We start from the raw sequence: 288358 nt of genomic DNA on the forward strand, positions 1-288358 counted from the left end.
TTTGCATAAGCTGTCTCCTATGTCTCTTCACCTCCACCTCTTAAAAGTTCTAACTTCCTTCAAAACTCATAAGAAATACCATCTCTTACAAGAGGCCCTTCTTGATTCCCCCAATTACTAGTACTTCCCCTCCCTTTAAAGAAATTACCTTGTATTTATTTTGTATATATCTAGGATTTAGTTTTATGTTTATCTATGGTTTCTTTCTTCTTTGAGAACAGAGAGTGTTTCATTTTGGGTATGTCATTGAAGATAGCATTATCTCCATTTTACAGTTGAGAAGCCTGAGGATAAGTGATATTGCCCCAAATCCCAACTCTAAGCATAATCCAATCTTGGTCTTCAAATTCAGCTCACTCTAGCCTCTAGACTACACTGCCAATATCCATTATGTCACTGCCTGCACTGATTTCTGTATCACAAATTAGAAGTAATGTTATTCCAAATTGTAAGGAAAAAAGTTACATTTTCTCAGTTATATTATAGTTGCAAATAATTTTATAGTGCTTTAGGAAAAAATTCCAAGTACTTGCTTTTAGTTTAATATCTGTCCATCTCAGTCTTAGAAATTAATGGGGAAAGGGTGATAGCAGTTAGGTGGCTTGGCAGATTGAGAGCCATTTCTGGAGATAGAAGGTCCTGTATTCAAATATGACCTCAGCCTCTTCCTACTTGGTTGATTCTGGGCAAGTCACAACCCCCATTGCCTAGCCTTACCACTCTTCTACTTTAGAACCAATACACAGTATCGATTCTAGGAGGCAAGGTAAGTTTTTAAAAAAGAAATAAATGAATAAAAAGGTAAAAATTATAAATGTCAGTCCTCCCCCAATAGTAAACTACCACAAACATAGCTTTGTGTATGAGAAACAAGATCAATGACATTGATTTTTAGATATTTGATCATTTAATATTTGATCTAGCTAACAAGATACATATTAATTAAAGAGTATGTGTCAAAGAGAACAAGCCAAATGTGTTGAATGGGAATAATATGTATCCAACCATTGCAAATAACCAAAGAAAGACAAGAGTGGAAGACAAGCACTGCCTTCAAGAAACTTGTGATCCAGCCAGGGATACATAGTATTCACACACTGACTACAGAAAAGTAAAAAAAAAAATCATTGTATAAAATGAAAATAAAGTGAAAATGAACAAATGGGGGTTCCTGATTTCATGAAACACTTTGAAGTTGGGAACGGGCCTTTGGGCTTTCTATCCCTGTAATACACAGGAGACAGCAGAAAAATCATAGTAAATGTCATTAGTAAGTTCTACTATTAGAAAATGAATGCAATAGTATAGCCAATCTCTAGACTGGCAGTTTGCCTAATATTTCTACAAAGTTTGGATCTTGCAAGACCTTTTGTATATTGGGTAACTAAACTATTTTGGCATCAGCTGCCTGGCTGTGGGGAAAGAGCCAGCCATGCATTTGGAAGCAAAGGACGTTCCAATCCTGCCACTTGTTTCCCTAACTCCATCACTTAACCTCAGTTTTTTCCTTGTAAAATGAAGGAATTGGACTAGATCCTCCAAGGTCCTTTTCAGTCATAGATTTGTCCTATGACAGGGGAGTCCGGAGACCAGGTTGTCCTTCCTACCCCTCACTTTTACCCTAATCCCAACTGTATGATTTAGGACAAGCACGCTGCTTCCTCTTCCCGGGCCTCAGTTTCCTCCTCTGTGAAACGTGAAGGGGCCAGGCAACACGACATGAGGATTCCAATTTATGACCCTGCGTGGATCCCCATTGTGACCTCCCGCTGAGGCCCCTCTGGAGAGCCCAGGGAACCTCAGCCCGACTCGGGACAGGTGACTTAGCCCTCGAGCAGCACAGGGGCCCGGCACGAGCGTCGCCGATGCTCCCGTCGCCCCCTAGCTGCCTCGACTTACCTCTGGGGAAAAGGAGGGCTCTCTCTCCGTTCCCGCCTGAAATCGGTGGGAGGGACGCGAGTCCGGGAGCGAGGAGGAAGGTGAGGGACGGAAGGAAGGGTATAATCCGGGATGGGGGCTAGGGGGAGTCTTGGAGCTCCGGACTTCACACCTCCGGCCCCTCCGGCTGTCTCGGATACAGTAGGCGCGCGTGGGTGACAAATGTGCTTTCGTGAAAAGAGGTTGTATGTGTAAGGGCTAGGAGTTGCCAGGTGACACTTGTTCTACAAGTTTGAAAAGATAGTTGTATGGGTGTGTGCGTGTGTGTATTTGTGTAAGGCAAGGGAGTTCCCCGGTGACCCAGGTCCGAGAAAGGGTGTGTCAAAGGAGTGTGTGTGAGGGAGATAGAGATGACCATTTCTCGCGAAGAGGGAGAGTTGTGTGAAAAGTGTGTGTGTGTGTGTGTGTGTGTGTGTGTGTATGGGTGGGTGTGGGTGGTATGGGGAAGTCACCGTAACTGCAAGGGGACTCTTCTTGGCAGGGGTATGGATGTGTGTGTGTGTGTGTGAAAGAAAGGAGTTTCTCAGGAAGAGGGAATGTGTGACTGAGGAAAGGGCATTTCCTAAGATACTGTAAGAGAAGTGCCCCTTGACGTGACGGGGACAGGAGAAAGAAACTGAGAGGAGACGGGGAGAGAGAAGTAGTGAGGGAGCAGAATGGGGCCCCTGTGATACGAGATTGAGAGAAGAGGCGTTTCTCGTAAAGAGGTAGCTTGAGTGAGCTAGGGACTTGAGGGTATTGCACATTCCTAAGGAGGGTGTAAAAGTTGCGACCGGCTTCTCGTGATGAGGGTGTGTGTAAAAGGATGTCGGTCGGCTCTCCTTGACGTGGCGCTGTTTTTGTAGGCAGCAGTGATTTAGGGACGGAGGTGGCAGTCTCTCTGACAAGTGTGTGAGAGAAAGGAGTGTTTCTCATGAAGAGGATGCAAGTGAGAAAGGAACGTGGGTAAGAGGCGTGACAATTTGTATTAGGGGGTGTAGCTCCTCTTTGACAAGGATATGTGTACAATGTGTGTTTTGAGGCAGAGAGACCAGAGTGGGTGTAAGAAAGCGGTGTTCCTGTTAGTAAAGAGAGCAGGGGCCATTCCTTTTCACTGCATGTGTGCAAAAAGCGTTCCCCAAGCTAGGATTTGTACGGGTGGAATTGAGAAAGGGGCGGTCCAAATGACGTAGAGCGCGCGTGCGTATGTCTGTCGCCCCTCCTCCTCCCTGGTCCCGCTCGCTGTTGCCCATCCGTCAGTCTTTTCGTCCACCTGGCCCACCTGAAGCCCCGCCTCCTCCGCCCTCTTCTTCGGTACGACTTGGTCCCACCCCTGTCCCGTTTGCGTCAAGGAGGAGGCGGTGCTCAGTCCGCCTAGTTCCCGCGGCTCGTAGGGGGCGGGGCCTCGGGCGGGCTCTTGGGTCTGGGCCCGACGCTCCGCCGCCGTCCCGGCGTGCCCCGCGTTGGCCAGCGAGAAGCTATTCGGTGACTCACCACCCGCCCTCTCGCGCTCTCCTTCCCCCTTCCCTCCCTCTCGCACTCACACACACCCGGCCCGAGATGGCGGCGGCAGCGGGGGACTCGGACTCCTGGGGTAAGCGGATATGCCGGGGGTGAGATGGTGTTGGGGGACAGGGCGGCTCCGTGGCTTTTGCCCGTATATGACTAGTCCCTAATCCAGCTCTCGCTCTCCCTTCTTCCGTAGACGCGGACACGTTCTCGGTGGAGGAGCCGGTGCGGAAGGCGGGGGGCGCGGCCGGCGGGGACCGCTGGGAGGGCGAGGATGAGGATGACGACGTCAAGGTAGGCGCGAGGCTGGGCCGGGCGAGGGAGCCGGGGAGAGAGGTGGTGTGCGATGGCGGCTGGGACTAGGGCATGATGGACCCCCAGCCACTGTGGGCCTGCGGGGTTCCGATCCCGACCCGTGGACAGTCCGGGCCGTAGTTTCCGGGTAGTGGCGCCCTTGCCTCCACAGGCCGCCACTCCGGTCGGGCGCGCCCTCCCCTCTGTCCTTCTCCCTCCCACCCCCGGGCACCCGGGCTGGAGACACGCGGTCGCGGCCTGCGCGGATCGGCCCGGCCCCCCACTTCACAGAGTGCCCTTCGTACCAGGCCTGGGGTGTCTGTCACCAGCCAGCTGGCTAGAGGAGGTGACTGACTATCCGGTCAGCCCGGCCCACATGTCTGCTCATGGAAGACTTTCGGGAAAGGGGGTTGGTTGGAAGGTTGGGGCCCAGGGAATGTTCCATCTGGGAATCCTGGGGAAGAGTCAGCTCTCGTCTGGCGTTTTTCGCCAAAGCCTCTGTCTATAAACTTACTTTTGGGTCCCAGAAGTGGACTTTTGGGTCCAGTTCTGGCTTTTGGTGTCTGATTAGCAGCAGATTTTAATGAACAGCTGATAGGATCAATGAATATGTGAGGACATTTTTGAGAGATTAGCTTCAGTTTCTTCTTTGTCAAATTATTTACCAGAGTTATTTAGAAACGTGGAGAAGAGATACAGCTCCCTTCCCTGGTAAAGGAATTAAGCAATAACATATACCAGCACCTGGGAAAATTAGTAAGTGTCCTGAGTAACTAATTTACCCAAGCAACCTGAGAAATGGGGAGTTGGCAGGAAGGCTTGTTTATCTGCACATATGAAAAACACAAACAACCAGAAAGAATGAAAACCTTTAGTATTTGGATATTGGAGTAATGACAGGGTAGTGAAGACTCCTAAGTGATACCTATAAACTTGAGTTTATCTCATCTCTTCCTTCCAGAGAGGATTCAGCTGTATATTTCTGGAAAACTGTGTTATTTTAATCATGGGGCCTGTCATGTGGGTTTAGGTGACTCCCAAGTATTTTGTTTAGTAGCTTGCTTCATGAGCCTTCTGTTCAGAGTAGCAAGGGTTTTGAAGTTTATGTATGAAGTTGAAAGTTGAGTGTTTCCCTCCAGACCCTGGTTCACTATCTGCTCAGTAGACCTTAAAATTTGAAACATAATAAGTGTACACTTAATAGAGAACTTTCTGGCCTTTTGAATGTTCAGGTGCCATCTCCTATTCCCTACCATTTTTCCTTACATTGGCTAAACGCACTTTAAGATATTGTAAATTTTTCTTTTACTGTTCTTGAACTCTGTATACTTATTAGCAATGAAAGTGAGGCAAGGTTAGAAGAGGAGTTTGAGGAAAAGTTAAAAGAATTTTATGAATAATGGGAGGAAAAGTCAAAGTTAAACAACTAGGAGAACTTGAAGTAAACAAAATGGTGCAGGTTGGAAATGGAGTATTTTAATCAATATTGATCCTGAGCATAAGCTATTTGTGTGTATTTGAACTAGCTTCTTTTTTCCCCCCATAAAGTTATTAAACCACCTAAGTAGAAATGAAACTTTGTAAAATTTGCCCTAAGAGCTGATGTAGGAGTTATTTTATAACCCCTATGACTGTCATAGGCATTGAAAGGCAGTAATAGAATAGTTTTGGGCTCTCCAGTTAGATTTGGGTTCAAAGCCTTCACAACTATGACACTATAAATTATAGACAAGTTGCTGCATTGGAAGGAGTTCCCACACATACTGACAAAATCATAGGCCCTTGAAACAATGTTGAAATGGCTTTTGGATTTTGTTAACCTTTGTAGAAATATATTAATATTCTGGAGTGTATTCTTAAAAGAATTATACTATTGATGGTACTACATCTTCAAGATTTCTTGAATGTCTTCCATGGAGTACTTTGGAGTTCATTTCTCTTCATTCAATTTCAGCACCAAAACAAAGAGGCAAGAGTTGTTTTTAAGTTGTAAACCCCATAATAGACCCCTTGTTTCATTTAGTCAGTCTAGTTGTTTCTGGTTATTGTAATGCACTTTAATTCTATAAGGCAGGACTTAGCACATTTGCTTTGATTTTGGAGTCATTCCAAAATTGGAGCCAAATGAATTTGTTGTCTTTCAAAGAACAAAAAAGAGGGGGTGCTGTGTTGACATATGCTTTTAGTCTCAAATTCAGACTCAGTACTGCGGCTCTACAGAAGGGTCTGAATGGATCCTCTGAAAACATTAAAGAAGAAGCTTATGGCAGCTTAATTCTTGGGACCTGTGTATACTCTTCCTCACCTAGTTCTCCCCAAAATGTTTACAGAGAGTTGAACCTGAACAGAGAAGTTTGCGGTGTGGTAGTGTTTGAGAATTCCAAAGAGTACCTGTGTTGATCTGGACTGCACTCTCAACCTATTTATCCAGTGTTGTTAATTACTTTTCAAATTATTATGATAGAAAATATAAATGTACTTGAGAGGAGGTTTTTTTTTTTTTTTTGCAGTTTGGTCTGAGATTGACCCAAAATGCTAAATGCAACCTAATTCACAGAATGTTAAGCTCTCATTTAGAGCATTTTGTAGGATACGATATCAATCTAATCTTAGTACCTAGGTATTGCAGATTTTATGTTCTAACTGAAGTATTTTCATAGGTTGTCATTTGTATTGAACTCTTGATTTCTCAGAAAATGATTCACATGCTGAAAAATAACATTATTGCTAATACAAAATTGGAGTTGAAGGTTGTCAGCAAATTTGTCCTGCTGACTGGCACTAAGTTTCTGAAGTATATTGTTAGTCTGACCAAATATATGGATACTGATGTAGTAGGACAAAATTATAATCCTTAGAAGATGGAAAGTTTGAATTTCTGGTAAAATGAGCCTCTAAATCAAAATCTAATAAAACTAGAACCATTTCTTCATGAGCTAGAGTTTAACCATATAGATTTATTTGGGGATTTTAAATGTCACTTTGTAACATCCTGAGAAAGGCAGCTGGTGGATTTGTAGGTAGTACTATATACTTTAAGCTGTCTTAACACAGACATTATATTAAGTACCCCTGTCTTTTCTAAAACCTGTTTTGCAGCTGACTTGTAGATTTGTGTGCAATTCTGTCTCACAAAGGGAAAGCTTGTGGTCCTTTAGTAAAAACAAACTTTTATGCTAGATTTTTGGCGCATTAATTACTACCACCTGGGCACTACTGGTTAGGAGGAAATGACCACATTCCCTTTTTTCTGATGCAAGGGAGAAAAACAGGTGTATTTCTTAGATTAGCATATGTCATTGAGATTTGATAAAAGTTTTTTGAGGTTGACTGGGTGGGCAGGTTGGCTGAGAGGGTGGGTATGAAAGGACAGTCACTTTATTAGGTTTTTAAAATCAGCAAATTCCACATTGAGTAGTGTGTTTTCTTCTCAAGGAATTTGGTTTCCCACTTTTAATTCAAGGAAATATCTAGATCCATCTTAAGCACTCTGCTTTTCTTCCTTAACAAGATTAAAAATTTTTTTAAAATTTATTTTTAATATAAATTTTTCCCATGGTTACATTATTCTTGTTCTCTCTCTCCCCTTCCTTTAAAAGTGCTCCTGAAGAATTGACTTAAAGAAATGAGATTTTTCTGCATCTCCCATCTTGAATTCTTCCTCAGTTTCCCAAATCAAGAACCTTGTTTCAATTTGTCTATAATTTTAAAGTTCCCAGAATTAGAAATTTCTTTTTTTTTAAACCCTTACCTTCCATCTTAGAATCAATACTGTGTATTGGTTCCAAGGCAGAAGAGCGGTTAGGGCTAGGCAGTGAGGGTTAAGTGACTTGCCCAGGGTCACACAGCTAAGGAATATCTGAAGCCAGACTTAAACTGAGGACCTCTCATCTCTAGGCATGGGTCTCAATCCACTGAGCCACCAATTTCTTCAAGGTTCTAAAGAAAGTAAGATGTGTTTCAGAGAAACATGAGATAACCTGGAACTATTAGGGAGGTAGGCATTCTGCTAATAGGCAGATAATTTCAGTGTATAAATGTAGTCAATTCCAAATTAAATTTTTGTGGACCAATATTTACCTATCACATTTTCTGGTCAGGCTTATTGAAAACAAATAACAATTCGCTTGTTCAGTATTCATAGACTTGATTTTTGATAGTTCTTGGCTAGTGTGAGAAATATAGTCAGTCCTAGAGTTTAATAAGGCATCTTATGTATGGGAAGAGCTCTGTATGTATTTGTTGAAATAAAGAGTTGAATTTATTAAGGAAAATGCCCTTTTAACCCTTGGGTTCAGCATAGTTATATTAATCCTGAGAGTGTAAGAAAGCACCAGAAATTTGTTTTGAGGAGATGCTGATTTTGATCTGAGCTCAAATAACTAAACTGTACATATCCTTTGACCCACTGATATGTCTGCTAGATCAAAAAGGAACCATTTGTACAAAAATTATTCATCATATCACTTTTATGTTGTGACAGAATTGGAAATTAAAGGAGTGCCCATTAATTGGGGGTGGCTGAACAAAGGTGATGATTTCAGAGAAACTTGGGGCTTTATGAACTCTTAAGTATGCTTTTGTAAAGGCAAATAACTTTGATAGCCTTAAGATTTCTGATAAATGCAACAACCACCTGTGGTTTCAGAGGACTAATGGGGAAGTATGCTCCTCACCTCTTGAGATGATGGATTGAAGAAGTAGCCTGAGACCTAAATTTCTGACATGGACAATGTGGGAATTTATTTTCCTTTACTATGCGTATTTGTTAAGAGTTTTGTACTTTTTTCAATTGGTGTGGTGGACTGAGAAGGAGAGGAAATAAATACATATTCATTGAGATATACATTTTTATTTTTTCAAATAAAAATTTTTTTTTGGAACCCTTACCTTCTATCTTAGAATCAATACTATTAATTGGTTTTAAGGCAGAAGAGTGGAAAGGGCTAGGCAATGGGGGTTAAGTGACTTGCCCAGAGCCACCCTTCTGTCTTTAGTCCTGGTTCTTAATCCACTGAGCTATCTAGCTGCCCTATTTTTAAAAAGGGGACAGGGGAGGGGGAAGAAATGAAGCTATTGGTGAGGTCCAAGCTTATTCTGAACTCAGAGGTTTGGGTTCATCTAAGGGCCAAAGGGAAAGAGGAACACCAGTAAAGAAATTACTATTGCCCAAGTAGGAGCAAGAAAGAACATTTGTTTTTCTGTCTGCTTAAATGTTTAAAATCTTTTTAGGGACCTGCTAATTCATTAAGATGGGGAGAGAGTGATTGAACTTTTTGCAATATTCAGATTTAGAGGGCCAACTTGCCCCTCTGATCTTTGTTTCCCATGCCCTTTAAACAGACTTCAGGCCAAATTTTCTAGGGTGGAAAAGGTCTACCTATCTTGGGAGTGGTCTTTATCTATGGTGGATCATGTTATGACCTAAACAGCAAATTTTGGACACACCACTAATACCAAATATCTAAAAGGACTCAGTCATTATTCTTGCCACCAAACTCTTGTTGTGGTGGAGTGGAAAACATAGGAGAAGGTACTCTCATTGATTATGTACTGTGGAGTAGTATAACCTGGTAGAGAGCTGATAATCTGTCTTGATGTAGAACTATGCAATAGTAAATGGAGGTAACACTCAGGGTGAAATGAATGAGCTGCTGAAAAAGGAACCATGGTTTTCCAATCCCCAAACCAGGCATGCATAGGCACAGGTAGTACCAGGTGTGATTAGGAAAATTCTTCTTCTTTCTCCCCCATTACCCTTTTATCATCTCAAAGCTACTGTATATGTCTTCTGTGCTTTGTTCTCTGACAATGTGATTGGTGAGTAAAGAATAGCTCTTTTCCCCTCTATACCACTTCTCTTTTTAAATTTTTGAGTGGAAAAGTGAGTTGCACAAGATGAGCAGTCATGGATGGGTTTTGGTCTGTATCACAGATCTCATTGTCATCTTTCTCCAAAATCCTCTCCTATTTGACATCTCTTTTCTCTCCAGGTTACTGCCATCCTTCTAGTTACCCAGTTTGCAATCTCAATATTATCTTCCACTCTTTACTGCACTTCTCACAATTATCCTCATTTCTCCAATTACAAAGCCACTCACCTCCCCCATCTTACTATTTCACTGGCTTCCTAATTGGTCTCCCTGGCTCATCCACACCAATCAGTTCTCTTATTTACCTGCCAAAATACAAGTTTGACCCATCATGCATTCCTCTTTCTTCCCTACTCCAGAAGCTCTATTGGTTTTCTCTTTCTTTCTTGGTAAAATGTAAATTCTTGACATTTAAAGCACTAAAGAACTTGACCTCACTTACCTTGCTATTCTTTGTATATGTTACCTTCCTTGCACTCAGTTCACTCTGTGCTTTGTATATAGCACAGCCAAATTGGCCTTGTATTTATACTCATTAAACTCATAATACACAGTATACTTACTCATAATACACAAATAGATCTGTGATCTCATCCATTTGAGGTTTGCTCCAGCAATACAGATTGCAACCTATCCAGGCTTATCTACTGCTTGTGATTGTTGTCCTTTTTCTACCAAAAGTTTGCCATTGAGGATCTATCCAATGTGTTGGAAGCCTTCTTAACTTTCTTCCAATATTACAAAGATCGGAGCACTGACTGCCCAGCTGTCCTCCTTCCTTGTCACTTGACCATCCTCAAATTTTCTCTTCCTTTAATACAGTTCCTTGATGAGGTCCTTTACTACTTTTCTTCGGAATTCCTCATTAGTTATACGTTTTGGCCTGCTTGCACCCACCATGGGCTTCTTTGGTGCCCTCTGAGTAAAATTCAATTCTTCAGAAGCAATGATGTTCCAAATATCATTTATATAGTAGTGCCACTGGTAAGGGCTTTTGCTTTTATGTGAAGCTTGATATCAGTAAAAGAGCCTTGCAATTTCCTGAAAGCACTCTAGCCCAAGTTCTTTAAAGTGTTCCTTCAGGTGCATGTTGAGATCTGGGCAGTTGACATACATTGTCCACTTGGTCTTATGTGGTTGGACAGCCTAAATGCTTTTGAGTAATTGCTGATCTCTTAGGGGGTTTTGGGTAGTATTCTAGGGCTTGATAAAAATATTACAATCTTATCCTCAAATAGAAATATCTGGAGGATCTTATCTACAGAAAATTCTTCCTTTTCCTGGACTTTGAACTAGATCTCCATTCCATTTGCAAATAGGTTTATTGAGCATATAATTTCTCCATATTATGCCTTGTGTAATGTTTAATATCAGAGGGTCATTAAACAGTTCTGTGATAGAAAGGTTTCCAAAGGTGTCTTGAATGATGTTGATATGGACCAAAGACTCCTTGCCTTTTAGCAGATAGGAAAAGACTATTGGTTTGGGAGTTGGGGGATCCCTGAACAAAACCATTGACTTATCAGAGATCAGCATTTGTAAAAACAGCAACAAAAGAAAAAACCAATTATTGAAAATAAAAAATGGACAATACTGACCTAATATAACAACTTCATACAGAAGTTGAAACCAATATTGTTAATTACTAACAAGGAGACCAAAAGTCAAGGAAATGCTTTTAATCATCAAATATCTGACATTTGCTGATCAGAAAGTGATAGTTGGCAAAATCAAATTCACTTAGAATACAAACTCATCTAAAAGATCTTATGAAGGATGAATCAGTTAAAGTATTATCATCTCTCAAAATAAAGTATGAAGAGTAAAGCTAGTTTAATAAAATTGTAGCAAGATATCCTACAAGCTTTTTTTAAAGGATAAACATGGAAAGATGACTACAAACAATAGAATTGAAAACATTTTCAAAAAATATTTTTCTCTAAACTTTTTTTCATTAAGGATAATATAATCACCTCAGGAGGCCCCTAATATAGCCCTTGAGGTGTTTATAGAGGAAATAGAAATGGAGGACAAAGATAGGGAAAGTAACCTGATTGTACCAAAAATATATAGAGGAGATCCATGCTAGAGGCAATAACAATTAATTGTAAGGATACTGACTGGACTGATATAAGGAGAAGATATCAGAAGCATGAAAGAAAATCTTAAATTTGGTGCTGTGGCACCAAGTTAAAATAGACCAATCTTAAGAATTTACATTTAAATAAAGGGACCAGAGATATGGCTGTGAACTAGGGATAGCTGTGATTATGCTATGAATTTCTAAGTGAACTCTTTACTTTAATTGACCACAAGCCTAAAAACAGTTGCAACAGAGCAACTTTGCCTTCAGCTAGAGAAGTATCACTGAGAACTCATAGTAAAGCAGGGGTGGGGTTTTCAATAAGATGTGAGTTAAGCCTCAGTACCTATATTGTGGAGGGTCTTTAAGAAGAACTTCTTAGGGTTATAGTGGCTGTTCAAAATTCAGATTCTTTAAAGTCTTTGAGAATTTCCTTTTTTAATAAATGTAATATGTAGAAAGTTGTATATTAGCACCCTCTTGAGGCAGATGTAGCTTTTTCATATTGATATTGCATAAGTTCATACTATAATTTGCTTAGCTAAGTTGTTTTGTACTCATGGTATTGAGTTTTGCCTGTGAGAACCCGAATTTCCTAGAGAGATAGGTGATGTAAAGGTTGAATGTTGTGAGTAGTTCAAAAGTAACCAGCTAGTTTGTTTGGTATCTCTTAAAACTATTTGACGCTTTTGTCATTTAAATTGTAAGGTATAAAAGTAAAGTTCTGAACTGTGCACAAGGCAGCTAAATGGCATTCCTGGCATAATCAGACTATTTGATCATTTAACTATAGGTTTTAATGAGAATTGAAAAAGCTGTTCCTCTTGTTTGGCTTGTTTCCCTAGAATGCATTTAGATTTGTAGTTGTCTTATAAAAAGCTTGAGGTCAGAGCTGGAGCATATTACTTGTTAAAGCCTTTACTAGCAATTATGCTGACTTTTCACACCAACTAATGACACCATTCATTCCTTGTTCTTCACTTTAACTTTATTAAAATGTTCACTGCCTAGCTTGAAAGTAATGCTCAGGCTAATTTGCAGACTTCTCCCTACTTTAGTCACTTGGTAAAATTTACTAAAGCAGTTGGAGATACAAATACAAAAAAGATATCTGTCTTCAAGGAGCTTCTAATTGAATGGTAGAAAATATACAAAAGAAAGAAGAAAAGTGAGGGGGAGGGTGTGATGAAGTAAAAAAAAAGTCCAAAGGGAATGTAGCCAGTTGAGACATGGGGTGAGACAGGGTTTTGGAGTTCTTGACTCTGCCTTGCAATTAGAGGGGCAAGAAAGTACTAATGAGATACAAAAACCAAGACTGATTGATTGCCTTCTTCCAGGATCCTGACCTTTCCAAATGATAAGGTGTCTGGGAGTGTGGTGGAAGAGTGAAAGAAGTCCAAAAACAGTGTAGCCAGATTGACCACAAGGAGATGTTCATGTTCAGTTATTTTAGTCGTGTCAGGAAGATTCATCTTCTTGAGTTCAAATTTGGTCTGAGATATTTACTAGCTGTGTGATCATGGCAAGTCACTTAACCCTGTTTGCCTCAGTAACTCATCTGTAAAATAACCTGAAGCTGGAGAGGGAATGGCACACTATTCTAATATCTTTGCCAAGAAAACCCTATTGGGGTTTCAGTAAGACAACTAAGCTACAACTTCCTAGCTTTGTTGTGCCACTGAGCAGCCTTTTTTATACTGGGCTATCTCTAAATAGAGGTTTAGGAGTACATGGCTCCATCCTCCAGTCAGCAGCACAGAGGGTACTGATGAGTTGTAAGTACTAAGGCCAATTCGGTTCTTCCTAGATGATGAGATTTTTCAATGATGAAGTTGCTAGGGGCAAGTTGGAAGAATCAAACAAATTCAGTTGGGAGAACTAGTCTTTCACAGCTTTGCTCCCCAAACTTTGTGGTGGACTGTTGCTGGATTTTTAATTTATTTTAAAGCCTGGCACATAACAGTGCTATTTTTAGTTCTAGGATTGCTTAGTGACTATCCTGGGACTGGAAGTGACAATTCAAGAAGTCTTTCCAATATTCTATCCAAGTTTAGGAATGTTTTTGAATAATAGCTTTTGGCATCATAATTAAGTCCTTAAATATATTAATTTTTAAACAGGTTATCATTATAGTACCTTGTAAAATACAGCCAACTTTTTTTAATCAAATTGCATTATACAAAATATGTCTCAATACCCTTCCCGTTTTCCCCATGACCCTTTAGAGAGTTGCTATAACCAAAAAATGTTATCAGCAGCCCATCAACTAATGATGAATTTCTCTGAGCTTAGCTAGGCTGGGCTACAAACTTATCAGGCTTATAAAATAAATAAATGGTCATTGTCTAGGATTTGGAAATAACTTTTCTTTAGGGAGAAGGGGGTGTGTTTTTGTTTTGGTGTAATGGAATTTGGCTTTTTCTGCTATATAAATGTCAAATATTTTCTTTAAATGGTAAGTTTCATAACTGATTTTCAGAATATTTAGGGATAGGAAAGTTGTCCAAATTCTTAAAATTTAAGACTTATTGTGAATCAGTTTAAGAAAGAGACTGTTAACTTTGGTGTAATTGTATATCTTAGTTTATTAATTTTACTAATGCAGGTTTTTCTCTTTAGGAAAACTGGGATGACGATGATGAAGAAAAAAAAGAGGAGACAGAGGTAAAACCAGGTGAGCCATTGGGGCTCCCTTCCATTCTTGGTGAGGTGTCTTGGTGATCTTCCAGAGTGTTTACTGGCTCACAGTAAAAGTATTCAATTGGAAAACCTTAAGATTTAGAAACCAGCTACCTCTTGTTCCTCTGTGCCCCTGTCCCCTTCCCCAACATCCTTTCTTACTCTTACTAATAATCTCATCTTCTCCAAATGCTTTATATTTTGAGTCTTTCAGGAAAGAGTACACTGTATAAGTTTTTGCCATGTTCCAGGTTAGCACAAAGTCATCTCATGAACTTGGAGAGAGTGTTTTAGGTTCTTGATCTTATACAGTGACCAGTATGAGTTTTGCTCTTATTTCACAAGATAAAAGCTGTACTATTATGATGCCGTAGTATACATCTATAAAACAAAAGTCTGATTGTAGAAGTTCTGTTATTTTTAGAAACAAAAGTTTCAGAAAAAAAGAAAATAGCAGAGAAAATCAAAGAGAAAGAACGGCAACAGAAGAAGAGACAAGAAGAAATTAAGAAAAGGGTAAGTATTGATATTCTAGAGCAAAGATTTTCATATCAGCTCAAATAAGGTATAGTGGGTAATGGAAACCCAAAGCCCTTCATTTAAAGTCAGTACAGACTCAAACATTTAAAGCATTTTCACAACTTCTGGAACAGTCTCGACTAACTATTCAGTGGTCTCTGCCATTGTCTGCTTTTTTAGCATTTGTTGTTCATTATCTGCATTGTGCTTGGTAAGTAGAATATGAAAGGCACTCATTTCTATGACTGAGGTACATAATGTTAGAAACATTTCAGAAATGCTTTTGGATAATTTACCTCTATAATTATGAATAAAATGTAATTTAGAGTGTAATGTAAAGTAGCATTCCTGCTGCCTTGGCCTTTCCAACTGTTGTGGGCAGAATAAATTTATTGTGACATTTTGGCATTTTATTTATTGTCTTCATTGTGAAGTATCTTTTATTTGATTGTGCTAGTAGGATCAGAGATACTCTCACTTCTGATGATGGGTGATTATAAAAAGTAGCTCAGAATACTGAAAGGGTATCATAAAATCAGGATTTTCTTTCTGGATGATATATATATATATATTTTTTATATATATATAATACATATATATATATATATATTTTCATGGATATTTTTTACATTCTATTCATCCAAGGCTCAAACTACTATCACTGAATATCCATGTAGTTGTTCAGATTTATTGTAGTTGCCTGTGGCTTGTTTTTTTCCCTTGGCAACACAATGTTGGGCTTCTAGGGCATTTTCTTTTAATTGAAGTATTATAAACAAACCATAGACGGACACACAGATATCCATGAAAGATGTGAACTCTTTTCTCTTATTGTCATTCCTGTCTGCAATATAGTTGGAAGAACCCGAAGAATCGAAAGAGCTTACACCAGAAGAACAATTAGCAGATAAACTACGGCTAAAGAAATTACAGGAAGAGGCAGACCTTGAATTAGCAAAAGAAACCTTTGGTAAGCTGATGGCACACACACCTGTACATTATCAGACAAGATCTGAAAAAAACACTGGTGTTTACATAATATTGGGAAGCATGCCTTTCTCTGGAGGTCTGAATCTAGTTTACTTAAATATTAGCCAAAGTTTTGACCTACTTTGAGATTTTTTAGATTAGAACTTCAGATGAAAAATCTAGTTTCAAATTAACTATGCTTTGGGCACCAAATGAAAGGCTGTTAAGTAAAAAGGACCATTGGGCTCATGCAATATTTTGTATGCTTTGATCATATTTGTGTGCATTAATCACATTGTTTAAAAGGTACAGCTATATGAAATGGAAGGCTTTTAAAGTCTTAAACATTAAACTGGCAATAAGCCTGTCTTGTTGCTTTTGCTAGGAAAGAAGATGCATGAATGTCCATTGCTTCAGGGTATTTACCCTATTCCTCTCTGCTGACAATTCTGCTTCTTTCTTTTACCACCATTCTTTTGGCAGAGGAAGAAATGTCCAAATGTACATGGCCATATAATCTGAGAGCCTGTAGAAGGATTACTCCCCCTGTTCCTTTGCCATACCAGAAACTCTAAGGGAAACTGATGTATAAGTAGAATGAGACTAACAGCTGCAGTAAAATTAGCTATTGCCCTAATTTTTTCACAAAGATTAGTGGCCAGGTTTTTTTTACCTACATTGCTTCATTTAAGCAGTCTCAATTGGTTCTGTGAGGGGACCATATTATCTCTTCTAATTTAACATTCCAGAACTCAAGTCATCTTCCTCTTGAAAGCTGTCCTTCCTCTAACCCTCCTTTTTCTGCTGATGTTGCCATTATTTTATAAGTCTCCATGGCCCCAGCATAAAGGGATCATTTTTGATTTTTTTGCTACTATGTCTCATTCCATTTACTTTTTGCTAACTACCATAATTCAAGCTTTTATCACCTTTTTTCTTGGCCATTGTTAAACCAAACTTGTTTCTTATGTCACTACTCTTTACATTTTTGACTCTGAATTTGCTTTCCATTTCATATTATTCCTCTTCAAATATTTTTTAAGCCCAGACTAGACTTTTACCCTAATAGCTTTCCTATCTTTACTTGTCGAAATTGCTACTTGTTGAATTTTCTTTAAGAAGTCGTTGAGGGACCATTTAGTTCATGAAACCTTTCTTGATAATATCTTAGTCTCTAAACCTCTTATCACATGCAATTTCTATTCATGTCTTACTAAATTGTGAACTTCTTGAAACAGAACCCTTTTGTTGGTTGAACTGACTACCTGAATTAATATTGAAACTATTCCATACCTTGAGCCTGGGATGAGGGAAAGTGTCCTTTTTAAGTATATTGTTAGCATTGTTATTACCCTGATTATTTCCCCCTCCTCCCCCCTCATGCTTTGTTTTATTTGTTCTTCAGGATCAGCTCAAAGTTAGCCCTGGATTTGGGGTCAGAAAAGTTGAGGTCATATCCAGACTTCAATAAGTTTTCTGTGACTTTGGTATTCAAGTTACTTTACCTTTTTTTTTTTCCATTTGTAAAATGAAGGGAATGGATGGAATAAATGTTCTCCGATGCTAAATCAGTCACTACTCTCTTTTCCTATGGAAAATGCTTCATTATTAATTGTGAACTCTAATAATTCCAACTGAATCTTGGTGGATATTCTCGTAAACCAGTGGTGTCAAACTCAAATCGAAACAAAAGTCACTAGATTACACAAAAAGATCCCTGTGGGCTGCATAATGATTCAGAAAGCTGTGTTAACATTATCAATTTCTAGTTCATTTTTATTTTGTTAAAATATTCTCTGATTACAATTTAATCTGGTTCAAGACACTTAGAAATATAAGGCCCCATTTGATACCTCTGCTGTGTGACAAGGAAATCACTTTTAAAAGACTGATATATATTAATTTAAGGTCGCCAAGGAATTCAGCTATGTAATTCCTAAATGCAAACTCAAGTCAGCCGTCAACCTTTTATAGAGTTTAATTACAAACAGGAGGAAGAAAGGAATTAGAGAGAGAGAGAGAGGGAGAGAGAAAGGGGAGAGAAGGGAATAGGGCTTAAATACCCCTTCTGTTTAGGCTGGGCCAAAAGGCCCAAGCCCTTAGATAGCTGAGGCAAAGAAAAGAGATCAGTCCCTATTACTCACGTGACCAAAATGGAGAAACAGTCTCCGGGGCCCCCACCTTCAGCTTCCTTCAGAGCAAGCTTCTCAGAGCACCTCTCCAACCACCCCCTCCCCCCCCCCCCCCCCCGAGTCTTCAGACCCCTCTATCTTTAAGGAAACCATCCAAGTTCCCTCCCCTCAGTTCTCACATCTACCAATCACTGTCCATGTCTTCCCTGTGCCAGTGGTGGCTCTAGCTTAACCAAGGACCGCCCAGAGGTATGTGGCTTTGCACATATCTGTTGAAGGTCATATTCTCAAATAATTAAATCTTGATCCTTTGCTGCAGCCCTTCCTAAATCCTGTTTCCCTGAGTAGGGTGGAAATTGGAATAATTAAATTTTGATCTATGCTGCAGCCCTTCCTAAATCCTGTTAGGACTGAGTAGGGTGGAGATTGTAATTTCCAAGACCTGGTTCTGTCATTCCAAGTATCTCTATTGTATCAATTCTAAAATCAATCATGACTCAAAGAACTTCCTGTTCTATGCTTAAGCATAGGTCAAAGTCCTTTCCATTGTTCAGCAAAAGGTTTCTGTCCTAAAGTAATCTTAAGAAGGGAGGAGGAGGAACCTCCCATGCCAATGGGGTTCACATTCCAATAGACTATCAGTAAGAAATTTTCCAAGTATGAAATTTCCCAATGGTGAAATTTCCAACATTTATAAGTCTAAGGAATTTTAAGGTTTACAGCTGTAAACCATGGTATGGGTGGTAGCTTTAAATCCTCATCTGATTACAGAGCACAGCATCATTTTACACAGAAGTCTGAGGAGTGCTGCATTTTCATGGTTTAAAGTGATTGCTGACACGATGTTTTGAGAAGGTACAGATGAAAGGCAAAAAAACAAAAACCACTCCAAAAGTAAAAGTATAGCATTTTAGGGAGGCAAGGTGCATATTAGGGGGAAAGCAGCACTGGGCATTACTCCAGTCAGACCTGGTTTCCATATGATTTTTAAAATTTACCAGTGGGTTATTTAAGTTATTTTGGCATTGAGAAAATGTTATTTTTTTGTGAGATCCTTATAAATTGTAGCTTTAAAATTAGCTATTACAGTGTTATTCTTAATTTTAAAAAAACACAGCATTCTCATTCTCATGCTCTCTCATGTGTATGCGTAGAAATCTTCCAAGCTGTTTCCTAACTAGGACCCTTTTTGCCATTTTCCTAGGTAGCCTTTAGCTTTCTTCGGGAAATTAATCTCTGCTCGATTGTTAAAAAAAACAAACTCTTTTTACCCTTAGCCATATATACTGATAGTTGATGTACATAAAGCTTTCTCTCCACTTGGGGGTTTATATATTGGTAAGCTTTTTCTGACAGTTCCTTAACTAGCATTTTTGCTGTTCTTTTCTTTTATAGGTGTTAATAACACAGTCTGTGGTATAGATGCTATGAACCCCTCTTCAAGAGATGACTTCACAGAGTTTGGCAAGTTACTAAAAGATAAAATTACACAGTATGAAAAATCTCTATATTATGCCAGTTTCTTGGAAGCATTAGTTCGAGATGTGTGCATTTCATGTGAGTAACATCTTTTGGCTCTTTTTATTAAGACCCTTACCACCTTCCATCTTATAATCAATCAGCACTGGGTATTGGTTCCAAGACAGAAGAGCGATAAGGGCTAGGCAATGGGGGTTAAGTGACCTGCCCAGGGTCACATAGCTAGGAAGTGTCTGAGGTCAGATTTGAACCCGGGACCTCCCGTCTCTAGGCCTTGCTCTCAATCCACTGAACCACCCAGCTGCCCCCTTTTGGCTGTTTTAATCAAACAGCGGTGACATGAGAATATAGAAGTGATTTTGATAATTTAAAATGATCTCTAGATTTGCTGTGTTGAGATTATTTGTGCAAACACAGGAGCAACAGCTGGCCATGCTTGTGGCATGTTGTTGAAGTCAGCTTGTTAAATGTTTTATAATGGCTTCCTATAAAGAAATATAGGTATTGTAATAGCTAATAAAACAGTGGTTTGTTATTTTTTAATATAATTATGCCTTACGTAGACTTCTGAGAAGAAAGAAGGGGAGTCACTGTTTTAGAAACAAACTTGAGATACAAAACATTGGATCATTTTAGCTTGGGAAAGAATGTATGGTAGATTACCAAAGCTTATCTTTCTCCCTAATGCTTTTGAAAGAAGTCCAGATGTCAGACTGGGGCATTGGTTTCACCACTGGGTCCTGTTCGATCTTGATAATTAATTAACCCCCCCCCCCCCACTCCTTTTGACTTCTGGCCCCTCATTTGACCAACCTTCTAACATATACATAGTCAAGGAAAGTAAGTTCTCACATTGGTCAAATCTAAAAATGTATGTTTCATCTTGTACCTATTGATGCTTCTTGTTTACATCTTTGTCATTTCCCCCCAAATGCTTTGAAAACTTAAAAGTTTTTCCTTTTTTATTTAAAGTGGAAATTGATGACTTGAAAAAGATTACCAATTCACTGACAGTGCTATGCAGTGAAAAGCAGAAACAAGAAAAGGTAAGTTTTGATTTGTTATGGTGGGATGCAATCCCTTTGGCAGAAAGTGGTTTACAGATATGGTGGCTTATCACTGTATCTGGTACCTAGTCAGAAACTCCTTCTCTAGTCCGTCAGTATGTCAGACTCCCCAAGAGTATCCTACTTTAACAGAATACTGTAACTCCAAGCATCATCAGTACATACATAATGTGAGAGAGGAAAGTGTTTATGGGTCTTAATAGAAACCACCCCGAATGTAAAGTTTGGCACTTGGCATTCCTCTCTCTGAGCTGGAGTAGTTTTAGGGTCAGAGGCATCCAAGAGTAATTTATGTGACAGGCTATGGCTAAGGCTGGATAGAAACCCTCTCAGTAGCTTCTAAAACAAATACTGAACTGAATTCCCTTTCATCTTCAGCAAAGCAAAGCCAAAAAGAAGAAGAAAGGTGTGGTTCCTGGAGGGGGATTAAAGGCTACAATGAAAGATGATCTTGCAGACTATGGTGGATATGATGGAGGATATGTGCAAGACTTTGAAGACTTCATGTGACATTTCATCTTCTCCCCATTGTCTTCTTCTGTTGCCCACAGTCCCTTCAACATGTAGCACACAACTTCCTTTCCTTTCAGTTCTGCCAAATGCTACAATCAGAAGTGCAGTATCTTTGTGCTGGTTACTTAACCCCTTGACACTTAGGTGCTAATGCAATGGGGAACTTGGTTCTTGTTGCCAAGGGGTTAAAATCGGGAAACTTGGTTGCTACTAAATCACAGTAAAAGAAATCCTAATAATGTTGTCATTGTTGCTATCTGGTTCCAGGGCAGCAGAGTCACTAAATTGGAAACAATAGTTGCAACGTGACAAAAAAAAGTGTAGTATTTACCAGCACCATTCAATAATACAGCCTTAACCATACCTCCTTGAACTACTTCATATCTTGTCAACAAAAGCAGTTTGCAACAAGGGCATGTGGGTGTGCACCTAGTATTAAAATTGCTTTGTCTTAAGGTAGAACGTGAGGATTTTAAAAATACATTGCAAAGAAGACTGCTTATTTCAGAGTAAGGATACTGTGCCTGAGATGGCTACTAGTTTGACATTTTAAAAAAATTAAATGACCAAAAACCACCAACTTTGAAGCCGCAGAGGTAATGTCTCCATTATTGCATTTGACAAAATCCAACTTGTGGTATTTCGAGCATATAAACAGTCTAGTTTATATTTACCGGAATATTTCTACTGATGCAGCTCTTAAGGGAAAGGGTGGGGGTGGGGTGGGGGAATTCTTTACCTGTTTTATTTGCCTGATTTTAAGATGTCTGAGAAACAAAACTTCCTTTGTTCTCCTAGGCTGAAACAGAACAACTTTCACAGGGTTTTGGCATTTCCTTTCCTTTACAAACATGCTTATTAGCAAACTGCAACAGTTACTACTACAGTTTGGTAAATTGTTATGTTAACAATTATGACATCTGCAATGTTTTATAAAGCAACTAATTTAATAAAATCACTATTGTGAGGACTTCATTTTGTGTGTGAGCTCCCAGGAAACACTGACGTGTCCTGATGCTGACTTGATTTTTCAACTAAGTTTGCCTTTGATTGAAGAAAGCATATATCAAGTGGAGAGAATGGAAGAGATCCCTTCTGTAGTCACAGAAGTCCAATGAATACTTGTTTGCTGCTGCTCCATTAGAGGGATGCAAGTTGTTGAGGAGACAAGCCATTAACATGACATTGAAACTCTTAAGGTGTGGACTACCTATTCCTACTACTCTGACATGTTAGAGAATTTAAATGCTTAAATACTACTAGTCTACTGTTTGTAAGAAGTGTTCTTTCACAGAGCCCTTAAATTTGAAGCTCTCAGCAGCTTTACAGGGATGATTTAAGTGTATAAAATGCCTATGAATACTTATAACAAGTTTATTTCCACATTTTTTCTATAGCCATTGAACCAAAGTGGTATTGAATTGAGTTTCACTGTAATAAGATTCTTAGAGCGTCTTTGTAAAAGAGGGTAAGAACACAAAGTTCTGTTCTAGGTTTTTTAATGTCACAGGGATAGAAAGTTAATGAGAAAGAACATTTTTCATATTTGGCCTGTTAAAATGTTCTAGGAAGAGACCACAAACAATAACCTGGCCTCCTAGGCAGGGCTTCATAACTGTTTTTGGCAATCTGGTGAAACCTGTGACTTTCTCAGAATGTTTTTAACTATCTACAAAGGAAACTAAGTGTTGAAATAATTCATCAGATAGTTTTGGTTATGAACCCCTGCTCTGCACTAGCTGAGGCAGGGTAAAATGGGATCAGTTTCTCTACTGGCATGTAATGTGAAGAAAAGCTACTGGATGAGAGAGCATGCAATCAATGGGAAGGCATTCCAGTTTTGTGGGGAAACCATAATTTCTGACAAGCTACAAATGGTTTTCAGCTATATAAAATTTATTCACAGGCACGGAAAACCTTTTGAACTGCAGACACAGATTCTTAATCAGTATTGCACTCTCTCTTTGACTTCGGCTGTGTGGTGGTCAAATCCACTTCTACTTTATAAAACATTCTCTGGCTCTTGGAAGTAGTTTCTTCTAGATGCTGACAGAAAGATGCAACTACCCAACTTGAACAGTTTACTTTTAAATAAAAACTTCATTATTAGAAGTGTCTTGTCTTGTGGATGATCTTGTAATGAATGTCCCCAATTAATGATGTGTGTTAACATACCAGGCTGGTTCCAGCTAAGTACCCGTTTCTCCACTACAGGACGTGGGCCCATCACAAGACATGCTGGCAGAGAGTCCTTTTTCCTTGACCTTGTTCTAATTTGCCAACATGTCATTCAGACAGCATCCAGTCTGGGGCTCCTTAAGAAGCTTTTTTACGACATCATAAAACTTGTGATCATATGCCAGCTTATAATGCAGGTAGACATCTTCGCAGTACGACAGTAACTTTTTCATGTTTCTTTTGACTGTCTCAGTTGGCTGGCATTGCTTAAATCTAAAGAGAAACATTAGCATGGTCATATAGAGCTTTCACAAATTCACAAGCAATGGAGAAAGTCAGCTATGCTTCCTATTGGGGAAGTAATTTGTGATGATGTTTTATCAGTGTTTGTCTTGATTAGAAAATGGTTTTCCACTCAAATTTGTTTGGTAAAATCTACACAAACAAACAATTCAGCAGCAGTTGAAGCTGTCTCATTTTAAATACAAAATACTATTTTGTCATTTGCAAGGAGTCACAGGACGTAATGCCTGCTCTGTATTTGTAGCAGTTTAGGTTAGAGCTCTTTTAGCAGAGTTCTTTTTTGTCCTCCTCAAGGGGAGGTCACCAAAGGGAGGAGTAATTTTTAAGCAACTGGTTACTTGTTTTGATACTGACAAGGAAGTTTGTGTTATAATACTTACTTCTTGGAAATCTCTTCAAATATATTGGTTTTTAATAACCTTTGTTGCTTAAATTCTTCCAGGTAATTGAAGTCACCTTTGAGAATCACTTGTTGATAGAGAATTTCAGCCCAATCTGGGACAAAGTCATAGGCCTCAGCGACGATAGAGGCCTGAAATAAAGGGGAAGGGGGTGGGGAGAAGGGGAAGGAATGATCAGGTATAGCACCAAAGATGTCTATTTTTAACATTAAAATACAGTAAATGATGATTTTTAAAGCTTTTATAAGAAATAATTTGGTTTCCCTCTAATTTAGCATTTTATATGTCAGTTTACTTTATTCACATGAAAAACGGGGTTGGACAAGATCTCTCAATATTCCTTCCAGTTCTTTTAAGATTATGTAGTTTTGGATCTCCAAAAGGATGGTTTTAATCAGGAAAATTCATAACTTCACTTGATCTAATAGACTTTTCTGTCTTTTCTCTATTTTATTCCTGCTGCTGAGAAACAGACATTATCTGGGTGAAACCAGGAAAGAAAAGCAAAGCAGAGTCTATATACTCCATGCTTTCTGGTTCCTGGATAACAGTTAGGACCAGAATAAATTCAGAATGATTTACACTCCCAATTTACAGGACTATAGATTTAGAGGAGAGAGAAGGCTAAATCCTATGGAAACTGGATTAGTTCTGCTCCCCCTCTGCAGGGCATGAAATATCTCCCATGCATATTAACCTTTGCAAATACTCCAACTTCATTAACAGAAAAATTCTCGTGTGACCTTTCAAATTTCTCCACATTAGAGGGGGACAAGAAGTTTGGGGATGGGGGTAATTGGACCCTGTGGCCCTGAAGAGAATTCTGTGAGATGGCTGATTCCAAGGTGCTGACCTCAGGTCTGGACTTTTTCCTAGACCAGAAGCAGCTCTGAATATTCCCAGTTCTGCAGGGATGCCTGGGACTATTCTTCACTTTTGGCATAGATAGCAGAAATCTTCCATGTCCCCAGAGGGCTAAGTGATGTGTGTGGGGTGGAGAAGGAAGTCTCGAGGAAGGAGCCAAGGTTGGTTGGAATGACCCAAGTACTGCACTGAGTGCTAGAAGCTGTCTAAAATGCCTTGGCCAGCTCTAGACTCCAGAGTATTCTTACCCAATTGCCCTCATTAACACTTCTGTTTTACTGAAAGCAAACAAATAACCAAACAAGTTGTCCCACTCACAACTTTGGCTTCGGCTCTGCCAAATTGCTGATCTTGGCTTTGTACCTTAAGCAATCATAATCAGGGTATTGAAGCTTCGGAAGGTCCTAGGGCTCCCCCATTTCACCTGATAGAACCGAGGCAGGGCCATGATGCAGTCTGTCAGGTTCTGCCTGCTAAGATTGATGAGCATCGTGTTCTGGCCAGAATTCAGAAAATGGATCTGTAGTGTTATCAGCTTGGTAAGCCGGTGACAGTGCAGAGCCTGGCGCACGCAGGAATCCTATATAGGGTGGGGAAGGAAGAAAGGACAGTAATGAAATACTTTTATGGAGGCCGTGGGCCTGAAAAGCCAGTGTTCTCAAGAGGCCTTTTCTCATCCCTTAGTAGATGTCCCCATCTCGCCTGCCACAGTTTACCTTAGCATAACTCTCCGCTGCATCCAATAGCAGTGTCAGGGCTTTCAGCAGCAGCTGTTTCAGCTGGGGCCCGTCCTGGATGCATTCCTCTGCACAAAGGAAAGGAGGGATGTGAATTGCCACTGACTGGAGCTCCCTGGATTCTCCTGAAATCTTTGCTTGACCTCATCTGGTCTTGTCCATGGCTGGGCTCATTTCTACCTTAATGATGAACCAACTTTGCCTCCAGACAGCATCAGGAAATACCTGAAGATACCCCACATTTCCCTGAGGATCCTCATTCACTGGAGGCAAGGCTGGGCCTCGGTTTCCTCCTGTGCTGGTACCCCGAGATGGTTCTCCCCATATGTCAGCCACATTACAGCTTCCCCTGAAAAGTCTCTGGCTGCCTAAGCCCTGCTCCCATTTTGGATACAGTCCTGGATGAGCAAGGCAGCCTGAGCCTTGGACAGCAGCTGATCTCTGAAGCTTCTTAGTGCCCCGTGTGGAGATGGGCCCGCCGCTGCTCACCCCAGGGCTGAGACTCGATGAGCTTGAGCTGGGTGCGGGCAGCCGCCTCATGGTTCTCCCCAATCTCCCGACACATGCTGAAGCACAGAGCAATCATGTTGTGCTTCTCACTGTCTCCAGGGCGGCAGCGCTTGATGTAGTCCAGCAGTGCCGTCTTTAGGGTCCCGCTCTGCCGGGGGAAAGAAAGGGTGAGCTCGGGGCCAAGAGGCTTAGGAAAAAACCACATGGAGTTGTCTTGACTTTGAGAGTTCCTCAATTGGAGAGCTTTAGGGGAATCTCAAAGCCCCCTGTGGTGAAACTTCATTAAGGACTTGTTCACCGGCGCCCACCTCATTCCTCTGAATCACTGCTCACCAGCCTCTTCTGAAATGTGACAAAGTGCCGCGAGAACACTCCACATGGGCCTCGGAGGGGTGTGAGGGGCAACAGATAGACCAAGCTTTCTTCCAGGCCTCACACGCCTGCCTTTATTTAGCTCTGCTCCCCTTATGCTGAACCTGAGCCGAGGGTCCAACCATTACAGTCACAGGGCCCCAGCAGCTGCCAGCCCGATTCAGTCTTCAAGCTTGTCTCTGAGCCCTTCTACCCCCGTTTTGTAATGGTTCTGCAGCTGGGCTGACACTGAGACACGCTTGGCTCTCTGCTACATGGTTGTTTTCAGAGGCCCAGCCTGGCTACAGAAGTTTCTGCCTTAGAAGTTATCTCCAGCACTTGTCTGCCACCTTGGACAAGGCCCTGACCCCAGCCAAGGAAAGCTGTTCTCCTCCTCAGGCCCCTGATGCTCTCCATTCCAGGCCTCTTCAGGCCAGGGGAAGGAAGAACAGGCCTGCTCCCAGAAGTCTGCCCTCAACTGGCCCGGAGCCCAGCACTGAGGAGGGAGCTCCCGTGCAGCAGGAGCCCCGTCTCCCCTAGCCCTTTGTTGCAGCAGCTGGTGCCACCCTCAGCAGGAAAGCTTTCCTAAGGTTTTGGAGACAAACTCATTTCTTTCTAGCAGAGATCTCAGGGTCACTGAGGAAGCCACAGGAATTGCAAGGCACAGATCTAAAGGTGGATTCTCACCTGACAGATGCCTTTAGCAACTTGGGGAGATGCAATTCAGACAAATCAGGACTCTTACTGGCATCACCAGATGGAGAGTGCAGGGTGGTGTGTGCTTCTTTTCAGCACTTGTAGCAGAGAACCAGCCTTGCCTTGGAAGCACTAAGAAAGCCCTGGATCTCCTGCCTCCGATACAAGCTGGCTATGTGGCCCTGGGCCTGTGGTTGTTGAACCACTCTGGGCTGCATGCAGTAACTCTCCAAGACTATCAACTGCAGAGAAAGGATCAACCTGCAACGGAGGGCATTTCCTTATCCATAATGTTCTCATAATGAAATCCTGGGTCCAGTCCCTCTCCTTAGAACATCCTCCAGCACGCTTGTCAGCTGCTCCCAGGTCCAACACACACAGGCCATTACCGAGTCTATCCTCTGCCTCCTTTTACTCTGTCAGGGGTCTGTTCTTGCTGGAAGCCTTAGAAACTGTCCCATCTGCCAGCACTCCCCATAGCAATAGCGGGTGTAAACACAGAGTTCATCATCACACGGCACCTACCGGGTCCAACTTCTTCCTCATCAACACTTCGAAGTAGTGTTTTCGGTGTAGCAAATCAAATATGTAGGTCATCTCATTGTACCTGCCGATGCCCGTCAGGAGGCGTACCTGAGAAAGGGAGCAAACCGAATCAGAAGCACTCGCTGTTCTCTAGGCCTTTTCAATCAGAAAGACTTGCAGATATACTAAATCAGTTCATCATTTATTGAACTCTGGTTAAGGCGTTGGGGGTACAGAAACAAAACCCCACAACAGTCCTTTCCTCAAAGAGCTCACATTCTGCTGGGGGACAAACACCCAGGACATGGCAGCAAGAACAGAAACACACAAAGACATGGGCTGGAGGCAGGACCAGGGTCTGCGTGTATCAGGAGTGTTTCATGGAGGAGATGGCTGAGCTGTGAAGATAAGAAAGGGAATGAGGAAGCAAGATTTATGTGCTGGCACCAACGAAGACAGTCACATCTGGGAAGCTGGTCATATGGCTTCACTGGGACAGAGTGCATGAAGGAGAGTAAGAGGAGGAAAGGCTGGAAAAGCGGGTGGGAGTCAGATTGGGGGCCTCCCCCGACAAGATGGACAAGGGCGGGCTCTGTATTTTATTCTAAAGGCAAGAGTAAGTAGGGACTACTGAAAGGTTTAGTTTTGAAAATAGTGGTATGATCAGGTCTGTGTCTTAGGAAAATTGCTGTGGTAGCTGGATAGGATGTACTGGAGAGAGACCAAATAGGAAGTCATTAGAATAGTGCAGACAAGAGGTGAGGAGGGTTGGAACTAGCTGTGGGTTTGACATGGAGGGACAGATGCCACATCTGATGTGGAGGTAGAACTGACAAGTTGTGGCACCTGCCTGTATGGGGGAGAAAGAATCAGGATACCAAGGTTACAAATGGGGTGCCCAGGAGAATGGGGATGCCCTCTACAGAAACAGGGGAGTTGGAAAAGGGAGAAGATGAGGAAAGAAGATAATCTATTTAGTTTAACAGGCTAAGCTTGAAGCATCAATATGACTAGAATTCAGGAGAGAGATCACAGCTAAATGTATAGATGTGGAGTCTTCTGTTGAATTAATAGTTGAACCTAAGAGGTCAGTGAAATCAATGTGAGAGAACGCAGAAAGCCAACAGGGCCAGACAAACAGAGCCTTTGGTGGGAACACCCACTTTAAAAGTGGACAGGATGATGATCCATCAGAGGAAGAATGAACTGAGCATTCAATTGAAAAGGGTATAAATTAAATATGATAGCAATCCTATAACAAACACAAAAACAAAATGTTCAAAATTAGATAGAACTTAAAAAGAACTAAAAAACTGATAAGCAAAACTATATTGCTTTTTTGAAAAGATTAACAAAACAGATTAATCAATATTAACTACACTGATCAAGAGAGGAAAACCAGATGACCAAAATAAAAAATAAACAAAGAGAATTCAGAACAAATAAAAAGAATTACCAGAAAATATGCATATGTATATGGCAGGAAAGAAATTAAAAGGACCCTGATGTTTACTTACAAAAAGTTAATATATATGCTGCAAAAAGTATTCTAAAAATAGAAAAAACTATCAAAGTTCTTTTATAAGACAAATATGGTCCTTGGTACCCTTCCCAGAAGATGACAAAGTAGGAAAAGAGAATTGCAAAGCAACCTTACTGATGAATACTGACGCAAAAATTATAAATAATATAAATGGAGATTGCAGAAATAGACTTCCAAAATAATTCATTATGACCAAATTTGTTTGATATCAGGGATGCAGGAAGGGGTCAATATTAATAAAACAATTATACTTAGTATCAAAATAAAAGTTAAAAAGAAACCCATGATTCTTTAAATACAAGCAGAAAAAAAAAAGAATTTGAAATATATTTGAAAAATATTTGAAAAGAATATAGCCACTCAATTTATATAAAAGCCACAGGCATGCAAAGGTCTTTAATACGCTCAAAATAAAGAACTATCATTGTTTCCAGTGGGGAAACAGTACCTTAAACATTACAACTAGGGTAAAATAAAGTTGTATCCCCCTAAATGCTCCCCCCACACTACTTGAAAAAAATGTAGAAATGTGAGATACAGCAATAAAATTAAAACCAAAGGTATAAACATTAGGAGAGAAACCTATCCTTTTTTTCAGATGGCTTGGAAGTGCATTTTAAAGAGGATGTCGCAGACCAGCTGAAAGAGGTGCAGCTCCCAAATGGACAACTGGGGTGCTGAGGGTTCAGAGCAAGCTACCCCAGACCCCTAAAGAAACATGTCTTAAAGAGAGCAAAGTGCATGTTACATACATGCTGCCTTCTTGGAGGTCTACTAAAATGGCCCCTGGGCAGCTATCAGCTGAATTAAGATGACCCCAAAGCTTCCCGAAACCATGTTAGGCTCTAACTTGAGGGTCATTTACTTTTTCCATGTCATGTATGACTCCTGATACAAACTCAAACATTCTGTGCAAAAACAATTAAACCCCTGCAATGTGGTGGGTACTGGGGATACCCAGTTACAAAGGTCAGAGTTACTCTCTGGTCAGTTCTCAGTTGAGCAGGGCTGTGAGGAAGTCACTTACCACCAGTCCATACTCATCGTTGGGGGCTAAATGGTTATCAGTGAGCAGCCGCGCAGCCTGCAACACCCGGATGATGCCCTCCATGTGACATGTCAGAGTGAAACACTGATGGGCCAGGATCAGGAGCTCTGTGGCTGTAGGTAAAAGTGAGGAGAGGCTGCAGGAGTCAGTGCGAACTTTCCTGGGCTATTTAACCAGTGACGAGGGTACGGGTGTTGGCACCGCATCCCAGGGATGTCTTAGGTACCTCAAGGAACACCTGATGTCAAGGCTACCATTAAGTGCCTTGAGACAAGGCATTAATTCTCCCAAAAGACCAGTTTAGTGCCCTCTTGGCCAAAAGGGCTCCACAATGGGTCTCAGATGCAGGGAGAAACGTATTCACCAGATGGAAACTTGGAAAGTATTTCTTTTTGGAGAGTCACAGGATTTAGAATTGAGGAGATCTTAAAGATACGGAGTACCATCTTTCTCCCTCTCTTTTTTAAACCCTTACCTTCTGTCTTAGAATTGATACTATGTATTGGCTCCAAGGTAGAAGAGCAGTAAGTCACACAGCTAGAAGTGTCTGAGGCCAGGTTTGAACCCAGGGCTTCCGGTCTTCAGGTCTGGCTCTCAATCCACTGAGCCACCCAGCCACCCTCTCTACCTTCTCGTTTAACAGGGGAAGAAATAGGCCTAAAAGTTGAAATGACTTGTTCAGGGTCACACAGGTAGAGAAGAGCCAAAATTAAAAAGCCAGGTGACCTGAATTGACAATGTTGCATGCTGTCTTTTTACAACCCCAAATCCAATCTTTGGAAATAGATTATAAAGAGGGAAAGTTAATTAATCCCAACAGACTTTGTCCCCATGTCTAGGTTCTAGCCAAATTCCACTTGCTATTCTTTAGCTCAATTATCTTTCTACGCAAGCCCCCAGGGTCACAATGAAAAAAAACAAAACAAAAAAACAGGAGGACAGAAACAGAGGAGCCAGGCAACAGAAATGGGCCTGGATGTCCAGAATTCCCTGGGCCACAGTTCCTTCTTGAATTCTGTATGACTTATTAAAGAAGAATAGAAAGTTGTGGTCCTACTGGTGGAAGGTCTGGGGGACTGAGCCTCCAGATAAGAGCCCTTAGGGGCAAACAAACATGTGGTCACATGCACTGAAGCCCTCAACAAGTACATGGCACTGACTTACTACAGGACAGTTCCCCAGGGGGAACGGAGGAAATCTTATCTAGCAGCTTCATGCCAACCAGCGTTTGATCCTGGCACAGAGCAGTCAGCTGGAGGAACATTAGGCCTTCCTCTGCTGGACTGGCTGCCTGCTTTTGTCCTGTTCAGGAAAAAGAAAAGATAGTTATTGTTTGTAAATATGAGAAGAAAATGCACAAGACCCTAGCTAAATATGGCAGGGTGGATGAGGTAATTTTGCATGAGGAGAAAGTATTCAATACCAAGAGTCAGTATGAGGAGCCACCAAGGATATTCAGTCGCAGTGTCACTCTCAGTGTCAAATATGGAAACTAATGCATTGCTAGTGGAGTTGTGAATTGATCCAACCATTCTGGAAGGCAATTTGGAATCATGCCCTTTAAAAGGCTTTAAAAGAATGTATGCTCTTTGGGCCAGCCATATCACCACTAGGTTTGTATCCTAAAGAGATAAAAAAAAAGGGAAAGGTTCTGCTTGTACAAAAATATGTACAGCTGTGCTCTTTGTGGTGGCAAAAAATTAGAAAATGAGGGGTTGTCCCTTGATTGGGAAATGGCTGAACAAATTGTGGTATCTGATGGTGATGGAATACTATTGTGTTTAAAGGAATGATGAATCACTTGATTTCTTTAAGAACTAGAAAGACCTCCATGAACTGAGGTAGAGTGAAATGAGCAGAACTAAGAGAATATTGTACAGAGAAACTGAAACACTGTGGAGTGATCAAAGGTAATCGACTTTGTTACTAGCAGCAATGCAATGACCCAGGACTATTCAGAGGGACTTTTTGAGAAAAAACACTATCCACATTGAGAGGAAGAACTGTGGGAGCAGAAATGCAGAAGAAAACATGATTTACCTCTTATTTATATGGGTATAGGATTGGGGGTTTTGGTCTCATAAGATTACTCTATGAATAATATGGAAATGGGCTGTGAGTGATAACACATGTATAACCCAGTGGAACTGCTTGTCAGCTCTGGAAAGGGGGGAGGGAGGGAAGAAGTGAAGGGGAGAACATGAATCATATAACCATGAAAATTATTTTAAAAATAAAAAAAAGGAAAATTATATCAATGTCAAATATGAACATTCATCTATGTTGGCCATCTTTCTGCAAAAATGACATGAATTTTTCAATTGGAAGTTTAAATATTTCAAAACATCTGACATCCTCAGCATGGACACTCCCTTCACCAATGCAGATCCCTGCTCCTTCATTCCCTATTTTGTACGAGGCTAAGACCCTAAACTTTATTGTGAAGAGCCTCTAAACTTGGCTAGGCTGCTCTTCATGACAGGCAATGCTGGGCACACAGATGAAATTTGCCTGCTTGTTAGGACCTGCTAAAGCTAATGCCCTGTTGGCCCAGGCTTTGAAAGCCCAGAGTCACTACTATCCTTCAAAGATAAAAAGACCCCATACCTTCTTCTTTTTAAAAAAAATTAATTAATTAACTTAGAATGTTTTCCCATGGTTACATGATTCATAAAAAAACATACCTTCTGTCTTAGAATTGATACTAAGTCTCAGCTCTAAGGCAGAAGAGTGATAAGGGCGAGGCTAGCAATTGGGGGTTGAGTGACTTGCTCAGGGTCACATAGCTGAGAAGCGTCTGAAGCTACATTTGAACCCAGGACCTCTTGTCTCTAGGCCTGGCTTTCTACTGCCCTGAGAATAACTTTTAAAGCATAATCACAAGACAAGTGTTTCAGAAATGTTTATATCCCAACATATAAGTGTGCATCCACAATGCCACCAGCTCAGTAGGAGGCCACAGTATGGTGCTGGGGACACCCTCCTCACCTTTTCCTGCTTTGGAGGCCAGCAGCTCCTGCATCACCTCTTCAGCCACAAGGTCGGCCACCCTGTCCGCCTTCAGGCCTTGGGTAGTAATGAAAGCCTGGGCTCGCTTACAGCGGTCAGGCTGCTGGGAGGACAGGATAGCACGGAGCACAGCATCACTGTCCTGAGCGGAGATTTCCCCGTAAGTGCAGCCCAGCTCCTGAGGGGTGAGGAGAGCGTGCTGAGACAATCATGCCAGGGAAATGGTAACCAAAAGAGTTCTCTGTCAAAGGTAACTGAGTGTTCCCAAGCCCAGGCCCTTGGGACTAAGCAGGGACCTTTGGAAGACCCAGCTGAAAGGATCAAGTATCGCTTCTCCTTTCTATTTCACTAAATGCCCCAAACCCAAGCCAATCAAACAAAGACAAAAAAAACCCTTCATTTGGAAAAGGGCAGGTACAAGCTATTTATAATTTTTTTAGATAACTGAGTTTTAAAAATTTCATTAAAGATTAAAACTTGACATAGGCCTTCCCTTCCTAGACCAGCTCATATTTTTCCCAAGTAGTCTTTATTTTTCCCCATGTTCCCCATGTCGATCTTTATTCTTTTTCTATTTTACTTTCTTTCCCTACTTCTTCCCCAATTCCCCTTCCCTTGTTTGCTAACTTACCTTCCCAAATTCAGACAACAGAAGTCTGGAAAATGGAACTTCCCAACCAGGAGCTGAGATAACCCAAAATACTGTATTCTTTGGCTCTGGGTGTTCCCCCTTCCCCCATCATTCAGCCCAATGCCTCAGCAGTCCAGCTCAGACTCATTAGCTTCTGCTTTATTTATGGAGTGCTATTTTGTTTTGGTCAGGGGAGTATCCACACTGGGGAGGATCACTGATTTTCAGTGTAGGAGCTCAGTAGTGCAGAAACTCCCTTTATTAAGGTACATGAGCAACTGTCTTTAATTTAGAATCTTGATGGATTTTCCAGAAGCACTGGGAGGTTGAGCAATTGCCCAGTATTGTGCAATCAGTGTCAATGTTAGAGACAGAACTGGACCCCAAACTGACCTGACTCTGAGGCCAGACCTCTAGCCACTAGGCCAAGAAGTGAGTTTTTATGGCTGGTTTATTAAATTCTCAGATGGTTTATCTTACTTGGGTGCTGTTACATGTATGGTGAGAGAGATAACACTTTTATTTCCATGTGAAAATAACATTCCTACCTTGACAAAGGTCTGAAGGTTTCAGTTCAGCCTTGCTGTCTGTAAGCTATTGAGTTGCCTGAATGGGGCAATTCCCTCTCCTTGGCTTCTGCTTCTTTTCTGTCAATCCATGACCCTAAACTAGCCATGCCTCATTAATATTATGTGGACATACCTTGGCAAGTTCATACAGACAAACCACTTGCTGGCAGTAGTTCTTCCCATGAAGACATCTGCTTATCAAAGTCTCCAGATGGGCTGTGACTTCATCACCACGTGGCACAATAACAAAGGACTGACAATCCAGACTGGAGGCTAGAAGTAATTTACAGGCATGAGAGAAGCAAACAGATTCAAGTTGAAGCCATCTTACCTAGTAACCATAGAGTTCTGGCCTTTTTGTTTGCATCTCCCATTTTTCCTTCATATGCTTTTTTAAACTCTTACTCTCCATCATAGAATCCATACTAAGTAACATTTTAAGGCAGAAGAGCAGTAAGGGTTAGATAGTGAGGGTTAAGTGACTTTCCAGTTACACAACTAAAAAGTGTCTGGTCAGTTTTGAAGCCAGGACCTACTATCTCCAGGCCTGGCACTCTATCCACTGAGCCAACTAGCCGCCCCACTTCATAAACTTTCAAATAGTATCCAGTAAGTCAGAATAATTTCAAACAAGTTTCCTTCCACACTTCTTTAAAATCCTTTCTCCAAGAATTCTGGTCTGAGATATTCTATTTAGGATTATCATGTTTTCTATTTAGCTACAGGAAACAGACCCAATTCTCATTTTGATATGAGACAATCACATGGCAATCCTCATATCCTCCTCCTACTAAATGATATTAGAAGAATGGATAACCAGTTAAAATAAAAAATTCTGACCTAGGAAAAGCCATTGTGGAATCTAGAGGAAACTCAAAATAGGAAATGGTCATGATTCCTTAAAGTCAGTCAAAAAACATTTTCCCCCTGAAAATAAAATTCATCCATAAAAGTATATATATATACATATATATATATATATATGTATATACTGTATATACATATATACTGTATATATGTATATACTTTAGAGTCAGAGTGCCAGGCCCCACTCCCACCCCACCCTCCAGACCAAGTGCCATGCCCCTCCTCCCCTGCCCATATAGGGGGAAGGAGAAAGTGCTCCCATTGGGCTGCTGGGCAGAGGGGTGGGTGAAGTGAGGAATGTCCTCAGCTAGTGTAGAGAGGGGGAGGGGAGTGGCCCGAGGGCTCTGCTCCCTCCAGCTTTGTCCCCTATGAGCTGCCCCATCTCACTGCCTGTGAGCTCCCATTGGGGGCTGCTAGGCAGAGGGGCAGGGATGTGAAAAAATGTCATTAGGTACAGTGGAGAGGGGGAAGAGAGCAGCTCTGCTCAAGTCCCTCTGTCTTTCTTTTAACAAACTGCAGGGTGGGTGTGGGGATAGGGTGTGGCTCCCATGCCCACAGAGAGTGCTCTATGTGTCATCTTTGGAGCCCATACCATAGGTTCACCATCACTGTACTATATGGTAAAAATGCTTTTAGGAATCCAGCTTAAATTCCAGAACACATTTATCCCACACAACAGGGAGATAAGACATTCTCTCTCTCTCTTATTCTCCCTCTCCTTCTTGGCAGTGGGTAAGGGGTTGAAATATGGGCCCAGAATCTGCTGCCTTCTTCTCCTCAGAAGCCACTGGGTTTGAGTTACATACTGCTCTGAAATCTCCTAATTGAAGGTCTTGCTCGTTCCTCCTCGTTCTCCTCTTTCTCCTCCAACAGCTCGGCATTTTGAAGGACAGCCTGGATCTCTGGGTGCAAATCATCTATACTAGCTTCTCCTGAGGCCAGTGCTCTACAGTGTAACACCAAGAAAACATCTTGATTATAGAAATGAAAATAGTGGCAAACTCTGCTTGCTTCATGCACAGAGCCATCATCTAATAGACGCCCAATCAGAAAGTTTAATGACTCTGCCTCATTCTTATCCAGTCTTCTCTCAGAAGCTTCTCTAGAGGGAAAGCCATTAATCTCTAAGTACTTTGAGGCATTCAGGGCAGCTAATTTGGAGAAAGAAAAGTCAGTGGATAAACTATCAAAGGAAAGTTCACCACTGGTAGAAATCTGTCGAGAAAGTCTTGATTCAGCCACCTCTTGGTCACTACAGTGGATGTGCTGGGTGATACGACAAAGCCATATTTGCTTCTCCAGCTCTTCTAGCTTTCCTAAGGGCACAGGGTCTTCCTGGGCAAGCCAATGTCCTGCCAGGGTAAGTAGCAAATGTCTTTCCATAATGTTGCACCATTTTGCATCAGCTGAGGATTCAGATGTCACAATAGCCTGGGCTAAAAAAAAGTCAGATGCTATTCTTTTCAAAATGGTGTTCTTCTTAAAATTCTCATGACATTTTTTCCAGAATTCAATTCTTGCTTGTTTCAGGTGCCACTGACCAATATGTTTTAGGGTCTTCATCTCCTGAATTATCTGTAAAATACATACAAATGCTATTTTAGATTTTACTATGCCAAAAATAGGGTCTGTGGTCATACTGATCCTTAAGAATAGTATGAATATGCTCTTTGTGGTGGGAAAGAATTGGAAACTAAAGGGATATCCATCAATTGGGAATGGCTGAACAAATTGTGGTATATGGATGTGATTGTGCTATAAGAAATGATGAACAGGATGATTTCAGAAAGAACTGAGAAAGACCTACATGAAATGATGCAAAGTGAAATAAGCAGAACCAGGAGAACAGCGTACACAGTAATAGCAATATTGTGGAACGATGTACAAACAAAACCAATGTAACTAAAATCAGAAGGGAAGCAACAAAATGGGAAACAATCTTTATAACAAAAACCTCTGACAAAGGTTTAATTACTCAAATTTACAAAGAGCTAAATCAATTGTACAAAAAATCAAGCCATTCTCCAATTGATAAATGGGCAAGGGACATGAATAGGCAGTTCTCAGCCAAAGAAATCAAAACTATTAATAAGCACATGAAAAAGTGCTCTAAATATCTTATAATCAGAGAGATGCAAATCAAAACAACCCTGAGGTATCACCTCACACCTAGCAGATTGGCTAACATGACAGCAAAGGAAAGTAATGAATGCTGGAGGGGATGAGGCAAAGTAGGGACATTAATTCATTGTTGGGGGAGTTGTGAATTGATCCAACCATTCTGGAGGGCAATTTGGAACTATGCCCAAAGGGTGATAAAAGACTGTCTGCCCTTTGATCCAGCCATAGCACTGCTGGGTTTGTACCCCAAAGAGATAATAAGGAAAAAGACTTGTACAAGAATATTCATAGCCGCATTCTTTGTGGTGGCCAAAAATTGGAAAACGAGGGGATACCCTTCAATTGGGGAATGGCTGAACAAATTGTGGTATATGTTGGTGATGGAATACTATTGTGCTCAAAGGAATAATAAAGTGGAGGAATTCCATGGAGACTGGAACAACCTCCAGGAAGTGATGCAGAGCGAAAGGAGCAGAACCAGGAAAACATTGTACACAGAGACTGATACACTGTGGTACAATCGAATGTAATGGACTTCTCCATTAGTGTCAATGCAATATCCCTGAAGAATCTGCAAGGATCTAGGAGAAAAAACACTATCCTCAAGCAGAGGACAAACTGTGGGAGTAAAAACACCAAGGAAAGGCAACTGCTTGACCACAGGGGTTGAGGGGATATGATTGAGGAGAGATTCTAAATGAACACCACAATGCAAATACCAACAACATGGACATGAGTTCGGATCAAGGACACATGTGATACCCAGTGGAACTGCACGTCGTCTATGGGAGGGGAGGTGGGGGGAGGAAAAAAAAAAGATCTTTGTTTCCAATGAATAATGTTTGAAAATGACCAAATAAAATAATGTTTAAAAGTTAAAAAAAATATTGTGGAATGATGGACTGTAATAGGTTTAGCTACTATTAGCAATACAAAGATCCAGAACAATCTATCTCCAGAGAAAGAACTGTTGGAGTAAGAATACAGAAGGAAACCACTTGCTTGTTTGGGTATTTGTTTTAGGGCTTTGATTTTATAAGATTATTCACTTCCTGGGAGCCATCAGCCCATGACGCCTTGACAGAGTTACGAGTGGTAGCTAAGGAGGCCACAGAGTGGCCCTTGGCAAGATATAATTGCCCATTCAGTCCCCTTTGCATAACCTCTCTCATCAATATCCCTTACCTGTGGAATTGACATGATTATTATTCCCCCTAGTCTCAGAAGGAATAATGCAAGAGCAAAATACCTATACCCTAATTCTCTAAAATATCACCAAAAGATCAGACCCTCAAACCCAACCCCAAAAGACTATCATGGGTTAACTTTTACTTAGGTACATAACTCCCAGTAAAACCATAGCTACGAGCCAAGCCCAGAACTTTCCCACTTACATAAACCTATTCTCATGAAGCCAGCACACAAATCAATCATAAAGGCCCATACAGAACATACAGGTACACTAAGCTTCAATATGCCTCAATGACTCAACTTCACAAACCAGTAACTTGCCAGTGAGAAACTCCCTAGTAAGCCCTGAGAAATGATTAGTCTAATATTAAATTAGAATTGTGTTCCCAGAACCCCTCAACCTCAATGATATGATTGATGAATTGTCTTTTAAGAACTTCTGATTAATTACTCCATTTTATTAAAAGGAATAAGTAATTTTCCTTGATTGTTTGTAAGCTCAAAACTCCTCACAGGGTAGTGAGAAAATTAAGCCACCTGTGATGAAATCATGTATCTTGTGTGGAACCTTTATGCTGTCTATAATAATGATACAAGAATATAGAATGTTAATCAAGTGATTTGTTAAAAGTTAATGTATCACTTTTCCAATTATCTCTCTTTGGACATGTGTGTTGGGTAATGTATCTGTGTGCCAAGAAAATGGGTATAAAAATAAACACTAAGCCTGGGGATGGTGGAGCAGCTATCAGATACAAAGCAGTCCCATGGCCGTCATGATAAAGCTGTCTTTCGTTTGTTATTTTTTTGACTGATTGTTCACCACCTGTTGGGAACCCCTGCAGTCACGAGTAAGGGTGGACCTCGCCCGTGACATTCACTTACAAAAATGAATAATATGGAAACATGTTTTGTGTGATAAATACATGTATAACCCAGATTGAACTGCTTTCCAGCTCTGGGAGGGGGAAGGGAAGAAGGGAGAGAGACAATTTGGATTAGATAATGTCAAAAAACTCATGTGGAAATTTATTAAAATTAAAAAAAAAAAGAATAGTATCAGCAGAGCAGTGAGGTGGCTCAATGAATAGAGTCAGGAGGAGGTCCCTGGGTTCAAATGTGATGTCGGACACTCCCCATTGGGAATGGGGCAAGAACGTAACCTCACTTGCCTAGCCCATACCATTCTTCTGCCTAACTTATGCTTGATATTGACTCTAAAATAAGGTTAACAACAAGAATACTATGAGCAATATAACTTTCAAAATAGAAGGAAAACAGAATCATAGGAATTAGAAGGATTCTGTCAGAAAAGATCATCTACTCCATTTATTCCGTGATATCCCAGAAAAATAGGCACCTGACCTCTTTTTTTTTTTAAACTTTAAACATTATTTTATTTGGTCATTTCCAAACATTATTCATTGGAAACAAAGATAATTTTCTTTTCCTCCCCCTCCCCCCCTTCCTTCCCACCACCTCTCCCATAGCTGACTCACAATTCCACTGGGTATCACATGTGTTCTTGGTTCAAACCCATTTCCATGTTGATGGTATTTGCATTAGAGTGTTCATTTAGAGTCTCTCCTCAGTCGTATCCCCTTCCCCCCTGGAGTCAAGCAGTTGCTTTTCCTTGGTGTTTTTACTCCCACAGTTTATCCTCTGCTTGGGGATAGTGTTTTTTAGATCCCTGCAGATTGTTCAGGGACATTGCATTGACACTAATGGAGAAGTCCATTACCTTCGATTGTACCACAGTGTATCAGTCTCTGTGTACAATGTTTTCCTGGTTCTGCTCCTTTCACTCTGCATCACTTCCTGGAGGTCGTTCCAGTCTCCATGGAATTCCTCCACTTTATTATTCCTTTGAGCACAATAATATTCCATCACCAACATATACCACAATTTGTTCAGCCATTCCCCAATTGAAGGGCATCCCCTCGTTTTCCAATTTTTGGCCACCACAAAGAGTGCAGCTATGAATATTCTTGTACAAGTCTTTTTCCTTATTATCTCTTTGGGGTACAAACCCAGCAGTGCTATGGCTGGATCAAAGGGCAGACAGTCTTTTATCACCCTTTGGGCATAGTTCCAAATTGCCCTCCAGAATGGTTGGATCAATTCACAACTCCCCCAACAATGAATTATGTCCCTACTTTGCCACATCCCCTCCAGCATTCATTACTTTCCTTTGCTGTCATGTTAGCCAATCTGCTAGGTGTGAGGTGATACCTCAGGGTTGTTTTGATTTGCATCTCTCTGATTATAAGAGATGTAGAACACTTTTTCATGTGCTTATTAATAGTTTTGATTTCTTTAACTGAAAACTGCCTATTCATGTCTCTAGCCCATTTATCAATTGGAGAATGGCTTGATTTTTTGTACAATTGATTTAGCTCTTTGTAAATTTGAGTAATTAAGCCTTTGTCAGAGGTTTTTATGAAGATTGTTTCCCATTTTGTTGCTTCCCTTCTGATTTTAGTTACATTGGTTTTGTTTGTACAGAAACTTTTTAATTTGATGTATTCCAGATTATTTATTTTGCATTTTGTGACTCTTTCTAAGTCTTGCTTGGTTTTAAAGCCTCTCCCTTCCCAAAGTTCTGACATGTATACTATTCTGTGTTTGCCTAATTTTCTTGTAGTTTCCTTCTTTATGTTCAAGTCATTCACCCATTTTGAATTTATCTTGGTGTAGGGTGTGAGGTGTTGATCTAATCCTAATGTTTCCCACACTGTCCTCCAATTTTCCCAGCAGTTTTTATGAAATAGTGGATTTTTGTCCCAAAAGCTGGGATCTTTGGGTTTGTCCTGACCTCTTTTTAAAAGACTGATTAGGGAAGAAATTCTGAACTTTTCAACTACTCTCTTTAGTTTCAAAATTTCCACATCTAAAAAGTTTTTCCTTATGTCTACATTTTTATTCTGCAATCCAAATTTATTATACTAAGTTCATTAAGCATGAAAAACATTTACTGATGAATTTGTATCAATAATCACAGGACCCTTCCATGGGAAAAGTCCTTAGGATTCATTCTGTGGATCAACTCTCATAAAGGGTCTTTTTAAAAGTTCTTAGGTAGCATACATATTTTGCTTCAGTTTATTTTGGGGTTTTGGCTTTGTATGATTATTCTCTTACAAAAACGAACAATATGGAAATTTTTGCATGATAATACATGTATAATCCAGATCAAATTGCTTACTATGTCCAGGAAGGGGGAGAGAAGGGAGGGTGAGAGACAATTTGGATCATATAACTTTAGAAAACTTGGGTGAAAAATTGTTATTACATGTAATTGGTAAAATAAAATATCTTTTCAAAAAATAAAGATATTAGCTCTGTTTCTATTTCATCTTTTAGATATGATCCAGAATGATCCTGTTTTTACTCTTACTTCTACTCAAAAAAGTGCTGCTCTGTTTAATTTTGGTCTAAAAATATCAGATTTTACACAATTAACCAATGTAACTTTTACCTCTTCAATAACCAAGCTGTCCACAGATAATTCAGCCAATCCTGCTACCTTCCTTGCCAGGGCAAACTGTCCTTCTGTCTGAAGCTTTTCCAAAATGGATCTGCATTCCTGTTGAAAGTTCTCAGTGCTATAATTGGTTATGATAAAATGACTAATAGCTATGGATGTGTCCTTCAAAATCTGGCTGAGCATACACAGCTTCTTCACATCTGGACCTGTAACAGAAAAGAGAATTAAGGACACCACTATGCATTTGAGGCATATGTGGGATTAAGATGTGAGAATATTATGGAGAATATAGTAGTGTGGGATTTGGGGGTAGGACCCACTCATAACATTAATCACCCCTCAGGAATGGAGTCTTGCAGAAAAAGTAAAGAAAATAAGAAAGCGCTATAACTCCAAAACACCAGAACTCTCAAAAGTGACCATAGTAGTGCTAGGCTGAACTCAACTGCCTAACAAGAAGTCTTTTTTTTAAACCCTTACCTTTTGTCTTAGTACTGATATGAAGTATCCATTCTAAGGCAGATGAGCTGTAAGGAGTAGGCAGCTGGGATTAAGTGATTTGCTCAGGGTCCCAGAGCTTAGGAAGCACCTGAGGCCATATTTGAACCCAGGACTTCCCATCTCTAGGCTTGGCTCTCTATCCACTGAGCCTCATAGCTGGCTCTAATAAGCCTTAACATATATAAATAGATGCATTAAATCTATATCTATATACTAGTTTACAACAGAGGGTCAATCAGGCACTGGGGCCTCACCATTTTCCAGCACTGCTCCCAAGTAGCCACCATTAATTATATAGTTAATTCCAAGATTACTTGAAGCCACAACAAGTAGTGATAGGCTGCTTCTAACAGGGCAGCTAAGGCTACTACCTACTACCTACAGCCAGGTCTCCAAGTCCTGGCTGGTTACTGTAGTCAGAATGTCAAGCTATTTCAACCCACTTTAGTAGTTGTCTTGTCCTGAGTAACCTAGCTACATTTTCCATCTTTAATAAAAGAAGTCTTGTCTTTCCTGTAGAAATTCTCAACCAATCCCTTTTGATGAAGGCACACAAATCAACCTGAGGTGGCCTCAACTCTCACAATTTAGGAAGTCTGTGAAGAAACTGAAAAAGGTAACTAACTAAATATAGACTAGAAAAAGACAATTTAGACATATTTCATCAACTTCTTGGATTTCTTACTTAGGAAGACAGAACATGTAATAGAAATAATATCAAGGCAGTCAGGTAGATCAGGGAATAGAAAGTCAGGCCTGGAGACAGTAGGTCCTGGGTTCAAATCTGGCCTCAGACACTTTTTAGCTATGTGACCCTGGGCAAATCACTTAACCCCCATTGCCTATCCCTTACTGTTCTTCTGCCTTGGAACCAATAGCCAGGATCAATTCCAAGACAAAAGGTAAGAGTTGAAGTAATAACAACAGCTCATATTTATCTAAGTGGTACAGTGGATAGAGCACTAGACTTACAGTCAGGAAGGCCTGAGTTTAAATCCAGCCTTAGACATTTGTTAGGTGTGTGACTAACTAGGGCAAGTCACTTAACCTCTATGCCTCAATTCTGTCATCAGTAAAATAGGATAATAAGGTAGTTGTGAGGATCAAATAAAATTGTAAAGAGCTTGGCATAGGACCTGGCACAAAGTAAGTGCTACATAAATGTTACTTATTATTACCATTATAGAGCACTTTAAGGTTTGCATAGTGCTTTCCTCATGACAATGTGAGGTAGAAAAGGGAAGATGTGCAATTCACAAATTCTCTGGAGCTATCACATTATAGAGAACTACAGGTAAAATAGGAAGTAGGATCCTTTAGAATTCTATTCCATGAGGTCTATAGGAGAGACTATGTAGTTCCAGGTAGGTGAATTACTCTAATTGTTGGGGAGTCTTTCCTCAATGTACTAAACCCAGATCTCCTCTCTACCTTCAACCAGCTGCTCTTGACATGACCATCTGAGGACCAAGAAGAACAAATCTAGCCCAGAGAAGTACTCTGAATCCTTGAAGTTGGCTGTCATCCATTTCCCTCCTAAGTCTTCTTTACAAAAAACAAATATCTCCAGACCCTCCACTGATCCTCAAATGTCATCTCAACATAATACTATTCTTTTTATAGCTGCTCACTAGCTTTTTATTTTTAAACCCTTTCCTTCTGTCTTAGTATTAATTAGTATTAATTCTAAGAATCAGTTCTAAGGCAGAAGAGCAGTAAGAGATAGGCATTTGGGGTTAAGTGACTTGCCAACAGTTAAGTGTTTGAAGCCAGATTTGAACCTACATCCTCCAGGTCTATCCGCCATCCACTGAGCCACCTAGCTGCTCCTTACTTTCTAGCTTATTAATGTTCCTCTTAACATGGTGCCCAGGATAATCATTTTCAACATTTTGGAATTAGTGAGGCCCAAGACTGATTAAATCTTTTGGCTATCATATTATACTACTCAGTCAGGTTACATTCCATGAAATACTTGAGAAATCTTTTGCTGACAACTATCTTTTTTATCCAGTATTTGTGAAATTGATGCTTTGAACCCAAGTATCAGGCTTTATATTACACTTCATTTTAGGAGAGATGGTCCACTGTTCTGGGCTCTCCAGTTGCTTATTGATTTTGACTGTCATCTAATGTATTACCCTTCTTCTGACACTGCATCATTTGTAAACTGGAAAAGTAGGTAATATGTACCTTTATCCAAGTCACAGACAAAAATGTTAACTGGATTTGACAAAGGGTCACACTGGTGGGAGAGGGGGCAGAGGAGGAAACTGAGCATTTATTAAATGAATAAGGATGTGCCAAGCACTATGCTAAGTGCTTTAAAAACATTATCTCATTTGACCTTCACAACAACCCAAGAGGTGAGTGTTATTTTTATCTCCATTTTATAACTGAGAAAACTGAGGCAGAAAAAAGTTAAGTGACAGCTAGTAAGCAACTTACTTGAGGCTCAGCACTCTATACACTACCGCTAAAGCACAGATTTCTGGGATACTCTGCTGAAAACCTCTTTCTAAGCTGACAGAATCAGAAGTTAATGGCTTCTCTTTGAGTCTGGTCATTCAACCACTTCTGAATCCACTTAACTGTTCTATCATTTGGCCCATATCTTTCCAATATGTCCACAAAAATAACATGAAAAGAGTTTTTCAAGTGGTTGGCTGAAATTCAGGCAAAATATATGGGCATTATTACCTTGATTTCTGGCCTAGTAACCCTGTCCAAAAAGGAAATGAGGTTAGTCTGTCGTGAATTGCTCTAGCTTTTAGAGATTACCATTTCCCTTTTTAAATGTTCACAAACTGGGCCTTTTAAAGAGTAATACACTGTAAAATTTTGTCAGGAATCAAATCCAAGCCTATTAGATTTTGGTTTGTAGATTTCATTTAAATCACCAAGGGAGGGGAGATACTTGTTTCTTGAGTTTCTACTTTCCAATTAGCCACCTTTGTTCTGCCCCTTCTGCTCTGATATCTCTTTTATATCTGCTCTCTAACTTATTAATATCCCTCTTAACATATGCCCAAGTCTAAACAGAGCAAAGTTCAGTGGAAAATCATCTCCTATATTATTTCTTGGCAAAGAAAATGGTATCTATCATCAATTACATATCTTCTAAAAACCTAAATTGATCAGCGAGTTCCCTTAGGCCAGTGATGGTGAACCTTTTAATGTCAGGCTCCACCTCAACCCCCCTCCCAGAGACCCTGTGCCATGCCACACACTGCCATTGGGTGCCTGGTGTGCCCTGCCCCCCTCTTTATCCCTCCCAGAGAAAGTGCTCCCATTGAGTTCTGAGTGGAGGGGCGAGTGAAGTGAGGAATGTCCTCAATGCCGGTGAAGAGGAAGGGAGAGGCCTGAGAGCTCCATTCCCCTCCAACTCTTCCCTGTGAGCTGCCCCCTTACCGCTCCCATTGGCTGCTGGGTAGAGGGGCGGGGATAAGGAGGAGCTCTTTGTGCCACCTTTGGCACCCATGCCATAGGTTCCCTATCACTGCCTTAGGTAGTCATATGAGCCTCTTCAAACACCTTCCACTTTCTCCCTCATGGAAATTCTTTCTTTTTGCCTTCTCAATTTCATTCTTGTGAACTTACCCTCCCTTCTTGAGCTGACATACTATGATAGAATTTTAGGACATGACCTTTTCCTGAACTTTTTGAGATTGGCTCTCCTAAGACCTATAGTACATGTCAGACCATGCCTTTGCTTTATCAAAGATTCAAAGATGGACAGGATCACTTTTTCCCAAAGTTTTCCTAATTTCTGCTTCAGCAGTGAGCTCCACATACTTAGTTAGATTTATAACTAGAATGGCAATTTCCTTTATTGGGAATTATCAATAAAGGCAAGGCAAGAAATTACTAACTGTTCTGCTTCTGGCAGAGAGTGAGCTCTAGCAGAAATCTGGACTGTTGAAGAACCTGCCATTACCATCATGTCTCCATTCCAGGTTTATGAGGTAATTCTTTTTTAAGCTCCTCATCCATTTCCTCTTTCTATTCAGGTGATTTGCAAAATATTCCAATTATAATCTCACTCCTATTTCGCCTTCCAATAATCTCACCCAAATGTCATTCACCAGATCTTCCCCAGGAAATTCCCTGGATTTCCACACATGAAATTATCTTCTAAATATATAATAATCCTATTCTGCTGTACCTTTCTCCTGCTTTTATCTGTTGTTCCTTTGAAATAAAGCATACCCTTCCAGAGTCATATTGCAGTCATAACTGCTGTCTAGCAAGTTTCAATGCTTGTCAAATTTGTCTCCCTACATTAGGGCTTCTAGTTTGCTATGCTTATTATCCCTGTTCTAAGCATCTGTATGTAGACATCTGTATTTTATCTCTTGTGTATTACTGTTACTACTACTGTTTCTCTTCAAATAGCTCTTCATGTAGTTGCTCTACAGAATCTAGCTTGATACTGTTACATAGCCAGTATTCTTCTCTCTCCATTTTCTGTCTGAAGTTGTCACATGCATGTCCTATCTACAGATAGATACATACATACATACACAAAAAGACTTTACACGAAAACTGAAAAAAAATGTAGTGACACACTGTAAAGAAAATTATTAAAATTAAGGACACGAATACAAAATTACTTTAAATAAACACCTCTTCTAGCATCTTATTTCTTGAGGATTCAAAAAGATTTGATTAAGAAAGACACCCAATTCTCCCTTAATCCAATTTCATTCAACCTGACAAACATTTATTAAGTACCTACTATGTGCAGAGTTCTGTTGGGTGTTAGTAAAACAAAGATGGAAAAACAAAAGAGCAATTTGGCTATTGGAAATGATATTACCGTCAGAAAGATGGTCTATTTCAGAAAACAGCTGTAAGAGTTTTCGTAGTTCATATTGGGTCTTGCACTGCTGCAACATAAGCTTCCAAAGAAGGGTGACTTGATATTTCAGCCATGGCAAAGGAATGGCAAGAGGGGATGTATTATATGCTGTTTCAATCTGAACAAAAAGAGAAGGATGGTATAGAGAGAGGTTCTGCTCCATCAGCCAACCAAAAACCACCAGAATGGGTTAAGGGACCTAAAGAGCCCCCAGTTTTCTTTCTTAAAAAAACAAAAACAAAAACAAAAAAATCCTTACTTTGTACTTACAATACAAAACAATACTGTGTATTGGTTCTAAGACATCAGAGTGGAAATGGCTAGGCAATGGGTGTTAAGTGACTTGCCCAGGGTCACACAGTTAGGCAGTGTCTGAGGCCAGATTTGAACACAGGACCTCCTGTCTCTAGGCCTGGCTCTCAAACCACTGAGCCACCCATATTGGTTCCAAGGCAGAAGAGTGGTAAGGGCTAGGAGTTAAATGGCTTGTCTAGGGTCACACAATATCTGTGGCAAGATATGAACCAAAGACCTACTGTCTCCAGGCCTTGCTCTCTATCCACTGAACTGCCTTGAACACTTGATTTTCATCCCATGACTATGGCTTGCCTAAACTTTGTATCTGTTAAGGATTATCTGCCCATACCCCAGTGTTCTTTTATGCCAAATGCTTATTTGTTGAATAGAATAACATGAAGTGATTTTTGTTCAGGTGCCTGTGTCACTCCTCTGATGAAGGTAGAGCAAAGGAAGGCACAAAACTGTCAGGGAAAGAACTGTGCCAAAGGGAGCTGGCTAAAGACTACTGGACTTCTGGGAAGAGGAGTACAGGTAAACTGGTTTAAGCATGTACACAGAATTTAGCAATGCTAAATTGATATCATCAGTGTTGATTCTAAATCTAAGCCAAATCTTGGCATCTTTTTTTTTTTTTGTAGCCGATTCCAGTCACACAAATCCTGAGTTACAGAGAATCTTGGGATTAAAAGGGACTTCAGAGGCTGAGGAATTCAAACCACACTGCAACAGATATCTCTATTATAAAAAGAAGTTTGACAAGTGGTTACCCAGGCTTTGCTTAAAGACCTCCTAAGACAGACCATTTCCAATCTTCAGAACTGGCACCCCATTACATTTCTGGAGAGCTCTAACTAACCTTAAATTTTACCTGATACCAGGACTTAATCTGTCGCTAAGCACTGTGCTTAGCAAATACTAGGTATTTAATAAATGTTTCCTGTCTGTTCTTTACAATCTGCCCTCTTGGTCCAAGCAGAACAGGCTTTTCCACATGACAGACCTTCAAAGACTTGAAGGCAGGGAGCTTGTTCTACCTGCATCTTCTCTTCTCCAAGCTGAACAGCCCCAGTATTCTTCAAATGATCTTCCTTTGATATGATCTTTAGGCTTTTATGAAGCTGCCTGGCCTCCTCTGAGCACTCTTGCTCACCAGTGTGTCTCCTACCACGTGACATCCAGAACTGACTTTTCTTCTCTAATGATTTCTTTTTAAACCCTTACCTTCCATCTTGGAATCAATACTGTCAAGTGACTTGCCCAGGGTCACATAGCTGGGAAGTGTCTGAGGCCAGATTTGAACCCAGGACCTCCCATCTCTAGGCCTGGCTCTCAATCCACTGAGCTACCCAGTTGCCCCCTCCAATGAGTTTTGACCAGGACAGAACTGTCACATTCTTGACTTTTCTGAATGCCTCCCAAGGCATTTTCTGACTGCCTTATAACATCATTGGGTTCAGAATCGGTTTGCAGTCCTCTGAACTCTCCAAATTATTTCGAAAGAATCTACTATCCAGCTACATCTTGTTTCCATGAACATGGATTTCATGAATCCAAGCATGAAACTATACTTATCCCAATTCAATTTTACCTCATGAGATTTGGCCCAAGTTCAAGCCCACCAAGGTCTTTTTAGATGCTGGATTCTGCCATTCTAATCCTCTAGTTCAATGTCATCTGAAAATGTGTTAAACTAGCCCTTTATCAAGGTCTTTAATCAACAAGCATCTATGGGGCAGCTAGGAGGCTCAGTGGATAGAAAGATGGAATATGGGAGATCCTGGGTTAAAAATCTGACCTCAAGACACTTCCTAGCTATGTAATCCTGGATAAATCACTTATCCCCAGTTGCCTAGCCCTTACTGCCTTTCTGTCTTGGAACTGATGCTTAGTACCTAGATTCTAAGACAAAGCTAAGAGTTAAAAAACAAACAAACAAACAAACAAACATTGATTATGTGTCAGGAATGGTGTTCTGTATTGCAGATACAAAGACAAAAATAAAACAGCTCCTGCGCTCAAGGAGCTTACAATCTACTTGGGGAAATTTCACAGAGAGTGGGGAAGTACAAGCCAGTAGGATCAAGAAAGGTTTTTTTGTAGGAGATGGACCTTAAGCTAAGCTTTGAAGGAAGCTGGGGATTCTAAGAAGTAGAGATGTGGAGAGAGTACTTGTCAGGCAATGGAGACAGCCTGGACAAAGGCAAGAAGATAGGAAATTGATGCCATGAATGGAAAATAGCAAAGTTGACCAGTCTAGCTAGATCACTGAGTTTTGAAAGGAAAGCAAAACAGAATCAATTTTAAAAAATGGAGGCAGGAACTAACCTGCTAAGCACATTAAATACCAGAAGAGTTTTTACTTTATCTTAGAGGTGATAGGGAGCCAGTAGAAGTTTTTGAAAAGGACAAGATATGGTTTAGACCTTTGCTTCAGGACTATTACTTGGAAAGCTGTATGGATTGGAAAAAGAAACTGAAGTGAAGTAAACTAAGTCATTTATCAGAAAATCTGCATCTCTCTGGAGAAAGCAGAAAGCAGAAATGAACTTTCCTGTGAAGGTCAGTCAGCTCAGAACCAAAACAACATATGGTCAGTATCCATGAGAAAGTGACTTCCTTACTAACAAAGAAGCCAGTATAGGATAAGATATACAATGGAATGTCCTGTACCCCAATCTAATGACAAATCTGGCTTCTAGACAATAAGGCTTGTTTGCTTCATCAAGGTTATGTCTCATTAATAAACACTGCTTTGTATCTTGCACCCTATAAAAACTGCATCGTAACTTCAGTCCAGGGCAGCTTTCACTAGGAAAGTCTGTCCTGGCTAGTAGGTACATTTGTTAATCAATAGATTAATAAATAAATATTGGTTCTATTAATTTAAAGAGTGGATGTCTGGACTCGCTTTATGAAGTGCACCACTTCAGAACAATTTGAGGTGAGGAGGCCAATTAAGAAGTTATTACAATAATGCAGGTGAGAAATGATAAGAATCTGTGGTATGTGGTTGTGGTATGAATGGAGATATAAGGACGCATTTATGTGAGAGGCTGGTAAGGTCAGCAAGATCCTGGTAAATGATGGGGTATGAGGGAAGAGTGAAGATGGGATGAATCTGAAGTTGGAACCTAGGTAACTGGAGGGATGGTGATTCTCTTGACAAGGAATAGGACAATTGAGAAGGAAAGTGGCTCTGGGGGAAAGATAATGATTTGTGTTAGACAAAAATATTAATGCACACAGGTCAGAGCAGAGATTCTTGGGAAATTTCACTGCAGAGTTATATCTAAATTAAACTAAAACCATTGCTCCATGGGTCTAGAGATTCAACCAGTTCCAAATCCATCCTTCAATCAATAAACATTTATTAAGCATCTAATATGTGCTAAAAACTGGGAATAAAAAATCAAGGCAAAGAAAGTCCCTACCCTCAAGGAGCTTACCTATGAGCTTAAAAATCCACCTAAGGAATTGGGACAATTAGTCTAAAGAGAAGACTTAGAGGACATGAGAGCTATCTTTGAACATCTGACAGGCTATTACGTTAAAGAGAAATTAGACTTACTTTGTTTGGACCCAGAAAGCAATGGAGAGAAGTTGCAAAACGGCAAATTTAGACTTAATGCCAGAAAAAAAACCAACTAAATTAATGTGGTCCAAAAGAATAGGCAGTCTTGAGAGGTGAAAGGTCCCTCCTTCTGAGCTGTCTGCAAGTAAAGGTTGAATGAATATGTGCTGGGTATTTACAGTAGAGGTTACTTTCATTGGGGTTGACGAAATGGCCAAACAATGTGGTTTTGTAACTTTACTATCATATCACCTCTGTCAGTTCATTTTGTCCTCAGGAATTGCATCAGGGCCTTTACCAAATGCCTTGCTGAAATCCAAGTAAACTAAACCTATAGCATTCCTCATATCTATAAATCTTGTAGGGATAGGGACTAGATCTGGTACTGTACTGGTTTAGGAGCTCCTGGTGAGGAATTTCTTTTACTGTAGCAGGTCAACTCTTCCTCTGCAGCTCAGAATTGCCTGGGGCACTGAGAAAGGAAGAGACTTGCTCAGAGCCACAGAGCCCCTGTACTTGCATCAGAGGCAGGGCTGGGTTTCCAGATCCACTCACATCCATTATGCCACAAACCTGTCTAGCCACTGTTGTAAGAAAAGTAGTGACATTTTGCAAGGAAGTGGCATAAGACCAGCAGGAAGATCCTAGAACTTTGGAAGAGGTTTAGGCTGGGAGAAAGACAGTTGGGGTCTCTGGAAAAACCTCTGGAGGTGTCAGCTGTAGTTTTTCTTGGAGTCTATCTTTTCCTGGTTTCCCTGATTTCCTGTTTTGCTGTTTGACATGGAGGCTATCCCTGATGAACCTGATCTAGCTACAAGACCATGAAATCAAGTCTGGATTCTTTTGGATCTAAGACCTTCCCTGGACTTAGCAAATCCTTACACAGACCCTTTTCCTTAATTCTATCAAAGGGGGGTATAGCTGAGGGTTAGTTAAGATTAGGGATTGTAGATTTGGGTTAGGGAGAAATAGAGTAGGGAATTTCTAAGAAGAAATACCTTTACAGGGATTATTAGATCTGGTGGGATTGATAGATTGAATTAGATTAGAAAACCCCAAACCCCCTTTCCACCTTTCCTTTATGTATTAAATCCAACCTGTCCAGTGTGTATATATTTTGTCTGTGTTTATTAGTTTAGGGTCTGGCTCTGCCTGCCCTGAGCTTGGCTACCCTTCCCCAAACCAGATTACTGGCTCATACCTGAACCTAACAGTTTATTCAGTTAAGTGAGATAGTATTTATAAGTAGTATACTATTTCACCACTGAGTCAAAAAAAGGAAATGAGATTAGTCTGATAGGACCACAGTTGCTCTGTAGGATCACTGCTTCTCTTTCTAGATGTTCATTTAGCCATCCCTTTAATAGAGTTCTAGAATTCTGAATGGAATCAAATGTAAGCTCACTGGCCAATTGTTCATAAATGCCATTCTCTTCTATTCTTTGATGATGGAGAGTTTGCCCTTCTTCCACACTCTGGTGCTTTTCTAGTTTTTCTTGAGCTTTCAAAGATCACTGTCCTGTCAGTATTCTAGGATGCAACTCCTCTGGACTAGATGCCTTGAACTAATTAAAGGTCTCTAAGAACTCTTTTATCTCCTTACTTCTCTTGGGTATCAATTCCCTCTTGGCTCTTTTTGTTCTGTTCTTTTCAAGCCAAAGATAATTCTCTTTGGCAAATAAAATAGAAACAAACAAACAAAAAAAGGGTAGTTCTTTCTTTTGCCATCAGTTAACATTCAATCTCTAAATGGTAATCTAACCCAGAAATGCCAAATTCTTGGCTGCAAATCAAATCAGATTAAAATGTAAATGGGAAATTTTAAACAAAATAAAACATAATATGGATGATGTTAATTTGTGGTTTTTAAGTCAATTATATGGCAGCTTCTATTTGAGTTTGAAACCACTGGTTTTCTTATATCCTATTCTTTTCCATAAAATGGAATATTAATTAAAAAGTATTTCGTGATGTTTATGCTCAGCACCGTGTTAGGGGCTTGATCTGTACCCTGGCTCAGGATACTTTGTTTCTGACCAGATGAGGTCAATGTATACCAAAAGCCATTTTGCAAAGATGCTGATTCTAAAGGAGCAAATCTTGAGTGCCTAATCTGGAATAAGGAGGACCTGAGTTCAAAGTTTGTCTCAGACATTTATTAGCTGTGTAACTCTTGGGGAAGTGACTTGGCCCAAGCCTCAATTTTTTTCATCTGTAAAAGAGGAGTAATTATAGTATACATCTGCCCAGGGTGATTGTGAGGATCCAATAAAATAACACATGTAAAGCATTTTGTGAAATCTTAAACACTATATAAATACTACCTATTATTTTTCCTTCATAGGATGTCTTCATCTAAGTCAGTCCAAGCATTTTATTAGCATGACTATTGTTTTGTTAATTCATTTGGGCCTACAATATTAAAATTTAGGGGCTGGGGTATAATTTTGTCCCTGATTTTGTAGTTTTATTTGACTGTTTTTTGTTGATGGGCTATATAATATAAAAATAAAATAAAACAAAACAATCAACCCATCAACCCAGGAAAGAGTTTTAGTTTTCAGCCTGAAGGCAGTTCTATAATGAAAAATATAAAATATTTAATCAGGTCTATTCAATGAAATTATACCAAGATATAAAGAAGTGAGAAGCTGAAGGCCAGAGAAGCAATGACAGCAGAAGCTAAGACAGTGGGCTGAGATTTTGCTCTCTCCACAAGAAATTAGAGAAATTGTGGTCAGGTAGGAGCCATGAAGGGCCTGAAATAGTCCCATAAAAACTGTGAGAAAAACTGAGAAGTAATGTGATATAGTTGTAAAAATTAAAATTAAATCTCAATAATAAAAATGTTATATTTTAAGAGATTTATTAATGATCATTAGAAATCAAGGAATAAAGAAGATACAAAATAAAGACCACATGCCCATGGCTAATCAGCCAGTTCAACCCCCCCCTTACCACTACCAACCTTGGAACAGGAAGTAAAGAGGCAGGACCCTTCACATCCTTGCCTAATATCCCCTGTCTACAGGAAGTATGTAATGACAGAAGTCAGTGGGCTTCTGGGAAATGTAGTTCTTTTTTTTTAGTATAACATTTTCAATTATACATTGTGGATAAAGTGTCAGCCTTGAGGCCAGGTGTTGCTAACACATACTTGTTTGTATGATCCAGGGCAATCCCTCTTAAGTGTTCTAGTCAATTTTCTAAGACAATTTATTACAAAAAAGATGTCAATCTGCCTTGCAGACAATTTTCTCACCCGGGAATTCCCTGTACCAATGAAAGGTCCAGATACTATCTTTATATATCTTATTCTCACTTCTATCAAACAGCTTATGATTTAGCCAGACCAGGGTATTATAGTTCTTTTTCCTTTATACTTCTTCTACTTGTGCCCTATGGCTAAGAGGTTCTGTGCCACACACAGAACAAGCATCTGAACACGTTAAATGTGCAACAATGGTTTAGAATCATGAATTAGAATTAGAATCAACTGGCTTAGAATCATCCAGAGAAGTTATCACCAGGGACACTGATGAAAATGATCACATTTGTCTGATATAATTTTTCAAAACTGTGATCTTCAAGATCATTAGAAAAAAAACCAAAAAACTCTAACATCCCAGCCTGTGTTTAATGACGGTGCAGCTTTGCTCATAATTCTGTCCTCTAGATCCTGACCAGCTGATACTCCGGTTCCACCTTTCTACCTCCAGAAAAGCTTGGATGCAGGTCCCACAGTATTTGATTCCACTGCCATCACAATCCCCTAAGTCAATACCTAGAAACCATCCGAAGAAGGTTCAGGAGAATTTCAGGTCTAACTTACAATTTCAAGATTCTTCTGGAGTTCTAGCAGTTTGGCTTGGGCGTTCTTATAATTCTTGTAGAGTATACACAGTTCATACACCTCCATCATCAACAGCAAAGCAGAATCCTTTGAAGAGAGTGAAGAGATAATATTGAGGCTAAAGAGAAAGTCTGTCCTCCATCCCCTCCACTCCTTCCGAATATTGCTAAAAACAACAAGTGCCATGTTTAATTTTTGTTTGTGAAAAGAAAAATTTAGGATTAGGACTCCCACACATTCAACTCTCAATTTTCTCTATGCTTTATGTGCAGGCCATGGCCCACAAAGTAAGATTTGGAATAGTCCAAAAGGCAGACATATATGAGACATGATCACCTCTGGGACATATTCTTATCCATTCCCTGATAACCCATTTCTAATGAAACATCTACATACTGTTAACTACATAAATTGGTATTTTCCTTCCACTTCTGTGGAGTTGCCTAATTTGTTGGTACAGGGAAAATCAGTTTGTGAGTGCGGGACTGAAAAAGTGGGAAAACAAGGTTCCCAAAGCCTGTCTGGGGCAAAGCTATGCAGGTACTAATCTGAAACTAGAACACACCAACTGAATCAATACCTTTAGAAAAAGTTGGAAGCTTCTAGTAAGAGTTCTGCTTTTTCTTCTTGTTAATAACATCCTCCAGATGAGTGAAAGGTCCTCTAGATCCCATTCGTGGTCTTCTATTGAGCCCTGAATGTGACTTGTTGCTTCAGCAGCAATACGATCCTCTACAGAAGTGATGATCCACACACTCAGACAAGGAACAATGCTGGCATCCTGTCATCAGACAAGAACAGTTTCATATCTTTTTTAAAACCTTTACTTTCTGTCTTAGAATCAATAGTAAATATTGGTTCCAAGGCAGACGGGTGATAAAGGGGGCAGCTGGGTAACTCAGTGGATTGAGAGCCAGGCCTAGAGATGGGAGGTCCTAGGTTCAAATCCACTCTCAGACACTTCCCAGCTGTGTGACCCTGGGCAAGTCACTTAACCCCACTGCCTAGCCCTTACTACTCTTCTGCCTTGGAACCAATACATAGCATTGATTCCAAGACAGAAGGTAAGGGTTTAAAAAATAAAATTAAAAAAAAAAAAGAACAGTGATAAAGGTCAGGCAGCTGGGTTAAATGACTTGCCCAGGGTCAAACAGCTAGGGAATGAGATAAAATTTGAATCCAGGATCTCCCATCGCTAGGCCTGGCGCTCTATCTCCTGGGCCACCTTGCTGCCCCAAGAACTGTTATAAAATATAGCCAGTCTGCTCCTAGGTTACTTAACAGACCTAGATGAAGGTTCAAGGAAAATCTGACGTTTGTCACAACACTAACTGAAGTTTTCCACTCTTGGTGTACAGAATGTGCCCACATCAATTAAATTGATTTTTAAAGTACTTAAAGAAAAAATGATCACCAAGCCAGACCCACGGTATGTGTGGAGTGCCCAGAGCTGTATAGGAACAGGGTACGAGGAAACAGAAAACTGAGGAAATATGAGAAGAGAAGCAGCAAGGATAAGGCCAGTGGATTACTCTCTCTTTCACAAGGCCTCTTTGGCAGGTCTGTTGCTAATAAAGTGAAAGTTCATAAAGAGTGAGAGTCCTTAAGGAGTAGAGTTGGGAAGTCCATACTCCAAGATGGGAGCAGATGACCTTAGACCAGAATCAAAAGTTAAGGAGGAGTCCCCTGTGCCTTCAAAGGGGATAGACAACAAAGCCACTAAGGCAAGTGAGACTTTTCTTGCTAAAACAAAGCTGAAGGTGCTCTGAAAAAGGAAGGGAAAATTCATTCCTTTTAAAAAAAATCACCCTATTGTCACTTTCCTTCTATTTTACTGAGACTGTGTCCTACTGACCTGGAAACAAGAAGCCAAGATGCTCAGGATGGGGGCCCGTAGTCTCATGGCTTTAACCAGAAGGTAACGCCAAGGATCTGGTTCATTAGGACATTGAAGCAGAATATGAAATAAATCAGTAGAGGCCTCCTCTTGGCTACTTTGAGTGCTCTGGAGGGATCTGTCATGAGCCTGTCTATCATGTTCTTTGGAATTTGGAAATGAAGGCAAATTTTCAAAGGCCAGTTGCAAATGGTCCTGCAGGACTGAGCTAAAGTAACAGAGGGAGGACTTGACCTAGAAAAACATAAATTAACAATTATCATTTTCAACTTTGAAACACAGGAAAGCTATAGAAAGTGGACCCCCTCCCCCCACCCAAAACATTCACTAAAAGCTTCAAACTCACACTGACCTCAATGATTTATTTTCAACCATAAAAAAATCTTTAGGTCTAAAAATTTGTCCCTTCTTTAAATCTTAGCCATTGAATTTTTTAAAAATAATTTTTTGATGACTTTTGTTTTTACCCCACAGACATTTTTGGATCAATCTCCCCCACTGCAGAAATCGTACCTGGAAACCAAAGAAAACTAACTATGAGGAAAAAACCAATAGGTCCTCATATTTGATAATGAGTGCAAAGTTCAACTTTCAAAGCTCTATTTCTCTGCCAAGAGGAAGGGGACAGGTTTCACCTTTGCTCTCCAGTTATATCAACCATTTTCAATGGTTTAGATCAATTTTCTTTAAGGGATCTTTGAAGAAGTCCTTGCATATCAGAGAAACTTAGAATAGAAAAGGTCCTCAGGACCATTTATACCAACCTGAATTTGAAAAAGAATCCCTTCTATTGTATACCCTAAGAGGGATCACTCAGGCCTTTGTTTGAAGACCTCCAGTAAGGAGGAAGCTACTTTCAGAAAACTCTTTTCTGACATCTGTTGCTTCACAAGTTCCATCCTCTGCTCCTAGTTCTTATTTCTAGGGCCAAGAAAAAGTCTAATTCCTATTCCATATGATGGGTCTTAAAATACCTATAAGACAGCTGTCATCCTTCCTTGTTCTCATCAGTCTTCTCCCAGGTAATCATGCTAACTTTCTCCAATTGATCTGCACGCACATGGTAGGATTCTGAAGCCCTTCCTAACCAAGCTTTCCTCCTCTGGAGATTCTCCAAATCATCAACATCCTTCTTAAACTGTAGGGCCTAGAAATAGGAGCATAGTCCTGTGGATATTGTCTGATCAGGACTATCACCTGCCCGGCTGGTCTGGTCAATCCAAAAGAATTTAGGTATTAATGATATTACTTCAAACAAAAGTCTAACAATCTACACAATACAAATGACCCATCTAAACATCTAAGCAAAATGCCTATTTTTCAGTGAGAAAAATCTGAGGATGGTTAGTAGGTTACTCACTTCCTCCAGGGGGTAGTTGTGGAGCTGGCTGTGAACAATGAATTGTAGCCAGTCATTGGCTCTAGCACACTCTCTGAGATAAGCCATGCTCAGCTTCACATTATGAAGCCTACAGAACTGCACCACCAGTGACCACTGGTGGCCTGACTCACTGGAGGTCCTGTCATTAAAAACAGAAACAATTAAATCTTAGAATACATCACTATAGTTGAAATGGATAAATTAATAAGAATTTACAGACTTCATTGGCTTGTGATGGCCTATATTGCCTGGAGGATTGTCCCTCCCTGCTATACAGCGCATCCTTTTATTATCAAGCAAACATTCGATCAATCACCATTCACTTATGAAGTACTTACTGTATGCCAGGTACTAAACTAGGTGCCCAGATATACCACAGGTCTGGCACACTAGTGCCAGGCAAGGAAAATTAGTTTTTACAATCAAAAGTTGAGAACTAAAGCTTCTGAGATACAAAGTAAAAAGAGTCAAGGATATATGATTTGGGACACCTAGGGTTAGGAGAGATTGGAGATGATTATTCCCAATGAAGATTGCAGGTATCTGTTTCTTCACAGGGAAACTGATCCTCCCCTGAGATTGAGGGTTAAATGATACTCTTGCTACATCATAAAAATGGACAGAGAAGGGAGACTCTTTCCATTTATACAAATTAAAAAAAAAATGGAAATCACCTAAAAAAGATAAATTATTAATGTCTGGAGAACCCAGTGGGTTGCAAACAGTAGGCAGGTTTACTTGTCTATGCTCCTGATATACCACTCATCCTCAGAGGATACACATTTTCCTGTGTTTGAATTATGGTGCTATACCTACAGCAGGGATTAGGAAGATAGAACGAGTAGGCAGGCCTGCCTATTAAAGAATCAGACTCAATGGGGTCATTTACATGAATCTGCATTTGTGAGGCTGGAGTCCATAGCTCAGGCTCAGAATGGTTTAACTGAAATCCTAACCGGCAAAATCAGAGTGTGGTCTAAAAAAAATCAACTTAATACCCAACTGGTTCTCCTTTCTAGGATGCTTAAAGGATTTAGAATGACATACTTAAAAGACATTCATTCAATTTGGATTATTCCATCCTGGGAAGAGGCAAGAGCCATTCTTGCTCTCTCTTTCTCAAAACAGTGGTGTGAGAATCAATGAAAGCTCTCAAGATGGTCAGAATTCTTTAGAAAAAATTTAGATAAACAAAAGTTGGTACAATCATTGCTTAAAAAAAAAACTGAGGGGGCAGTTGGGTGGCTCAGTGGTTTGAGAGCCAGGCCTAGAGATGGGAGGTCCTAGGTTCAAATCTGGCCTTAGACATTTCCCAGCTGTGTGATCCTGGGCAAGTCACTTAACCCCCATTGCCTAGCTCTCACCACTCTTCTGCCTTGGAACCAATACACAGTATTGATTCCAAGACGGAAGGTAAGGGCTTAAAAAAAATCACTGAAACATAACAGACAAACCTTGATATTCCTTGTTGTTGAATACTATCCCAAATGCCTTCTTCTAAGAGACTAAGCAATTCTTCAGTTGCTGCTTTTTTACCATTAGCCAGTTTAACTAATTTTTCAGCTGTAAAAAAAATGCAATTAAAACAAAGTATAGTAAAGAGATTCTCCCAGGAAATAGAATTTTCATATTTCAATGTATACTATAAGCAACAGTCATCAAAATCATTTGGAATTGGTTAAAAAAATAGAGAAATAGGTCATTGGATAGGAATAGACAATACAGAATCAGAAATTATGGAACTCAATAACCCAGTATTCAATAAACCTCAAAACATAATTTAGTTAGGAAAGAATTTCCTATTAAAAACTGCTGGGAAAACTTGAAAGCAATCTGGCAGAAATTAAGTTTAAATCAAAATCTTACATCATATTTTGCACACAATAAGTTCAAAATGGATAGATGACCTTAACCTTAAGGATAATTCCATTAAAAAAAAAAAAGCAGATCATATACCTTTCACTAAGGGATGAATTCTTAACCAAACAAAGGACAAGGCAATTACAAAGATAAAATAGATAATTTTGATTATATTAAACTCAAAAGCTTCTGCAGAAACAAAATTAATGCAAGTAGGATAAGAAGTGATGTGGTTAGATGGGAAAATCTCTGTAACAATCTCTGTAACAAGTTCCTCTGGGTTTATATCTAACATTTTTTTTTCCATTTTAAACATTATTTTATTTGGTCATCTTCAAACATTATTCATTGGAAAAAAAGATCATTTTCTTTTCCTCCCACCTCCCACCACCTCTCCCATAGCCGACGCGCTATTCCACTGGGTATCACATGTGTCCTTGATCCGAACTCATGTCCATGTTGTTGGTATTTGCACTAGGATGTTCATTTAGAGTCTCTCCTCAATCATATCCCCTCCAACCCTGTAGTCAAGCAGTTGCTTTTCCTTGGTGTTTTTACTCCCACAGTTTGTCCTCTGCTTGTGGATAGTGTTTTTTCTCCTAGATCCCTGCAGATTGTTCAGGGACATTGCACTGACATTAATGGAGAAGTCCATTACGTTCAATTGTACCAGAGTATATCAGTCTCTGTGTACAATGTTTTTCTGGTTCTCCTCCTTTCGCTCTGTATCACTTCCTGGAGGTTGTTCCAGTCTCCATGGAATTCCTCCACTTTATTATTCCTTTGAGCACAATAGTATTCCATCATCAACATATACCATAATTTGTTCAGCCATTCCCCAATTGAAAGGTATCCCCTCATTTTCCAATTTTTGGCTACCACAAAGAACGCGGCTATGAATATTCTTGTACAAGTCTTTTTCCTTATTATCGCTTTGGGGTACAAACCCAGCAGTGCTATGGCTGGATCAAAGGGCTGACAGTCTTTTATCGCCCTTTGGGCATAGTTCCAAATTGCCCTCCAGAATGGCTGGATCAATTCACAACTCCCCCAACAATGAATTAATGTCCCTACTTTGCCACATCCCCTCCAGCATTCATTACTTTCCTTTGCTGTCATGTTAGCCAATCTGCTAGGTGTGAGGTGATACCTCAGAGTTGTTTTGATTTACATCTCTCTGATTATAAGAGATTTAGAACACTTCTTCATGTGCTTGTTAATAGTTTTGATTTCTTTATCTGAGAACTGCCTATTCATGTCCCTTGCCATTTATCAATTGGAGAATGGCTTGATTTTTTTGTACAATTGGTTTAGCTCTTTGTAAATTTGAGTAATTAGACCTTTGTCAGAGGTTTTTGTTATGAAGATTGTTTCCCAATTTGTTGCTTCCCTTCTGATTTTAGTTACATTGGTTTTGTTTGTACAAAAGCTTTTTAATTTGATGTAGTCAAAATTATTTATTTTACATTTTGTGACTCTTTCTAAGTCTTGCTTGGTTTTAAAATCTTTCCCTTCCCAAAGGTCTGACATGTATACTATTCTGTGTTCACCTAATTTACTTATAGTTTCCTTCTTTATGTTCAAGTCATTCACCCATTCTGAATTTATCTTGGTGTAGGGTGTGAGGAGTTTATCCAAACCTAATCTCTCCCACACGGTCTTCCAATTTTCCCAGCAGTTTTTATCAAATAGTGGATTTTTGTCCCAAAAGCTGGGGTCTTTGGGTTTGTCATAGACTGTCTTGCTGAGGTCATATATCTAACATATTAATATAATATCTAACATATATTACACTAATATATTTGTATAGTATATTTGGGTATACATGCATATTTATACACACATCCACACACTACTTAATTGATAAATGGTTAAAGTATATGAGCAAAGTTCTCAGAAGTACAAACTGTTAACAACCATATAAAAAAGCTCCAATCAAAATAACAGTGGTTTCACCTCATACACTGAAATTGACAAAGACAAAAGATGGGAATAGTTTAAGCTGGAAGGGTTGTGGGAAGATAGGAATACTAGTACATTGCTGGTAGCGCTGAGAATCAACATGCTCATCTTGAAAAGTAATTTGGAATTAAGAAAATAAAGTGACTAAAATGTCCATATACTTTAACCCAGAGAAGCAACTACTGGTTATATACCCCATGGAAGTAATTGATAAGAAGCCCTCAGAAATAGCAAAAAATTTATAACAGCACTTGAACTAGACCCAAAGTAGCCCATCAATTTGGGAATGACTAAAAAAATTGTGGTTCATGAATATAATAGATTATTATCGTCCTGTTAGACAACAAATATAAATAATGCATAGAGAAGTGGAGCCAAACAAATAACATATAAAAAAGGACTATAATGTAAATTTTTTATTAAACCCTTAGGCAATGGGAGTTAAGTGACTTGTCCAGGTCACACAGCTGGGAAGTATCTGAGGCCAGATTTGAACCTAGGACCTTCCATCTCTAGGCCTGGCTCTCAATCCACTGAGCTACCCAGCTGCCTCCTATAATAATTTAAATTAAAAGAACCACCACCACAAAACAATTAAAAGTTAATGTTTTAAAATTCACAAAGGGGGCAGGCCCTAGCTGTGTGACCCTGGGCAAGTCACTTAACCCCCATTGCCTAGCTTTCACCACTCTTCTGCCTTGGAACCAATACACAGAATTAATTCCAAGATGGAAGGTAAGGGTTTAAAAAAAATTCTTTGTTATATGGGAAAGGTGAATGATATCAGGAGAAATTTAGGTGATGAAAAAACAAAAGATAGTAATAAAAATTTATTTTTAAATAAAGGAACAAAAAAGAGATTTCCTCAGGAGAACATATATTTCTATTTACGATATGTAAATATCATTCAGAAAGTTAAGTAATGCCAAATCCTAGGAAATGAGATAAAGCAGCAACTTATCTGCATTCCCCCATGGCAAGTTCCTGATTAAGTATCTCAAGTAAGTTTAAAAAAAAAAAAGTAAGTCTCTTTCTTACTGCCAAAAGCAGTTCAAATATAGAGAGGATGCCTTACCTAAGGATTCTCTGATGCAGTTGTACTCAGCCTCTTCATTTCTACACTTATAGCTCAAAATGATGTTGGCCACTTTCATATCAACTCTAAGCTTGAGGCTGTCAATACCAAGCAATTCCAAGAAACATACACAAGCAGCCCCCACTGAAGGCATATGAAAGAAGGATAGTGCCAACATGTAGGCTTCATTTCCTGCTTGCTGGATCCTAAAACAGAGAACAGAGCTCAAACTCCAATTAGCACTCTAGGAGAATCATTACCACCAAGGACATTGGTTCTCAATCTTTTTAACTCATGGTACATTATGATGCTTTGCATAATTTGAGTCAGGAGACTGACTCATCCATGCAGAAGAATGATTGCAAGTATAAGTTATATACAACTCATAATACATCCCTAGCCACTGATCTAGTATAAGCACACAGAGGGTTTCCAGTGGTGTCTAAGGTGGTACAGTGGAAAGAATGATAGATTTGGGGAGCAGCTGGGTAGCTCAGTGGATTGAGAGCTAGGCCCAGAGACGGGAGGTCCTAGGTTCAAATGTGGCCCCAGATACTTCCTAGCTATGTAACCCTGGGCCAGTCACTTAACCCCCATTGCTAGGAAGCCCTTACCACTCTTCTGCCTTGGGACCATACATAGTATTGATTCTAAGGTGGAAGGTAAGGGTTTAAAAAAATGCTAGATTTGGAGTTAGATGACTTGGTTCAAATCCCAGGATACCACTTGCTACCTCCATGGCCCTAGAAAAGTCATTTATGGGGGGAATTAGACTGGGAGACCTATGAGGTCCTTTCCAACCCTAAATCTATAATCTTATAGCTGTCAACCCCAAGCAACAGTACAAATGTAAAAAAAACAAAACTGGTCTTTAGTGTTTTCCCCCATTTTATTTCCTGGCCATTGCTTTCTGATTGTCTTAATCAGAATTAGGTTTATTAGACTGATTAGATTGATTCTAAGACAGAAAGTAAGAGTTAAAAAAAAATCAATAGTGTGTTATTTGTTCCAAGGCAGAAGAGCAGTAAGGGCTAGGCAATTGGGGATGGGGGGAAGGGGGGAGGGGCCAGGGGCAGTGTAAGTAACTTGCCCAGAGTCACACAGCTAGGAAGTATTTGAGGCCAGATTTGAACCCTCCTATCTCTTGGCCTGGTTCTCAATACAGAGTCATCTAGCGGTCTCCCTTCCTATTATTTTTTAAATACTCACAGTTGCTTTGGAGACTTGCTCTTGGCTAATTCCTGAACAAGAAAAGTACCAAATGCAAATGATGGTCGTCCATGACGTAAATAATAAGCAAAATTCAGACGTTCTATTACAGCATATTTGTTTACCAGGTCAGGGCTGGAGAAATGAGGAAGATCACTTGAGGTATCTGCAAAAAAAAAAAAGGAAAGAAGCATTAAAGCTAATAAATCTTCACTCAAAAGAAGGAATCATCTTGGAGGAGCAGAATGTTAATATCTTATATTTTTTTCTGATATGTCAAATATTTAAACTACTGACCTAAATCTTTGTCCACTAGGAATAAGTATCTCATAAACAATAACTTCAACTTTTCTTTTTACTTTAAAACAACTTTACATTCTATTTTCTTGTGAAGACTCATGGTCTGGGAAGAGAGCTTCTGATTCATGCTCTAAAGTGTCAATAAGATGGAAGTGGTGGATCAGCATACATAAAAAATTCTAAAGAAGCACTCCCTCAGTAAACTTCCTAATGCCTAAGTCTACTCTCTTCTATTAGGCATGCACTAGTTGAAGTTAGTCATATGATGTTACCTTATAAAGAGGCCATCTAACTTCTGTAGTGACCATATAATAAAATTCTGGTTTCCCCTGGTCTTCCCCAACACTCTGCTATATAATCAGAAATATATAAGTAATTATAAAAAATGTCAAGATTGAAATAACGCCTTAACAATCTTTTTCATAATAAAGATATTGCCAGATAGAACATCAAAATGGCTTCAAACACTAAGGGATAGAAGAGAGCAGTCAGAGAGTGGACATTCAGCAAAGAAAAGCAAGAAAGAAAACAGAGCAGCAGCAGATCCCAGCTCAGCAAAGAAAGTGTCTCTCTCTGATTACATGCTCAGAAGACCTATTGCTCTAAGAATTGCTCTGCGTGAATTCTTATGCTTTCCTTCTTTGTGCTCCCTATACATATTCCTTAGCTGCATATTTTCCCTAAACATGTACCCCTCCAGATATGTTCTCTGATCACAAGCATACCTGCATGTGTCTTCTACCCTTTTCCTAACATATTTTGCCATGTGTGATTACGTGACTTTGTTTTAGAAAAATAGGTTTAAAGAATAAATATTTGGATAAGTAAAAAATAAATTTACATTTCTATAAAAATTCAGGTTTTACAGAATGCTTTCCTCACAACAATACGGAGTTTAGTGGTCCAAATATTCTCAGCCCCATTTTATAGATAAAGACATTGAGGGTGAGAGAAGCTAAATGAGTTATGAAGGACACAAAGCTGAACAAGAAGATTATAAAAGAAAAGCCACCAGAGGAAGTTCAAAAATCTCTGTACTCATACTATCATATATCCAGGTGACATGCTCAATATTCAGGTAATGTAATGTCTTGGCTGACATAACTGAGTAATCTAAAATATTTGCAACAGTATTAAAGCTGAGAGAGAGGAGAGGAGAGGAGAGGAGAGGAGAGAGAGAGAGAGAGAGAGAGAGAGAGAGAGAGAGAGAGAGAGAGAGAGAGAGAGAGAGAGAGAGAGAGAGAGAGAGAGAGAGTGTAAAAAGAAAAGCATCTTGGTAGAGAAGAAAGACTTCAGAGAACAAACAACAATGAAAATAGTCTCAATGCAGCAACAAAGCTATAGACCACATTTGGTGCCACGTAAATGATCATTTTACTAACCAGAAGGAGAACTGTGTGTGAGAATGCTGAAGAAGTATAGAGAGGATGTCTGAGAAATAAGAAAGAGAAAGACAGAGAACAAAGGGGAAAAAAGAAAAAGTGGAATAAAAAGAGAACAGTCATCAGCAAAGGAAGAACTAACAAGGCAGTCACCCAATGGGAGTGAGGAACATCACTCAGCAGAGAAGGGCCATCAACAAGGAAGCAGTTGAAAATAAAAATAACTGTAGTCTCAGAGGGGACAAAGACTCCTCTCACAATAGCATGTGGACCATGGTAGAAATGTCAGAAGCCTCAGAGGCTGAAGACATGCCAACCACAAAATCCACAGTTTTCAAGTTTGGGGAGACATAGCCTCCTTGGACATTGCACCCTCCAGGTCATACCACACTACACAGTATAGGTATGTTAATGAATACAGTTCATCATTCTTGCTTGGAAAATGAGATGAAGAGGAGGGGAAACTGCACATAAGTACACAGGCAACTTAAGTCCTAACATCACTGAGTATCCCAGCCCACATATTAGCATATATGTCTCAAAAGAGAACTAGCCACATGATAGGAACAAACATGAAATAAGGAGCCTAAACTTTCTTTAATAAATAGGACAGAAATATTCATTTCTTTCTTGGCTCTGCTCTTAACTCTCTAGACCTTTACATCGTATCTCCTCCCCACTCCTTACTTTTCAACTCCCATTTATGTTGTCTTTCTTTATAGAAAGCATCTTGTAAGGATTGTTTTTCTTTCTGTTTGTATTTGTATTTTTTCAGCATTTAGCATGGTGCCTGGCACACAGTAATTGATTAATAAGTATTTATCTAACAACTCAAAAAAAGGACAGAAAGTTTGCATATCTCTAGCTTAACTAAATGGCAAAAGATTTTTATAAATGGAGGTATTGGACTGAACCATATGTACTTTCTGAACAGTGTATCTAGCACAACAGACAGCCTATCATCATAGGATTGAAGAATTTTAGAAATGGGACTTGAGAGATAATCTAGTTTAATTATACAGATAAGAACTCGAAAGGAAGACATGACTTGCCCACAATCACAAAGCTAATAAGTAGCAGAATTGGTTTTTGGAGAAGCCTGCTTCTGCTATAATCCTAAAATAAAATAATAAATGTTTGTTGAGTAAAAGAAAGTCTTGTTATGTTACCTTGGAAATTATTTATGCAACTATACATACACTTTACCTTTATTAGAAATATACAAAAGATCTCCTCACCTGTTAAATGAAAGGAATTATTATTACCATCATAATGAAGATAGATGAGCTGGCATTTAGATAACTGCCTTAAAAGTTTTCAAAGCACCTGTTATCTCATTTAATCCTCACAAGAACACTGAGAAGTAGACACCGTTATTATCTATTCTTTCCATTTTACAATTGACAGAGGCTGAGAAAGGTTAAAATGACTTGCCCATGGAATGAAAACACATGGCTAGTAATAGTGTGAGTCAGGTTTCAAACTCAGATCTTCCTGACTGCAGTGCTCCCTCTTCTAATATTCCACCAAGACCAGCTCAAAATCCAGGCTCCCATGACCAAGGAACAAGCTGACACCAGAAACTTTTTTAAAATTTCAAAGTATCTCCTCGGATCTATAGCCTTCTAGCTTTCTTATTCAAAACCACACACACACACACATACACACACACACACACACACACACACACACACACACACAATTACAGTGACATATACCTAGCTCAATATAATGACTAATGTTCATACTGAGAACCTTAAGTAATCAAGAATAGAAGAGGCTAAATGATGGTCAGTATACTCTATTATTCCTCCAAAGGGCGTCAAAGTGATTCTAAAAAGCAGGGCTAGGGACTCACAAGCTTTGGGAGGTCCTACTAAGATGTGACTGGTATTGGACTGCAAATTGACCATCTAAAATGTGGGCTAGCTAACTTCTAGAAGGTGAATCATGAAGTTGGTCCCACAGGATGAATTATTTTTCTGAACATGGCAATTTATGAAAATTATCTACTCAGGTATAAAGGGACTTACTCTGTACTAGGTAGGGAAAAGAATACTCATCTTCATGAAACCACTTTTATTTTGAAATACGAATATAAGTTTTATTTCATATGATAAGAAATTTTATAATTATGTTATAGATTTTCATTAAAATATGATTACATAAACTCAGCAATTCAGTTATGTAGAAAATCTAGTTCTTCAAACTTCATTAATGAAGATTGAGAGGCAAATAGGCTACTGGAGCAGGAGTTAGCTTTGATGCTTAGAATATCTGAGTACAAAGCCCCTCTCAAACACAGTTTCATTGTGTGACCTTGGACCAGTCATTAAATTCTTCAGTGTACTGGTCAACTTTCTACAAATGCAAATTATTGAGAAGGTACTGACCTGCACTGGGAGAGGGAGTTCTTTTGACCAAAGAAATCATACGGCTATTCCTTGTCTTGCCTAATATTGGTCACAGTATTCAATTTGTACAGATGCAATGAGAGCAGCCTATCTAAGGATTAACTTTTAGTCCCAAATATGAAGTAATATAAGAGTAAGTAAGAACACTGGATGTTAGAATTGAGAGTTCAAGAATCTAGGGTGGCTCTGCCATTAATTAGTTGGGTAATCTTGGGTAAGTCACTTAAATCCCTGAGGCCTCAGTTTCTTCTTTTGTACAAATAAAGCTATAAGGAAAGCAAGAGAAACTTATGAGCCATTAGTAGAGGACAGGTAAGGAACTGCCAGGCACCAATGGGATTTTGTACAATAAGGCCTGCCTCACATGCCAGAGGTGAACCTCATATAGTCACAGGCCTTTGTATGTATCCTGTCCCCTCCCCTCCCATAGTCAGCAGAGTTGGGGCTGCCTTTTTGCTGTTGCAATGTTAGATAAGCTTTAATATTTCCAACTAAGACTGAATATAATGTAAGATTTTAGTTTCTTGGGGGCAGGAGCCATTTATTTTTGTACTTCTCAGAATCTAACAGGTTTTAAACATAGCAGATGCTCAATAAATATCTGACAAATTACCTGAGGTACCTAGAAGACAGAATACTGGAGCAGGTTCCATCCCCTCCCCCATTCCTAACCACACTTCTCCAGAATTTGTGAGCCTAGAAGACACACTCTCATGATCTTTTGGAAGAACTGATTTCAGGTTTTATCAGCTTGATTCTTAGGGTTAGCTTAGTTGAGAGATGAGGGGGTATGAGGGAGGGAAAACAGTCCTCTCTCAATTTGTGGGCAGTCTTTCAAATTTGGATTGAAAGGCAGGAATACCTGTGTTCCTGGTTTGTCTCTGCCTATAACTCAGAATAAGAGTTTGAGCAAGTCACTTAATCTCTGTTATGTTTTGAAAGTATGAATTTTAATTTTGTCTTTAAATCTCCAAGACCTTGCATGTAATAGGTGCTTAATAAATGTTTGCTAAATTTGTTGAAGTGGGTCTCAGTGTCCTTCTCTCTCTATAGAATGAGGAAGTCGGACTAGATGGTCTTTGAAGTCTTATCTAGCACTAAAAGACTATGATTCTATATTAGAAAGTGGAACCTACAAACAACCAAAATGAAAAATATAATAGAAGAAAAGGAGAAACAGAAGAGCATAGATCAGGGAATCCCAGGAAAAGGAGAAGTTTTTATGGCCCAAGGGAATTTACTTTCCCTACCTTCCCTGATCTCCTCAGATGAAAGTGATCTTTTTTCTTCTCAAATTTTCCAAGGGCACCTTGACTAAATGGCTCCTTTATCCCATCATATTCTTCTATATTCTATCATATGTAGCTGTTTACATGTTTTATCTTCTCTATATAAATCTCCTAAGACTAGGGCTATGTTGCTTTTCATCTTGCATCACAAGAGCTTGCAGGTTGTAGGAACTAAGTAAATATCTGCTGAACTGAATTTACAAAATGTTTTCAACTCAGTTAACTGCAGGATGCTTTTTTTCTAAAGGACTAAATTTCTTCTTGAAAAAAAAAACTCACGGGAAATATTGGATGAGCTTTACAGAAAATCATCTTAGAATGAATCAATCATATCAGAATATGTCTCTAAAGCAAGGGCTGCCTATATCTACTTACCTGCAATGGCAAGAGTATTGGTGGCCTGCCAGCCAAACAGCCTGGTGGGATCAAAGGGAGACAAGGACTGAAATGGAGACAAAAATGAGAAAAAAATTGAAATTCTAAAATAACACAACATTTTATAAAAAAGTTTCAGGGAGAAATGACCAAATAAAATAATGTTATAAAAAAATAAATCAAACAAGCAGTCAGATAGCAAAAATAAATAAATAAATAAAAGTTTCAGGGATTAGCTACTTTTCTGTTCCAGGATAATTTGAAACTCTTCTTTACTGGTCCTTCCAGAGTTTTATAGTTACCGCCAATACTTTACTTTTCAATTCTATTTTATCCAATAGAGTATAAGCTCCTCAAGGGCTAGGAACTATTTTTGGTTGTTGGTGTTTTTTTTTTTGGTCTCTGAATGCTCAGTGTCTTAATACACATTAGGTATTTAATGTTTGTGGAACTGAATTCACAGGAATGAATTTAGGAACTGAAACATTAGGACAATTGACAGTAATCTAATTATCATGACACTAATGGAACATAGTTCAAAAAACAGCATTAAACACATTTTTAAGCAAATGATGAAAATTCCCCTTCCCAAATATAGATTTATCACTCTGTAAGATACATGTCAGAGGCAGGAATAATTATAATATGAAACCGGGCTTTAGAAATGTTGCTGGTAGGGAGAGTAGGTAGGGGGCTCAGTGAATTGAGAGCAAAGCCTAGAGATAGGAGTAGGCCCCAGGACGGTTCAAATCTGGCCTCAGACACTTCCTAGCTGTGTGACCCTGGGCAATTCACCCCATTGCCTACTCCTTACTGCTCTTCTACCTTGGAACCAATACACAGAATTGATTCTAAGATGGAAGGTAAGGGTTTTATTTTTTAAAAAAATGTTGCTAGGTGGAAGAAAATAAGTTCAAGAAATCTGACCATTACAGGTGTGCAAGCTATTTGCCAAGATGTAAATTGAGAGGAGGAAGGGAAAAGACAAGAAAGAAAAAGAGAAAAGAAAGCTAAGAAATGGAATAAAAGCATAGAGACTAGGGTAAAATGGTACAATAAGAAAGTGAAACAATAGCTAAGGGGAAGCAATCTAGAAAAGATTTGAGAGCAAAAAGAAGCTTTTAAAGGAAATTTATCCAGAAAAGACTGACCTACAGAAGGGGAATTTGAAAAAGAAACCAGGGAAGGAAAGAATGACTTAGCTTAGATCTAAAACCAAAGTGTGGGCTGGATGAAGGGAACAAACCAACAAATGGGAAAATGAACAGGGACACTGCCTGTATAATCTTGTATATTAAATCAAGTCAATCTATTTTAAGCAGAGATGCTATACCAATAATTTACACAATGTGTGTGTGGTTTTCTAGATTTCTCACATTGTAGCAAAAAACATTTTTTATTACCTAATCAATTCAAAGGGCATGTTGCCAGCTACAGACACAGCAAATCAAGGGGTACTAGAGTCATGGTCCCAGGAATATGATCGAAAGAGGGAAAAGATCTACTTCCTTAAATAACAGCCATCAAAAACAAACAGCAACAGGATGATGGGGAGCATGTTAATTAAGCTGGGTTTGCAACTCGCCATCAGAAGACAGGCTATATTATATTTACATACCTGAATAAGATGGTAGAGTGTAACATCATGGGGCAGGATACTAGGGACCGTGTACTGTGGAAAGAGAGCAACTCTAAGCTTAGGGTAAGGAGTTAAGGCCATTTTTAGGAGCTGGGGATCCACCTTCTTCAAAGAGGTTTCCCCTTCTTCTTTTTGAATGACCTAAAAACAGAGAAAACCAGATAATGGCACTTGTATTACCACCTCTTCTTTTCCTTCTTAAAATCTTCAAATGCCTTTCTCTCATAATTCCTGTGAAATAATATTCATTTAGGGGAAGTTAAGTAGCACAGTGGATAGAATGCCAGGCCTAGAGTCAGGAGGACCTGGATTCAAATCTGATCCCGGATACTTCTTAGCTGTGTGATCCTGGGCCAATCATTTAACCACAATTGCCTAGCCCTTGCCACTTTCCTGTCTTAGAACTGATATTAAAACAGTAGATAAGGGTTTTTTAAAAAGAACACATTCAGAAACAGAGTCCATTAGGGAAGCCATACAATGTAGTGAAAACAGTAATGGACTGTCAATCAGAAGATCTGGTCCCAATCCAAGATTTGCCATTAACTAGTCGTGTGGCCTTGGGCAGGTCATATAACCTCTTTCTGGGCACTAGTCATCTCATCTATAAAATGAAGAGATTTGGACTGTATCATCTTTAAGTTCTGTGATTCTTTCCTATGATTTTAATTTCTAAGAGATAGTAAAATCAAAAATAAGAAAATAAATTAGTAACTAATACTACCAAGAGGAGACATGGCCCTGGGAACAGAGGGCCAGCCTGGGAGTCTAAGGAGCCTGGGTTCAAGTCCTGTCTCTGACACATATTAATTAGCCATGTAACTCACTTAGCTTCTTAGTGCTCTAGGCAACTCTTAAGATTTTATAGTACAAATGAGTTATCGGGCTCTATCTGTGGAGAAGCAAATAAACAAACAAAAAAGACCTTGTAGCTAGTCGCAATCCAAAGAACTAAGAAATTTAGACTAAAGTCATTCAGATTTTTGATGTACTATGTTTTATTTATTTTTTTAACCTTTACCTTCTATCCTAATAATTCTAAAATACAAGAGTGGCAAAGGCTAAGCAATTGGGATTAAGAGATTTGCCCAGGGACACAGGTCTAAGGTTAGATTTGAACCCAGAGCCCCATACTGTAGGCCCGGTGTTCTATCCACTATGTCATCTAGTTGATCCTATATGTTTTAAAAAGTATAAACATTTTCTCCAGCCATTCAACAAAGCAGACTGAGTAAATTCCCCTGGTTATTAACCAGTTTCTAAAAACAGGAATAAATGTGGTTTCCCCTAACCTACACATAAAATGCCTGACCTTATAAAAAGTAGCAGTTAATTCTCAAGCCCACAAGGTTTGAAAACAGATTATTAGAAAAGAATAGAAGAATCATCATATAACAGACATGATCTCTTTCAACCTAGAGAAAATTAGAAAAAAATTTACCAAATTTTGTGCTATGTAAACCATCAAGATACTTGAAAATTCAGTTTCTGCGATCCACTGAGGACCAGAGGAGCCAAAGATATTTTTATTAGATCTAAGCTTTTCTCAATATGCACTGACGACAATGATAAACAATTACCTGGCTAAGGCCTCCAGAAGCGTATACTGTTGTGGCAAGGGCCAAGAGGGTATGTCCTTCCAAGAGCATACTGCTCACACTGGCTTGGTTACTGGGAATCAGTATTTGAGCATTAGCAAGACTCGCCTGAAAAATCAGTTTGGGATCTGGAAAGAAAGAATATGTTTTTCTCTTTAAGAAATAACTATTCTGGCAATGATGACAATACATGTTAATAGTCAATGATGGAGAGGTTGTGGGAAGAAAGGCATATTAATGCAGTTTATTGTTGTTAGAGTTGGGAATCAGTACAATCATTTTGGAAAGCAATTAAGAACTATATAAAGTGACTAAAATGTCCATACCCTCAGACCCAGGGATGCTCCTACTAGGTATATATTCCCAGAAAACCACTGAATAAAAAATAAAATCCCCTTAACATTAATAGCAGCACTGTTTCTGTAGCAAAGAACTGAAAACCAAGTAGATACCTATCCCTGAGGAAATAGCTAAACACATTGTGGTATGTGAATATAATGGTATGTAATAACTGTGCTTTGAGAAACAACAAATGTGATGATTATGGAAAAGATTTTAAATAAAATGATGAAGAGTGAAGTAAGCTAAGCAAAGAAAACAATACACACAAATGTGTCTAAATAGAAAGAGCAACAATTGCAAAATAAGTGAAAATGATGGTTGCAAAGTTATAAAGAATAAATCAGCATGACCCCAAAGAAGAGGTATAAAAAGCTACCTCTTTTGCAAAGGTGAGAGGTCAAGGGATATGAAATACTATCTGAACTTTCAAGTTTTTTCAATGCACTGATTCAATGTTTTGCAACTGGAGAGTGCTTGACAACTTTGGAATTAAAAAAATAAAGCAAGCAACAAAAGTCTAGTCCTACCATCACTAGATTAAATAAATGCAAAATGCTTTATTCCTCCTTTTTCTCCATTTCTTTTAAAAAATATTCTTTGTTAGATGGGTCTCTAGGAGAGGGGAAGAAGGGCTACATCTTGCTTTATATTTTCGCCTAGTTCCTAATTTGAGAGTTTCTTCTTTTAAAAAATTGCTATTTTTGTTTTTTAAGTTGCTTAGATTATTTTAAAAAAAAAAAGCTATCACAAAAGATTTTTCTAAAAAGATACTATCCAAATTAGGAATCAGATAGAAATAATTTTTAGAGAGCAAAATGATTAAAAAAATAATAAAGTTCTCCTTAACAAGTTTCTCTAACAGTATAGGCAACTCCTACTGAAAAAGTTAACTACAGATTTCTTCTGGGTGTATGGTTTTGTAGACCATCTCATTTATTGAATCTTTAGATAGACCTCAGATAAATACATCCTTCATCATTGGTACAATTACAAAGCCTAAAGTTACTGAACTTCTAGCTGAATTCTTCCAAATGCTAACTATATTGTCCTCTGTATGGATCACCCTCTTCTTTTTTGAGTGTTGATACTCTACACTTGAAAATAACATGTTTAATTGGTTTTATGTTTTAAAAAGAGAGGAAGGCAGAAAAGAGTACAAAGAGAAGATTGCTTTAGAGACAGAAGACATACCCATTCCGTTCTACAAGTAGCCTGGTTTCTTTCTGACAGGGAGCAGATGAATACTTTTTGGCCTTATACACAGATCTACCTGCATCCTAAATGAGAATCGGGTTTGAAGGCTGATGAATTTGTCTCTAGTTGAAAGAACTGAAGAGTAGAGGAAATCACTGCAGAAGTTTGTATGGAGGATTACAAATGTGTAATACTACATGTACTGTCAGACAAGATCAGTATATTAATTTTGAGCAACAACTATTTTTTCTTTAAAAAATAGCTTGTTTTCAAGCACCTTAATGTTTGCATATTTCTCTCCTCTTCCATGCTAAAGGAGAAAAAAGAGATAGGAAAGAGAAAAGAAAGGAAAAAAATCTCTTTTTAAATGGTTAGATGGGATGGTTTCATTCCCTGTAGAGGAAAAGGAGACAAGATATATTTGGAAATGAAGGTTATGAAAAAACAAAATATAACAACAAAAATAAGATAAATATTTCTAAAATCAAGGAATATCCGTAGACCAATTAATTCTCTAAAGTCTTCCTTTTTAATAGGCACATACCTGCTTGATTACTGGAAATCTGTCGACATCGAATCAAAAATTCAAACCAAGGGTAAGTTTCATGTAATTCTTCTTTCTCCAAAAAGGGACAATTCAAAGGAGTAAGGCTAAAAATAAAATCAAAATGACAGTCTTTAGCATGATAAATATATGTGATGTATTAGAGATATATACTGAAATAACAATTTGCAAAGGAACCTTGGAAGTAAAGAAAAGAAACTACCATATACTATCACCACTATATTCAATTAAGGGAACTCAAAACATTATATGAGGTTGTATAGTTACCCCAAATCAAAAGGAAATTTTACCATGTGAAAAAAATGCCATTCTACACTAAAAAGTACCTTATATTTCATTGGTTTTGTAGCAAAAAAAGCCCTTTCTCAATTTTAAGAGATGCAGTTACGATTGAAGAATCTAAGCCCAGGACTGACTATTGAAAAAAAATCACATTTCAGTATTCTCACCAAGAGTGATGAGAAAAAATGCTTCTGTAGTTAAATAAGCCTTATTGCTATGTAATACAAATAACAAAGATTATTCTAACACTGGAACCATACTGCACAAAAGAATTAAAACAATAAAATTGATTGTTATGAGCCATTGGTTCAATATTAATCATTAGTTCACCTTAGAATACATTATTCTGCAAATGAAGCCTTTATACAAGTAAGAATTTATAGAAGCATAAAATAAAATTCCTAGCAGATCTAATATACCTCTCCCAGGCTTGTTTAATATTTATTTACCTAAAAGAGCAGAAAGTACTGGAATTTAGTGGAGCCTTTAGAAGCCTTCCTCTCTCCTTAAAAAATAATCTAATCTTTTTAAAAAACTTTCTTTAATTTTAATTCTATCTTTTCTTATATTCAAAGAGTTAACAGAAATATTACTTTCAAAATCAGTATTGGCAAAAAGAATTTGTTAAGCTTAACTATGCATGGCACTATGTTAAATGTGATATAAATTAATGATACAAATAAAGAGAAACCACTTTTAGAATATCAACACCTCCTAAATGAAAGGCCAACATTTCCAAAAAATTATGTTTACATTGAAGGAAGCATTAAGAAATGCTATAGGATAGATCGATTCCTACTACTCACTGATAATAATCAAGGTAGATGTAGAGCAGATGCTGCAGGCCATGCTCTAAGCAATATAGAATAAAGCAAGAATGGAAATCCAAACCCTTCTGGGAAGTATAGTCTTGAACAGGAAGTGGGTCCTGCATCACACCTCCAATACGGCTCAATCTTATGAGCAAGAGTTCAAAGTCTTCTAGTTCAGATGTTAGGAAAATTCCATTTCTACAAAGGGAAAGAGGATCAATTTGATGATAAATTTAAAAGTATTTAGAGCAGGCTATATCATATTGAACAAATTGAAAGCATTTAAGAGGTATTTAGAAACAAAAGCTGCCAATACTTAATACTGTCGTTATGTATGTTCTAAGCAATTTCAAATTGGCCAGACTCTGATATACAGCTAGATGGACAACCCGCAGAGCTATCCTCTCAGTACACAGAGTTTTTCATTTTTTTAGTGGCAAGGGGAACTGAGGCATCATTTATTGGAGGCCACACAAATAAGGAAGCTGAACAGACCTTTCCTTACTACTGCTCCCTTCTTCCCCTTAGTTCTCACTTCTTCTGGTCTACCCTGGGGACTCAGGACTTTAGCACATGTATAATTTGATGGTGAAAAAAACTCTTGTGCCATTAGGGCCATGAGATAGGAGCCTCACAGAGCAGAGGAGGGAACAGGATTGGGACCCCAGGACCAAGAAGGTATCACAGTGAGCAAGGGACCCAGCAGGTTAGGATAGTCACTGGAAAAGGTCAGTGAATTGGGCTCAGAGTTGAAGAGCATAGAGAAGGTAGATTAGAGCACCTTAGGGAAACTGTAGCATTTCCCCCCCAAAAAACCTTATCTTTTTAATAAAAATATCCTCTCAATTATGCCGTATAGCCATGTCATAAATGCCCAAGAAATAAAGGGACCAGTGGTGAGGCATATGAAAAATACCAATTAAACCAATGAAAAATTTTGTACAAGGGGATGGTCACCAGAAAGATTAGGAAAAAGGACAAATTGGTCACATAGTGAGAAGGAGGAATCATTGATGGAAAGAACCCACATGTTCCTCTAGTATTTTTACAATGTTAAGAGAATGGCTCTCACACTGGGTGTCCCGTTTAGAAAAATTACATAAAGAAAGGTATTCACATTTAATTCAAATGATCCTTCAACATTTGTAAAGAAGAATGAAAGGCAAGTAGGGTAATTAAAAGAAGTAGATGGCAATGGCCTCTCCAGATTCTACTGAGCTCAGACATTAAACTGCTGGGGGACCTTGGGTGAGCCTTAACTTCTCTAGACCTCAGTTCCCTTATCCTTAAACCAATTGAAGCAGAGTGAAGGATTAGAATGGCATCTCCCCTACATCTAATGCATCACAAAGGGATAAAGTAAAATATTCTTTTACAACACATGCAGGTGAAAGTGCTTTGAAAAAGTTAAATTCCCTTAAGAACCAGAGGACTGACAATTAAGAGGGGGAAGTAAATTAGAAGTCATTGAGTCCAACCCCTCAATTTATAGATAAAGCTAAGACCCAGAGTTTTTAAAGTGACTGAGCCACAGTCATATAGATAATTGTTGGCGACTCCAAATCTTGTACTCTTTTCACTGTTTCATGCAGTTTATGTGCTTTATGGTAAAAAATAAACTTCACTAATTAAAAACTTCATTGAACTGATTAGTATTTTCTTTACAGTAGCTGTTCTCAATTTCCTTGATGTTGGAAAGACTGAAGGCAGAAAGAAAAGGGGACAGCAGAGGATGAGATGAATGGTGTTACAAACACAATGAGCATAATCTCAGATAGACTTCGAGGGATACTGAAGGACAGAAAGGTCTGGTGTGCTCTGGTCCATAGGGTCATAAAGACTTGGATACAACTGAACAACAACAAATTTCTTGGTTTTAAAGTCAAATCTCATAGCCTTCCCTGTTCCTATAAATTAGAAGAGTTGGGCTTAGCAGAAAGTGGGTAGACTAGATCACTTTAGGGAAACTATAGCACTTTTAAGAACCTGTAGCTTTTTCCTCAATGAAAGTCTACCTTTTTTTAAAACAAAATACTCTCCCAAAATGACATATGGTTTTGAGGACCACTCAAAGGCACTTGGGTGGTAAGTGGTAACTAAACGTTTAGTTTTACCAAAATTCATCACTTTTGTTATTCCAAACACAATTCTCTTTTTAAATTATTTCATTCACATAGGTATAGCAATAAAACAAAAAAGAATGAGCAAAGTTTGAGTTTAGAATATAGGAAAAGAAATCAGGAATTTTGGTCTCAACTTAACCACACAGGCCAAAAACTATTAAACATCTCTCCATGAAATCTTATTGAATTCCCTTAGAAGAACTGCATCCAGGGGGCAGCTGGGTAAATCAGTGGATTGAGAGCCAGGCCTAGAGACAGGAGGTCCTAGGTTAAAATCTGGCCTCAGACACTTCCCAGCTGTATGACTCTGGGCAAGCCACTTAACCCCCATTGCCTAGCCCTTACTGCTCCCTCTGCCTTGGAGTCAATACCCAGTACTGATTCCAAGACAGAAGGTAAGGGTTAAAAAAAAAAAGAACTTCATCCAAACTTTAAAAGGATATCAATGACATCATTATAATCATATCATGAAATGACTCATAAAATAATTTTTTATGAGTAAAATCTCAGCTTTACGACAGAGTAAAACACCTTGCGATTTTTTTTATCCTTGCCTTTTATCTTAGATACTTTGTATCAGTTCCAAGGCAAAAGAGCAATAAGAGCTAGGCATTGGGGGTTAAGTTACTTGCCTAGAGTCACACAGCTAGGATGTGTCTGCAACCAAATTTGAACCCAGAACCTCCTGTCTCCAAATCTGACTCATATTCTACTATAGCCATTTTACCCCAATGCCTTGTAATTTTTAATGCATTCTGTTCTATGATAGGCAACAGGACACATAGCAGCACTGAATTAACACGATTCAAAGAGGGGAAAAATCATGCATTTCTCTCTAATGCCCCAAACTTTACTTCTGACTCTCAGTTGTTGATTCCTTTATCAGTAACAATACCTGGCCAGTGTGTCCAGTATTTCATTCCTAAGAAAATCATTGCTGCATGTATTCTGATCAATAATATCTACTGTCAGATGGGGCCATTTAGCCTGCAGAGGTGAAACACAATCCTTCTGGGTATACAATTCTTCAATCCATGAAAAAATGCTTAACCAGTCATGATGAGCTGTTATATACATCCAAAGAACTTGAGGAGAACAGGCCTTGAGTTCTACATACAGAAGAAATCAGAATCATTATGATTCTTAGAACATTAATGAATGATGATTGCTGCTAAACTCAGTAATTCAGTGATTATCTGGTTGAAATATTATTCACCAGGCTATTTCATTCTCTTCCTTTTAAAATTTTGGTTCATCTTTTGGTCAGCATACTTCCAGAAAAACTGTAAGAAGAGTCCTGACAAGGAATATCCCTTTAAGCTCTTCTCATTATCCTTATAACACTCTTTATTGATCCCTCCAGCAGCTAGAACCTTCCTTTGAAAAAATTACCTTAGATTTATTTTGAATATATACATATATATGTTTTCTTCTTATAGGATGTTAATCCTTGATAGCAGGGATTATTTATTTTCTGTCTTTGTATCATGGCTACTTAGCATAAAACCTGGCACATAATAGTTGTTTAATAAACAACTGGGTTCTTTATTAATGGGTTAATTGGGTTATTTAATGACAAGATGATTTGTACTTAAAAACAATTTGAAAACTGCATTTTCAAAACAAAATTAAGGCATCATATAATAACAGATAAGAAAACATAACAATTTTTTTTAGCATATGAACTGTCCTTTCTATAAACAATAGCTAATTTAGCATACTTTATTTCCCATATTTCAAGCCATATGACATTTACCTTCTGTAGATGTCTTAGGAAGAAGGATGCTTTCTCGTGTTGGACAATCCCACCACTGAGCCCAGTTTAGTACAATTCTATGATCTTGCTTATGAATTTCATCTTTTTCACTGAATTTCAAGAAGTCTAAAACAGATCTGTGCTTGGAAAAATTGTCTTCCTTTCTCCAGCTCCTAACACAACAGTGGTTTTGGATTTAAGAAAAGGAAATTTGCTCTTTAACTTAAGCACGGTTATAAAAAGCATCCAATACAGCAAATTCAATCCAATTCAATTCAAGTCAATGTTTTAACAACATCTATTTACTTAGAGCACTTTACATAAAGTATTCAATAAATATTTGTTGCTAAATGAGTAGATGACTTATAAAAACATCAAGATGAAAGCAAGATCTAGAACTCCTCTAGAAAGGAACACCACTTTTGGGATATGCTTTATGCTGATGGGGAATACAAACTTAGAATCACTGACTACAGAAAATCCTAATGTTGACAACAAGGCAGCACATACAGAAAATAAAATCTAATTTTCTAAAACACATTAATATTAGTTGTCAATATTAACATTGTGAAGACAGTGAAAAAATTACCTGAGGACCTGGGTCTCTGAGTTCTCTTTGAAGGGTCCTGCATACAATTTTTCAACCTGATATACATAGTCTATAGTTCTCTTTTCTTCTTCAGAAAAATAATTTTCTTCTTTCAAGATGCCAACCTTAAATTAAATATATCTAATTAAATAACTGATGCTACAAAATCAAGTATACTTCTAAGACATTTTGTCTTAATGTTATTAAATGCAAATAATAAATGCACATCAAATATGTAAACTAAAATTCAAATTATGTGTGTGTATGTATGTTTGTGCTCATGCTACGAGCATATAGACAGTAACAAGAATAAAAGTGAAGGGAACACATTTTACATTTCCTACAGAATGCAATGGTGATTTTTTGTTAAAGTACTATCTAAAATTTATTGACTATAGATTTTCACCAATCTTCACTTACCAAAAAGTCCCGGATGTTTTTCTCAGTTGTATACAAACATATTTTGTGTAACTGGTCCTTTACGTTGAAGCCCTGTAATATAGAGAGTCTTTCTTACAATCTAAAATGGAAGTTCCTTTGAAGTAGACTCAATACCAAAATGTTCTCCTACTAAGATGCCCTTGCCTGTGAAAAATGGACTTATCAAAGTGGTTAGTGCCTCTCTGCCCAAGTGTATGGAGCTATGCAGCCCCAAAACCAACTTCCACATTAAGTTCCTAGGGAGGAAGAGTGGCCCAGAGGGAGAATACCACCATCCACTGTCTTCAAGGGCCTAGGCTGGAGTTGCAGAAGAAGACTTGGAAGTGGTGCAACCAGGATCATGGAAAGTCAAACAGTCTACCTTAAAGCTATGATCTTTGTTTATGTTCTTATGTCACCCTCCTCATCTCTGCTTGCCCTTCTGGTTGTCCCTTTATGCTCCTTTCTTAGTCTTCTCTTCATTGAATATAACCTTTATTTTTCATAGTTACTTACTCCGTCTCTATAAATGTGAAAAGAAAACACAACTCCTCTTCTCTTCACAAGCACCCCATACAAAAAAAAGACCATATTCTTCCGTCTTAGAATTGAAGACAGAAGGTAATAAAGACTTTCAATAATGTGCCTACTCCCCTTGAAGGCAGACCATTCCACTTCTGGACTCCTTTGTTAAAGTTTTTCTTTACATCAACTAGAAATTTACCATTCCCTGACTTCTCTTTGTTCCCATTTCTGGCCTCCTTTTTTTCACATGATAGCTATTCAGTGCTGAAAGTCATCTCCTCCAAATACTTTCTCCAAGTTAAACATGCCTGGTTCCTGTACCTGATCCTCCCTGGGAATTTTCTTCACACCTCTTGTAATCTTAGTCACTCTCCTCTGGAAATGTTCTAGTTTATCAACACCTTTCCTAATGTGTTATACTCAGAATACAAGCACAACAAATGTGGCCTCACTAGGAAACTAACACCTCCCTGTATTCTGAAGAAATCGGAAGAAACACCTGGAAATAAACCCAGTGCTTCTAGATTCACTAACATTAGAATCTAGTAGACTAATATAACACTCACCATGTTCTTTAAGAGTACTGAAGCTTCTCTGATATTGTTCTTTAGTAGCCTGTCAAAGACTAGCTCTAATCCTATTTGAATCAGTTCTTCAAGGTTTTGAGCAGCATGGTTGGTAAACCTGAAGAAGGTCTGAGCCTCTGGTATTTTGTTGTTCAAAATGGCATTGTTGATGACTTGCTGGAAGAGAAAGAAAATGTTTGTTCTTTTTTTAAATCACTACTTTGGGCCAGAATTATTCATTGTGACTGCTCATAAATCCAAATGCTTTGGTGTAGATCCAGGAAATCCAAAAAGTATCCATGCAAGGAATATTCATGCATCCCCAGTCACTTTACTTTTCAATCTATTCCTCAGACCATTACTTCTGCTGTCTGAGCTGCTCTTAAATAAAATCACTCTGTACCTCTTTTGGATACCCAGTAGTGTAGATGAGCTACTCTGACATAAATTTTCCTAGTGGCCCTGGGTAGAGAATGCATGTAGAGAGAATCAAATAAACTGTTTCCTACCACCATGACCTCCTTTTCTTTTTCAGGCACTCTCATTTCCCAATTAAGTTGACTACAATGTGTCTGGCTATCCTACCTACATTTAGAAAACAAAGGCAGGGGATGTAAGAGAAGGAAAGAAATGAGGTAATTAGCACCCAAGGAAGGGACCAAACAGTTTCCTTAAAGTCTAATCTATGGCAACAATTCCAAACAACTAAAGGGAACCATGGGTCATTGGGTAGGGTGGGATAAGTGAAGCCTTGCTGGCATCAAAGTATGCTATAGGAGCAGCTAGGTAACACAGTAGATAGAGCACCAGATCTAGAGTCAGGAGGACATGGGTTCAAATCTGGATTCAAAGAGGCCTAGCTATGTGACCCTGAGCAAGTTATTTAACCCTGATTGCCTACCCCTTGCTGCTCTTCTGTCTTAGAACTGATACTAAGACTGAAGATAAGGATTTATAAAAAAAGGAAGTACTTTATAGTTTAAATCAAAGGAGAGAGTGTTGATGAGCTGCTAAACTATAGCTAGTTTGTGGTATTAATTTTGCAGTTCCTAGAAGAGAGCTTGCAGTCATTAGTCTTAAATTCTTAGCCTTGGTTTAGGGATATCGCTTTTATTATATTATTATGTTGTACACAATGATACAGGGAAATATTCAAAGTTTTCTGGTCAAACATTCGTATAGTGGGTATGCAGATTCTGAACTACTTTTCCATTTTTTCTCCAAACACTGTGAACTATAGGGGGGAAAGTAAAGGTCAAAAATACATATTTACCTCAGGGCTGAGCTTTCCCCACATTTCACTCTCATTTATTCTGGGGACATCCTCACCGATATATGCATTTATGGCATCAGCTGGTTTCCGAGGAAATTTTATCATGAAGGTTCGAAGTTCAATAATATAGGTGGTCAAAATATCCACACCATTCTGCATGTGTTCATCTAATTCTATGGAAATCATCAATAAACTGATTTTAAAAAAAAACAAAGGTAGACCAGTGGATATAATCTAATTTACTAGTTTTATAAAATTTTAGAGACAGAATTACCAAAACTTCTTTCTGTCATCTTTTAGTGGTTCTGCACATTGATAACTTTATTTTCCCTTTATGTAAAAGGTGGTCTTATTTCTATCCCACTATTAATATAATTACCATATCCTTTTTATTCAGTTAAATAATAATCTACCTATGATACATGAACTTTTTTCCTACTTGGACCCAAGTTCTTCTATACTTCTTCTTACTGTAACATCCACCAGAATTCTGAGGTCTGAATCCCTTTAGTCTAACACAGAATTGTTGCAAATGGGATACGTGTAACATGTACCTTCAGTGTGAACAAAGACGTCCCTGATTTGTTTGTTGAGGAAAGATAATGTAAGGTTCAGCAGTTGCTCTGAAAAGTGTCTGCTCTGAGTTTCAGAATTATTTTCTCGGATAGCTGAACAAAGCAAATCCAATGCTGGTATCAGTTCCTTAACATCTAGGAAGAACCCAAATAAAAAGTTTAAAATGAAGGATGCAGATCAGTTGAATATGAGCTAATTTAATACTCACTTTTGTACTTTTGTGCCCTTAAAAATACTATGAGGCATACAAATGTGTTATTGTAAATTATCAAGGACGAGCAGAAAAGAGAGGATAGGAGAGAGACAACTTCTAACTGGGGCCCAAATGTCCCCAAAAGAAATATACCTCCAAATATCCCAGAGAGTTAAGGACATGATGCTGGTTTAACCCAAAGAAGGAATTAAGCACATTTACCAAAACTGACTGGAAAGATTATTTAAACTAATATAGTACTGCCATCTTGGATCTGTGTGTACTTTTATTCAAAAGGCTTAAAGCTCTGCCATTAGTCACTGTGATTCTTTCTACTAGTAACTCTTACAAAACAGGTTAGGATGATTCTCTCCACTTGTCAGAAAAGGAAGCCAAAACCTTAGAAGAGGGAGTTTAAGTCACTTAGCAAGAAAGCAGGGCAATGAGGCCCAGAATTTATTACATCCCAAATCATAGGTTAGTAGTCATATTCCTTTCATATAGTCAAGGCATACCTTAGGAGTTCTCTTAGTCACTTTTTAAAAGATTATATATCCTAACCACACAGTTGGAATACAAGCCAACAAAGAAAACTAAAATTTTACTTAAAATACTGACACCTGTACATTCTCTCTCAGGTCCTTCATGCAATAACTCAAAGTTTTGAATATTCCAGGAGGTTTGGACAAAGCAATATTAAAAAGAATAAATGGTAAATAGCAAAGGTAAAAATCAGTATGATTCTACTCACTTTTCAAATATAAATGGGATGGAAGCTTGGCAGTCTGTGTGGGTATAGAAGAGGTGGAAGAGGGATTAAAAAGATTCTCCTTGCTCTTCAAAAAGAAGTCTACGGTATCCAACTGATGGTTCTCTAACCCAGCCTGAACAAAAAAACACAACAATTTTTACAGACCTAATAATAATCAAAGGAAGAGATCACTGAGTTAGGCCAAGGAATAGTTTTTCACTCTTGAAAACTTTGATACCTAATGCACTTTTCAGTCCTTTGTAAGGCACTAAACACCAACAGGCCTCAGTTTCCACATCTGAAAAAAATGTGGAAACAGACTAAATGATTTCTGGGATCTCTTTCTACACTAAAACTCATGGACTCTAAGTACATGTAAAGCAAATTAGAGAGTAGCCTAGAAATTAGTAGTGGCATAATTGTGGGTTAGGGGTGTTGTTTTTTTTTTTGTTAAACCCTTGTCTTCTATGTTGGAATAGATATAAGTATCAGTTCCAAGGCAGAAGAGCAATAAAGTCTAGGTGATTGGGGTTAAGTAACTTGCTGAGGATCGCATAGCTGGGAAGTATCTGAGGTCAAATTTGAACCCAGGATCTCCTGTCTCCAGGCCTGTCTCTATATTCACTGAGTGCCTTAGTTGAACCCCATCCCCATAAATTTTTAAAGCTAGAATTTTCACCTCTGTAGAGTTAAAAGTAGTTGGTAGGAAGGAATTACATAAATGGATGGAGGTCAAAATTAAAATGCTTTTAGCTATGTATGTTTAATGAATTCTCTATATATTCACATGAACTGAATATCTGATAGAGCCCAATCAAGCAAGTCATATAAAGGTCTGACAAAAAGGCTCTGTCATGACTCAGCCAATTACCTCTAATGCATGGATAGGGATTGAGCATCTCCCCCAAGCATTGAGATGACAAAGGGAATCAACAGTGCTGGCACTTCCATGGATCATTAGTCTATTCAAGAATTCTTCTTGAGTCAAACCAAACAAAATCAAAGAAAGTCCATTTTCTATTAAAAATAAAACAAACATATTAGCATTAATAGGTTGCTCAGCACTTAAGGTTTCTAATCACTAGCTATTGCAATACTAAAAATAATCAATACTGAAAGAGCTATGTATAAGACATAGAGTTAAACACTAATGAACTTCAAAGTCACCCATCAACTTGATTTTGAAAGAAAATTATTTTTAAATCACACCATAAGAACTTGACCAAGAGATGAGTTCTAGTAATCACAAATATATCTTTTAAAAATACATTAATTTTCTTATTTCTACTTTATATTATCTTCCAGAATGAACAACTAAGATATTAAGACATTTATACAAATATCAGATTTCTAAATTTACTGTAAGAAAAACATTTAAACACTTATTGGCAAGATCATAGATCTCCATCTCCTATTACAATGCTCTCTATACACAACAGGCATTTATTTAATAAATGTTTGTTGTATAGTATGATCCTTATTCATAGGAATTTGTGGTTTTGAAACATGGGTGCTAGAGAGGAAGAATATAACAGATAGTACAACCACATCATTTGGTGGCATATTTGTATTCTAAGCATCATCTGGAAATTGTCAACCTTTGTATCCAACAGAAGCTTTGTTCATTCAACAGAACACATACAACTTGTCTTATCACAAAATATCTATGTGCCAAAGACAGTAGAATTAAGTAGCCCTAGATGCTACCTTTCACAACCCCAGTCCCAGATTTAGTGGCTACTAATATAAAGACAAATACAGATTGAAATAGAAATTAAAAAAAAAACACAAAGTCCAACTAGGGATCTTAAGAATTAGTGATATGATCCACATTCCTCTTTATTATTATTAATTTTCTCTGATTTTGTTTTAGCTTTTAGGTGAACAGAAATCATCATAAAAAGAAAACCAAACATTTGTCAGTTGGTTATCAGGACTTCTTTCTGAAAACACAATCATTATTTCCAAATTCATACAAGATAATTACGAATATCCTGAATAAAATGGTATTTTAAAATATTCTCATCAGCCATTTGTCTATGCCTCTCTGGTGAACCTGTTCTGAGTTCAAGTGCCCAGAGGGCAAATGCAAGCTGTCAGTGAGCTCCCAGGATTAGATGAAGTACTTGCTTTGGGAGGGTGGATAGAGGGGCAGGGCATGTAAAGAATATCCTCTGCTGCTGGGAAGAGGAGGAACAGAGCAGTTCCCTGAGTGTTGCCTCTCTATGTGTGTCATGTCTTTGCCAATATTAGTCTCTAGCAAGCAATAATGTAAGCCAAAGAAGTAAAGAATAATGATTTCATTCCCCACATCTACTAAGGAAGGTTGGATGGGAGTGAAAATTTTAATTTATTTCCAAAGTTAGTTTATAATCAAGTTGTCATAATTCTACTATTAGTATTATGTAGCAATAAATTAGACCAGGGTCCCCAAACTATGGCCCAAGGACCACATGCGGCCCCCTGAGGCCATTTATCTGGTCCCCACCTCACTTCCAGAAGGGGCATTTCTTTCATTGGTGGTCAGTGAGAGGAGCACTATATGTGGTGGCTGCAAAGCGCTGCATTGCTTACGTACAGTATTACTTCTGGTGACATAATCCTTTTTTGTGGTGCCTCATTCTGAGAGTAACTGAATGAGAATGAGGTACCATGTAAAGGATTATGTGGCTGCACAATGGAAAACATGGTGAGCAGTGATCTGGGGGAGGGGATTCCGCACTGTGTGTACTGCTGCCCCATATAGTGGTGGCAATGATGGGCCTGTGCAAGGTATGACAGACCCATCACAGCCAGCCCTGCAGCCTCCACTACCCCAGACAGCGGCATAAAGATTTGTTCATAGTCCAGCCCTCCAACGGTCTGAGGGACAGTGAACTGGCCCCCTGTGTAAAAAGTTTGGGGACCCCTGAATTAGACTCTATTTGCTCTAGTACATAAGTAAACTCAAGCAGGATACTATTGTACCTATTGTAAGCAAAGCATTCTTTAAGAACAAAACATTCAAAAAAGGATTAATTGGGACTTTGATTAAATCAAACAGTTATTTGCATGTCATCTCCCCCATTAGAGTCCTGAGGTCCTTGAGAGCAGAGAATGATTTCTGCCTGTGTTTCTCTGGCTTAGCACAGTGCTAAATGCTTGATGACTGGATATGACTTGACTTGATACTCAGTGCTAACAAGTTTCTGATCTAAGATTATAGTCAAATATGTTAAGATCAAGCTCATGCACTTTAATATAATTGACAAATCATTTTACAAACCAGATTATGCAAGTGAACAGCACATGCAAACAATCTTACACTAGAGGCAGCACACTCAGCATTGTGTGAACACTGATAAATGAGCCTGACTTTTAATTTTAACCAGCTGAGGAATGGCCTATCCGAACACAGAATGAATAGATGGCTCCAAAGAGACAATGAAGGTTGTAACCATTTCTTAAAGTAACTTCATCTGTTAACAGTAGGGTCAATTTTGTGTCTTCAGTGCTCATTAAGTCCAGTACCTTCTACCACTTTTCTCAGAGCATTCACAATACAAAAGCACAAGACTTCTGGGAAGCTGACTAGCTTTTGGCCTTTTTCATTATTTGAATCCAAAACATATTTTTCATTATCTTATTCTATGCTCATCTTTTATGCAGGTTACTATCTAAATATACAACAACTATGGGGCAGCTAGGTGGCTCAGTGGATAGAGATTTTAGAAATGATACTACAGGACTTTTACAACAATGACCAGAATGGAAGTGTGTTTTGCATGATAATATACATATGGCCCAGATAATATTGCTTACCATATCTGAGTGAGGAGAGAGAAAGGAAGGAAGGAGACAGTTTGGATCTTATAATTTTGGGAAATGTATGTTGAAAATTATTGTTGGGAAAATAAAATATCTTTGAATTTAAAACTAATCACTAAAAAAGATAACAGAAAAAAATGATACTAAGACCTTAGGATCGGTATATATATATATACTGATATATATGTAAGGCCTTAATACCTTAGGATCAGTAAAAGAGCTTTGTAATTTCCTAAAAGTTATCCAGTTCTGTTCTCATCCTTTTCAACTCTGGACCCATAAATGTCCATATGAATACCATTTGTCCCAGATATACATACTGTTTGGCAAGCTTTATAGGATGTTCATTCAGATGTATGTCAAAACCTTAGCAAAAATATACCCCTTTGTCCATTTGTCCTTTCTTGTGTGGATTGGTAGGTCAAATTCCCAAGTGATTATAGTTTCTTTCCAAGAGGTTCTGCAATCAGCACAATCTCATTCACAAAAAAGACCATTTGAAGGATGTCAAGTTCCTCAACCTGGACTCTGAACTACATCTCCTCTATCACAGAGGTAAATGCCTTTAGTAAACATGTTCCTGTTTTATTTCTTGCTTATGTTTATAATCAAAGAACTGCTGAACAGTATTATTTCTACTATTACATTTTCCAAGGAATCTTGAATGATCTTGATGTATGGGTAGAAGACACTGCTATAAGAGTCTGTTAAGGGAGTGTTTTGCTCTACAACCAAATTTTTCCCTCCCCAAAACAACAAACAATAAGCATAATTCAATATTATATCTTCATCTCTCAGTTAAATTGTAAGATGGTAAAGATGTGATCTTTATGGTTCTCATAGAGATTTTTGTATAAATGGAAGGGCAGACATATAGGGTGGTGGTTACTTAAGTCTTTCATTCACTTTTTTTCAGTATTAAAAAGGTCTGAGATTGTTTTTTTCCTGTCTCTCTGGCATCTTTCCTTCCTTCACATAATTGTATTTTTGGGCTCCTAAAACACCTTCACAAATGAGTGAATCCACTAGCATGGCTCTTCTATATCCTGATCCAATTCAATTCTTTTTCCTATAAATTCTATTCTCTTAATGCAATTTTGGTCTTCTCTAAAGTATTTCAAGAACTGTCATACCAAGGTTCAACTGTGGTGGTTCCACTATTCTGGATGAGGAAACCAGTTGATTAAAATGGCATTTGAAATCCCTCCCCCCTTTTTTCTTTTGCCTATAGACCTCTCTCCATCTCAAATGCCCTTGGGGTAATTCTATTTAACTGGATACCTTGCCATGATTTCTTTAAACTGGCTTTTCCCTTCACTGTTCCTCTCTGGTTTGTGAGACATTGCTGCTCCTTCTTGAGACTTTAAAGGCAAATTTCTAAATAAACCTAGGGATGCTACTGGAAGTCATCTCTCTCTGGCAAGTAAGTCAAATGTTTGCTAAGGAGCTTTCTATGCTCTTTTGGTCTCTTTGTTGTGGCAATTAATTAGTATTGATGAAACTTCTGGATGAAATTGCTATCCTGTGTCAAGAAAACTTCTTTTGTATGCTTGTCATTAATAATTCTGGGTTCAATCATTTTAACTGTACTCCTCTCTTTCTCAGTATTATTCATTATTCTTGGTGTTTTGTTTTGTTTTGTTTTAAAAATTAATTCTGATCTTACTTTTAATGAACTGATGGTCTGATTATATATAAATAGCTAACTCAGGGATACCTTCCACAGCAATAAGTCCTTTCCTATCTATTAAATAAAATCTAATTCATTTGTTATGGTAAATTTGGTATTCACCATGACATAATATAGAGGTATGAGATTTCCATCTACTCTATTAGTCTTTGCCGTCTCCAATTTCTTTTTTCTGAATTGTATTTTTCCATATAGTTTTTGTCATCTTCATTTTTCCCCATCTTTCTATTGAGGTCACCAAGTATTTGATTTGATGTGATTCTTACCAAATTCTTCACAGAATTTCTCTACTTCTTCATTCTCAGCCACAGATGTTTGTGCAAGATGGGTTTATATTCACGGTAACTTTTTGTAACTACTTATCATTAATACAAGATGTGATAAACAAATTTCTCATGAAATGTTTCTTATTGCTTCTGTATATATGAAAAAACCTCTCCATCAATTCCTTTTATTGACCTTCAAGAAGTATCTGGTAAATAATCCTTCTACATGGCTGCAACTTGTTTCTTCTGCTTTCCTTTACAAGGTCAAGATTGCTATAATTCAGCCAGTTCCTCTAATAATATGGTCATGCACTGTTATGCTGTTCCCACAATGCACAGGCCAGTGGACAAAGATCTTACATTTAGAGTATTACAGTTTCCTGAAGGCCTAAAAACTTTTTGATTCCTCTATCTTCTGTCCTTTTCCCCATCACTCTGCCACTGTTGCTGCAAAAGCAAAATGATGTTACCTTTTTTGTTTCATGAGTTGCCATACCTAAATAGTTTCATTACCAGGTGACAACATGAATGTTATTGAGGCTGGGATTCAGAAAACAAACTCTGTATGCTATCAGAGCTATATCTGAAGCTTTTCTAGAGCTTATCCATGAAGAGAGCCTTTGAGAACCTTGGGTCACCTCCACACCATAATGAGGCACTGAAGTACGACTGAACTATAAAAAATCTTTATGAGAATGGTGTGGAATTCTCAATTAGTTATGAGAAGGTAGTGGACAGATTATCAGAAGTAATTTTCTATAGTGGGTCACATTTTTACAATTGTACACATGGCTAAAAATAAAGAATATATGATCCCATTATATTTATTATTCAATGATTTTTAAAAAGGATTTTGCTTGGTAAACTAAATGTAGCCTTAAACACCTTACTCCAAGAAGGTATCTTTCACATCAAAGTCACACAAGACTTCACTGACAGGAGCTATTGAGATCATTTGCTCAGCAATCCACTGAGTTTTAATGTTAAACAGGAAGATATGTTAGCCAAAGATGTTTTCAAATATCCTGGAAGTTGTTCTGCATAAGGTCTAAATAAATAAAAGATTTTCCAAATGCTTTTCTTTGAGGATGATATCACACTGATGCTAGGTATGGTATCAGGGCAAATGGTTGGTCCAGGTGAACTACTGAATGAGAAACAAAACCTGGTCTTACCAGCCAGTTAAGATATAGAAGGCTGGATAATTTTGCACTTAATCAATCACCAATCAAGCAGTTTATTCCCAAGGGCATTATCTCCTATAGGTAGATATTTGTTTTAGGAATATTAATTTGGCACTTATGTGGAGGAAAGTTTAAAAAAGAAAGAACTGGAAGGATACAAGCTAATTAGGATACTACAAGATCAGCCCAGGCAAGAAGTAATTAGGGTCTAAATCAGAATATTGGCTATGTGAATAAACAGAAGGAAACATTGTTACAGAAACAGAATTCAAAAGATTTGGCATTGACTGGCTATTGGGAGTAAAGGAGAGAAAAGAGTCAAGGTTGACTCTGAAGATGTAAACATGAGTAACTGATAGGATGAAGGAAGTAGAGAAGTTTACCGAACGTATGGGTTTTGTTATGAACAATTCTTGAGCTTTGAGAAAGCCAGTGGTAGTCCTAAGATTAAGATGTTTTTGATAGATCCTGAATGCAAGTATTTTGTTCATGGAATATTCTTTAAAATCCAAAATCAACTGCTACCTCCTCTGTGAAGCCTTCTCTATATCCATCTTATCAACAAATAATGCTCTTTCCCTTTTGGACTTCATATAACACTTCTCTTCTGTGCATACTAAATATTATTTTGTAGTAGTAATTTGTGTACATATGCTATCCCCCTATTAGCCTATTAAATCCATGTGGGTTGCAACTATATCTAATCTCAACTTTGTATCTTGTTCTTGTGCCTAGTAGTGTTCTATAATTAGAAAGTATTTAGCAAGTTTGAGCTGATTTGATTTGAAAGTTGGAAGTAAAATAAAAGATATTATAAAGGCTGTGTACAAAGAGAAAGATGGTGCACTGGTCATGTATCAATAATGAGAAATAAGATATAGACAAGACAACTCAAAGCTCAAGAGTTGTAATTGAAAAATAAAATCATCCTAGAGTCCCTCCGCACTCTAGTTTATCCTTGACTCAAGTATCAAAGTGATCTCTCTAAAGATCTTCTACTCAGCAGAATCCAGTGGCTTCCTAGCACCTCCCAGATTAAATAGAAAATTCTCTTTGGAGTTCAGAATTTTTCTTAATTTGTCTACCTTTCCAGGTTTCTTCTATCTCCCTCCTTCTCTCCTCCAACATACTCTTTGATTCAATAATGTTGGTCTCTTTGCTGTTCCTCAACCTAGATACCCCATCTCCCAACTGCAGGAATTTTCTCTGGCTATCTCCCATGGAACCTGGAATGCTCTCCCTCTTCATCTCTGCCTCCTAGCTTCTTCTGAGTCCCAGCTAAAATCCTGCTTTCTACAGGAAGGAGTTCCCAATTTCCCTTTAGTTCTAGTTCCTTTTCTCTGTCAATTGTTTCTAATTTATCCTTATATTGCCTGTTGGTATATTGTTTATATGTTGTTTCCGCATTAGACTCAGAGCTCTTAAAGGGATGAACTGGCTTTTGCCCTTCTTTGCATCTCCACCACTGAGCAAAATGCCTGGGACTCGCTAGGTGCTTAATAAATGTTTACTGACTAGATGACTGAGGCATAGCAGTGCAAGGAATGCAAAGACTTTAGCAACTTGACAAATTGATCTTACCTGTCAGAACAAGGCACAATTGCTGGTTTCCACTGCAGTCCACAGGAATGCATTTTTTGCCAAGAAAAACACGGTGTACATTCTGTGTCTCCAAGTCCCACAGAATAATTGTCCAGCCCATACTTTCTACTAACCACGTAAAAATCACAGTGAATCCTGTCACAGACGCACACTTGAGCTCTGCCATTCCCTCTTGCTCTCCAATGGACATTACCTTCCACAACTTCTTTAAATCATCTGACCTAACATGATCTTTCCCTTCATGGCTATACTGGACATGAGTTAGGTCTTGTGGAATAAAGGTCCAAATCTGCTCCTGTACAGGTTGGTAACTTGATTCAGAAGGGTCAAAATGAAGAAGGTCCTGGAACCAAGGTACACAACTCACAACTTCTAACTTGGGCTTCTTTGTTCTGTTGTACAATTCTGACAGCTGAGTTTTCCAGGATCTGGGAAAAGGAAGGAAGAAACTCCTTTCCATTATTCCATTAAGAATCATTGAACAAAATGATCAACTTTCCTCTCTTTAAGAAGAGGAAGCACAGTATTGTGGAGAGAGCCAGCCTAGTCCTGCTACTAATGTAGCAGTTACACGACCATGGATGAGTTGTTCAACCTCTCAACATCCAAGGCAATTTACTAAACTTATAAATTACACAGATGGTGCTAATCTGCATTGAGAGAGGGAGTTTCCTTACCCAGGAGCCTTCCTATACTAGTGAAATTCTAGATCTAGTCCATGCCCATGATCTCTTTAAAAACCCTTTTTCTTTCTCCATGATTCCTTCCTCCAATGTATCCTTTCTCTAATGTAGAAATGTACATGGGTAGGAACAGGGATTGCCTTTGACCAAATGCCTCTCTATGACAGGAAGACTAATTCTGTAGGTGATGCCAGTGGAGCACAAGCTCTGTCAAGTCCTACAAGCTGGAAAGGCCTCATTTGATAATAGTCTGGGGGTGAATTAAAAATTAAAATATGAGAGAGAAGTTGAAAAAGTTCATTTCTAGAAGGCTAGGCAGAAGATGATGAATTTTGGGGGTTATATATTAACTTAAAAACTGTCAATTAAGGCATAAAGAAGGTGCCTTCCACACTGATAGTGACATGGACCTTTTTGAAGACTTGAATAAGTTAAAAACCTTTATCCTGGGAGTATACTTCAGATAAAAGGCACTCCATCAATCTAACAAATCAAGGGATCTCACAATTGGAAAAGACCTCTAAGCTCACTTAGAACAACTCTTGCCTGAGGTAGGAATCACCTCTACAAGATGTGGACAAGCTGCCAGAAAAGCATTGCTTCCAAGACCTTCATCAGAGATAGGAAAGTTACTATTCCACTTATGCCTGGCTCTAGCTATTGGAAATTTTATTCTTATTTGGAGTCAAAACATGCCTCTCATTCTTTGAACGTGTATCCATAGGGACTGAAATAATGCTTGGCACATAGTAAGTACTATTAATAATTGGTACTGATTGATCAGTAATTTCTACTCATTAGTCCTAGGCTACTGTCCTATAGGGCCAAGAAAAACAATTCTTTTACATGACAGCTGTTTGAATATCTAAAGACACATAGCACATACTCCCTTGGTTTTTTCTTCTCCTAACTAAAGAGGGTAATAGAATAAAAAAAATTAAAAAAATTTTTCTAAGCCACACTGTATATACTATCAGTTTTTTCAATGCATTGATTGGTTTAGGTGATTCCCACCCCTCTTGTCTTCCCTATAATGTTTTCTTTTTTAAAATCTTTTGTTCTCTGGGATAGGGAAGGGGAAAGATATCATGTAAAAACAAATAACATCAATTTAAATTCATTTATTTTCCCTACATACCTATCAATCTGGAATGAAAACCTGGTCAGTTTCATGTTGTAGGCAGAGTTGGCAGGATCATCTTCATCCACTCCTTCAGGTCCTTTGATGGGAAGATTTTCTAGCTTTCTCTCACACAGTACATGTTCTGGATGTTGCCTACAATAGTCATTGTGTAAATGTGATCATGCTTACATCAAATACAATGAAATATATACTTCCATTTATTTTCCAATCACAAAGTCATACCACCGTTATTGTTACTGCCATAAAAATGGTAAATCATAGGGAATGCTATGATAACTGTTTCCTTAGCTGAGCCTACTGGGTTCAGCATAATGCTAAGAAAATCAAGGTTATAGGTGTAATTTCTTAGGAAAACACTTTCATATTGACAAACTGAACCCTGATAACACTAACCATTAATTTCATTTCACAAATATATACCAGAAGAGCATCAAAGTGGCTCAGTGATTAGATCCAGACCATCAGTTCAAAACTGGCCTCAGACATTTCCTAACTGGGAGACCCTGGGCAAGTCACTTAACCCTGTTTGCCTCAGTTTCCTCAAATGTAAAAAGAGCTCGGGAAGGAAATGGTACCAAATGACATCATATTTAAATTCAAACTGCAAATTAGGTGAATTTTTTTTTAGACACACACCAATAATTGTAAAAGACTTTAATGTTTCTTTCTTTGAGATGTATCAATCTAACAAACAGAAACAAAAAGGAAAATATAAAAAAACTTGGGGAAAGTCCCAAAAGCTTTATGGTAGTTTGTGAATGTGAATGTTAAAAAATATACATATTTCCCAGTACCATATGATACTTCAGCAATAGTCCCTGTGGGGGGCAGCTAGGTGGCTCAGTAGATCGAGAGTCAGGCATAAATGGGGAGGTCCTGGGTTTAAATCTGGCATCAGACATTTCTGTGTGACCCTAGGTAAGTCACTTAACCCCCAATGCCTAGCCCTTACTGCTCTTCTGTCTTAAAACCGATACACAGACAATACTATTTCAAAGACAGAAAGTGATGGTTTAAAAGAAAATAGACCATATGCTAAGACACAGAGAAATTATGAATAAATATTTCTTTTGGGGGGGAGGGGGATAAAAGATACCCAGTTGGTAAGCAATTTGATCTATGTTATACATGTATTATCATACAAAATATATTTCCACATTGTTCATTTTTGTAAGAGAATACTCACAAAACCAAAGCTCCCAAATAAAAACCTAAATAGAGTGAAAAATCTTCTGTGCATCTATTTTTAAAATTAATTAATATTTTTTCATATTTACATGATTCATGTTCTTTCCCTCTCTGTTCCTGGAGCTGACAAGCAATTCCACTGGGTTATATACATGTATCATTGTTCAAAACCTTTTCCAAATTATTCATATTTGCAATAGAGTGATCTTTTAAAGCCAAAACCCCAATCACATCCCCATCAAACCATGTAATCAATCATATGTTTTTTTCCTGCATTTCTACTCCCACAGTTCCTCCTCTGAATATGGATAGTGTTCTTTCTCATAAATTCCTCAGAATTGTCCTGGATCATTGCATCACTGCTAGTAGAAAAGTCTATTAAATTCGATTGTGCCACAATGTTTCAGTTTCTATGTACAATGTCATCCTGGTTCTGCTTCTTTTACTCTGCATCAATTCCTGGAGAGCTTTCCAGTTCACATGGAATTCCTCCAGTTCATCATTCCTTTCAGCACACTAGTATTCCATCACCATCAGATACCACAATTTGTTCAGCCATTCCCCAATTGAGGGATACCCCCTCATTTTCCATTTTTTTTTGTCACTATAAAAAGTATGGCTATAAATATTTTTGTACAAGTATTTTTCCTTATTATTATCTCTTTGGGGTACAAACCAGCAGTGGTATGGCTGGGTCAAAGAGCAGGTATTCTTTTAAAGCTCTTTGGGTATAATTCCAAATTCATGCATCTATTTTTTTAAATGTGCTAGTTAACTCCTAGTCATACACCCAGTAAAGAGGCAGCATTTTGCAAATAACTAAGGATAAAGGCATAGGGGAAAGAGCATTAGACTAGGAGTTAGGATATCTGAGTTCTATACTAGTCCTGGATCTGCTACTAAACAGCTTTGTGACTTCTGCAAAGTCACTTAACTTCTCTAGTCTTTGGTTTTTCTCATTTGTAAGTGATGGAGTTGAACTAAATCTTTATGGTCCCATCTAGTTTTCAACCATGTGAAAATGAAAAGGAAAAGAACAAATAAACACTACTTAAGAATATCTCCATGACCCTATGCAAGTCTTTTGCAGTCCCATTTGTTGAAGCAAAAAAAGGGCCAGAATACAAGCCACAGAACAAGAGAAGTCAATGTAGCTTCCCTCCAGACCAATACGGTTTGCTTCCCAAGGCATATTTCCCATGGGTGACCAGGGTTTGACTAAATACATTGTGTATATAGGTTCCAATTAAGATGAGACATCAGCCTCTCTTTTGCTAGATGTACGATCTACAAATATGTTCATCAACTCTGCCTATTAAAAGCCATTCAAAATCAATAGGAATGTCAATGACTTTAAAAGTTCTAATAGCCACATGAAAGTGAATTTCTTTAAATTTATAAGCACAAAAAGAACAAAATAAGTTAAAAAGTACTTTTGAGACACTTTTGCTTTAAGAAGAAACTACAATGACAGGGAAATTAGCTCTTAATTCAACAAGCACTTATTAAGTACCCACTGTGTACTAGGTACAATACTAGTTGCTGAGGATACAAGGCAGTTTCTGACATCACAGAGCTTACATTCAAAAGTTCCCTTTTAGACATACTGAATCTAAAATACCTATAGACATACTGTTCAAAATTTCCAATATACACTTATGAGATATGGGATTGGGGCATGTAGAGAAATTAGGATTGGATACCTCTAAATTGAGGTGTCTTTTGGTTTTTTCCCTCCCCAATTTTATTATATATTTAGTAATGATCTCCACTCATTTCTCCTCCATATGAGATAGCCATTCCACCATACCTCCTCTGGGTCTACCATTTTGGCTCATTCCATTACATTTACCTCATCCTTGAGTCTTCCATCCGTACACCTCCCTTCAAAATATCCAGGCAATGATGCCATTCCCAGGGGCTATAGATGACATTTTCCCATACAAGAATCAAACAATTTGATCAGTCTTTCATTATCTTTGTATGTTTCTTATAGGTCACATTTTCTACTGAGTTCTGAGACTCCTCCCAGGAATAGTGGAAACTCCTTTGGTTCATTAGTCTTTTTTTTTTACCTTCTATAATTATGCTTATCTTTGCTGGATATGTTATTCGTGTTAAGCCCAGTTCTTTTGCTTGACAAAATGCTTTGTTGTCTGGGAATCCAACTATTTTTATAGTATCTCCTTGATCTATTTTCTAGGTCAGTCTTTTGGTGATAAGATGTTGCATATTCTCTTCTATTATTTCATTTTTTTGATTTTGCTTTATTATTTCTTGCTTTGGAAAATCTTTAGTTTCCCCTTGTCCAAATCAATTTAATAGATTATTTTCTTCATTGAGTTTTTGGACCTCTTTTTCCATTTGGGTGATCTTTCTTTTATAATTTTCTTATCTTGCTCTTTTTTCCCCCACCTAATTTTTCCTTAACCTCACTCATGTGGTTTTTGGGATCTTTTTAAAGCTCTTCCAAAAGATCTTTTTTTGGGGTTGTGATCATTTATTGCATTTCTTTGCTGTTTTTGAAGCAGGTATTTTTACTTCACTGTCCTCTGAGTTTGTGCCGAGGTCTTCTCTGTACCCATAATAGTTATCAATAATTGAGTTCTTTTCCCTTTGCTTGCTAATTTTTTATTTTTTTAAAATTTTAGAGGCCAGGCCAACAGATGTAATTATTGGCTTTTTGCTGGAGGCTTTTTGCTGTGAGCTTCTGGATTCCAGTGGTGTCCTCCAGAATTCAAGCTCCAGGGCTCAGCAAATAAGGTGAGGTTGCTGTTTATTGATTCCTTTTTGTTTGCTCTATTCCTGCCCCTAGGAACTGGGCCAGTGGGACTGAGGCCAGGGAATTCAGAAACAGTCCTCACTAGTGGTCCCAGGCTGTTCAGCTTCACTCCCTATTTCTGTTTTTGCCACTTTCAGCATTGATTTTATTATTTTTGGTTTTGTGGGGGTATTAGGAGGTTGAGGAAGCTTTATACCCTACTCCACCATCTTCCCACAATGAATCTGGTTGAGGTGTCTTTTGCATAAAAATAATTGAACCCTTGAGAACTGATAAGGCCATCAAGAGAGAATGTGGAGAGAGAGGGGGCATAGGACAAGAGTCTGGGAAGACACGCAGAATTTGTGAGCATGACATAGATGAAGAAGGAGCAAAGGAGATTGAGAAGGAGCAGTTAAGACAGGGAAGAGAAGAACTCAAGAGAAAGAGAACAGTGCCACAAAAACATACTGATGACAAAGTATCTAGGAGAAGGTGATGAAGACCATCAAATGCTGAAGAAGTATAAAGAGTGAGGAAGGACTAGAAGACTTTGTAAGTAACAAGTCATTAATGACTTTGAAGAGGGCAACTTCAGTTAAATAATAAAGTCAGAAATAAAGAGACTTTAAAAGAAAGTGAAAGGAGAGGAGGAGGCAACAAGTAGAGATGTTTTTTTCAAGTTTCACTGAAGTGAAAATATAAGATGAAAATAGGGAATAATAATATAGTAGCTAGCATTACACAATACTTTAAGGTTTGCAAAGCTTTGCATATATGTTACTTCATTTGATTGATAACTAATGGAGATGGGGGTCTAATGAGGGATTTTTTTTTTAAAGAATGAGATAGATACAGTTATTACTGTGGGTAGCAATAACCAGTAGAGAGTGGAGGATAGATGAGCAATCTTTACCTGGAGGGGAAAGGATCAATGGCCCAAGTAAAGGGTCTTATCATCAAAGACTGAAAGAGGTAGTGGGGATGATGTCAGGAATAAAAGGAAAGGGGACAGAATATGAAAAGAATGGGAGAAAAAATTGCTTTTTCTTTTAGCTTGCCATAAATTTGGGCCTTTCAAAAAATATTTTGGGGAGCTATTAACAGGAGCTATCTCTAAATATAGCTCTCACAAATGGTCAAGAGAGAAAAGTGACCTCCAGTGAAGTCATCCTAAAATCATATAATCAGATATGCAAACAAGCACTAATATACTTGCCAAATCACTTAAAGCACTGGGTCACCAAGTCATCACTGCACTGTGAGCTACACCAAGATGCAAACAAAGAAAAGTGATTTCAAAACACTAATGGCAAAATTTGTCACTCCCTTTTTTCTCTTTTTACCTTTGTGAAAGACCAGATTGGCAATGGTTTGAGGGCAGTATATAGTTTTTTTTTAAACCCTCTACATTAATAAAAACAGAGATGAGAGTCAAAACCTTGATCTAGCATTCCTGAGGAATAAGTCAGACCTAAATAAAAAATTTGAAGTCCAAACACGAGACTCAAGAGAATCCTAAAAAGGTAACTCAAAAAGAGAAAATTTAAGGGACTCATTAAGGTAAAAATGTTTGTATTTATACATGGAATGAAGATATCTATAATTCTCAAAAATTACTCTTCATAGTAGAGCAGATAGAAGGAATATACTTAGCAAGAGAGTGGGGAAGTAAACTGATTATGATGATATGATGTGTATGTAAATATAAATATGAATTATTTATGTATGTATGATATGATAGTATGTATATGATATGTAAAAAATCAAGGAGTAAAAAAGGAGACTACACTGAGAAAAGGGAAGGGAGAGACAGAATAGGGTAAATTATATAAAGAGGTGTGAAAAATCATTATGGGGAGGGAAGGATAAGGGTGGTGATGGGCAATGCTTAAACTTTACTCTCATTGTAACTGGCTCAGAGATGGAAAAACAAATATACTCATTAGGGTAATTCTTACCCTACAGAGAAGTAGAAGGGAAATAAAACAAGGGAAGGGGGAGATAAATGAAGGGAGGGTGATGGGGGTGATAAAAAGCAAAACTCTAGGTATTGAGTGATAATACATGTATAACCCAGTGGAATTGCAGAAACCAGTACAAGAATTAACTCAATGAAATATGTAAATTGTTAAGAAAAGAAAAAAAGGTACACTAAAGTCAGTCTTGAATGACTGCAATGACTTCACTTCAAAAAAAGATGAGGAAATATAAGCAATCTTCAGGTCTGTACTATTTGCATTTGTGACCAGAAAAGCAGAAAGCCCAATTGATTATCAGCAGTAAGAGATAGCAGAGGGAGAGACAGAGAGAAGTCCTATGATGCCCTGCAGGGTATAGGGTGTGTAAAACATAATCTTAAGGGATTTATTATAATCTATCTGGGATCAGTCTAATGCACATTAAAAAAAGAGAGAATATGAGATCCCAGATGAGTAAATACTGAGTTTTATGTTTCTCACTATGCCATTAGATTTCATGGAATGATGATAGAATTTTTGAGCTGAACAGACCTCAGAGATTCAGGGAAAGTTTTAGCAAATGGAAACTGAGCTGAGTTTGTAGGATGTAGACAGGTCCCTATGCTACATTCCCTTCTCTTCTATACTCTGTCCTGGTGACTATATCAGCTCCCAAGGGTTCAGTTATCATCTCTAAACAAAAGACATATTGATTAGATATCCAAAGAGTCTAAGGAAGGCATCTATCCCAGTGCAAGAATCTTTTTTCTAAAGATTTAAGGAAGGCATGAGTTAAGAGTCACAAAGGATAAAAGGTGTAAGGGCAAGTTGCAAAGGTAAAGATGGAACATTGAAAGAAGAAATGATTGACAGCAAAGACCGTTCATAGCAGAGGATGCTGGGAAAGAAGAACGGACTTAGGGGAGCTCCAAGAAGAATTCTAGGCTTTTGAGTGGGGATCTCGAGGAGGCAGGAAGCATCTTCCTTGCTGGAGATCTTGTCAAGAGTCGACCGAGGATTACCTTGTGACTAGCCCTGAGACTATTCCTACAAAGCATTTCAGCAACATTGTACCTCTGAGAACATCTAACCAGTGTGTCAAGTCTCTTCGAACCCAAGAGGGTCATCTGCCTGAGAGCCTGACTCTCTCCCCTTAGCCTTTTGCACCTGCTCTGATTATTCCTTGGCCCTAGTAGTATTATATTAGGAGTGAAAAATAGTGGGAAGGGGAGGAAAAACTATCTTGACAGCTGCCAGATGGATCTCTGGGATTAGGAATCAGGGGCTCTGATTTCCATAACCCAACTCCCCATCTTTCCTCATACTCATTATCTATTAAATAATATAACTCATAGTCAGATATATTTCAAGTGGCTTATTCAAAGAGCGAAAGGAAAGCATCTCGTTGTGGCTATAGATCAGCCATAACCGAATGCAGATCAAGTCCCCTCCCTCGCTGAGTTAGAGGCCTTGGGGGAGGCTTATGCTTTTGACCATCTCCTGGAGGGGAATTTGGGGGTCCCCCTTATATCCCCTGATAGGGGAGACTTTTCTCAATATTCCCATCACCCTCTCATAGCAGGGGAACCCCAATTTCCTGAGTAGCATCCCTTGGCAGTGCTACCCAGGAGGAGTGAGTGAAGAGAGAGATTAGGAGCCACTCCATCTAGGCTTCTACCATTCAACACCTCATCTCCTCCACAATAAGTTCCTCTAGACCATCATTTACTATCCTCAAAGTAACACCAATGTCTGTTCATAAATAATCCTTACAGAGGTCACTGAAGAGTTGCAATGTGCACGAAGGGAAGAAGTACCCACATGGAAGAGCCCATATGCACTGAGATATGAAAGCTAAATTAAATTGAATCAATATTTGCTGACCCTACAGTACTCACAAATACAATGTACCACAAAAAAGAGAGGAAATCTTACTCCACCTACCTGAAATAGACATTTAAGTCAACAGCAATTGCAGAGCTGGAGTAGCTGGTAATCACAATCACATCTAGCTGCTGGGACACTTTCAGAGTGGAAAATGAAGACACGTGGGCTGGCTGCTCCTCATCACATACATCAGCTTGGTGAAGGATTAGATTCACATGGGCAAGGTACATGCCATCTACAGCATTAAAAATGTCTTTGGTTCTGAGTCAAAGATAATATCTGCTTTAAATCTAATTAACCATCCAAAAATTAAGACTGAATGAAGCTATAGAGAGGCTGAGATTTTGTTCTCCAAAGTGATATTCATTGATGTTAGCAGAAAAAATGTGTAAACTGAGACAGAGATCAGGATGGTGACATGAAGATGGGAATTAGTAAGAAATCTGATATATTTGTGACATTTTCCAGTAATGGTCAACTACCTAATAATAATGAAGCTAACCTGTCATTTTGTAGCACTTTTTTGAAATCAGTGTAGGCAGGGGCAGCTAGACGGCTCAGTAGATGGAGCCAGGCCTGGATATGGGAGGTCCTAGATTCAAATCTGATCTCAGAAACTTCCTAGTTGTATAACCCTGAACAAGTCACTTAATTCCAAATGACTAGTCCTTCCTGCTCTTTTCTCTTGGAACTGATACTTAGTATAGATTCTAAGATAGACAGTAAGGGTTTAAAAAAATATCAGTTTGGTTATAAATAAGTGTAACTAAAGCATAAAAAACATTTCCAGGATTCAGAAAAATTCATCACAAATTTAGTTAGGCAGAGATGATACCATGTTTCTGTAATTTCAACATATTTTGCTAGAGCCTATGGATCTACTGTAGAGGGCACTTTCATGATACTATCACAAAAGCTTGCTATTTCCATTAACAAGGATACAGACCCAGCCAGAACTATCCAAAACAAAAAGAAACCCTCTGCAAAGCTGTGAATCAGTTATCCTTTCCAAAGCCTGTGGAGGTAAGGCCAGAGTGAAGCAGCTCAGGATTTTGATCTCAGCATCTCTTCCAGGAAATTCGATGTGTAAAACAATACATTGGTTGATGAGCAGCAATGATGAAGTTTTTTCAAAGGACAGAATTCTCAGACATGATAAGGAAGAAATTCCTGAAAAATAGGAAGGTATCAATTCAAGTTCAATTTCTAAGTTTGGTAACATTTTGATTTTGTGAAAAACAAAAACCAAAAAAACCCAAAAAACAACCTAAACAAATTTCCTAAAAATTCTACTTGGGGCAGGAGTTTGATTTAGATTTCACTCAAGACAATTAAATATTTTCATTCATTATTTCAACTTGACAGAGTGAACTGAGTGTTGGTCTTTCAGTCAGGAACTTAAGTTTGAACCCTTCCTTAGATGCTTGCTAGCTATATGACCCTGGGTAAGTCACCTAACCTCCCTCAGCCTCAGGATTGTCAATCTGCAAAATGAGGGTAATAATAATAGCACTTACCTCATTGGCTTGTTTTGAGGACCAAATGAGATACGTAAAGTGCTTTGTAAAATTTTTAAATGTCATTCATGTAAATGTTTGCTACTATCTTACTGGTGTTCATGTATTTGGCCACTATTATTATTATTATGTCATTCAGTGGTCATGAATTTGAAGAAGAGAAAACAGGGAAAGACAAAGCACTCTTCCCCCTTTCTTATGACTAGAATGGTAGCAGCACGGCAGCAGGAGACTATTCACCCCTGCAACAATACACAAGCAATCACAGTACTACAGAATTTATTTTTAAGTTGGAAATAACTTGAGGGAACAGGAGGTGCAAATGTATTATTATTACCTTTAAACACTTATCTTCCAGTTGTCTTCACTTATTAGTATTTCTTTTTTTAAACCTTTGCCTTCTGCTGTAGAATTGACACTAAATGGGCAGCTAGATGGCTCAGTGGATAGAGAATCAGGCCTGGTGGTGGGAGGTCCTAGATTCAAAACTGATCCCCGACACTTCCTAGCTATATAACTCTAGACAAGTAAGTCACTTAAGCCCCATCGCCTAGCCCTTACTGTTCTTCTGCCTTGGAACTGATAATTTAGTATCAATTCTAAGACAGAAGGAAAAGGTTTTAAAAAAAAAAAGGCAGACAAGCCTCTCCCATGGTCCCACTCTTACTCCTTGATAGCAAGAACCATTGATAATTGTGAAGTATAAAATGTTATGGTTATGCATTGATATAGATTCAGTACATACTTACTAATACTTTTGTCTTCAATTAGCTTTTTTAAGGTCTCCCCATTGCAGCTACACAATGTGACTATATCACATTTTCCATCCTTCATCTTGAACTCATGGATACACAGTTCATTACTCTCACTGAGGGTCAGAAATTTAGGCTTGTTTGTTGGTGAGTCACTGGTGTGGGAATTCTCCCATACAAAGCTAAAGAAAACAACAGCAATGTTATGTTTTATTCATTGAATCTGTAAAAGCAGTGCAAAGAGAAGGGTTGAGGAAAAGAGGAAGAAGTTGTCAATCACAGAAAATAACTTCCTACTTTAAAATTCCACTACCTACCTTTGAGAGAGAAGATAATTAAAGAATGTGAAACCTAGCAATGTCTCCATCCAAAACAAATCTAGAAGGGTAGGTGGGTGGGTCAGTGGATACAGAACCAGACCAAGAGATCGAAGGAAATGGATTCAAATTTGACTTCAGAAACTTCCTAATTGTGTGATCCTGGGCAAGTCACTTAACCTTCACTGCCTAGCCCTTACTGCTCTTCTGCCTTGAACCAATACACAATACTGATTATAAGACTGAAGGTAAAAGTTTTTTAAAAAACCATAATAATAAAAAGTTCCAACATTTGAAAACAATAAAATGATGAGTATGGCATATTGATAAAAACCATCTTCAATGCCATATAACATGTTCCCCAAAACATGGCATGAATGTTGATTGTATTCAGACTTATAAAATTCTTAATTGCTGCTTTGCCATTAAAAATAACTTTTTGGATATTTAACAGTTTTATATGACTATGTCATCTCCATGAAAGTCTTTCTCCCTGAGCTCACAATCTCTGGCAAGCCCTACTAAGTTAGAAAGGCTTAAAGAATGATCCTGTGAGAAAATCTTTGGTTTATACATCTTGGATGATGATTTTTTTTGCTTACAAGAACTTATATCAATTGGATTTTTAAAATATAGATGGGGGGAGGCGCAGCTGGGTGGCTCACTGGATTGAGAACCAGAAGGTCCTAGGTTCAAATCTGGCCTCAGATACTTCCTAGCTGTGTGACCTTAGGCAAGTCACTTGACCCCATTGCCTAGCCCTTACCACTCTTCTGCCTTGGAACCAATGTACAGTATTGATTCCAAGACGGAAGGTAAGGGTTATTATTAAAAATAATAAAGTATAGATAAGTCACAATCTAGGTAGGTGGAAACAATACCAGCTAAAGCTGTGTGTATAGAATGAAAACTGATAGAGCCAGAGCCAGAGCCTTTAAGGGACAGAGCCTTAAAATATTTGTTGCTACACCAGGATGAATGGTTCACTATTTATGTCTTTTTCATAATTCCATTCCATTCCTTCTATAAGTCTTCTCTAGTCCTTCTACTCTAAGAGAGTATTTTCTCCTATAGTGCTATATTTATAAAAGGGATCTTGCTTCCTAGTTATTTCCCTTTCAGTTGGTTAAGGATTATATCTTCAGGGGTTTTTTTTGTTTGTTTGTTTTTGTATCACTGAAAAAGCAGTGTTGAGTACAAAAATAAATTTTTGTTGAAGTAAAAAATGAAAGAAATTTGGACCATAAACTAGATTTCCCTCAGTAGAATCAGGAATAAGGTAATAAATCAGAAAGCAATTTCAAAGGAAAGACTGGAAGGTCTTCAAGACTCCATGCACAACTGTGAATGAACTGTCTAGTAGTAATTAAAAGGGAAAAGGAACAAGATGATCATGAAAGAAAATATATTTTGGCATTTAAGGATGGAAACTGGCTAATATGGAGAATGGTTGTGGTTAGAAATCAAATGGCTGCTTAGATAGTTTTAACATGATTGAAAATCATATAGGAGAGAGCCCTGCTTCTGGAGTGAAAGGTTCAATATTCCCTCAATAGACTATAAACTTCTTGAAGGCAGGGCCCATTTTACTATCTGTAGCTCCAACACTTGAGTAGTGCTTAGACCGCAGATGTTTAATCTACGCTTAGAAAAAGAAATTAAATCTGTGCTTCCCAGTAAACCCTCTCTGGGCTTCTTGCAATGATTCGCAAGGAGGAAGAGCAACAATCCCTGCAACCAAAAAACAAAACCAAAAACGTTTCCACTCGAACCCCCACTGCGCCCCGCCCCAAGGGGACAAGATTAATGATGGGGTTAGTGAGGTGAAAAGTGTGTGTGTGCGCGTGGAGGAATAGGGAGGGCGCCTAAGATGGACTCTCCTTCACCACGAATGTTCCCGGCATTCAATAAGCATTTATTAAGCGCCTACTGTGTAAGGATCCCTGTCCTCAAGCACCTTCCATTCTATCTAGCCTGGTGGAAACCTCGAGTCAAAGTATCCCTTAGTTTTCGTGAGGGGCCTCTGGGCCGGGGGTCAGGAGGAGGGAACCCGGGAGACGGGTCCGGGGTCCCCACACTTACTGCCGGAAGGGGCCTGCAAGGCTGCAGCCTTTCCCGCTGCGGCTGCCAGGAGCCAGTGACAGCAGCTGGAGGCTGCCCGCGACCGTGAGGCTGCCCAGCACTTCTTGTTCCCGGTGCAACTGGGCCAAGGGCCCGAGCCTTGCTCTGGCCTCGGGGGGAACTGGCACCAACAAGATAGGCAGCACCCGCTCCATAGCTTGGGCCGGCGGAACGCCGCGGTGGGATGCACTTCCGGCCCCCTCTTGCGCCGCCATCTTGCTAAAGGAACTCCCTTTTCATTCTCTCAGCCAGCAGTCTAGCATGCCTTCCCGGAAACTGGGCCGCCAGCCTTGCCAAATGGAGCGTGCGCAATAGTACTCTCGGCGCCATTTTTGACCCACCCGCTCCCCCACTTCCTCCGGTTCCTCGCCTCCCCACCCTCCTCCCTTCACCACTGTCATTTTCCTAGTCTGGTGGCAGGGGCGGAACAGGGCTTGAGGCGCCCAATTGAGGAAGCCCTTGCATCCCGGCAGTTCCTGACGGATTTTTGCTAGGCGGGTGGAAGCCAGGCGCCGTACACCTAGAGCAAGTGATCTTAAACGAATTCAAATCCTGTTTGGGACACTTACTGGCTGAGCAACTTGCTTCAGTCTCCTAGCCTCAGTTTCTTAATTTGAAGAATGGGCAGAATAAGAGCACTTAACTCATCTACTGGTGTTCTGATCAAATCAGCTAGCACTTCAAGCTCTTTTATCATTCTTGGCAGAAAAGACTACATATAAAGGAACTGAGCTTTGTGTGCTGGTGCTGTAGTTCCTGCACTTGACGCCTGGAGCAGAAGGGTTACAAATGATATCTAAATTTGTTGTTGGGAGAGAGGGAACCAATTTTATACTCTAGATTAGAGAACAGGAGTTCTTAACTTTTTTTAAGCCTAAAAATCTCAGGAATGTTTCTAAAAGAATAAAATGCATAGAATTATAGAAGAAAACAATTATAAAGATGTGATTTTTTTGCAAGTTCATGGGGGAGGTGGCCCTCTACTCTACACTCCCACCAATCTAAGTATAGACTCCCTAGATAAGAAGCCCTGGTGTAGAAGGTGAAAAAACAGGTTACCAATCGCGATCCAAGACCGATACTGAAATATTAGAGAGCAATGGAAATACGGAACTGGGCTTCCCTAATATTTGGGTAGTAGCAGAGCTGAGATTTGAGTTTAGGTCCTTCAATTACAATTAATTTAATTAAGATTATTTCCGGCTAGGTTGAGCCCAGGTACTTTGTGAAATAAGGGGCTTAGAGTTACTTACAGCTCCAAAACCCGTGATAGAAAAAGAAATTACACAGAAATTTTTAATGGCTCAGCTGAATTACTTTGAATTTTTACCAGGTGCTTGATTTTGCTTCTCTTATCTAATGCTAACTTCATGGACTTTTCTAATCTCTAACCTCCCAACTCAGTTCCTCTCTAGTCTCCAGTACTGACCATTTTCTGCCAAAATCATCAATGATAGACCAACATTTGCTATTAAGTAATGTGAATAGATATGATTGTAAATAGTTCAAAGGTATAGCAGAAACATGTCTTTAACAAATGTTGAATATAAAGTGGAAGCAGAATCATGTATTTGAAGAGATTTGTCAGCAAATTGAAGGAGGAAGGAAAAGTAAACAAAGCAAATAGAATAAAAGACAAAGGTTACCCAGATAAGTCAGGTCAAAGTGCTTTAGTTGGATAATGTAGATATTCAAATGAGCAAGGAGGAGAAAAAGAAAGAAAATGGCTCTCCTGTAATTTTTATTGTAGTTTCAAGGTAAATGTAATATATGTGTATATATGTGTGTGTACATTTATGAGTGTATATACATTATACATATGTGTAATATCTATGTCATATCATTCATTCCTCAATAGGCTTCAATACAGTTGATTAAATAGAATTAGTGTAAATATATGAAGTCTGTATTCTAACATTCAATCCCTCCTAAGAGAATATTAACAATGTAATGGGATATCTTTTTATTTTTAAATTTTCTTTCCATGGTTACATGATTCTTGTTTTCCTTCCCTCTACCTTCCCAGAGTCGACAAGTAATTTCACTGGGTTATTCATATATTATTACTCAAATTCCACTTCCATATTATTTATTTTATAATAATCTCTTAAAACCAAAACCCCAAATCATATACCCATATAAACAAGTGATAAATCATGTTTTCTTCTGCATTTCTACTTAATGGGATATCTAGTCTAGATTCCTATTATCCTCTCCAAAGCAACTCCCTGGCATCTTCCATGTGAAGGTTACATATAATATGCTAGGTAAGCTGTAGGGGGTCTTAGATGAGAGAGACTCCCATTACACTAAATGTGAATTAAGTTTTTCTACCAGGTAAATGAAGGTATAGACTTCACCTTCATTTACCACCATGACCTCTGAAGAATTAAAATTATAGGTGACCAGAAGACAATGAAGAGATAAGAAGCAGGTGTCAGGCTACAGCATATTAAAAATAATAAGCTGAGTGGTCATATTAAAGGAATTTTATCTAAGAAATATATTGTTGAGAAAAGTGGGTGGTCAATTCTGTAACAAAAGCAAAAGATAAAATAGATGGATGGCTAAACACTTCACTGGTTCCTGAGGACTGTTTATAAGACATGAAGGAAAGGCCTTGAGACCACTCTTTGCACAGACTTTAAGTTCAGAATTATACAAGATGAAGTATAAATGAGATGCAGGATTCATACTAAATGAAGCCACAATCATCAGAGTTAAAAAGAAGGAAGACTCTTTAAATTAATAGAGGCAGTTAAGTGGTGGAGTGGATAGAGTCCTAGAATAGAGTGAAAAAGACTAGAGTTCAATTGTGGCCTTAGACACTAGGCAACCTCTTTCTGCCTCAGTTTCCTCATCAGTAAAAAGAGAATAATAATAGCACCTACCTCCTTGGATTAGTAGCTATTGTAAAAAAGTATTTGGGAAACTGTAAATTACTAGGTAAATGCTAACTATTCTTATTTTAAACACTTGCCTTCTGTCTTAGAATCAATTTCAAGGGCTAGGCAATTGGGGTTAAGTGACTTGCCCAGAGTCACACAACTAGGAAGTATCCGAGGCCAGATTTGAATCTTGGTTCTTCTGACCCCTGGCCTGGTTTGCTATCAATGAACTACCTACCTGCCCCTTGATATTTTTTAACCCTTACTTTGTTTCTTAAAACCAATAGTATATATTGGTTTCAAGGCTGAAGAATGGAAACGGCTAGGCAATGAGAGTTAAGTGACTTGCCCAGGGTCACACAGCTAGGAGGTATCTCCAGTTCTAACTCTCACTCCAGTTCTAACTACTGAGACCCTAGGTGCCTGCCCCAGCTAGCTATTATTATTATTATTGATAAAATATATTCTTCTATTCTCTTGTTTATAAGAAAAAAATAACTCCAAACACATTAAGACCTTATGACCTATGGCATTTGTTCGACCATTTTACTCGTTTCATGGTTGTAATAAAGGAAATGAAGTCTCTCTGAATGAAAGAAGGCCTGTAATTAGAAAGAAGGTAAAAGACAGAAAAATACTTTACTCTGGAATCTGGCAGGACACATACTATTTCTGCTCTGTTGAGAGAAACCCCTTTATATATTATAATATTCTCATTCATTTAAGAAAAAGATCCACTTTATTTAGCTCTAGTAAAGATGCTTAGCAGAAGGAAAAGGAAGAAGCTATTTTTGGAAATATGGGGAGGGTAAAATGTGACCTTTATTATAGCTTTCAAAAAGCAAGGTTTTAGTACCCACTTATTTCAGTTTTACATGCATTTTAATGTAATCAAGTACTACCCTGCCCTTCCTTTCTGAAGGTTCTAGATTTCTGAACTTATTTGGAGCAGGGTAAAGAAAATGGGGTCTCCATTGCATCCACTGAGGAAAATCAAAATAGCTTTCATACAACTGCCAAGGGCGCAGCTCCTTTAAAGAATTTTCCCTTCTTGTACTTCAACCCTAACAGACTGGTATGTAGATGAGCAGGATAATTTTCTCAAACAAGTCAGCTCAGTACCCATGGGGGCATATCTGAAAAACAAACAAAACAAAACTCCAGCTGTATACAGTCTTTAGTCCACTAACTCAAATTCTGGAACAACCATTAGTATCCTAAGCACAGTTTGTAGAAACTTCTCATAAGGTTAAATTTCTAGGAGGCAAAACTTTTCTTTAATGCATGTATTAAAGAGTCTGGGATCCCTGCCAGAACCAAATAAAATGCCTGCCAGCTCAAAAAAACATTTAGGAAGAAAAAAAAAACCATTTAGGAAGAATAATGCCTGTGATTTAAGTATCTTTCCCTACTGTCAAGTTCTAGTTTGGAGGAGAATGGAAACACAATAGAAGAACTGAGATAATATACTCTGAAGCTCTAAAGCCATTTGTCTCCTGCCTCTTTTAAACTTTGGAGAAATAAGCATATGGAAGGAAATGGAATATAAAACAGGGTAAGGTTTAAACAAGGGTTATTATAACTCTTCATTTCCCACTTACTCCATTCTGGCTTCTAATTGCTGTACTATTTGTTTGTCCACATAACGGCAGAACAGGGAGAGGAGGTTGCTGGGTACAATGAGTGGCTCTGCCAGAGAAGCTGCGGACATGTGGGATATCTCCCAGGCAATCAGTACCACCATATTTGTCCTATAGAGAATGCAAAGATGAGAGTAAAATAGGGACAACCAGGGCTTAGTATACTTGAGGAACAAGAAAAAAGGAAGCCTAAATCCGCCCCCACTCCCTACCCATTCACTCAAGGAAAATTCCAAGTTCACAGGTACCAGATGCCTTAAGACCTTTGTCTATTCCTATCTATTAAAACAAAAGAATCCTTACTTTCTGTCTTATAATTGATACTTAATATAGATTCCAAGGTAGAAGGGTGGTAAGAACTTAGCAACTGGGGTTAAGTGACTTAGTGCCCAGGGTCACATGGCTAGGAAGTATCTGGGGCCATATTTGAATTTGGGACCTTCCCATCTCCAGGCCTGCCTTTCTATCCATTGAGTCACTTCACTGCCCCTGTCTATGTTTACTGTGGCAACAAAAGATCTTCCTGAATAGAAGGGACCATCAGCTGTCAATATCCTTGGGATTTTAAAGATAAACTGTCTTGAGTTCACTCAATAGTCTTCCCTTCATGACCCAGATTAGAGAATACCAAGATGAGAAAAATCTTATCCAACCCAGCACAAAGGTAGAACCGCTATTTTAGCACCGTGCCATCTAGATACTTGTCTCACCAAATTGCAAGATCGCTTCTGCTGTGTTTCTCCAAGGAACAATTCAAGGAAAACAGGTGTTCCCCATGGCTTAGTAGGGAATAGAGCAAGGAGATCCCAAACTGTAAGAAATAAGATAAAGTGAAGGACAAGAAATAACACTGGGTATTCTCAGTGGCTCCCAAGAACTTGCTTCCTTCATTTAACTCAAAAGAAGTTCTCTCCACTGATTAGTAACTTCTATAGGAATTGTTAGAATTTTACATGGATGATAATAATAGCCAGCATTTATATAGTGCTTTAAAGTTTGTGAAGCACTTTAGATAGATCTCATTTTCTCCTTACAACCACACCCTGGGAGATAGGTGCTATTTTTGGTTCCCATTTTGCAGACAAGGAAATTAAAGCAGAACTAACTAGTAGGTATGGCTGGAATATGGAGGTTTATAGCATCCCCTTTTGTGACTGTTGCCTGGGACCCTGGGTAGCTCACTTATTTAAATGGGATCTAGTCACCAAAATTAGAAGTAACCTAAGTTCAGGCAAGTCTCTCTGGCCTTATAGAACAATACCTGGTTCTGAAGGACTACAGTGATTGGCCGCTCTTGGGATCCAGGTTGTAGCACCATCAGTCCTTGAAGTCCTTGGAGGAGCTCATTAAAAGCCAAGAGACTGATGCACTTCCCCAGGGGCTTGAACAGCATATGTAGGGCCTATAGGTAATGGGAAAGGCCAGATACAATTTCAAAAGGAATTTTTGAATTCCTGAATAATAACGAATCACGAATAAACTCATTCTAACTTTTTCTATCCTTCTTGTTGGCTCTTTATATCAGGTAATGCTAGCTACCATTCAACTCAATTCTGTTATTCATGCTCCTCCAGCCCTAAGACCATACCTTCTTAGCCCATTTCTTCCATAATGCCTTAAAGAAAGAAGACTTGGGGCATAATGCCACCAGGATGACTACTCCCCTACCCGAATCCTACACTTATTTATGAGTAGACAATTATAGAGCTTGTGTTCTTGTCTAGATGATATAGCCTAGGATAGATATTTCTGAACTCCTTGACTCATGAATGGAACTAAATAGCACAGGTGAATAAATTATTGATATCTTTTCTTTTCCTAAGATCTGGATGAAAGCTCTTAGCCATTAGCTAAGGTAGGCCCCCTGTAGAGGATTAATGGAAGAACACAGATAAGAATTACATGATAAAAGAAGGCATAAAAAATACAGATCCCATAGAAATCTCTCTCCAGAAAAGCCCCCCCCCCCCCAAAAAAAAAGATTAATATCATTACTCTTCTCTGGGAGGTTAGGCAAGCTGCCCAACCCCATTGTACCTGATCAGCTGTATCCCTTCGAATTAGGAAGGGCAAGTGACTGGTGATTGATAGGACAAGGTGGACTGCCTGATCCCTTGGCAGAAGTAGTAGTAGCCGGGCTACAAGGACCTTTCCTTTCCTCACTGATAGTATTTGTAGGAATCCATTTGCTGCCTCCCTGTAAGTGAGAATGGATCACAGAATTGAGAGCTAGATAGGATCTTAATGGTTATCTAGTCTGACTTCTTAATTTGACAGATGAGGAAAATGGAACTCTGAAGTGACTTGGCTCAAGATCAGACACAGTTCATAAGCCCCAGAGTGAGCATTCAAACTCAAGAACCTCAGATTTGTAGAAATGATAGCTCTGGCCTGGCTTGCTAAGCTAGAAAAGCTTTGAGTATGGGTCTATCTATCAGTAGACCCAATATCTCATTCCAAAGACCAAACTAGCTAATTTTACATAGATTGATCACCAAAATGCAATAAATATTTTAGCCACACCAAATCATAAAGATTGTCTGCTAAGTTAGTTGCAATTTGTGATGGTTGAGGGATGTTAATACTAATAAAATTATAGACATAAGGATGGAAAAGAAAAAGGGAATGATTTGTATAAATGAACCGAGTATAGTTTCCTATTGTATCCCATAAGTCCTAGGGTAAATGAGGGGTTCAAATGAACTCACTCTGAGTTGTCCTGATCATCAGTCCTCAAGGCCTGGTAGATCTTCTCTAGCTGTTTGCTCTGCAGCTCATAGAAATGGGGCTTTGCTAGCATATTCTTCTGATTCTCCTCCAGTTTCAACAGCTGAAGGAACATCTAGAAGGAGAAAGGTAAATCTGATGAACACCTCCTATCCTTCAGACAACCCTTCCTCCCCCAAATTTTCTATAAGCATTAGCATGAATGTAGAGATAAGTACTAGAGAAAGTTGTCAAATGAATCTCTAGACTTCATGGGAAGGGAAAGATTTAGGTTTAGCTAGACTAAGACATGAAATCAGTGAAAATTAAGATTCTGATTTTGGGGTTAGAAATATCTCATGGAAAAATTGTTTAAAGGTCATAAACTCTTCTGGTAAGAGCTGGTAAAGGCTTAAATAAGGGGTCTTACCTTCTCAATTCGATATAGTACTTGAAGCTTCTGATTATATATAGCTGTGTCCTGGGGAGAAAAAGATACTACTGACTATATTCTGATTTTTAGAAATTGAAAAGCCTAGGACCTTAAGTAAAATCTAAGGAGAAGAGTCAATTTTAGGGTTTGGCCTGACTTCTGAATTTAGTTCAAGGAATTGAGTAAGACCAAAACCCACTTAACGTGAAGATAAAATAGATAACAGGAGACACTAAGGTACATAACAAGCCTACCTGCTCCTGTGTGCCATGGGGCACTGCATCAATGGCTCTTCGGGGACCAAAACAGGTAGATACGGCCACCTGCCCTAGTGAACCTTCAATTCGAACCACTATGAAAAAATAAACAGAGTGAGGCCTGCCCATCACCCCCTCCTTACTCAGTTTACGCACAAGTACACCTTACCCAATGTGGCAAAGGTTCCACTCCTACCTGATTCATAGGTCTCTGCCTTTTGAATGTAAGGGGTTACCAACTTAGGAGATTCCAGCCTACTCTTTCGACCAAGCAGCTCCTCATCTGCCTGTTTTCTCTCTAGCTTTTGGTAATATTCCTGAGAGCCAGAGGAGTATAGAAAGACATGCAGAAGGACCAGAAGGAAAACAAAGACAGAGGGTTATGTTCCATATCTGACCAGGAAACAAGTGAATCAAAAACACTTCTTCACATTCCATTCCAAATAAATAGGATTCTTTTTAGCATGAAAAATGCAAATGGGTAAGAGAAAAGAATCAAATTAAGACAAAGAAAGGAAGAACTCACAGTGAAAAAGAATATGAAGAAGGCAGAGGCCTTGGTTTTGAGGTTAAAAAAATGAGAAGACAGTGTAGTAATTTTGGGCAAAAGGATGACTGGAGAAATACTTTCCCGGGAGAAAAGGGGAGGGATACCATTGCTTGCTACCATCTAGTAGGTTACCAAGTACTAGAAAATGATGTGATTTTACAACTAGAGACCCTTGCTTGACTAGCCTAACTTCTCAAGTCAGAGCAATGCTAGAGACCACATTCCAATATTTAACTTTAAGAATTTTGATTCGATACCTCCTGACTTTCCTTCACCTACAAACTAAGTCAGTTAGAGATCACGATTCTGTTGGGTTGGTGTGCAGAAGACTGAAGGATTATCAGTGTCAACTAGATGTCATAAGGCAGGGGTTCTCAATCATTTTTGTATCCTGAACCTCTCTGGCAGTCCGGTGAAAGCTACAGATCCCTTCTAAGAACATTTTTTAAATGAATAAGTTAGGATTACAAAGGAAACCAATTTTTATTGAAATAGAGACTATAGCCAAGAAGACTATGATCACATGATCTAACTGCAATTCTAAGAATTATAGTCACTTCAAGGTAGTAATGAGCAGAAACGATATTTCAAGACATCTATAAAACTGTAATAGGATATATGACAAGACCAATCATTTCATTACTGACAAAGTCACAGGTACTGCAAATATGACTCATTGTGGCTCATGACTCATCATTGTAATTGAGGAAAATGCCAAACTTTAAATAGTAGTTAAAATAAAAATGCGTTTTTTTGCCCATCCAAGTTCACAGACTCTCTGCAATCTTTGGGGTCCATAGATTCTAGATTAAGGACTTCTGCTGTGTGGGAATAAGGAGGTCATATCCAAGATGGTTCTATGGGATCCAGACCACAATTGTTTAATCTTTACCTTAGATGATCATAGTATAATCAAAGATTTTAGAGGTAGAAGTAACCTTCGAAGGGCACCTAGTCCAATTCCTTCATTTTATATATGAGGAAACTGAAGCTCAAAGAGGGCTCTTGTAACTTCCCCCAAAGTCACACAGATAAGAAGTGGAAAAGCTAGGATTCGAATCTGGACCCTTCATCTATAAATATGATTTTTGCCACTGCACTACCATATAATTAGAGAGCTTACCTGGTAGTAGTAGTCATCCAGACGAGGATTCTCACTTTGCAGCTGAACCATCTGTACTTTGATCACCCAGTCTTTCTCCCTTTGATTCATGAGATCAGCATAGGGATCTGGCTTCTGGGACCACAATTTCCCAACACGGGGACTTGAAGTGAGGAAAAACGTTCTCTTGATTCCTGCACCTTGCATCCCTTCCACCCTCCCAAAAGAGAGGCTGGGAAGAGAGTAGAATTCATTGGAAGAATAGGGGCAGGGAAGGTAAAGGTGGGAGATCCCAATTCATTCCAACATTCTGGGTCCGTATTCTCAGTTTCAAGGGGAATCACTCACATCCAAACATGTCTCTTACTCTGCATTCTGCCTAATATTACCTCTGGTGTTTATGACCACATCGTTGTGCCTCCCGCTGCTGTAGCAAGATCCGTTGGTGCTGGGGATGCAGCTGGGTCAGATGACTGCGGAGACTACAAAGAAACTCAGACAAGGTAGCAAATATGTTCTTAGGGCTCCTCTCCTCATATTTAGCCAACTAGTCTGACTGTGGTAGTACTTACCAGAACTTCCTTTAAGATAAGGGGTTTTAACCTGGAGTTTGTGAACTTGTTTTTTGTTTTTAATATTTTGTTACTTGTCTTTCAACGTAATTGGTTTACTTTGTAATCCTGTGTATTTTTTTGCAATTAAAAACATTATTCTGAGAAGGGGTGGGAGATAGGTTTTACCAGATTGCTACAGAGGTAGGTCTATGGCACAAATAAGGTTAAGAATCTTTGCTTTAAGAAGACCTCTACAGAGAGAGAGAGCTTTTAAAAATGAGATTTTTGAGAGCTACCAGAAAAGGTCAAGAACTCTGAAACTGCTATCTAATCTCCTAGTTGTAGTACCTACATGGACCCATATGAGCTTAATTCAGTTGGCTTATAGTCCCTCTTTCAAGATATGTTTCCATGGTTCTCTACAGCATTCCTAAGGAGGCACTACATACAATAGTTTAAAAAAAAAAAAGTTAGATTGGGATTCACGAAACCTCAGCTCTGCCAATAATTTATTAGTCATATAATAAAGACAAGCCACAGTTTCTTTAAGCCTCATGAACTGAGGGATTTGGAAAAGGTCTTCAAGACCCCTTTCTGACTAAGTCTGTCCAGTGGTCTTAGCACTCCACAGCTAATACTCCAAAGGATGTCAAAAGGAAAACTTATTCAAAGTTCTGACAGTGTCCAAAATCTAAGGTACCTGAACCTAGGGGGCCATGATGCTGGTGGACTGTAGAAGAGAGATGGATCTGGTGAGGGCTGTTGAGGTCCAAAGCATCGTGCTGGGGAACTGGCACTTGGAAATGTAGGCTGAAAAGGGGCTGGAGAAAAATAGTCCAGGGTCTGAGGAAGGAATCAAAAGAATTAGGAAAGAAGGGGCTCATGTGATCAAGTACCTCCAAACCAAGTCTCCCAACCTTTCTCCTATTCACTTCATCCCATAAGTAGGTGCTGCTTCTATTCTTTCTTTCTTTTTTTAAACTTGCAAACCTGCCTGATGGACTCCCTGTTTACTAAACATCTTATCTAAAACTTTATGTCTTAGAGGGCACATTTCATTTTTGGGATACACCATTTTTGAAGGATCAAAGTAATTAGGGGGGAAAATTCAATGATTGGAAGGTTTTCCACATACCATTCTATCCTTTTTTGAGAATGAAATAGGGTTTTGATGTTATCTCTAGATAAACATTCCTAACTCTGATACAGCAAACCCACCTGCATTAGAAATTCTATTCATACTATTATTCTCTTCTTATTGCTAACCTCAGTGAGTCAGCCCTTACCTCTGCCACTTACATGTGACTTACCAGTTTCAGGATCCTTTTTCTTTCCCCCTCCTTTAGTGACCAAAGGGGACTAGCTTCTTTCACTTCCTTCCTTTCTTTTACTACTACCTCTTAGTCCAAGTCATACTCTGTTTTGTCATTTGTTCAATATAACTCGATTTACAACTCTTTCCCTGACCTCTTTCCTCTATGATTCTTTAGGTATTTCTTTCAAATTCTCATCCTCTTAGATGATAATATCCCTAGGTATTATCCCAACATTCTAATTGAAATGGTCCCTGTTTTTACTCTTAAATCCAATTCTGTTAAACTCAAGAGTTTACCCTTTTTGAATATTAAACCCAATGTGTATGGATGAGACATAGAGATAAGATTAGAGGGGTAGCTAGGCCTGGAGACTGGAGGTCCTGGGTTCAAGTGTGGCATCAGACTCTTTCTAACTATGTGATCCTGGGCAAGTCCCTTAACCCCAGTTACCTAGTCCTTTTGCTCTTCTGCCTTGGAACCAATATCTAATATTGCTTTTAAGACAGAAGATAAAGAGTTTTTTTGTTTTTTTTTTTTTAAGAAAGAAAGAAAGAAATGAGATTAGAAGCAAGACTCTTGCCCACTATTTTATTTCAGGACACACCTCATTGAAAACAAACTTAACTCAGTATAGTCATAAACTAAAACTAGAACAAAAGGAAATCTATCCCTGTATTTCCACTGCTCATATGGTATGTCACTCAATTTAACCACCGTTCTCCAGAGTATGGATTAGAGTTGACTCAGCTTTACAGGAATAGGGCGCAGCTAAAAATGTTTTAGGTTTTTATTTTATTTTTTCTCGCACATAGCCAACTCTTCCATGAGGTTGAAAAATGTAGCTGACTTACCTGACATAGAAATCGCAAGGAGACTGGAGACATCCCAAGCATACTGGAGGCCTTGAGTCCTGGTGAGCTCTTGTGTCTTCTCTACAGTAAGAATAAAGCCTAGACTTATTTGCGACCTTTATGTTATTCTCTTCAAAGGCCTATTTCCTCATGGTATGAAGGGACTGAAAGACTAGCCAGCCCCTCATTGCTCTCACTAACCTTAGCTACCTTAAGTCTATTTCAAAGGATCATCATTCCTCCTTAAAGAAAACCGTTTGTGTAGTTCCCTTGAATAAAAAATCTTCAGTTTGACCTAGGTTTTATCCTTCTAAGTAGGGAGCAAGATGGGCTACCCAGAAATAGGCTGAAAGATTTAGATTTTCAACAAGGTCAGAAGATCCTTATTTCCTAGAAAAGATGTGCTATCTTCCCTCTCAAGGCCAGTGTTCTCTTTCATCTTTATTAAGTACAGAAAGCAAAACAAACAACAAAAATAGATTGCCTGGAGGGGTAGTAGTACAGGTCAAATTTAGGTAGAAATAGCTTAAGAATTGTTACTTGGAGTCAGGACAATATTTGCAGCTGGGGCGGGGGAATTAACAAGGAAATAAAAGATGTTGACAGATATAGAGTAATAGGAAGGGGGAGGGGCAGAAGATTCCCTTCCTCTATAGCACCTGAACATGGTGGATGGCACTGAGCACTGCTGGATCTCCCAACTCATTCCCTTCTTTTTCTTCCTCATCTTCTTCCTCCTCCTGCTGCTCCTCCTCTGGGTTCTCTTCTTCCTGAATTCTGCTGACCTTCTTGGAGATCTGGGGACTAAAGGAGCCTGGTCCTTGCTCCATTAAGTTTGAGTCTGGAGAGAGGGCAGCCCAGAGCTCCAATTTAGGAATCTCATTGTGTCCCAGGCTACACAAACTGCTTCTTGGATAACCTCACCCAAGCTTGCCCTCTGAACATAAATTATCCTCCATATCTTGTGAACTCAAAATACTTTGCATAATGGATACCACCACTTTCCCCCAATGTCCCATGCATATAAACAGCCCATATTATAGTCTTTTAAAGTATACTAAACCTGACTGATTCCTAATGTCTTCGTGGTCTTCTTCCTAAATGAGATCCCTCAGCCATCCCTTCTCCCATCCCAATTATGATGCCCTTTTTAATTGGGTATCAGTTCCAGCTGCCTCAACAATCCTTTTCCTTCTAGTGAGTTTCTGCACTGCCTGGAGCCCCAGCTTTTCATCTCGACATTTTGTTTCTCCCCAGCATACCTGCTCGACAATCCATTTGGTCAAGTGGGTTGACCGCCCCAACTGCCATTTCTTCCACAGGCAGATTCTTATTATCCAAAAAGTAATCCTCTAAGACCTATGAGAGGGCAGGCACTTAAGGAACACCATCCTCCCACCAGAAAGGGTTAAGCTAAACTCTCTACCCAGTCAGAAAAGACTCAGGACCCTTCCCCAGGAGAGAGGCAATAGTTTACTAACATCCCAAAAGGACAGCAATAATCTGGTCCCTGTTGACCACTAACCATAGCCTATCCAGGGCAGAAGGAAAAGAGTTACACTGGAATAACATTACACAACTCAAGGTGCCAGAGGAAGTGGACCTGTGACTGAATTTATATAGGGAACTCTGGGCCAAGAAAACTACCTTTGCCAATACAGGTCAGTACTTTTCCTATAGAGAGAGTAGGAGTGTCCTAAAAAGTTAGGTGAAAAACTCAAGGTCTTTCAACCAGTATTTGTCAGAGGCAGTACTTGAGTTCCGGTCTTTCTGGTTCAGAGGGCAGCTCTCTATAGCTGCTACACCTCTCACCAACATAAGATATCCTGGCAAATGACTGGAGAAAGGAGAAGAAAGTGCTGCAGCTTCTGGCATTTTTCTACTACTACAAGAAGAAGAGGAGAAAGAATTGTTAGCAAGGAGAAATGGAGGGAGATTTTACACTTGAAATCTAGAGAGACTTTATTCTTCCCTTAGCACTTACAGGCTGGCCGTCATTGAGTTTGGGGCTATATTGAGCCATGGAAACACCTGTTCTGGAGCAGAGCCTCTCTGGCTCCCAGCTCTTTAAAGGTCCTCATCCCACACACTGTTCTCTCCTTAAAGGGACAGCTCTTCCTGGTCATGAGATTTTGGTAGGAGTATGGGGACATAACGAGGGGATGATGAAAAAGGGACAATGAAAAACTGGAAAGAAAGAACTTGCATGATTGAAAAGGGGGTATACTGAGAATAAAAGGATCACAGGATTTAGAATCAGGAGGAATTTTGGAATTTATCTAGTCTAATTTTTTCAGAGAGGTTAGGTGACTTGGGGGTAAGTAGCAAAGTAGACATTTGACTCTAACTCCAATGTTCTTTCCATCACACTGGAAGCTACACATCATAGCCCATTTTATAATCTATGTTGGTTTTGGAGCTAGAGTTAGGAAGGAAGAAACTGTAGTTCTCCCTGGAATGATGACCCATTTTCTCTAAGAGAAATGGTTATGAACTCAGAGACAATTTAATAAGTAGAACTATGAGAAGAAGCTGTCCGTAGCCATGGTGGAATCATGGTGGAACCTCAGAATCAGCAAGCATCTGTGGAGAACTAGTTAATTTTGATAACTTGGGCATGGGGAAATACATTTTCCAGTTCACTGACTTTCATAAGTGCCCTCTACTACTAGATTGGGTCTAGAAGCTTTACCATCTTCTTTTTTTTTTAACTCTTACCTTCCATCTTTGAATCAATTTCAAAATCAAAACAAATACTAAGTATTTGTTCCAAGGCAGAAGAGGGGTAAGGGCTGGGCAATTGGGGTTAAATGACTACCAGAATCACACAGCTAGGAAGTGTTTGAGGCCACATTTGAACCTAGGTCCTCCCAACTCCAGGCCAGGCTCTTTTTCCATTGAGCCACCTAGCTGTCCCCTTAGCATCTTAATTTAAAAAAAAAAAGACTTTGGCATGAATTATCCATGTAATGTGCTTCTAAAAATACTAATGAAGTCTTGGTCTAGAATTACAAGAGATAAATTAAATGTACAGAGCTAGGAGATAATCAAACCAAAAAAGACCACCTGAATCCAATCTACTTTAAACTGCCTTATCTTGTGACCACAGCCTTTACACTCAGCTGAAACTCTGCACATCATTATTTGTTTGATGGCAGGAAATAAAGTATAATGAGAATTTTTTTTCCACATTCAGATGCAGGCTAGAGCTGTTCTTGTACACCAGAGGGTGTGACCACTATTCTGAACTAGAAAAAAATTTTCAAGTAGAGAGGAAACAAAATCTTTCAGAAATTTTGATTCGTTAAATACATTCAGCTATTGCTTTTCAGCTATCTTCACTAAGAGGAAGGTACATATTGATGGAGCTTTTTTTTTTTTTTTGGCAGACAGAAGCTTCAAGAAACCACAGAACAGTTGAACAACTGCTGCTTGGCAGTATGTGTGAAGCAACTCTCAGCTCCAGGTGTCTGGCAGTTTCAGGCCCAGATGGGCCCTCCCAGAACAGTTTATCATTTTGCCTCAAGTCTTGGCTAGTACCTGACCCCTGGATTTCCTTCTTTGTTATAGCTTTACCACATGTTTAGTTACTGTTATGGATACAGTCTCATGTGGGAAAGAGAAAATAACAAATGGAATGAGTCCTGTAGAGGCCTAGACTTGCTTTCTATGGGTAGTATACACTTCTGTGAGTAAGAAAGAGCTGTCTGGATAGAGTAACTTCCTTCAAATAATATCCATGAATCCAGCTTTTGGACTGACTTCCCTATGGGTGGAAATTAAGTTAAAGCCTGATCTATTCAGATTCTCAGAGGGAAAAGAAGATCTTGGCTCTGACATTTGCCAGCAGGGTGAACATGGACAAACTAACCTCTCTGAGACTCAGTTTCCTCTTCTGTAAAATGAGATAAAGCATGACATATTAATCTCCTAGAAATTCCAAGGGAAGAGATTTTAACATGCTAGTCTCCCAAAGAATCAAACGGAGGATTGTGTGGAGGGAACCTCCCTTCCCCCAGAAATCACATACTGGGATCATCCTATCAATGTCCCTGGACTGCTAGCTTTATGTCACGTTAGAGTACTCCAAAAATAGGTCATGGGTGAAGTGACCTAGGGACAATGACCCAGAAAGGATCAGGTTAGGATCTGGGGTAAAGGAGAAGAAATAAAAGAGGGCGGTTCCAGGAAGTGGGCTCTCTCTCTATTCCCTTGGACATGCTAGGGAAAGGATGGGGATGGAGATAGAGAGCCATGAAGTGGAGAGACATGTGTTGAGATTAGAATAGACTTAAATAGCTCTTTATTTGGCCTCTTTTATTTAAGTAAATATTAATAAACTCTATGGAAACTAAACCAGAGTGTTAATTTAATTTAGCTTTTCCAGAAATTTGCAAACTATAAAATAATCATATATATGGTTATTATTACCTGGCCCAAAGAATTGTTGTGAAGATCATTTAAGATAATAGAATCACAGTGCTTTTAAGGCTTTTGAAGGACTGATTGACAGAACTGATGCTGCTTGGACCTAATTGACTACAAGGGTAATTTCATATGGATAAAGAAGGTTTGGGACTCATCATAGATTGCCCCCTTACAACATTGTCATGATGCACTAATGTCATTCATGAAAAGTTGGGGAAGGAAATAGAAAGGAATGCAGGAAGGGGGTAGGATGAAGGAAGAGCCATGATCTATATTCCACTCATTAGATCCTCACATCAACCTTGACAGGTAGGTTCTATTAGTATCCCCATTTTACAGATAGAGAAACAAAGGCTAAGAAAACTTAAGTGAATTAGTCAGTTGCACAGAGCTAATAAGTGTCTGAGGCAGGATTTTAACTCAGGTCTTCCAGACTCTAAATCCAATGCTCTATTTACTGCTTCTCCTAGTTGTTTGTACATAAAGTACCATTGCTTCCTATTTTATATGTCAGAGACTGTTACTAAGGAAGAGGCAATAATATTTATGTTTGGTAAATAACATTGAGGTTATTTCAGTGTGCCTTGAGGTGAATTAAAGCTTGGATTGATACCATAAGCCAAAACCAGGCATTTATTATGCTTAGTCAGTTTAATCACTCGTAGGTCCCAGAAGATCTCTTTTAAAGGCTCTGTGTCTATATATATGTTTGTTTATTTAACAAAGTAACATGGAGTAAGAAGACTTTGCTGTGTAACTCTGGGCAAGTCACTTCCTTCTCTCAGATAACCTTATCTCTAAAATAAGGAAGTTGGCCTGTGGCCTTTAAGGTTCTTTCTGGATCTAAATCTCTGATTCTGAGTATTTATTAAATGCTTACTAGGCCAAAGCACTGTGCTAGGAATCCAGAAAGAGAAACTACACTCTCACTTTATGGATTGAGGTAGTTATTCATTAGCCACTATGGATTCACTGTAATGCATGAAAGGAGTCAGAGTTAACTCACACCAGTAATGTGATGAACTTGGTATACTTATGAACATTATTTCATTAAACCCAATAAGACACTGAAGAGTTGTCTCTTTGTTACTTCTTTCTGAAACATCTCTACATTAGGGTTGCCCTATTTTATAAGGAAAGTATGGCCTGGATCTAATAATAATAATTTACATACATCCATAGCTTTCATGTTTACAAAGCGCTTTACATACGTAATCTCATTGATCCTTACAACACCCTTGTCAGGTATGTTGTTGTTATTTTTCAGTTGTTTCTGTCATGTCTGACTCTCTGTGATCCCATTTGGGTTTTTTTGTTTGTTTGTTTTTTGTTTTGGAAAGATACTGCAGTAGTTTGCCATTTCCTTCTCCAGCTCATTTTACAGATGAGGAAACCGAGACAAAGAGGGTTAAGTGTCTTGACCAGAATCATACAACTAGTAAGTATTCGAGGCCAGATCTGAACTCGGGAAGATAAGTTTCCTGATTCCAGACCTGGCACTCAGGAAAGCTAAATGAATGGTTCATCCTCACACAACTTGTGTTTCAGAGGCAGGATTCAGAGCTGGGTCTCTCCTGCCTCTAGGACCACTGATCTTTTCCACTACTCTGGATTGCCTCAGACTGGGGATGATGGGGTAGGTTAGATTATCTAAGTTATGGAAGGGTGACCTATATTACAATGGGCTTGAACTCAAGATTTTAAAATGGTGAGAGTCAAATTTGAATTTGATATTACCAAGAATTGACAGGACTGATGCTGTTTGGATCCAATTGATTACAAGGGTAATTTCATGCACAAACAAATGGATGAAGAAGGTTTGGGACTCATCATAGATTGTCCCCTTACAACATTGTCATGATGTGCTAATGCCATTCATGAAAAGTTGGGGAAGGAAATAGAAAGGAATGTAGGAAGGGGGTAGAGTGAAGGAAGAGCCATGATCTATATTCCACCAAATGTTCTAAAACCGCGTTGAGTACTCTCGGCACAGGGAAGCTAAAAGCTCCAAAATGGGCAGCAGCAAATTGAGACATGAGGTCTGTCCTGATCCTAGTTATTGTCTATCCCATGACAGTTTATTTGTGTTTCCCCCAACTATAAGGTTTTTAAGGGGCAAGGATCGTTACATTGTTGTTTTTGTATTTCCAGAGCATAGTACAACATGTAGTAGGCACTTATAAGGATTTGTTGACCAAAAAAAAGGAACTACTATCATCTTGGGATTTTTGGAAGGGAATACTTCCCTATTCTCTTAGCAGTTTGCAGCAAAAAATTGCTAAGTGGTAGATTGCCAAGAAATTTTCTATTAAATGAGTGATCGGTATCCATTTTGTCATGGTCTATGTGATTATGCCCTTAGTTATCTCCATGCTATCCATCCCCTGGTCACATGACCCAGTGCCCTTGACCTTTTTAGCCATCAAAATTTACCAGTTCAATGCCACTCAAGGTTCTGATCTCAGGCAACAAGCAATCCAGGGAATTAATCAGTGCTAATTAATAGGCTAAATTATCATCTCAGACTGAATATCTAGATGACATTTTAAACTCAATATATCCAAAATGGAACTCATTCTCTTTCCCCCAACCTTTTCCCCACCAATATTATTGTAGAGGTCAACATCACCCTCCCAGTCTTTCAGGCTAGCAACCTAGAAATTATAGTTGCTTTAAACTCCTCATTCTCTTTCTTTCCCCATGTCCAAGCTGTTGGATATACACCAAGCATATCCAGACTAATAATTTATTTTTTTTCAAGAGCAGACCTATGATTTCATTTATACACAGAACTTCTAGGTAGGAAACTTCCTCTACCAAGGCAGATAGAAGATAGCTCTGCTACTTATAAGCCTAGGGAAGGGTTTCTTAGGCTTTTAGTCAGGGACCCTTTTGGCAGCCTGGAGAAGTCCTTCTCAAAATAAAATTCATAGGATTACAAAGGAAAGTGATTATATTAAAATATAGTTAAAAAAACCAAACCTCAGTTCAAGGACCCTAGGTTAAGAATTTATGTTTTAGAGAGTTGTTGGGAGTGAGATCTGAACCAAGATCTTCCAGACCCTGAGGCTGGCTTGCCACCTATAACACCTTCATACCTCTCAATGAATTAATGGGGTTTAAAAATATCTATATTTTTATATTGATTTTTTGGGGAGTAGTTCTTATATGGGAATTTCAGTTCTTATATGGGAATTTCAGCAGATTAGTATGAAATAGGAATTTTTTTTGGCAAGAAGGCTTTTTGGAATTTTTCTAATTATATTACACAGGCATTGTCTTAGTTCCCCCTCTCCCACTCAAATTCTTCCTCTAAGTCATTGCCCTCAAAAGTTGCCACTGCTGCATGACTTTTACCAAAAAATGTCCAAGTGGGTATATCTTAGGTTCCCACAAAAGCCCGTGAAGTCATTGCACTTTTCTCCTAAACTTCCTGGTTCAGTTTGGACTAGCCCCATCTGGAAAACTGGTTGGGTTCCACAAAACTATACTTAACCTCATTTGTGCATTAGCCTTCTCTATGCTTTCCCCTCACTTTGGGTTCTCTTCCCTTTCTTCTACTTCTTATCTTTAAATTTTTTTATTTTCCCCCAATTACATACAAAAGCAGTTTCTGACATTTTCCAGAGAATATTGAGTATCAAATTCTCTCCTTCCCTCCCTATCTTGAGGTGGTAAGCAATCTTGTATAGATTTTACATGTACAATCATGTAAAACATTTCCCCATATTAATCCTTTTGTGGAAGGAAACTCAAATAAAAAAATTAAGAAAGTAAAAAAAAGTTTGCTTTGGTCTGGATTCATATTCTGTCTGTTCTTTTTCTCTGGAAGCACATGGCATTTTTTATCATGAGTCCTTTGGGATAGCTTTGGATCATTGTATTGCTGAGAATAGCTAAATTATTCACAATTGTTCATTGTACAATATTCCTGTCATTGTGTACAATGTTCTCCTGGTTCTGTTTATTTTACTGTGCTTCAGTTCATGTAAGTCTTTCCAGGCTTTTGTGAGCTCTTCCTTGCTTATCATTTCTTACAGCACAATGGTATTTCATTATAAGATATCAGCCTGAAAAAACACAGAACCACCAAAACAATTACAAAAGAACATGGACAAGGAAGACAATGATTATATGGCCAGCCACCTTGTAGAGCCATCACACCATCACACAGACCTACCAAGCTCTGAGACTCTAGGAACACTGTCTCTGGGGAAAACACCGAGAATTGGAATTTCCCCTGAACTGTAGAACTCAGGGTCTTAACTATCAATTGTGGAGTGTATGAAAGGAAGGACAACTGATTGGTTTACATAGAGGCTCGGAAATTTGGGATAAAAATATTCATCCTATCTAAAGTGATCCAGGCTGCTTGAGGGTTTCATAAAACATGGTTGTCAAATCAAATACTACAACTTACTCAACCATTCCCTAGTTGATGTATATCTCCTCATTTTCCAACACTTTGCCTCTACAAAGGGAGCTGCTTTAAATATTTGTGTACCTAGAAGTCCATCCACTTTTTATTTTTTAACTTTGGGACACAAACCTAGAAATGATTTTGCTGAGTCAAAGAGTATGTAGTTTTATAGCCCTTTGATCATAGTTTCAAATTGCTCTCCAGAATGATTGAATGAACTCACAACTCCCTCAACAATACATTTTTCATGTCTCTTTTTTCTTTCATCCCCTCCAAGTTTTGTCACTTTCCTTTTCTGTCATGACAGCCAATCTGATACATGTGAGGTGTTACCTCAGAGTTGTTTTAATTTGCTTTTCTCTAATTGATAGTGATTTAAAGTGTCTATAGAGAGCTTTAACTACTTTATCTTAGAACTGTCTGTTCTGGAAAGACCTTCAGGAATTAATGAAGAGCGAAAGGAGCAGAAGCAGGAGAACATTGTACCCAGAGATGGAAACACTGTGGCACAATAGAATGTAATAGACTTTTTTTCTACCAGCAGCAATGCAATGACCCAAGACAATTCTGAGGGACTTATGAGAAAGAATGCTATTCATATCCAGAGAAAGAACTGTGGGAGAAGAAACGCAGAAGAAAAACATAGGATCAAGTATGTGGTTTGATGGAGATATGATTAGGGTTTTGGCATTAAAAGATCACTATGTTGCAGATAAGAATAATATGGAAATAGGTTTTGAACAATGATACATTTATAACCCAGTGGAATTGCTTGTCATCTCTAGGAGGTGTGAGAGAACAGGGGTGGGGAAAAAAGTAATGAATCATTCAATCATGGAAAAATATTCTAAAAAATAAATAAAACAAAACAAACAACAACAAAAAGAACTGCCTGTTCATATCCTTTGACCATTTATCAATTAGGGAATTATTTATATTCTTATACATTCAATTTATTTCTCTAACTTTTTGAGAAATGAAGACTTTTATTAGATAAACTTGTAAAAATTTTTTTGTACCATTATGTTTACTGTATGTTACTCTACATCCTATTTCTTCCTATTTAATTTCTAACCTCTCCCAATTTCCCCTTTTTTCTATTAGCTCTACCTCTCTTCTCTCTCTCTCTCTCTCTCTCTCTCTCTCTCTCTCTCTCTCTCTCTCTCTCTCTCTCTCTCTCTCTCTCTCTCTCTCTCTCTTTAAATAAAAACCCTTACCTTCTGTCTTAGAGTCAATACTGTGTATTGGCTCCAAGGCAGAAGAGTGGCAAGGGGTAGGCAATGGGGGTCAAGTGACTTGCCCAGAGTCACATAACTGGGAAGTGTCTGAGGTTAGATTTGAACCTAGGACCTTCCATCTCTAGGCCTAGCTCTCAATCCACTGAGTTACCTAGCTGCCCCCTACCTCCCTTCTTTTATCCCCTTCTCTTCCTACTTTCTTGTAAGATAAGGTAGATTTCTATACCCAGTTGATTGTATGTTTTTCTCTCATTGAGCCAGTTTTAATGGGAGCAAGATTGCTCTCCTCCCCACTTCCCCCATCTTTCCCTCCTCTGTAAAAGCCTTTCGTACCTCTTTTATGTGAGAGAATTTGCCCCATTCTAATTTTCCCCTCTCCTTCCTCCCAATTCATTCCTCTTTCTCATGCCTTAATTTTATTTTATCATATTCAACTCATACCCATGCCTTTTGTCCATGTGTACTCCTCCTAATTTTCCTAATAAGTTCTTTGGAATTACAAGAATCATCTTCCCATGTAGGGATGTACACAGTTTAACCTAATTGAATATCTTTTGATTTCTCTTTCCTCTTTGCCTTTTTTATGCTTCTCTTGAGTGTCAAATTTTTCTATTCAGCTCTGGTCTTTTCATCAGGAATGTTTAAAAGTCCTCTATATCATGCTCAAATTTTGCTGGGTATATGATTCTTGGTTGAAGTTCTAGCTCCTTTGCCTGCTGAAACATCATATTCTAGGCCCTTTTAATTTTTAATTAATTTAATTAATTTAATTTAATAATTTTTATTATTTTATTTTATTTTTTATTTAAAAATATTTTATTTATTATAAATAAAAAAATTTAATTTAATTAATTTAATACATCTTTTAATGTAGAAGCTATTAAGTCTTGTGTTATCCTGATTGTGGCTCCACAATATTTGAATTGTTTCTTTCTAGCTGCTTACAATATATTTTTCTTTGATTTGGGAGTTCAGAAGTTGGCTATATATAATATATATAATAATTTATATATAACATATAAAAATAATAATATATCATGTTCCTGGGAGTTATCCTTTTAGGATCTCTTTCAGGAGGTGATCAGTGGACTCTCATTTCTATTTTACCCTATGGTTCTAGAATATTAGGGTAGTTTTCTTTGATAATTTCCTAAAGGATGATGTCTTTTTTTTTTTATTATTATGGCTTTCAGATAGTCCAATAATTCTTAGATGATCTCTTCTGGATTTATTTTCCAGATTACTTGTTTTTCCAATGAGATATTTCACATTTCTATTTTTCATTCTTTTGATTTTGATTGCTTCTTGATGTCTCCTGGAGTAATTCATTAGCATCTATTTGCCCAATTCTAATTTTTAAAGCAGGATTTTCTTGAGTGAGCTTTTAAAACTGCTCTTCCATTTGTCCAGTTTTACTTCATAAAGAGTTCTTTTCCTCAGTGAATTTATGTACCTTTTTTCCCCATATGGACAATTCTGCTTCATAAAAAGCTTATCTTTTCAGTGGATTTTTGTGCCTCTTTTACCAATTGGCTTTTTCTGCTTTTTAAGGTAGTAATTTCTTCAGATTTTTTTGGTGCCTTCTTTACCAAGCTGTTGACTTTTTTCCATGATTTACTTGTATTACTCTCATTTCTTTTCCCAATTTTTTTCTACCTTAAGATCCTTTTTGACTTCCTCCATTAATTCTTTTTGGGCTTGAGAGTAATTCATAGTTCTCTTAGAAACTTTGGATAGAGCAATATTGACTTTGTTGTCTTCTTCTGAGTTTGTGTTTTGGTCTTCTCTGTCACCTAAATAACTTTCTATGTTGAGTTTCTTTTTTTGGTGTTTGCTCATTTTCCAACCTTTTTTCTTTTCTTTTAAAAAAAAAGCTGTTAAAGTTAGGCAAGAGATACCTGTGGTGAAGGGAGCACTATTCCAAGCTTCAGGTTCTTTGTGCAGCTGCCTTCAGATCTGGCTCTGGGTATCTATCTGCTTTCAGAACTTCCGAAGTGGTATGATATAAGGAGAAATGTGTTTAATATTCTCCCAGATTGTGCACTGCACTCTTTTACCCCTTGGAACTGTGTGTAGGGTCTGTAAGGGTAATTTTAAGATTGTGACTTAATCTAAATTAATTTTGGAAATTTTATGGTGGTTTAATTAATACAGAGGGAAGGAATTAAGGAGAAAAGAGAGGGAATAGGTATAGGATTTCTTCCGCCTGGCTTGTGCCAGGAGGAGTTCAAAGACCTCCACCACGAGGTCTTTTCAGAAGATTAGAGGCTTTCCTAAGAGGATAGTCTTTTGGAAGGTAAAGGAGAAAAGAATCAGCCTAAACTCCGGGAGAGCTCAGTGAAGATGCCTTACCTGAACTAGACTACTAAGCTTTCCCCAGTATTGTAACAAGGAAACTCACCGCCAAACCCAGACAATAGCTGCCACCATGCCAAGATGCCAAGAAGCTCAGCAAGTTGCCTCCAGAGCCACCTCTCCACAAAAAGAGCCCAAGAGAGGAAGTGATGCGAAATATATAGACTGTTTTTATATCACTTTCCCGTGTCTCACATGTACCAATGGTAGCTTAAGCTTGATTTAGGACAGCCCAGGGTTCTGTCAGTTGTTTCTGATTTGTCATTTTCTAGCACATGTCTGTCATAGGCCATCCTTCTCAATACTTAATCCTTAAGTAGGGGTGTAGACATTCCTGCTTTGTTAGACTAAGCTGGGTGGAATAAATCTGAAGTTCATAATACCCCCTGGTGATGATTGGGAGACTAGTCTCCCCAGTTGATCACTAAACATAATCATCCTGCACCTCCAAATTTTCTAACTGCAGGTGCATACATAATTTCACCTTCTGAGAGGAAACTACAATAGTTAGATAGAAGAGGGAAATAGAAGAGAGAAAGATAGCAAAACCAATGTTTGCTGGGCACATTGACAAAAACCAATTAGGGAGCAGTCCCCTTTTGACATAAGAGTATATAGTCAAATAAATGTTCAATCAAACTTCAGTTCAATCAACCACACTGAAAGTTCATTCTGGATCTTCTTGATGTAGTGTAGGTTTTCTGGCATCTTTCTACAACAGTTCATTCTTTGGGTTTAGGAGTTAGCAAGCTTCTTTACTTAAAGATCTTTCTTGAAAAATTCAAATCTTGAATTTTTATTAAAATACAATCCCCCCCTGAAGTGGGTGTTAAGAAACATCCAGTTCAGCTCAGGATGCATGGTTGAGTTATGGAGTTGTATGAGTCAATTATCAAAAGAAGAGAAAACAAACAAACAAACAAAAAACAACCCAAAAATATAAAGAAAAAAATGAAGAAAGTTAAACTTTTGGTAAAAAGAAAAAAAATTCAAAATCAGAATCAAAATATCAAAATCTATGTATACAAAATGTTGAGTAACCAAGAATGAATTCATAATAGGCCTTTGTATTAGGGTCCAATAAATTTCTAACAGGCCCTTGTATTAGGGTCCAATTAAAGTAATTTCCAATCCCACAAGTCTGTAGGACAGAATGCAGTAATATTTTACTTGCCCATTTGCAGCCAAGACTACAGGAAGTTGCCATACTATAAGAAAAAAAGAACTAGAATTTTATTTTGATAGGGAAGTGTCATTCCCTGGTCTGATTTTTTTGTCATTTTCAGAGATATGGGGAGCCAAGATGATAGCCAAACTTCCGTACTTGTCTGAGTATTTCACAAAGAGAGTAGATACAAGGAAGTCCTACGACTTAACATATGTCAAGCATCACAACCTTGAGTCTCACACTAGGTTCAAGTCCTTTTGTGTTGGCTTAGAAATGCATCAATCTGTGCTCCTTGTTTTTTATCCCATTTCCTAGAATCAGACACAAACATTAATCACAGTCCCATAACATTTCATCAATAAATGGCAGGTTCCCACAGTTTAAAGCTTTTGGGTATGCATTGATATTATAGCAAGTATACACACACACACACACACACACACACACACACACACACACACACACACACACACATATATATATATATATATATAATTTAAACTTATATTACTGCCTTATATAATATTAATTGTATGTACCTTTAGTACAAGAAATGAGAAAAAGGAAAAAATCAAATATTCTAATCAAAATAAAAGAAAAGCAATAAAAATAAGGAAGAAAAAAATTCAGGAATTCAATGTGTTCTCAAAAAACAGCATCCACTTGTCAATGGATTATTATCTCCAATGCATGTGATAGGATACAGTCAACAGGATTCATGTGATAGGATTCAGTCTCAACAGAAGATGCTCTCTTTACTTGTGAGCAATGAATCCAAGAGTCCTTCTCTCCAATCTTTATAGATGTTGGAGTAGTTAACAATATTTGGAATGGCCTTTCCCAGGAAGGCTGAGTTGCTTCAATATGCTGGAAATTCTTAATATACATACTTTATCTCCTGGGTCCAGGTCATAAAGTGAAAAGTCTAGTGGCCCAGCTTGTACTGCAACTCTGGATTCATGGATTTCATGCAGTTTGTGCTGTAACTCCTGTATATAGGAATCAATAATAGTATCTCCCCCTAATAGTGATGTATATGCAGGGGAGAAAGGCTTAGCCTGTATAGGTGGATGTCCAAAAAGCATTTCAAATGGTGAGATGTGTAGGACTCTTCTAGGCCTGCTTCTAAGATAAAATAGGGCCAGAGGGAGAATTTCAGGCCATTTTAAGTGTGTCTCAGTGCATAATTTGCCAATTATAGTTTTAAGTTCTCTGTTCATTCTTTCAACTTGGCCTGAGCTCTGGGGATGATATGGTACATGAAATTTGGGGGTTATCCCCAAGCAATAATATATTTGATTTAGGACAGAATCAGTAAAATGACTTCCTCTATCTGAATCAATATATGCTGACAGGCAAAAGCGAGGAATAATCTCTTTTAAAAGCACCTTAGCAACAAAAGCCACTGTGGCTCAGGCTGCAGGGAATGCTTCTGGCCATCTGGTCAATTGATGTACTATGACTAGACAAAATTTATAAGGTCCGGCCTTTGGCATTATTATGAAATCTATCTGTAGGCGCTCAAAAGGTGTGTAAGCCAGAGGACGCCCACCAAAGGCTTTGCCACGAAATGAATGTTGTTTATATGCTTGGCAGGTAGAGCAGGCTGTACACATTTTAGAGGCTATGGTAGTTATACCAGGGACTATCCATACCCTCTTGACAGAGCCCACAATGCCCTGAGTACCAAAGTGACCTTTTATATGAATAGATTGGCAAATTTGGTGATAGAAACTTCTAGGGAGCAGGGGTTTTCCTTCAGATGACACCCATACTCCATTAATCTGTTTTGCTTTGAATTTTTGCTTCCATTTCCCACTTTCTTTTCATTATAGGAAAGTGATAAATTTAAGTCATCAGTGGTTATTATTCTTAAAATTAATTCATGCCCTTCTATGGCTGCTAGCTTTGCAGCAGCATCTGCTCAATCATTTCCCCTAGAGACAAGGTCAGTGCCACCTGTGTGGGCAGAGCAATGAGCTATACCTAGGGCTTCAGGCAATTGGAGAGCAGAAAGAACTTCATTAATAATTTCTGTATTAGCTATAGATTTTCCAGCTGAGGTTAAAAATCCTCACTGGAGCCATAGCATCCCGACTGAGTAGCAAATGCCAAAAGCATATCTAGAATCCATATAAATTGTTGCCTTTTTATCCTTGGCAATTATACAGGCGTGTTTCAGAGCTATGAGTTCTGCTCCTTCAGCGCTAATATTAGAGGGCAGTGAAGCTGACCACTCAGTGGCAAATTCTGTGACTACAGCAGCTCCAGTGTAGAGTATGCCATCCCTCATAAAAGAGGAACCATCAGTAAATAAGACCAGATCTGGATTGTCTAACGGAGTGTCCAAGAGATCATCTAGAGGCTTTTCTGCCATGAACAATAGTGTTTCACGACTGTGTAATGGTTCTCCTGAAGTTGGTAAATCTGGAAGCAAGATGGCAGGGTTAAGAGTTGTACAGCGATTCAAGTTGATGTTTTCACTGTTTAACAAGGTTATTTCATACCTTGTAATTCACTGATCAGAGAATGTCTGTGTTCTATGCCTTAGCAACAATGTTTCTACCTCATGTGGGCACATAATTGTTAATGGGCATCCCAATACTAGATCAACAGTTTTTGTCACTAGGAAGGCTGTAGCAACTATTCCTCTAAGATGTGGTGCTCCTGAAGCTACTGGGTCCAGTTTGCAGAATAATAAACAATTGGGCACCAAGAAGGTCCCAAAGTCTGAGTAAAAACACCTGAAGCTACCCCTCTTTGCTCATGTACATACAAAGTAAATTGCTTGTTGTAATCTGGGATGCCTAGAGCAAGGGCAGATAGGATAGCATGTTTTAGATCTGATAGAGTTGACAGGTGTTCTGACTCTAATGTAAGTGTTTCAGGGACCAAATCCCTTGGTAGTGCTATAAGGGGTTTAGTAATTTCCCCATAGCAAGGAATCCATTGTCTACAAAACCCTGTTGCTCCTAAAATTGCTTTCAACTGTTTCTTAGTGGTAGGAGCACTTAAATTTTGAATATTTTTGATTCGTTTGGGAGAAATAGAGTGGGCACCCGCAGTCAGGATGAACCGCAGATATTCTACTTTAGGGAAACACCACTGAACTTTATCCTTTGAGATTTTTTGTCCTCTTTTGTGTAGTTCCAAAAGAAGGTGTTTACTATCTTCCTGACATGCTTCTGTGTCTGTTGAAGCCAATAGTAGATTATCTACATATTAAATTAATTTGCTGCTTGTAAATGTTATATCAGCTGTGTCTTGGTTCAAAATTTGTGCAAATAAACTCGGGCTTTCCATGAACCCTTGTGGCAGACAACTCCATGTATTTTTGATCCCTTCCAGGTAAAAGAAAAGATATGCCTGGAGTTCTCATGTATTGGTATGGAAAAGAAGGCTGAGCCCACTACTGTAAAGTATGTAGCTGTGCTAGGGATAGAAGAGATAATTGTATGTATGTTGGAAACTATGGAGGGTCTCTTTATAACATGGTTGTTCACAGCCCTCAAATCCTGTATGAATCTATAGAGGTGCTTGCCATCGGGCCCCCTTTTTGGTTTTTTAAAGGGCAGGGTTTTTTAATGTTGTATTCAGATTTACAAGGGATTATTCCCTGGTCAATTAATGAGTTTATTACTGGGGTAATACCCTCAATTGCCTCTTTTGAGAGGGGATACTGAGGAATGGAAGGAGGTGGGCTAGATTTAGTTTTTATCTGCATAGGAACAGGTTACTTAAGTAAGCCTACATCAGAAGAAAATGTGGCCCAAAGAGACTCTGGTATATTTTCAGGTATTACAAAGTTGGGATGCTCTTTCCCTTCCTGACTCTCTGAGAGAAGTACAGGGATAATTTTAAAGATTCCTCAGGTACTTCCAATGATAAGGAACCATCTGGGGAGCAAGTTATTATGGCTCTGAATTTGCATAGAAGGTCCCTCCCCAGTAAATTTAAAGGGGAGTCAGGCATCAAAAGGAAGGAGTGTTGTACCTCTAGGGGTCCTACAGACACCATTTTAGGAGGAAGTCTTTTAACTCTTTGGGTTATTCCTGATACTCCCATTACATTCTCTGAGCCAATAGAATAACATTGTAAATCAGGTGTTCTCTTTAATACAGACCAGGAAGCTCCAGTGTCTAATAGACAATCATAATAGGTGTTACCCACCTTTAAGGTAACATGGGGTTCATTAGTATGGGGAGGGCAGTGGATAGGGACAACAGGTAGTAGGACATCAGGGTCTGGAAAAATCAAAGGTGGTATCCTCTGATTCTTGTGCCCCAGCCTCCCCCAGATACCTTCATAATATTTGGGAAGTTCTTGGGCACCCCGCATCCCCATGAGGGGCATTAGCACCCTGAGTATTTTTTGGATGAGCACCACTTAAGTATTATTGTTGTGGAGTCATTTGGTTTGTCATTCCTAAAGTTGTGGTTTCCATTATCATTATTATAGTTATTTCTATAATTATCATTTCTGTAGTTGTTATTAAACTGCATATTCTTTCTGATTGCCTTGAATAAAGTTCTACACTCTATCATTCTGTGGCCCTTCTTCTCAAAGAATTGGCAGGTAATGGATCGATAATTAGATTCCTGGAGAGGGGAAAGTGCTATTGGTTGAATATCATGCCCTCTTTCCAGTTTAACAATCCTATCTGTTAAATAAATGGTTTCTCAATTTTCTCCATGAAATAATTATTCTCTTCCTCCTTTTCTTTATTTCCCTTTGAAACATATAGAACTGTTTTTCGTAATTCTTCAAAGTCCATCTGTGGCCATCTTGGGTAATGTGTTCTAAAATAATCCCTAATCACTTTGCAAGAGTTATTGACAAAGTGCCTTCTAATTTGTCTCATGCAATTTTCTTTAGAAAGGTCAAAATCCAGGTATCGACCCCCAAACTCAATTATTCTGTCCATGAATCTGGAAGGAGTCTCTTCCTCATTTTGCTTAATTCTTTTAAATTCTGTCCACTTATTTGTACTGTCTTCACACTCTCTCATGGCTGTTAAGATGGCCTCCCTACAATAATCCTCAGAGTTGTTATAGTCCCATTCGGGATCCTGAGATGGCCAGTGTGCTGCATTGTGCCCCTGGGTTTTATTGACATGAGAAGTTATTTCGTTTTTCTCACGTTCAGTTAAAAAAGCCTGTAGCAAGTTTTCAATGTCTTTGTAAGACAGATTATACTGAAAAAATATGTCTGTCATCTTTTTCGTTAACAGAAAGGGATCTTGTTCACATGTGGGAACATTTCATGTGAATTCTTTTATTTCTTGGGGAGTAAATGATATATTGTGCCTTAGAGTCACCACATCCCCATTGCGCCCTATTTCAGGTACTTCTCTTAGAGGAAAAATGCCTCTAGTTGAATTTGGTACCTGTGGGTCAGTTTGACTAGAATGAATTTCTTTAGAAGGACGAGATTTCCTTGGGTCTGGAATTGTTTTTTGGGTAGGAGAAGGAACAGGAGAAACTGGGATTTCAGAAGTTTGGGTTTCAAGAGAAGGGTGTTGGGAATTAAGTTTAGCCAAGATTTGTAGATCATGAGAGAACCGGTCTGTTATCTGAATTATAGAAGAGGTGTTTTCCATCTCCATTTTGGGGGAGGGAATTTCCTCATTTAGAGGTTCAGAAACAGGTTTGTCAGGTTCAGACATATTTTTGGTTGAGTAAGTATTTGCCAATTGATCCTGTGAGAAGAATTTTAAATTATCTGATTGGTTTTGCATGTTTTCCTACATTTTAGCTTCAAATTTTGCATGTTTTCCTGAATTTTACCTTCAGATTTTTGCATGTTTTCCTTCATTTTAGCTTCAGATTTTTTCAAGTTAGCATTTCTCATCACAGTATTTAAGAGTATAAAAATGAAATTACCTAATAACATAAGAAATTGGAGGTATTCTGAAATCTTTAATGTCCCTAATTCTTCAACTGCCATACAAATGTTGTAGAATGTAGTATTCATTCTCTCTCTCTCTCTCTCTCTCTCTCTCTCTCTCTCTCTCTCTCTCTCTCTCTCTCTCTCTCTCTCTCTCTCTCTCTCTTTCTCTCTCTCTCTCTCTCTCTCTCTCCCCCTCCCCCAAGGCCCATTGCCATGGTAGAACTTGCCCTGGTGTGCTACTTTGTGCTCCACCTCCATCCCAGTGCACTAGATTCATTGTGCCAGCCTTCTGAGTTGTTTTGGGCTAAAAATTATTCACCCTATCTTTTTGTGGGTTATGTTGCTCCAGAATTCATTCATTCATATCATAGTATTTTGGAGGGTAATTTGGTAGAGATCAGATGAGTGCTTATACCTTCTCTATTATCTTGGTTCTACCCTCTTCTCCCTATTTTTAACCTAACAAAATAACAACCATATGTAGTTTAAAAACCCCCAACTATTTTCACATATTCTCTTTATCATCTCCACAACTACTTCATGATTAGAAATCCAATTAAAAAATGAGTTAAAAATGAAATTAAATTATAAAACCTTTTTCTGGAATTGGTCTGAACATTTCATTATATTTTCATATAATTGCTTCTTATGCATCTTCTATAATGTATAAACTTGTAAGACAAAAGAGCAAAGCTAAGAATTATTGAATCATAAAAATTCAGAACTAGAAAGATCTTAGAGTTCAGATAATCAAAGTCTTTTCTTATAGATAAGGATATTAGAGGTTCCATTACTTATCCAGAGTCACATAGCTAGTTAATTACAAAACTGGGGCTCTTATTCTACTACTATGTCTCTAACTACTCTGTGGACCAAACCCCAAGTCTGTTAAATCATTGTCCAGGAATATTTCCACTCCATTTAAACATATATTTTTTCCCATGACACAACAGCCAAAAGTCTTACTTGCCAAAAAAAAAATTGCATCTCCTAGAACTTCCAGGCAATTAGCCAACAGTTTTGTCCATGAGTTTAGAATTCTCAAGTCTCTGAAAGAATTAATACCGTATTGAAGTTTATCTTAATTTATAACCTTGGCATTGCAACAGCATTCAACAACTATCCTGATATTCACAAATTATGAGGTGGGTTGGTAGAAAATAATATTAGTTCTTTGTGATTATGTTTCTTCCCTGTATATTTCAACTTTGGCCTTCACAACAATGATAATGGCAAAGTCAGATTTTAATGTTTTTTACGACCTTAGAGGCCACTTAGTCCAACCTATAATTGATTAAGAATTCTTTCTATAACCTTCCTAACCAGTGAATGGCTAGCCTCTGCTTGAAGATCTTTCATGAAGAAAGGTTAAGGTTTTTAGTCATCTCCCCTTTCCTCAGTCTTCACAAACTATCCTCTTTTACTAATATAATTTAGAATTTTGCATGGAATAGAAATAAAGCTTGTTAATTTGCAGAGTCTTTTTTTTTTTTGAAAATGGAAACATTTGCCTTTGTACAGTTGTGAAGTACCTCTAATTTTTCAAGATCTTTAGGCACTCAACAGTAACATTTACCAGTTGTTTCAGTTCTCTAAGACATTGTTCTTGGGATGGTCTGGTGACTTAGATTTTACCCATCAGGTGCCTTTCTTATCATGAGTTTCCACTCCTTACTATTTTTGTTCTGTATTTCCCAGGTCAAATGCCATTCTACTTAGAAAACAAAATAAACAAAAAAGAATTGAGTATTTAGCCTTTTTCATTTTTATCAACATCTTAATCCATGTTGGGCTATAGTTTTATTTCTTTAATCCTTCTCTTGCCCCCATGTGGTTTTTTTAAAAGTTATTTTTTTTGCTTATGGCTTTCATCACCAGCCTCTGAATTTAGCGTTAGTCAAACATTCTTAGACCATAATGCTCTTTTGTATTCATTCTCAGTTATTTTCCCTTGCTTATCATGTCTTATTTTTGGATCTATTTATAATCTGAAGTTGTTGATAACTTCCTTAGGCAGGTCCCCATTTTTCATCCTCATTGGAACCATTTCTACTTGTGTGTTCAGAATTTAGTTCTTGAAAGTTTACCATCCTTCTGGGGCTGCAAAATACAAAAAATTTCTCCTGCAACATCCTAGGTCACTGAATCCCCTCTTTAGCTACTACTTCAGCAGTCAACTTCTTGTTGGTTGGAGTTAGACCAGGAATAACAGTTCTCCTTTTTGTTTCTTCTACCTTTTGAAGGATAAAATTATCATTAAGTTAACTCATAGATTTTTCTTTTTTTTTTTCCCCTCATGGCTTCAATAGTATTCTCTTTTTAGGTTGATAGTTGTTTCTCAAGCTTCTCATTTAATTTTTCTTTTTGTCCAAGTGATTATTTAATCTAGACTGTCATCTTCCTTGGGGATTTTGAAGACAAAAGGAAATCTTTATTATAGATAATCATAGGATGTGTATTAGAGCTGAAAGAAAACAATAGCTTGTCTAGTCTAATCCCCATATTTTAGAGATGATAAAACAGGAACCCAGAGAGGTGAAGGAATTTGTCCAGAGTCATATGAATAATAAAGAAGACCTTGAGTTCAAATCCTACCTCATACACTTAGTAGCTATGGGAACCTAACCAGTCCCTTCACTTCTCTCAGCCTCAGTTTAATCATCTGAAAAGAGGAGATAGTAATAGCACCTCCCTCACAGGGTTGATGTGAGGATCAAATAGTGTATAATATGTAAAACAAATTGAAAACATTAGAGCACTATATATATATATATATATATATATATACAATATATATATATATATGGCTAACTATGAAAAGTGGTGGTGGTGATAGTAATATTAGTATTTTTTTTAAACCTTTACCTTCTCTCTTAGAATCAATACTGTGTATTGGTTCCAAGGCAGAAGAGTTGTAAGAGCTAAACATTGAGGGTCACCCAGCTAGGAAGTGTCTGAGGTCAAATTTGAACACAGGACCTCCCATCTCTGGGCCTGGCCCACAATCCACTGAGCCATCCAGCTGCCCCCAGGGAACGTTATTTTTTTTAAAGTTTTTATTAATTTTTATTTTTTTAATTTTATTTAGTCAATTTAGAATATTTTTCCTTGGTTACAAGAGTCATGTTCTTTCCCGTCCCTCTCCCTAACCCCTCCCGTAGCCGAGGCGCAATTCCACTGGGTTTAGGAAACGTTATTTTTAATGATTCAGTGATTCAACTCAGCTTCTCAGAATTAATTACATAAAGCTTGGTAGTTTCCAAGCAAACGAAAATGAAAGTGGGAAAATACCTCTTCTAACCTAGAGCAGAGCCTTTTGCCCGGAGACCAGTGACGCCCAGCAGTCATTCTCCTCGTTTATTGGCAAAGCCCAAGCACTTTATAAGTCGAGCGCCTGCTCTCTTTGCTCTCAGATTCAGAAAGAAGGCTGTGTTCGTGGTCATGTCGCGCCTCTTCCTATTTGCCCTCTTGGGGCATTTGTGCTTCCTTCCCTACCTAGATGCTATCACAAGTGAGTATCGATCTAATTTTCTTTTGGCTTGGCTCCAGAAAGGGTTTCTGAGTCTGAGATAGCCGGGATGTATCCCACCTCCCCACCCCACTCCTCAGCCTAATGGACGAGGTTTAGCGGATTGGGTCTAGGACAGCCGGAAGGCTTCCCTTCAGTGAGTGCGATTCCAGGAACCCAGAGCTGTTGGCTCTCCTTTTTGGCGATGTGCATGCTTGGAGAGAAATAGCAGGGAGCTACTTTAGATGTGAGACTGGGGAGGGAGGGAGGCCGTGGTGGCCGCCAGCGAGAAAAGACTTAAGGGCAAGCGGCGGAAAAAGGGGAGGTGGGATTTCGGGATCCCTGTAAGCCCAGGGAAAGGTGGCTCATTGGGGCTTTCCTTTAACTTCTGATCAAGGTGGCTTTATGGCGAGGGGAGACTTTGGTTGTCTCTAATGCCTGGGGAAGGCAATTCGGTGTCTCTCTCGTACTTTGGGTCTCTGAGCATGGGCAGATGTGGAGGAGGGTGGCAGGCAGATAGCCGAGTTGGGGAGGAATTGGAGAATGAGAACAAGGGGAGAGACTAGTGTTCCCGAGGTTTGAAGGAAATGTCAATTTGTAAGCAGAACTTGCCTTCACCTTCAAGATAGGATCTCGATCGCTCTTTGCGTTCCTCCTCATGGTAAGCGCAGCTCCTAGCCTCTTCCCACCTTCATATCTAAATGGTCCCACATATGTGTGTGTGAATGTATAAATCTCACATATATGTGTATACCTTTTTCACCCAAATACATTCCTTTATATCATCTCCGCCCATCTTCTTTAGCTGGTTGTCCCCATTATTTGATCTTTCTCTATTGACTCCTTTCCTGTTGCTCATAAACACACTCAAGAGTTTTCCTACTCCCGAGATCCCCCCATCCTCGTTGTTCTATTGCTCTCCTCTATTTCTCAAAGCTTTACTTAGAAAACTGTTTCCTCTCCACTTTCTCTTCCCTTTTAATTTCCTAAAATCTGGTTTCCAATCTGCTCTCCAAGGACACTGATCTAACTGCCAATAGTGCCTCTTCTCACTCTTTATTTTTCACTGACTTCTCTGTAACTTTTGAAACTACCGACCCCCTGGATACTGTCTCTGAATTTTTCTCATTATTCTCTGAGTTTTCTCCTACCTGTCTGGGATCTCCTTCTTAGTCTCCTTTGTTGATTTATAGTTTATGTCAGGATCACTAAGGGTGGATGTACCTCAAGGCTCTCTCCTTTTTTCTCTTTACACTTTCACATTTGCTTAGACCATCAAATCCCATGGGTTTTGATTGCCATTTCAATACCTATGATTCCCAGATCATCTAGCTCCAGTCTCTTGTGAACCCCTACTGTCTACTGGATATTTCCATCTGGTTGCCTCTTTGACATTTCAAAGACATGTCAAAAACTATGCATTATCTTCTCTTCTTAATGCAGTCATCTTCCAAATTACCCTTTTATTATCCTTCCAGTCATCTATCTTTGCAACCTTGCCATCATCCTCAATTCTTTATTCTAACTTATCTTATATAGTCAGTTGTCAAAGTTTATCATTTCTGTCTCCACAAGATCTCTGGAATATGTCTCTGCTTTTCTACTCACACAGCCAACACCCTAGTTTAGGAACATTTCACTTCTCATTTGGTTATTGCCATAGCTTCCTTAACTGGCCTTCCATCTATAAGCCTTTCTCCACTGAAATCTATTCTCACAACAACGCCCAAAGGGACTTTCCTGAAGTCTCATCATGTGATACCCCTCCCTCTTCCTTCCTGCTCAGTAAACTCCAAAGGCTCTGTATTAATAGCCTCTAGGATTTAAAAAATAAAAATAAAATGATAGAAAACTTGGGAGGACATGGCATCTGAGCTGGGTCTTGGAAATGGGTTAAAGTAGTGAAGAAATGGAGACAAGAATTTAGATTATCCTTGTAGATGTTTAGCATGAAAAAAAGAATCTTACTCTGCCTTTTGGCTAAGAGCAGGATTTCACTTGTGGCTAGTGTTGATCCACTTTCTGCCCTCCATTAATAAGCTGGTAAAAATGCCTTTAATATTTAGGTAAGTGAAGCTGTCTTTTATTCCCAAAGGTTCTTTCAGAGGAGGTCCACCATTGTTCAAGTTTACCCATAGAACCAGGATGAATAAACATGTTGGTTGACTACATTTGAAAAGCTCACCCTCCTTTCTTTTCTTCCGTATTTCTCCAGCTCATCCACTGCATTGAGCTGTTGTACAGACATGTCCAAACCTTTGTAACCCTATTTTGAGGTTTTGTAGCAAAGATAGTGGAGTGGTTTGCCATTTCCCTTCTCCAGCTCATTTTATAGATGAGGAAACTGAGGCTAACAGCGTTGTTACTTGTCCAGACTCACACAGCGACTTTCCGATGTCTGATTTGAACTCTAGAAGATGTCTTCCTGACACTAGGTCTGGCGCTCTATCTAGTGTGCCACCTAGTTGCTCTTCTAGTAAAGCACACAGAAACCTAGGGGAACTTTTATAGCCATAGGTTCAGAACTGATGAACAGAAAGTATCTGTAGGGATATTTTATGACATGAAAAATGATGTTCATAGCTTGGCAGTAATTAAACTGATGGCTAATATTTTACTTGTTACCTTAGAAATAGGGTGTGACCAGCTTTACTGTCTTCTGATAAACTCAGGTTTCATTTTCAATCGTTTTGTCATTGTTCTTGATTTACATTATTATAACTGTTGTGTTTGTTTTCTTGGTTCTACTTGTTTCACTTTGCATCAATACGTCTTTACAAGCTTTTCTTTCTATATTTATCAACCTGCCATTTCTTTCAGTGCAATAATTATTCTATTACATTCACCTATGAGTTTGTTTAGCCATCCCCCATTCAATGGACATCTGCTATGGTTCCATTTATTTTTGAAGGTTTCTGAATGCTATTTGATTTGGGAGAAATTAAAACCTAAAGTTTGTAATGGAACAGCTCCTGAAGCCATCTCCTTTTTTATTTGTGAAAGGAAATGAGCTAGTGGAAAGGATTCCCAGTAAATGTCAATAACTTATAGACATCAGTGAGAATCTCAGTTATTGAATAGAGAGAAGTACCTTGGTTTAAGTGCTGCCTTTGCTGGATCTTTGGAGGAGTTTACTGTAGTGGGCAGTTCCCCACATCTGTTAAATCCTAGGACCAGACCTCTCCCATACATTTCTCTCCCCAAAAAAGAAGAAAAGGAGTCAGAGCAAAATAAAGGTAGAACTTTTAAAAGTTGGGAAATAAAATTTCCTCTTGGAAAACTTTTTTTCTCCATTTAAACAAAGATTTTGAAGTAAACATTTCAATCTGAACTAGTCTAAATACAGCCTAGTTCTGGAAAATACTTCCTTGAAAGAAAAAAAATGTATGTAGTAATACATGAACGTATTACATTAAGATATAAATGAAATATGTATAAAAAGGCATGCTGTGAATTACTTTCAGTTCAATTAAAAATAAAAAGTTAGATTAATTTTATTATAACTTTATTAACTTAATATTCTATTACTATGAAAACTACTGTATAGGTTAGTTAATGCCTTTTAAAAATAAGAATACCTACAGTTGGCAAATTACTTGCAGAACAAGGAATGACATTCAGGAATTCAGGCTATATTCCTTTTTTCCTTAGAGAAACAGAGTGTATTTTATTTTATTTTTAAAAATTAAGAATATTTTTCCATGGTTACATGATTTGTGATTTTTCCACTCCTCTTCCTTCCCTGCTCCCGAGACTGACAAGTAATTCCACTGGGTTTTACATGTATCATTGTTTAAAACCTATTTCTGTATTATTCATATTTTAAATAGAGTGATCTTTTAATACCAAAACCCAAATCATATCCCCATCCAACCATGTGATCAACCATACGCTTTTCTTCTGCTCTTGATACATTCTTAAAGTAGTAAAAATAATTATTTTTTACAAATGTTTTATTTGATTGGAATGTAATTATTTACTTATTTTGATTTGAGAGTCAATAGCCAATTTCTTTTTCCTACCTCTCTAGGATTTAGAAAAAAAAGTTGTACTTTAGGACCCAAACTCTAGATTGTTTTAGCCTTATATTCTCTTAACATTAGCCTCAACTAGGTCAGATAGTTTGTTTTATTTAGAAAATTAAAAAAAATTAATATCAACTCTCATCAAAAATATTCGAATGCAAAACAAAACAAAATTATATATGAAATGATAAATTGTTATGGTTTATTTTTAAATGTGGATACTGACTTTAAAAGGAAAGAAAATGCCCACTTTTGTTTTGTATCTCCTTTTGAAGTTTTTTTTTTCATCAGAGTATATATATTTTCATTTTTCCGAATTACATGTTTTTTCAAATTCATTAAAAAAATTGGAGTTCAAAATTCTTTCCCCTCCCTTTTCCCTTCCCTGTTCCCTGAGATGGTTAGCAATTTGATCTAGGTTATATATATGCAATCATGTAAAACATATTTCCATATTAGTCATGTTGTGAAAGAAAACAGGGACCATGGTGGGGGGCGAAGGAAAAATAATATATTTCAATCTGCATTCAGATTTCATCATTCATTCTCTGGAGGATGACAACATTTTCCATCATAAGTACTTTGGAATTATCTTGGGTCATTGTATTCCTAAGAATAGCTAAGTCTTCACAGTTGATTATTTGTACAATATTGCTGTTATTGGGTATAATGTTCTCCTGTCTCTGCTCACTTCACTTTGCATCAGTTTATATGTCTTTCCAGGTTTTATATGAGAATATTTTTTAGATTTTGACTTTTAATTTTTTTACATCCACAGTCTGTGTGCTCATATTTTGGTTTTACTTTCTTTTTTACTTAACGACATCACAAATTTCACTTTATTCTTTACATATGTCATTTAGAATCACAGAACTCTTGTAACTTAAACTATCAAAGCTATATGTCAAAAATCCTGGATTTTTGAAAGGAGCTCAGAGTTAATGTAGTACAAATTTTACTGGAATAGTATTTCCCCTTTCCAACCTGACCAATAGCTAGAGCTCTGGGCTTGGAGTGAGGAAGACCTGAATTAAAATCCTGCCCATTATTAGCTGTGTGACTCTGGGTTACTCAACTTCTCGTTTTCCTCATCTTTAAAATGAGAAGGTTGGGCTCAGTGGTCTCTAAGATTCCTTCCAGCTCAGAATATCACTCCATCATCTTTTGACTACCAGACAAAGACTCTACTTGAAGACCTCCTGTGATAGGAAACTCATTATGCCCACAGAGCATGTTCTACTATTGAATGGGTCTAATTGTTATGAATATCAAGCCAAATTTCAAAATGTCAGTTTGATTTTCTTGGGTCTTTTTTGAAACATCCTACTTATATGAGGGAAAATTCAACAAGTCTTTATTCAGTACCTGCTATGTGTAAGGGCTACAAAAGGGCTACAAAGACAACATTTTAAAAAACCATCTGTACCTCAAAGTAGCATTCTACCAAGAATATATAACATTTGTGTATAACTACATAGAAGATAATTTGATGAGAAAGAAAGCAGTAATTAGTAAGACAGGAAAAGGCTTCCTGTAGGGGATGGCACCTCAGCTGAGCTGTGAAGGAAGCTAAGAATTCTGATAGGCAAAGGTAAGGAGGAAGTTTATACCCAGCATGGGGGCAACCTATGCACAGACAGGGAGGCAAAAGAAGAAATATTAAATTTGGAGTGTAGATGGTAGGTCCGCTTGTTTGGACCATAAAGGGGAATGTGAAGAGGAATAAAGTGAAATACATCTGGAAGGCTAAATTGGAGCCAGATTGTACCAGACCAGGGATGGCAAAACTTTTAGAGATGAAGTGCCAGACCCTGCCCCACCCCCCACCCCAGAGACTGTGTGCCATGCCCCTCCCCCAACAAGGGCTGGGCATGCCCTGTCCCCCCCCCCCCCCACACAGGGAAGGGAGAAAGCACTCCCATTGACTGCTGGGCAGAGGGTAGGGGATGTGAAAAAATGTCATCAGGCAAGGCGGAGAGGGGGAGGGGAGCAGCTCGACCCCAGCCCCCCTGCCTTTCTAGTAATGAACTGGGCGGGGGTGGGGGTGGGGGTGGGAGAAGAAGGGGAACCAAGTTCCCACAGAGAGATCTTTGTGTGCCATCTTTGGTACCCATGCCATAGGTTTGCCATCATTGTCCTAGGGCTTTAAATGTAAAATAAATAATTTTTTCTTTTATAGTGGTGGTAGTGGGAAATCACTGAAGTATTTTTTTTTTTGTTAGAGGGGAGGACTAGTGGCTAGAACTATGCTTTAGAAAGATTATTTGGAATATTAGGAGAATTTTGGAAGCTCAATGTATGACTGATTTGAGTTCTATTGTGCTCCAGGATTGCCTTTAAATTAGCTATTGTTACCTGGTTTCAAAATTAATTACAAACTTTTTTTTTTAAACCCTTTCCTTCTGTCTTAGAATCAAACCTGTATATTGGTTCTAAGGTAGAAGAGTAGTAAGAGCTAGGCTTTGGGAGTCAGGTCAGGTGACTTACCCAGGGTCATACAGCTAGGAAGTATCTGAGGCCAGATTTTAACCTAGGACCTCCTATCTCTAGGCCTGGCTCTCTATCCACTGAGTCACCTAGCTGTCTCCATAAATGCTTTTCTACAACAATTAAGAAAGGCTTAATACCCTTTGACCATATCATTTGGTTCATTTCTCAAATATAAATAAATAATGGTTTTCTCAATTTATATGAAATAGAATTTTCATATATTATTTAATCATAAAGCAATTTGGGCCTAATAATCAAGAATTCAACAGTATCAAGTGTCTATTTTTCCATTTCCCCAATGGATTATTTTCACTTTAGAGATGAGGAAATTGAACCTCAGAGAGGTTAAATAATTTCTAATATACAAAATTATCTCAGAGAGAGTAGGCACATAATAATTGCTTATTATGTTTTTTGAAAAATTGATTCACATACATAGATGCTAAGTTAATATAAGCTCTTTAACAAGGTGGAGGGAGGTGGAGGGAGGTAGTAGCTGCTAAGCAGGTCAGGAAAGGCTCTATATAGGAGGTGGCCCTTAACATAAAATATCCCCCTCCTTAGCCACAGCTAAGTGGCTAGACAGTATCAGTTCTGGGATGGGGAAGACCAAGAAATTAGACCCACTGGACAGTAGCCAATTTGGAAAACCCTTGAAGGAAGCATGGTGGAATCACTGGGACATCAAGGGAATCCAAAAGTATATAGAGGCTCAGGCGGGTGTGTAGTTAGACCATGGTACTAGTGAGGTTTAAGAGCTCCTCAAATGTTCCCATATCTTCTCCTTTATCCTTTCCCCATCCCCCATTACATTCTTATTGAACCCTACTTCTTACCCCATTAAAATGTGAACTTGGACTATTTTTTTTTTGCCTTTATCTGTATCCCCAGAGCTTAGCACAGAGCTGCCACACAGTAAATGCTTAATAAGTGATCAGTTGCAATAAATGGAGAATTCTCAAGATAGGGTCTATTGAGGTGTATATATAGGGATTAGAGGCATAGAATATAGGGGCGTAGTCATAAATATTTAATAACTAGTTCTAGGGGGGTGGGAAGGGGATGCACCTACAATACGTATTTGGCTAAAGGAAAAAAGGAAACGAGCATTTTATTAAATACCTACTATGTGTGGTGTTTGTGTGTGTGTACTATGTGTGGCTAAGAACTTTACAAATATCTCATTTGATTCTCACAACAACCTTGGGAGGCAGGTGCTAATGTTCTCCACCATTTTACAGATGAGGAGACTGAGGCAAACAGAGGCAAAATGACTTGCGCAGGGGTCACATAGCTAAACATAAGTATTTGAGGTCAGATTTGAACTCAGATCTTCCTGACTCCAAGACCATGGTTTTATCCTCTGTGTCACCAAAGCTACTCTATTTTGACCACCCATGCTTTTATCTACTTTGAAACAGCATTTACATCTTTGAACAGAGAAGCATAGGATCATGTTTGGCTTTAGAGGGACCTTAGAGAGAATCTAATTTGAAACTTTAAAAGAATACTACTCTGAAGGGTAAGGGCAGCTAGATTTTTAGAATGTAAACTCCTTGAGAGCAGGGTCTGTTTCACTTTGTCTTGAATGCCCAGAGTCTAGCACAGTGCCTTGCACTGAAAATTTAACAACCAGCTCTCTGAGTAGTTATAGCTGATTTGAGGGCACACAGTCCCTATTCAACAGACTTTATAGTATATGCCTCTAGGGCAGTGAGGTCTGGAGATGGGAGATCCTGGGTTCTAATGTGGCCTCAGAGACTTCCTAGCTGTGTGATCCTGGGCAAGTTACTTAACCCCAGTCGCCTAGCCCTTACTGTTTTTTTCCGCCATAGATCCCATACTTAGTAACATTTCTAAGATCAAAGGTAAAGGTTTTTTTTTGTTTTTGTGTTTTAATTAAAACCCTCACCTTCTGTCTTGGAATCAATACTGTGTATTGATTTGAACCTAGAACCTCCCATCTCTAGACCTGACTCTCAATCCACTGAGCAGTCACCCCGCTGCCCCTGAAAGGTAAAGGTTTGAAAAAAGAGAAAGTGTATGCCTCTCCAAACTGGAAGTGGGGGGTGATAGAATGACCAAAGCCTATATCTTAACTGTGGAGGTCAAGTCATTTGACTCTTTTATTTTTCTTTCTCATGTTCCTCAGGTCCTCCCAGGGTTCAAGTTTACTCTCGGTACCCACCAGATAGTGACAAAAGCAACTTCTTGAATTGCTACGTGTCAGGATTCCACCCCCCTCAGATTACTATTGAGTTACTGAAAGATGGGAAGAAAATGGAGAATGTAGAGCAGTCTGACCTGTCTTTCAGCAAGGACTGGACCTTCAATCTCCTGGTTTCTGCACCATTTGATCCAAATTCTAACAGTGAATTTGCCTGTAAAGTGACCCATTCAACTCTCAACGAACCTAAAGTGGTTAAATGGGGTAAGTTCTAAGTTCTCTTTCTTAGCCATTTTTAGGTCAGTCTCACTGTCTCTGAATATATTCCCATCAGAAAACTTTGATAAACACAAAGAACCTGATCATTAGCACTGCACAGTGACATCACATATCTTAGTGATCCTGCTTGAGCTGCTTTGATGACTTCCGCAGTGTCCTCGAGCTATGAGTCTGTCAGCTAGTGAGGAGAGCAAAGAGTAGCAGCACTTCCAATTAGAGAGCTTTAAGACATGCAATATCGATCTCTTATGAGTTAAATTTGTAGCTTGTTAAAATTCTTACTTGCTTTTTATTTTTCTTTATTATTATTCTTTTATTATTTCTTACAGCCTTTTATTTTGGTTGTAGGCCTGCATTACTTTGAAGCGCAACCTCTAGAACTACTGCTTTTAAAAAATTTTAATTTAAAATAATTTTAATTAAAACATCCTTACCTTTTCTGTTAGAATTAATAGTATGTATTGTTTTTAAGGCAGAAGAGTGGTAAGGGCTAGGCAGTGGGGTCACACAACTAGGAAGTATCTGAGGCTAGATATGACCCAGGATCTCTAGGTCTGACTTTCTATCCACTGAACAACCTCACTGCCCCTTCCTTATTCTCTTTTAAGGGGATAATTATGAAGGGATTTTGCCATATTTTTAGTATATGGTATATAATATATACATATGTATATATAGCCTTTTTTTTTTTTAATAAAACCCTTACATTCCATCTTGGAATCAATACTGGGTATTGGTTCCAAGGCAGAAGAATGGTAAGAGCTAGCAATGTGGGTTGACTTGCCCCGGGTCACACAGCTGGGAAGTGTCTGAGGCCAGATTTGAACCTAGGACCTCCCATCTCTAGGCCTGGCTCTCAATCCACTGAGCTACCCAGCTGCCCCCTATATAGACTTTCTTGAGTGAATGAATGAAAAAGGGAGTGTTCCAGTTTGAAAATTCCAGTGGTAGCACATGCTGTCAGAGAGGTGTATATCTCTCCCAGATCTTTTATTTTCCTCATTATAATATTAATTTTTTGGTATGATGTAGTGGAAATCTTACAAAAAGCCTGCTTCTGCATTGTTTTCCACATCCTCCACTCCCACTCCCAAGCTGTGATAGCGTCCTTTCCGACCCACCTCCAAACTAGGCTAACACAGGTCTGCCACTACTGCCTCTGATGTCTGTCTTTAATTCCTTGCAATTGAAGCTTAATGGGTTTTCTCTCTCATCTCTTTTACAGACAAAGACAACTAGCCTGCATTATGGGTGAGCTGCTGACATTGGATGTTTGAGTTTTTCTTTTTCTCTCATTTCAGTATCTTTTTTTTTCATGCAAGTTCATAAACTCTCTTGAAATATATCCACAAACCCCAGGACAAGAACCCTTTATGGAGAAGATGGTGGTTGAGCTGCAATGTAAAAGAAGACAGGGCCTCTATGAAGTGAAAGGAAGGAAAGCAAGTCAAACATTTAGGACAGTCAAGCCATGCAAAGGCACAGAGATGGAAAATACCATTTGTATGTTAAACAGAATTCTCATTAGGATCCCAGGCTAGTTAAAGTTAAATGGTGCCTTGTCATCAAACACAATATCTAGATAGTCATTTTATATGAGGCAGCCAGGTGGTGCAGTGTGAAGAATGCTAGGCCTGGAGTCAGAAGACCTGGGTTCAAGTCCTGCCTTATTAGCTGAGTGACCTTGGACAAGTCATTTCACTTCATTCTGCCTCAGTTTCCTCAACTGTAAGGTAGAGATAATAACTACATCTACCTTTTAGGGTAGAAGACCAAGTGAGAAAATATTTATGAAGCACTTTACAAGTGCTAATTGCCAACTATCATCATTATTATTATTAAATGCTAATTATGGCTTATGAGTTGGATCTTTTACAAATGGTAACTAACTTGAAGTGGGAGCTGAGAAGAAGAGAAGCAGCTCTAGAATTAAGGCAAGGAAGCCATTAATGATCTATAGTCCGTGAGACATGTCTGCTCAATTCTACTAACTTCCTGTTGATTCTAGCTAGAATATGAGATATCTCTCTATTCAGCTTAAAAAACTCTTTACAACTTGGCCCCAGCTGCCTTGGATGTTACTTCTTATTACATGCCCTGCAGGACATCAAAACAGGCTTTCTCTCTGATCCTCCCTCCATTTCCCATCTCTGCATTTGCACTGGATGTCCGCATATGCCTAGAAAGCGGCCCCTCCTTACTTTCACCTCATTAGAGCCCTTTCTTCAAGATAGAACTCAATCTTTATCTTCTCTAAAAGGGGTTCTTGACCTGACCTGGTAGGGGAGACATTTCAGGGCAGTTTGTGAAGTTTGGTGGGGAAAAGAGTACATCTTTATTTCAGTTTCCTTTGAAATGCGATATATTTATTTTATGCATTTAAAACATTGGTCTTAGAAAGGGTCTGTAGACTTCATTAAACTGCCCAAGGAATCCACAACATAGAAAAGGTTAAGAACTCTTCTATATGCAAGAAGACTTTTCTGATCCTCCATCTGTTAGTACTGTCCTTTCCAAATTACCATTCATTTATTTATTTATGCTACATATACATACATACATACATACATACACATATACATATATAACATTGTCAGTAGAGGCCCTTTCAGTTTGAAAAACATTACAAATGTTTTATTGTTTATATGAAAAATTATGAAAGAATCTGCTCATTTAAATTTTGTATAGAATCAGTTATTTTTCATGATACATTAATATCTATAATTTTCAAGGATAGTTGCCTTTCTGTTGGTCTTTTAGAATTTTTTGGTTCATTTCTCTAAAGCAAGAAACCTTGTATAACCTTGAATATAGAGAGGTTTGACCAATTTTCTGAATTACTCTAATTTGGATCCTAGCTATATAACTCCTGTTTATAAATCATTGCTCTGTCTTCTAATGAAATATTACAAGGATAAATCACAATGGGTAAAGAAAAAAGGATATACTATTATATAAATTTATGTATATATAGCACAGATATAAACTAAATACAAATATATTTGTATGTATATATTTGCATATAGATATACTTATCTCACCCATTAGAGTATAATCTCCTTGCAAGTAGGCAGTCATGCTTTGTAGTTGTACCCCTAGTACCTAGCAAAGTGCCTAGCATGTAGTAGGTGCTTAATAAGTGATGGAAGAATTAATTTTTCTTACTTTTTTCTTCCTTAGGCATCAAGAAATCTTCCTGAAATGGATGGAAATGTTTCAGTATTTTCCCATCATTACAATGAAATTCAGCTTCCCTATGTATAGGGACTAGAAAAATATTAGTTTCACTTTGATGCTTTGCTTTCTAAGCATGTTTTAATGTATCTGAGCATTTTGACTTTGTATGGGATGCATAGCTTTGAGAGAGGGAAGAACTAGATCCCTTGATTCAATATTTGTTGCCTTTATTGTTCCTGAATTCAGTTACTTCATGCAGAATGAAAAATTGGTATGTTGAATTCTATAAACAATTGAATCTGCTGACAAACTCATTGATCCTTAGAATCTCAACTTCTGCACTGCTTCCACCATATTGGGCATTTGGTGGGATAATTTAATCCTAACATTATCAGTATCACTGGGAGTTTTTTAACCAATAACTGTTAGAGCACCACCTTCACTCTTAGTGTATCTGCCATATCCCAGATTAATCAATAACCCTAACAGACATTTAGTAAGGACAGGATATCTGAATGTGCCAGAAAACTCAGAATGTGAATATCTCTCTTGGGATCTTGAACCTTAATTTTGTCAAAAAATCAGTAACTAAAATCATTCTGGCAGGAGTTTTTAAATTAATTGTTAATTACACATTTAAAAAGGAAATCCAAAAACTGTGTTTACCTAAATTTGTTGTTGATGAGAATGTTTTGCTGAATAAAACAATGGTGAACCGGGGAGTGTAAATTTCTTTACTATGGGATAATGATATAGTACCATAGTTTGAGATAAGAGAGGTCTTGGTGACTAGAGACGATGCATTTCTCTGCTACCAATTCTAACTGCAAACCTGACACTCATGGGCAAGGTAAACCACTGATGTCCCTAACTGTGACTCACTGAAGGAATCTTTCTCCTGAGCTGTGGGCTTAGACAAACTCTTTTCCTTGGAAGCTTTCACATTAATGAATCTCTCGATGCAATTACAGATATAAGGCATTTACTGGTCAGAAGCTGGGTATTTCCTAGAATGTAAATTCAATGACAGCTCTGTTCTTTGGACTTGTCCAAAATGGATGAGCCAAATCAGTGTGGGGAGAAAATACACAGGAACAGGATGATGTCTTTAGGAAATGATTCAAAGTTTTTGGCTTTGAACATAGTTTTTTTTTTTTTTTTAAACTATCAAATCATTCATTCAGTATCTTAACATTGTATAGTGTATCATTGGCAAAGGTTTTCAAGTTCACATGCCCAAACTGCAACTTCAAGCTGCCTGTGAACTCCCTGCATTACCCCAGAGAATGAACAGAGGAAGTCCTCACTTTGGGTGGGTGCAAAAAATGTCCATGGTTGGGCAACTGGGTAGCTCAGTGGATTGAGAGCCAGGCCTAGAGATGGGAGGTCCTGGGTTCCAATCTGGCCTCAGACACTTCCCAACTGTGTGACCCTGGGCAAGTCACTTAACCCCCATTGTCTAGCCCTTACTGCCTTTTTTGCCTTCTAAGACAGAAGGTAAGGCTTTAAAAAAATTGTCCGTGGGCTCTGGGAGGAGGGGTAATGGAGCAGCACCACCCCTGCCATGGGCTGGGCATGAGTGCCAATACTTTGTCAATGCTGATATAGTGCCTTCAGGTTTATAAAGTGTTTTATAGAGATTATCTCATTTGATTCTCACTGTAATCCTGTGGCATAGGAGTTGGAGGTATTGTGAACCAGAGCTGTGGTGAGGCAGCTCTGGGCTTGTGATTGAATCTGAACAAATCACTTCACCTATAACTGCCTGCCTTGGACAAATTTGAGATTATGTTTTTAAAACGGTAGCTGGGTTGCACTGTTGGGAGAGTTTCCTCTCTGGAATTTCTTCCACTGATGAAATCACAGATTTCAGGAAAAAACTGACATTTATATGGGCTTTATTTACACTCTCTGAAAAGCTGACAGGATGGTTAGTTACCATGGAAAGTGAAAGGTAAGAAGTCTACCGAAAGATGTAAGAGGGTCTTCCTCAAGCAAAAACAACCCCCAAGACAATACCGTTTAAAGGTTATTACATTAGGAAATACTCTTGGATGAAAAACATAAAGCCTAACTTCAAGCAGCTTACACTTTATGGGGGAAATAGAACAAATGTATATTTACAACACTGAGATTCAAGACCAGCAATGTGTTATAAGTAGAGAGTGGACCAGCCTTGGAGTTAGACTTGGTCAAGACCTGACTGACACACAGTGGGGTGTGACTGGATATTTCACTTACCCTCTTGGTACTCCAGGAAACTCTCTAAGACTGTTAAAAGTTTTGGAATAACTGCTGATCTGCATTAGAATAGGGAGTTTCAAGGCAGGGAATTCCCTAAACTAACAACACAAGTCCAGACATCCCTTTTCCCCTCTGCCAAAAAAATAGTAATGTGCAGACACTAACTTTTACCAATACTTCAAAGGATAAGCTTTGATAAGTATGTTTCTGTAGGCAGCACCTATACTTGGTTGGCTCGTTTATTTAAGTAAACTATAAACTCAAAAGTTTCCTTGCTAGGCATTGTAATCCAGTATTGAATCTCTTAGTAACATAGCCTGGATCCCCTAATTCTCTGATTAAAACCATAATATTAGGTAGATTTGGACTTTTTCAATCCTGTTTCCTTAAGTCCCGTTTCTGCTTTGGTATCTTCTCTGGACTAATGAACCTGCAGAGTGAAGAAGAAAAATAGAATGCTATATTGAAATATAATAACTATTGACACTTAGCTGATCTCTCTTCTGCTTTTATGTTATGGTTTTGGGGAAAAGAAGGTGAGTGAACCAGGGAATTTAACTGGGGCAGTGGATAGTGTTCTGGGCCTGTAGCCCAGAAAGCAAAGACTCATTTTCCTGCATTCAAATCTGGTCTCAGATACTAGCTAGCTGTGTGACCCTGGGTAAGTCACTTAGCCCTTTTTGGCTCAGCTTCCTCATCTGTAAAATGAGCTGGAGAAGGAAGGAAAACTACCCCAGTGTCTGCCAAGAAAACCTCAAATGAAGTCACAAAGAATCAGACACGACTGAAATGACTCAACAGCAAAATTCAGCTGGGCCTCACCCAGTTTCTTCTACCATGGAGCAGTAGGGGTTCAGGGATATGGGATCTATTAATAATAACATCATGTCCCACCTTAGGTGAAAATGGATAGTAAGAAGAAAAGCACATTTCAACTAGTACCTCTTCCTTCTCTAGAGCAAGCTATTGTCATATCAACTGACCAACTGCCATGGAACCTGCTAGATTCCCAACCCCCTCCCCTTCTTTGTTCCTCTTTGACCCTACAGCTACCAAATCTTCCTACTTCTCATTCATAGAATCCATTTTGTAGAGAACCATCAAGTCTCCAGCCTCCTACTTTGCACCCCTATCTAGGTTAAAGACAGAAGTTCATGATTCCTCCAGTGGAGGGCAACTCAATGAAAAAACTTCATGGAGGTGAGGGCCCCTCTGGGATGGATGATTACATGTTCCTAATTCAGTTATCTTTCTGAATAGGGTGGGTAAGGATCTTGATTGGGGATATTAGGGTGAATGTGGGAAGATTTAATTTGTAAAATTTTAAAATACTGAACTGGACATTTAGGGGGGTTTGAAGAGAAAGTTTATGGAAGTCCAGCTTTGATACTTCATGCTAGTATAAAAATAACCCAGGCTTTTCAAAGGTTACATCAGTTGGATGTAAACTCTTTTAGGTCTTGGCAAGTGGGTCTTCTCCAAAAACCAACTTAGTTGGCCTCCAGGGAACACATTTGAGGCAAAAAATCCAATAGGGAAGGGATGCAATCTGTATAGGTGGAGAGAGGAAATACCTACTACGAAGCCTATAAAGATCTTTCTATTTAATATTAGAGTAAGATGAGAAAAACCAGTTTGAACCCAATTTAGCACTTATACATTATTTCCTAGCATATGGCCCTATGCAAGTGCTATTGAGTAATTCAAAGGAAATAAAAGATTTGATTATTTGGTTAAGAAATATGCAATCTAGCCAGGGAGTATAAACATTCATCTGAAAATAATTCCAAATTATACAAGTCTCCATACTGTGTTGGAAACTATAGATAAGTTTTATAACAATTCAAAATATAGACACTTCAAGGCGTGGTTGATTTGACTTTTCTCAGAAGTCAATTTTGAGTTAGACATTAAAGAAAGTGTAAAATTTGAAATGGCAAAAAAAAAAAGAGAGGGGAAGAACTGTTAGGCAGGGGGAATAATATAAAGGGAGAGAAATGAGAAAAGTAAAAGTGGTATAGGGGCAGTTGGGTAGATCAGTGGATTGAGAGCCAGGCCCAGAGATGGGAGTTCCTGGGTTCAAATGTGGCCCCACATAGTTCCTAGCTATATGATCCTGGGCAAGTCACTTGACTCCCATTGCCTAGCCCCTACTACTCTTCTGCCTTAGAACCAATATACCATATTGATTCCAAGACAGAAGGTAAGGGTTTAAAAAAAAGTGGTATAGGAGTAAATGCCAGGCAAGGGGAATATCATCAGGGTGAAATAGAAGAATGAGAAAGGTAAAATAGTTTTGGTTGCATGCATACATAGATGATGCTTCTTTTCTAGAGACATTTATTCATCCAATTCGGCAAGTATTTATTAAATGCTCACTATGTGAAAGGCACTGGGGATCAAAATGAAAAACAGTCCCTCTCCATAAGTTTATGTTCCCTTTTTTAATAGACTACAGGATCCACAGAGAAGAAACTGGTATTCATAGATGGGAAATAGTTGACATTAGCTTCTAGCTCTTCTTAGACCAGGATTGGTTAGATAACTTGGTTCCTTCCTAGAATTGTAAAATTTGTTAACACTTTTAAACTATAAGGGAAAAAAACCCAAAACAAATATTTTTTTTGGGGGGGGATAATGAGAATGTATGCAAATTTGTGTCTTGTAGTGCCATATCTCTAACCATCTCAAAAATAAACTCATAGCTTTATTTATTAAGTCAGTGGTTTTCCTTACATTCAGTTTTACTAATTTCACCTTAATTTTTAGGATTTTCAATTTGGTCTGAGTTGGAAATTTAAAATTTGTTCTTTCTCTAGTTTTTTTTAAATTGTACTCCCAATTAATTGATCTGTTCTTTTCTTTCTCTATTAATATATGTATTTGGAGATATAAATTTTCCTCTAATTATTGCTTTTGCTTTATCTGATAGGTTTTGATATGTTGTCTCATTATTATCATTCTTTTTTAATAAAATTATTGTTTCTATGATTTGCTCTTTAACCCATTCATTTTTTAAGATTTAGTTTCCAATTAATTTTTACTCTGTGGTTCTATGATTCTTTGTTAAATATAATTTTATTGCATTATGTTCTGAAAAGGATACATTTAATATTGCTGTTTTTCTGCATTTAATTATAAAGTTTTTGTGTCCTAATATATGGTCAATTTTTATAAAGGTACCAAGTACCATTGAGAAAAAGGTATACTCCTTTCTATTCCTATTCAGTTCTTTCCAGACATCATATTTAGCTTTTCTAAGATTCTATTTATTTACTTTACTTCTTTCTTAATTATTTTATTATTAGATTGATCTAGTTCTGAGAGGGGAAGTTGAATCCTGCTCCCCTCACTATTATTGTTTTGCTATCTATTTCGACCTGTAATTCACATAGCTTTTCCTTAAAAAATTTGGATATTATAACACTTGGTGCATGTAGGTTTGGTATTGATAATGTTTCATTATCTATGGTACCTTTTAATAATATCATTTTCCTGTTTATCCCAATTAAATCTATTTTGTCTGAGATCATGATTGCTTATCCCTGCTTTTTTTTTGTACCAGCTGAAGCATAGTATATTCTACTCTACTTTTATTTTTATTCTATGTATGTCTCTCATTTTAAATATGTGTCTCATAAACAACATATTGTTGGGTTTTGTTTTTTGATAAACATTCTGCTATCCATTTCCATTTTATAGGAGAATTTATCCCACCCCCATTAAAGTTATAATTGTTGTGTATTTCCCTCCATTCTATTTTTTCTCATTGTTTTTCTCTTGCTCACTTTTATTTACCCTATGCCTCCTTAAGAAGTATAACTTTCTTCTACCATTTCCCTAATCAGCCTTCTAAGAGTCCCTCTTTTGTCCTCTTCATTTGCTCTCCTATTTCTTAGTATGAACTCCCTTTTAAGAATCTATTATCTTATCCCTTTGCCCTCTTTTCTCTTAATCTACACACCCTTCTGAGTCTTCCCTTATCCTATACCCTCACACTCATTTCTCTATAAGTTAAGACTTTTATCCTTCTAGATATATGTATTGTTCCCTCTTTAACCCAAATCCAATGAGAATAGGATTCTAGCACTACTAGTTGTACACTCCCTCCTTCCCTTCACTATAATGGTTCTTCCATTCACAACTTTCTTGTATGAGATAATTGTTCCATTTTACCTTTTCCTACTCTTTAATTTTATTTGTTTGGTTCATTGCCTTTTATTCAACTCAACCTTAAGCCTTTTATCTACATATGTTCTTTCAAACTACTGAAGTAGTAATATCATTCTTAAGGGTTATGATGTTTTCCTATAAGAGAAGCAAATAGTTTGACCATATTGAATCCCATATAATTGGTCTAATATTTATTATCTTATGTTTCTTCTGATCCTTTTAGATAAAATTTTCTACTTAGTTCTGGTCTTTTCCTTAAAAATAGCTAAATGTCCTTTAGCTCATTGAATATCTATTTTTCCTACTTGCATAATTATACTTAGTTTTGCTGGATAGGTTATTCTTTGCTCTTTGAAATATTATATTTTTTGCCCTTCATTCTTTCAATATTGAGGCTGCTAAGCTTTGTGTTATCTTGATTGTAGCTTCACAGTATTTAAATTGACTTTTTTTCTGGTTGCTTGTAGTTTTTTCCCCTAAACCTGAAAGTTACAGAACTTGGCAATAATGCTCCCCAGAGTTTTCATTTTCCTTAATAATTTCTTGAAGTATAGTTTCTAAACTTTTTTATCATAACTTTTTGGTAGTCCAACAATTTTTAAATTGTCTCTCCTCAATCCATTTTCCAGGTCAGTTGTTTTTGTAACAAGATGTTTCATATTCTCTTCTATTTTTTTATTCTTTTTTTTTTCCTTCAACTTCTCTCCCTTGGTTTCTTAAAGTGTTTTTTGAAGCTCTTCCAAAAAATCCTTTTGGGCTTGTGACCATTTTATATTTTTCTATGACATTTTAGAAGTAGAAGTTTTAACTGTCTTCTGAATTTGAATTCTGGTCTTCTCTTTCCCCATAGTAGCTAGCTATGGGTGGGTCCATACAAATCTTTCCAGGATTTTCTGAAAATGCCCTTTTCATTATTTCTTATGATATAATACTATTTTATTGGATTCCTGTTATATTTTGCTCATTCTCCAATTTTTTTTCTCAAAAATTCACTGTTTTTATTTTAACCCCCACTTCTAATACTCTGAAGTTGAATTAGTTTTGTGCCTATTCCTTTCCGAGATTTATACTTCCTCTCAACAACTTATCTCTGCTTGTTTCTCTTTTGAGTTTGATTTTTACACCAAAATCTGTGTTTAATCCTCCTTTGCCCATTTCAGATAACAGCGACAGTGTTTCTGGTTGTATTATTGGAAGCTCTCTATTTAGGCTATGACATTCCTAGGGGCAGCCCATACAGAAACTTAAAGGGAAACAAGTGATAACTCTTCCAAATTAAAAATTAATCCCAAGAATCTCGAGAAATTTGACTTTGGTGATTCTCTGATGCCTGAATAATGGAAAGATCAATTAAGGCAGAATGTGAGCAGGAGGACAGGAACATTTTTATTGCAAGAATGGGATGTAGGATAACAAAACAATTCATAGAATCCAGGTTATAGACTTCCAGCTGTTTTGGAAATGATCCAGAAAGATTCTTGTACTTGTGATGGAAGACCTCAGAAACCAAATGAAAGAACTGTTAGTCAGTGGTATCATCATAGAATTCATTGATGGTGGCACAAAAAAAGAAAGACAAATGTATGTAGACAACCAGATTTCTACAAACGGAATTAACTTGGGCTGGTATACCATAACAAGATTTAAGAATGCCCTGGATTGTCTGTTAGTCAGCCTATGGTTTTTAGGATTGGATTTATGTAGCAAATAATGACTGATTCTTATGGCAGAAGAGACAGCTTTAATCTGCACAAATGTATTTTACCAGCTTGAGTACATGTTTCAAGGCATTTCAAGGGTACCTGACATTTTAAAATATCTAATGGAGAAATCAATTTTGAGACATGAATTACGTAGAAGCATTAATGTTCCCAATTAATGCCTTGTACCAGCTATCACATTTTCAAATACCTCTGCAGTTTTGGGTTACCTGCCTTTATAACTCTATACTTACAGATTCCCCTTTTTAGAAGACTGGGTTAAGAAAAAGGCACAGGGACAAAGCTAAGCCCAATGAAACAAGGTCTTTTACTGTCCTATCTATCCTGTTGAATTAAAAAGTTTTGGATTTCACCATTAAATTCCTATTTCTTATCCTTATGGACCCAACCTGAACAAATCTAATACTTAAAAAAATTGTTTAAATAGAAATATTAAACATCAATTCAAATAATTATACTTATTTATTGACTATATTTTAATTAATTAATTTAAATTCAAAGTGTTATGAGACTCCATTATAACTGTCTTTCTTTCATTCACTTTTCTTCACATGCATATAATCCCTTTTCATATAATACTGTCAAATATAAAGACAGTTATCATATCTCCTTCCAAGTCTTCTCTTTTCCTACCAAAATAAATAGTATGGTTTTGTACTTTTTTGCTCTTATTCTTCTATCTTCTCCCTATCCTGGTTACTCTCTTCTAGATATACTTTAGCTTACCAGTGTTCTTCCTAAAAACATAACCTGGAGGGGCGGCTAGATAGTTCAGTTGTTAGAGAGCCAGCATGAAGAGGAGATGTCCTGGGTTCAGATTTGACCTCAGACACATTCTAGCTGTGTGGCCCTGTGTCACTTAAGCCCAATTACCTAGTCCTTGCCATTCTTCTGCCTTAGAATCTATACTTAGTATCAAATCTAAGATAGAAAGTAAGGGTTTCAATAAGAAAAAAAAACACAACCTGAAACTGAACACAGTACTCCTGATTTAGTATGATCACCTGGAGCAGTGGCATAATCCTTTGAAGCTATTCTTGTTCCCAAATAACTAAAAGATAAAATCAAACTACTCTTTTAATTGTCCTTAGCATTTATTGCCAATCTCAGTTTCTAACATTCTCTTAGAACCTTATTGTGTTACTTTTGTATTCATCATATTACCTGCCAATGCTTCTATTATCTATGTCTTTCAAATCAATATTGTGTAAGGGCTGGACAGTAGGGGTTAAATAACGTACCCAGGATCATACAACTAGGAAGTGTGTGGGGTCAGATTTGAGCCCAGAATCTCCCATCTTTAGGCATGGCTCTCAATCCACAGAATCAATTTATGTCTTTTAATGAAAATTCTTAGTTGATCTTGTTCATATTAGTCTTTTTAAGCAATTCTCCGTTTTCATCTTCATTAGATGACCTTTGGGTCTTCAGAATTTCATTCTTGAGAACATTCTATCCCTTAAAAAAGTTTTGTTACAGCTTTTCATTTTTTTAAACATTATAATCATGTTTCAATATACCTCTCCTCTTAGTTCCCTCCCTTGTAAAAAAAAAATAGAAAGTTGATTTACTGAGATTGTTTCTGACAAAGGCAACAGTCTTTACCTATAGTACTTGCTTCTTGCTACCAAGAAGAGGGAGGTGTTTCATCAGCTCTGCCTCTAAACCAATATTAGTCATTACACTGAATCTGAGTTCAGTTGCTTTTAAATATTTTCATTTACATGATCATAAACCTTGTGTGCTATATAAGCTCTTCTCTGCTCGCTTTTTAAAAAATCAGTTCATACATGTTTTCCCAAGCTTCTTTGGATTTCTCTTATTCCTAATGTCTTAAGGCATAATATTATATGGGCAGTGTTGTGTAATGGGTAGAGAGCTGTCCTTGAAGCTCTGAGGAAGACTTCTATTCAAGTCTCACTTCTGATATTTACTGGCTCTGTGACCCTAGGCAAATCACTTAACTTCTTGTTTTTTTTCTGTAACTCCCTATGACTTGCACTAGTAAAGGGAATTTCTATTTTGAGTTCCCTAAACCACTGAAAACACAGGTCCCATTTACATCCCTGTAATACAACCTATGACTGATTCAGTCATTCACTAATCAATATGCATCTTCTTTGCTTCTAGTTTTCTGCTGTCACAAAAAGTACTGCTATTAATATTGTGGTATGTATAAGATCTTTCTTTCAGTCTTTGACTTCCTTGGAGTACATGGCTCAATAAGGAAAGCTTAAGGTTAGTATCTTTTCTTGTATAATTTAAAATTGTTTAAAAGAATAATTTGACGAATTCACTTTTCTCAAGTGTATTGATGTTTGTCTTCCTATAACCCATTTAATACAGTTTTTGTCTTTGATCATTTCTTCCAATTTGATGAACATGAGGTGAAATTAAGAGCAATTTTTATTTGCATTTCTCTTATTATTTATAGCATATGATTATTTATAGTCACTTCTTTTGAAAATCATTCCTATTTTTTGACCACTTATTTAGGAGGAAATGAATTATTCTTAGGCTTCTGCTTTTATGCCTATTCTCTGTAAATCTCAGATAACAGAATTCCATCCCTCTTGAGTCAACTACCACAGCTGAACTTTAGATTATGAGATCTTAACTATTCTTCCTCTGAAATTTTTGAAAGCCATTCTCCTCAAATCCTGGGTCTTGAACACTACACTCCATTTCCTGTCTCAGTGCCTTTGTACTTGCTGTCCCCCATGGCTGCAATGTTATATTCCCCTCTGCTGCTCGACTTCTATAAAGATTCAGTTCAAATCTCACTTATTCCAGGAGTCATTTTCTAGTCCTCCCAACTGTTAATGCCTTCTACTTTTAGAATCTCTTCTGGACTACCTTCTTCATTGTGAATTATCAGTCCATTTATGGAATGATTAATTGATTTACTGTGACCTAAATAAGGGAAAAAGTCTCCTCCTGGGAGGGGACATGAAGTTCAGAGGCCCACTCTTGCTTTCTTCCAACTAGCTCATTCCACCATGTTTTTTCATAGATAGGTATATAAGCAATATATGGTCTCATTCTTACTGCCAATTTATAACTAAATGAATGAGACTAATAGGGGATCCCTTGTGGTAAAGGGAGGCAAGCACATCTAGTTTTTTGGATATGTGACAGGAAAGACCATGAGAGTAGCAAGCAGGAAGTTATACTTCAATTGCATTTTAATAAGATACAGTAGTGAATGTCATAGGAGTACAGAGACAGATAGAATGGTATGATAGGAATGGGGTGGTGGAGGGAGGGAGATAGAGGTGGGAAAGAGAATGGGAAGATAGAGGGTCATAGTCAACTGATTTCAGATCACAGTTAAGAGCTCAGGCAGCATCTTAGTAGGTGGAAGGATGCTGGGGATGAGGACAGGTGGGGGATGAAGGGCAGGAGCCACTACCTTATTTTTATAGGGTTTTGGCAGAGGGGTGGGACAACAGACTAACACATATCTGTGTCACCTTAGGCTTAGTTCATTAACATATTTAAATATTCTCAGGGTTATCAGCAACACCTTTAGTTCACTAGCATAAATTTTATTGGTGTTCTGCTGGTTTTACTGAGCATGTCTGGAGTTTATCTGAAGCTCACAGACTGAGGTCAGTTAGTAGGACTGAGGCTCTGTTACATTAAGGCAGGGGTCCCCAAATTTTTTACACAGGGAGCCATTTCACTGTCCCTCAGACTGTTGGAGGGTAGGACTATAAAAAACAAACAAACTATGAACAAATCCCTATGTACACTGCACATATTTTAAAGTAAACAATATTTAAAATAATGAACAAGTAAATTTAAATCAACAAGCTCACCATGGGAACTATGGGCCTGCTTTTGGCTGATAAGATGGTCAATGTCCAGTTCCATATTTGTCACTGCTAGCCATAACAAGTGATATAAGTGTGCATCTGTAGCAGTCCAGCCCATAGGTATTATGGAGAGACAAGGATTGTGAGTGAGCACATGGCCATCCTGTGCATGGCAATGAGCTCTATTCCCAGCGTGGCTTAAGTTAGGGCGAGAAACCTTGCTTCCTCCTGTGTCACTCACCTGAGGATAATAACCCCACCTTCACCTTGTCATAAATTGCAATTATCCAATGGCAATACACTAGGTAACTCATCCATATGTATTGAGGCATCATGTAACTGATCAATATGTATTGAGCTCATTTGTATATCAAAGAGAATAAAGGGGACGAGACACAGCCAGCTCCGCCCACTTGGAGGACGTGGAAGTTTTGCAATGGAGCAACTTCTCCCCTTTCTCTCTCCTCTCTATCTTTCTCCCTGAGGCCTGGCCCTTCGGTCAGGCCTTCCTGTTTCTCCCTCTTTTCCAATGCTAATACCTAGCGTTATCTACCTCCTTTAGTTTCTGATCTCCTTTCCTTCTGAGCTAGCATTATCCTCTGACCAGTGCAGTGTTAAATTGAGATCATTGGATGGGAATAGCCTGAATAGTAACGTCCAGTGGTCGGAGCAGGCTGTGGCTCCCGAAAATCAATAATTGATTACTGACTCGATTATTTACATCTCTAAAGCCGGCTCCTTCACGCCCTTCACAGGATCCAAAACTTCTATCCTGTTTCTATCTTCTCTCCTTGAAACCTCTTGCGGGCCGGGAGGTTTTAGCATCAATTAGTCTAGACCTGGTTGGAGATTTCAGATGTTTCATTCTAGAAAAAGTCTGTTCACATACATAAGTGCTGCCAAAGATGGTTCCCATTTTGAGTGCATGGTTCCTGAGATTAGGATATGTCTCAGAGAGGAGAGATGCATAGAAATTAGGCAAGCTGCTTGACTTGGATGAGTTTTTCAGAGAGTCACAATTCTGCAGTTCAGCCAATTCCATTTGGTAAATTGTATCCACATTTTCAATGTCAATAGAAAATGGGTTACGGAAAAGCTGTGTGTCTTGTTCATGGAGATGAAGCTCTTAAAATCTGAATTGGAACTCCTTTTGCAACTTTTCCAGTGAATCCATACATGTTTCTTTTGGGAATGCAATCAAAGGTTTTTCTGCTCACAGATTTTGAGGTAAGGGGAGATGGCAGAAATTTTCCTCCTTCACTTGTTTGATAAAGAGGTCTAATTTTACTTTAAATGCTTTCACATGTGATTGCATTTCACAGATGAGCTTCCTTTTCCCTTGAAGTTGCACATTGAAACTGCTGAGTAGCTCTGTTACATTTGTCAGAAAGGTGAGGTGCCACTTCCATTCTGCATCATTGATCTCTGGTACTTCTTTGTTTTTTGAAAGCAGTAAAGCTGTAATCTGTGGAAGTAAGTCATAGAAATGTCTCAAAACTCTCCCTTGACTCAGTCAACAGACTTCTGTGTGGTACAGAACATCTTCAGAGGCAACATTTAGCTCAGACAGAAATTCCTGAAATTGTCAGTGGTTTAGTGCATTAGCTCTAATGAAGTTAACACAAGATACCACAATTTTCATAACAGAGTCCCACTTCAGTGATTTACTACATAGCAGCGCTTTTTGGTGGATGAGGCAGTATATGGCTATTGGATGAGAATGGTTATGTTTGTCCATCTCTTGGTTAATGTGAGCAATTACTCCTTTCTTAGACCCAACCATGCTAGGAGCACCATCAGTTGTCACACTGGCTAGTTTAGCCCAGTCCAGCTCCAAATCCTTCACAGTTTGGGAAACCTTTTCATAGATATCTTCTCCTGTAGTTGTTCCTTTGATGCTTTGCAGTGCAGCAAGCTCTTCTGTGACTTTGAAATTGTCATTTGTCCCATGAATAAAAATTAGAAGTTGTGCAGAATCATGAACATCATTGCTTTCATTGAGTGCCAAGGAAAAATAGGAAAGTTTTCTTGCAGAGTTTTGCAAATGCTGATGCAAATTGTCTCCCATTTCTTCAATCCTTTGTGTAATTGTAGATCCTGAAAGACTAACTGTACTAAATAAGTCTGCCTTTTCTAGACACATCTCTTTGGCAACAGAAAGAAGGGCACTCTTTAAAAAATTCTCCCTCCATGAATGGTCTTCCAGCACATGCTATTAGGTTGGCAACTTGAAAACTTGCTCACAGTGATGAAATATTTAGCTGCTTCTGCTTCACAAAACTATTTTGCTGAGTTGTCAATGTATTTTTCAATTTTAAGATTTTATCTTTTCTCACATCTCTGACCAAATGATCATATTTATCTTTATGTTGATTTTGACAGTATTGACTCAAATTGCATTCTTTGAACACAGACACTATAGTGTCTGGCATATCAAACACAAAGCTCTTTCCTTGTACTGTATGAAAAAGTAATCATAAGTCTACTGTTCTTTGACTATCCTACACTCTAAGTCAATTTTTCTCTTTCTTGATGGCATTGTTTCCTAGGGATTCCAAATTGCTATTTTATATATATATATATATATATATATATATATATATATATATATATATATATATATATATATATAATATGCCTCTGTGTGGGCAAAATTATTGTTGGTATATTGTATATATATATCAACAATAATTTTGCCCACAGAGAGGCATACAGACTGCATTGCCCATTAATGTAGTCTGATCTGTGTCCATCAATGCAGCCTTCCCAGTCCACATCATTTCAGCCTCACCAATGGAACTCCACTTTTACTTTAGGCTCACACTGCTGCAATGTGGGAACTGGCACGATTACAGAGTTGGTTCCTCCACCAGCTTTCCAGTTCACACTACCCTATGCGAACCGCACTGCAATCTGTGGACTCACACAGGAATCTAATCGCATGGATCAGATTCCATGGCAGGAAAAAAGAAGGCATGACACTAGTGTGTGTCCTCTTGTATTTATGGATCTGTAATTATAGAGTGTAATATGAAAAACACATGCCTCACTTCCCCTACATAGTACAATGGCAATCATACTCCCCCAGATGCACAACATGATGGCCCCTAGTGCATCTGGGGGAGTGTGGGGGGCCATTGTTTCCTCCAAAATAAGACTGTCTTATATTAATTTGATCCACCAAAAACAGGGAGTGCCTTATAAAACACCCAGTGGCAGTGGTGGGCTTCTCACAGTAGAGGCCCACCGCCGATGTCACAGGCCAGATCATCGCTATCCGATGCCTGTATACAGTAGTGGAGGCGATGCTGGGCCTGTGACACTGTATACCGCTGTCTGGGATAGAGATGGATGGACCTGTCACATCTTGCACAGGCCCATCATCACCACCACTATATCAGGCAGCAGTATACACAGTGCAGAATTCCCTCCCCCAGATCACTGCTCACCATGCTGACGTCTTCCATTGTGCAGCCACATAATCCTTTGTTTGGCACCTTGTTCAGAAAAAGTCGCCAAGCAAAGGATTATGTCACCAGAAGTAGTACTGTACGTGAGCAATGCCACATAGAGTACTCCAGGAGCACAGAATGCGGTCCTCTCACTGAAAGAGGTGCCCCTTCCGGAAGTGTGGTGGGGGCCAGATAAATGGCCTCAGGGGCCACATGTGACCTGAAGGCCATAGTTTGGGGACCCCCACATTAAGGCTTAGCAGGCTTCCTCTAATTTAACAGATAGTCTCAGGATGTAGCCTTCGTTAATTTATGACACAGTTGTCAGGTGTTCCCGTTTTCAAGTAACTGTTATGTTCCCTTAATTTTTAGGACAGTTTGTCAGTGACTTCTACTGTTAACTTATAAAGGTAGTTATAAACTTGTATATTAGTTGGGAGAGGGGATTAGCAGGGGAACCAGAACAAGTCATAATTTGAATACCCACTGGCTCTCCCCTACTTAGGGAATATTCTTTCTCATTTACACATCTTAACATCTCTGTGGCTTTTGCAGAATTTTCCCTCTCCCTTCAACTGTTGGAGTTTTCCTTTCTACAGTTACTTTACATCAATTCTGAATGTATTCTGTATGTAACTATTTATACACATGCTGTCCTGCCCCCCCCCCCCCATTAGAATGTAAGCTCCTTGAGAAGGGAAGCTATTTTTGCCTTTCTATATATTCCCAGCATTTACTTACCACTATAGCACTTATTATAGTGCCTGGTATAGGGTAAGCACCTAAGTTTGTTGACTTATTATGCCAGAGTATGTAAGGAAGTTTTTTCTTCCTTATCTATCACTTCTAAGGTCTTTTGGAATGCTAATAGTCTTAGCATTCTCTGAAAAGTTTACAAAGAAAGTCTATTATTGAAGAAGGTACCCTATTCTTTCCTGTCATGAAAATGTCATTTGCACCTTATCTTAGGTCTAGGTCTATATCAGGTTACTCCAGTGATTCAGGGTCAGGACTGGAAGACAATGAAACAACCATATTCCATAAAACGGTACAGAAATGACTTTAATTATAATAAAAGATTTAAAAGGATACTTCTTATTAAGAAAAAAAGAAAGATCCTTTTCATCTCTACCTCAGTATTTACTATGGCAGCAACACTGGATTATAAAGTCATTCTTAGATGACAGTGAAAATGGTATTATTAAGCCTCTGGTATAGCAGCACTCCATATGCTCCAGGTGAATGAATATATAAAACAAGTTATCTTTTTCTTATTGAGATGAATATTTTTCAGCCAATCTGAAAGAAAAACAAAGAGGCAAAGCTCCAAGCCAATAACTGAGAGACTGGTGTCTCTCAGCAAAGCTGGGTCATTAGATTTCCTCCCACCTAAAAGAATTGAATGAGGGTTTTTCTCTTGCTTCTATACGCTAAACTTACATCACAAAATACCTCTCATTATTGCTTCAAAATATATCTTCTTTCCAGAGATCAGATATCTCTTCTCTCAAGTCCAGATATCTATTCTATCTATGGATGGTGCTCTAGCTTCTTAAGGAGATACCTCATTTTCTTGATTGGTCAGGAGAGGTATGAGGTCACTACTATTCCTCCCAATGTGCCCTTAATATAGTAATGACCCATGGTCAACAGGCCAGCACATTTCCAAGATCTCCCTTCCCCCTCTCTCATCCCCCATCTACAGGTCATGCTTTATATGGCTGATAGGCTTTCTGCTTAGATTTACTGAATTAATTTAAACCTTTCCCTTAAAAAATGTAATTACTGGAATTCTATTACTCTTAATTTAATTCTGTTAGCCGCTAATCAATCATTGTCCCAGATTGATCACTTCCTTTGGCTACATACTGATTGATTCTATCAATTGGGGTCTTATTTAAAGGGGTCACGAATTCTCGTTCTCTTCAATATGACCAACAAGATGGAAAACTAGACATTTTCTCTGATGCCCATGACCTCTTAAACCTTTCCAAAATAGGAGTTATAAGGGAGAGATAAAGCAATTTGAACTGTTAACTGTTTCTTCTTTCTAGGAAACCAAGAATGTAATTGAGGTAACAATTAAATGAACTAATAGAATCATCTCCCTTTTCAGCATACTTAACAATTGCATGGTCATCCAACTACTATTTAACCATCTCTAGTATTCTTTTTATTATGGCAACTCACTTCATGTTTGGACAGATCTAATTGTTTGGGGATGACTGAAGGTCATGCTTGATAACAGTTCATATGGGGAAAAGGTTTAGGTGTTTTAGTTTATTTTCTTCTAATTGAGGCAAGTGTAATGTAACTGTCCCTCGAAAAGCCACCACAGTCTTCAGCTGTATTGATGATAGTAGATGAATAAAAGTAGTTACAGTCTTACTTTAGTCTCCTAGTTGGAACACACAAACTGAAGTGCATCTAGAGGGGAGCACCTAGAGAGAAGAGAGGACTAAAAACCCTGCTATATGAGAAATGGTTGAGATAACTATAGATGGTTAGCCTATAGAAGAGAGGATTTAATGGTGGAAGAGAGAGGATCAAGACAAATGTCCTTCACATATCTTAAGATCTGTCATGGGAAGGTGGAGATTAGATTCTCTTCTACATAAGTCAAGAGGGTAGAATTAAGATTAATGGGTAGAATTTAGAGAAAGATAGATTTTGTATCAATATAAAAATCCCCAAAATTTTCTCAGGCTTTTATTTGTCTCTTTCTCTTTTATCTAGACTCTGTGTACCTATAAGAATTCCTTCTCAGGGAAATGCTATAGCAGTTAAGTATCCTGTCAGGTGATCTTATTCTTCTTCAATTGAGTTTTAAGTTGTTGGACTTGCCCCAATTAAGTTTGTACCTTCAGTCATTGCTTCGCCACAATTTTCAATCTTTATATAATAATAGTTGTTATTGTAGCAATAGCTATCATTTACATAACATTCTAAGGTTTACCAAGTGCTTTACAAATATTGTTTCATTTGATTTGATCTTTGAAACAACCCAGGGAGTAGGTGACATTATACAGATGATGAAACAGATAGAAACTGAGACAGTTAAATGATTCAATAATTTCTACTGCCTAAAAATATGTATAGATCTTAGGATCGCAGATATAGAGTTAGAAGGGGCCTTTGAGGCTTTTATCCTACTATTCTCTCAAGCTATTATCCTATATAATTTCTCTCTTTCATAGCCAGTACTAAAAAAGAAGCTACATTCATTGTTTCACTTCGTATTTGATTCTCAGCCTCTTGCATTCTGGCTTCTTTCTTAGTGTTCTACTGAAATGGTTCTCTGCAAGGTCATTAATGATCTCTTTGTGCCTATTGGCCTTTTCTAAATATTATTTTTCTTGACTTTTCTGTAGCATGTGACACTGTGGACCACCTTCTTTTGGGTATTCTTTTTTCCGTAGGTTTCTGAGACACTGCCTTGTCACAGTTCTTTGATCTATCTAATTATTCTCAAATCTTCTTTGCATTATCATCATCTTAAAATGATCTTACGTGATAAGATACTATATATCAGGACTCTCCTTCCCTTACTACATAGTGTAAACTGGGTTTTTTCCCCCTAAAAGGTAATAAAGCCATCCCAGGACTTGATTGGTTTAGGGGGCTAAGGCTCATGCTGCATCGCCCTTGATGTACCTTCCTGACAGTTTCTGGCTATATTGATGGTGACTCTCTAATCATCTAAGACCTTTAAAGGGTATTGTGGGCATGATCTGAAGAATCAGAAAAGGATATTGAAAACAAGTAATCAGAGAGGTAGGAGGAAGACTAGGAGAGAAAGGTGTCATGAAAACCCAGGTAAGAGAGAGTGATCAACAGAGTCAAATTGCAGAGAGGTCAGAAGGGATGAAAATTAAGAAAAAAACATTACATTTGTCAAGTTAAGAAATTAATAGAGACTTTGGAGAGAAAATTTCAGCAGAATTATGAGTTTAGAAGGCAGACTATAGAGAATTTAGAACTGAGTGAGCGAGGAGGAAGTAGAGGCAAAGGAATTTAGCTGAGAAAATTAGAAATATAAGGTGCTAACTAGCTGGGATGGGAGAATCAAATAAGGGTGTTTGGCTTTTTTTGCTTGTTTGTTTTATAGACCTAGTTGTGTTTATAGGAAACAGGGAAGGAGCCAATAGATGGGAGGTATTGAATAGTAGAGAGTGATTAGGGATGATAGAGAGGGCAATCTATTAATGAAGATGGGATGGGATTAAGGATTTATGTTGAAAAGTTTGGCTTGGGTGATAAAGATAGTGGAGGAAAATAGAAGATGGGGCAAGAGGAGGAGGGAAAATGTAGAGAAGGGAAGGAGCTCTTATTGAATGGCTTTTAATTTTTCAATATAATATGGACATGAGGTAAAGTTCTCAGTTTGAGAGGATGGTGGGAAGGGGGTCCTCTTAGAGGCTTGAGGAGGGATGAAGGATTCTGAAATAGCTGTTGTGATGATGAGTGGGAGGGTTTAAGATTAGCCTTGGAAACGGCTTGGATAAGATTATGAAACAAATCATTAGATCCAGAGAATAGTTTCATGATTTTCTCTAGTTCTATTCAGTAGCATGTAAACAGGAATAAAGGTCGTAGATGATGGGAGTAATCCAAGGTTGAGGATTGGCAGGGTATGATCAGTGACAGGACATCTTGGCAATTTCATTTCTTCCCATAGGTAAAATTATCGTTTCTGTGCTGACCTAGATCTACATTTCCTTTCTTCATCTTTCTTCTGAGCTTTAGTTCCCTATCTTCACTTGCCTGCTAGACAACTCTATTTAAGTGTCTCATAGGCATTCCAAATTCAACATGTCTGCAATGGAACTCAGTATCTTTCCCCTTAAATTCATCCCCAATCCTAACTTCCTTGTCTCTGGTAGGGTCCTTCATTCTTCTATTCACTATGGTTTGCAACCTAGAAATGATCTTTGACTTCACTATCACTCATTATCCTACCTTTTACCCCCTACATCCAATCAGTTGCCAAGTCTTGTTGATTCTACTATTACAATATCTTTCACATCTATCCTCAGCACTCACATGACAAGCACCCTAGTTTATGCCTTTATCACTTCTTGCCTAGACTTGCAATATTCTCTTAACTGAATAACTGATCACTTAGGGATGCATGGCTGAGGTATATGAATCAATTGGCAAGAGATATTAAAAAGACATCAGAAAAATCAAAAAGAAAAGAAAAATCTCTGGATGAAAATATAGACTATCAAAATCTTATGTGTAAAAATTCCAAGTAAAAGAAAAATAAATGTATAACAGGTCCTTGAATCAGGGCCCAATCAAAATGATCTAAGCAATGAGGCATTTACCCAGTCAGTAGCCAGGACTACAGAAAGGTACCACACTATGAGAGGCAGAAAAGGGGACCAGAGTATATAAGCCAAGGTTCCAGTAGCCAAGTTTGAGGTACTTGGTAGAATGTGGAACAAGGAAGACCTGCTTTTAACACGTTAAACAGCCGCAACCTCGAACCCCAAACACGTTCAAATCCTCTTTGTCTAGGCTCAAAGTGACATCAATTTCACCAGGATTGGTTGGTCTCTTTGACCTTATGCTCTATTGGCACTATGCAGTGGCTCTTTTGTGTATATCTTGTCCTAGAATCAGACAGAATCATTAAGCAAAGTCCCATAATTTATTTAAATAATTAGTGGCATCGTTTTTATAGTCACAAGCTTTTTAGGGCATGCATTAGCAAATGTATTTCAAACTTGTAGCACTGAAAAGTCAAAAAGTTAAAGAAAATCTTAATGCTGGTGACATGTGCTTCAAATATAAAAAGGCGAGAAAAAATAATAAAAACTGAAAAAGTATATTGCACATGCAAGAAAAATATAATAATAAAAGAGCTTTAAAAAATTCAAAAATATAGCTTATAATCATTGACACTCTGTGTCAGCTAAGAAAATATAAAATGCAAGGCTTTCTCACCAAAAATGAGATCCATTTCCTCTTAATATCTGGCCATGACCACTGTGAGTAGAAGGCAAATGAATTGAACAAGGTTAACAATTTTTTTCATTTTTAAAAATACAGTAGTACAAATATGTAGATATCAATATCCCCAAAATTCTCAATAGCCCAATTAATTACAATAGCAAACAAACACACTTTCATATTTCACATAAGTTGCTGTATGACATTTTTAAAACCTATGAATTGATGGACATTTGTCACAATTTTTACAAACATAGAAATCCTTCAACCTTGGTATTTAAACATATTTTTTAAAACAAAGTAAAACTCATCTTGGGTTAAGAACATAATCAAGAAATCTATATATCATTCTGGTAGAAGTAAAATAGTGAGCTGAAGAGTATAAATAAAGGGGTGCTCCTTTTTTGGAGGCTTTTTAGGGGTACAAATGCCCTGAGAATAACTGCCCAACTTCCATTCACATATTTAGAAATGCGGGAAGGTTGGGGGTTATAAAATGTATTTCACTTCAGCTAATGGGCCTTACCTCGTGGTAGGGGCAGGCAAAAATAACCAGATTGTTAAAAAAAAATTCCAAAAATCATATTTAAAAAACCCTTAAAATCAAATCATTTGAGGTATTTAGCACATTAAAATTCCAAAGGTTGTTAATACAATTATAACCAGTTCTGAAGTCCATCTATCCTCAGCAAAATAGAAAAAAGCTGTTTTTTCATATATGGGCTTATTCACAATAATATTTGTTCAACACAGTTATAGGGGAAAAACAACAGAATTTCAAACTCAGTACATTCAAAATAAATTCAATCAACCTTCAGTTCAAGCAGAATAATATTGAATCCAGTAATATATGAACTTAAAATCACAAAGTTAAACCATAACAAAAAATGCAATAGAATACAGAGATTTTTTATAAACCATTGGAGTCTGAAATGCCTTAGAATATAGCCTTTAGTCTCTTCAAAGTTCCTTGGGTTCTTATCCATTTAACTGTCTATTGTCCAAAGGCAGAGTAGTAAGGGCTAGGCAATGGGTTTCAAGGGACCCGTCCCGGGCCCCATAGCTGGGAAGTATCTGAGGCCAGATTTTAACCCAGGATCAAATGTCTTTATGTCTGGCTATCAGGTCACTGAGCCACCCATTTTCCTCCCCAAAGTTAAAGTTGAATCTTTGGGCTGAGTCTGCTCCCTGACAGGCAGGTAAAATCAATGAAATTACCAGAACAGTCAAAAATCCTTTTAAACAGCCCATTGCTTTTTAAGTTTCTGTTTGAAAAATCTGTTTCTTCTCCTCTCCCTTTTCTCTCTTTCCCCTCTCCCCTGATATGATCCCTCCTCCTGCCCCAGTCTACCCATGTGGAGCCAATACACCCCTGTTTGCTTGGAGGCTTAGCTTAAGGGAAAATTACCCGGTCTCCTTTCCCTCTCCTCTCTCCCCTCTGCCCACGTGGCCAATACTGTTATCAGCTGGTCGCAATGAGTCCTGAGCGATCTGCTCCAAGGATCTGGGTGATGAGCCAACTGGGGTTGTGCTTGTGGGTCTGGGGTGCAGAAAGAGGCAGGCAGCGGGCCGGTGAGAGGCCAGGAGCAGGAGCTGGAGAGGCTTCGGGGGTGGGCAAGGCCGGGACCAGGTACCCGGTGAGGACGATCGGGGCTGCAGGCTGCAGGCAGGAAGCAACGGGCCGAGCCAGGTGGGGTGGGCAGCAGTTCCGGAGCCTGTAGCAGCTTTGTGAGGGTAGAAAACCTTGGCTAGAGAGATATGGCTCAAAAAAAATTTTTTTTCTAGGTACTAGATATTAAAAGTTGAACTAAAGACCAGAAAAGAAATCAGAAGATTGAGTTTTTTTTTTTCCCATTAGGTCGCCAAACTGTAAAGATTAAAATTTAGGGGAGACGGGGAGACTGAGGCATCTGAGGCAGGTAGAAATTAGTTTCTCTCTGCAAGGAGTATTATATTTTTTTAGAGGTTTATTGAAGATTAAGGATTAAAGAAAATACAGGATAAGAGACACGTGTCCAGGCCATAGAGGGGCCTAGACACAACCTCACCTACATTATGGAAAGAGCCATGTCTGCTCCAAAATGGAAGTCCAAAAAAGTGACAAGAGAGAGCCGTCAAAAGCCTTTGAATCAGCTTAAATACCTTCTCAATCTCGGCCCAGGTGAGATTACAAGGCATTTTGGGGAGATGGAGCAAAGGCTTGTGGGGATTGTAGTCCTGTATTCGAGTCTATTTTTTACAACATGTGTCATTGATCAAAACCTATTTCCATATTATTAATATTTGCACTAGGGTGATCATTTAGTCTACACATCCCCAATCATATCCCCATCAACCCATGTGATCAAGCAGTTGTTTTTCTTTTGTGTTTCTACTCCCACAGTTCTTCCTCTGAATGTGGATAGTGTTCTTTCTCATGAATCCCTCTGAATTGTTCTGGTTCATTGCATTGCTGCTAGTAGAAAAGTCCATGGTATTGAATTGTACCACAGTGTATTGGTCTCTGTGTACAATGTTCTCCTGGTTCTGCTCCTTTCACTCTGCATCAATTCCTGGAGGTCATTCCAGTTCACATGGAATTCCTCCAGTTCATTATTCCTTTGAGCACAATAGTATTCCATCACCAACATATACCACAATTTGTTCAGCCATTCCCCAATCAAAGGACATTCCCTCATTTTCCAATTTTTTGCCACCACAAAGAGCATGACTATGAATATTCTTGTACAAGTCTTTTTCCTTATTATCTCTTTGGGGTACAAATCCAGCAGTGCTATGGATGGATCAAAGGGCAGACAGCCTTTTAGTGCCCTTTGGGCATAGTTCCAAATTGCCTTCCAGAATGGTTGGGTCAATTCACAACTCCACCAGCAATGCATTAATGTCCCAATTTTGCTACATCTCCTCCAACATTTATTACTAGCCAATCTGCTAGGTGTGAGGTGATACCTCAGAGTGTTTTGATGTGCATTTCTCTGATTATAAGAGATTTAGAATACTTTTTCATGTGCTTATTAATAGTTTTGATTTCTTTATCTGAAAATTGCCTATTCATGTCCCTTGCCCATTTATCAATTAGGGAATGGCTTGATTTTTTGTACAATTGATTTAGCTCCTTATAAATTTGAGTTATTAGACCTTTGTCAGAGGTTTTTGTTGTAAATATTTTTTCCCAATTTGTTGCTTCTCTTCTAATTTTGATTACATTGGTATTGTTTTTACAAAACCTTTTTAATTTAATGTCATCAAAATTATTTATTTTACATTTTGTAATTTTTTAAACTCTTGCTTGGTTTTTAAAATCTTTCCTTTCTCAAAGATCTGATAGGTATTCACCTAATTTACTTATAGTTTCCTTCTTTATGTTCAAGTCATTCACCCATTCTGAGTTTATCTTGGTATAGGGTGTGAGATGTTGATCTATACCTAATCTCTCCCATATTGTTTTCCAATTTTCCCAGCAGTTTTTGTCAAATAGTGGATTTTTGTTCCAAAAGCTGGGATCTTTGGGTTTATCATTGACTGTCTTGCTGAGGTCACTTACCCCAAGTCTGATCCTCTCTTCTGTCTCTTAGTCAGTACCATATTGTTTTGATGACCACCGCTTTATAGTACAGTTTAACATCTGGGTCTACAAGGCCACCTTCCTTCACATTTTTTTTCATTATTTCCCTTGCTATTCTTGATCTTTTGTTCTTCCAAATAAACTTTGTTATTGTTTTTTTCTAATTCAGTAAAAAAAGTTTCTTGGTAGTTTGATTGATATGGCACATGCCAAATTAGTTTGGGTAGGATTGTCATTTTTATTATGTTAGCTCATCCTACCCATGAGAAATTAATATTTTTCCAATTATTTAGATCTAGTTTTAATTGTGTGGAAAGTGTTTTGTAGGTGTGTCAATATAGTTCCTGTGTTTGTCTTGGCAGATAGATTCCTAAGTATTTTATATTGTCTAGGGTGATTTTAAATGGAATTTCTCTTTCTGACTCTTGCTTCCAGGATGAGTTGGAAGTATATAGAAATGCTGATGATTTATGTGGGTTTATTTTGTATCCTGCAACTTTGCTATAGTTGTTGTTTCCACTAGCTTTTTAGTTGATCCTTTAGGATTCTTTAAGTAGACCATCATATCATCCATAAAGAGTGATAGTTTGGTCTCCTCATTACCCATTTTAATATCTTCAATTTCTTTTCTCTAATTGCTCCTGCTAGTGTTTCTAGTACAATGTTAAACAATAAAGGTGATAATGGGCATCATTGTTTCACTCTTGATCTTATTGGGAAGGCTTCTAGTTTATCCCCATTGCAGATGATGTTCGCTGATGGTTTTAGTTATATACTGTTTATTATTTTTAGGAAAGGCCCTTCTATTCCTATGCTTTATAGTGTTTTCAATAGGAATGAGTGTTGTATTTTATCAAAGGCTTTTTCTGCATCTATTGAGATAATCATGTGATTTTTGTTGGTTTGCTTTTTGATATGGTCAATTATGTGAATGGTTTTCCTAATATTGAACCATCCTTGCATTCCTGGAATAAATCCTACCTGGTCATAATGAATAACCCTCTTGATCACTTGTTGGAGTCTTTTTGCTAGTATTCTAAGATTTTTGCATTTATGTTCATTAAGCATTATGTTCATTATGTTCATCAATGGTCTGTAGTTTTCTTTCTCTGTTTTTGATCTACCTGGCTTTGGAACCAGTACTATATTTGTGTCATAAAAGGAATTTGGTAGAACTCCTTCTTTGCTTATTCTGTCAAATAGTTTGTATAGTATTGGGATTAGTTGTACTTTGAATGTTTGATAGAATTCACTTGTGAATCCATCTGGTCCTGGGGATTTTTTCTTAGGGAGTTCTTTGATGGCTTGTTCATTTTCTTTTTCTGATATGGGGTTATTTAAGTATTTTATTTCTTCCATTAATCTAGGCAATTTATATTTTTGTAAATATTCATCCATATCACCTAGATTGCCATATTTATTGCCATATAATTGGCCAAAATAGTTTTTAATGATTTCCTTAATTTCCTCTTCATTAGAGGTGAAGTTTCCCCCTATTCATCTTGGATACTGTTAATTTGATTTTCTTGTTTCCTTTTTTTTATTAGATTGACAAGTACTTTTTCTATTTTATTTTATTTTTTTAATGTATCAGCTTTTAGTCTTGTTTATTAATTCAGTAGATCTTTTACTTTCAATTTTATTAATTTCTCCTTTAATTTTTAGGATCTCTAATTTAGTTTTCATCTGAGGATTTTTAATTTGTTCACTTTCTAGTTTTTTTAATTTGCATGCCCAATTAATTTACCTCTGCCCTCCCTAATTTGTTGATATATGCACTCAAGGATATGAATTTCCCCCTGAGTACTGCTTTGGCTGCATCCCATAGATTTTGAAAGGATGTCTCATCATTGTCATTTTCTTCAATGAAATTATTATTTCTATGATTTGTTCCTTAACTAACTGATTTTGAAGAATCATTATCTAATTTCCAATCGATTTTTAAGTTGCCTCTCCATGTACCCTTACTAATTATTATTTTTATTGCATTGTGATCTGAAAAGGTTCCATTTATTATTTCTGCTCTTTTGCAATTGTTTGTCATGTTTTTATGCCCCAGAACATGTTCAATCTTTGTGAATGTATCATATGCTGCTGAGGTGTATTTCTTTTTGTCCCTATTTATTTTTCTCCACATATCTATTAACTCTAGTTTTTCTAAGATTTCATTCACATCTCTTACATCTTTCTTATTTTTTGGTTTGATTTATCTAGATCTGATAGAGGAAGGTTCAGGTCTCCTACTAGTATAGTTTTACTATCTATTTCCTCCTTGAACACCAATTTCTCCTTTAGAAATTTGGATGCTGTACCATTTGGTGTATGCATGTTGAATACTGATATTTCCTCATTGTCTATACTGCTTTTTATCAGGATGTAATTACTTTCCCTATCTCTTTTAACTAGATCTATTTTTACTTTGGTTTTGTCAGATATCATGATTACAACTTCTGCTTTCTTTTTCTCAGTTGGTGCCCAATAGATTTTGCTCTAGCCTTTTATCTTTACCCTGGGTGTGTCTGCCTGCCTCATGTGTGTTTCTTGTAGACAACATATGGTAGGATTTGGGTTTCTAATTTGGGTTTCCACTCTGCTATTTGCTTCCACTTTACAGATGAGTTCATCCCATTCACATTCAGAGTTATGATTACTACCTGTATATTCCCCAACATTTTGATTTTTCTCTCCTTGTCCTGCCCTTTCTTCTTTCACTATTTCCTTCTATACCAGTGTTCTGTTTTTAATCAGTCCCTCTAATCCCCACCCTTATTTCCTTTCTCCTCCCTTCCTTCTTATTCCCCTCTTATTTTTCTTTAGGGTCTTTTTAAGCTATCCCACATACTCTCCCTCCTTAGTATTGCTTCCCTCCCCACCCTCCCTTTCCACCCCCTCCCTTTTTATTCCCCTTTTATTTTTTTAGGGTCTATGAAATTCCCTACCCCTCTCTTTCCCTCCCTTTTTCCCCCCTCCTCCCACTCTCTCTTTAGTTTTCCCATCAACTTCCCTATAGGGTAAGATAGAATTCAATACCCCATTGAATCTAAATGGTCTTCCCTCTTGGAATTGATTCCATTGAGAGTAAGTTTTGAGTATTAGCTTTTAGCACTCTCTTCCTTTCCTTCTTATAATAGTATTCTTCCCCCCCCCCCCCATGTGGTTTTTTGTGTATTATAGGATCCTAATTTTCTTATTCCTTTAACTTTCTCTTGGTGCCATCTTCTATTCCCTCCCACCTTTCTTTCTTTTTTTTTTGCATATGATTTTAAACCATGTAGTACCCCAATCACTACCTATGAATAATTCTTCTAACTACTATAATAGTGAATACAATTTTTGAGAGTTGTAAATAAAATTTTTCCATATAGGAATATAAACAATTTGGCCTTATTGAGGCCCTTAAAGAAAAAAAAAAGGCCTCTCTCTTATTTACCTTTTCATGTTTCTCTCTTTTTTTTTTTTGTATTTTGATATCAAATTTTATTTTTAGTTCTGGTCTTTTCTTTACAAATATTTGGAAGTCTTCTATTTTGTTGAATGCCCACACCTCCCCCTGGAAGTATATAGTCAACTTTGATGGGTTGGTGATCCTTCATTGTAGACCCAATTCTCTTGCCTTTCTGAATATCATATTCCAAGCCTTGAGGTCTTTTAGTGTGGAGGCTGCCAGATCCTGTGTAATCCTGATTGGTGTTCCTTGATATCTGAATTTTCTCTTTCTGGCTTCTAGTAATATTTTCTCCTTACCTTGGAAGCTCTTGAATTTGGCAATTACATTCCTTGGGGGCTGTCTTTTGAGGATTTAATGTAGAGGGTGATCTATGGACTCTTTTAGTGTCTATTTTGCCCTCTTGTTGAACAGAACAGCAGGGAAGTTTTCTTGGATAAATTTTTAGGTTTCTGTTTGTTTTCAGGTAGGCCTATGATTCTGAAATTGTCTCTCTGAGCTGTTTTCCAGGTCAAAAACCCTCTCAATGAGATATTTTGTGTTGCCTTCTAATCTGTCATTCTTTTGACTTTGCTTTATTAATTCTTGCTATTTTGTGAGATCATTGGCTTCTACTTGCCCAATTGTAGTTTTTAATGACTTGGGTTTCAGCTAAGCTCTTTTGATTTTCCTTTTCAGTTTGATCTATCCTGCTTTTCATGGCTTCCAGCAGGTCATTTCTGGCCTTCAATTAGCTTATTATTTCATTTAATTTCTGGGCTTCAATTTCCAAGTGGGAGATCCTGTCTTTTAAACTGTTGTTTTCTTTTTGAACTATTTCCTACTTTTCTTGCCAAATCTCTTTCATCTTTCTCATAATCTCTGATTTGAAGTCTTCAGAACTTGTAACCAATTTCCATTTTTTGGAAGGTTTGGGTGTGTTTACTTGTTTGTCATATTCTCCTGTCTTCTCTTTAGTCTGGATTTTTTCTGTATAAAAATTATCAAGGGTTAAGGTTTTCTTATTGTTTTTTTGGTAGTTGTGGGTTGTAGTTCCTGGGAGTTGGTGGCCATTGCCTTGTTCCTTCCTGGTCAGAAGTCTAAGTGAGTAATGTGGGCAATCTTTGTATTGGGCTTTGGAGAGATTTTTGTCCTGAGGATATTTTTCCCAATCTTCAGCAGTGAAAAGCTGGCATTAGGGGCAGGTCCAGCCCCATAGAACTTAAAAATTGCTTGGAAGAGGTCTGGGTGTAGGGTGTAGGCAAGTCTCTGTATTGAGTGCTGGAGATTTTTGCCTAGAGGCTATTTTTAGGGTCTCTGTAGCATTTTGCTGTGAGCCACTCCTCTCTTCTCAAGCTTTGAGCCCTATCTCCACATTTCCTCAGCCTCCTGGTGTCCCAAGTCTTGCTTCTCTTAGGGGTAAGTCTGTGTTGACCTCAGCCAGCCTCCCTCCTAGAACTGAGAAGTTTGTCCTGTGCTCCCTCGGACTCTGGCAAGGTAGGTAAAGTGGGGAAGGGGTGATGAGCTCACCCCTTGGTGGGAGTAATTTTGCCCCCCTTTAGCATGGAAATGCCCTAACTTTGCCTACCTTCCATGCTGTGCCCTACTGTGGAACTCCTTCACTTGTTTGAGTTTGGTTTTGTCATTTTGAGGCACTGTGTCTTGATCGGTGGAGAGGAGAGGTAGAGCCCTGTTTCTACTCTGGAGCCATCTTAACTTGGAAGTCTGGAACTGTATAATTTTTGTAAAATCCAAGATTTAAAAATTTTCTTGAGAAAAATTTCAGGAAAAGAATGTCGCTAACTCCCAGAATCAAGAAAGTGAACTGTTTGGAGACGGTGTCATAAAGAAGCCTGTGGAAACCATACACTGCATCAGAAGATCCAGAATGAACTTTGTGATGTAGTGAATTGAACTGAAGGGGTTTGAACACATTTATTTTGAATGTGAACTCTTATGCCAAAGGGGACTGCCCCCTAATTGGCTTTTTATCATTGTGTCTACCAATCATTGATTTTGCTCTCTTCCTCTTTTATTTCCCTCTTATCTCCAACTATTATAGTTTTCCCTTAGAAAGTACAGTATTATATGTACCTTTAGCTAGAAGGTCTTTAGAGGTATAAGCTGTATACTTGAATTGATTCATTGGGAAGACTAGGCATGTAAATCTGGGAGATTTCAACATGCTCATCTCCCAGTAGAATCATAGAGGTGATTGTGAAAAGGAATTTTTTTTTATTCCCTTTGTCTATTTTAAGTGAATCAATGAGGAACTTGAAGTACCCCTACTTAACATTTAGTAAATCACTAACAAAGAGAGTTCACACTTACTTAGTTTTTAACACTTAATTAGTCCTAAAAGACCACAAGCACTGCCCTGCCCTGGGTGGTGCTAGGCAAACTGAGAGACTATAATTGGTTCCTGAGATGTGATATACCAGCCCACAGTGAAAGGAAGGAGAAACCAGAGACAGGAAGTGAGGTGGAGAAAACTGCTTATAAAAGTCAACTGAAGGCCTTCTGATTCATTTTCTACTGCCTCAGTGGCTCTGGCTGAGGGAGGACTTCTGTGTTGGTGGGATTCTTCTGCCTTGGAGATTGATTCTGTGCTGTTAAGACTCTTGCTGAAAAGACTACTGTGATTCTTCGTTGGAGATTGGGACCTGAGGGAGTCTTTGTCCAAGTTGAGCTGGATTTCTTCAGATGGCAATTATAGGATATTTAGTTAGGCAATATTTTCTACCTCCTTCCTACATTTTCCTCTTTACTATCACTATCCTGCTGTAATAAAGCTACCAACATACTCATGATTTAATTTTTAATTTTTATAAACAGTGACCATAATAATTCTTTTTCACTCATAAACTTAGTTAAACCAATCCCTTATAGAACCATGTGAAATCTTGTGTTCATTTGTTGTTAAAACCTAGGACTCATAGTTCCATCCAGCTGAGAAGGAAGTCTTCTGACTTAGTTTGAACACCTTAGCTATTCAATAATTAATTTTTATTTTTATTTTAATTGGGTCCTTTTGTTTTTATTTTGCCTTCATTTTCTATCAAAATGTGATAATATATAGGATAATATATGAAAAAAATCTACATTCACACTCCATTCCTTTCTTTCAAGAAGGGAGCAGGATGCATTTTCTCAACTCTTTTCATGTCAAATTTGGTTATTAAAACTATGAAATATTCAGTTTTGTTTTGCTGTTCCTTTTGTTTGCATCAGTAATTAAATTCAATATATTTAATATATTTTGTTAATACATTTTGTTAATACTAGTGCCTCCTCCCTTTTGATTATCACCAATTTCTCCTTTTCCTATTTCATTTGTTTATAATTGTATGTCTTTCTTGTTACACTGTGAGCAACTTGAGAGCAGGGGCTGTCTTTTGCCTTTCTTTGTATCCTAGCACTTAGCATAGTGGCTAGTATGTAGTAGGCACTTAAATGTATTCTGACTGACTATGCAAAGCATATCAGGAGAAAGAGATGGATAAATAAGATTCCTTTCAAGAAGCTTACAATCTAGTAGAGGAAATAAGACACCTATATAAATGTAATGTATAACATAAGTATGAAAGGTTGAAGAAAAGTGTTTTGAGAATTTAAGGGTTCCTGGCATAACCTCAAAAGTAGACAGGCAATTCAGGTCAAATGCTATGGTTTAGCAGTATCAGTGTGCCCCCCAAATGCAGCATTCTTAAACTTTAGTGCTGAAATTTCTATTTGGGCATAATTTCTTGAGCTCAACATTCTTTTATATAAGGGTCCAAAAATATTCCTGTAGACAGTGAGGTGGTGCAGTGGATAAAGAGACAGGACTTGAATCAAGGAAGACCTAAATTCAAATCCAGCCTCAGACACTTATTAGCTGTATGACCTTGGGCAAATTATTTAACCCTGCTTGCCTCACTTTCTCATCTGAAAAAACGAGCTGGAGAAAGAACTGACAAATGACTCCAGTATCTTTGGCAAGAAACCCCATATAAGGTCACGAAGAGTCAGACACACTGAACAACAAATATTCTGGCTGCCTGTTTCCTGCAGAGGGTCCTCTATTGTCTTTTAAATAATTGGAAAAAAATACGGGATTAGAAAAAGATAGAATATTCAAACAAGGGAATTCAGGTATCCAGAAAATCTGCTTTCCTTTTTTTGAAAATCTGCCATCCCTGTTTACAGACCCTAGAAAATGGTTCTAACCAACAAATATATTAACAAACATTAAAGCCTCTTATAAAAAAAGACACTGAGTGCCATTACAAAGTTTCCCAGGTGTCATTCTAAGACTTGAGTGACATTCAGTCAAAGTACCTAGCTAGGTACTATGTATCTGGCAAATCAGAGGTCAAGTCTAGGAGGTCATGAGACCATGAATCCAAATGAGAACAACAGGAACCAAAATCCTCCAGCTATAAAGTCTGGACACCAAGAGGTCTGACTATAGTTGAGTCTGGATAACAAATAACCAATCTAAGGGGGGGTGGGGAAGGATGGCAGGAAAGGTGGGCTGGGAGGAAGACAGGCTCAGGGCAAATATTTTGTGAGTCAGGGACTCTTTATGTACTCCTCTCTAGGACCAGAAATCCTGTCAGGGAGTAGGTATGTCTGGCTAGACTGACATCTATGTGTGTGTGTGTGAAATTCAGCAAAGGAACTCATGTTACCCTAATAGTGACAGCAAACCAGGTTTAAAAAAAATCCTGGCCCAAGAATTAGTGCTATTAAGCTTTCTTGGTTTTATTACTGACTTGTATGACTAAGCAAGTTATTCTCCTTTGTGCCTTAGTTTCCATCTCTGATGGTAGAAGTGTATCAGTTGAAATAGTATTAAGCTTTAATTTTCTTATTCTAAGTGGATTCCTTCTGGATCATCTCTCTCTAATTAGGTCTTCTGCCTATAACCTATCTTTAAGTTTTTGCATCTTCAAAAAGATATTTTATATAAATTTGAAATGTAGCATTTACATTTAGTACTTTCTTTTAAGTTGCTGGACTTAAGCATTTTTGATTTAGGTCAAGAGGGACCATGTAGTTCTACAGCCCTAGGACAATGATCCAGAAAAGAGAACTAACTATTTATGCCTCCCTTATTCCAGCCAATGCCAAGGAGTTAACTACTCCCCTTTGCCTGCCCTATTTTCTGGAAGCTATAGTTGCCTTTTCAAAGCCTAAATTTAAAATGTGAAGGGAGGGTCTGAAAGGGTACACTCAGAGAAATTATGCAGGCATTTAAATAGTTTTTCTTTAAAAAATTATTTGTCTAGAATAGACAATAGGAGGCTGAGAACTTTAGTCTTGAGGAGACAGAAAAGTGAGGGAGTTGGGAAGGTGTTGAGTAGCCAAGGTTGAGTTAGCAGTAGAGTGATGAGGTTTGGAGCATCTTATTCTGTGGAGATGCTCCACTGCATTTGAGTTTTGAGAAAAACTCAAGCAGAGCTGTAGATGGAAAGGGGAAAGTGAGAAGATGGACACACAGAATCTATTTCCTTTCTTTCTAATCTTTCTAATCTTCCTCTTTTCTTATTTCACTTTTGATTTTTCCTCAGTGATAGTATCTACTACATATAAACACTTAAGTGATATGATTTTAATGCTTCTAGAAACTCACTTTTCCTTCTAATGTCTATTTTCTAGTACTATATTCCCAGCAGGCACTTAATGTTTATTAAATTGATTTTTCCCTACTAGTACCTGAAATTCCACCATTTGAAATTCATTCCTTTCTGTTTTCTCCTCCATAGGTTATCCTTTAAAATTAAAAAACTACTACTGTCTATTCTCTTGTGTCTCCCATAGCCATTTGTTACCACTTCCTTTGGAAGCAGATAGTAGTGGTGACCAAAGCTTCTCACAGTAGTGGTATATGAAGAACCAAATTGATCTCATTTTGTGGTTATTTTTTCCCCCCAGATCACATGTTGATATAATTTTAATTGTTTAATTTAATTTTAATAATGATTTTTTGACATTTTGTCACCTATGTTCTCTCTTTGTACCACTCTTCTTCCTAAGGCAGTAGGTAGCATGACATAGGTTATACATATGTTATCATACAATACATATTTCCATGTTCATCATGTTGTGAAAGAAGACACATAATGCTTACTTACACTAGAAAAAAATTCATGGAGAAAATAAAGTGAAGAATGGTATGCTTCAATCTGTATTTGGACTCCATTAGTTCTTCCTTTGGTGATGGATAGCCTTTTTTTTTTATCATGGATTCCTTGGGGGTTGTCCTGGATCCTTGCATTGCTGATAATAGTTGTCTTTCACAGTTGATCAGTGTTCAGTATTGTTGTTACAATAATCACAGTGGTTATACACATATCTCCTTTTTTGACTGTGTTAGGGGGCTAGAATAGCTACATGGTTTAGATCTTTTAACCTTTTTTTAAACCATTACCTTCCTTTTTTTGCATCAATACTGTGTATTGGTTCCAAGGTAGAAGAGTGGTAAGGGCTAGGCAATGGGGTTAAAATGACTTACCCAGGCTCATATTGCTAGGAAGATCTGAGGTAAGATTTGAACCCAAGACCTCCATCTCTGGGCTGGCTCTCAACCCCCTGAGCCACCTACCCCCAGCCTTATTCTTGACCTAAAATTCCTAGTTCTTAGGTCTCACAGTCAGTTGAATGGAAATATGTAGCTGCCCCTTGTAATGTAGATTTTCTGTTATGTCTATTCCTTATAGAGAGCTAAGAAATGCCTCAGTTGAGAAAGAGCAACTATTACAGTTATTCTCTTCCCAACAGAAACAGAAATCTGACAAAACTCTCACCTCTTCTCCCAAGTCTTCATTGAATGCCGACGCCAAAGAAATGGGGAAGATTAACAATACCGGTACAACCTGTAAGGCAAATGTAGATGATCTTGCTAAGGAGCTGCACTGTCAACTGTGTCATGATTGGTTTAATAAGCCTGTGATGCTGCACTGCAGCCACAACTTTTGTAAATTGTGCATTGAAAAGGCATGGAAGACTAATCAGAAAGCAGTATGCCCTGAGTGCTTTGCCCCATGCCCAGGCAGGAACTATATTCCCAATTTAGTGCTAGAGAGACTCATGCTAAGAATCAAAGATATGCCTTTGCTCCAAGGTCAGCCTCTGTGCCAGGAGCATGGTGAGAACTTGAAGTTATTCAGTAAGCAGGAAGGGAAGCTGGCATGCTTCCAGTGTAAGGATGTTCGGCATTCACAGGAATTTTTACAGATAAACGAAGCTGTTCATGTCTACTCGGTAGGTAAGCCCTGCATCATGAACCAACCCTAGGGAAAAACTGGAAACATGCTGTATATAGTATCCTGACACATTTATTTCCCCTCCTCCTTGGCCTTAGGCTTTATAGAAATAACATAAAACTCAGCACTAAACTGCTCTTTGTGAGCAAGTGTTCAAAAAATACAAATAATCGTATAGTTTCCCCTTCTTGGATCTACTCATGTTAGTGAAGTAGCTCTGGCATATTTCCTCTACTTATGAGGTATTTATTAATCACTATGTACTTTATTCCTGCCACTCTGTCCCAGAATTCAAAGGAGGAATAAGATCTATTGTGAAGATAGGAGTAGGGGTATTGTGAGAAGCTATTACACCAAAAAAAGTTCTTCCCTTTTATTCCTTTTTCCCACTTATTCCCAATTTCATGAAAGGCCTATAGTTAGTCATTTTCTTGCACAACATATTTGGTATTGAGGTGATATTCTTCTAACCCTATCTCATGCCTCCAGAGAAAGCTGGCTATCAGTCAAGCTCAGGTGGAAGCAAGCTTGAAAGAATTGCAGAAGTTAAAAGGTGTGCAAGAGGAGGAAATCTGTGCTCATAAGGTAAGTCACTGTGTTAATGGGTTATAGGACAGGACCTGGCCAGAATCTAATAGAATCCATGGGCTAGTGTTTTAATGTTGGTGGGAAAGTTGGGACATCATACTTTTCCTTCACTTAGATCATCTCAAGGGTGGACCTAGGCTAGAGATTTGGGAAATTAAGATGGAATGGAAACTAGGGTACAGGGACCTTAGACTGACATTAGATTAGGGTCCCTGACAGCTTTTGAACAGCATGGTGCAGTAGGACCCTTCTCTTTATATGCTTACATTTGGATGTATTTGGATGTGTGGTAAGGTTATATTTATTCTCCATTTGGTTTCTCTCCCCTTGTTTATGATGTAAGATGTCAACTACAAGAGACTTAGAAGAAAATTTCCTAAAGATTTTTTTTTATTTTTCAGTGAGAAATCTTTTCCTTTCCTGTGGGGTAAATGCTAATTTGTGGATTATCTAAGGTCTCTATGGCCTCTTATTTTATTCATCAATTCAACAAAATTTTACTTAGAACTTACTATGAGAAGGCAGATGCCACGAACTATAAAGAAAATGGAGGTGAATAAGACATAGTATCTGTCTTCAAGGAGCTCACAGTCTAGTAATAGATATGTATTTTCCAATTTACAAGGCATTTTTCTTACAACAATCTTGGAGATACTAGAATTATTCCATTCTGTTTTATGCTATGCTACTAATCACCTCGTCTTGTTCAATAGAGTCTGACTCTCCATGACCTCATTTAGGGTTTTCTTGGCAAAGATACTGGAATGATTTCCCATTTCCTTCTCCAGCTAGTTTTACAAATGAGGAACTGAGGCAAACAGGGTTAGGTGACTTGCCTAGGGTCACAGCTAATAAGTGCTGAGGCTGGATTCAAATTAATGAAGACGAGTCTTCCTGATGGAAGCCATGTATTTTATTCATTGCACCACTTGGCTGCCTATATTGCCAATACAAATGTTCAAATAATTAGAATATGAAGTAGAACGTGGTAAAGAGCTTTAGGAGAGGAACAAAGTGCTGCTTTGTGGTGGCATACACCCATAAAGTCAACTGTAGCCTACATTTATAGCCTTAGTGAGATAAGGAAAGGTACAAAGTTACATTTGCTGCCTTTTCCTTTTTCCTTCTTGACTTTGTATCACTGAGTTTCCCCAAGGGGAGACAAAGATGTTGCCTACACTAAACTCTCCTGCCCTGCTTTGATGACCTTTCATTCTCAGCTGGGATTCCTAGACAATAAATTAGACATTACCATTAAAGGTTAGGACATTGGCAGTATGCACTATTCTTCCCACAACCCACAGCTTGGGGGGAAGACACAAAGGATTCTGTTTCTTTACTGAATTACTTTAGTCATCTCCAATCCTTAGCACAATTGAAAGAAGGAATATAGTTATAGGTAAAAATAAACAATTGATGGCAACAATCATACCTAGAGATCAGCTAGAGAATTTTTTATACTATCTCCCAGTTCAGCTATTGAAGTCCACCTTTGTGGACCACTCTCAGGACTTCTTATCACCTTCCTCTCTTGAGATTGGAAGAGAAGTGGTACCCTTCAATTCCTGACTTCCATACCAGGATGGTTATTTTAGGATTACTGAATTGGTAATATAATAGCAGGCCTTCCTCAAACTTCCTCCTGACCCTAGATTAGCTTTATCCATTGCAATTATATGAATAGGAAGGAGCCTGGAGGCAACATGTAGCAGAAAGCATGTTAGCTCTGATTTTGACAGCAGCTGCAAGACTTTGAGTCTCAGTTTCCTAATCTATAAAATAAGGAGGTTGGACTAGATGACTGGCCTCTGGGATTACTTCCAGCTCTAAATCTATAGTCCTTTAGGTAGAGGTCTATGCCTTTCAGTCACACTGAAAAAATGGATCTTAGGAGTTGGAAGGATCTCAGAAGTTAACAGACCTCTCACTTTGCGGATGAGGAAGCTAAGATCTAAACAGTTTAAATGAATTCCCAAAGGTTTTATAGCTGCAGCAGTGGCAAGAGTTCTTCACTCCTATAATTGCTGAATTCTTGTCCCTTTTGGGATAGAAATATTCTATATGGAATTGCTACCTTTTTAGATATAGTTTTATAGCTTCTCAATGTCCAAATAAAATTGTCACACATCAGGTTATACAATGATATATTCTATTAAAAGGATGGAGGAGTTGTTCTATCAAAGTACCTATGTATACAGGTAGGTGTTGAAGCTCAGTAAGACAATCATATCTATATATCTTTGTTCTGTGTTCCCCAAGTTGTCTGAGTGTTGGGGTTAGGGTTCCCTAGTCCAAGACATCAGTCTCAGTAATTACCATGTCTGTGATGGAGGTTTCCAGGAAAACAAGCTACAGCTGCAGCAAAATATCTCTCTGGAGTTTCTAAAGCTTCACCAGTTCCTGAACAACAAAGAGAAGCAACTTCTGAATGAGCTTCAGGAGATGGGGAATGCCCTGGAAAATGAGATGGAACAGAGTCTGAACCAGCTACAAGAGCAATGTGTCCTAGCTAAGGAAATGTTGGTGGACATCCAAGTCCAACTGGAACTGCAAAATCCCTACGACTTCCTTGTAGTAAGACCCACTAGCTAAGTACCAAAAAGGGAGAGACTTAGGGGGTTGTCAAATTGAGAGAGACACAACAAGTTTAACTAGGGTGGGTTGGGATAGGGTTATTTGTGAGTGTTTTTGAGTCTGTGAGTATGTCTCTACCTCTTTGAATATTTTGATATTGTGTACCATGGTGATGGTAAATAAATCCATCAGCCCAATTCCTTCTTTACATAAGGCTGTCTCTAGTATGAACATGTGAGCAAGGATAAATGTAGGAAAAAATGTAGGGGACAGGGGTTCTAATAAGTGTATTATTATTTCAGGACACATTAGTTGTGCAGCACCAAAAGAATTTGTGATAAGACATGTTGAGTCCTAGTAGAGGTAGAACATATTGTTATGGTGATTCTGGCATTATCATCATCAACAACATTTATAAAACACTATGTGCCTAGCACTGTGCTAGATAGTTTACAATCATTATCTCACTTAATCCTCACAACATCTTTGGAAGATAGGTGCTATTACACTCCCATTTTACCAACAAGGAAATTGGAGCGAACAGAGGTTAAGTGACTTGCCTAGGATCACATAGCTAGTAAGTGTTTGAGGCTGGATTTGAATTCAGGTTTTCCTGAATCCAGGTCCAACCCTCAATTTACTATGCCAATTAGCCAGGGGAAAAATCCTTTAGTAAAACTAACCAAATAAATCATTCTTTTACTTATTTAATTGGCAAGTTTTATCACAGTGGCAATACTAAGCCAATCAGGTTTTAATATGGTCATAGGTGAGCCTGCTCTTTTCTTTCTACCAAGGGAAAATCAATATCAAATGATCTTGGGTAGAATTTATAGGCAAAAAAATCATAGAATCATAGATACCCCCAAAAGATCATGCCTCCTCTAATTCACTAAAATAGCTACAGAGTAGCTATGTAATACTGCTTTTTCCTTTGTACTCAAGTCAGTGCTCTGCTAATACCTTCCTAGCTATGAAACTGAAAATTGTTAATATTTTAAAATGTATTGATTTATAAGTTTATCATTATTTTTGTTTAAAGGACTTGTATATACTTGTCCCTAATATCTTCACAAATCAGGATGTACCAAACTAAACTGCACATCTATTCATTCTCCATTCCTGGAAGTAGAATAATAGCAAATGACTAAAACAAATACTGGGGCAGCTAGGTAGCTCAGTGGATAGAGAGCCAGGCCTGGAGATAGTAGGTCCTGGGTTCAAATTTGATCTCAGACACTTCCTGGTTGTGACCCCTTGGCAAATCACTTATCCCCAATTACCTAGCTGAATTGCTGGCAACATGAATACAATGAATGAAATAATGTCTACTCTCAAAAAACTTATATTTTAACCACAAGACAACAAATACTATATAAGTACATATAGAATAAATAGGAAGAAAAAATACAAATAAACACAAATAGTTAAATACAAAGTAGGAAAGGAGTAAGCTAACAGTTGGGAAATTAGGAAAGGATTTTTATGGGGGGACATCCAACACTTAAAAAAAAAGAATTTTATTTTAAAGATAGAATAGAGGGCAGCCGGGTAGCTCAGTGAATTAAGAATCAGGCCCAGAGACAGGAGATTCTGGGTTCCAATCTGGCATCAGACACTTCCTAGTTGTGTGACCCTGGGCAAGTCACTTAACCCCCATTGCCTAGCCCTCACTGCTCTTCTGCCTTAGAACCAATACACAGTATTGATTCTAAGATGGAAGGTAAGGGTTTAAAAAAAAATAGCATGGAAATGGGGCAGTAGATAGAATGCCAGGACTGTGTATGTGAGATCCTGAATTCAAATTTGACCTCTGACACTTCCTAGTTGTGTGATTCTGGGCAAGTCACTCCAACTGCCCAGCCCTTACAGGTCTTGTTCTGTCTTGAAATGACACTTAGTATTGATTCTAAGACAGAGGGTAAGGAATGAAAAACAAAACAAAACAATAGCATGGAAAGTATATTAAAGTTTAGGTTGATACAATTCCATTTATCTCCATGTAGAAACATTTGTGGTACAAAGGTAGGGTTGGTTTGCTGAGCAGCACAACAGAACATGAGAAAGGTTTCATGTAGAAAGGAGACTATGAGGTGGAAGTGAAAATGAAATAGATATATTACAGGCACAGGGAAGATAACTGGCTGGACTAGAGAGATGAGGGACTAATTTATAAAATCTTAAAAAGGCTGAAAAGATAGGTTGACACCAGATTGTGAAAGGTTTTAAGAGCTAAACATATTTTATCTTGGACGCAATAGAGGAGTAGCATGGTCAGGTCTATGAATAAGGAAAATCCTTTTGCGAGCAGTGTAGAAAATGGACTAGAGTGCAGAGACTGGAGGGAAAGGAGAAGGAATAGAAGCTACTAAGAAGTGACAAGTGCCGGAAGCAAAGTAGTGGTTGTGTGAGGATTCGAATATGAAAGCTGTTTAGATAAAACTGGCAAGAGTTGGCAACTAATTGGCTATATGGGGTGGGGAGAGTAAGGAGTCAAGGATAATACAAGGGTTACAAGATAGAGAAATTAGATGCTGTCTTTGATAGAAAAAGTGGGGAAGTAGGAAAGAAGGGGTAAGAGGTTGAGAGGGGAAAATGATGAATTCTGTTTTGGATATGTTGACTCTGAGATATTCCCAGGGCAGACTTTTTGGAATATCCAATAAATTGTTGGTGAGGTGGAATGAATATCCAGGAAGAGAGAGAGAGAGAGAGAGAGAGAGTAGTCGATCAGTATCAAATGTAGCAGATAGGTTAAGAAAGTTCAGATTGGCAGCTGTATTAGTGTTAGTGTCTAAATTCAGCATTCAGTTTGAATTATTCCCTTGAGTATCCTGCTAACTGTGGGAATCTTCAAAGGGGAACTAATTAGTTGTTATCCCATTTGCTCTGGGCAGCTGGGAATTCTCATGAAAGGTTAAACAGAGTGGAAGATAATAGATGTTTCTAGAGCAGGAGAAACACTTATGAAGGATAAGAAGTATAAGTGTGAATGGGGTGGCTATTTTTATTTTCTTACACAGAGGCCTAAAGGGCCAAATTCTGGTGGTGGCCAACCTTACCAACAGAACTGCAGCTGATATCTGTCTCTCTTCTTCTCTTCTAGGACATTACAGCCTTCTTAGGTAGGTAAGTGTTACTTTTTAGTGTTCTCATTGTCTTTATCTGGGTCTTTGATGACTATCTAAGAGGTGATTTGTGTTCCCTTGCAGCTTGGAAAAAGGAATTGAAGTATTGGCCCCCAGACACTTCATTTCTGGGCAACTAAGCCTGGGCAAGTTCAAGGGCCCTATCCAATACATGACATGGAAGGAAATGAGATCCATCCTCACTCCAGGTATCAGGGGGAAGTGGCCAGTTTTTTTCTGGGGCTATTAATGCCTTATCCCTCTGGGCTATTCTGTGTTCTTACAGTTTGTTCAGCCATTCTCCAATGGATAAGTCACCCATTTTGTTTTCAATTCTTTGTTACTACAAAAAATGTGCTATAAATAAATAAATACATACATACATATATATGTATATGGAATTTTTCTTGCCTTTGACCTTCTTGGGATATACATCTAGTGGCAGTGTTGCTGAGTCAACTGGTATGCACAATTTAGCGAATTTTTTTTGCTCTAGAATGGTTGGACCAATTCACAATTTTCTTAACTTTCTTCATATAAAATGTCCCAATACTTAACATTTTGTCTTTTACTAAGCTAGTTAGTTTGAAACTGGCTCTCTGGGGGGATTTACTTTGTATTTCTCTAATTATTATTGATTAGAAGTATTCTTTCAGGAAGTTGAGAGCTGTAGTTCTTTTTTTCAAAGCTGCTCATTTATAACCTTGGATATTTTTTCTATTGAGTTTTGTTCCCTCCCCCCACCCAAGCTGGAATGGTAAACAATCTCATAGATTTTACATGTACAATTATGTAAAACATTTTTTTCCATATTAATCCTTTTGTGGAAGGAAACTTGAATAAGGAAAAAATTTTAAGTGAAACAAGTTTGCTGTATCCTAGATTCAGACTCCATCAGTTCTTTCTCTGTAAGTAGATGGCATTTTTTATGGTGAATTCTTTGGGATTGTTTTGGATCGTTGTATTATTGAAAAGAGCTAAGTAATTCATAGTTCTTCATGGTGTACTATTTCTGTCACTTAAGTACAAAGTTCCCTTATTCTGCTTACTTCATTATGTTTTAGTTTGAGTCTTTCCAAGTTTTTTTGAGCTCCTCCTACTCAGCCTTTCTTATAACACAATAGTATTCCTTTACAATCATATATTAATATTCAGTCATTCATCAATTGATGAGTATCCCCTCACTTTCTAATTCTTTGACCTTCCTTTTTTTTTGTCTCTTTGGGACAAAAATTAGTACTAGTATTGCTGGGTCAAAGGTTATGTAATGTTTTATATAGTCCTTTGGGCACACGTCCAAATTGTTCTCCAGAATGTTCTCTAACAGTGCATACTGTCTCAATTTTCCCTCATCCCCTCTAAGTTTTGCCACTTTCCATTTCTGTCATAATAGCCAATCTGATACATGTGGAGTGTGTAAGGGGGGAAAGGGGTTAATTTTAAAAGGGTTGGACTGGATTGTTTAAGAGTGTGGTCACCAGGAATTTAATTTATTCCAAAGAGATTTATTTACAATTTATTTACAAAATGTAGAAAGAGTGAAATAAGAAAATCAGAGAGAGGATAAGGTAAGTCTCTCCTGAGGTTAGTTTTTTCAGAAAATCCAACAGTTAAGAGTTAGCAAAAAGTGTTCTAAATCTCTTATAATCAGAGAGATGCAAATCAAAACAACTCTGAGGTATCACCTCACACCTAGCAGATTGGTCAACATGACAGCAAAGGAAAGTAATGAATGCTGGAGGGGATGTGGCAAAGTCGGGACATTAATGCATTGCTGGTGGAGTTGTGAATTGATCCAGCCATTCTGGAGGGCAATTTGGAACTATGCCGAAAGGGCGATAAAAGACTATCTGCCCTTTGATCCAGCCATAGCACTTCTGGGTTTGTACCCCAAAGAGATAATAAGGAAAAAGACTTGTACAAGAATATTCATAGCTGCTCTTTGTGGTGTGGTGGCCAAAAATTGGAAAATGAGGGGATGCCCTTCAATTGGGGAATGGCTGAACAAATTGTGGTATATGTTGGTGATGGAATACTATTGTGCTCAAAGGAATAATAAAGTGGAGGAATTCCATGGAGACTGGAACAACCTCCAGGAAGGGATGCAGAGTGAGAGGAGCAGAACCAGGAGAACATTGTACAGAGAGGCTGATGCAGTGTGGTATAAGAGAACATAATGGACTTCTCCATTAATGGCTTTACAATGTCCCTGAACAATCTGCAGGGATCTACGAGAGAAAAAAAACTATCCTCAAGCAGAGGACAAACTGAGGGAGTAAAAACACCGAGGAAAAGCAATTACAGAGGTTGAGGGGACATGATCGAGGAGAGACACTAAATGAGCACCCTAATGCAAATACCAACAACAAGGAAATAGGTTCAGAACAAGGACACATGTGATACCCAGACGAATCGCGCGTAGGCTAGGGAAGGGGTGGCCGGGGGGGAGGGGGATAGGAAAAGAAAATGATCTGTTTCCAATGAATAATGTATGAAAATGACCAAATAAAATAATGTTTTAAAAACGAAAAAAAAAAAGTTAGCTTTTCACTCACCATGTGTCAGTTCAAAGGAAGAGATTTTAGAACAGCCTCACCAGGAACAGGGTCTTGGGTCCAGCCTCTACTCCAAAGAATGAAGAATTGCCAGTAGCACCCACTCAGGAAGTTGTCACTCCCTTTTAAAGACACTTTCTCTTGCATCACTTCCTGTGCCTTCCCCTAATTCTATGTCTATCAATTGCAGTTGAAGCCTTGCTTTAGTACTGCCCAGGAGACAGTTAATTCTGATTCGTCACCCACTATTGTACATGTGGGTCACAGACCTTCCCCATTCAAGTGTGAATGGGGGGCTTACACCTTTGGTGATTAAATCTAAAAATGGGAAGATCTTCCTACTCAATTTTTAAGTAGGGTGTTTACACTTTTGGTGATTAAATCTAAAAATAGGCAGGGATTACAATTTAATCTTCACAATCAGGGGAGAGTTAATTTTAATCTTCACAGGTGGTACCTCAGAATTATTTTAATTTGCATTTCTCTAATAATGATTTAGAGTATTTTTTGCATGACTATAGAGAACTTAAACTACTTTGTCTGAGAATTGCCTATTCATAGCCTTTGACCATTTATCAATTAGGGAATGACTTGTATTTGTATACATTCAACTCATTTCTCTATGTATTTGAGAAATGAGACCTTCATTAGATAGCCCTGTAAAAAGTTTCTGCACTATTAGGATTACTGTGTGTTACTCTCCCTCCTACTACCCCGTTTAATATCCGACCACCACATATCCCAACTTGTTCTCTTTTCTATCAGTCCTACTCCCCTTCTCTTATCCCCTTCCCCTCCAATTTTCTTGTAAGGTCAGATGGATTTCTATACCTAATTCCCTCACTGAGACAATTCTGATGAGAATAAGGTTCACATGCTCCCTTCCCCACCTCCCCCATCTTCTCCTCTGCTGTAAAAGCTCTTCCATGTCTCTTTTATGTGAGATAATTTACTTCATTCTATTTTTCCTTTCTCCTCCCAATGCATTCCTTTCTCATGTCTTAATTTTATTTTTATATAAACTCACACCCTTGTTGTCTGTCTATGTATACTCCTTCTAGCTGCCCTAATAATGATAAAGTTCTTAGAAGTTTTAAGATTCATCTTCCCATTTAAGTATGTAAACAGCTTAACCTTATTAAATATCTTTTGATTCCTCTTTCCTGTTTACCTTTTTTATGCTTCTCTTGAGTCTTATATTTGAGAGTCAAATTTTCCATTAAGCTCTGGTCTTTTCATCAGGAATATGTCTGAAAGTCCTTTATTTTGTTTAAGGATTATGCTTAGTTTTCCTGGGCAAGTGATTGTTGGTTGATGTCCTAGCTTCTTTGCCCTCTCGAATATCATATTCTAGGCCCTCTGACCATTTAATGTAGAAGCTGCAAATTTTGTGTTATCTTGACTGTGGTTCTGTGATGTCTGAATTGTTTCTTTTTTGGCTACTTGCAAAATTTTCTTCTTTACCTGGGAATTCTGGATTTGGCTATAATATTCCTGGGAGTTTTACTTGTAGGATCTCTTTCAGGAGGAGATCAGTAGATTCTTTCTATTTCTGTTTTTCTCTTTGGTTCTAAAATATTAGGGTAGTTTTCCTTAATAATTTCTTAAAAGATGATGTCTAAATTTTTTTTGATCATAGCTTTTAGGAAGCCCAATAATTCTTGGATGATCTCTTCTGGATTTATTTTCTAGATCAGTTATTTATAATATAAGTTATAAACCAATTAGATATTTCATGTTTTATTTTTTTCAGTGCATACATGTACTTCTTTTTCCTTTTGGCCCAATTCTGCTTTTTAAGTAGTTTTTGTTTCAGTTGACTTTTGTGCTTCTTTTACCAACTTGCTTATTCTGTTTTTTAAGATATTAATTTCTTCAGTATTTTTTGTGCCTCCTTTACCAAGCCTTCCATTCTGGGGTTAAGTAATTTGTCCAGGGTCACAGAGATAGGGAATGTCTGAGGCCAGATTTGAACCCAGGTCCACCTGATTAAGTTTGGTGCTCTATCCACTATGTTACTTAGCTATTCCTCTCATAGTCTTCTTGCTCATATTCTAAACTCCAAATTAGTCTTCTAAAATTTTTTAAAGTTTTATTTGGGTTTTTCCAGTAAGCAAAAATCTGCCTTCTCTCTTTCGCACCAATTGAGAATGAAAGAAAAACAAAACTATTGTTACAAACACAAATAGTCAACCAAAACAAAATCCTGCATTAAAAAAAAGTTGCATCCGACACCTGTGGTAGTAAACCTAATAGCATGCATGCTGTCTCTGTGGGCACACCTGTAGTCACCTCAGCACAGAGTTTGCCAGTTTGTTGCTAGAAAGCCAAAGGGATGTGGGGCAAGACTGCTCCTTTCCCCCCTACACATGTACCTGAGGACATCACCTGCCCCTCTATCACTATTCTTACACTGAATATTTTCTAACAGGAGATAACTAGAATGTCTCATCATTGGTCATCTGGAATTGTAGTTGGTCATTACACTAATCAGAGTTTCTAAGTCTTTCAAAGTTTGTCTTTACCACATTGTCATTGTATAGATTACTTTGGTTCTGTTCACTCTATATCAAATCATATACATCTTCACAGGGTTTCTCTGAAACCATCCCTTTCATCATTTCCTAGAGAACAATAATATTTTTCACATTTAAATATTATAACTTGATAGGTACTTCCTCAGATTCCCATTCTTTGCTACTTTATCCAGGATGTCAGAAAGTTGAGTTGAAGAGGAAAGACATTTTAGGAATGGGAGATAGCCAAAGAAACTGCCCAAAATTGAGTGATGGAGTATCTTGTTTGTGGAATAGCAAGGAGGCCAGTGTCACTGGAACAAAATATAAATGTTGGAGAGAAAGGTAAGAAGACTAGAAAGGCAGGAGGGGCTAAGTTATATAAAGGCTTTGAATGACAGACAAACAGAATTTTCTATTTGATTCTGGAATCAAAAGGGAGTCACTAGGGTTTAATGAGGCAGGGAGGTGGAGCATGACATGATTGGAATAACATTTTAGGAAAATCACTTTAGTGACTGGAGGATGGATTGGAGCAAGAGAAACTTGAAGCTGATTAATAGCAGAGTAATTGCAACAGTCCAGGCATGAGATGATAAGAGCCTGTATCAAAAGATACAAAAAAAAAAGGCTTGTGACTAAAGGGGGTTTTACAATTGAAAGTGGGAGCTGTGCTCTATAGGAACCAAGTTAAGTGGCAAACCTAGTGCTTTCCCTTTATTTAGAGACTGAAGTGGTGCAAGATGGGAAGGAAATTAAGTTCCACTTGTTGGGGGAGCATGCCTCTTTTTTAATTTAAAACCCTTATCTTCTCTTAGAATAAATACTATGCATTGTTCCAAAGCAGAAGAGTGGTAAGGGGATTAAGTAATTTACCCAGGGTCAAAAATTAGGAAGTGTCTAAGGCTAGATTTAAATCTAGAACTTTCCATCTCTAGGCCTGGCTTCCAATACACTGAACTGCCTAGCTGCCCCCTCATATTTTGTCTTATGTTTGCTAATCTCTCTTTGAAGTAAATATACCTTTGTAAAAAGTAATCTGCTAGTGCCTAAATGGAATCAGGGTACAGACCTCTTCTACACTCTAAGGGAACATTCTTGGTGGGGGTTGGAACCAATGGCAGAGAACCTAAACATCCTAAACCCTCTTATGGATAATAGAGAACCCTGGGGTAGGAGTGAAAAATAATCTATCTGGTCCTTCAGATAATGAGGTCCAGAGTAGTCATGTTGCATATTTTTGTACATATGGGTCCTTTTCCTTTTTCTTTCATCTTTTTGGAGTATATGCCTAGTTGTACTATTGCTGGGTCAAAATATGCATAGTTTAGCAAGGACTTTTTGGGGCAAAGTTCCAATTTGCTTCCCAGAATTGCTCAACCAATTCACAAATCTATCAACAGAACACTGAAGTGTTTGTTTTTCTTCATTCCTTCCAATATTTGTCACTTTCCTTTTTTGAAAACGTTGACAATTTGATAGGGGTGAAGTAGAGTCTCAAAGTTGCTTTATTTGTTATTTCTCATTATGGATTTAAAGCATTTTTTCCATATAGTTATTGATTGCTTGGAAGTTGCTTCCTTAGAAAACTACCTGTTCATATTATTTGACTTTTTAAGTTGGGCAATGGCTCTTATTCTTATATATTTAAATCAATTCCTTATATGTTTTGGAAATAAAACCTTTATCAGAAAAATTTGCTTCAAAAATTCCCCCCTCCCCATTATTCACTTCTCTTCTACTTTTAGTTGCACTGGCTTTGTGAAAAATCATTTTCAAATTTATATTATCAAAATTGTCCATTTCATCCTCTTTAAAACTCTCCTTTCTCTGGTCATGAACTCTTCTCCCTTTCTATAGTTCTGAAAGGTAATTTCTTCCTTGCTTCTCTACTTTATATGCCACCTTTTATGTCTAAGTCATGTGTCAATTGAGATGATTATCTTGGCACATGGTGTGATATGTTGGACCATACCTAATTTCTGCCACATTGCTTTCTAGAGATTAGCACTTTTGTTGCCGACAATATTATTTTTCTTATTAAATTGTAAATTCCTTGAGGGTCAAGGGTGTGCCTAATCTTTACTATGAATTCCCAAATTCCTATTATGGTACTATGGATACTAAAAAAAAAAAATTCAGACTAACTTGCCGGACACTATCTAAATGTGTATGTCATATTAGGAGCAGGGGATAGAGGTATTTGCACCATTTGTGCCTTCTCCTTGTCCTAAATTGTTTTTTATTTTTTCCTCCTCTAGACATTAGTCTGATAACTCTGGACCCTAGAACAGCTCACCCAAATTTGGTGATATCTGAAGATCAAACCAGTGTGTGGCATGGTGACATTAAGCAGATGATTCCTGACAATCCAGAGAGGTTTGACTCAAGTGTGGCTGTGCTTGGTTCTGAAGGCTTCACCTCAGGAAAATGGTATTGGGAGGTAGAAGTAGCCAAGAAAACCAAATGGACAGTGGGAGTGGTCAGAGAGTCAATCAATCGGAAGGGCTGTTGTCCTTTGACTCCTATGGATGGGTTTTGGCTCCTCCGGCTAAGGAACCAGGTTGAGCTAAAGGCCCTAGATGTACCTTCCTTCAGTATGGTGCTGAAATGCAAACTCAACAGAGTGGGAATATATTTGGATTATGACGGGGGACAGGTGTCCTTTTATAATGCTGAAGAGCTGTGTCACATTTATACCTTCAGCAGTACCTTTACTGAGAAAATATTCCCTTACTTCTGCCCCTGCCTGAATGATTCTGGAGATAACTTAGAGCCACTGAGCATCATTCACCCTATGACTTAGGCTAATACAAGCAGTAATGATGCTTTGTTGGTTTGGAGCTTTATTAAAGGTACTGATACAATTTCTTGGCTTCAAGACTCATTCTTATTTCAGCCTTCTGTCTTTGCCTCCCCAACTTGATTGGCACAACATCAGTAGCTACAGTAGAAACCTGACAAATTCGTTTCTAGTTTTGCTGTTTTAATTTTACTTGACAAAAGCACTGTTATAATTAAACATCAGATCTAGAAGGAACTTCAGAGATTTATAGTCTAATTCATTCATTAACATTCAACTGACCTGAACACCTCTAGTGAAAGAAAACTTATTACTTCCTGGGGCAGCTCATTTAATTCATCTAATTGTTGAGAAGTTTCTGCTTGTATTGTATTACTAAGCTGGTTTTCAAAGTGTCTGTTTCATTCTTTTAGGTCTTATAAGGTAAACCTCAAGGTCAAAGAGAGCCTGCTTCCCCTTCTATCTTCACTAGGACAAATGATCTCTTGAGATCCATCACCCTCCATGAATACTTTTCTTTGGTCAGAATTTCTATATCAGAAAATTCCAATATGTTGATATCACATACATCACTGTGTGGCCCACAAGTTGCTAAAATTTAGTTTTCAGGTACTTTCCCACCTCTACTTTTCACATATCCCTAAGAACTCAGTATTTCCTGGCAGGACAAATTACCCCCTAACCCCACTGCCCCCTTGCTATAACACTACCTGGGCCTGGTTTCTCCAGTGTATTGTCCAAACTAGCTTTTCTATCCTTATCTGCACCTTCCCTAACTTATCCCTTTTCCCTGAAATAACAACCACAAAATGACTCACATGAAACTCTTCAAGATTTTTAATTCCATCTGGGAGGGTGATCTGATGAATCTGAATTTCACTCAGGTAACTAACTGTTAACTGACATGTTAATACTTCACTTGTTTAAAACAAAAGAGTTAAATTTCTGTGGAGGAATTTCTTTTAGTGAAGTATTTTTGAAGAAATGTGTTTTTCCAGTCTAAATCCCATAATACAAATCAACTCTACTTAAGACTTATACTGTCCAATATATGTTATAAATTCAGAAGAGATTAATGTTCTATGAGATAGTTTGGAGGAAGAGTAAATTTAGGGTTTCTGTATAGTAGAAAATATAGAGAAGAGTATAAGAAGACTGGAAAGGCAAGAAATAGCCAGGTTATGAAGGGTTTTAAAAGCCAAACAGAATTTTTTATTTGATTCAGAAGGTAATAGGGAACAATTGTAGTTTCTTGAATGGGGAGATGAAATGGTCAGAGCTGCATTGTAAGGAAAATCATTTTGATAACTGAGTGGGGAACAGCCTGGAGTGAAGAGAAATCTGACACAAGAAGCCAACCAGAGGCCTCCATAGGCCAGGAATGAGGTGAGGAATGTCTATGCTAAGGTGCAGATAAATGTTCAAAGGATTGGGATAGGCACTTCTCAAAGAAAAACAAGTGAACAATAGCTATATGAAAAAAAATTCTATTAGAGAAATGGAAATTAAAGTGATTCTAATGTTCTACTTCAGTTTGGGCAAAGATAAGGAAAAAAAAAGAAAAATGACAATTGTTAGGAACAGGAAGACTGTAAAAGAAAAATACTGGGAAACGACTCTCTAAGCAAAACTGACTGTATTGTGTCAGGGTTTCTAAACACACTTAGCCTGGTCTGAGACTGAGCTAATAAGATGACTGATATTTATGTTTAATGCAAAATAGTCAGATTATACCAACTCCCTTGAGAAGGGAGTTGTCAGCTATATCTTTTTTTCTTGAAAAGGGGGCATCCACAATTTTTTCTTCTTGAAGGTCTCCTTCTTCAAGAAGGTCAGATAAAGAAAAAAAGACAGATTTTTCTCCTCCTCATTTCTTCTTTCTATGGGGACAAATTATATAGCTGTCTGTTCCATATATACTGAAAATAAAAATGGGCAAAGTAATTCTGTAGTTTCAAAGTCAAATGAGATATCATAAAGCCATGGCCTCTAGGATGCTGAAGGCATGAACAAACTCCCCTTGGCAAATATATTTTGCAGAGAACACATTTTCATTTTACTTACACTATGATTATTGATTACTGATTTTCATACATAATTATTCAATCAACAATTGGGATGAAATCTTATGATTTAATTCATCATTAATACTAGGTATCTAATAGGATTACATGCAGATGATATAAAGATATAAAAAGGCACAAAACAATAAATATAAACTGATTAAAGCTACTTAATTAGGTTATCCTTTACAATTAGGCATACTAAAGTATCATTGATGGACCTATGAATGGTTCAACTATGGAAAGCAGAAGGCACTAAACTGTACATTCCTCACTGACACTACTGTAAGATTCATACCACACAAAAGAGGGAAAGAACCAATATGTACAAAGCTATCTCAATTTAAAAAATTTTAACAAAGAAATGGAGACTAAGAGGAGTGCCCATTATTCAGAGAGTAACTAAACAAATTATGATATATGAATATAATGAAGTTACAAGAAATGACTAAAGGGTTTCAGAAAAACCTGAGAAGACTAGTATGAATTGATGCATAGTGCAGTGAACTGCTATAAATATTCTTGTACATATATATCTTATTCTTTCCTTTTTTTAATGCCTTTGGGATATAGACCTAGTAACAGTACTGCTGGTTCAAAGGATATGTGCCAGTTTTGGCCCTTTGGGCAAAGTTCCGAATTTCTTTCCAGAATGGTTGAATCAATTTACAACTCCCCCCACCCCCAACAGTGCATCAATGCCTCAATTTTCCCACATCTCCTTAAACTTTTGCCATTTACCTTTCCTTTCACAATAACCAATCTGATGGATATGTAGCAGTACCTCAGAGTTATTTTAATTTGCATTTCTCTAGTAGTAATTTAGAGGGTTTTTTTCATATAACCATAGATAGCTTTGATTATATCATCTGAAAATTGCATTTTCATATCCTTTTACCATTTATCAATTGGAGAATGACATTCTTTTAGACTCATTTATCCATATTTTTAAGAAATGAGGACTTTAATTAAAGAAACTTGTAAAAAATATTACTCATCTTATTTCCCCCATTTATCCTATTCTCTCTCCTATTCTATTATCCTGTCCATCTTCAAAAGTATTTGCTTCTGTGGGCAGCTGGGTGGCTCAGTGGACTGAGAGCCAGGCCCAGAGAAAGGAGGTCCTGGGTTCAAATTTGACATCCAGAAACTTTCTAGGTGTGTGATCCTGGGTAAGGTGATTTTTTAAAAAATATATTTTATTTGATCATTTCCAAGCATTATTCATTAAAGACATAGATCATTTTCTTTTCCTCCCCCCACCCCCCATAGCCGACGCGTAAATCCACTGGGCATTACATGTTTTCTTGATTTGAAGTGATCCTGGGTAAGGTGATTTAAGTCAAGTGATTTAACCTCCATTACCTAGCCCTTACCACTCTTCTGCCTTGGAAGCAATACACAGTATTGATTCTAGGACAGAAGGTAAGGGTTATAATAATAATAAAAAAAAGTATTTGCTTCTGACCACTGCATCTCCCAATCTGTCCTCCCTTTTCCTCCCCCTTCCTTCTTTTTAATCCCCTTCCTCTCTTACTTTCTCTGTAGGGTAAGATAGATTTCTATGGCTGCTGGGCATCAGCCATCACATGTACCTCCAGATGTGGGGATGCCCATCACATGTACCTCCAGGTGTGGGGATGTGGGCACCTCCAGTCAGCCCTGTTGTTCTTCACTGCTGCAGGCTCCCCTATCCCACTGGCTGGGTTCCAAAAGGATGGAATTTTCTGGGGGGGGGAGGGGTTGCCTCTGTCTGGGCTAAAGGAAAGGGGCTGGAGTGGCTGCCCCACAGAGGCGATTGGAGGCCACCCCACAGAAATCGGCAACCTGGGGGAGTGGATGCTAGTGGTGGTGGGAACAGCTCCCTAGTGGAGATGAAGGTGGAAGGGCTGCTCCCTGAAGGATATGATCCAGGGTATATGTAAACTTAATGAACCCTAAAGAGTAACCTGGGTTGGTCTTGGGCACTCCTGGATTAGTGGGGGCTCTAGATGGACGTAGAGGTGTTTTTTGTGGGAGCTGCTGAAGGGTATGTGGAGGACTCTGTGTGTGAAGGACAAAAGGGGACCTCTAGTGTGATCCCTGGGGAACCTTGGAGGAAAGAGGGCCTTAGAGGTAGGAAAGAGATTCATCCTCCTCCCCAGAGAGGACAAGGAAATAAGTATGGCAGATGATGTGTTCTGAGGATGAATTTGGATGCCTGTGAGGATCCCAGTTGGGGAGAGCATGTTACCTTGGAGGGAGGAGAGGTTAGGTATTTCAGGTTTGGAAGGAGTCCAGGGAGCTAGGGGTTCTAGGTAGGATGGAGGGGACACTGATCCTCAAGGAGGGGAAGGCCATGGCATGGGGGAAGGAGTGCTGGATGGGCTGGGTTGCATTTCTAGCCCATGACTGTGGAAGTGATTGTGGGGAGACTCAAGATTAGATGGTCAAATGGGGTAGAAGGTGTGTGAGGAGGGTCAGTCATGCCAGCTGGGAAAGCATCAGTAACAGGTGCAGAAGTGGTGCTTTGGAAGAGTGAAGGGTTAATCCTGAAAAAGTAGAACTTAAGAGTGTATTGAGTAGGGTGGGATGGAAAGGAAGGGTTAAGGTGTAATGTAAAGGAAGAAGGCAGGGGTAGGGGTTCTATCTGTACCTTTGGGAGTACCTTGCAGGGGGGGTGTGTGCTGGAAAATGTGGCTCACCTGGGGGGGGGGAACTGTGTGTGTGTGGACTTCCTAAATGAGAAGGGGCTGGCTGCTCTTGGAGGGTGGGTAGATGAGAAGGAAGGAGAGAGTAAAGGTGAACTCTCGATTTTGGATCTCCATTGTGTGTATGGCTGGAAGTCTGCCTTCTCTAGTTGAGGAGCTACCCCCTCCCTGCCAATAAGTCAATCATAATTCATTAAAATGGTGCATGTGTGAGCTTGTGGACCAATTCTGTACCCAAGTGGCTTTTGAAAGGCCCTTCAGATTAGCCTGGAATGTAATGCTCCAGACAAGAGTGAGGGTATGAATAGGTTTGATGTGGGTGTCAAGCTCTCTAATATCACTGTTATTACTTTCAGGTTCTGCAAGATCACTGTGGTTTTTTGGGGGTAAGGGGGAGAGTATAGCTTCCAAGTGGTAGGGACTGCACACACACACACACACACACACACACACACACGAATTCTGCAATATTAACTGAATAATAAAATAACAAATATACCAAGTAAGAAAAGATAGATCTCTATGCCCAATTGAGTGTATTTTTCCTTCATTGAGCTAATTCCTATGAAAGTTTGTTCAAGCACTCCATGCTCCATTCCCCTCTCTTCCTTTATTGTAAAAACTCTTTTCCACTCTCATGAGATACTTTACCCCCTTTTACTTCTCCCTTCCTCCATTTCTCAGTGCATTCCTTTTTCTCACCCTTATTTTTATTCTTTTAGATATCATTCTATCATATTCAACTCACAGGTGTGTCCTCTGCCTATGTATACTTCTAATTGCTCTAATAATGATAAGTTCTTAGGAGTTACAAGTATTATCCTCCCATATAGGGATGGAAATAGTTTAACTTTATTAAATCCCTTATGATTTCTCTTTTCTGTTACCCTTCTCTTGAGTCTTGTATTTGAAAGTAAAAATTTTTATTCAGCTCTGGTCTTTTCCTTAGGAAGAATCTTCAAAGTTTTTTATTTTACTGAATACCATTTTCCTCCCCCTTAGGAAAAATACTGAGTTTTGATGAGTAGTAATTCTTGGTTATAATCCCAACTCTCCTGCCCTCCAGAATATATTCTAAGCCTTTCAATCTTTTACAGCAGAAGCTGCTAACTCCTGTGCTATCCTGACTGTGGTGCCATGACATCTCAATTGTTCCTTTTTGGCTGCTTGCAATATTTTCTACTTGACCTGGTAGTTCTGAAATTTGGCTATAATATTCTTGGGAGTTATCCTTTTGGGATCTCTTTCAGAAGGTTCTAGAATATCAGTGTTGTTTTCCTTGATAATTTCTTGAAAGATAATGCCAATAGGTTTTTTTTTTTTTGGATCATGGCTTTCGGGTAGTTCAATAATTTTTAAGTTATATCGCTTGGATTTATTTTCCAGTTTAAATTCTCCCCTAATAAGATAGTTCACATTTTCTTCTATTTTTTCATTCTTTTGATTATTTCTTGATATATTATGGCTTCTGCTTGCCTAATTCTTTTTTTTTTTTAAACCCTTATCTTCTGTCCTAGAATCAATATTATGTATTGCTTCCAAGGCAGAAGAGTGGTAAGGGGTAGGCAATGGGGGTTAAGTGACTTGCCCAGGGTCACACAGCTAGGAAGTATCTGAGGTCAGATTTGAACCTAGGACCTCCTGTCTCTAGGACTGGTTCTCAATTCACTGAGCTACCTAGCTGCCCCCCCCCCACCCATTTCTAATATTTAAGCACTTTTTTCTTGAGCTTTTGTATCTCCTTTTCATTTTGACCAATTCTGCATTTTAAGTTCTTCAGTAGATTTTTGTGCCTCTTTTACCAAGTGGCCTATCATGTTTTTAAACTTTTTTGTGTCTCCTACCTCTCTTACTTGATTTTCAAAATTCTTTTTGTGTTCCTCCAGTAACTGTTTTAGACTTAAGACTAATTCACATTCTTCTTTGAGCCTTTGTATGCCATAGTATTAATTTTGTTGTCTTCTAGTGAGTTTGTGTTTTGGTCTTCTCTGACACCAAAATAATTTTAAATGCTGAATTTTTTGTTTGTTTGTTTGTTTGCTTGCTCATTTTCCCAGCCTTTTTCTTAACTTTTACCTTAGGGGAAAAAACTGGTAAAACTTAGTCTGTTTCTGTGGTGAAGGGTACACTATCCCAAGCTTCATGTTCTTTATGAAGCTGCTTTCACAGCTTGCTTTGGGGATTCTGTAAGTTTTTAATTTTTCCAAATTGATATTATTTAAGAAAAGATGTGTTTAATATTACCTGGCTTGTGCTCCAATCTCAGAGTGAACACAAATACTTTTTTCCACCCTGGAACTGTAACCAGGGTCCCCAGCTACCCTAGGACTATAAGCACTGGTGTACTGGTGCTCCTCTTTGTCCTGGGACCAAGACCTAGGATTGCTACCTAGATCTGTATGTAGGCAATGCAACAGAGTTCTGCATCCAAAGCCAACAAAGAGATTTCTGTAATCTCCTTTTGATTAGTTGTCCAACCCTATTACCATCAGTAGAATGAGAGCTCTGGAAGCCTTTCCTGCTAATTCAGCCTCCCCCAGTCCTGCATAGACTTGCTGAAGTGAGACCTGATGTGGCATGGTGGTCTGCACTCCACTCTTGCTTCAGTGTGACAGACATTTCCTTGATGACTTTCTAAGATGTCTTGGGATGAAAAACTGTTTCACTCTTCCTTTTTTGTGGGTTCTGTCACTTTAGAATACATTTTGAAGCATAATATCAAAATTGGAGGGTAATTTGAGAGAAATCAGGAGGGTCCCACATCTTGGCTCTGCCCTGCTAAGTATCTTTAAAAGACTAAATATCCACCAGAAAAATGTCTGGGGGTAATTTTTTACTTCTAGTGGGCCAAATTGAGGTAATGCTGAACCCTGATAAACATGGTGATATACTGAGAAGCAGAATTATCCCAGAATTATAGAAATTCTCAAATGGAATTTGCAAAATGGAATTCTGCAGCATAGCTTTATACCATACCACACATTATAAAGTTAAAAAGTTTCTCTAACAGATGGAACTATATATTTTTCAATGAATTAGAAGCTTTCTTGATTTGTTACATTAAAAACCTTGGGGAAATGATATCAGTATCAATTGAGACATTATGATGAATGTAAGTCAGATCTTGTGACCTCCAATGTCTAAGTGTATAAAACAAATTACTACAGCAAAATTTTAAAAGATGTTCAAAAGTTTTAAGATTTATTGCATAAGTAAAAAAATTTAATTATTTTATTTTGCCTCTGTTAATTTGCATAATTCTGTCCTTTACTTGGGGGTAGAGACTTGAACTCATAAAAGGCAATGAACTTTATAAAGGGCATCAGGTACTCTTTCACTACCTTCTAATGTTTTGGGGTATTACTTTCCCATAGGAATCTTTTTCTGAGAGAACAGAAGCAAAATAAAGACTGAGCAGTTTTGTTTTTCCTGCTCTGTTAGTTATCATTATTTCATCCATCAAGCCTATCCCTTCTTTTAGTATTTCACCAACATAGTAAACCTTAACCCTATCCCCCACCTTTTTTGTTAGTCTTCCTCACCAGCCTACTTGAAACTAGCTATCATCTATGCTTCAATTCATCTCTTCTCCAGACTAAATATTCTAAGTCCTTTCAATAACTCCATAACCGAGTGCTTACATGTGCTCTAACTCTATGTTTCCAATTGCCTCTAACAGAGGTGTCAAATTTGCAGCTTCCAAAACTCCTGGGGATGGCTGGAGCCAGATTAAAAAGTTAATGGGGAAATGTTTAACAAATAAAAAAAATACAACATAGATAATGCTAATTTGTGGTTTTAAAGTCAATAAGTAGCTTTCAGGGATCCCTTGCTATTTTGACTTTGATACCACTGATTTTTTTTTGGTCTCTACTTCTTAGCTTTAAAAAAAATATTTCTAAGATTAAATCTTTTTCTTCATTTCTACTGCCACCATTCTAGTTCAAGCTCTCATACTGAGAATACTTAAGATCCTTCAAGAGTGTGTGCTGGTCTTTCTCCCCTCCCAAATTATACTGTCATCAGATTGATTTTCCTAAAGCAGAGATCTGATTGCATCTTTACCTAATCTAGAATAGTTTGCTATTGCCTATTCCATCAAATTTAAATTCCTCTTCCAGGTTATTATCCCATTACATCTTGGTATCATAGCTAGGAAGCTGCACTTGGGCACCAGGAAGCTTCTGTTTGAATATTGCCTAGTATTCCTAGCTACAGCTTCTATCTATAAAATGGAAATAACATCAAGACTCACCTCACTGGATTGCAATAAGGATCAAATCAGTAATCTAGGTTTGCTTTGCAAACTTTAAAATACTATAGGAACGTGAGCTATTTATTACTACCCAACATCAATTTTTGCTCCACAGGTCAATACCCTCATTCCTACTTACTATATTAATTTCAACATATATCTTCTACTTATCTTTCCATGACCCAGTTCAAGTTTCAATCTTTTCACAAACACATAGATGCTTATTAAATGCTTGTTGTTCTACTGACTGACTGCTAGATCCTGAGATACAGTGATATATAAAGTAGACGAACAACACATATAAGTAAATAATCTTAATGCATGCTGGAATAATCAGCAAGGTCAGAGTAATTTCTTGACTTTCTAGAGTATTCCCAATCCCATTCTCTGAAATCCTAATGGACTTCTACGATCTGTTAGTTGATCATATATTTGTTTACTACTCTCTAACGGTTTCCTTCTTGTTGGTCTCCTTCCAACTTTACTGTAAACTTCTTGAAAGCAGAGAGACCAAGGGAGGACGTGAAGAGGCCTAGCACCTACCTAGTCTCAGGTTTGGAGTAATACAACCAGGATTCAGACCCCAGCTCCGAGACCACAGTTTCTTCATCTGTCACTCTAGGAGGATGGTCGAGATGACGCCAAAGTTCGGACCGTAGGTTCTTTTACCAAAGTCAGTCATGACTTCTTATCTGTCAAGTTAAGGTTAGAGAACCAGACACGACAGGTACAGCAACCACGTTCCAGGTTCCAGGTTCCAGGTTCCAGCCTCCCCTCCCCCACCACGGTGGCTACGGCAGCAGCCCAGCGCTTTTCCCGCCCATCCCCTCGCAGGGACCAATCAACAAACTCGTAAGGACCAATCAGCGAGCTTGGAAGGGGTTCGCGCGCAGAGTCAGAGGAAGGCGGCAGCGGCAGCGGCAACATGTTCAGGGACCAGCGAGCCTGGTTCTGTCGGAGCGTGGGCAAGGATCTTCAGGAACTCTGGGGTAGGGGACGCGCGGCCTTTGGGGTCACCCCACCTGGACTGGCGTCCCATCACTGCAAGGGAACCTGAGGAAGAGCTGAGTGAGCGCACTGCAGCCTTTGGCCTCCTGCACTTCTATTGATACCTCTTTCTCTCTACAGTGGCCCATGGCGGAGTAATCTGCAACCCTCGCGAGGCCGATTTCCTGTTCAGCTGTGACGCCTCTCACCCAGACACGATGAGGTATCCTTCTGCCCCAGCAACTTGCCAAGTGGCTCCTTTCTACCTGTTCTGCATCCTCGTCTTTCAGTATCCAAATCGCCCGCCATTTTGTGGCGGGCCACAGTAGCCTCGATCTGCATACCTCTCAAATAAGGAAATCAAGGGCCAAGGGCTCGAGATACCCAGAGCAGAGCTGGTGTTCTGTCAATCAATATGCATATGTATTAAGCATTTAGGATTTGGGGAGTCAAATACAAAATGAGAATTCCTGTAGCTTACACTGTCCTGGAAAATGTAAAGTGTACAGTAATTAAAAATGGAATATGTACTAGAATAAACAATACTAGAGTATATACAAGGGTATAAACAATACTAGAGTATATACAAGGGTGAGAGGTGGTGAGGAGGCAAATCAAGAAGTGACTCTTGAAGGAAATAGTATGGTCTGAGCCTTGAAGAAAATTAGGAGTTCCAAGGGTCTAGTTGTGAAGAGTATTCTGGGGTGAAGGATAGAATGCCATGTAAAATGCCATGTAAACTAGGCTAGAGTTTAGAGAGTGGTGTGTCATCATCTTGGAAATATAGCCTTGAACCAGATTTTTAAGGTTCAGAAACAGAACAGAAAAACTCCGCTTCATATTAAAGGCAATAGGAAGCCCTTGAATTAAGTGACATGCTTTAGGAAAAGCTATTTCTCAGCTTGTCTGAGACTTGGTTAGAGAAGGGAGAGTGTATTCAGGATCCCTATTAGGAGGTTACTTTAATAGGCCAGGTGAGAATCTAGAGAGTTTAGGGTCCAACCCCTTGTGGAAGATGGGGCATGCATGCAGAGCTGGCACTGGGGGAGCAGTTTCATTCTCCCTCTTCCTAGCGCCCCAGGACATTTTTTGCAGGACCCACCCCTTTGTTCAGGCACTCTCTCCCTCAGCTCTCTCTGGTAATGGGGATGGTGGGGTGGCAGTGGTGCTCACAGTTTGAATTTGCCCTTTGGGCATTCAAACTCAACTTTAAAGATTCACCAATGCTGGAAGTGACCAGTGTGACTAGAGATTTGGAATTAAATATAGTGGAGGGATAGAATTTATGAGACCTGGCATTTGATTGGAATTGGGCAAGTATGGCTCCTAGGTTATTAACCTGGCTTGCTGAAATAATGTGGGAGTCTTTGACAGAAAGATAGACCTTAGAAAAAGGATAAGTTTAAGGGTAAGGAGGGGAAAGATAATATGTTCTGTTTTGGATAAGACTTGCTGTAGCCTACAGGACATCCAGGTAGGCATTCAAAGATAATTAACTGGAGCTTAAGATAAGATGCTGATCTGGTGCTAAGAAATAATAGTTGGATTTATGAAAACAAATGTGATCATTGAGAGAGATTCTAGGGAGAAAAAGATGAAAAGGCCTATAGAGAACTGGAGTACAATTACAAATAGGGGGAGGAATATGGATCACAGTCAGTTAACTAAAAAGTTGATATTTTGAAGGGAGAAAAAAAAGGCCAAAGCATGACTGATGTCCTGAGAAAACAGTAATAAAGACAGAATGACTTTAGGAGGAGTGAGGTTCTGGTCAAATATGAGAATTCACCATCACCTCAGGGTTTAAAACTGAAAAGAAAAATCACATTAAATGTTTGAATAGGCTCCTGTTTATGGAACTGATAAATTATTGATGTGGACTCTAGCTTACTTCTTTTCCCTTCCCCTAATGCTTTATCCTCTTTGCCTTTTAAAGATTTGAAGTTTAAATTTAAACAGATCATTTCACCTTTTTCTTTTATTCACCAATCTGTTTTAAAGTGGTTTAAGGTATTGAATGTTGTAATATTTATTTTGCAAATGAAAACATTTCCTTTTTTTTTCTTCTAGAATATATCAAAGCTTTGATTACATGGAAGATAATGCTACAGTGTTTCATGCTTATTATCTCTCAGCAGTAGCCAAAGCTGTTTCGAAAAAAACAGTACCTTTGGGTCACTACGTCCTTCCACCTACCTGCCTACAGAAAGGTTAGGAAAAGTAAAAAGAATATAAAGATATTGAAGCATTTCAACAAGTTCAGTTACTCACTCAAAACCAATTCCTTAACTATGTTTTTTAGTCCTGTTCTTCATAACCCCATTTGGAGTTTTCTTGGCAAAGATATTGGATTGTTTTGCCATTTCCTTCTTTAACACTTTACATATGAGAAAACTGAGGCAAACAAGGTTAAGTGACTTTCCTGGAGTCACACAGTAACTGTCTTTATGTCAGATTTGAAGTTTGGAAGACTCATTCCTGACTTCAGGTCTAGCATTCTATCCTCTGCATCACCTGGCTTGCCAACTATTAAGTATGTTGGATCACAAGTTTTCCAAATCTCCTTTTACACTGTTTTCTCTTAGTTTGAGAACTTTCTTCACTACATTTTATTGTCTTCTATCTTATTGCAAGAAAATTCTTCCTTATACCCAAGGCATTCATGATACTTTCTGCTAATTTTTTTTTCCTGCTGTATCAATTTTGGTATTTAAAGAGAAGAAATTTTCATGTACCATCATCAATATTTTTAAACAGATTCTGAATGCTACCAATTCTTTACTCCATATTTCTTTCTTTTTGCCTTTCACATAAATTTTCTAGATTCATCAGAAAACTAAATTACATGGTTATTTTATATTCCAAATATATCCTGACATTCAAATCCCTCTACAGTTTTAATTCAGTGAAATAATTTGAATTTAATTAAAAAGCAAATAATAAACATCATACCATATACCAGGTGCTTAGGAATCAATGACAAAAATGAAAACAATCCTGCCTCAAGGAGCTTCCATTTTACAGGAGAATACAACATGTCTAGTCCAGTGGAAGGAACATTAGATTTGGAGACAGAAAACTTTGTGTTCAAATCCAGTCCTGCCATTCAATACCCATGTGATTTTAGAAAAATATCTAACCTATCTAGGCTTCATTTTCCTCATCTGCAAATAAGAGGGTTAGACTAGAGGGATCCTAAGGTCCCTTCTAACTTTTAAATTAATAATTTCACATAACAGATAATGAAATACAAAGTGATTTGAGGAAGGTGAGAACACTAACACTTGGAGAATTTCAGGGAGCTAAGCTGAGCTTTGAAATAAGGCTTCTGAGAAGAGAGGAAGGGCGAACTCTTTGGATAAGAGATGGCTTACAGGAATGCATGGAAAAGGAATGTAATATTTGCTTTGGGGAACAGCAAGTAGGCCACTTGGGCTGGAAGAAAGAGATACTAGGCCTAGAAGTTGTTATGAGGATGAAAAATAGATTTTTGGAGACATTGAAGGACAAAAGAACTATGATCAGAGATTATATAATCAGAAAGAAGGGACTTGATTTTGATTCAAGGTCAGGGGGGTGGCACAATTGTAGACTATAGTGAACTCTCAAGATTGACCATATTCTAGATGGCTAAATTGGAGTAAAGATGTAGGTTTGGAGTGATAAAGAGACTATTTGCAATTCAAAACACATTTCCCCATAAAAAATAATCTTACAAGTGGTAGCAAAGAAAGTCAAGCCAGAACAGAAAATTCCATGAGGTAACTGAGTCATATTATTGCTGTAGTACTGCCTCTATAGTTTCCATGGGAAAATTCATTCTGATTTCTAGTTTAAGACTGAGAACATCTCGACCTACTTTGGCAGGAGGGACCTTCCCTTTCTCACCACTTCTCTAGCTACTCTGCTGGTGGCATCAGCAAAGGGAGAAGTCCTTGAGGTAAAAAACCTGAATGTGGGGAGTGTTGACTCTATTAGGGGATTTGTGTTAAGGCATTTGTTAAACTAGATGATTCCCCCTATCCCTACTCCCAATCCCCATCAAAGCTCTTTATAAGTCCTAAGAATTCTTGAATGGATCTTAGCCATTCCAAAAGGAGTGTGTTGCAGAAATAAACCAAAAAAAAAAATTTCCCCCACATTCTTTTTAAAGTTGTGATTTGTTTATATTTGGTTGTTTAAAAATTAAATAATACAGGGGGCAGCTGGGTAGCTCAGTAGATTGAGAGCCAGTCCTAGAGATGGGAGGTCCTAGGTTCAAATCTGGTCTCAAACACTTCCCAGCTGTGTGACCCTGGGCAAGTCACTTGACCCTCATTGCCTAGCCCTTACCACTCTTCTGCCTTGGAGCCAATACACAATATTGAGTCCAAGACAGAAGGTAAGGGTTTAAAAAAAAATTAAAAATACAATTTTAAATATGGTTTTAATACTGAGCTTAAACATGCAAAAAGAATACAAACAGCACAAAAGAAGATTCTATACAAAATTATGAATTAATTTCACACTGTAAAACATTTAATAAATTTATTTTTGAAACTCCTATTTGTGCTTTCTTTTTTTCTCTTGCTTTTAAAAAATATTAAGGCTCTCATTTTTTTTCATAACAATTGCCTTTGTCTGTTACAGAAAAGAATGGGACTCCCTTGATGTTCACTTGCCCTGCCCCTTCTTCCATGTCTGTACATTTCTTCTCATAAACTCCATTTATGAAAAATAGCACCTTTTACCCTCCTCCCTTTATTGCTTTTCCCATTATAGCATTTTTCTTTTTATCCTCCTGTCTCTTTCCTTTCCTAGAACCCTCAGAACAGAACCAATCCTAGAGAGCCTCTATTTTATTTATAATTTTCCCCATTACCCTTTGAAGACTTTAAGGTTCTGAAGAGGAACTTGTTTCTTTCCTCACCTCAGATTAACTACCTCATTATACAGTTTCTTCCAATTTCCCAAATAGACTTACCTTTCTAGGTTTCTCTGGGCTTTTGTGTTTCTATTTTAGAGTTCCTGCTCAGATCTGATCTTTTCATCAGAAATACTTGAAAGTCTTCTATTAAACATTCCTAACCCTCCCCCCCCCCCCCCCATTATACTTAGCTCCACAGGGCAAGTTATTCTTGATTGGAAGCCTATAATCTTTTGCCATTTGGAATATCTTATTACAAGATCTCCTTTTATTTTTTAATAGAAGCTTCAATGTGTAATCTTGATGGTGGTTCCTTGGTTCTACAACTCATTTTTGGATGCTTACAGTCTTTTTTTTTCTTCTATAAGGAAGCTCCAAATTTTGGTTATGACATTCCTGGGTTATTTCCTTTGGGGGTTTTATTCAGGTAGTCATTGGGAGATTCATTCTATCTTTACTTTTCCCTCTGGTCTAATAGATCTAGGCAGTTTTCATTTATGATTTTTTGAAATAGAGTATTTAGGCTTAAAAAATAATAGTTTTCAGAGAATCTTAAGATTATTAAATTAATTCTTTATTAGTTTTCCACATCATTTGTTTTTGATAACAGTTATCTTATATCTTCTGTTTTATCCTACTATTTCTTGCTTTTTCACAGATTAATTGATTTCTATTTGGTTTATTCTTATTTTCAGAGAGTCCTTTCTTGGGTAAGGTTTAATTCTTTCCTTTCTAAACTATCTATATATTTAGTTACTCCTGCTTTTAAAAACTTTTGACTAATTGAATACTGGATTTGAGAAAGCCCACGATCACAGGAAACTCATCTAGTTATTATACTTATTATACAAAAACAAAGTATATGTTGAAGATCTGTGCCTGTCTATGACATAGCCACCAAGTTCCCTTTTGTACTGACTTGAATGTGCCATGGCATATATGAAATCCATCCAGGAGCTGCTGGGCACTTCTTCTAGAACTTTTGACTGACCATGTAGTAGCACTTGAACACAAGGGATATATTTTTTACTTGTTTGATTTTTTTGTTGTGTTTTAAGGAGCTGGCACCCTTAATAAATCTAGAGCAAGCAAACCCCAGGCACTTGTCATGAGTATATAAAGATATATTTATAGGTTTATATATATAATTCCTTTGGTGTCCCTCCCCTTCCCCACTTGGCCAAATCTGATCAGACTACCTCAAAACTATAAAGAAAATTCTGTTGTTTCCTGCGTTTTTCTTCATCATAATTGCATTACAATAGCATAATAACTATATTTTTTACTCAAACATTTCATGAGAATTAAAGTAATTCCAGAACTTAACCCCCAAATCTTCACATAGTTTGGGGGCAAAGCAGTTTTTAGAAGCAAATGTGAAATTTAAACATTTGTAATCCTGATGATCCTACAAGTTCAAACATGTATTTAATAAAAGTAGTTTGTAAATTATATAAACTAGAAGTTTTAGGCAAAGTTAAAAAATGCTACAATGTAAAATTAAAAATGTGTTTTTTTCTGAAGTGCATTTATTTTCTTTACTACAGAAATAAGAAAAAAAATTGGTAGTTTTATTTGGGAGCAGAACAATCATGTAATGACAGAGAAGGTAAGAATAAATGAGTGTTACATAGATTTAAAAGTGTACCTCTTCATTTTAGGAAAAATGCAATGTGGTGAAATATTTCATTTATTATTATTACTATTTCCATGAAGGTGATGAATAGATGATAATAATAATAGTAATACTAACAGATAATATACATATAGCACCTACTGTGTGCCAGGCACTGTGCTAAGTGCTTTACAAATATTATTTCATCTGATCCTTACAACCCTGGGAAGTAGGTACCATTATTATTTCCATTTTAAGTTGAGGTAACTGAGGAAATGGAAACCATATACTTAGTCATACAACTGGTAAGTGTCTAAGGCTGGATTATAACTCGTGTCTTCCTGATACCATGCCCAGAGTTATACCTACTGGACCACTTGGCCTGTAAGATTTTTTTACATAGCTTTCATTTCCAAGTATATTCATCTTCACTTCTCCATCCAGAGATATATTCCTTGTAATGAAGGATAAAAAAAGAAAAATAAGTATTTCAGCAAAACAAAACTATATGACGATTAAATATGTGAGCTGTTGCTATCACTGGGTTAAATGAAATTAAAAGTGATGATTATTATTTCATAATTAATTTGTTGCTCCGTTATATAGATTTATATAAATGTAAAATTATGTATGAGAAAATCAAGAAAGTAGCCACATTCCATTAAAAGAGAGATGTTTACATAACCCCAGTAACTCTGCTGGTATAGTTTTTGTATCTCCTTCTCCTGAATTGTACCTCTTCAGTAGCTTTAGAAAGTACGCTTTTTACTTTTTCTTTACAAAAGGTGAAAATTAGTTATATTTTCTATCATCAAACTGACTTAACCTTTCTAAATATATTGGGATAATTTTACATTTTTCTCCTTATTTTTATTTATTGGCCCCCCCACCTTCCCGTTTTCCACACCCTTATTCTTCATTTGGTAATACCTACATAGTTTTATTTATTTTTGTGTATTTTAAAAAATTTAAGACCCTAAATACATACTGTTAAATTTTTTGAAATTGCTGCCTCCGGGTGGGGGTGGGTGGTGGGGAGCTAGATGGCTCAGTGGATTGAGAGCTAGGCCTAGAGAAGGGAAGTCCTAAGTTCAAATATGACCTCAGACACTTCCTAGCTGTGTGACCCTGGGCAAGTCACTTACCCCTCATTGCCTAGCCCTTACCACTCTTCTGCCTTGGAAAGTAAGGGGTTAAATAAACAAACAAATGTAATAATAGCTTGTTTAATTGATAGCAGGCCTTTTCTCAAAAAAAGTTTGGGATAGTGGTCAGGGGAAATATGACATGGAGTCATCTCCAGAGGAATGGTGGGAATAGCTGATACCTAAGGCCCCTTCCTGCTCTAAGATTCCATGCCACACACTGGGTAGTCTTTCTCTAATTTTCAGACTCTGGATATCTTCAGTGCCCAAGAAATCTTATATGTGATGAATTTTAAAAAAGCTTTTAGGGTATTTATTGTTGTTGTTCTGTTTGTTACCACAGCTAGCTTTTTAGAAAAGAAAATTTCACGAGCACTACCGCATTTCCTAGACAACAATGAGGTTCCATAATATTGCTGAACAGCTGTGAGCAGCAACTGCTGGCATCTGTTAATGGGCATCCTGAATACGGGTGACTTATAAAGAAACAATAACAATCATCCCAACAAATGTACTTTTGAAAAAGCTACAAAAGTCAATGTAGAAGGGTCACTGAAATAGAGATTCTGTTACTGCCACAGCAACCAAGGTGGTTTCTAGTTGGTCACTGGATGGAATTAGGTAGAAATCACTTCTGATAAGGGAAGAGGAGGGAAAAAGCACTTCTGTAGTAGCATTTACTATGTACTAGGCATTGTGCTAAACACTTTACAGATACTATGTTCTGTGATCCTCAAAACTACTCTGTGAGGCGGGTGCTACTATTATCCCCATTTTATAGCTGGGAAAACTGGGACAAACAAAAGTTCAGTGACTTTCTTGGGATCACACAATTAGTAAGGTTCTGAGGTCAAATAGGTCACTCCAGCTAGCTGTCCACCCACCCTGTAAGGGAGAGATTGGAGAATGATGATGATCCAAAAAACTGTGGCAAGAAGTAAAATGGAGCATTCTTTAAGGTGAAGTGGAAAAAAGTGGTAGATATGGAGTCCAAAGTTGAAATTTCTAGTTTTGCTCCTTATTATTTCTAGATACCATATCACCAGAAGGGTCCCACTCCAGCAATTCTCTTTTGAAAAGTGCTCATCTCCCACAGCTCATATTAAAATATACCTTACCTTTCCAACCTTATTATTCTTTACATTCCCTCTCGTGTTCTGTAGTTTGCCCAAACTTACATTCTTGCTGTTTTTCATACATGGTTACTCCATCTCTAATTTCTACACCTATAAGATGCTGGGACAGTACTCTGACCTCACTTCTGACTCACAAGAGGCTATCAAATAAAAATATTTTTTGGTTGAACTTAGTGAAATACAGATTAATGTTTACTTGCTAGTTGCTGGACTTTGACCAAGAAGCAATTGGGCATTAAAATTGGTGACAGTAAGAGGGACAAATTCTGTAAGTTTTGGAATTTAATTCAATATATTTTCTTTTGTGAGGGATACCAGTAATAGAAGTAGTTATAGTACCCATCTTTTGAATGAAGCTGAGTCCATATTCAGTTATTTTAGAGCTAAATGCTCCATTTGGTACTTTAAAAAAATTTTAAGTTTTTAATTTCTTGTCATATTTCAATTTCATTTATTTCCTTGACCTTTATGGAATTTATTAGCCTGCCAAAAGGGTCCAAATGTTAAATTTTTTTTTAATGTTTAAAACATTTTACTTTTGTTTAAGAAATCATAAGCTGTCAAATAATTTGTAAACTCTTTTTTTACACAATTTATTTTCCTATTCACAGCATGATGAGGTAATGCCAAGAGAACTACAGAAGCTCAGAGAGAGTACTGAATTATTAAGAGAGACTGAAATGGATCCATCTATAAGGTATTATGTTTATCATTCCTTGTTTTTGGGATAATTATAAAAAATAAATACAAATCAATACTCTTTGAATTTATAGGGAGTAAAATGATGAATAAAGGGAGAAAAAAAATTAATACTACTTTGTTTCCCTAATATCTAGGTGAATTACTAAAAGACCAATAATATAACTATATAAAGTTTAATTTGTGTTACCAATCACAATTTTCTATATTCCTTCATTGCTTCATTTATCCAACAAGCATTCTGTATTAGGGAGCTGAAAAGTTTCATTAGGTCACAAATTTATAGTATAAAACTGTTGGTAAAACCAATAAGAATTAGGAAATAAACTCGATTTTTATTTGTTTTCAAGCGGAGCTGCTGTGTTTTGAAGTCTAGGTACTACCGAAATACCAATTTACTCAATTTGGCTCCCATCCTCTATTCTCTTTCTTTTTGGAAAGCTGTTTTTCCTTTTGAATAACTTTCAAGAGGGCTCTTGGTTTAGAAACCTGTTTGAAAGAAGTCAATAGGAGAGAGGCTGGTAGGAGGAAAAAATAATTACAGACAGAAGTATTAAGGGATTATCAAAAGAAAGAATAAGTGTAATTTTTAGGGCTTTAAAGGGTGGGGAATAATTATGCAGTAAATGCAATAGTTCAAATAAAAAAAAACAACAGAGATTCTGCCCTCTGTCCTAGGACCCTTAAATTCAAAGTTTTTGTTTTCCCTAAAATTTCTTTATAGCTACATAGGGCTTTTCCATTTGTGACCACCAGAGGACGCTGCAGAAGCACAGATAAAATTTTAGGCTTCTTCCCCTCAAAAATGCTTTAAATCACAAGAGCTGAAGAAGAGGAAAGAATTTGTGAAGAGGGAATTCTAACTTTAATTGTTGTGACAGAAGAGGAATTTATTTTGCCTGAATTATTTGACTTGGGTTTTTAGGACATACTCTTCCCAAATTGTTAAAATAATTTTGCAGATCTTTTATTTCATTGTTAGGAATCATACAAGTATTTGTGGTTTCTGTTTTCTATGAGCAATGTTATTTATTCTTAGAAGAATTTAAATGAGTCTGTTTCTTAATAATATATTTCAAGAAGATTAGTCTTTTATCTTTTAACATTTTAATATTTTTAAATTTATTTCTTAGATGTTTCCTAATTACATGGAAAAATTTCCTACCATTCATTTTTAACAAATTTTGAGTTTTAAATTCACTCCTTTTACTTGCCTGTCCCTGATTCCTTGAAAAGACAAGCAACATGATAGTGATTATACATGTAGTCTTGCAAAACATTTCCATATTAGTCATGTTGCAAAAGAAAACTCTCTCTTCCTCTCTCTTGCACACACACATGCACACACACACTTATACACACTTAAGAAAAAAATTTTAAAGTATGCTTCAATCTGTATTTAGAGTTCATTAGTTTTCTGTCTAGAGGTTGAATAGCATTTTTCATCATGGAAAGATCAGATTTTTAATTAAAATTATATATTTGTGTTACTGCAGTCAGATTTATGGAATCTGAGTGGTTTTCTAAACCACAAATGAAGCAAAAACCACTAAAGAAAAGACTTTCTTAGGGGCAGCTGGGTAACTCAATGGATTGAGAGCCAGGCCTAGAGAGGGGAGGTGCTAGGTTCAAAGATGGCCTCAGATACTTCCCAGCTGTGTGACTCTGGGGAAATCATTTAACCCCCATTGCCTAGCCCTCACCACTTTTCTGCCTTGGAACCAATACATAGTTATTGATTCTAAGGTGGAAAGTAAGGCTGTAAAAAAGGAAAACTTCCTTGTTCCAAGTAAAGTATGTTATCTGGAATAGTAAAGAATAGTGTGTTCTTGTTAATAACCATTTATAGCTTACTTGGCTTTTGAAAATGTCAAAATTTGATTAAATATAGAGGATGAAAACCATATTTACCATATTTTACATTTGTTTAATGATTCTAAAAACATTTCAAAATCTTATTCAGAATCTTGAGGTTATTAGGGATATTATCATTGGATGGACATACTACTTAATAGAGTTCTCATCAATAGAATGCTGAATAATAAGTTTGCTGTTTATATTTTATTATTATAATACCTGTAGCAATTTTTGAAATGTATCTACTATGCCTGCCTCCTTTTTTGTTGTATTTTTACTTAATCCTTTGTGCAAAATTGCATGGAATAATGAATTTACCCTTTCAAGACTTAGATCATCAATTATGCTTTTAAAAATATGGAGCTAATGGTCAAAATGAACCAAAGCTGTCCACCCTTTAACTCTTAACTTTGTAATCATGATTGCTTAGGAGCACAGAAAATAATATATATAAAAGTAAGATACCATTTAATAGTTTTATGCAATAAGACCTGAGTTCAGAATCAGGCATTGAAGTTACCATATGTTAAATTTAAATAAAGTGTTCTAGTGTGTGTGGTTTTTTTTTATCTGAAGTAGAATCCAGGAAAAGAAATACAGATTGTAACTTATGGGGCTTTGCCCTGTATATTTCATTTTGCAGCACAAAAAAGCATTTCTCAAGGACTCCAGTTACAGGAAAGCAACTATTTTATCCTCTTCACAATTATCCAGTGAATAACATGGTAACAGGTAAAAAAAAAACAAACAACAAAACTAATGGAACCATACCCAATGAGGAAAAGAAAATAGTGAGCAAGTAGAGTTAAGAGTGTACATTATTACTATTTTTTCAATTTAAATTTTTTTGTTATGAACTTAACAGATACAAACATTATACAAAGAGGAACAAAAAGGCAGTTAGCACTACCTTATAGGTAGTTTGATTCTGAAGAGCTGAACTTGTTCTATTCAGTTTAAAAAAAAAACACATTGAATTTAACACATTTAGTAACAAAATTGATTTTTGTTCCTTTCTGAATTTTTTCTGCTATACATTTTTTATTAATTTAAATTTTTATTGCCCTCCAAAACACACTTCTATATTGGACATTGTTATAAGAGCACACTCATTCATAACCCAGACCCCTAAATAAAACCATAAATACATTGATGCGAGAAAGATGACTCCAACAGTTTTTTCTCTGGAGGCAGATAGCATTGTCTGTTATAAATCTTTCAGGATTGTCACAGATCATTACATTGCTGAAAGTAGGCAAGTTTTCACAGATAATCATCATCCAATATTGCTTTTACTGTGTACCATGTTCTCCCAGTTCTGTTTATTTAGCCCATCATCAGTTCCTATAGATCTTTCCAGCCTTTTCTGAAATCATCTTGCTTATCATTTCTTACAGCACAATAGTATTCCATTACCAACATGTACTACAATTTGTTCAGCCATTTCCCAATTGATGGACATCCCCTCAATTTCTAGTTCTTTCCTGAAGTTTATTTAATTTCTCTTTTAAGAATTTGGAGGCTAGGCAGAGGTCCTAGGTTCAAATTTGACTTCAGAAACTTCCTAGCTATGTGACCCTGGGAAAGTCACTTAATTCCTATTGTCTAGCCCTTAACCCTCTTCTGCCTTAGAACCAATATACAGTATTGTTCTAATTTGGAAGGTAAGGGTTTTAAAAAAAATTTGGAGACTATACAATTAGGTACATTATGTTTAGTATTGTTAATTACTTCATTCTTTATAGTACCTGTTAGCAATATATAATTTCCTTCCTTATCTCTTTTAATCAGATCTATTTTTGCTTTAGCTTTGTCTGAGATAATAATTGCTTTTTCGGCTTTTTTTTTTTTTAACTTCAGATGATACACAATAAATTCTTCTCTGGCTCCTTACTTTTATTCTGTGTGTGTCTCCCTGCTTCAATTGTGTTTCTTTTAACATATATAGTAGGATTCTGGTTTTTAATACACTCTGCTCTCCACTTTTCTTTTATGGGTGAATTTATTCCATTCACATTTAAGTTAAGATTACCAACTCTGCATTCCCCTCCATCTTATTTTCCCCTTTTGATCCTGTTCTTTTTCTTTTCACTCTGTTCCTCCTCACAAGTATTTTGCTTTTCATCACCCCCTCTTCTTCCCTCTCCCTTCTATCATTCCCTCTTTACCCTTATCTTATACCCCTCCTACTTCTCTATAGGATTCTATAACCTGATGAGTATGGTTGTTATTCTCTCTCTAAGCCAGTTGGGATGAGAATAAGATTTAAGCACCATCACCATTCTCATCCTTCCCTCCCCTATAATATTTTCCATGCCTCCTTAGTTGAGATAATTTACCCCATTTCATCTCTCCATTCCCTTTTTGCCTCAGTGCAATCTTCTTTTTAATCCCTTGGTTTTTTCGATTTTTTTTGCATACCATGTCATCCCAATCAGCTTACTTCCACATCCTCTGTCTATGTATACTCCTTCTAACTGTTCTAATGCTGATAAAAATGCTGATCAGCCATAAAATGTAGACTGCCTTATGCTGGGATCCCAGACCTTACTGTAGGCTTAGAACTTTACTGGGTGTGTCTTGGGTTGCACTGCTATTGAAGTAGGCAGGGTTTCAGGGTCTGGATGCTGGCTTGATCCCAGGTTCAGAATCTGGAACAGTTGACATGGGGTTGGGGGACTTGCTGTTGTCTCCTTGTAGCTTCCTGCTGGTTGTGTTTTACTTTCATCCCATTGAATCATACATTTTCTGCCTGCCTTTCAAGTTGTTCTCTGTATGAAATTGCTTCAGTCCAATTTCTTGTTGGTTCTTTAACTTCAGTATTTCTTTTGTGACATTATTTTGTGGTTGATTGGAGAAGATTTTCATGGTGGTTTGAGATCTCCCTACTTCTACTCTACCAGCTTGTTCCTGCCTCTAGGCTTCTGCTCTGCACTTTTAAAATATTTTATTAATGCTATTTTTCTGCTTCTTTGGCATCTCTATCACTACCCATCAAATCATCCCTCTCATCATATAGAAATCATCTCGTTACAATAAGTAGAGTCAAATGTGGAAGGTGAAAGATGAAATGCCTGAGGAAACAAAGGTTTGATTTTCCATAAATTTTGATTTATTAAGCCATGCATGGCAGTTGTATAACAAATTGGGACCAGACCTCCTAAGCTTGGCACTGTACTCTGAATATAGGGGTAAACAGACTTTTTACTCATTAAAAACAATAAACAAGGCCAAGTAATTAAAAGGAAACATTGTAACATTAGGCAATCTAATTTCTAACTGGATGAAAGATGAGGCATTTTCCAAGTTGTGAGGGAAGAACAAACAGGTGCAATTCTCTGAATTCAGAGAAAGAGGTGTCCCACTGCTCCTGTCTGTGTAAACAATCAAAGGAACATGGAAAAAATAACTGATTGATGAGTATGGGACCAATTTTAGATAAGACATAAGGGTTGCTTTAGATGCACAAAAGTGAGAAAACTTGCATCAATCTTTGGTTCTGAGTTTCTAGTCAGCATAACTTAGGTCCTTAGTTAAGGGTCTCTAAGAAGCAGTTCAAGGTGGTCCAGTTTCCCAGCCACATAGAGCTAAGTTCAAACATTTCAGCAAGGTTTACTCCCAGTTCCCACAAGTGAATAAAAATTTCCCACAAATCAGAAATTGGATTAGACCTATAATGGAATAGGGTACTGAGCTCGCTCAAGAATTGAGTCACAATGGCACAGTGGATTGAGAGCCAGGCCTAGAGATGGGAGGTCCTAGGTTCAAATCTGGCCACAGACACTTCCTAGCTTTGTGACCCTGGACAAGTCACTTAACCCCCATTGCCTAGACCTTACCACTCTTCTGCCTTGGAAACAATCCACAGAATTAATTCTAAGATGGAAGGTAAGGATTAAAAAAAAAAAGAATTGTCACAAGATGGAGTTACTATAGATCACTGAATTCCCACTATTAACCACTTGCTGTCCTAGTCCTCTCAATTCTCTCACAAGCAAAACAATTCAACACATTGGTCATCTCTGAAAATGCATGTCTCATTCTATATCTCTACTATACTGAATAGAGTTTTGCAGACTTTCAGAAGTGTTTTACATTTCATCATTGTCGTTGTCATATAAATTGTTTTCTTGTTAGCACCTTACAGATGCTATGATACTGCATTTATTAAAAAAAAGAAAAATGCTGTCAGTAATTAATTGGCTTAGAAGAATCCTGGCTTGTATGTTTAAAGGTGACAAGTAACATCTAAAGATAGATGAAAGACATTAATATTGATGATGCAATTAAGACATGAAGTAAGATTAGGACATGCAATAGTGCTACTATAACTCATTCTTCATTGCTGGATAAAGAGAAGAGTTGGGCTATATAATAGTTAAATTGGTGTTTTGACTAAATAAGAGAGTTATAAAGTGGTTGCCAGTTATTATCCCTTAAGTCAGGAAAAGTGTTATCAGCTTTTAACAATTTTGTTTAATTGGAATATTAGTTAAAAGAGGGAAATGTGGAAGGGAAAGAGAAAAGGAGACTGCCTAGCCTACTCTAAATGCTGATCTTGTGGAATGAAGCTTGCTCCTCAACAGAGTTTTAATCTCCATGTGGAAATCTAGTTATTCACCAGCCAGTCAGGCAGGATCCAGGCAAGGTCCCAATGCAGAAAAACCCTCATGAACTAAGCTCACTAAGGCAGCAGTGAACCCAATAAAAAAGTCCCTGACTCCAAGAAGCTCCAAATCGGAAAGTCAAAGTCCCAAAGCCAAAAATTCCAGTAGAAAGGCCCAAAGCTGCTCCAAGTTGAAGTTGAAATCCAAAAGCCCCAAAGAGCCATCCTCCATAGAAGAATTCCAAAGGAGAAGCCTCAAGGAGAAGTCCCTTGGATAGGAAGTTCAGGACTTTTTATAGTCCTTTTTTCCACATCACTTCCTGTCCCTACCCCACTTTATGGGAACTAATCACTGTCTTTCAAGTTGCCTAGCACTGTTGGGGCATGGGAAGGCAGGAGGAGGACAGTGGCTTCTGGAGTTGTCACCCACTCTAGCAAGTGACTTGTGAACTCTCATACTTAGTTTCTGGTAAGGTACTAAGTAGGGGCACTTAAGTTTTTGACTGATTAACTTAAAAGTCACTGATTGATAGACAAAGAGAGTTTGATTCACTCTTTACAATCCCTCCTGTGATTCTTTGGGAGACTAGCCTCCCCAGTGAATCATTTAACATAACCAGCTTATACCTCTAAAGATCTTCTAGCTATAGGTGCACACAATATTTCACTTTCTAAGAGGAAATTATAATAGTTGGAGATAAGAGAGAAATAAAAGATAGAGAGCAAAACCAATGTTTGCTAGGTGAATTGACAAAAAGCTAATTGGGGGCAGTCCCCTTTGGCATAAGAGTTTACATTCAGAATAAATGTGTTCAATCCTCTTCAGTTCAATCAATTATATCCCAAAGTTCATTCTGGATCTTCTGATACAGTGTAGGTTTCTTTATGGAACTTTCTTCAAACAGTTCACTTTCTTGATTTGAGGAGTTAGTTTCTTTTCCTGAAATTTTTCTCAAAAATTTTTAAGTCTTGGATTTTACAAAAATTATACAGCTATTACCCCTTCTCAATCCCATTCCACACACTATCATCATTCCCTCTTCTACCAAAAACAAGGTCAAATATAATTCTAGAAAATGGTTGGTGGTCATACTAAGAATTATCTTAGTCAGCTCAAGGTTTGGTAATGTGTGCTGGAGATCTGTGTGATAGAGTGGATTGACTGCTGAATTTGGAGACCTGAGTTCAAATCTATCCTTAGACATTGGCAGTGTGAACCTTACAAGTCACAGTCTTTCGGTGCCTCAGTTTTTTCACTTGTAAAATAGGGATAATAATAGCAACTTTGTTCCAGGATTGTTATAAGGATCAAATGAGATAATATTTGTTAAGTGCTTTGTAAACCTTAAAGCAATTTCTTAGTTCTAGCTACTATTATTATTGATGATCTGAAGGAAAAATAAGTATTTGTTTCTGTTTTCTTATGAATTTATACATTGACAAATAATTCTTCCCTCCCCCATTTATATTTCTATATTCAACATTTTTAAAAAAAATCCAATTTGTGGAAGGGTGGGGGGAGGCAGAGTTAGGAAAGAGCAATTTGTTAGTAGCTTTTAGTATTCTCTATGGCAATTTATGATTCTTTGATCATTCAAAAAACAAGCATTTGCTGAGTTACCTTCAATGTGTTAGGGGTGCAAAAACAAAAAAAGACATCCAGTTCTAGAACTGAAGGTGCTCACATTTTTGGGGTGGAAAATGACACTCACACATCAAATAAACACAAAATACATACCAGGTAAATGCAAAGGAATGAGGAGGGGAGAAGGGTCTCTAGTACCTGCAGGTGCTAGGAAGGACCTCCTGTAGAAGATGACATGAGTTGAGACAGTATGCTAAGAGGCAAAGGTGAGGTGAGAGTTCACTATAGGTATGGGAGGACAGCTTGAGCAAAGACTCTTGTCATATACATAGCTCAAATACATATACAGAGACTCTTGTCATTATGTAGGAAAAAGTAGGCTTGTCTTAGATCTTAGAATAGAAAAAGTAGTATGTGTATATATGTGTTTGCATATGAACACACATATATGTGAATCTCTATAACATCCAGTCGGCTTAAAATAACAACATATGTAATGGTTAAACATTTGATTCTCAAAACTGTCACCTTGGTCTCTGTTTCCTTCTGAATTTCCCTCTCTTATGTGTATTTTTTAGGGTCTCTCTCTCTCTCTCTCTCTCTCTCTCTCTCTCTCTCGCTCTCTCTCTCTCTCTCTCTTTCTCTCTCCACTGTTTCCTCCCACCCCTCTCTTCAAAGAATTCAGTTCAATGTTCAATTCAATAAAAATTTAGCACCTATTATGTGCCAAAAGCTCTGGAGATACAAAAAGAGGTAAAAGACAGTTCCTCAAGGAGCTTACATTCAAATGGAGGAGAAAACAAGCAAACAAATATATATGAAGTGAGCTATGTAAAGGATGGATAAATAGGAAATAATTAACAGAAGGAAGGCACTAGAATTAAGAGGGGTTGGGAAAGGTTTCTTGCAAAAGGTGGGATTTTAGTTGGGACTTAAAAGAAGCCAGGGAGGTCAGTAGTTGGAGCAGAGGAAAAAGAGCATTCCAGACATGGGGGCCTGAAAAATACTCATAGCTGAGAGATGGAATATCTTGTTCATGGAACATCAAGGAGACCAGTGTTACTGGATTGAACAACACATCACAGTAAGTAAGGTGTAAGAAAGGTAGAAAGGAGCTAGATTATTTTTTCTCTTTTTTTAAAATTTAGAATAATTTTCCATGGTTGATTCCCACCTACCTCCTTCCCCACCCCCTCTCAGAACTGACAAGCAATTCTACTGGATTATACATATATCATTGTTCAAAACTTATTTCTATGTTATTCATATTTGAAGTGGAATGATCTTTTAACATAAAAACCATAATCATATCCCCATCTAAGTACATGTTTGATCCTATGTTTCTCTTCTGCATTTATGTTCCCACAGTTCTTTCTCTGGATGTGGATAGCATTCTTTCTCATAAGTTCCTCTGGATTGTCCTGGGTCATTACTATTAGAAAAATCCTATTACATTCGATTGTGCCATAATGAGACTCTGTGTACAATGTTCTTCTGGTTGTGCTCCTTTTGTTCTGCATCAATTCCAATTTACATGGAATTCCTCCAGTTCATTTCAGCACAGTGATATTCCATCACCATCAAATACCACAATTTATTCAGTCATTCCCCAATCGATGAACACCCCTTCGTTTTCCAATATTTTTACCACCACAAAGAGCACGGCTATGAATATTTTTGTACAAGTCTTTTTCCCTATTGTTGCTTTGTGGTACAAACCCAGCAGTGGTATGGCTGGGGCAAAGGGTAGGCATTCTTTTAAAGCCCTTTGCACATAGATCCAAATTGCCTTCCAGAATGGTTGGATCACTTTACAACTCCACTAGTGTCCCAATTTTGCCACATCCCCTCCAACATTTATCACTTTCCTTTGCTGTCATTTTGGCAAGTTTGCTAGGTATAAGGTGTTGAGTTTTTTTTTTTTAAACACTTACCTTTCGTCTTGGAGGCAATACTGTGTATTGGTTCCAAGGCAGAAGAGTGGTAAGGGCTAGGCAATGGGGGTCAAGTGACTTGCCCAGGGTCACACAGCTAGGAAGTGGCTGAGGCCAGATTTGAACCTAGGACCTCCCATCTCTAGGCCTGGCTCTCAATCCACTGAGCTACCCAGCTGCCCCCTGTTGAGTTGTTTTAATTTGAATTTCTCTAATTAAAAGGAATTTGGAACATTTTTTTCATGTGCTTATTGATAGTTTTTCTTTATCATATGAAAACTGCCTCTTCATGTCCCTTGACCATTTGTTGATTGGGGAATGGCTTGATTTTTTGTAAATTTGACTTAAGGAGCTAAATAAAGGACTTAGCATTTTGTAGTTTATCTTGGAGGAAATAGGGAGCCACTGGAATTTGTTGAGTAGGAAGGTGACATGATTAGAACTTCATTTTAGGAAAATCACTTTAGAAGCTAAATGGAGGATGGGTTGGAGAGTGGAAAGACTTGAAGCAGACAGACCCTCTCCCCCTTCATAAGCTATTACAATGTAAGGTGATGAGATCCTGCCCCTAGAGGGATAGCAGTGTCAGAGGAGAGAAGGTGTATTTGAAAGATCTTGCAAAGATCAAATTCATAGGGCTTGGCAACAGCTTGAATTTGGGGTGAGGAGGGGTGAGAGATAGTGAGGAATCCAAGATGATGGCTAGGTTGTGAGTCTGAGGGATTGGGAAGATAGTGTTGACCTCTACAGAAATGGTGAAGATAGGAGGAAGGGAGGGTTTTGGGGAAAAGATAATGAGTTCTGCTTTGTATATATTGAGTTTAAGATGCTTATTGTTTTCCCATTTTAAGATGTCTGGAAAAGGAGTAGGAAAGGTAGATTTGAGAATCATCAATATAAAGATGGTAATTAAATCCACAGGTGCTGATGAGGTCATCAAGTGAAGGAGTTTAGAAGGAGAAGAGGACCCAAGACAGAACCCCAAGTGATACTTATAGTTAGAAAGTATGATCTGGAAGAGGATCCAGCAAAGGAGACAGAGGAGTGGTCAGATAGGCAGGAGGCGACCCAGGAAGAAAATGGGTCCCAAAAATCTAGAGAGAAAAGATTACCACGGAGGAGAGAGTCATCAGGAGTGTCAAAGGCTGCAGAGAGGTCAAGGAGGATGAATATTGAGAAAGGTCATTGGATTTGGCAACTAAGAGATCATGAGCAACTTTGGAGAAAACAGTAAGAATGATAAAGTCATGAGATTGTAAGGAGTGAGAAGAGAAAATGTGGAGGCATTTTTTTTGTAGGTAGCCATTTTGAGGGTTTTAGCTACAAAGAGCAGAAGAGAAATAGGATAACAGCAGGGTTAAAAACACGGTTCTTATAACAAATAGCACAGTCAAGCAAGCAAATGCATACAACTTAAAACCATTTTGGTAATAGAAGATCTGTAGCAGATTATTTTGCCCTAATTTTTAGCACTAAGCAAAGAAATTATAAAATTACAGGGCTTTGTGTTGTAATTATTGTTGAAATACTCATTCCATTATGTCTTATATCTATTTATTTTGGCTTAAAATTGTTGTATAGTAAGTTCAATGTTGCTCAGGCTTTATAAACATGAAAGTACTTCTGATAACTTAATTTGACATAAGGTGCTATAGAAAACTAGAGCAAATTTTCAACTAACACAGAAAAGTTAGTAACTTTCCTTTGCTAAAAATTGAATAGTGCCACAGTTTAGGAATTTGTTTGTCCAAAAATATATGTCACATTCTGCACCTTGAAAACATTTCCCCTCTTGTTAGGAGGTGAACAGCTTATTTCATCATTTCCCCTAGAGTCTTTGTTGTTTTTTGCATCGATCAGAGTTCTTAAGTCTTTCAGAATTCTTTTTATTTAAAGTGTTTTTGTTTAAATTGTCTGATTCCCTGCTCCCACCTATACAAAGAATTCTAGTGGCTCCCTATTACCTCAGGATCAATTATTAAGTCTCTTTTTAAAACCCTTTATATTCCTCTTATTTGGCTGTTTATTATTGAAATGAATAGAGTACTGAGTCTGGAGTCAAGAATACCTGAATTAAAATGTGGCCTCCATAATTTATGTCATAGTTATATGACCCTGGGCATGCCATTTAACCTCTGTCTGCTTCTTATTCTCTCAAGTGAAAAATGGGACAATAATAGCACTTACCTTCTAAGGTTGTTGTGAGAATTAAGTGAGATCAGTTTAGAAATGTGCACAGTGCCTGGTACATAGTAGACTTTAAGTAAATGCTTGTTTCCTTCCTTCTTTCCTACTTTTCCAATTTTCTCATATTTTACACCTTACTACATACTCAGTCATCCAGTGATACTGACCTCCTTGCTGCCCTTCGAACAAGACACTCCACTTCCTTATTCTGGGCATCCTCTCTGGCCATTCCCCATACCACTCTTGCCTAATCTTTATCACCTGGCTTTCTTCAAATCCCACCTAAAATTCCACTTTCTACAAGAGATCTTTCCTGATTCCCCTTAATGCTAAGACCTCCCCTCTGCTGATTATCTCCAATTTTTCTTGTCTGCATCTTGTTTGTACATAGTTGTTTGCCTTTTTTTCTCCCCTATTAGACTGTTCCCCGTCTAAACAGTTTCATTGTGATGACTGGAATCTTACCTTCTTTTCTATGTAGTTTTTCACTAGTTCTAAATCAAAGGACCAAAGAAAATTGAAAACAAGGAAGTCTGACACTTCAAATATGGTTTTCCCTCTGTAGGTTATATCTCTATTGATACCATGAAGAAATTCCTTGGGGAACTACATGACTTCATTCCTGGAAGCTCAGGATACTTGGCATATCATGTTCAGAAAGAAATCAATGTCTTTTCTGCTGTAAAAAATAAATTGAAGAGAAAATGTTAAATTGGATTATCCTCTGCTCATCTATTTTCTATAAAATGTTACTAAATTAAGCATTGATTAGTTTTACTGTTCTTTTTTAAATTATATTTTTTCTTCTTCAATATTAATGTTAGAACTTTTTTTCATTAGAAAACTTAAAACCATTTTGGTAATAAAAGATCTGTAGCAGATTATTTTGCCCTAATTTTTAGCACTAAGCAAAGAAATTATAAAATTACAGGGTTTTGTGTTGTAATTATTGTTGAAATACTCATTCCATTATGTCTTATATCTATTTATTTTAGCTTAAAATTGTTGTATAGTAAGTTCAATGTGGCTCAGGCTTTATAAACACGAAAGTACTTCTGATAAGAACTTAATTTGACATAAGGTGCTATAGAAAACTAGAGTAAATTTTCAACTAACACAGAAAAGTTAGTAACTTTCCTTTGCTGAAAATTGAATAGTGCCACAGTTTAGGAATTTAGATTTCTTGTGCTAAAAGCTATTGATAAGAATGAAGTCTACAAAAAATTAAGCTTAAATCTAATAATTATTTTAAATATATTTTACATATTAATTAATAATTTAATAACTAATTAAGTTTAATGTTAAGCATGGTCTGGAGAAAAATTGAGAAAATATACCTTCTGCCTTTTCTTTGCACAGGTTCTGGGGATGGAATATTATATATGCTGTCAAGCTCAGTTTGTGTGGTATTGTTTTTGCTCAGCTGTTTTTTTCCCCCTTTTCCCCCCAAATCCCAAGATATGGTTCTCCTGGTAAGGGAAAGAGGAAGGATATATTTTGAATTAAAGGTGATATTAAAACAAATGATAGCAATAATTTTTTAAGAGAACAAACATGTAGATATGCTTTTAAAGTTTTTACTAATATAGCATAGAACTGGAAGAAAACCTTAGAGATCATTTAGTAGATTTATCTCATTTTATAGATGAGGAAAAACTGAGGCCAGAGGTTTGCCCAAGGTTATAGTATAATTAGTATAAATAAGTCTAGAATTGGTTATTAGTATTAGTATAAGAGCTAATTAGTATAAAAGCTAGGACTAGAATCCAAGTCTCCTGACTCCAAGGCCATTTCACTCTATCATATGAAATATGCCATAGCATATATGTCACAGTTACCTATATTGCTGAAGGGTCCCAGATGTCAACAAAACTTGAAAAATTTAATAAGAGTCAGGGAAACACTCCTGTCTATAGAATGTAATTGTGTAAATATTTTGGTCCTTTGCTAAGAGATTGTAATCTTTAGTATAAATCACAGTAGATAAAAGTTAGAAATACGTAATACTTATGGAGAATAATTATCCATTATATCTATTTAGGTATGTTTGGCAATGTTCTTGTGATCACTATTCTGCCAAGAACTAGACCACTTCCTTTTTCTACCCCTTAAATGATCGTATACAAGTAATCTCTATTTAGACCATAGGATACATAGAACAAAATAGAATGTTGAAGCATTTTACCATCTGGAAATTGTGCATACTTTAAAGGAATTCTGTATAGATTTAATTAGAGATTGAAAATGGAATTTTTATTGTTTCATTATCATATCATGAATATTAGAGTAGGATTGAAGACTAGCTTATAAGTGCATCTCAATAATATTTGGATACTTTGAGAGGATAATACCACATTTTTTAATACCACATTTCTTTTTAATGTTCCTGTAGTAACTCTAACATGTTGCAAGGAAATAACTATTAACATGTGATCATTTCTAATGCATTGACTTCTTTAACTGTAAACTTTTATAGTGGGATTCCTGCTGACACAAGTAATAGTGGAAATGTGAGGAAGAATATCTTTCTCTATCCTCTTCATTTTTCTGATACTAGGGTTTACAGGTTAGTGAACTGCATCCTCCCACAGGTCCCTTTCCCCTAAATTTTCACCAGTGATTATTTTAAGTATCCTAATGCCAGGCCATTTTGATAGTTACTGGGCTGATCCCCTGGTAAACAAATTCCAGAGTCTGAATCATAAAGTCTTAAGGCATCAGAAGTGGTCATTTACCAATACTCAGACCCATTGTGACCTGTTAAGAATCTCTACAGAAATACAAGGTAGCCTGATATAATTTTTTCTAACAGTTCACTCAAAGAGTATTGAGAAATAGTGGTAGGAAGAAAACAGCTTTCATCAGTATATGAGTGTGTTATATTCAATTGGTAAAATAGATAGGGAAATATCTCCACATGTTTAGGTAGCTTTGACAGTAATGATAGTCTTTTCATCCCCTTGCTTGCCTTGTGTTTTCACCTGAACTGAAATCATTATCTTTTGTCCCAAACTCTCACCCCTTCCAAACTTCCCCCTTACTATCAGGGGAACCGCTGTTCTCCAAATATATCTCTTTGGGGTCAATTCTTTAGTATTACAGTGATTTATCTAGAGTTACCAAAATCCCAGATTTATTCATGCTAGAGTTTCTTAACCTATTTTTGTGTCTTGCATTCCTTTGATGTAAAGAGTTTGGACACCTCAGAATAATGCTTTTAAATAAATAAAATAAAATAAAATGCATAGGATTATCCAAGCACCAGGTCTGGAGATGGAAGGTCCTGGGTTCAAATCTAGCCTCAGATCCTTACTGGCTGTGTGACCCTGGGCAAGTCACTTAGACCTGTTTGCTTCAATTTCCTTATCTGTAAAATGAGCTGGAGAAGGAAAATACAAACAATTCTAGTTTCTTTGCCAAGAAAACTCCAACTGGGGTCACAAAGAATTGGACATAACCAAAACAACTAAACAATAGCAACAACATGGTATTTATTACAAAAGAAACCAAAGGAGGGTGAAAATAAGGTTTTTAAAAAAATTTAATGTTTTTTGCAATCAGGTTCATAGACCCTAGGTTAAGATTCTCTCATTTAGGACAAGCCTTCTGTATTAACTTATTTATAGAACCACTGCTACTAGAGTCATATTACTTATAGAATTACCTAAGAAAAATGCATGTACCAGGATCTGAACCAATGTCTTTGATGAATTTATATAATTTTGGCTAGATTTAAACAGTAGAAAATTGAAAAATTTCCCGTCATAAGCATTGAAGGCTTTACCACTTACCTTGGGTGGTTTGCCTAATTTTTATGAATATAGTAAGCTGAAGGCTATTTGATTCAGCTTCCAGGTTGTCTCTGGTCACTACAGACAATCATGGAGACCTATATTTCTTTATTGGTTATGATGCTGGCCTAACCAATAAATAGATCTATCCAATAAATTGATATTTTTGAACTTAGTGGGAATAAATAACTTTATAAGCCTTTCCTAGATCACTTCATTATGTTTAGCTTCCTTAAAAAACATTTCTGAGTCACACTAAACTAGAAGATGTATATCTGGTTATTCTTCCTATATAGAAAAGCAAACCTTCCTTCAGGCATTAAAACTATTTCTGGAAATTACAGGTAAAACCTAAACCAGTTAATGTGTATTTAAGTTTCTTGGAAGTATTCAGCATTCGGGAATGATTATTCATGTCATAGATTAAAAAGCCCAACTGTTTCTCAAACATCAATATATGTAAATAGAAAAAAATCAGAAACTAGCCTTGGAAAACTGCCAGCAGAGAAATGAAATGGGCAAGCCTAATGATTCATGATGATAACTATTTGTAGATTCAATGAGACATAGAAAACACAAGTCTTGCAACTATTGTTACATTCTCTTTTATTTACTTTATTGAGTCTAATGGATTTTGTGTGTACCTGTCTTTCACCTCCCCTATGCTCTCTATCTTCCAGCCAAACTGGCCTTCTTCCTATTTCCTGAAAACAGGATTATGTCTCTTGCTTTTGTACATACAGGCTTTCCCCTTATGACTGGAATTCTCTCCCTCCTTACTACTGCCTCTTGAAATTCCTAGCTACCTTCCAGGCTCAGTTCATGTATTTATATGAGTCTTTTACTTAACTGGTCTCCTCAGAATTGGAATAGATTAAAAAGAAGAAGAATCAGAAGAGACCAAAAGGAAATCAAAGACTTCATGAGACAAGAAATATTAGAACAAAACCAAAAGATTAGAAAAATAGAAGAAAATGGAAACTATCTGACAAAAAAATGACTGACCTTGAAAATAGGTCAAGGAAAGACAATTTAAGTATAAAGAGGGAAAGAAGTCAGGAGACTCACATGCTCCTAGCAATCCAAATTGGAACTCTAAATGCATAGAGTACTGTTGGTATAGTACTACATTAGTACAGAAAAGCAGAGCCACAGAATCAAGAGAATACTATCAGAAAATGGCCTGTCAGGTTGTCATCAATTGTCTCCAAATCAGGTATTGAAATGGACATTGTGACTGTCTTGACTTAGGCTAGGGAGTGTAAAAAAAAGATAGGGCAAAGAATACATGTAGATAGTTCTAATTCTGGTTTCATTTCTGTTGAGATCAATGACCTCTCCTTTGCCTCTCTCTTTCTTCATGGAGACAATGTTAGGGTGGTGGTGAGTGTAGTCCACATGGCAGTGGAGAATCCACCAGATCTGATGATACAAAGACTACTTGTCACTGGGTACAATCCATAGGGTGATGGGGATGATGCTATAGACCACATCACCTCTACAAAGCCTGCCATCATGGATGAAACAAAGAAAACTTTATGCTCTAGCTACATGTATAGCAATAACTAATTTCCTTATAGCTGGCAATCTCAGCAACACTATAGTTTAGAGCAGTGATGGCAAACCTTTTAGAGACTGAGTGCCCAAACTGCACCCTCATGCCACATGTGATCTGCTCCCTTACCCCAGACTGGAGAGGGAGGAAGTACTTCCATTGGACTGCTGGGCAGAGGGGTGGATGAAGTGAAAAATGTCCTCAGGCACTTGTGGAGAGAAGGAAAGGAGCAGCTCTCTCCAACATGCGTGACATAGGTTCACCAATATGAGCAAAGAGGCTTCACTCTTGAAAATCTGTTTATATCACAGACTCTAGATGATGTGGTCTCCCTCAGAAAGAGATTTCAAAGCTCATTTAGCCCAACCCACACCTGAATAGGAATCCTCTTTGGAAAATCCCTCAAAAGTGTCCATCTAGGCTTTGCATGAAGTCCTTCAGTTATGAGCATTTATTTTTCATATATAGTATTAAATCTTATATATCAGGGCTCTTGAATAAAAAAAAGTCCTAAATTAATTCCTGTGTAGTAGAATTACTGTGTATTCCTATGTCTGGGATCTGGGTCAGAGAGTCCCCCAAGTCTACTGCTTTTTGTATATTCTTTGTATATAGGAATCCCAAGAAATGTCTTTTTTTTTTTTAACAGAATTTGGCTAATAAGTGAAGGAAACCAGGGTTCTTTTCCTAATTACATGATCTGACCACTATAGGAATGGGACAGGGTAGATGGTTTGATTGACCACCTCTTAATGAGCTATCTACCAATTAGAAATATCTTGGGATGTTTCAAGGCAGGAGCTGAATAATGAGTTCCTAAAACTATTAAGCTATTTGATTCAGCTTCCAGGTCGTCTCTGGTCACTATAGACACTCATGGAGACCTATATTTCTTTATTGGTTATGATGCTGGCCTAACCAATAAATGGATCTATCCAATAAATTGATATTCTAAGTCAAAATTAAGTCTTAAGATAATTTTTAATCATAACAGTGAAAGGGAGCCCACTACCTCCCAGGACAGGCCATTTCCCTTTAGTTATAATCGTAAAGAAATCTTCCCATGCATCAAACAAATGTGTCTCTTTGCAAATTTCACCCAAAGCTCTTAGTTCTATTTTCTGGGATCAAGCAACATGAGTCTAAGCCCTTAAATGAGATAATGTATTTGTAAAGTACTTAGCACAGTGCCTGGCACATAGGTGCTTAATAAATGATTATTCCACCTATTCTCCATCCCTAGTCAATCTGATAGCATGCCAAAATACTTAAAGACAATTGTCATATCCTCCCAGTCCATTTCCTTCAATCTAGTGCCATTTCTATTTATTTTGAATCCCTTCACTATGCTGGTTGTACTCATTAATATAATTTCCAGTTTATTGATGTCCTTTTTGAAATGCAACACTCAGAACTGAATACAGCGGCAGCCAGGTGGCTCAGTGGATAAAGAGCCAGGTATGGAGATAGGAGGTCCTGAGTTCAAATGTGACCTCAAATATTTCTAGCTGTGTGACCATGGACTAATATGGCCTCAGATATTTCCTAGTTGTGTGACCCTGGGTAAGTCATTTAAACTGTTGCCTATCCCTTAATGCTCTTCTGCCTTGGACCTGATACTTGGTATTGATTCTAAGATAAAAGATAAGAGTTTAAAGAAAAGGAAAAAAACTGAATATATTACTGTAGATGTCAGTCAATCATTAAGTCATTGAATCAACTTGCACTTGATAAGCACCTATTATGTACCAGACACTGTGTCTAAGCAAGGCACTATATAATAAAACAATTACTTCTTTAATCCTGAATGCTAAGCTTCTCAATTTAGCCTAACATTGTAATTGATTTTTTTCAGTCCAAGTGTGAAAACTTGATTCTATTATGTCATTTGTTGTTTAGTTGTTTTTCAGTTGTGTCCAACTCTTCATGACCCCATTTGACAAAGGTCCTAAAGTGGCTTGTCATTTCCTTCTCCAGGTCAACTTCTAGATGAGGAAACTGAGGCAAACAGGGTTAAGTGACGTGTCCAGGATCACACATAAGTGTCTGAAACTAGATTTGAATTAAGGAAGAAGAGTCTTTCTGACTCCAGGCCCAGTACTCTACCCACTGTGCCAAGTCATCTCATGTCTCTATATGTTTGTGAAGTTTCAGGGGCTATAGGCATAATGAGTCACAGCCAGAAAAAAGGGATCCATATATAGCAATGTATTTATATAGCAGCACTTTTTGTAGTAGTAAAAAAAAATGGAAACAAAGTAGGTGCCTATCAATTAGGGAAGAGCTAACCAGATTGTGATATGTAAATATTATGGGATATTGTTCTGCTATAAGGGATGATGAATTTAATGAATACAAAGAATCATGAAAAGACTTACATGAACTGATTCAAAGAGAAGTAGATGAAGTTGGAAAGGAATATACACAATGTAAATAGGAAGAACAGTAATAACGCAATCATAGAAACAGAATGACAGGAAATTGGAAAGAAGCTCATCCTCCAGCTCCTTTGTAGAAGTAAGGCTCCACAGGGAGAGAGAACATTGCATATGGTGTCAGCTTTTTTTTTTTTTTAATGCATTGAATAGTTTGATTGAATTTCTCCCTCTTCCTGTTTTTTAAAAAAAATCTTTGTTATAAGGAATGTCTGTCTGAGAGAAAAGAGGAGGGAAAAAAGGGGAACAGCTAGATGACACAAAACCAAAAAAATATTAATATAATTCCATCTTAAAAGTTTTTTTTTTCATTCTCCTTTAAGCTAAGTAGCTCAGTGGACAGAGAGCTGAGCCTAAAGTTAAGAGGGCCTGAGTTCAAATCCAGCCTTAGATAATTCTTAGCTGTGTTGAGCAATTCATTTCCTCTCGTCTCAGGCTCAATTTCTTCATCTATAAAATGAGCATAACAATAGCACCTACTTCTAAGGGCTGCTGTAGGGTCAAATGAGATAACAAAGTGCTTGGCACATTGTAAGCTCTATATAAATGTTGGCTATTATTTTTCTAGTCTATTAAGACTTCTTTGGGCCCTGCCTGTCTCCATTGTATCATTTATTTTATTGTTTGCAAATTTGAGAAATGCATTATCTATGTCTTTATTCAAGTTTGAACGGTACTAAATGAGTCCACTACTTGCTTCAGGAATATTTGTGGAACATTATTATTATATGGGAGGGAAAAATATATTTCTCTGAGAACTTTATGCAGTTCTTAAGTTGGATGCTATTTGTTTTACTAATAATAGGGATAGGCACTGGATGTGTGATTTCACTGCTATAGGGAACTCCTTGGTAAGTAAACTCCCTTTATCAATAATGCACATTATCTGTAATTTATTGTCTTAGAGGGTTACCCAGAATGCCAAGAAGTTAACTTACTTGCTCAGGATCACATAGTGAGAGGAGATATGTGTACCCAGGTATTCCTAGCTCCACTAAGCCAGGGTTTTTTTTTTTTTAATCTTTGTTTTGTCCATGTCCTGGATTCTTTGGCAATCTGGTGAAGCCTACGAACCCCCTCTCAGAATAATGTTTATAAATGCATAGCATAAAATACATGAGATTTCAAAGGAAACTAATAATATTGAAATACAGTTCTCAAAACATTTGAAAGGCCAGATAGGTAACACAGTGGTAATATCATTCCTGGAACCGGGAGGACCTGGGTTCAAAAGTGACCTCAGAAACTTCCTAGCTGTGCGACCCTGGGCAAGTTTCTTAACCCTGATTGCCTAGCTCTTGCTGCTCCTCTGTCTTCAAATTGATACTAAGGCCGAAAGTAAGAGGTTTTTAAAAAACTGAAAACCAAGTTCACCCCCCCCCCCCCAAGAAGATTTCTAATGCTCTCTATCATTATTAATACCGGTCTAATAGATGTCTCCTCACTAATATCCAGGTTTTTTCAGAGCAGCAGGAAAAGATAAAAGTCATCCTATTTCTGTGTGTTTTTATGGGTCAACTAAGGATATCAGACTGACCATTTCCCTGAAACCTTTAGTATTGTAGTAGTCAAATGAGCTTTCCTAATTCAACTTTTTTACCACTAGATGTCAGGAGAATCCATTTGAAATTAGTTAATTTTACTAAGAGGTCCACAAATTCATAAATCTGGGTCACTGGCAGCTTTTGCTTGATCCTGTTTTCTCCATAGTAAACAAGGCAAATATACCTACAACATGACACTTAGAATATTCCCATTTTCTGGTCATCTTGGCATTCACTAAGCTCAAAATGGGGCACCTAGGGGTGAGGAAGAGTGCAGGGAACCCTGCACAGTATTATCTGGGTTGTAGTACTTTAAGGTTTGCAAAACATTTTATAAATCTTAACTCATTTTGTCCTCATAACAACCTTAGGATGTAGATAATTTTATTGTCTTCATTTTATAGACAAGGAAACCAAGATAGACTGAGATGAAATGACATCTAGGATCACATAACTAGTAAATGGTGTCTAAGGTCAGATTTGGACTCTTAAATCCAGGGGTCTACCCCCTACTATAAATGGATAGACTTGGGAAAAATGTACATATATCCAAAACAAGCAGATTCTTGAGACCTTGGATAATTAGGAATGAAACATTCTTTAGGTAGCTGATGGTAACCAGGTATTCTGCAGTATTTACTCAGGGAGCTTGAAGAGTAGGTAACCTTAAGGAAAATATTTTATTTTATTCACCTAGATTTCCATTTTTATTTATTAAAAAATTATTAGGAGCTAAAAAAATCAACAACAAATGTGAACATTTCCATATGTGAACAAATATGTGAACCTGTGACATACACTTTTTAAAAAATATGCATGAAAAGAAACACAATTGTATCAATATTGCCCTCTCTTGCTTGTATTGCCTTCTGAACTTCCTTCTGATACCTTCTATTTATTTTAAACCTTTTCTTTGATGCCCTCCTCCTACACCTTCCTGGTGAGAGTGAGAGAGTGGTGGCTTGCACAGGGACCGCACCCTAGTAAAACCATCTCAACAGACGGGCTAAACCAGGTTGAGGGGAACCAACAGGCCTCAAATCTGTCAGTGACTTTGAAGGATGCTTGCCCTGAGCATGGGAAGACTTCCCTTGGTGGAACAGGTAGATGAGAACAACTAAGAGCCAGGAATCTGAAGGGGGTGCTGTAGAGCACGTAGAGCACGGTCAGATATTTAAGAGGCCAAGGTCATCCACTGCATCCAGGGCCATGACCAGTTGTCTGGACTTTTGTCTTGCCACTGGATTTGGATGACTCTGGAAGAGAGGGTGAGGCTGATGACTTTGCGCAACTTTGCCTTACTTAAATACAATTCACATGCAAGTTAAGACATCGTCCCCATGATGTCATTGGCCCTCTTGGAAAAAGGAGGATGAACAATAACACTCTCTCTGATGGTGATAATTTATCAAATAACTGGTATGGGTCAGACACTGTGGTGAGGTGCTAAGGATCCAAATGCAAAAACTATATTGTCCCTTATCCTAAGAAACCCATATCCTAGTGCATTAATTAAATACATTAAAGAAAGGCAGCATGTTGTCTGGATAGAGAGCCAGCCTTGGAGTCAGGAAGCACGGGGGCCAAGTTCTACTATTTGCACGTGACCATGGGCAAATTTCTTAACTTCAATAACTGAACATTTTATTTTGTTTTTTAAAAATTTTATTTATTTAGAATATTTATCCATGGCTACATGATTCATGTTCTTTTCCTTCCCTCTTCCCTCCCTCCTCCAAGAGCTGATTAGCAATTCTACTGGGTTATACATGTGTCATTCATAACTGAACATTTTATTCTTTTTTTTTTAAATCTTCCATCTTGGAATCAATACTGTGTCTTGGTTCCAAGGCAGAAGAGCAGTAAGGGCTAGGCAATGGGGCTTAAGTGACTTGCTTAGGGTCACACAGCTGGGAAGTGTCTGAGGCTCTATGTCCAATGAACCACCCAACTGCTCCCTTATAACTGAACATTTTAAAGGAGAGGTTGGAAGACTATTTGTTGGGGATATTTAGAGAGGATTACTATACTGGCATGAGTTGGACTATATTGCCCTTGGTGACTTCTTTCAAATCTGAGGTTCTGTAATTCTCTGAAAGGGGGTGAAGGATATGGTCTGGACACTGGGAAGTGATTATAATAGTTTGGGTAAGAAGTCAGAGTGAACAAATGAGTGAATGAAAAAAATGTATTAAGCACTCAGTATATGTAAAGCATTTTGCTAAATGCTAAGGATTCAAATAAGATGGAACAATCCTTGTTCTCAAAAAGTTCACATCCTAATGAATAAGGCTGGCCTTGGGTCAGGATGATGGCAGACTATGGAGAAATCACAGGTGTAGGTTGTCCTTTGTACATACAGCCTTATATATAAACAGACAAGGTATTGTTTTATGGAATACTTTTTTTATGTGTTGTTCACTCATGACTATTACCATGTCAGACTGATTCATCTCTCTTTTTCTTTGCAATTTGGTCAATTTGGGGCTTTCCTGGAGTTTCCAAAGATTAGGAACCAGATATGGACAACTGAATAGCTCGGTGGATAGAGCCTTGGGCCTGGAGTCAAGACCAAACTTTGGAGACTTACTGGTTATATGACTTTGGGAAAGTCACTTAACTTGTTTGCCTCAATTTCTTCCACTGTAAAATGGAGATAATAGTTGTACATAACTCCCAGAATTATTGTGTGGATCAAATGAGGCGAGATTTGTAAAGCACTTAGCACATTGCCTAGCACCTTGTTGTTGTTCAGCTGTTTTTTTCAGTTGTGTTCATCTCTTTCCAATCCTGATGTAGGGGTGAGATTAGGGTCTTGTCCAAAGAATTAATGACTCAGCCAATCTCCATGGCAAGGGGACAAGCTTTGAGAGAGGTAGCAAGGTGGTGGAATGGTCCTGGTGATGGAGTGGCTGTGATGATGGAGAGGTAGAGGGAGGGAAAGTCCCCAAGAGACTTTCAGGAGTGCTTTTTATCTTGCTAGCTTACTAAGGAACAGGCCATTTGTTTGGGTGGTTATTGCCCTGCAGTTCCCAAGTTCCCCACTCTGTGTGTGTGTGTGTGTGTGTGTGTGTGTGTGTGTGTGTGTGTGTGTGTGTGTTTGAAACAATGCAAATAGGATGCTAATCCTGGGGTAACTTCAGATTACTTTCATCTGATTCTGCATAGATCCCAAAGGAAAGAAAGTCCCTAGTCCACTGTGCCTATGCTGATTGGCTGGTTACAGAACTCCTGCCTGCATCCTTATAAGGACCTGTCAGCGTCTGTACCCCAAATTGTCTTCATGGCAACCCACCTCAGTTCTGAAGGGGACTCATGCTGGGTGTGCTGGCTAGAATAAACAGAAAGTCCCTAACCACACTCCCCCTCCCTTTTCTCCTTTCTTCTTTTAGGTCATGTTTGTGTTCATAACTCATAGAAATCCCTGATTGTGTATGTATCATGGAACCTATGGGAACTCTTATGCATGCATCATGGAACCTATGACTCCTGCCCCCTTACCAAAATCTACCCTGCAACAAGGCTGATTGAATTTTGAGGGGGTGCATGAGCACAGAAAAGGGTCAGGATTGGATTTAGGGAAGTGATCAAGAGCACAGAGAATAGGATTGGTTAATTGGTTGGTAGATTGTGAGCCCCTCCAGTACACGAGGAAACCCCCCACCTTGAAACTATACTTAAATACCTACCTAAAGCTCAGCAAGTGTCTCCCAACTGAGTTTACATCTTGGTTGTGGACTGCCCTCTGCCTTGTAAGAGTAATAAATTGGCCTATTGCTTTGTGATCTCAGAACCCATGGGTTTTTGTTTTGTTTTGTTTTTGAGTAGGTGGGCTTTTATCCCACACAACTCCATTTGGGGTTTTCTTGGCAAAGATACCCGAGTGGTTTGCTATTTTCACCTCTAGCTTATTTTACAGATGTGGAACTGAGGCAAACAGGGCTCAGCAACTTGTCTAGGTCACGAGACTTTTTGACTCCAGATCTAGCACTCTATGTTGTACCACCTAACCTAGTAAATAATAGATGATTAAATAAATGCTTATTCCCCCCTCTCCACTTCCTCTCTTAGGGACTGCTTGAGAAAATGGTTGTCAGGATCATACCCTAGCTTTATCCTGTAGCAGGGTCAAATGAGCTAACAAGTATACAACACTTAGCAATTATAAGAGCAAGATACAAAGGGAAAAAATGGAACATGGAAGAAGAGATGATTGTGGGGCAATGACCATTGGTAGTAGAGGATCATGGGAGAGGAGAATGAACCTGGGATAACTCTGAGAGGAACTCTGGGCTTTTGAGCTGGGATCTCAAGGTGGCAGGAAGCACTTTGACTTGCTGAAGATCTTGTCAAGAGCCAACTGAGGATTTCCAAGTGACTAGCCCTAGGACTTCACCAAGAGTGATCCTACCTCATATCTCTAACAACATCTATAAAGAGACTTTTGATTTCTTCAGACTAGAGGGGGTCTCGGACTCTCTCTCCTTGCCTATTGCATCTGCCCTACTATTCCTTGACCTCCTAATATTTAGTTTAGCAGGAGAAATAGTGGGAAGGGAAGGTGAAACCCTGTCCGGCTTTGAAGCAGACAGAGCAAAGGACCTCCTGGGACATAGAAAATAGGGGCCCCTCTATTCTCTGTCCAACTCCCCACTATCTTAATATCCCACACCTATTAAACTATTTGACCACAGTCAGATATCAGCAAAGAGGAATTATTCAAAGGAGCTAGGAGGAAGCAACTCACTGAAGCTACTGATCAGCCATAGTTGAGTGCTGATCTAGACCCCTCCCCCGCTGAGTCACCAGACTTGGGGGAGGCTTATCCCCCTGGCCAGTTCATGCACAGGAATTTGGGGGTACCCTTTCCATCAGCTGATAGGGGATACTTCCCTTCAACTCTCCATCACCTACTTACCTCAAGGGAACCACGTATTCCTGAGTTACACCTTTTGTATCGTGACCAAGGAAGAGTGTGTGAGTGAGCACAGTAGGAGTCAATCCACCTAGACTTCTACCCCTCTTCTCCTTACTTGCTCACCAATAATACCCTCGTACATAGCACTATATCTTCCTCTTCCTCCTCCTTCTTACCGATTCCATAACTCATCAGTCCCACTATGCTTCTTTAAATGCTTCTTTAAAAAACAAGACAAAACAAACAAGATAAAACAAAATTTTACCTTCTGTCTTAGAACCAAGACTAAGTATTAGCTCCAAGGCAGAAGAAAGGTAAGGGCTAGGCAATTGGGGTTAAGTGACTTGCCCAGGGTCACACCTCTAGGATATCTAAATCAGATATGGAATGCTCTCATTCTCAAATGGTTTGCACTCATGCCTTCCTTAACTTTCAGGAAGTTAAGCACTTCCATCTCCTCACAGAGTACGAAGGACATATATCCATCACTAGCAGCACAAAATTAGGCTTTGAGAGGGCTGATTTCTTCATCCAGGATCCAAATAATTACTGAAACCTGAAAGTACTGCTCTTGCTGTCACCATTGGGGTTCAAATGGGAATCCAGAGTTTAGGACACAGCCGCCAAGTTCTTCCTGTCTTTTCCCTTACTAAGCTTCATACTTTTCCAACACTAAATCTAATCCAGGCTTCTCCTGTTGTTTGTCAAAACTTCCTGTGCTTGGAGGCTTCTTATGCCTTGAATTCATCCATAGCCTTTTGGGATATAAGATTATCAAAGAAGATACAACTGATCATATGTTCATTGAATGTTGCAGAATATATATGACACTATTCTTAGTGTTTTTTCTTCCTTTTTGTGTTTTAATTCAGCTCAGATCTTAGCACTGTAAAAAGAACTCATAAAAATTTCTTGTTATGTAATGAGGACATTATCAGGCATGACATACTTGGCCATGAGTTGATGATGCCTCGTCCACATGCAGTAAAGAAGCAAAAAAAAAAAGGTTCAGGGAAGAGTTAAGGCCATCTACATTCCTTCACCTCAACCCTTTCCTGTTATAAATTCCAAATATTTTTTTTCTGTGTCAGGATAGAAATGTGCAAGTGGGAGATCACTGAGAAAAGGGAAATGAGATTTAAATTTTAAGTAGGTTTTCCTCCTTGTCAGAATTGTTTCTCTTTATATTTTCAGAATTTGTTTTCTTGAGAATTCCCTGTCCTTACTAGGCTGACTTCTTCTATAGTATTTTCCAAGGTCATGAGATCCTATCTATCCTTTCACTGAACACTTTGAAATTTGCTGTCTCTAAATCTAGGATGAAAGATAAATATTTTTTTCCCCTCTCCTCCTCTATAACCAATTCTAAGAAGGAGGGGTCACTTTCTTTTATCATTTTAACCATCAATAACGAATTCCTCTTTGTTAATGAGAATTTAATCCAGAAGTTCCCTTCATTGGTTCCTCCACCTTTTGAAGGCTGGAACTATCATCCATCTTTTGCCTCCTTGCATTTACAGAAACCTTTTGCTCTATTTAGAACGCATGCCCTTTTCATCTTCTCTCTAAGAATCCTTACCTCCCTTCAAAGTTCAACTCAGGTATCAACTCCTGTGATCTCCCAAGTACTGCTTCAGATTTCTTATGTGTATGTTTTTTTTTTTTTTATCCCTTAGGAGAATATAAATTCCTTGAGGACAGAGACTGGTGTGTGTGTGTGTGTGTGTGTGTGTGTCCAGTCCTTAGTACCATGTACACAGGTGTTGTTCATCCTTCAAGTTTTTAAAGAGGATCATGGAGTAATGTCTTGACTTGTGCATAAATTGGATTTAAATGAGACAGAGTTGCGGAAAGTTGTTAACCTCAGGGGGCAGCTGGGTGGCTCAGTGGATTGAGAGCCAGGCCTAGAGATGGGAGGTCCTGGGTTCAAATGTGACCTCAGACACTTCCCATCTGTGTGACCATGGGAAAGTCACTTAACCCCCATTGCCTAGCCCTTACCACTCTTCTGCCTTGGAGTCAATACGGAGTATTGACTCCAAGACATAAGGTAAGGGTTTAAAAAAAAGTTGTTAACCTCATTCTTTCTTCCAGTTATCCAAGTCCAGTGGCCAGACAAAAGTCAGGATGACTGGTGATGGCCCATCTAGGCACTCCACTAGGCACTCCACATTGCCTACTTCAACTGCCTTCATGGCCACTGGAACAAATTGTTCTCATCTGCCCATTCTTCTGGGGGGAAGTCTTCACATGCTTGGAGTAGACATCCCTCTAACTCACCAAATGATTTGTGCCTCTCAGTTATCCTCAACCTGCTTTAGCTTCTCTGCAGAGATGATTTACTGAGGTACAACTGCTGTGCATGCTACAGCTTCTTGGAGCCAGAGGTAAGAGTTGAGTGCCAAGCAGACACCAAAGGTGGATGAGCAATCCTGAAAAGGGCCCAGCAGACTTGCACCACAACTACTAGTCTTCCTTGAACATTCATATACCTCCCCCACTCCATATGTAATAAGTGCTTGTTGAATTGAATTTTTTGAGGTATGGAAACATAAAAAATAATTGAGGACTATGACTACTTAACAGTAAAAATCTTAAATCACCTGAATAGCTCAAATCACCTACTGGTAATAGTCAAATATTTTATTTGAAGGGAATTATGTTTACATGAACAAAGACCTTGGTTATCTCAATTATGCAGAATTAATCACTATGTTATAAAGGATTCATTGTAACATGAAGAACCAGTTCTGAGACATCTGCTATGACATAGAAATAATTTTATTGAAGAAAACCATTCTTTATGATATTTTTTTTTGTAATGGGATTCTCATTGGTTCATAGAGCTAAAGCTAGAAAGGACCTTGGAGATTATCCAGTCCGACCTCCTCATTTTATAGATGAGGTAAATGAAACAAAAAAAGGGAATGATGACTTAGCCGGGGAATCCCATAGCTAGTATCAGAGGCAGAATTTGGACCCATTTGACTCCAAGTACAGCACTTTCTCCAGACTCTCTCAGCACTCTTGGTCAGACATCAAAGATGCCAAAGTCATCCACTATTTCCTGGGCCATCACCAGTCATCCTGATTTTTGTCTGGCCACTAGACTTGGATGATTCTGGGAGAAAGAAGAGGCTAACAACTTTATCAACTCTGTCTCACTTAAATCCAATTTATGCACAAATTAAGACATTACCCCAATAATGTCATTGATTTTCTTCAAAAAATGAAGAATGAGGGGGCAGCTGGGTAGCTTAGTGGATTGAGAGCCAGGCCTAGAGATGGGAGGTCCTAGGTTCAAATCTGGCCTCAGACACTTCCCAGCTGTGTGACCCTGGGCAAGTCACTTGACCCCCATTGCCTAGCCCTTACCACTCTTCTGCCTTGGAGTCAATACGGACTCCAAGACAGAAGGTAAGGTTTTAAAAAAAAATGAAGACTGAGGGGGCAGCTAGGTGGCTCAGTGGATTAAGAGCCAAACCTAGAGATGGGAGGTTCTTGGTTCAAATCTGGTCAAAGCTGTGTGACCCTGGGCATGTTACTTATGGAATATCATGGAACTCATACATAGTATTGATTCTAAGACAGAAAGTAAGGGTTTTAAAAAAATGAAGAATGAACAACAATGGTATATATGGTTCTCTACTAAGGATTGTGGACACAAAGAGAACTAAAACAGTCTCTGACCTCTCCTGTTGTCTATCCTGTATCTTTTTTTCTCTAGTTTTTTTTCTTCACTTTACTGTTTTATGTGTTAACATTTAACCTAGGTACAAAACATTTCACAAGATACATCCGAGTTTTCATACTCTAGTTAGTTTGCTTGAATTCACCCAGAACAAAACTTTTTTTCTAGACTTTGTACCTTTGCCCAGGTCATATGTTCTTTTTTTTTTTAAGTTTTTCTCTTCTGTCAGTATCAATTCTAAGATAAGAGAGTGGCAAGACTAGGCAATCAAGGTTAAATGACTTGCCCAAGGTCACACACCTAGGAAGTATCTGAGGCCACAGGCCATTTGTTCTTCATGGCCACAACAACCTTCCTTTTCTCATGTCTCTCTATTTCTCTTACAACCCATCTCTTGAATAAATTATGGCTTATTAATATAATAAGATATTTTAGTTCTGAGAGGGGGTATGATATAGTGAAGAGAGAGCTACCCTTGGAGCCAGGAAGACCCCCATTTGTGATTTTCTTGGCAAAGATGCTAGAGTGGTTTACTATGCCCTTCTCCAGATCATTTCCAGATGAGGAAACTGAGGCCAATAAGTTAAGTGACTTGCTCAGAATCACACAGTTAATAAATGTCTGAGGCCATATTTGAATTCAGGAATATGAGTCTTTCAGGCTGGATACTGTATCTACTGTGCTGTCTACTAGCTGTATGTGTTGTATACTAGCTGTCTATACGAGGCATCTTACCTTGTATATAGTATGTACTGAATAAATAAATGTTTTCTGGACAGAGTGAGAAAGAATAAAATCAAAGGTAGTAGAACTTCAAAAAGGAGCACTAAGGAAATAAATTGTTTGGGCCTTTGTTATTTATTTCCTTGTGTTTACTTTGTTAAATAGTATAAAAGTTAAAGGTTTTATTTATGAGTTTTGGGAGAGTAGTGGAAAGGTTGCTGGTCTTAGATCAAACGAAATATTTGTAAAGAACTTAACATAATACCTGGCACATAATAGGTGTTACTAAATCCTTGTTTCTCTATCTCTATCTCTCTCTCACACACACACACACACAGACTTCAGTTCAAGTCCGACCTTGTACACTTAATAGCTGGGTGACCATGGGCAAAAGCACTTAACCTTTCTCAGCCTTAGTTCCTTATCTGCAAAAAGGGGGCAATAACAGTCTTTGCTTATAAAGTCAAAGTAAGCTAATTATATATTTGTAAAGCACTTTGCAAACTTTAAAGAATGATATGTTGGCTATTTTATATTGTTTATTAGATTTTGTTGATTTTTAGTCAGCTTTAATGAAAAAAAAATTTGAAAGCAAATAAAACTTGCTGCCAAGTGCCAGCTCCTCCCCTAAATTTTTCTCTCCTGAAAGTTAAACCCTAAGCCATGATTTGCAATTAAAGCTCACTTTAATGGAAACCTAGGATTATCCACAAGATGAAGAAACTTCTATGGAGTATTCTTGTATGTTGGACTTTTAGGGGCCAAGACACAGTTCTGAACATTGAGAAGCAGAAATTGAGAATTAATGCCTAACCCAGTGGTGTTTCCTACATTGGCCATTAACCACTTGTGTTAAACTAGCAATATGTTGTGGTAGAAAAAATACTGGATTGGAATTGTAATAATAATATCATATGTTGCCTTAAAATTTACATAGAAGTTTGTAAATCTTATCTCATTTCATTCTCAAAATAGCTCTGGGAAGTAGGTGCATTATCCCAATTTTACTATTGAGGAAACTAAGGCAGAGAGAAGTGAAGTGAATTACCTAGAGTCAAATAGCCTATAAATATCTGAAGCTGGATCTGAACTCAGAACTTCCTGATGCCAGACCTAGGCCTATATCCACTGTTTGATATAGCCTAAAATTGAATCCTGGAACTGCTATTTACTTGTGTGATTGTGGGCAGGTCCACTTATGCTCTCTGAGCATAAGGTCCCTCAGATATAAAATGAAGGGGTGGGACTTCAGTGATATACTATATTCAACTCATACAAGCTTGAGTTGATTGTTAAATTTTCAGCATAAGCATTACTACTTGGAAATCAGAAAACACCACAAATCAGGGTTTGATTTATTGTTTAGTTGATTGTCTAAATTTAAGAAAGTTATGGAGAAAATATTAGTAATACATATTAAACTTAAAAGTATGTTCTACATACATTCTTTACCTCTTTCTCCTCCCAAGGGTTGGTGTTAACATTTTTTTAGCTTACTCTAATGATCTCTAAGGGTCCATTCCAATTTTCAGTCTTAATCATGTGATGACAGAGCAATAGCTCACTGTTGATATGGAATAACTAGGATTCAGAGATGTCATTTGCATGAATGTTACCACTTCTACCCATAAATCATAGAAATTACATTTCAATGCTAGATTGTCCATAAGTGGACTCTAAGCCTGACATTTCATCCCATCAGTGGTTCCCTATGGGGTCAGATGATTGTAAGCAAGAAGTACAGATCCTCTTAGAAACAACTGGCCTAAGCCATCATCATTTAGCTCAGAAGATGAGACTGAACTAAGAACTGGGTACAGAGTAGACATTTACTTAAGACTTGTTGGTTAGATGATTGAAAAGAAAAGAAAAAACATCAGAGGATTTCCATCTGCCAAAGGTAACAGTCCATAGTCTAGGAATGGAAGGCAGTGAACAATAAAAAGATTACCGAATGAACCTAGCCATGAGGAATTTATACTGTCACCTTCAGAATCATACCATATTAGTTGGAATGAACTTTATCAATCATCTTATTCTGCTGCCTCTTTTTATGGATGAGGAAGATGAGAAGAGTGATTCAACAACTTCTCTGAGGTTATATAACTGGTTAGTCCAAAGCCAGAAACTAATCTCCTGGTTGCTAGTCAATAGGTTTTTACTCTTTCTTTTCTCATCTCCCCTTAATACTAGTGTTTTCTCTCTGTTGATTAGCTCCCATTTATACTGTCCACATCTTATTTGCACCTAATTGTTTGTATGTTGTATCTCCCATTAGATTGTGAGTTCCTAGAGACCTGGGACCACAGGTTTTTTCCCCATTTCTTTGCATCTCCAGTGCTTAGCAGAGTATCTGACACAAAGTAGGCCTTTAATAAATGCTTGTTTGACTGACTGGTTGCCTACAAGTGTCCTTGACACAGAAACGGATTCTGAACTCACCAGGGTACATACTTTACCACGTGGAGAGGAAGAAATAAACAAGGCCAGGAAGTGTCACAAACCTGTCCATGCAACATGCTGTTTACTTAGCTCCTCATGCAGGGTAGGACATTGATGTCCAACAGTAAGGAGATAGTCCCATACCAATGGAAAGGGGTTACAAGAATGACAGAAGACTTCTGGCTTTTTGCTGGAGCTCATTTTGCACAAAAGCAGAACAAGTTAGAGTTCTCGGCTTTCCATAATAAGAAACTTATAAAGGAATCTGCCATTTTGGATAGGATTCTGACCCACCAGTTTGCCTATAGTGGATAGAGTGCTGGACTTTGGCAGAGGAAGAACAAGATTCAAATTCTACATTGGGCAAATAAATTAATCTTCCTCAATCTCAGTTCCTTATCTGTATAATTAAGGGTTCAGAATAGGATGACCTCTGAGACCTTTTCTGGCTTTAAATCTATAATCTTATGATGAATCTGGAGAAGTGCCTCATCCATTTTAGAATTTTTGACAGATGGTGAGGAAGGCTGGCCATAGTCTGGTAGAAATCTTAAATTTGTGGGGAATAGTTTTCAAAGAGTTGAGAAAAAGGATAAATTAAATCACCTGGCTTAAGACTCTTTGCGACAAGTGGGCTCATGAGTTCAAAAGCTCTCAAAACCAAATTTTAACTATATATAATGCTGAAGATGAAAAGGAAGATTTCTCTAAAAACATGGATGTAGATAAACAAGGAAATAATCAACTTAGGTTTTTTTCCCTTCCTTTTCCAGATGTTCTGACTATCCCTTTAATAACATCCTAGAATTTTCCCAGGAACAAAGTCAGGTTTACTGAACCAGAGTTTTCAGGCTCCACTTCCTTTCCATCTTTGAACATTGTGACATTCACCCCTCTCTAGCCATGTGTCACCACTCCCTTTCTCGATGGTCACTCAGAGGCCACTGTCACCAGATCAGCAGTCACACCAGTGCCAGTATTTTTAATGTTCTAAAACAACAGTTCTCAAAGTGTAGTCTGGGGACCCTTTTAGGAGGTCTATGAGATCAAAACTAGTTTCATAATAATAACAAGATGTTTTAATTTTTAACATGATAAATATTGATACAATTCAATTAAACAAAATTATTGATAAAAATAACCACATAAACAAAAACTCTTTTAGGGGGGATAGTCTCAATAAAATTTAAGAATGAAAAGGGGCCCTGAGACCAAAAAGAATGTATTAAGTCAAGAATGGAATTTGTCTTGGCCTTGCCACTTGAATTCATCAAGGGCAGATGGGTACTTTCTTCTATTCTATTGTTGGACCCAGGTTACAACTAGTATATATGATTTCTGAGCCTCTATCAGTGATCCTTGGGAAATAACTTAGATTTTTAAAAGATATGTATATAAGATATAAGCAAGTGAAAACATTGAAAGATGATTATAAAAGAGTGAAATAGTCTTATAAAAATGTAAGTCTAATCTACATTATTAACATTTTCTACATCACTTTATTAGATATTGACAATCAACAAATCAATCAAGGCCTGATTTGTAGTGCTTTTTGATTTCAGAAGTATAAATGCTCACACTGAATATTGGGAGCTGGTTTCAGCACACTCATTCATTTATACCCATTAAATTTCATCTGTTGGGTACAGTCTACCATTTTGACCTATTGAGAACTTTTTGGACTCACTCTCTAATCTAATGTGCTAGCTATTCCTTCCAATTTAAAGTAATATGCATATTTGATAATCATATCATTGTTGCTTTCCTTCTAGTCACTGATGAGAAATGTTGACTAAAATGGAACCAAAAATAGAATCCCATGGGACTTGTCTGGAGATTATACAAGTTTCAATTCAACCAGCATTAAATAGGCACTGGCTATGGAGGGTCTACTACAGTGCCTTACACACAAGAGATGTTTAACAAATGCATTTTAAAAATATATTTATTTAATTAATTTAGAATATTTTTCCATGGTTACATGATTCATGTTCTTTCACTCCTTTCCTTCCCCCCCTCCAAATAGCCAATGAGCAATTTCACTGGGTTTTACGTGCATCGTTGTTCCAAACCTATTTCCATATTAATAATATTTTTGATAGTGATCATTTAAGTCAACATCCCCAATCATATCCCCATCGACCCATGTTATCAAGCAATTGATTTCTTCTGTGTTTCTACTCCGAGAGTTCTTTCTCTGGATGAGGATAGCATTCTATATCATAAGTCCCTCAGAATTGTCCTGGGTCATTGCATTGTTGCTAGTAGAGAAGTCCATTACGTTCGATTGTACCATAGTATACCAGTCTCTGTGTACAATGTTTTCTTGGTTCTGCTCTTTTCACTCTGTTTCAATTCCTGGAGGTCTTTACAGTTCACATGGAATTCCTCTAATTCATTATTCCTTTCAACACAATCATATTCCATCACCATCAGATACCACAATATGTTCAGTCATTCCCCAATCAATGGACACCCCCTCATTTTCAATTCTTTTGTCACCACAAAGAGCATAGCTATAAATATTTTTGTCTAAGTATTTTCCCTTATTATCTCTTTGGGTGTACAAACCCAGTAGTGAGATGGCTGGATCAAAGGGTAGGCATTCTTTAAAAGCCTTTGGGACATAATTCCAAATTGCCTTCCAGAATGGTTGGATCAATTCACAACTCAACCAACAATGCAACAGTGTCTCAATTTGGACACATCCCCTTCAACATTTATTACTTTCCTTTGCTGTCATATTAGCCAACCTGCTAGGTGTGAGGTAGTACCTCAGAGTTGTTTTGATTTGCATTTCTTTAATTATGAGAGATTTAGAACACTTTTTCATGGGCTTATTGATAGTTTTGATTTTTTTATCTGAAAATGACCTATTCATGTTGTCCATTTATCAATTGGGGAATGGCTTGATTTTTTTGTATAATTGATTTAGCTTCTTATAGATTTGAGAAATTAGACCTTTGTTAGAGGTTTTTGTTATAAAGATTTTCCCCCAATTTGTTGTTTCCCTTCTAATTTTGGTTGCATTGGTTTTGTTTGTACAAAAACCTTTTGATTTAATGTAATCAAAATTATTTATTTTACTTTTTGTAATATTCTCTATCTCTTACTTGGTCTTAAATTCTTCCTTTCCCATAGATCTGACAGATATAATATTCTATATTTACCTAATTTACTTATAGTTTCTTCTTTATATTTAAGTCATTTACCCATTCTGAATTTATATTGGTGTAGGGTGTGAGATGTTGATCTAAATCAAATCCCATACTGTTTTCCAATTCCCCCCCAGCAGTTTTTGTCAAATAGTGGGTTCAGTAAGGGGGAAAGGGGGTTAACTTTAAAAGGGGTTGAACTGGATTATTTAAGGAGTGTGGTCACCAGGAATTTATATTAATTCCAAAGAGATTTATTTACAATTTATTTACAAAAATGTAGAAAGAGAGAAGTAAGGAAAAATCAGAGAGAGGATAGGGTAAGCTATCTATCTAGCCTAAGCACTAAGTAATTTACTTCTGGTCCCTAGCCCAACCCAGGCAGGGAGATGTAGCATTCCAAGCATATTCATATCTATGAAATATAAATGATTGTATGGCTACTGTGTCTCCAAGCATAAGGTTATACCAGAGATGTTTGTGAATGTAATCTTGACCTGGCCATGCGGCCCTTGCCTAGGACAAACTCATTAACATGATTGGAGCCACAGTTGCCCGGGAAAGCGTGGTTTGTAATCTACACACCCAAAGGTGTTCCCTCTACCCTGCCACTCAATCTTAATTGTCTATGCTCTGTGATGTGATTGCTACGTGATTGGAAACACCTCCTTGCTTCTTCAACAATAAAAGCAAAGGCAACCTTATGATAGATCCTTCTGAACTTCCTCTTGGATCTTCAGTCTGTTCTAGGAATCTCTCTGTCTGTCTCTCTCTCTAAAGCCTCTCCTCCACGAGGCTACAGCCCCTGTCGGCTTACATTCTCTAACTCCATCTTAACCTCTCCCTCATATTTCATTGATTCTCATATTTTCCTCCCAAGGGGAAAATCATAGGGGTTGCCTGTCCTATTCAAACACTGACTTGTCCGTGTCTGCCATTCTTCACCCTGGTTCTCCGATTCCCTACTTCTTCTCGGGTCCCTATCACAAAGGACAACCCCCTCCTTGTAGACCCGCTTACCGGCCTCTACAGGAGAGTTGGTTCTTAGCTGGCCTCAGCAAAGCTGAGGACCTGGGGAAAAACTCTCTCAAGAGGCTAGTCTCTCCTGAGACTAGTTTCTTCAGAAAATATCTGGGAAAGGAGTCAGCTCTTTCACTCACTACATGTCAGTCCAACAGTCTCATCAGGAACAGGGTCTCAGGTCCAGTCAGCAGATTCTTAGAAAGCCTCCAATCTCAACTCCAAAAGATGAAGAACTGTCCCTCACAGGAGGTGACTGCTCCTTTTAAAGACGCTTCTTTTGCATCACTTCCTGTGTCTTCCTCCACTTTTACATGGACAAATTATAATCTAAAACCTTGCTTAGGACTGCCCAGGAGGCAGTCAGTAGATTCTGATTTGTCACCCACTATCGCACATTTGGGTCATAGACCTCCCACTTAATCATTAAGTGGGATGTTTACACTTTTGGTGATTAGATCTAAAAAATGGGCAGATCTCCATACTCAATTTTTAAGTAGGGTGCTTACACTTTTGGTGATTAAAAATCTAAAAATAGGCAGGGTTTACAATTTAATATTTACAATCAGGGGAGAGTTAATTAATTTTATTGTTATAATCAGGGGAGAGTTAAATTCAATCTTCATAGTTCTTTTCCCCAAAGCTGAGATCTTTGGGTTTATCGTACACTATTTTGCCGAGTACATTTATCCCAAGTCTATTCCATTGATTCTCCCTTCTGTCTCTTAGCCAGTACCATATTGTTTTGATGACAACTCCTTTATTAGTACAGTTTAAGATATGGTATATTGCTAGGCCCCCATTCTTCACATTTTTTTCATTATTTCCCTTGATATTCTTGATCTTTTGTTCTTCCAAATGAACTTTGTTATAGTTTTTTCTAATTCTCTAAAAAAGTTTCTTGGTAGTTCAATAGGTATGGCAATGAATAAGTAAATTAATTTGGGAAGGATTGTCATTTTTATCATATTAGCTCATCCTATCCATGAATAATTAATGTTTCTCCAATGATTTAGATTTAGTTTTAATTGTGTGGAAAGTGTTTTGTAGTTGTGTTCATATAATTCCTGTGTTTGTCTTAGCAAATAGATTCCTAAATATTTTATATTGTCTTTGGTGATTTTAAATGGAATTTCTCTTTCTAACTCTTGCTGCTGAGTCGTGTTGGAAATTTATAGAAATGCTGATGATTTATGTGGGTTTATTTTGTATCCTGAAATTTTGTTAAAGTTGTTGATTATTTCCACTAGCTTTTTAGTTGATTCTCTAGGATTCTTTAAGGAGACCATCATGTCATCTGCAAAGACTGATACTTTAGTTTCCTCATTGCCTATTTTAATCCCTTCAATTTCTTTTTCTATTCTAATTGCTACTGCTAGTGTTTCTAGTACAAGGTTAAATAATAGAGAGGATAATGGGCATCTTTGCTTTACTTTTGATCTTATTGTGAAGGCTTCTAACATCCTCATTGCAGATGATGTTTGCTGATGGTTTTAAATATATACTATTTATTAATTTTGGAAAGGCCCATCTATTCCTATACTTTCTAATGTTTTCAATAGGAATGAGTGTTGTATTTTGTCAAAGGCTTTTTCTGCATCTATTGAAATAATCATGTGGTTTCTGTTGGTTTGGTTGTTGATATATTCAATTATATTGATGGTTTTCTTAATATTAAATCATCTTTGCATTCCTGGTATAAATCCCAGCTGATCATAGTGAATAATTCTCATGATCACATGCTGGAGTCTTTTTGCTAGTATTCTATTTAAGATTTTTGCATCTATGTTCATTAGGGAAATTAGTTTGTTGTTTTCTTTTTCTGTTTTTCGTCTACTTGGCTTTGGAATCAGTAGTGTCAGAAGGAATTTAGTAAACCTCCTTTACTTATTTTGTCAAATAGTTTGTATAATGTTGGGATTAGTTCTTCTTTAAATGTTTGATAGAATTAACTTGTGAATCCATCTGACACTGGGGATTTTTTCTTTGGGAGTTCTTTGATGGCTTGTTCAATTTCTTTTTCTGAGATGGAATTGTTTAAGTATTAAATTTCCTCTTTTGTTAATCTAGTCAATTTATATATTTTTAAATATTCACTCATTTCACCTAGATTGTTGTATTTATTGCCATATGATTGGGCAAAATAGTTCTTAATAATTACCTTAATTTCCTCATCATTAGAGGTGAGGTTGCCCTTTTCATTTTTGGTACTGTTAATTTGATTTTCTTCTTTTTTTTATTAGATTAACCAGTACTTTAATCTATATTATTTGTTTTTTTTCAAAGTACCAGCTCCTAGTCTTATTTATTAATTCAATAGTTCTTTTACTTTCAATTTTATTAATTTCTCCTTTGATTTTTATGATTTCCAATTTAGTTTTTATCTGGGGGTTTTTAATTTGTTCTCTTTCTAGTTTTTTAATTTGCATTCTCAATTCATTGACTCTTTCCTCTCTGATTTGTTGATATATTCTCTCAGGGATATAAATTTTCCCCTGAGTACTGCTTTGGCTGCATCTCATAGATTTTGATATGTTGTTTTCTCATTGTCATTCCCTTCAATGAAATCGTTGATTGTTTCTATGATTTGTTCTTTAACCAACCAATTTTGGAGAATCATATTATTTAATTTCCAAATATACCCTTACTAATTATAATTTTTATTGCTTTATGGTCTGAAAAAGTTGCATTCATTATATCTGCTTTTTTCATTTATTTGCAATGTTTTTACGTGCTAGTACATGATCAATCTTTGTGAATGTACCATGGGCTGCTGAAAAGAAGGTATATTCCTTTTTTCTGTATTTATTTTTCTCCATATATCTATCAAATCTAATTTTTATAAGATTTCATTCACATCTCTTACTTCTTTCTTATTTATTCTTTGGTTTGATTTATCTAGATTTAATAGAGGAAGGTTCAGGTCTCCCACTAGTATAGTTTTACTATCTATTTCCTCGTTAAGCTCCTTTAGTTTCTCCTTTAAAAATCTGGATGTTATACCATTTGGTGCATACATGTTGAGTACTGATATTTCTTCATTGTCCATACTGCCTTTTATCAGGATGTAATTACCTTCCATATCTCTTTTAATCAGATATATATTTTACTTTGGCTTTGTCAGATATCATGATTGAGACCCCTGCCTTCTTTTTCTCAGTTGATGTCCAATACATTTTGCTCCAGCTTCTTACCTTTATCCTGTGTGTGTTTACCTGTTTCATGTATGTTTCTTGTAGACAGCATATGGTAGGATTTTTGGTTTATAATCCACTCTGCTATCTGCTTCCATTTTATGGGTGAGTTCATCCCATTCACATTCAGAGTTATGATTACTGTTCATGAATTCCCAATCATTTTGATTTCCTCTTTTAGTCCTGCCCTTTCTTCTTTCACTATTTCCTTCCACACCAGTGTTTTGTTTTTAATCACCCCCCCTTTTCCCCACCCTCATTTTACTTTTCTTCCCATCCCCTCCCTTCTTATTCCCCTCCTATTTCCCTTTATGGCATATTAATCACCGCCTTTTCAACCTTCCCCTACATTTTAATACCCCCTATTTCACCCCTACATTTTTCCTTCTCAACTTTCCTGTAGGGTAAAATAGAATTCTATACTCCAATAGAGCTGGCTGCTTTTCCCTCTCTGAACTGATTCCACTGAGAATAAGGCTTAAGTATTACCTATTACCCTATTACACTCTCTTCCTCTCCTTCTTATAAAAGTATTTTCCTTGCCCCCTACCTCATTATGTAGTATAATTAATTCTATTTTTCCTCTTCCTTCAAGTTTTCTTAGTGCTATCCTCTATTCCCTCCCCTTTTCTTTACATATCATCTTAAACAACTTAGTACCACAACCTCTGCCTATGAATAATTCTTCTATCTACTATGATAATGAAAACAATTTTCCATATAAAATATAATTAGTTTAACCTTACTGAAGTCCTTAAAAAATCCCCACCCCCTTTCTTATTTACCTTTTTATGATTCTCTTGAAATTCATATTTGGACATCATATTTTCCATTTACTTCTGATCTTTTCTTCAGATATCCTTGGAAATCTTCTGTTTTGTTAAATGCCCATACTTTCCCCTGAAAGTATATAGTCAGTTTTGATGGGTAGGTGATTCTTGGTTGTAGACCCAATTCTCTTGCCTTCCCAAATATCATATCCCAAACCTTGTGGTCCTTTAGTGTAGAGGCTGTCAGATCCTGCGTAATCCTGACTGTGGCTTCTTGATATCTAAATTGTCTCTTTCTGGCTGCTTGAAATATTTTCTCTTTGGCTTGGAAGCTCTTGAATTTGGCTATTACACTCCTGGAGGTTGTCTTTTGAGGATTTAATATAGGGGGATCTATGGACTCTTTCAATGTCTATTTTGCCCTCTTGTTCAAGAATATCAGGGAAGTTTTGTGGATAATTTATTGTAAAGAAAGGCTTTTATTTTTTCCCCCAGACTTTCAGGTAGACCAATAATTCTCAAATTTTCTCCCGGATCTTTTTTCTACATCAGTTGTCTTTTCAATGAGCTATTTCAAACTTCCTTCTATTTTGTCATTCTTTGAACTTTGATTTATTAATTCTTGCTGTCTTGTGAGATCATTAGCTTCTACTTACCCAATTCTAGTCTTTAAAGCCTGGTTTTCAGCTATGATCTTTTGATTTTCTTTTTCAGTTTGGTCTATCCTGCTTTTAATGGCTTCCAGCAGGTCAATTCTAGTCTCCAGTTTGCTTATTACTTCATTTGATTTCTGTGCCTCTTTTTCCTTGTGGGCAACTTTGTCTTTAAAGCTATTAATTTCTTTTTTAATTACTTTCATTTCTTTTCCTCACTTTCTTCCCACTTTTCTTCTATCTTTCTTACTTGGTTCTTGAGCTCCTTTTTGAGTTCCTTGAGAGCTTGTGACCATTTTTTTTTGAAAGTTTGGATGTTTGCTTCTTTGTCATTCTCTACTGTTGCTTCTGTATTTTGCTCTTTTTTGCCATAGAAGTTATCCAGGGTCAAAAGCTTTTTTTACTGCGTATTTTTTTTTTTTTTGCTACTTGTGGATTGCAGTTCCTGCATGTTGGCGGACATTGCTTTCTTAGCTTCTGTCTTGCAGGGCTTTGCCTTGGTAGCATATTACAGGCAGTTCTTTATGTAGCATACTTTAAAGCATTTTGCTTTGAGGGTATTTTTCCAGTCCCTGCTACCTCTGTGGTGGCCAGCCCTGCTTCTATTCAATTTCCATGCTCTGTTGCCCAGGCTCCATGCTCTTTGGTCTCATGTCCCAAGTCTCACTGCCAAGGCCTTGTACTCAAGTGTAAGTCTCAGTCATCCAAGGAAAATTTAGAGATTGCCTGGCCCTTGCTCTGTCTCCGACATGGTAGATAGGGTGAGGGAGGGGTTATCAGCTCATGCTTTAATAAGTGTAGCTTCACCCCTTATTGTGTGGAAATCACTAAACACTGTCTACCTTTAAGGCTGAATCCTGTGGGGGAGCCCCTTTACTCATTTGATTTTGATTTCTGTCCTTTTGAGACACTTTGTATTGATTTTGGTTGGAAGGAGATTTAGAAAGTTCCTGTTTCTCCATGGCCATCTTAGCTCAGCCCCAACAAATGCATTTTGAATTGGACTGGATATCAGTATGGTATAGTGCTGGATTGGGAGTCAGTAAGATCAGTTTAGATCCCACTTCTGATATGGGGTATACGAGTTTGCCTAGGACATTTGGCTTCTTTGGGCCTTTGTTTTTTCATCTATAAAATAGGAAAATACATAAACATAATACCTGCCTAAAAGGGTTATTGTGAAGCCAAAATGATATATAAAAAGCCCACTTCCAACTTTAAACACTATGTAAATATCAATTATATAATTATTGTACTATACAAAGTATTATTGCTAAGCATGGAATAGGGGAAGTACAAAGGTAGATTTGGCAAATTCCACAAAGAGTTTATAAGCCAATATATTAAATCCAATATATCATAATCCATTATATTTTAAAAATTCACATATGCAAATATACAGGATGCAGTGGGGAAGGTGATGGGTACAAAGGATAGCATCAGGGAAAATCCTAAGAGAGGAGGGAGTGATAACTTTCAGCTGAGAGTGGCAAGATAGGCTTCATAGAAGAGGTGGTAACTAAGTTTAAGGAAAGGAAGGACTTCCAATAGGTTGAGATGGGTTGAGTTCCATTATAGGTATGGGAGATCAACCAATCTATGAACACATTAAATATCTGTTATGGGTCAGGCACTGTGCTAAGTACTAGGGATATAAAAAAAGAGGCAAAAGATGTCCCTACACTCCAATAGCTTGCAATCTAATAGCATAAGCACAGAGATAGAGGAGGACAAGATAAGTACATTGAGGGTAGAGAGGAAAGGGAGGAGAGAATGCCCTCCTTTCCTTCTCAAGGAAATTAGCCTAGCAGGAAAAAAATGATATAGGGCAATAGCTAACATGTATGGGTGATTCAACTGTGGTTTGTTTAAAGATAAGACGAATATATGGTAGTGAATTTAGGTAACAGGGGAGGAGCCAGGAAATAGGGAGAAATTAAAAATTAAATAGAGTAGATGGGAGAGAAAAATCTTCTAGATAAGATGGGAGAGGAAATACCAAAGGTATGAGTGTTAGGGGGCAGACAAAAAGAAATATCACCTCTTCATATGAGACAAGGATCAACAAGGAAATAGTAAGAAAATGTCTGAGTGATTCAAGATGATGATGAAGAAAATCTTGGTGAAGGGACTTAGTTTTTTAAGTCAAGTATAAAGCAATGTTCTTTACTGAGAAGACTGAAGAAGGGATCCTGAGGAAGGCATGAGGAGAAGCGTGGTAGATGGGATAGAGATATGATTAGGGAGGAAGAAAAGGATTTCTTTGCTGTAGTGAAGGCCCCAGTTGACATTCTGAAACATAAATTTATAATGGATCTAGTTAGCAGTTGTGTGATTTTCTCTAGCTCCATTGACCAGCATATGTATGGGAACTAAGGAGGTAGATGATAAATGGAATCCAAGGCTAGGGATGGCAAGGTGTGATTACTATTAGGACAAACATTAGCATTAGAACAAGGCAAGGGATTTGACCACAGAGAATAATGTAATTAGAGATAAATTGATCAACAAAGGGTCAAAAGAGGGAAGAAAAGACAGAATAGTCAGTCAGTGCAGAGGTTATGGTCTGAGAAGGAACTGATGAAAGAGATGTCAGAAGGGATGAAGAACACAATTAGGATTCATAAGACATAGGGAATGATAAGATGTTAAAATATTATAATCAAATAAAGGAATTTGGGAGTTTGTTAATATAGAATACTTGTATATATTGGCAAGGTGAAGAGTACAACCTGTGTGGAGCTGAGGCAGAGTGGAGGAGTAGGTCAAGAGAACAGAGCAGAATGAGGAACTGGAAAGTTTTGGACCAAATCTGGGTATCAATTGTCTATATGCCTCTGGTAGATGGGGTCTGGGTAGTGAGCATTTGTTACCACTATTTAGTAAATGTAGGGACTATAGGGTCATATATATAAAAGCTGGAGGGGACTTTAGAAGTTATCTAGTTGAACCCCTTCATTTTATAGACAAGGAAACTGAGGTCCAGAAGGCTTTAATGATGCCCAAGTTCACACAAAATAGTCTAAGAGCCAGCTTCCTCAACTCTCCATCTCTTCTGTCCTCCCATTTTCTGGGAAGTCCAACTAATTTCTCTATAAATAGGAGGTAATTGTAATATTGTATGTCTGCTTTCTTTGTATAAAATATTTCTAAGCTCTCTAAGACGGTAATAGTGTATCAAAGGAAGGAATTGCTTAAACCTTCAAAAGCCAACACAGGTGCATTTGTGAGGCAGCTAGCCAAATCCCTGAAGGACTGTTTGCATTCCTCTTAAGGCTGTCAGTGTTCAGATCAGACTGTCCCTTTTCATTCTGCTGCTTACAGTTCTCCTCATACCTTGAGGAGGGATGTTTTAGAGCCAAGACTTATAAAAGCTGATTGTTAAATTTTAGAATGATCATTTACATCCCTGAAAATCAGCAAACACTATAAATCAAGGTTTGATTTATTTATTTCTAGGCTCAAAGTGTTAATACAGATTAAACTTAAAAGTGCTACAATTCAGTGGAGGTTGTTGTTTTTTTAAAGTTGGGGGAGAAGTGTACATTTTTTTAGGCAAAGGGGAAAGAATGGGTAAATAAAGATGGATAGAAGATTACATGTGTGTATGCATGTGTTCATAGGCACAATGTCGTTGTTGGGATGCAGTGGATAACCTTGGCCTCTTTCATGTCTGACCAAGCTTTAAACACTCCATAGCACCTGCTTCAGTTGCCTTCATGGCTGTTGGAACAAATTGTTTTCATCCACCCATTTCTGCTAGGGGATGTCTTCACATGTTTGGGGTATACATCATTCTAATTCACTGACAGATTTGAGGCCTGTCTGTCGGTTACCTTCAACCTGTTTGTTTCTGCCAGTGTGGCCACTGCACTTTCTTTCTTTTATCTTGCCTCAATTTTTTGGATATGGTCAAGTGTTGGGCATTTCTATTTTTTTCAGCATCAGTTCTTACTCCTTACTGAGATTCTAGGAGATGGATATACTTGACAGATAATTTATAACATTGGTCTATCTACCTTTGATAGTCTCTTATATTGCATCATAGATTTAGGGCTGAAAAGGACCTTAGAGACTAGTTAAATTTCCTCATTTTACAGTTAAGGAATTGAGCCCACAAGAGGTTACGGAACCATTTTTGGAAGAACATTTTCTTTAAGACATTTGTGACTATATAGAGGCATGATAGGAGACAGCTAGGTGGTTCAGTGGAGTCAGAGTTAAGTATAAATCCAATTCAGTACTTCCTAGCTGTGTGTCCTTGGGCAAGTCACTTATCCTTTGCCTTAATCTACTAGAGAAGGAAATGGCAAACTACTCCAGTATCTTTACCAAGAAAACCCCACATATAGTATGGCCCACAGGGTCACAAAGAGTCAGACTGAAAAGAATGAAGAAAAACAACAACAGAAGCATGATGACATGGTGACAGAGAGCTAGCCTTAGAGCCAGAAAGACCTAGGTTCAAATCCCATCTATGACTCATACTAGCTGCATGAATCTAGGCAGGGCATTTAACCTCTCAATACCTGTAATAGTTCCCAAGACTATAAATTTCAGAGTAAGTGCATTAGTAAAGGGAGATTTCTTACTCATGAAACCACAAGTACAGTCCCTGGAATTATTTTGTATGTATTTATTGTTGCCCAGTAAGTAAACATTTATTAAGCACTTACTATGTGCCAGGCCTATCTGGGAATACAAAGTTCTTGCCTTCAAAGAACTCACAGTCTAATGGGGCAAATAAGACACAAACATGTCATATAAGTTCCTTGGGAGTAGAGATTGTTCTGTTGTTTTCCTTTGTATTATCACTGCCTGAGACATAATCTGTCCTTACTAAATGACTGACTAACAGAAAAGTCTGGAGTTATAGATTGCTGTGTGCATTGCTTTGTGAGTATATCATATAACCCTTTCATGTAGAAAGGACACACTGGCCTTTGTTCTTCTGAGAGGAGTGAGTCTGCATGCTTTCCCATCTGCCAGCAGGCTTGGCCCTGGCTTCTTCACTGAAATCTGGTTGATCTGAGTTGATCTCTCTTTTGCTCATAGTGACCCACAAATGAGAAGATAATCCCGACACCATGTTGAGATGACTTTTGTCACCTCTAGCCACTTTCTTTGTCTATCATCTCACACTCCATGTTCTTGATCTCTCTATCAGCTTTAAGTAAGTGAAGGGATATCTTTAGCACCATGTAGCATTCAAGAGTGCCACAAACATAGCTTACCTGGATTTTAGCAAAGCCCTTGACAATGTCTCATATGTTATTCTTGTGGGAGAGATGGACCAGGAATAAATATACTGGTAAAGTTTAATAATTGACTTGTCAGGAAAAGAAAGGATGCAAGTCAAATTTTAAGTTTAATTTGCATGATTAAAATTTTATCCATCACTTTATTAAGTCTACAATCAACAAAAGGGTAGAACAAGTTCTGACTTATAGTGTCTTCTGCTTTCTAAGATACATATGCTCACTGGACATTTAACAACTGGCTTTCCTAAAAGTCAATTTGAACTGGATTTAGCACATCCTTAGAAAAGTTAGATGCTAGAATAATTAGGTGGATTTGGAAACAGCTGAATAATCAGACCCAAAGAACAGTAACGAATGTATTTGTGTCAGCTTGGAGAAAGACCTCTAATGGAGTGCTCCAAGGATCTATTTTTGGCCCTATTCTGTCCAATATTTTTATTATTATTTTTATAACCCTTACCTTCTATCTTAGTGCCAATTCTAAGACATAAGAGTGGCAAGAATTAGTCAATCAGGGTTAAGTAACTTGCCTAGGGTCACATAGCTAGGAAGTATCTAAGGCCATATTTGAACCTACTCCTGATTCCAAGTCCAGAGCTCTATACACTGTAATATCCAGCTGCTTCTGTCCAGTATTTTTAACCATGATTTGTATGAAAGCATAGATGTCATGCTTATCAGATTTGCAGGGGACACAAAACTAGAGGAGACTGCTGATATGTTTGGATCCAAAAAGATCTTGACAGGTGTTACAAGGGAATCACCTTAAAAGACTGATATATATTAATTTAAGGTCGCCAAGGAATCAGCTATGTAATTCCTAAATGAAAAACTCAAGTCAGCCGTCAGCCCTTTTTGGAGTTTAATTACAATAGGAGCAAGAAAGGAATTAGAGATATATATAGAGAGAGAAAGGGGAGAGAAGGGAATAAGGCTTAAATACCCCTTCTGTTTAGGCTGGGCCAAAAGGCCCAAGCCCTTAGATAGCTGGGGCAAAGAAAAGAGATCAGTCCCTTTCACTCACGTGTCCAAAATGGAGAAACAGTCTCAGAGGCCCCCACCTTCAGCTTCCTTCAGAGCAAGCTTCCTCAGAGCCCAGGAACCACTCCGACCAAAAACTCAATCCTCTCTCTCGAGTCTCCAGACCCTCCTATCTTTAAGGACACCATCCAAGTTGCCTCCCCTCAGTCCTCACATCTACCAATCACTCTTCATCAATTTCCCTGTCAATGGAGGCTCTCGCTTAACCCAGGACCGCCCAGAGGTTTCTGGCTTTTGCACATGTCTGTTGAAGGTCATATTTTCAAATGATTAAATCTATACTCCTTTGCTACAGCCCTTTCTAAATCCTGTTAACTTGAGTATGGTAGAGATTGGAATAATTAAATTTTGATCTAGGGTGCAGCCCTTACTCAATCCTGTTAGGACTGAATAGGGTGGAGATTTATTCCAAGTATCTCCATTGTATCAATTCTAAAATCAATCAAGACTCAAAGAAATTCCTGTTCTATGCTTAAGCATAGGTCAAAGTCCTTTCCATTGTTCAGCAAAGGGTTTCTGTCCTAAAGTAATCTTAAGAAGGGAAGAGAAGGAACCTCCCATGCCAATGGAGTTCCCATTCCAATAGACTATCAGTAAGAAATTTTCCAAGTATGAAATATCCCAATGGTGAAATTTCCAACATTTATAAGTCTAAGGAATTTTGAGGTTTACAATCCCCCCTGATGATCATTGGGAGACTAGTCTCCCCATTGATCATTTAACATAATCATTTTGTAGTTCTAAATTCACTTCTAACTAAAGAAATATTCAATTTTCTAGGAGAAATTAGAATAGTGAGAGAGGAAATAGAAAAGAAAAGAAAGCAAAACCAATGTTTGCTAGGCGCATTGACAGAAAACCAAATTAGGGGCAGTCCCTTTTGGCATAAATGTTACAATAAATGTTCAATCAAAAGTTCAGTCCAATCAATCACATCCAAAGTTCATTCTTGATCTTCTTGATGAAGTGTAGGTTTTTGGCATCTTTCTGCAACAGTTCATTCTCTGGATATAAAAGTTTCAAGCTTCTTTCTTGAAGATCTTTTCTCGAACAAAATCAAAATCTTTGAAAATTTTTTATAACAGTAAAATCTTAAACAAAAGTCTTGGATTTTTATAAAATTAAAATCTCAAACAAAAAAAAATTCAAAAATTCTTAGATTTTAAATTAAAATACAATCCCCCCTGAAGTAAGTATTAAAAAAAAAAATATCAAGTTTAGCTCAGAATGCAATGTTCAGTTATGGGGTTGTATGTGTCAATTATCAAAAGAATAGAAAAAAATAATCAAAAACATAAGAAAAACTCAAAATAGACCTTGTATAGGTCCAGTTTAAAGTAATTTCTATCCCACAAGTATGTAGGACAGAATGCAGTAATATTTCACTTAGCCATTTGTAGCCGAGACTACAGGAAGTTGCCATAATATAAGAAGAAAAGAATTAGAATTCTATTTTGATGGGGAAATGTCATTCCCTTGTCTGATTTTTCCTCAGGGATATAGGGAGCCAGCATGATAGTCAAGCTTTGTACTTGTTTGAGTACTTCAAAAGGAGTGTAGATACAAGGAAGTCCTACGACTTAAACATAAGTTAAGCGTCGCAACCTTGAGTCTCACTTTAATATTTCATGTGTGCTCTATTGGCACTATTCAGGTTTAGTCTGTGCTCCTTGTTTTTATCCCTTTTCCTGGAATCAGACACAAACATTAATCACAGTCCTATAATATTTTATCAATAAATGGCAGGTTCCCATAGTTTAAAGCTTTTAGGCATATATTGATATTATAGCAAGAGTATATATATTAACTTGTATTACTGCAGGGAAAAAAATAATATTAATATTAATTATGTGTACCTTCAGTACAAAAAAATGAGAAAAAAATCAAATATTCTGATCAAAAAATAAAAGAAAAGAAATAAGAAAAAATAAGAAAAAAATCAGTAATTCAATATATTCTTGAAAAAAAAACCAGCATCCATTTGTCTATGGATTATTATCTCCAATTCATATGATAAGATAGAGTCACAATTCATATGATAGGATAGAGTCAGTCAGTCTCAGCAGAAGATGCTTTCTTCACATGTGAACAGTGAATCCAAGAGTCTCTTTCTCCAATCTTTATAGATGTTGGAGTAGTTAATAATATTTGGAATGGTCCTTCCCATGAAGGTTCAGTTGCTCCAGTTCGCTTGAAATTCTTGATATAAACTTTATCTCCTGGGTTCAGGTCATGCAGAGAAAAGTCTAATGGTCCAGCTTGTACTGCAGCTCCAGATTCATGAAGTTCACGTAGTTTGTGCTGTAACTCCTGTATATAGGAAGCAATAGTAATATCTCCCCCTAATAGCGATGTATAAGCCGGGGAGAAAGGCTTAGCCTGTATAGGTGGATGTCCAAAAAGCATCTCAAATGGTGAAATATGTAAGTCTCCTCTAGACCTGCTTCTAAGATAAAATAGGGCCAGAGGGAGAATTTCAGGCCATTTTAAATGGGTCTCAGTGCATAATTTGCCAATCATAGTCTTAAGTTCTTTATTCATCTTTCCTACTATTTGGAGAGGAGAAAAAAAACTGAAAAAGGTTAATTAATATCAACAAAATCAATACAATCTAAGAATCATCTTTATTATACTGGGAAGTTCCCTGGGCACCCTCCTGAAGGGCACCTCTCTGAGGATCATTAGCACCTCGAGTAATTTTTGGACGAGCGCCATTTCTCATATATTGTTGAGTATTATCATTAAAATTTTCTTCAATTTGAGCATTGTCATTAATTTCCCAATTCCTATTTCTATAATTCTGGTTTCTAAAGTTCTTATTTCTATATTCATTATAGTTATTTCCATAGTCATTATTATAATTTCTAGAATTCTGGTTTCTATAACCATTATCATAATTTCTATAGTTATTATTTCTAAAACCATTATTAAAGTGTGTATTCCTTCCAAACATCTTAAGAAAGGTTCTACATTCCATCATTTTGTGGCCCTTCTTCTCACAGAAGTGGCAAGTAATGGATTGATAATTGGATTTCTGGAGAGGGGCAATTGTCGTTGGTTCATTATCATGCCCACTTTCTAATTTAGTTATCCTATCTATTACACATCTCATTTTTTTCTTCATTTCCTCCATGTCATCATTATTCTCTTTCTCCTTTTCTTCGTTTCCCTTAAAAACATATATAGCTGTTTTTCGCAATTCTTCAAGGTCCATATCTGACCATCTTGGGCATTGTGTTTTAAAATAATTTTTAATTACTTTGCAAGAATTATTTACAAAGATTCTTCTAACTTGTCTTAAACTATTCTCTTTATTTAAGTCCCAATCTAAGTATCTGTCCCCAAACTCGATAATTCTGTCCATAAATCTGGAGGGTGTTTCGTTTTCCTTTTGCTTAATTTTTTCCAGTTCCATCCACTTATCTGTACTGTCCGCACATTCCTTCATGGCCGTGAGGATGGCCTCTCTACAACGGTATAGTTGTAGATAGTCCTCAGGATTATTATAGTCCCATTCGGGATCCTGAGATGGCCAATGTGCTGCATTACGCCCCCGGGTTTTGTTGACATGAGCAATTATTTTATTTTTTTCACGTTCACTTAAAAAAGCCTGTAGTAAGCTCTCAACGTCCTTGTAAGACGGATTATATTGAAAAAATATGTCTCCCATCTTTTTTGTTACTAGAAAAGGATCTTGTTCATATGTGGGGATATTTCGTGTAAATTCATTTATTTCTTGGGGAGTAAACAGTATCCTATGTCTTAAAGTCACCACATCCCCATTTCGTCCTATTTCAGGTACTTCTCTTAGAGGAAACAGGCCTCTAGTTGAATTTTGCACCTGTGGGTCAGTTTGACAAGGACAGGTTTCTCTAGGAGGACAAGATCTCCCTTGCATTGGAATTTGGTTTTCTGTAGGAGAAGGAACATGAGAAGCTGGGATTGCAGGGGAAGGGTTTTGGGGATTAAATTCAGACAAGATTTGCACTGCACGAGAGAAGCAGTCTGTTAACTGGGCTATAGGGAAGGTGTTTTCCATCTCTATTTCAGGGAAGGAAATTTCCTCATTCAAAGGTTCAGAAACAGGTCTGTTTCTGGTAGAGTGGGTGTTTGCCCATTGATCCTGTAAGAAACATTTTAGATCTTCTAATTGGGCTTGCATTTTTTCCTCAATTTTTCCTATTTTATCTTCCATATCTCCCATTTTATCCTCAATATTTCCTATTTTATTCTCAATATTTCCTATTTTATCCTCAAGTTTTTCTATTTTATTCTCAATATTTCCTATTTTATCCTCAATTTTTTCTATTGTATCCTCAATTTTTTCTATTGTATCCTCAATTTTTTCTATTTTATCCTCAATATTTTCTATTTTATCCTCAATATTTTCTATTTTATCCTCATTTTTTTCTATTTTATCCTCAACATTTTCTATTTTATCCTCAATATTTTCTATTTTATCCTCATTTTGTTTTATTTTATCCTCATTTTGTTTTATTTTATCCTCATTTTGTTTTATTTTATCCTCAATATTTTTTATTTTTTCATCTCTAAATATAGTATTGAGGAGTACAAAAATGACAGTACCTATTAATATAAAAATTTGGAGGTATCCTTCATTCCTCAATGCCCCTACTTCTTCAGCTGCCATATAATTGTCAAAGAATGTAGTACTCATTTTTATATGTATATTTTGTAATTTCACAAAACACGTGGGGAGCAGGGCAAAGCAATAAACTTTCCACAGGGGTTTTTTTTTTTTTTTAATCCAGGAAGTTGTTCCTTAAGGGAAAGGATATTTAGAAACAGTTCTTCCAGCCAGGACTTTAGAGTCCTGTTGCTGAGATTTAAAAACAGCTGTTTTCTGTCTATCAGAGTCACACAGCTGGGAAGTATCTGAGGTCCGATTTGAACCCAGGACCTTCTGTCTCTAGGCCTGGCTCTCAATCCGCTGAGCTACCCAGCTGTCCCTTAAGATTAAAGGGAAGAAAAAGAAAAAAACTGCTGATTCCAATTTAACTTAAGGAGAAAAGAGAAAAAGTTTTTTATACTCACGTGTTCTAGCAGCTGTGTCTTTAAGCCGAGTTTTTTGTTAAAAAAAAAGGACTAAGTGGTGAAACAGTATAGTAAAAAGGCAAGGAATTTCAAAAGTTTTATTGAGAGGATTCTTTAGACTCCCGTGTGGTCAGCCACAATGTAACAAGGGAATCACCTTAAAAGACTGATATATATTAATTTAAGGTCGCCAAGGAATCAGCTATGTAATTCCTAAATGAAAAACTCAAGTCAGCCGTCAGCCCTTTTTGGAGTTTAATTACAATAGGAGCAAGAAAGGAATTAGAGATATATATAGAGAGAGAAAGGGGAGAGAAGGGAATAAGGCTTAAATACCCCTTCTGTTTAGGCTGGGCCAAAAGGCCCAAGCCCTTAGATAGCTGGGGCAAAGAAAAGAGATCAGTCCCTTTCACTCACGTGTCCAAAATGGAGAAACAGTCTCAGAGGCCCCCACCTTCAGCTTCCTTCAGAGCAAGCTTCCTCAGAGCCCAGGAACCACTCCGACCAAAAACTCAATCCTCTCTCTCGAGTCTCCAGACCCTCCTATCTTTAAGGACACCATCCAAGTTGCCTCCCCTCAGTCCTCACATCTACCAATCACTCTTCATCAATTTCCCTGTCAATGGAGGCTCTCGCTTAACCCAGGACCGCCCAGAGGTTTCTGGCTTTTGCACATGTCTGTTGAAGGTCATATTTTCAAATGATTAAATCTATACTCCTTTGCTACAGCCCTTTCTAAATCCTGTTAACTTGAGTATGGTAGAGATTGGAATAATTAAATTTTGATCTAGGCTGCAGCCCTTACTCAATCCTGTTAGGACTGAATAGGGTGGAGATTTATTCCAAGTATCTCCATTGTATCAATTCTAAAATCAATCAAGACTCAAAGAAATTCCTGTTCTATGCTTAAGCATAGGTCAAAGTCCTTTCCATTGTTCAGCAAAGGGTTTCTGTCCTAAAGTAATCTTAAGAAGGGAAGAGAAGGAACCTCCCATGCCAATGGAGTTCCCATTCCAATAGACTATCAGTAAGAAATTTTCCAAGTATGAAATATCCCAATGGTGAAATTTCCAACATTTATAAGTCTAAGGAATTTTGAGGTTTACACAGGCTAGAATGATAAAAACGATCCTTATAAGATGAAATGCAATAGCAACAAATGCAATGTTCTACAAAATCTTTATCCATGTGACCAGGCAGCAAAAAAGTTAATATGATTTTAGGATGTACCAGAAGAAGCATAGAGCCTAGTATGGAAGACAATTTAAACTCCTTTTGTTTATTTTAACTTAATCAAGAACTTGGAGTCCCTTGCCTTTCACACTTAGTCATTAACACTTAGTAAAAACTTTTACTAGAAAAGGAAGTTCATATCCTAAAAGACCACAAGCACTGGTGTTCTATTCCTCCCTGCTGTGTTAGGTAAATTGGGAGACTATGATTGATTCCTGAGATGTGGTGAGGAGAGCTGATGGGTGGAGAAAACTGCATATAAATGGGAGCCTCTGGGATGGAGCGGGGGTGGGGTGGGGTGGGTTTTTTTTTGGTGGTCTTTTGCCTCATGGGTGTAAGCTCTGGTGAGATTCTTTGTGGTCTTGGAGCTCCTTGGCCTATCAAGCTCTTGGACAGCTCAGTGTCTTTTGTGTCTTCAGATTATGGCTTCCTGATTCAGACTTTGGAATCTGGTGAAGATTTGGCTTTCTGCATTGGAGACTTGGGCTGAAGAGGGATGGTTACTTGGGTGTGACTCTTGCCTCCTTGGTGTGAGAGACTGCCCTTTGAGGCTTAGCCTCTTTGCATTGGTCTTTGAAACTCCTGGCTGGAGACACTCTTGTGAGCTGGTGAGATTTGCATTCGGATTCTCATTGTTGGTCTAGAGGCATTCAGACCAGACTTAGGGCATTTTTAGCTAGGCAATATTTTCTACCTCCTTCCTACATTTCCTTCTCTTACTATCACTTTTTTGCTGTAATAAAGCTACTAAAGATACTAATAGCCTCATGACTTAAGAGTTAATTTTTATAAACAGCAACTACAACTTTAAAAAATGCTTATATTTGTCAAACCCATTTTAATTATTATGCTAGAATATGTACAACTAGGTGGTACAGTAGATAAGAGTGCTGAATCTGGACCCAGAAAGACCTGAGCTCAAATTTGGCCTGAGACACTTACCAGCTATGTAAGTCACTTAACCCTCTTTGCCTCAGTTTCCTCAACAGATTCTCTATCATTCCCCAGAAATAGCATTTTCTCACTCTTTTTACTCTCCCTGTCCTAGTGATACTGAACAACAAACTGCCAAAAAACAATAATAATCCAGCTGTCCATTCCATCATTTTTATCCAGCTCAACCTTATTCTCCCAAGTCCCTCACTCTAAATGAACCTACCCTTACCACTGAACCCTATAGAATTTCCACTCCATAATTAACAAACTTCCTTTCATTGTTCTCTGTGTGTGTAGCTAAGGTAGAGTGGAGGAGTATGTCATAGGAGAGGAGTAGATTGAAAATCAGAGAAGTTAGTTTTTGAGGGAACTCTAGACCAGTATATATGCTAAGATGAGGGTAAGAACTGGGGTAGAGGAGATCCTCCTCCTGCTCCTTCCATCCTCTGGCACTCACTGAGGCCTGAATTGACCTTTGACATTGAATCTCTGGCTATTGGCTTTCTCTTATACCCCCATCTCATGGGTTCTAATAGAGGAGTTGGAATACAACTTGTTCCCCATTGCTACTTCTAGACTTTCCCTTGACTACTATCATTCACCAATCTCTCCTCCTTTGAGATTCACTCTGTCCAAATTTGTCATCAAATTCTGATTCTTGTAGGTATTATCTATTGACCCCTAGGACATTCTCCTTCCTTCCTGGCTCAGAGTTTCTATCTTTAACACAATTCCTACTCTCAAGGGACTTGTGCAAATTGATTCTTCCTCAAGTTCCCACATTTCCCAGTTCTTTAATCCCCCCCTCCCAGGACAATCTCCCTCCTTCCAGGGAGAAATGTCTGATTCATAATCTCCTTCTCCACTCCAATTCTTGATCTCATTCTAGGGGACTTTTGCATATATGTATGTGTGCATACATGTGTATATATGTATATATATCATATTACCTTAAATATATATGTGTGTATATATATATATTATATTACCTCAAATCCTTTAACTTCTCAGATCTTTAATCTACTCAACACCTATGACCTACTCCTCCAGTCCCCTCCAGCTATACACGGTGATTGTTATATGCTTGATCTTATTATCACCTACAAGAATTCTACTTTCCTGTTCAAGAAATTCTGAACTTTCTTCCTTTAACCCTAACCAACCTAGGTGGAATAGTGGATAGAGCTCTAGGCCTGGATTCAGAAAGTCTCATCTTCCTGGATTCAAAGGTGACCTCAGATACTTACTAGCTGGGTGACCCTGGGCAAGTCTCTTAAGTCTGACTCAGTTTCCTCATCAGTAAAATGAGCTGGAAAAGGAAATGGCAAGCCATTCCAATATCTTTGCTAAGGAAACCGCAAAATGGGTCATGAAGAGTCACAACAAGAAATACTAATAATCTCAACATCATTCTTCATTTAGCCATAATCTTTTATCATTTTATTTCTCCCAATGCTTTACTACCTCCAGTTCTCTTCTTTGTGTCATCTCTGGGACCTTCAAACCCTCCACTTCTCAATAAAAGCAGCTAAATGATAGAATGGATAAAGCACTGAGTATGGAATTAGGAAGGCCAGAGTTCAAGACTCAGATATTTACTTTTTTTTTTTTGTGACCCTGCACAAACCACTTAACTTCTGTCTCAGTTTTCTCAGCTATAAAAAGGGGATAATAAGAGCACTTATTTCCCAGGATTGTCAGAAGGCTCAAATGAAATACTTAGCATAGTGCCTGGAACATGGTAGATACTTAATAAAAAGTAGTTCCTTCTTTGATTTTAGAATTTTCCTAAGCCCTCACCCCTGCTGTAGTTGCATTCTCCTCCCTTCCCAATCTCAACCCCTTGATGAACCAGTTCACTTCTACATGATCCTCTCCACTTGAAACCTTCATCCCTTTGATCTTTTGCTGATACCTTGCCAAACCACAACCTTGGATTATTCCCATATCTACTTCCTTTGTTCACAGGCTCCTGAACAAAGCACGAAAAAAATCATGAAACTATGCTCAGTGATTCTACTACCAATTTATATTATCTAATCATAACTATCCTGTTGTTGCAGCAAGGAAATCCTTCTATTCTGCCCAATCAGTTCTCTGATAGAGCTACTCCAAATATTCTCTTATTTCTTCAAGCTTCCCACAAAAACCTACCCCAACCTTCTCAGCTGAAAGCCTTGACCCTGCCACCCCAGGTTTTGAAATAATTTGCCAAAAACTTTCTTTTCTTTCCTTTTTCTCATTTCACATCTTCCTCACATCCTTGCCCTTAGCATCTCCTCTTTGTCTCCAATATTTGAAGAAGAGATTGCCCTTCACCTTGCCAAAGCCCATCCTTCTACAGCTACTTAAAAAAAAAACCAAACAACTCTTACCTTCTGTCTTAGAATAAATACTTATCAGTTCCAAGGCAGAAGGACAATAAAGGCTATACAATTAGGGTTAAGTGACTTGCCCAAGGTTACACAATTAGGAAATGTCTGAGACCAGATTTGAACACAGGACATCTTATCTCTAGACCTGACTCTCTATTCACTGAGCCACCTAACTGTTCCATTTGTACTTAAAAAAAAAAAAAAACAACCCTTACCTTTTGTCTTAGAATCAATACTATGTATTTGGTTCCAAGGCAGAAGAGTAGTAAGGGCTAGACAATAGAGGTTAAGTGACTTGCTCAAGGTCACACAGCTAGGAAGTGTCTAAGAACAGATTTGAACCAACACCTTCTGTCCCTAGGCCAGGCTCTCAATCCACTGAGCCACCCATCTGTGCCCCCCCCCCAACCTGAACTTTTGATCTTTAATACCATACTCTTCAGCATTCTCCATCAGATTGCTTATACTATTATCCCATATCTGTATGTGTATATAGATATATATGTATGTGTACATATATATGGAGTGTTCAGGGAGGACTAGCATCTCTGGTGGGAGGGCTTTCAGGGTCCTTTTAAGGGCGTCTCATCCACCTTTGGTATTCATTTTCTACCTAACTCTTACCTATGGCTTCAAGAAGTTGTAGCATGCACAACAGCCATACTGTGGTAAAAGCTAAATTAGGTTGAGGATAATCAATTGGCTTTAAATCTCCAAGTGACTTGGGGGGATATGAAAACTTTCCTCAGCAGAATGGATAGATGACAATAATTTTTCCAGTGGCCATGAAGGTGGCTGAAGCAGGTGCTTGGAATACTTAGAGCTTACTCAGTCCTCGAAGACACCAAGGTCATCCACTGCATCCCAGACCATGACTAGTGTAAGAGAGGAAAGCAGATTCATCATGCTGGAAGACCAATTTGAGTGGGGGAAGGGCAGGAAGGAGAGAGAATTCTGGAGAAGGAAGAGAGGAACTGAGAAGATCCAAACAGCTGAACTCACTTCTCTTTGGGAAGCCCACCAGGGAGGTTGATCTGAGTGAACCTCTGAGCCTGGAGCATCCTTCTGTGAAGCCACCAGTGGAAGACAAATAAGAGCGGATAGGACTTTGCCAGAAAGCTATCTACCACAAGAAGATTTCCTCTCAATCCCTCTAGACAGCCTTGAACCTGATATCATAGCTAGGACAGCTAGGAATCAGGATAGCTCTCACAATTGACTCCAGGGTCAGGCAGGCAAAGCCTGACCCTGCAGGATTTGGGGAGAAGGGATTCAATGGTTATTTAGGGACTTTCTCTATTTCCCACCTTCCTATTACCTTATCCCACAACTCACTTGCCCTACCTTTCATGTGTTCCTTTTAGAATAAATAGCTGTTTACTAGATCAAGTGACTGCTTCATAGTATCCAAGAAGGGAGACTTGGAGTTTGGGGGGGAGGAAGTTACACTTCTCTTTTCAGGGAGGGAGAAGCTCTATATAACAGACGTTCTATACTTTATTTCAACCAAGTCTCTGAGGGAACAGTAACCTGTGATTCTGAAGGCAACCAGAGTGGGGTTTACCAGGGAAAGAGAGAGGGAAACCAATCTATCTCCTCTCCCCACCTTTTGGCTCCAATTCATCTCTACCATGCGCTGGTCCTGCATTCAGTGGTGGGAGATCCATTCCTCTCCCTCCATTACAGTGGCACCCCAGAATACAAAAGAATCCATCATCAACAGTCACTGACTGGTAGTTGGAAGTGACTGTATAGGGCAGCCATCTTGGGGGGTACAGATTCTAAAACAACTATATACAGGAGCAAGGCAGACATCTTGATTCCTATATTACAGAAAGATAAAGAGGGATAGATATAGGAAAGAAACAATATGTTCCAAAAAGTGATATGGACTCTATGGGTGGTAGCCATTTTGACATACTGGTGGTACTATTCTATATTTAGCACCATTGCAAATATAATCAATGATATGATAGGGGCAGCAGTCAGCATTACAAAATACTGAGACCAGATATCACTAGAAATATCTACAAAATGGCTAACCCTCCCAGCTGGCTATGGTACCATGGTAATTCTCTGGCAATTATATAGCATCATCAAGAAGGGAATGAAGATAATTATGCAAAAAGATAATGAACAACAACATAGATAACAGACTAGAGCTATTATTCTTCCAAATGACAACAATCACTGAGATGTGCCAGGAATTCACAATGAAAAAGAATGAGAAACTGGGGAAGGGAAAGGAGGTAATTACAGGGGAGGATACTAAGGATGCTGATAATGACAAAGACAAATGCAAGGACATTGAGACACCTATTACAACAACTCTAACAGTGGGGATGTGCACCCAGAAAATAATGGTGGACAAACAAACACTGAGCCTGAGGAAGTCCCAGGGGCACAAAAGATCATGCCTCTTAGGGATTATGCTAAAGTAATCCAGACTCTGGCGTTCTCCATATGAAAGTACATGAGTCCTTCAGCATCCAGGACTTGGATTCCCTGAAACGGAGAATGCGAAAATTTTGTTCCGAACCATTCATATGTTTGAGGGAGTTGAAAAGAGCATTTAAATTATATGACCCCAATTTCCAAGACATAGAAATCCTACTGTAAGAACTATTTAGCCCCCAGGAACATGCACAATTTATTAAAAGAACAAGGGAGGATGATAAACTAATGAGCTGGCCAGAATATTATGAGGACTTTGATTTTTCCAGACCATTAAACATGACATTTTTTAAAAAGCCAAGAGATGATTTGTTAGAGATGATCAAAAGTTTGTGCAATAGATCGAATGCTTGGGGAAAATTTGATAGACTGAGGTAGGAGCATCCTTCTGTCTACATTGACCAGCTCATGGAAAATGCTGAGGCTATATTGGGCTACACTCAGGATAGCCAAGAAGCCATCCCCCATGTTAAGAGGCAATTTTTAAAAGGATGTGTCCAACACCTCAAGCATTTCTTCAAACACTTTTGTCTGAATTATGAAGTATTAAGTACCCAAGACCTGAGAGACTCCGTCATATATTTGCAAATCTGCGGGTGACTTGGGGAGATGTGAAGACTTTCCCCTGCAGAATGGATAGATTTCAATAATTTTTCCAGTGGCCATGAATGTGGCTGAAACAGGTGCTTGGAATGCTTAGAGCTTACTCAGCCGTCAAAGACACAAAGGTCATCCACTGCATTGAGGCCATGACTAGTCATCCTTACTTGTGTCTTGCCACTGGATTTGGATGACTCTGGAAGAGAGAATGAGGCTGATGATTTTGTGCTACTCTGTCTCATTTAAATACAATGTACACACAAGTCAAAATATCACCAGTGAAGTCATTGCTTCTCTTCAAAAATGAAGGACCAACAATGACAATGTGCCTATGTATAGATGCATACATACACAGTCTTCCATCTATCTTTGTCTACTTGTTCTTTCCCCTCTGTCTACAGAGATATGCTTCTCTCCAATCTTAAAAAAGTCTTTACTAGTTCTTAACATCCTTGCTAATTTTCATCCTACATCATTCTTTTCCTCCTTGGCCAATCTTTTTTTTTTTAACATTATTCTTGAAGTTTATTTATAACATTTTTCTATATGAGAAGTATACAATTTGACTGTATTGAAGTCTTTATAATTGTTCTTTCATATTTATCTTTTTAATTTTTTTAAAATTCAAAGATATTTTACTTTCTAACTTACATGTAATAACAATTTTCAATATACAATTTCTGAAATTATATAAGATCCAAATTATCTCCTTTCATTCCTTCCCTCCCACTTCTCAGAGATGGCAAGCAATTCGACCTGGGTTATTACATGTGTTATCATGCAAAACATACTTCCATATTGGTCTTTGTTGTAAAAGGATACTCATAAATAAAACCAAAACCCCAAAATAAAATAAAAAATAAACTGAGAAAAATAGTATGCTTTGATCTGCAGCTGAATCCAACAATTCTTTCTCTGGAGGTGATAGTATTCTTTGTCCTAAATCCTTCCGAATTCTCCTGGATCATTGTTTTGCTGAGAGTAGCTAAGTCTTCTACAGTTGATCATGCAATATTGTTACTGTGTATAATGTTCTCCCAGTTCTACTTATTTTGCTCTGCATTAATTAATGTAGATCTTTCCACCTTTTTCTGAATTCATCCTGCTCATTGTTTCTTATAGCATAGTAGTATTCTGTTACTACATGTTCATCTTCTTATGCTTCTTCTCATTCTTGTAGATCAAGTTTTCTGTTCAGCTCTGGTCTTTTTTTTCAAGAATATCTAAAAGACTTTTATTTCATTAACCATTTTTCTTCTTGAGTGATTATACTCATCTTTGCTAGGTAGGTTATTCTTGCTTATAAGTCCAGCTCCTTTGCTCTTTGAAATATTGTATTTCATGCCCTTCATTTTTTTTATGGAGAATTCTATGGGGAGATTGCAGAACAAGGCAAGGAGATGACCTCACTCTCCAAATTCCCCCACAATTAATGAAAAATAGTGTTATCAGAATGACTTTAAAGTGGCAGAAATAATTAAATCAGGGAGAAACAATGTCCAATGTAGGACAACTTGGGAAGAAGCTGGAAAGGCTGTAGGTGGTGTTCTGACTGCTAAATTTAATAAACAATGAGGCCGGGAGACAACTATCTAGGCTTCTACCTCAACCTTAGAAATGTCAACCAACTGATTGTGTTGGTGTCACAGGCAGAGTCCACCCTTGCCCGAGACTCCAGGGTATCCCGACTGGTGGTGAACGATCAGTCAACAAAAATAACAAACGGAAGACAGCTTAATCATAACAGCCATGGGATTGCTTTGCATCTGACAGCTGCTCCACTTTCCCAATGTCTGATCTTCATTTTTATACCCATTCTCTTGGCATGCATATACACAAAAAAAGAGATAATTGGAAAAGTGATACATCAACTTTTAACAAATCACTTGATTAACATTCTATATTTTTGTATTGTGATTACAGACAGAATAAAGGTTGCACACAAGATAAATGATTTCATCACAGGTGGCTTACTAGGGAGTTTGTTACTGATTTATGTAATTGAGTCACTGAGGTATATTGAAGCTTAGTATACCTGTACTGTACCTATACATATTATATGGGCCTCTATGATTGATTTGTGTGCTGGCCTCATGAGAAAGTTTTGGGCTTGGTCTGTAGCTTCGGTTTCACTGGGAATTATGCACCTAAATAAAAGTTAACCCATGATAGTCTTTTGGGATTGGGTTTGAGGGTCTGATCTTTTGGTGATGTTTTGGAGAATTAGGGTACAGGTGTTTTGCTCTTGCATTATTTCT

The 288358-nt window shown here is 38.0% G+C and overlaps 6 protein-coding genes across 13 annotated transcripts; 4 read left to right on the forward strand and 2 right to left on the reverse strand.

Annotated features, from left to right (window-relative positions):
* The first annotated feature begins 1791 nt into the window (after positions 1-1791).
* On the forward strand, positions 1792-23146 carry EIF3J (eukaryotic translation initiation factor 3 subunit J). Of its 2 annotated transcripts, XM_056810382.1 has the most exons (9): positions 1792-1979; positions 2784-3511; positions 3623-3720; positions 14296-14350; positions 14780-14871; positions 15730-15844; positions 19371-19532; positions 20427-20500; positions 20900-23146. In XM_056810382.1, the coding sequence occupies exons 2-9, from the start codon at positions 3124-3126 to the stop codon at positions 21029-21031; spliced, it is 1116 nt and encodes a 371-aa protein (XP_056666360.1). In that variant the 5' UTR covers positions 1792-1979; positions 2784-3123; the 3' UTR covers positions 21032-23146. The 2 variants fall into 2 exon arrangements, with proteins under 2 accessions (XP_056666360.1, XP_001366614.1); XM_001366577.5 differs by lacking the exon at positions 1792-1979 and having other exon boundaries at positions 2385-3511.
* SPG11 (SPG11 vesicle trafficking associated, spatacsin) lies at positions 22913-108958 on the reverse strand. The gene is made up of 40 exons (XM_001366626.5): positions 108341-108958; positions 105939-106123; positions 104615-104842; positions 103730-103925; positions 95870-96007; positions 94028-94476; positions 86371-86516; positions 85500-85632; positions 84534-84689; positions 83980-84152; positions 82707-82883; positions 81616-81687; positions 81196-81320; positions 80607-80779; positions 79746-79959; positions 76722-76925; positions 75613-75719; positions 73515-73660; positions 71914-72075; positions 70296-70362; positions 64536-64701; positions 63327-63532; positions 59884-59992; positions 58409-58568; positions 57007-57282; positions 55732-55932; positions 55131-55238; positions 47386-47545; positions 42057-42271; positions 36073-36841; positions 34533-34672; positions 33179-33377; positions 31355-31492; positions 30170-30303; positions 27600-27707; positions 26007-26175; positions 25497-25585; positions 25205-25360; positions 23896-24047; positions 22913-23485 (listed from the first exon to the last, which is right to left on the reverse strand). The coding sequence occupies exons 1-40, from the start codon at positions 108592-108594 to the stop codon at positions 23305-23307; spliced, it is 7341 nt and encodes a 2446-aa protein (XP_001366663.1). The 5' UTR covers positions 108595-108958; the 3' UTR covers positions 22913-23304.
* A 1140-nt stretch (positions 108959-110098) lies between these two features.
* Positions 110099-215280, reverse strand: PATL2 (PAT1 homolog 2). Of its 4 annotated transcripts, none has more exons than XM_056810381.1 (16): positions 215141-215280; positions 190967-191035; positions 121336-121517; positions 120677-120757; positions 119210-119352; positions 118345-118437; positions 117977-118118; positions 116500-116620; positions 116301-116398; positions 116044-116094; positions 115616-115749; positions 114945-115104; positions 114169-114309; positions 113618-113718; positions 112869-113018; positions 110099-112403 (listed from the first exon to the last, which is right to left on the reverse strand). In XM_056810381.1, the coding sequence occupies exons 3-16, from the start codon at positions 121504-121506 to the stop codon at positions 112301-112303; spliced, it is 1689 nt and encodes a 562-aa protein (XP_056666359.1). In that variant the 5' UTR covers positions 121507-121517; positions 190967-191035; positions 215141-215280; the 3' UTR covers positions 110099-112300. The 4 variants fall into 4 exon arrangements, with proteins under 4 accessions (XP_056666359.1, XP_007472525.1, XP_007472530.1 ...); XM_007472463.2 differs by lacking the exons at positions 190967-191035; positions 215141-215280 and adding exons at positions 121939-122035; positions 122661-123225; XM_007472468.3 differs by lacking the exons at positions 190967-191035; positions 215141-215280 and adding an exon at positions 121740-121882.
* On the forward strand, positions 143337-156540 carry B2M (beta-2-microglobulin). 2 transcript variants are annotated; one of them, XM_007472410.3, is made up of 4 exons: positions 143337-143685; positions 152350-152628; positions 153869-153894; positions 155824-156540. In XM_007472410.3, the coding sequence occupies exons 1-3, from the start codon at positions 143616-143618 to the stop codon at positions 153880-153882; spliced, it is 363 nt and encodes a 120-aa protein (XP_007472472.1). In that variant the 5' UTR covers positions 143337-143615; the 3' UTR covers positions 153883-153894; positions 155824-156540.
* TRIM69 (tripartite motif containing 69) lies at positions 156688-205653 on the forward strand. Of its 3 annotated transcripts, none has more exons than XM_016428424.2 (7): positions 156688-159264; positions 190880-191423; positions 191915-192010; positions 194354-194587; positions 197694-197716; positions 197800-197924; positions 205048-205653. In XM_016428424.2, the coding sequence occupies exons 2-7, from the start codon at positions 191007-191009 to the stop codon at positions 205590-205592; spliced, it is 1440 nt and encodes a 479-aa protein (XP_016283910.1). In that variant the 5' UTR covers positions 156688-159264; positions 190880-191006; the 3' UTR covers positions 205593-205653. The 3 variants fall into 3 exon arrangements, with proteins under 3 accessions (XP_016283910.1, XP_001366828.2, XP_007472531.1); XM_001366791.4 differs by having other exon boundaries at positions 190941-191423; XM_007472469.3 differs by lacking the exon at positions 194354-194587 and having other exon boundaries at positions 190941-191423.
* A 69-nt stretch (positions 215281-215349) lies between the features above and the next one.
* Positions 215350-237971, forward strand: TERB2 (telomere repeat binding bouquet formation protein 2). The gene is made up of 7 exons (XM_001366889.4): positions 215350-215586; positions 215726-215807; positions 217655-217794; positions 222038-222099; positions 224998-225083; positions 227586-227674; positions 237820-237971. The coding sequence occupies exons 1-7, from the start codon at positions 215523-215525 to the stop codon at positions 237963-237965; spliced, it is 669 nt and encodes a 222-aa protein (XP_001366926.1). The 5' UTR covers positions 215350-215522; the 3' UTR covers positions 237966-237971.
* Positions 237972-288358: the final 50387 nt, after the last annotated feature.

Source organism: Monodelphis domestica, chromosome 1 (genome assembly GCF_027887165.1).
Source record: "Monodelphis domestica isolate mMonDom1 chromosome 1, mMonDom1.pri, whole genome shotgun sequence".
In the NCBI taxonomy this organism is placed as follows: Eukaryota; Metazoa; Chordata; class Mammalia; order Didelphimorphia; family Didelphidae; genus Monodelphis; species Monodelphis domestica.

Excerpts from the sequence above, each read along its gene's own strand:
- EIF3J (XM_056810382.1), top strand. The coding sequence starts at position 3,124 with ATGTCTGTCGCCCCTCCTCCTCCCTGGTCCCGCTCGCTGTTGCCCATC. Across the intron at positions 14,872-15,729 it reads AAGAAGAAATTAAGAAAAGG|TTGGAAGAACCCGAAGAATC; the intron begins GTAAGTATTGAT and ends TCTGCAATATAG. Across the intron at positions 19,533-20,426 it reads TCGAGATGTGTGCATTTCAT|TGGAAATTGATGACTTGAAA; the intron begins GTGAGTAACATC and ends TTTTATTTAAAG.
- SPG11 (XM_001366626.5), bottom strand. The coding sequence starts at position 108,594 with ATGGCGGCGCAAGAGGGGGCCGGAAGTGCATCCCACCGCGGCGTTCCG. Across the intron at positions 81,688-82,706 it reads CAGTACTCTTAAAGAACATG|GGCTTCAACGTAAAGGACCA; the intron begins GTGAGTGTTATA and ends TCTATATTACAG. Across the intron at positions 80,780-81,195 it reads TCAGAGACCCAGGTCCTCAG|GAGCTGGAGAAAGGAAGACA; the intron begins GTAATTTTTTCA and ends CTGTTGTGTTAG.
- PATL2 (XM_007472463.2), bottom strand. The coding sequence starts at position 122,699 with ATGGCTCAATATAGCCCCAAACTCAATGACGGCCAGCCT. Across the intron at positions 116,095-116,300 it reads CCCATGGCACACAGGAGCAG|GACACAGCTATATATAATCA; the intron begins GTAGGCTTGTTA and ends TTTTCTCCCCAG. Across the intron at positions 113,019-113,617 it reads AGAAGCGATCTTGCAATTTG|GACAAATATGGTGGTACTGA; the intron begins GTGAGACAAGTA and ends CATTCTCTATAG.
- B2M (XM_007472410.3), top strand. The coding sequence starts at position 143,616 with ATGTCGCGCCTCTTCCTATTTGCCCTCTTGGGGCATTTGTGCTTCCTT. Across the intron at positions 143,686-152,349 it reads CTACCTAGATGCTATCACAA|GTCCTCCCAGGGTTCAAGTT; the intron begins GTGAGTATCGAT and ends CATGTTCCTCAG.
- TRIM69 (XM_001366791.4), top strand. Across the intron at positions 191,424-191,914 it reads AAGCTGTTCATGTCTACTCG|AGAAAGCTGGCTATCAGTCA; the intron begins GTAGGTAAGCCC and ends TCATGCCTCCAG. Across the intron at positions 197,925-205,047 it reads GAGATCCATCCTCACTCCAG|ACATTAGTCTGATAACTCTG; the intron begins GTATCAGGGGGA and ends TTCCTCCTCTAG.
- TERB2 (XM_001366889.4), top strand. The coding sequence starts at position 215,523 with ATGTTCAGGGACCAGCGAGCCTGGTTCTGTCGGAGCGTGGGCAAGGAT. Across the intron at positions 215,587-215,725 it reads GGATCTTCAGGAACTCTGGG|TGGCCCATGGCGGAGTAATC; the intron begins GTAGGGGACGCG and ends TTCTCTCTACAG. Across the intron at positions 222,100-224,997 it reads ATCATGTAATGACAGAGAAG|CATGATGAGGTAATGCCAAG; the intron begins GTAAGAATAAAT and ends TCCTATTCACAG.